This window comes from Bacillus rossius, chromosome 2 (assembly GCF_032445375.1).
Source record: "Bacillus rossius redtenbacheri isolate Brsri chromosome 2, Brsri_v3, whole genome shotgun sequence".
Taxonomy (NCBI): Eukaryota; Metazoa; Arthropoda; class Insecta; order Phasmatodea; family Bacillidae; genus Bacillus; species Bacillus rossius.
In genome coordinates, this window is record NC_086331.1 from 107,065,560 (window position 1) to 107,335,160 (window position 269,601).

A 269,601-nucleotide genomic window follows, 5' to 3' on the forward strand; every position below is an offset into this window, starting at 1 on the left:
ATAGTATACACATATCTGGTGTAAACTATAGCATGTTTAACATTGACAAAATTCGAGGGCATCATACCAGAAGGGCGTATCACGATATTGCAAAAAGTGTTGATACGCTCTTTTGGTATGAAGCCCACGATATATACGGTAAGTACTAAAGAAATATATATGACATATGTGTACGTACTTAATTATTTAAATTATATTGCTTTGAATACAATAACTATGCCAAAACCGACCCTATTTATAATGCAACTAAGGGCGCGGTTACACGGGACCCTGAACTACTTCAGGTGAACATGTTTAAGTAAACACGTTTACAAACGCGAAAGTGTGCGGTTACACGGTAGTTGCTGAAAAGTGTGTTTAGCTCTAAAACTGATTGTCTACTGTCAACGAATGACTGTGTTGTTGATCTCTATTTTTTAATTGCATCCAGAAAACGCGGGATTTTCTCACTTGTTTATACAGCATTATCAGCAGAAATAAAAATGTGTTTACATATTGCTCAATATTTTTTTACAAATCGGGAATTCAAACATGCACAGTAAAATTGTTAAACTTATTTTTTATTATTTTCTGAGCGAGAGTACCTATCTCAGTTTTAAGAAAATTAAGGTCAGGATAAATTAAAAAATATGTATAAGTATCTGTTGGTTTTTTTGTTGCATTCGGTAAAATATTACTCGAACTTGTGCCAGAAACACTTTCCATCTAGAATTTCTGCAAAAGACTGTTTATATTCTAACCAGCCAATGAGAGGCTAATGTAGAAGATATGTCGATCTGAACTACTTTGCCAACCTGTTTAAGTTAAATGAGAAATGGCCTCGAACGAAACATGTTCAGACTGTGTGTAACCGCACTCAACAGCTGAACATGTTCACCTGAAGTAGTTCAGACTCCCGTGTAACCGCGCCCTAAATGTAATGACTAAACATAGAGAATCATAGAAATAAGATAATTATAAAAAAAAAATTATTCAGTTATAAATAGTTAACGAATGATTTTGTATTTTTGTACTCATATTATTTCCTTATTTCATAAATTAAAATAAGGTAAAACTTCCAAAATGTGGATCCAAGTTGATTCCATGATCATGATGGCATGATCCTGTATAATTGATCCATTGGTACATGATGCTAATTGTTTTAATTTAGTTCATCGAAATGATTAGCGATAAAAGGGTGAATATATGCCAGGATAAAAGTATTTGCAGATGATAGCATAGTGTATGAGATGGTGGGGGAACGGGTAGTACATCTGCAAGAGGACACGATAAAGCTGGTATGATGGACAAAGGAGATTGGGAAGTCCCTGAATGTTGAAAACACGAAAGTGGTTAGATTCATGAGGAAGGAGAAGGTAAATAGGGAAGTGTATAACTAGAAGGGGACAGGAGATAAAGGAGAATAACGAGTATAATAACCTAGGAGTAAAAGTGCAAAATAACCTGGGAGGGGGAAAACAGGTTGAGCGGGTGGCGAGTAAGAGGAGGAAGGAACTGGGATTACTTGGCAAGACCTGGCAGGGAGCAGGGAGGAGGGTAATGGAAATGGTATAATTCACATTGGTAAGGCCAATGATGGAGAATGTGGCTGTGATCTGGATCACTATATAGTGGTAAGGGATCTAGGAAAAAATGTTGCATAGAGCAGTGAGGTGGGTTATGGGTATGTGGTATAGATGGGAGGGCAAGATAGGGAAATTGCATAGTCTATCGTGCCGTCACCCGGCCTCTGTGGAAGGCCCGGGAAGTACCTGACGAGTGCTATGGGCGTCGCGGTGCTGCTGTTTTCCGGGGGGCCGCCAGGCTAGTGAGACACTAGGCCATTGATGGTGGGACGTGGGAACTCTGCCCCCGCGTGCCCCGACAAGTACGCGGCTTGAAGTCTACCCTGAAATCCCCTGAGCTCGTTCGGCCGTGTGGAGGACGGGGTAGTACGAAATAATTGTACGCAACACCGGTTACGTTGATTTACGTTTATGCTAATGCGGTGTCTGAGCCGTTGTATAGTACATAAACATATGTTACTTACAGAACACACACGACACTAATATCACACAATGAACTCGCGCGACAGTCTCGCGGAACGCGGTTACGATTGTTCTGGAGATGGCCAGTACCTAAAGTCTTAGGGTGGCTCAGTGAGCGTGACCTTAAATTACACTTACTTGCATGTTGGCTGGAGTCGGCCAGTGCCGTACGTAGTGTGGTCCGCAACGCTGTGCGCAACCACTAACGAAGGCGGTTGGGATAAGCCCGGGCCCGCAAAATACACGCCGAGTCGACGTGAGCAGCGATGAAATAAAAGAAAAGGTTTAGGTTTTAAAAATGATTGCAGAATGACCGGTCGGTGAAACAAAGTGAAGAGCTGCTCACGGACACACGTCTTGACCCGGCCGCGGAGTGTTTAGAGACTGCCGAACATGGCTGCCTCGCAAGGAAGAGAAACTTTCTCTTCTTTGTGAGTCGGTGCCAAAAAACTTATATTAATTTAATTTACTCTATTATCAGTTAAAGCACGTTTCAAGTGCCCAATTAAAAGGTAGCACCTGGTAATTGGGTGCTTAAGGCTTAACAATGGTTTCAATGTATTTAATTATTCAAATTGTGACATCAAGTTGGCGACTGTAAATTTACTACATAGTGTTCCACTGCGAATTGTTTTAGAGGGATTTCTCATAGTCTGACTTGATCACAGTCACGGGCACTTTAATTAAGGCCAGTGGCCGTGGTAAATGTTAATAAGGTTTGTTGTATGTTCCGTGCATGCGGTACTCGCCCAGAGTGGCTACGACACACTTATTAAATGTCGGGTAATTAGTAATTTTGTACTAATGGCTTTCCCCTGTGGCCATAGGTGGCATGGCCACTTGATTTTATATTTTTTTAATTAATGTTGAATTATGGCTGTGACGTAATTTTAGTTTTAGTATTTGCCCTTTTTCTTTTTTTATAAGTATTGGTCTTTTATAAGTTTTGTTAATCTTATTTCTAAATATGTTTTTATATTATGTTTTTTTTAAATGGTTTAGTTTCTTGATTTTTTAATTATATGGTTTTGGACTTTGAATCATAATACGGTGTACGACGCTCCCCCCCGTGAAGATTGAAATGGACTGTTCCAAGGCAATAAGGTGGTGGGGGAAATTACGTCAAGAGGGACGGAATGAGCTGTATGAGGGAGTCGTCAGCTGATCGCGGTGGTGGACGTGTATGCGCTTCGGGCGTGACGAGCGCGGGTGATGGCTCGTGGTATTGGGCCGGCGGGGACTCGTGAATATTTTTTAACATAAATCAGCTGACGTATATTGAACTTCGGCAAATACTTAGATTGTGGCGGGTGCTGCCAAGAGGATGAAGAGTCTACGCTACTTTTTTCGTTAATGAAGCATTTAGCATGTGTGCTAAAGTACAGCCGGCTAAACTCCGGGCCAGGAGGTCCGGGGTGGGATGCGACGTACAACGTTTAATCCAAGTAAGTGATTCCGGCTCCGAACTTTTGCCCCTGTAACCCCGGGGCGTTGATATAAACTTTGCCCACCATAACAGTGAACAATTTAAAAATGTTTTTTGCCAAAAGACCCTAATTCCCACGTCGAGTGTATGTTGCGTCCTCGGACTCATTTTTACCGAACCTTCCATCGAGCATGCCATGAAGCGCCGTAAAATAAATTCACCCGGGTGTAATCAAGATGTTTTAGAGAGACATTAATTTATACTAACTTTTACTTGAATAGTATTGTAATTTATTATTTATACATATATATTTATATATTTTTAGAACGGTTTTTGTATCAATGTCTGAATTTATTTATGCGTTTATTGCAGTATTTATTATTTATTGGTATATATTAAAACGTGGCTATATTAAAAGCCTCTATAACTTTATAGGGCAAATGGTTTTAGATATAATTGTAATTTTTTTGATATTTGGTAGTAACTTAAATTCCTTACCATGCTCATGCGCAAATGGTCTCATTAAAGTTTTTCACATTTCGAGTAATGACGTTCTTTTCATTTTAAATACTATTAATCTGATCTCTTCCTTTTCAAAAAACCTTTTGAATAATTTATTTATGAGTTTTGGGGCACTCGTTTTTTGGAGCAGCGTGCAAAATAATAACTTAAAAAAGATAAACAAGTTTGGAGTGTTGAAGGCTGTTCCCAGACGGGTGTCTAACTTGTGGTGGTGTGACACCGGGAGTGTCAACCGCGACACCCCTTAATTGAATTATGGATTCGAGCCCCCCTGGGTTCTGTGCCCTTAAGTTTCATTACGTCTATTGGGGTCACGCCCGAGGCGCTCGCCTGACTCATTCCCGCTGGTCTGGGGGTGCGCTCCGAAAATGGGATCGGGTACTAACGGTGCGGAGCACGGGCTTAGAGACCATGGTCGGTACGATGTCAATCGGAAATTATTAGAGTCGGGGTGGGAAACATTACAGGGAAGGAGTAGGGTGAAAAGGCTAATCAGACTAATTAAAGTGATAAAGGGTGAGAGGAATATGGACAGCTGGGAACTAGGGTACAAAGGTGTGGGTACAAAATGTGGAGAGCTCAAGGGTGGAAGCTCCAGAGGGTATAGTGGTGAATGGAAAGAGGGAGGTACACCTTCTTATGAGGACAGGGAGTGAGTAGAATTGGCTGGATGAAGGAATGCTGGGGGTGAGAGTTGAATGTGATCTGAGGAGAAGACTAAAATGTGGGGGAGAGTGATAGAAGGGAGAGGACTCTTTACCACTGGGTGAAAGCTCAATTGCGGGTGTAAATCAATCTATCTATTCTGGACATAACAAAAATTTTAGTTATAACAATGAATAATGATCTAAGCAGAATATAAAAAACTAATTTCCACAAGACCTGTTAAAATGTGTTTGTATTGTAATATTTGTCGAGGTCTACCATCCTGGAATGAAGGAAATTATGTTTGAAATGAAAGGAAAAGGGAGTTTGAGGACCAGCCGATGTTATAACTAAACTAATACTGTGCATTGTTTCACAGATGTAGAAACATGAGACTTCTCAGGGTGAAAACAGGTTTCGCACAAGAGGCTGTAAGGATGTATTGTAGACTAATGCACAACGAACCTAACTCCGGAGGTAGGCCTCCGGAATGCAGCTCACTGAATAAAAACTAAATTGGAAACTATGTACACGATTTATTGAGTAACAAAGTACCCTACCTGCACCTTGCTACTGCCCGTCACAATCACAAACTTTACTAAATGTGTATATTAAGTACAATGTAAAGCACATGCCTGATAACATGCTAAGCTTAGGCCCTGAATTAATGAGGGACAAAAGTATACTGATTAATATGTCACTTACAAGATGAAGACATCAAGGCCGATCAGTTAAGATGTACTACTAAGAAGCTAGTGTTGTTGAGCATCCACATAACATGACCAATTACCACACAGGCCAAGAGCCGACTACCGTGCAAGCTCATCATCCTCTACAATGCCGCGCGCACAACTCGGCCACCAGCACAAAAACATGAAAACATTGCAGTGCAAAAATTTACACAAACAATGGTGCTACGAAACATTGAAAAGTATAACTAAAACTAAGTACATATAAACTTTATTAACTAAGACCTAATTCTAAGTTAATTAAACAAGTTAAAGCAGGAAGTGTATGCTGCTTCCAATCTTACACTATCATGCACTACATATTGTTATGACGAGTTCTCTCCTAAGAAAAGCCTTATTACATTTTCTCTCTAATGGGGCTTGAAGGGAATAAGGGGTTATAAAATAAGGTCTCGACATTAACTTCAGTTCCACTTCAATTTACTACTAACTATTACAATTGTCAACACCATCACCCGTTGAGTTAAATCTATAAAATATACTTAAGTCAATCTACGTGCCTTGCTATCACACCTGTGAGTGTCTTACCTCCGCTCTCTTGTCTCGCGCTCGCGGCAGACCTCTCGGCGAGGCGGGAAGTGGCGACGAGAGTCACGCGACGCGTACCGGGCTCCGTCCCGGCACGGCTACCCCCAAAAAGCCCCCTTTGGGGTGTGGCTGCCGTATTTGAGACCTTCGGTCCGCGGCATCGTCGACAGTCCTCGTTCCTACCATCTCTCGACCCCGTTCGCTTTCCGCAATGGTGGCCAGCCTCGTTCTGAAGTGCTGTCCCAGTATTTCACGATGACTCCGCTGTTGCGCTGATGCCGCTGTTGCAGCAACGAGGCCGGCCCGCACGTCACTGCAGGTGTGTCGTAACAATATGTTTGTGATAAATGGAGATATTCCAATGTGGTCTCAAAGGTAAAGAGGACAATGTAGTTGCATGTCATAATTTGTTTGGCCAGGATCTTTCCATGTACTAAATTTTAAAACATTAAGCATCATGTACTACAGGTTCAATTATACAGCATCGTGCCATCAGGATCAAGAGATGACTGAATTCATGATGCGGAAAAATTACCTTAAAGAATATAAAATGAAGTTTTAGATTATATTGCAAATATGAACACCAGGAAAGCTAAACATAGAATATTAAATGCATCTGTAGTGAATTGCTTGTTTATATTTTTATCTTTAACTGAGTAATATGTTAATTATCAAAGGTAAAGCTAAATTCACAACCTTCCTTAGAATACATACTTAAGCCAGAATTACAATGGCTTGTTGTCTATGTCTATCATCAATAGACCTGCAACCAAACAAATGGCCTGAAAAATTATATCCGTCCTTCCATTAAAATTTTGGTAAACTCATACTTTCAAATTATGGGTAGATGAAATTACATCCATGGTTTTTTGCACGTGTCAACTGTTATCAGGATACAAGTCTATGAACTTTATGTGATACTGTCCTGCGGGCTGATTACGAGCACACACTTTGCATTATAAGTTGCGATAAATAACGAATGTTTGCGAAGAATACGTATCGCAGGAACCAGCAACGTGATTACGAACACATCCTGTTTCGTTAAACTTCGAATATTGATGACGTTGTGGCGGTATATATCGCAAACTTTGATTACGAGCGCACTTTTCAAGTGATATTTATCGCACCGGAGCTACGTTATATATCACGAGCATTTCAAGGGGTGATAGGAAGCGAATGTGAGGTAAGTGATATAATTACTCTTAAAAATAATGTCCTCCCGTCCTAAAAACGTCACTATAATCGCACATTATTGTTTTAAATATAGTCGAGTACGATGTAAAGCGATGAAGTTAAACGTAAACAATTGTTTTAGGTTATCGTGTGTATATTTAACACGCGAACATTACTCTTAACATGCTATTTCTGTTTATTAATTGTACCATGAAATCATTGTTTTCAATGCATAGTTTGTGTGGAATAATTATGAAGTGGTTTAAATACGATCAAAGTAGGTAAGAAGAATATTAATAAATGCTGTCATAGCTTATAAAATTAATCCTAACCTAAAGAGCGATATTATTTACACGCACATTATGAACACAACATAGCTATAAATAGTGCTGCTATGTATATTTTGTGTTTGGGTATTTGCTCAACATGCATTTTTGTTTAATCTGTGCGCTTGTAGACTTCAGACAGTAAATTGTATATTTCTCTATTTAGTTTCAGAAAGCTATTTCCGGCCTCCTTGTGTGTTCAATTGTGCAAGACATTTTTCATTTGGCTCATTCATTTACATATTGGCTCTATTACCTAAGTGTGTTAACATTGGTAATTGTTAACACGTGGGGCTGATCATAAAACAAATAACTTGATGAATAATTTATTTATGAATTCCCCTCCTTAAACAGGATGATTATATTAAATAACATTTCAAGCTTTTATGTAGGGGAGGCGAGGCTTTATTATAAAAATAAGTTTATGAAAACGGTAATTTTGAGTTCCTATTATTAACCTTGATACTTATTTGTGTTGAGATATTTCAAGTTTTTTACTGTTTAAATTGTTGGTTATGTGTGGTTAGCTACACTTCAAATACTGCAAACCTATTCATGTCTACAGTTGGTTAGGTTAGCTACATTTTAAATATTGTATAATGAGGTAAATCTGGTGAAAAGCTACTTGTCCATATGTTTTTTTTTTTTTAAATTATTTATTAGTTTTCAGACATTAATTCCAATAATTAACATAGGCTATCAATACTGTAACATTGTTTTACTAATAGAAAATTAAGCTTACCTCACCTAACCAACCATCCACACATATTTTGTAGTACAATTAATGTAAGTAACCTAACTTAACTAACCATTCACACAGATCCACACTATTTTTAATTAATCTAACAAACTTAATGGTGGGAATGGCTGTTTGATTAGGTTAACTACAAATACTTGAAAGTAGTGTAGACAGTTTTATTAGGATATGGTAATTATTTTTAAATATACTGTGAACTCATTTTAACAGTTTTTAAGAATTATATATTGTAACACAGCTAACTCTAACCTAACCAACCACACTACAGTTTAAACCTATTATTTTTGTTGGTAACATAACTTAAGAAACAATTCACAAAATCACACAGTATTTTTAATGTAGCTTACTTAAGCCAACCAATCATTCTCATGTCTAAATTTTTTGATTTACCATACCTAACAAGCTATTAAAATGGCATTATTCTAGTTTAACTGCTTGAAGAATTACAACACACTCATGGAGATTTGTTGAAAAAGAAGTCGAAAAGTTAAAATTGTTTTTAGAAATTAAAGAAAAATGAATACAGTTATGAGTTACATCGAGGAATATTAGCTCAATAATATCATCTTAAAAATTATTTTTATTAATCAGGCCCTCTTGTTAACAATTAGTAGCCTACCAAACTATATTACACTATTTTAGTTAATGTTTGAAAATATTTCAGGTTCTACACAATGGCCTTTGCTGCCTTTCTGCTAGCCATCGAACTGGAGGAGAAGGAAGAGAAGATTGTTAATAGTGGTGGGCAGTGAAATCCATACCTGTTACTTTTTCACCGATATCAAAATTTCACGGGTATACCTGCGACCAGTTTCTATAAGTATCAGTGAATTTCGGTGAAATTGATTACCTACAGTAATACGACCACTAGCTTTTAGTGTCCACATAATCGTTGAATTGAGTTTCTGACGTTTTCAGTCTTAGTACAATCATTTTTTTATGTATATATTTTGAAGTAAAACTGTATGTGGAGTATACGAATTGCATACTTGTAATAATTACAGTAAAAAAAAATCACCGTTCACCGAATGAAAGCCTAGCAGAATATCACGGAAGATAATGAATTCTCATAAATGTTTTAAAATTAATATGTGTTCGTTATATTATTGAACTGAAAGGACAGGGATATAAATATGGAATCAATATTATTAAAAATATTTTTAAAATAATAATTATGCAGTATTTTTCAATTTTAACTCGAAATAAGCTCAAAACAAAATGAAATGTTTCTGTGAAAAACATTGCATGCATTTAATTTCATCATTCACCGAGAGGCAGTGATTTCACTTATCCCCTTTATTTCACCATTTTTCGGTGCGAAGGAAGCAGTTTACGATTACGAGCATTACTAGAGAGAGATTTCACCGTTCACCGTTTAATTTCACAGGAACCTAAATTTCACTGGAACCGATTTCACTGATACTCAAAAGTAACAGGTAAGCCCACCACTAATTTGTTAAGAAACCATCAAAATCCCTTCGAATTGCCAGATTGCACCCTCATAGCAGTTGGAAAACCTTAGAAAATTAAGAAACATGAAGAAACGAGCTATGCAATTGAATAAATACTTTGTTATCAAGTTTGTTGCATTTATTAAATAAATTGTGAAAATAAGTTTTCACTCATTTCCATGTTACTTTTGAGTATAACTTGGATATTATATTAAACACATGTTAACTTTTTGTTTTCTGGTTTCAGCAGATGATCTCATTGTCCTGAGAGAGTTGGCAGTGGCTTTTTTGAACCATTGTTTTTTTTGTGTGTGTAAAAAAATAGATACTTTGAATCATTTAATGATAGCTTGTTATTTCAAGTAAATCTCATACATGGGAAATTGCTTGTGTGCTGCTTCATGTTTACAAGTTAATTAATTTTAAATTTTGCAATTTCAGACTTTGTTTTGGTTTTAAACGAAAAATATTTACAAAGAGTGTATTTTTTAATATCTCAATTTTGTTCCATGGATGGTTATAATTAAACAATTATTAATATTAACTATTAATAGCCTGTCCAATAAAAAAAATCAATGCACATGTCTGTAAGGAATCTTCTATACAAAAAATGATTTCTTAACACAATATTTTCTCATAATTGGCAATTTTAGCACATGCTTCCAGCATGCCTTTTAACTTTTCTTTAAGTTCTTTGATGCATTTTTAATCAAATTGCTGGTTACCATTTCAGAAGCACATATTCCCAATGCTTCTCATCAGCTGCCAGCTGTCTTTCTTGAATGTTGTTTATCAGCTGCCAGCTATCTTTTTTGAATGCTGCTCAACTGATCTTTTTTTTATTATTTTTAAATTGTACTATTGATCATTACCAGTATGAATTGTATAGGTTACACTAGGTATCATAGAGGCAGTTATAATAAAGGAGGTGCTAATAACAAAGTACACATTCTATAAAGTATGCTGACTAAAAGTATTATCTGTTGGATATGTTTTGTGAGACACATAAGTCACGAAAGTAATAATGTTTTATTTGTATTTGCTACATAGACTTTGATTTGACTTCCTTTGTTTAGGTGCCATCTTGTTTTTGTATGTGTACGAATGTTGATATCGTTGCAGCCATGTCGGCTCTGTGTGTACTGTGCGATACTAGTAAATAGAGATTGAGTTAAAAGCAAAATGTTGGCTACATCATTTATTGAAACTTACAACAGGTTATGGGCCCAGGACGTTTTTTGCGAGTGATGAGATTGTGACTGTGATTGGCAGTGAGTCGGTAAAGTTGCCGATCGGCGCGCGTGGCAAACAGTGGTTCAAGATGGCTTTGCACGAAAATACAGAATATAGAAGCAACATCCCGCGGCTGGATTCCAAAAATTACTTTGCATGGAAGTTACGGGCAAAGGCCGAACTTATACAAATCAACTGTTGGAATGCTATAGAACAAGGATTTGTGCCACCAATGAATGCGGATCAAGAAAGGGTTAACAGGAAGGCTTTGGCATTTATGTACAAAAACGTGTCCGATTCATATCTTAACGATATTGCGGAATGTGTACTGGCGAAAGAAGCGTGGGAAATACTGGCGGACATACATACGAAGGTTAGTTTTTTGCAGGGATTGAGATCACTAAAAGCTATGTTTTTGATCTCTAAAGGTGAAGGGGAGGAACTGCATGAATATGTGGCTCGTGTACAAACACAATACCAGAAAGTGAAATCGGCTGGTTGGGTGTACACGGACAAACAGATTGCGGGTATCATCCTCCTTGGACTCCAGTGGGATAAATATGGCTGACTGGTGGAAGAGTTGGGAAAGGAACCTAACCTATCGATCAGGTTGGTAAAAGCAAGACTTTTAGAAGAAGGTAATGAAGATCGGGAAGAAAATGAAGTTTCAGCACTTGCAGCAAAAGGCGATGGTCATCTAGGAGGTGCTCAAGCGTTCAGAGGGTGTGGAAGAGGAGGAAGACAAGGAAATGAAGGTACGGAGTATTGGAAGAACAGGTATGTTGAAAGAAATACTCAAGGAAGTGATAGGTTATTTGGTATCCCCACTGATAGAAAGTGCTACAGGTGTAACGAGTGGGGTCACATGGCTAAGACTTGTGACAAAGTGAAGTGCTACAGATGCGGAAATAATGGACATTGGGCAAGTGACTGCAATGAGGATGACCAGTCAAAGCCTTATAACAACACAACTGGCAAAGAACAGGATAGGAAGCTAAAACACAAGGCATTAGTGAGTGCATGTGGCTTGGTTTCACCCATGAAAAACACTGTGGACTGGGTTGTAGATTCCCCTGCACTGACCACATATCAAATCAAAGGGAACTGTTCCTCAACATGAAAGACTGCAAAGGGGAAATAACGATGGGTAAAGGTACAGCGAAGGTCAGTGGATGTGGTATGGTAGAGATAAAAATCACTGATGAATGTGGGGGGTGGACTCTCACTGTATCGGATGTACTGTACGTGCCAGAATTATAACTTCAATCTGCTCTCGGTAAGCAAGATGGCAAAAAAGGGTATTCGTCTGGAAATGAATGTCAGAGAAGCCATAGCTTACGATCATGACGAAATGTTTTTCAAGGCTCCAGTCTCAAATGGCTTATATGTACTACACTCTGAAAAGAAATTGGACAGTATCGCAAATGTAGTAAATATGCCAAACCATGACGGTGAAATTAGGGATGCTACAGCGTTGAAGAGTGTAATGGTGTGGCACCAAAGGCTTGGCCACCTAAATGAAGAAAGTATCAGAAAAATACCTGAACTGGAGATTGAGGGGAAGATGCTTAATGCTTGTGACACTTGCATAAAAGGAAAAATGACAAAAATGGGCTTTCCCCAAATGAGCGAAAGGAAATCTAAAGGACCACTGGAGCTAATACACTCTGACTTAATGGGAAAACTGCCTATGTCCTTGGGAAAGGCTCAGTATTTACTAACCTTCATAGATGACTACTCTAGGCACCTTACTGTGAAATTCTTGGAGAAGAAGAGTGATGTGTTTGCTGCATTCAAGGAATACCAAAATGAAGTTGAACTGCAGCATGATATCCGGATAAAGGGACTTCAGACAGATGGAGGAGGAGAGTATTGCAACAAGGAATTCGAGGCGCATCTCAAAAAATGTGGGATAGTGCACAGGAAAACCGTTGCTGCATCACCGCAACAAAACGGTGTCGCAGAAAGAGCGAATAGAACAATTATAAATTCCACCAGGTGTATGCTTGCAGAATCAGGCCTACCAAAGGAATTTTGGGCTGAGGCGGCAAATACTGTGGCATTCGTGAAAAATCTAAGCCCTTCCCGTGCCATAAATTTTCAGATACCCTTGGAGCTGTGGCGAGGGGAAACGGTGGAACTGAAGACATTCAATTTTCTGAGGGTGTTCCGTTGCAGAGCCTGGATGTATGTGAATGGGAGAGATAAGTTGGATAGCAAAGGTGTCGAGTGCGTTTTCATAGGTTATGAAACAAACATTAAGGGTTACCGACTGTGGCAATTAGAAGCTAAGAAGGTCAAAATTGCCCACAACGTTATTTTCCAGGAGAGCAAATTTCCGTACAATGCGTGTGGTATGTCAACAGAGAACAAAACCATTGTGGTACTGGAAGAAAACTGCGAGGGCATGCTGGAAACTGAGAAACATCATGAGAACGAGGAGGTAAGAGAAGGCACTGAACCAAGAACAAACGATGAGCCAAACTCCAATGACACCCTGTCGGAAGATGAAGAACCCTTCTTGGGATGGGAAGAGGAACCGGTAGTGGAAATCAGGAGGTCTGCTCGACTCCTGTCAAGACACTTGGAAGCACCTTCTTGTCCATACGGGTGCATTACTATGTCTACAGAGTCTTGCTCCCACGAACCAAAGAGTGCCGAAGAAGCTTTAGGGGGCAGTGATGCGATAAATTGGAAAAGAGCGATGGATGAAGAAATTGAAAATTTGACAAGCAAAAACACTTATGAAATTGTTGACAGGCCCAAAGGAAAAAATGTTTTAGGGTGCAAGTGGGTCTTGAAATTAAAGGAGAGCTCGGATGGAAGCTCCGTACGGTATAGAGCAAGACTGGTAGCACGTGGGTTTTCCCAAATACCGGGGATAGATTTTACTGAAACTTACTCTCCAGTGGTGAAGAAAAAGACAGTTCGTGTCCTCCTAGCTTTGTCAGTGAAGTTGGGCTGGGTCAGGGAATACCTGGACGTCTTGGCTGCGTATCTGAACGGGGTCCTCACCGAGGAAATCTACATGGAGCAACCGCCGATGTACCAAAAAGGGAGTGACAAGGTCTGTAAACTGCTAAAAAGTATTTACGGCCTGAAACAGAGTGGTAAGGAGTGGCATGACACCCTTGACGGTATCCTAACTGGCTGGGATTTGAGAAGGTTGAAGAAAGACCCTTGCGTATATATAGATGACCACAAGGAACTAGTGGTATTTGTCTACGTTGATGACCTAGGCATATTCGGGACGCGTGAGAAAGTGGAGTATATGAAAAACAAGCTGTCTGGGACTATCGAAGTGAGAGCCATGGGGGAGATGACCAATTTTCTTTCAGTGAACATAATTTCCACAGGTGACTCTGTATTACTGGATCAGTCTCACTACATCGAGCAACTGCTGCGTACTTTTCAAATGACAAATGCAAGAGGAAAAGCGTTCCCCATAGAGATCAACCGTGATGATGGAACAGATGCTGGAAACAAAGCTTTTGACAAGCACTTATATCGCAAAGCGATTGGGAGCCTACTACATTTGTCGCAAACAACAAGACCGGACATTAGCTTTGCAGTGTGCAGGTCTAGTCAAAAATGTGAGACCCCAACCCTTCGGGACTGGCAAGATATTGTACATGTGCTCAGATACCTGAGACAAACCAAAGACTGGAGGTTGAAATTTACCAAACAAAATGGCGCTGCCATATTCTACTGTGATGCAGACCTAGCCAATGATAGGCGTGACAGAAAGTCTATAACAGGAGTTGTGGCAACCTTAGCGGGAGGTCCTGTTATCTGGGTTTCGAGATAACAGACCTGTGTTGCTGATTCCACTGCAGTTGCGGAATATTATGCAATCTACGAAGCAACAAAGGAAGCAAGATGGTTATCGCAGTTCATGTCTTAATTGGGGCAAGATGGCTCTGCGCCCAGCCCTGCCGTGATCCTCTCTGACAACGAGACGGCCATAGCCATGTGTAAGACATGGGAAGTGTCTGAAAGGACGAAACATATAGATATCAAATATCATTTTGTGAGGGACATGACGGAAAAGGGGAAGATACAGGTTAAGCACATCACTGGCAGGGAGAACTCTGCTGATTTGTTCACCAAGGCAGTGAATGGTGCGCGCATCAAGTACCTGTGTGAAAAACTGAATCTTGCACGTGTTCCTTGAGTGTCTGTCATGATTGTTAAATTTTGAGATTTAAAAAGGAGCTATGAATGACGTGAACTGGGATATGTTTTGAAGTTAAGTCAAATAGTGTTTGATGGTTTTTTTTGTAAGTTCATACCGAAGGTTTTATTCAACGAACACATACTGTGCTGAAGGAAATCTTAGTTTCTCTAACCTTAAGTGTCTCAAGGGGAAGTGTTGGATATGTTTTGTGAGACACATAAGTCACGAAAGTAATAATGTTTTATTTGTATTTGCTACATAGACTTTGATTTGACTTCCTTTGTTTAGGTGCCATCTTGTTTTTGTATGTGTACGAATGTTAATATCGTTGCAGCCATGTCGGCTCTGTGTGTACTGTGCGATACTAGTAAATAGAGATTGAGTTAAAAGCAAAATGTTGGCTACATCATTTATTGAAACTTACAACATTATCAAGGTTTTTCCAGTCAAAGATTTCACAATGGTTGTATATAACCATTCTTTACTTTTTTTTTGTGTAAACAAGATATAACATGGAAGAATTTCATTAGACTTGCTGACTATCAATGCAAGTTCCAGCAGGTACAACTGCTTGTTGTTGCCAGTGAGCCCATTTGTATACAGTATAGACTTTGTTTCATGTGGACGAATATAAAAAAATATTTTGAACTAATTTTTATTATTGTAAGTTTAGAATCAATGTAGGTATGTTTATTGAGACTGAGACAAGTACAAACAAATTAAATGACACACATTGCATTTAGCTAGATAATTCAGGAACAAATATTGACTTAGTATGATTCATCTTGCGATAAAGTTTGGTACAGCTCCATTCCTTGCACCTCCCCAGTCAACACACTGCATCATATGAATTGTTATCATCACTCACTGTTCTTATACTATTTATATTTATCATCAGAATAACCAATAACCATTAAATCTGTGCTTAGATGTGTGTGAATATTAAAATAAGCAATTTTTATAAAAGTTTAACCAGAAGCAATTTTTGAACTAGTATTTAGAGATCAAATCAAATGTTTCTTAAAATATGTGATGAAGCCTTTGAACAGCTTATTTAACTATATTAAGTAAAATTTAACTTAAATAAAAGACTAATACAGTAAATTAATATGTAACTGATGGCCATTATAACAAATATGCATAAAAAAACTCTTAGGTTTCTTGGCTATCTTATGAAAACACAAGGATTGTAAGAGGTCTTGTTTTAATAATTAACCTACCAGGGGTATATGCAGGGGCAAGAGGAATATATGCCTCCCCCAAAATCCTAAAAGAAAAATCTATATTCCCCCCCCCCCCCCCCCCCAAAAAAAAATATAGCCAACAGCAGGCTAAGTGCTTCTATACCACTTTCCTCCTCCCCATCCCCCTTCCTCCCTCATAACAAAATTCTGCATACACTTCTAAGTAGAACAACTTTAATTTTTAATATTTTTAAATATGAACTATTAACACTTCCATGTTCATGCAAGTCATTTTTTTGTGTTTCATTTTAAATGTAGCACACCTCCAATTTCTCTCTGTCAACTTTAAGGTATCTTAACTACTTAATTTTCACCACTCTTATTTTAAACCCACTACACCAATCTCAAACAACAAAATTGGAAGCATACCAGTATTGAAAAAAAAATAATAATAATTTTCAAATAAATATTTGGAAAAGTATAGGATAAACAAAATGCATGACTACCACTATATAATGTTTACCAGAGGTTGAGGGACAAAACCACCTTCTAGAATCTACATCATTCCCAATGATGATGCTGTACCGAAGTTTTGGATAATTCTCTGGTCAAGGCTGCTCAGAAATATAACTTGGATAATATTGCCAGCTGTTTTCTTAGCAGCTATTGCTTAAGCTGCTCTTTTTATTGCAGCATATATCATGTTGATCCATTACTGAATTAAAAAAAAAAATGGATTAAATAATTGGTATGCATGTACATCAGAAATTGTTCAAACTGAATATTATTTTACATATTAAACCATCAATTTCTAAACTTGCTGAGAAAAAGTAATCTATTAATTTATCTTAATGGAAAAAAAAGGGGGGGGGGAGAATTAAAATTATTGAATATTTCAAGACAGTTTTTAAAATAATTGCAGCATATTAATAATTTACATACATGTTGGATCATTAACCAACTTGAATGCCATCTTGAAAACAAAGTTGTTTACTCAGTACTTACTCTAATTACTCAGTACTTAGTTTCACTTGTTTAAGTCATTGGTGAGATTAAATTAAACAGCAATTAAAAAAAACATAGCAATAAACTTTCATATCCTCAGATTATAAAAAAAAAACTGTTCTTACACTGAAAATTTTCAAGAACTGTTCCATAATAACTGTTTAAAATGTCAATCTTTTTAAATTGAAACATTATGGGCCTAATTTTATCCTTAGAATATGCAACCCAACACACTGAAGAGTTTAAAACAGACTTCAAAAAATGAAAATACAAAAAGTAGCCCATATCTTCTCCATTGTAATTGAAGGCTGCTGTGTTATAAATCAAAGCCGCTTTAGTTTCACTACTTAATATTTATTTTCCACAGAATAAACAGGCATTAGTTATTTATACAAATACTCCAGCATCTTTACTTGAACATCTTAACTAGACACCGACGCCATACAGTTTTTCTCTTCTTTTTTTTTTTTGTCTTTCAGTAGTACAATGTAAACAACATGAAAAACATAACCTAACACAAGTCTCATGATTGAGAATTATTTTTCATTACTTTTGTTTTCCAACACTCCCCCGTAATTCTCATCATGAAACTATCTCATTTGCGAGACGTCCAAATCTTACTTTTGATAATGGTTTTGTAAAGATATCTGCTATCTGTTTTTCACTTGGGCAATAAAACACTTTCAGCAAGCCTTCTGTTACCTTTTCATGAATGTAGTGAAACCTAACATCAATGTGTTTTGACCTGCGGTTGATCACCCCATTCTTCACTAGACTTATAGCACTTTGATTATCAATAAACAGTTTAGTTACTATTTCTTGACCTAGAATTTCTTCAAGGATAGTTTTCAGGTACATGAGTTCTTTTGTACATTCAGCGGCCGCAATGTACTCGGCTTCTGCAGTAGAGAGAGCAACTACAGGTTGTTTTCTTGTGCCCCAGCTGATTGGTCCCCCACAGTAGTAGATGACGTATCCAGTAGTACTTCTCCTTGTCCTTTTGTCGCCTGCAAAGTCTGAGTCGCAGTAGCCTATCAGTTCTGTTGATAAGTCACCTGCAAATCTAATTCCTAGGCCAGCGGTCCCTTTGAGGTATTTTAATACCCTCTTGATTGAGGTTACATCGTTGTCAGATGATTTTTCAGTTTTTCTGCTGCACATGTTCACTGCACACGAGATATCTGGTCTTGTTTTATTTGACAGGTAGAGAAGTCTGCCAAGCAGTTCTCGATATGGAAAAACACTATTTAATTCTGTTTCGTCTTCATCCACTGCATTCATAGCAGGTGTGGATACAGCTTTGGCATCACTCATATTAAAATCCTTCAGCAGTTGAGTTATTGCCTTTGTCTGGTTCATGTGTAGACTGTCTTCTGTTCTAGTGAGCTCCATTCCCAGGAATTTTCTAGGAGTTTCTTGAATCTTGATCTTGAATTCCCCTTGAAGATCTTTCAACAGTTTCTCAAGGTTTGTTTGGTTTGTACCTATGACTATGCCATCATCCACATACAACCCAAGAATCAGCGAGCTATCACTGTTTATGAAGATGCAGGGTTCTGATTTAAGCTGACTATGTCCTTTACTTGTTAGGAAGGTTGTTATTCTGACATTCCATCTTTGAGGAGCCTGTCTCATACCATACAGAGATTTATCGAGTTGACAGATGCCATCTATTTTGATACCCTCAGGTGGATACATGTATGCGGGTTCTTCTAGATGACCATATAGAAATGCTGTCTTTATGTCAAAGGTTTGCAGAACATAGCCTTTACTTTGGGCCATACCAAGCAGAGCTCTCATAGGTCCATTGTTCAGCACTGGGCTGTATGTGTCTTCATAGTCAATACCTGCTTCCTGATAGCAGCCTCGCACGACAAGTCTTGCCTTGCGGTGGCCATCTTCTTTTGTCTTGAAAACCCATTTACTTGTTAGTATTTTCTTTCCTTCAGGCACTTCATCCCTTGCAATTGTAGTCCATGTTTTATTGTCGAGAAGTGATGCGATCTCCTCTTCAATGGCTTTTTTCCAGTTTTCCCCATCTGGTCCTGACAATGCCTCTTTGTAGGTCAGCATTACATAGTCTTCGTATCTTTTTGGTGCTTTCTTGTCTCTTCGAGATCTTAGGTTTTCTTCACCAGCAGATGATGTCTCAGATATGTTTCCAGCTTCTTCAAAACCATGGAATGGCATTTCTTCATCAGAGTCGTCAACAGTTTCTTTTCCGTATCTTGAATCTTCCATATTATCTCTTCCTTGCAACTCTGGCAGCTGTTGGGAGTTCACTGCTTCATTGTCACTCTTGCTTTCTGTATCATTTAATACCAGAACTTTGACCGGGAAATCTTCTTCGCTGTGGCCATTGCAGTTTTCCACAAATTCTACATCTCTTCGGATGACTACTTCCTTTTTTGTTTGATCCCAGAGTCGATATGCGGTGTTTGCATATCCAACAAATATCAACTTTTCACTTCTTGGCTTCAGTTTTGGTTGGTGTCTGTTTATTTTTGCATATGCTTCACAGCCAAAAATTTTCAAGTTGCTCAGGTCAGGTTTTTTTTTATACCAGAGTTCAGCTGGTGTTGTCTCAATCCCCTTCGTTGGACTTCTGTTGATGAGGTATGTGGCTGTATGTGCTGCTTCATTCCAAAGTTTTTCATCCATACCAGAATCGAGCATCAGTGCCCTGGTCTTGTTCATCAAAGTTCTGTTAAAGCGTTCAGCTTTTCCCTGATGCTGAGGAGTGTACGGCGAGGAAGTATCAAGCACTATTCCCTCATTGTGAGCCCATCTCCTGAGTCTGTCGTTTATATATTCTCTGCCATTGTCAATCCGAAGTTTGTGAGTCTTCATGTTTTGACTTCGTTCTATTTTCTTAATGTGCTGAATAACCAATGCGGAGACTTCGGTTTTTGACTCCAAAACATATATTTCTGAAAAATGAGTGAAGTCATCGATGAAAGACAGAATGTATCTCTTTCCATTCCACGTAGTTGGAGTCATGGGGCCAATCAAATCAGAATGAATGATTTCTAGAGGCCGTTTGGCCTTTGTTCGTTCACTGCTGAACGGAAGCCTTGTTTGTTTCGCTTGAATGCAAATTTTGCAAGGTGGACTCACGTGATGCTCACCAGACCAGTTGATACCATCAACTATTCCAGACAGATTCTTCAGGTAATCATGGCTTATATGACCTAGCCTTCTGTGCCATACATTTTGTGTTTTTGCATGGTCGACGGTTAGGGCTTCTGGCTTGGGCTTTAAGTCAAGTGTGATAGTATACAGTCCATTTGCTGTCTTGCTACCTCTAAGAACAATTTCACTGTCTTTTACGATTGTGACATCATTTTCTGTGAAGCTCACTTCACCGCCATTGCGAGTGATGACATCTACAGAAAGAATGTTCTTACTAAGCTCTGGCACATACATAACCTCTTTTAGCTCACAGCAATCAGTAACAATCTTGCCCACTTTTTCTGCTAACATGCTACTCGATCTTTTTGCCAGTCCAATGTCTGTATTGATAGATGTCACATTTAACAGGAAGCTGTCATCATTGGTCATGTGGCACGTTGATCCAGAGTCTAGAATCTACTCGCTTGTACCTGGAGTCGAAATGCCCGTGAGAAAGGACACGGCCGATGATGTCTCTTTCCTTTTACGAAAGTAGCAGTCCCTGTCCTCATGATTATTTTTCTTACAGATGCTGCACATTCTCTTATTATTAGGGCATTCCCTTGCAACATGACCTATTCCAGAGCAAGTAAAACACTTAATGGTTGAGTTACTGTGTCCAGTGTTTGTTTTAGTGTTCAAGTGGAAGTTGGACAGATGTCTATCAGATCCACATTGGAAGCATTTCCTGATGGTTGTTTTGAATGCAAGAACATCACTTTCGTCCTTTGAACTGCTGGCGGCACATCTTTTCTCTTCTGCGATCAGTCTTGTAGTCAAGTTTGCCAATGTTTTGTTAACCAGTGGAGTAGATTCCCATGCAGTGTGAAAATGATTGTAGGCTTCAGGGAGAGTTGTCAGAATTTTAGAGATCAGCATAGGTTCAGGAATGTCATTGTTTAATGTCTTCAATCTGAATGCCAGGTTTTCTAGTTTACTTATGTGTGTTGCCATGTCAGTACCAGAAGCGTACTTATAGTCAAAGAAATTTTGCAGCAAGTCAAATTTCTGTTGTGAAGCATCACGCTCATATATGTCACAAAGTCTGGTATACATCTCAGAGGCACTGCAACAGGTCAGAATGTGTGTGATGGGTTTTTTGTCAATTGTGGAGATTATGATTTTCTGAGCTTTGGCATCTTTCTCTGCAAAATTGGCAAACTCACTTGTGCCTTCTTCGGGTTTTTTCACTGTTCCTACAACCACTTCATACAACCCTTGGGCCTTAAACAAAATGTTAACCTTAAATTTCCATAACTGAAAATCATCAGGTTCCTTAAGTTTATCTACAATTGAAAGTTCACTTATCTCACGAGAATCCATCTTCTTAGTTGTTTCCTTTGACCTCTTCAAAAGTTGGACATTTGTTGCACTACACACGAGTTTATATTTTAACAAAAAACTTTCACTTTTGTCTCTGGGCCCATAACCTGTTATAAATCAAAGCCGCTTTAGTTTCACTACTTAATATTTATTTTCCACAGAATAAACAGGCATTAGTTATTTATACAAATACTCCAGCATCTTTACTTGAACATCTTAACTAGACACCGACGCCATACAGTTTTTCTCTTCTTTTGTTTTGTCTTTCAGTAGTACAATGTAAACAACATGAAAAACATAACATAACACAAGTCTCATGATTGAGAATTATTTTTCATTACTTTTGTTTTCCAACATGCTGCTTACATAAGAATTGTAACGCTATATTCACTAAAGAAAAAAAATAAGAAATCTAATATTTTGCCAATGGTCAATGGTTTTTAATATCCCTAAACGTTTGTTAAGCCTCTTTGCCAGTTAAATCCACAGATACATGCAAGCTTCACATTCATTATTTGAAGAAAAATTGGCTGCTAACTCTCTGTGGCTCTTAATAAACCACACCATGATTTCTGTTGGGCAGCAGTAACTTTACCAGTGCCACTCTAAGGCTTATTTTAACTGAGAACACAAATATTCAACACAGTGTCCTGTTTAATAGCGGCATGTGCACTCTAATCAAGAAAACTACAAATTTAAATAATTTACTGTAATTAAACTTTGCCAAGTGTACGAATGGAGTAAAAAATGTTTGAGTGACCTATGATATAAATATTAGCAAAATTATTTTTATTTACGAATGGTACTAATATCTTGGAAACATTGTTTCAAAACACTTGTATATAAAATCCACGAAAGCACATGAGTATTAAAATATATTTATAAAATTTTAACTGATTAGATTACATAAACTAGAAAGCTCACCGCTGGAAATATGTTAAAAAGTGTTGTTTTTATTAGGTATGCTAATAACCACTTAAATATATCATTAACCACATATATGTATAACTTTGAAGTATAAGGTTATGTTTTTACACAAGCACACCAAACTTGACTAAATATTTCTTAAATTCCATTCTTCATATCATATCAATAATAGGTAAAATAAAAACAGACACGGGTTCGTGGTAATTAGTTGTTCCTTTAATTTTGTAACCTGTAGAGTGGCCTCATTTTCATTCTATTGAAGTTTAAACATGCTTCTCGTTCGATGTTTATGTTTACATGGCAAGACGCAGTTAGCCACAATGACGACGCGAAATCTTTAACTGAATTTTTAATTTAAAATTTTACGAAAAAGGCAGCAAAAAAGCTTTAAAGACTTTATTTAAGAAATTAGTGCATTAAAAAAGATTATTTTGTTCCCATTAACACTAAGTATTCATGATTCACTTACAAAATAGTCTGTTCGACGAACATATTAATTGTTCAATTGTTGCTTGGCCTCTGACGTCATGGATTCGTATCGCAGGTTAGCGTTACCGTGGAAAATAACGAAACGCATTACGCAAGGTGGGTCGTAATCACCAAATGCGATACGTGTTTCGTTACCGCGTGAATAATAACGCTAGTCGTCGATGGTGTTCGTAATCAGCCCGCTGGGCTGTAAGCAAAGACTGGGTCCGAGGCTAGGACCATCTGCCACTGTTGGAGCACACTCTGTGATGCCACAGCCAGCCTCTGCCAGTGTTGTGTTTGAAGATATTACCACTTTAAAAATTTAATCAGTAAGATGGATGTCATTATATATTTCATTGTAATTTATGAGTTCTTTTACAGCCACTCGCATACATATTTCCAGCATCTGATGTTTAAATTAGTAATGTTGTTTACGCGAATTTCATTCCCATGGAGCAGTTTTGTAACCGCCCCAGCCTTGTAACACTTGCTCCAGTCCTGTACGAGCCACCAGCAGGATCACACCTAGTCTCACGAAGTTTCTATCATAGTTTTGCCTTAACAGATTAGTAAATTCCATAGTTATTTAAGTATTGTTTTTAAACTTTTTCTTATTTCTGGAGCACTGTGTGCATCTCGCTATGTAATTTTCTGAGTGGGAGGGAACCTAACTCCCTTCCTTAGTTATTCGCATCACATCATAACACATGCGGGCAGGCCCCACGCTTAAGTGACTAGCCGAATCTGATGTATATTTTTAAAATAATTCACCAGTACAAACCTATATTGGCCACAATGTTTCGGAATAGGAGCAAGTAAAGTGTTTACTATCCAAATTAGTTTTCTCAAATAGTGAGGACGTTTGTGCAGTTGCACGTGTAAGTATATGTATGTTCTGCATTAAAGCTGTATGTAACTACTACCTGAAATGTGATGTACTGTTAAGACTGATCAGTATACTGTTCTAGTGAGTGTCCACAATGTGTCTAGTCTAGTTAAGGGCATAGACACGAGAATGCAACACATGGGGCAGTGAGGGTTCAGGCTAGGCTGCATAGCTCTTTTCTTCAGCATGGATGATGACCTTCGGAAAGCCACAAGAGTAGTATAGAAAAGGGGCTCCTGGGTTGAGTATTGAGTATGGGGTCATTGAACAACCTCTCTGATGTCATGGCAGCCTCTTAAATGACCTTGACCTTCAAAATTTGCCCAAAATGAACAAAAATATACCAAAATTAAAAAAAAATCCTTATTTAAAGGAAAAATTTATGTTTTGAAGGAAAAGATTCCATTTTCATCCCCAAAAATGTGAATGGCTTCAAAACCCCCCAAAATAACTTAAATTCCCCATGGGTAAGCTGCTCTAAGCCATTGATACCAGGACCTCGACCTTTTACATTTGAACTTGACCTTAACTTTTAATTTTAGATTTGACCTTTCATTTTTACCTTGACATTTCAACTTTAAATTGTTCTTGACCTAAATATTTTAAGTTGAACTTTGACCTAAAGATTTTAAGTTGAACTTTGACCTAAGCAGCTATTTTGGATCCACCATCTTGGATGTAGTTTTATTACAGTCAGCACATTGGATTCTAGATCGTTTCTATTTTAGTTATGACCGCCATCTTTAATATTTGTATTTTTTATGCTAGAAAATCAAGAAGAGTTTTAAAATTTATAAAAAATTTATAAAAAACTCTCTACAATCTTGGATTATGTCATCACGACTGCCATTAAAAAAATCCGTACTTATTATAAGATATTAATGGGAAAAAAATTATAACTAATAAAAAATTTAACTAACACAATTTTAATAAACTCTTAATAAAACCCTCACATCCTCGGTTCGAACCCGATGAGAAAAAAATAAAAAATAGAAGACCGATCCTTTCTCCACAGAAGCAACCGACAGACTGACCTCCCACCACTAATGCCAAGGTACATATTGCCATCTAGCAGTGGCGTAGCAAGGATTTGTGTATGGGGGGTGTTAAGAAGCATGCCCCCCCCCCCCCCCCCGCGGATTAAAGCGGGTGGTTTGGGGGTCCTCCCCCGGGAAAATTTGGATTTTAAGGTGTAAAATAATGCTATTTTAGCAGTTTTCGGTACTTAAATTTAAATATTGTAATGGTAAAAATTTTATTAATTTTAGTATGAAATTTGTTTGAGTGAATAAGAAATTAATTAAAGATTTGTGCTAGGGGGGGGGGGGGGGTTGAACCCCTAAACACCCCCCCTCCCCAGAATCCGCCACAGCCAGCTAGTATATCGTCTGGTTTCCTTTTTTTTTCATCTGTTGGAGGACGTCATCGTTTTTTGGTCTGCTAGAGTGCACTACCATAGTGTTAAGTTTAATTTTTACCCAGTAGAGTGCAGTAATATTTTATTATTACTGTAATGCCCGCCATCTTGAAATTCGGATGCCATCTTAGAAATTCGTAACTATTTAGTTATAAATTTAGGAAAACTTCCAAAATTCATTAAAAAAAATTCTGCAATTAATATACTGATAGAATCGATGGATTCCTGTCATTTGTTCGATTCTGGGTCAATGCCAAAAGGTTATTTTATGTAAAAACTACTCTTATTCAATTAATAATGTTCAAAATCCTAAAAGAGGCTTAAGTTCCTTATATGCCAGCATCCAGTAGGCCACTATGACAGCCGTCATGGAAATGAGGAAAAAATTTCATAATTTATTAAATAAATATGCAATTAATATACTGATTAATTCGATCGACTCATGCCCTTGGTTCGATCCTTGGTCAATGCCAAAAAAATGGAGTTGTCTGTAAAGTCGGTTTACGGATGATAATTTTACGTGATAACGTCATAAGAAAACATTGATGAAAAATTGCATACAAACCACATTAACTTTTCACTTCACTTTATAAAAAAGTGACAAAACATTTCACGTGTAGGTTGTGTGCTGCCGCTGTCTGTCTTCTACTCGCACTTTATAAAAAAAGTTGACAAAACATTTCATGTGTAGGTTGTGTGCTGCCGCTGTCTGTCTTCTACTCGGATGCATCAGCCGATGGAGTGGAGGAGAGATAGATGCGTCACAAGCCGATCGTGACTCTCTATCGCTTGTTCCGCGCTCTTGCTTGCACGCTTGGCTCAGGCGGAATGTGACAATGAGTCATACTTTTTCGTGCGTGCAGCCGGCGTTCATCGATTTATAAGACGTTATCACATCAAAACTAATTTAAATCCCATATAAAAGTAACATAAATGTGACAGGTTCGAAAAAAACAACTTTGTTACTAATACAACATATTATATAGATCCTATACTACTACTACTATTACTACTACTACTACTACCCCAATGGAGCCACCTGTGATGGAAAAGATTATAAAATATATTTTCCCTCAACACCCACAAAGAACGCCTATAGAAAACTGGACCCCTGCACCAGCCCCAGCCCCTCCTTTCACAACGAAGGAGCTACGAGATGCAGCAAGCACGCTCAAGCCAAGGAGGGCTCCAGGACCAGACAGCATCCCAACGAACATCATCGAAACAATCGCCCAAGAGGCCTCTGAAACGCTTCTCACGATGTACAACGCCTGCCTTACCAGTGGAACCTTCAGTAAATGATGGAAACGGCAACTCCTTGTACTGCTCGACAAAGGCAAAGGCCCACCGATAACATCGTCATCGTACAGACCCCTGTGCATGCTTGACGTGGCCGGCAAGCTCCTGGAAAAACTTGTCCAAGCATGGTTCACAGCTGCAGTAGAGAGAGCTGGCGGACTCTCAGCTAACCAACACGTGTTCAGAAAGCAGCACTCAACAATCTCAGCGATAGAACAGGCTCTGGCCATCGCCAAGCACGCCTGGACGGGAAATCACAGGTCCCGCAAAGTGTACATCTTCATCACCTTCGACATCCGGAACGCTTTTAACCGTGTAGGCTGGGAGGACATACTCGACGCCCTGGAGGTCGACTTTAAAGTTGACAAGTATATTCTAGACATGGCCGACGATTACTTCCGAGAACGAGAACTCGAATACGCCACAACGGAAGGCCCGCGTACTACTGAAGTCACGGCCAGCATGCCTCAAGGCTCCGTTCTTGGCCCGGACTTCTGGAATATACAATATGATGACCTTTTGAGGATGGACATGGCATGGGACACCCACCTAACAGGCTACGCCAACGACGTTGCGGGAATCATTCTTGCAAGCAGCTCTGAGGACGCGCTGCAAAAAATTGACCACCTAATGGTGAGATTGAACGACTGGCTGAAACACCATAAGCTCAAACTAGCCCCTAATAAAACTGAGATGGCTGTCCTCACTAGGCAACGCTGGTACGAGAAACCGTTTGCGGTGAACATCAATGGAGTAAACATCGAAGCAAAGCACTCGATAAGATACCTGGGCCTCCAGATAGACCAGAAGCTCACTTTCTACGAGCACTTCAACAACACAGTCTCAAAGGCCAACAAGGTAGTAACGAGCCTGTCGAAGATCATTCTGAACACATCTGGGCCTCGATACGCCAAGTGGCAACTGCTGCTCAGTGCGGTACACTCAATCCTACTGTACGGTGCTGAAATATGGGCAAGCCAGCTTACCCAAGAAAAATACAGACGGAAGCTCGCCGCAATCCAAAGACGAGCCGCCCTCCGAGTAGCCTGCGCATGCCGCACAGTATCCGAAGCGGCGACACTCGTCATAACCTAAACCATACCAATAGATCTCATGGCAATCGAACGACAAAGACTCCACGAGTGACGCACAAAGGGCACCCTTGACGACTACTCCCGTGCACTCAAAAGGAAGCAGACCCTAAGAGAATGGCAAACTAGATGGGAAAATGCGGACACAGGGAGATGGACAGCTAAACTTATCCCAGCACTCGAAACATGGTCTGACTGCAAACATGCGGAAACTAACTTCTACCTAACGCAACTACTCACAGGGCACGGACTGTTTGAGGTGTACTTGCACCGCATGGGGCTAGCAGCCAGCCCTGCATGTAAATACTGCCCAGCAAACACCGCTGATGCCTGCGACACCTTCTTTCACTGCGGCAGATGGGAGACAGGAAGAACAGCGGCCGAAGAAACAATCGGAGCCAAATTGAGCCCAGGAAACATAATCCCCCTTATGAGCAGATCTCCGCAGAACTGGGAGACAATAATGAGCTATGCCGAAGCAGTACTGAGAACAAAAAAGCTTGAGAACTGACCAAGAAGAGCGCCTAGTCGCGTAACCTGGGCCAGGCTGAAGTAATGCGAAAGTGGTTTCTGGTCTGGCCCCCTTCCTAAAAGAAGGGCAGAAAGAGAGGACTGTTTTTAGTCAGTAAAAATCTGACACTACTAACAATCCCACCTGTTGGTGTCTTTTGAAGATTTTTAAACCTCTCTCCCAAAAAAATACTACTACTACTACTACTTCTACTACTACTACTACTACTACTACTACTACAGGAACACTTGCTAAAGTTAGCAATTCAATTAACATTTAGTTCTGCATTAGCTAAAACTGACTAATTTTTAGCTCCAATCTGATTACTGAAGGCAGAGACCAGCCAGATCCTTTGCCTACATAATTTTTTCCTTCACGACCGAGTTTCTCTTACATAGTTGGAATTGTAAATGGGTTTATTCACTGTCTTGAATGCACACTTCTTCACTTTGTCCTCGGATATTGTTTGCCATTTACACAGTCCAGCCAAAAGTTATATTTTAAAGGTCTGTAAGTAACTACTTCATCAGTACGCTGATTTAAATGTTCTGCCTGATATCGCCAAGAGAAGTACAAATGTCTTTCGACGCACTAAACATATTTAGATAATAGTAGTCTTTCAACGTTCCATGAAAAGCAGATTTTTCCAAGTGGAATATATTATCATTTACCTGTTATGCACCTAGCACAGTCTGAGGCTTAGATTCATGTCCAGGCCTCATCACATTCGGTTGCTAAACATCTGTTTTTGAGCTTGTACGCATACGAGTCATACGAGTCTATGATATAAAGCGAGGAGTCGAAATCTCTGCAGGTAGTTCATCAGCAGGCACACGGACTTCACCTTTACATTTTTTCGCACGCCATCGCAAACTGTCAATACGTGTAAACCAAACATGACACTCATCGCAGCGAAACTTCGTACAAGAAGGATTCTTTACACATTTGCTCCTCTAATGTCTTCGTGCATCATGGGAAAATGCGAACGTCATATCACAGTAGCTGCAAGGATGTCTAGTTGATGAAGAAACACCTTACAGACCCGAACCAGATGATGCTGCAGTTGCCATCAGCCGGGGTTTCGGGTGCGATTCCCGCAGCGAGTCTAAGGAGCTGTACGTGAAAATTGGGGTGTTTTTCGGTAGGCCGCCAGGCTAGCTCTGTCGTCTAACCGTGAGTGGGTCGATCATCCCCAGCGTGTCCCCTAGACTCGGTGGCTTGACTTGGTAAGTAGCGACGGCCGGGTTAATCCCTGCACCGTAGAAAAAAAAACCAACCCGGAGTCGCGTGGGGAGTTGCGTTGAAAAAGGTATTTGGTGATGACTATAGTTACCAGTCGTAAGGAATCAGAGAGACAAAACTTGAAGGCTCCCCACGGTACGCGCACGTCCGCTCCGGGCCGCGAGCTGATCAGAACTCCCGCAAAGGTTGGTGAGCGGAGGGGGGGGGGGGGGACACTCCCTACGTGCGCCAAGGTTACGCCGCTCGTCTCATCTGGGTGGAGACTTGGCGAGGGGTGTGTTCCGCCAGCAGGAGCTAGTACTGCGGGCTGAGGCCGGGCTAATGGCCTTCGGTCAGTACGACGTCACAGTTGTACAAATTCCTGGTGTACTCTTGAGCGAATCAATTAATCGCTTTTGTAGCGAAGCCTTTACTTTCTGCCGCGCAGCAGAACCTTTGCATGTCTTCAAGTGTCTTTTCAACTTGTCATGCCTTGTAAATAGCTTGCAACATCGGTTACAGCCAAACTTTTTCCGAGGTAGATTCTTAGCACAGTCTCTCTTCTCGTGTCGCCGAGCATTACTGTTGTTTGAAAAAATCTTGTCATAGTATCGGCATCGATGATCGATAGTAGTCGAATCACCAATAAAGGTTCCTGTAGACGATGGTAAAACTTCCATCCATAACTTCGTGTGTTTGAGTGCTGGACTGGAGGTTGCTTGGTGGGATTTTAACTCGGCACCCTTCAACATTAACATGGGTAAAACCATTGTTGGGCAGGAAGACTGAGAAAACCCAACTTCGAGCATCATGTTCACAGCCTGAAAGCACGTGTGTGACAGCCAGTCAACTGGCCAACAATAGGTACTTGGAAAGGTGGTCACTTCAACAGAATAATACCCACGTATATCTGGTTGTAAAACAGTATTTATTGTAGCTTAAGTGCATTGAGAAATTCAACTACAAAAATATGCACATCGGTTAACTGCGGACCATTGAAAATAATGCCTGGTTAGTCCAAATGTAAATAGTAAAGATGTCACAATTGTGGCAGACTAATTAACCGAGAAATTCCAAAGTCTACACATGTAATTTATTATAACTAGGTAATTTGTGCCATTGTATTAAGGCAAATGGAAATTAGGACCCTACTCCAAATGACTGGAGCACTTGTGTAGGTCAAAAAAGACAAGGGTTTGATGTCCACCAGAGCTTCGCCCCATAAGCCTGGTTGGACTTAGCTCCCTTCCGTGACCTTCACAGCATGGAATTACCGAATTACATAGGTAGTCGTGTGTTTTCTAACAGTGCACCACAAACTACCGGAAGACAGCATTTTAAGCTCAGTGCTTCGATACAACAGCGCCATAGCGGACCGGACCGGAACTAACCTGGATCCTGTTTATGTTAGTTTAATAATAACTGTATTGTTTTGCATGTAGCTAAGTAACGAGAGGGAATATATTTTTATATTAGTATTTTAAGAGTGCTTTCCTAGTTACCCATGGCACATAACTGAACTAGTGTAATGATTCTGTGGTTCGGCGGAAGACATGTTGCCAGTGGGAGCACGCCCCTGCGGCCCAGTCTGCAACTACCAACAGTCGAGGTGAAACACTACAGACCCCGGGCACTTAGTCCATTTGCATCACAGAACTGTACTTAGATCTGTAAACGTGATTCAATCTCTATCAATTTAATACTATCCTCCGGACTTGCCTCGGCTGGCCAACTGTTGAAATCAGTATTTTTTAACCCTTAGCAGGACTTTGCCAGACAGCTCAGCGACATCATTTTGTGCGACCGTGTGGTCCGGATCTCACCTGGCTCAGTTCGTGCCATTGGTACTGTGTAACCTAACGTCAAAGTATTATTTACTGACCATGTGTCAATTCTCCCAGGTATCAGGCATGTGGGTCATCTTTAAGAGCCCACTGGAGTGTGCAACCATCTTTGTCATGTGCAAGCATGCCCGACGCTGAGAGTGGGGCAGGTCTGTGCGATAATTAGACGCTAGGAGGGATCGAATCTCGTTCTCCACACAGGTGACGTAGCGCCCTGAGAAGTGTCTTCTGGGTACGTGTGCCCTTATCATACAGTGTCGCCCAAATTCACGACCGCTGACGATTCAGACTCTCCGGAACCAGGACAGTTTGAATATAGGATTAATTATTGAAGTTAAAAGATTCCTTTTAAGTGAAAACAGAAATTTAGGATATAATTGTTTCTCTTACAATGGTAGATCTACCTACTCGGATATAAACCATAAGAATTTTTACTTCAGTGCCAGCTGATAAGAAAAAAAAGATAGATTGAGATATGAATGTTAGTTTTACAATATAATTATTCTAAATGTCTGATCACAATTGAAGGAAGTTCATTAATGGCTTGGGTTACAACAAGGATGCAAAAAAAAATTGCAAACATATGGATAGCTCAAAATTTTGTTTAAAGTTTAGTTGTACCACTTTTGAAATAAGGCCTTTATTTTAGCATTAGATAATGTTCTTTCTAGACCAAATCACTCATTCTGTTCTTGCATAAAAATATTCCAAAAATAACTATCATGGATACCACTTATGCTGTTTGTGTGGTTCAGTTAGACACTGGTGCCCCACAAATGCAGTACAGTACAGTACAGTACAGTACCTACGTAAATCGTTTAAAAGCCTGCATAATTACTGCTCACAATAAAAAAAAAGATTCATTAAGTGCATAATTTCAGGTTTTGAGAATAAAAATTAATTATGAAATTATAGTTTATTAGCAGTATTTCAACTATTTGCTGGGAATGTTTTACAAGTGATGTATTTTTCACTAACATATTTAAAACAATTTCTGGCATTCCCTCGAGCCAGTACATGACTGAATCATATATAGCTGTCATAAAATAAGGGGCCCTAGTTGTGTCATGTGTTTTAATATTAATGCACCTCATTTTAGAAATAAATAGTCATAAACTAGTTTACAAGTTGATTTGACTAGCTCCGGTACAACTTTATGTAAAAATCATGCTTATGCTTAGCCTCTGCAGTGCAACTTGTGAACTGAGAAGAAACTTCAAAACACGGGGAGCTTACATGACGTCGTACCGACCGGAGGCCATTAAGCCCGGCCTCGACCCGCCAGTATTGGCTCCCGCTGGTGGAACACACCCCTCGCAAACTCAACCCGGGTCAAACGCGGAGTAGATACGCAAGTACTCCCAGTGTATAAATTTTGTCACGGAACTTCACCTCATGCAAACAACCGATAATAATTCACGGAGTAGGCTCATCAAGCCATCCCCTTAAATTAACACGTGATAAGAAATGTGCATCGTAGAGCGAGTGTGTTAGCCCCCTCCGGGCACAGTGTTTAATGAACGCCCTTAATTTAAGTAAGAAACAAGGTACTGAAGCAATATCCAGAACAAACCCACAAACATAAACATAACCAGTGGTTTTTACCAACTAGTCAGTAGTCTAAGTTGACTAATATTTTTAAATAATATTTGTTCAATTTCTTAAACTAAAGCTTTAATCAATATTTCATAATACATTTAATGTCATCATTAATATTCAAACAAGGGTCATGTACAATTAACAAGTTAGTTTTCAATTAAAAACCGAATAAGGTAATTTATTTTCTTCACTCGTGGTTTGGCGCGCGGCGGAACTGTTTCCCCCCCACGCGACAGCCCCCTCCGGCAGTCCAGATCAGCTCGCGGCCTGAGGTGGATGTGTTCGTGTGTTCGTTCCGTGGGGAACCTTCAATTTAGTAACTCACCGATTCTTCACTCTGGTAAATATTGTCATAAACCAAATCCTCTGTAACGTCAATTCCCCACATGACCCCGGGTTGGTTTTTACGGTGCAGGGCTTAACCCGGCCGTCGTAATTCCTGCCTTAAGGCCACGGGCCACAGGGCCGCCTTATGGTCAGTCACTTTACGGACCTGGCCGACTCAAGGACAACCAAAGAACTCCCCCCTCTAACGGACTGCCTTAGGGAGAGACAATCATAATTAATCAAGAGTAGTGTCGTGTAATATTGTGTATCGATAATGTCCAAATTATCAACAAAGAGTAGTGTCGTGCAATATCGTGTACCCAAATATGTATGTTAATAAATACGTGTACCACACGTTTTCAGTTCCAGTGCGTGTATTACATCTGTAGTTAGGCACCAGCCACCTTATGCTGAACAGGGAGTGTCACCATTGTCTACTAGCAGTTAATACCACCCTTAAGATACAGCCATCGAGTCTAGGGAAGCACGCTGGGGCCAATCGACCCACCCCATTGGTTAGACGTACGAGCTAACCTGGCGCCCTCCCAAAAAACACACCATAAAGCACCACCAGCCCCTTGGACTCGCCGCAGGACTCAAACCCGAGACCCCGGCCGACGGCAATGAGAAATAGGTTCTAGTTGCACAAATGAAGTAGTCAATTTAAAATCTTGCCAATGAATATATTGTATAAAAAAATTAATTGAATTCTTGCTATAGCAACTTTCTCAACAGGAAAGACAACGCATCGTTGTGCGCGGATGTAGCAGCCGCTCCCCAGTTTCTGCCGCCCTTGTCCATAGCCAGACACAAACAAATCAGTTAAACTTGCCCTCCTATCCCTCTCTCCTCTCCCACTCTGCCCTCCCAGGCAATGGGGCAGCATGCGGGCAATGGAATGCGGGCAATGGAATGTTACAAGCACAGCACAAATCAACAGCAGAAAACTGCACGTTTATTCAAATTCATTCAGCAACATGTTCACAAAAAATGCAGCTGTTTTTCCAAAATAGAAAAAAGTTTTGTGACATACTAAGAATAAAAAACAAAAACCTTTACACTAAAATTTTTACTGACTTAGAATATTTTTTTAATAAAATTTATTTCACAATAACAACTGTAATTGTTGTGACAAAGAACTGACTTGCATCTTTGCCCTGAAAAACTTTTTCTAATGAATATGTAATAATTCTTGAAAATTTTGAACAAACAAATGTCTTCAAATAAGGCTGAGATTGTTTTCTAGGGAGACCACATAAATGTGAGTTTTGGGTCACCAGAAAAACAATGCATAGCAGGCAGAAACAATAACGTTACTGAAAATACAGTTTGATATTTTAATCATTGCCATGAACATGTTATATATATACTCTAAAAAAATATAATGGTCACAAACAATTGTATAAAAAATAAAAAAAATAAAAATCTAAACACAAAAGTACAAATTACATTGTTGCATATGGATACAAATAAAACATTCAAATATTTTTTGCTAAAGAATTAAAATGTTAAGAGATTAAAAAAATGAAACCAATAATAGAAACACAAAAAAATTAAGTTTATGTTAATCCAGTTGGTTATATATAACATGGTTTCTAATTGGAAAACATGGCACAAGGACTGGAGAGGTAAGCAACAGCTGGCGAGTGTTTTTAACTGCTCTTCAAGTTACAACCCAGCCACATGCATAGTGTCCTTGCACTAATAGCTACTTAGTTTGCTTCAGCAGATAACGATGATGACATAAACGTCTCTGCTAAATAATTGTTTCCAAGAAGTTTTGTTGGTTTAGTTAAGTTTCAGCATATTCAAAGTTTAGGGTTTTATCTCTACAAAACTCTCACAATTTCAAGAAGTTTTAAGACACAGACTTTAAGTTAACACTGGTCTAATTGTAATTTTGGCACGGTTTAGTTACATTGACACATGCAAGTTGGGTTAAATAAAATAAAAATTCCAATTATCAAATAAACTGAATCAGCACACAATCCTAAACTGTAAACTAACCATATTTTTATCATTGTTGTCCCCATGTATTTTATTATTCTGTAACAAGAGTAGACTTAGATAACTGTGTAGTAAGTTGAGAGCATATTTGGCAAGTAACAGTTGATGCAAATTATTCACATTACCTAAAGTTTAAAAGTAATAACTAAAAGCTGTGTTGCAGATTGGATTGTGACATTACCTGTCAGCCACTACTTTCGGCAACTAAGTATCTGCCTCTCCCACTCTTGTGCCATGCTGGGAGAGGACCTTGACATGATACTCAAGTGGTCATTTAAGAACTATCTGATATTGGTCAGTAAGAAACTGAGAAATACTAACCTCATATATCACTCTTAAGTACATTATGAGTTTCTTGTGCACTTTACCAAACAATGGGAAGCATTACACACACCAAATAATTCATGCAAATATAGAATGGAAAATTATTAACAGTGTTAATTACAGCCGACACACTACCAATTCAGATACAACCTATGTTATTATAATTAGTATTTTATGATAAATCTTAGGGGAACCTGAACATTAAAATTAAAACAAAATTATTAGTTATTATAACAATCACAATATGTTATATTACTTTTCATTCCTCTGAATGTAGTGTCAAATATATTTACATAATACATATAAACAAAAATATGATGTTATAGAAGCACACCATTTTTTTTAAGAAACATTGCACTAAAACTGTGTATGATAAAAAAACATTACAATACAATCAAAAGACATATTAAATTACTCTAAAAATTTACTGTCTAGCAAAAATATATTTAGAAAATGAACTATTAATTACATAATGAACAATTACATCTTAAAATTATTTAACATAGTTTTCAGATTTGCCACTGTTCATCATAAGAAACATTATGCAAGAGTATTATCAGTTATAAAAACAATTTTTTTATTTGCATTTTTTAAGCTTAACAAAAGCACGACTTGTGTTCTCGAGGGGCCGGTCCGCTCAACTGTAAGCTTTCGGAGCCAAAATCCATGCCTTGCATTCCTTCTTGTCTCATCATTATATCTACAAGAAACCTGAAACAAATACTTTTGTTGTATTATGCAGTAGCAAAATATTTTAATCTCTAAACATATCAGGAAATATAACACGACATAAATAAAGAAAAAAATGTTTAAAACTGTTATTATGTAAACACATGCGCATACAAGAACGTATTTGCCCTGTCAGACTGACCCACTCATAACATCAACACATAAAAAAGCACGCTCAAAAACCAACATTTACATACAAGACTCAACACTAATAGAAAATGAATTTCTTCTGCCAAAAAGTTACAGGTTTGGTCTAGTACTCACAAAAATAAACCCATAAAAAATAGATAAAAACTTTTAGTATATTCTGAAATAAATTTACAGATTCACAGCCATGCTTAAACCCAAAGTTTAGCTGTGGTTAACTGTCGTGAGACTAACTGTTAAAAAACACAGGAATTAGGTTTAAAGGTAAAATGCTTAAGGTGTTGGGTACCATCTGTAGAGAAACAAGTGAACTGAATTCTAACATCATTCAAAATTTGTCTCAATGTTTGCTTTTACCTGTATGCTCCTCTTTTATATCAATCTTAGGCTTCACTCTTATTACAAACATAAGTTTCACTTAAATGAACATTATTCGTTGGGTATTTGAGAAGGAATAAAAACATTTAATTAAATACTTAAAATTTAAATTTACTTATAAACTAAAATTATGTATATTGGTATTAATAAAAGAGTGTGAAAACAACATATTAGTGAGTGAAAACCACAGTGGTGTAAGTCAGGTTTTTCATAGTTTTTCCGAAACACAGGTTTTACTAGAAAGGCTCTTAAAAATTCAGAATACAATTTATCACTATAGCTTTATGCTAGGTGTGTCACCTACACCGTAATTCAACATACAAGCTTGAACGTATTTTATTTTCGTAATGGAACACAATTACAACGAAGTATTTATAAAAAAAGATAACACATTGTAATTGAAACAAAAATTTATGTCATTCCTGTGAATATTTTATGTTTTTCACCTCTTCTAGTGGTCCAATTTCTTCTTGTCCCTCATTTGTTATAGTTTTCAGAGAAGTAAAGTAATTGTGGTGCACTGGTGGCATGTGAGGAAGCAAATCTAGAATATATTTTTTCTTCTTGGCCTCTGTAACCGGTTTTCCGTTCGGATACAGAATGTCCTGATCCATGTTCCCGAGAGATAAAGGTCTCCCGTTCCTTCCTGGTTTTAGGTTGAGCTCAGAAAATGGATATCCTTGTTAAGGGTTTCTTTGTAAAGATAGTATACGGTTTATCTTTCATAAGTCTAATCCATTAGATCTTCAGCCAGCTCACAGTCCCATTTCTTAATTCTTTTTTTCCTTCAAGTGATGCATTTTTCCAAGTTTGTTACTGCCTTGAAGTCTGTATTTCCCATTTTTTTTTACAGAAAGATTTTCTTATTCCTTCTGCATTTCCCAATCAGTGAGTATCAATCTTCTGGAACAAACAGTACTTTATCCTCCTCAAACAATTTAATTGAGCCGAAATCTGCATAGTTTGGAAGGTAAGAGTGGCCGCTGACCATGAACTCATGGTCAATGACTTCCACACTGTGCTCTCCACTCTGCAAGAATTTCATCAAGTAGAGTGGTAGCTTTAAGTTTCGGTTCTGTCCTGTACAAGCATCACAATGTGCTTTGCTGTCAAAGCTCTCATCTGAGATACTGAATGAGACAGGACCCAAATTTTTTGTGATCCGTGAGTTGCCTGTGTTTCATCCCAACAGTACATGAACCCACAATCGGACTTGAGTTTGTGACAGCCCAAATATGTATACAAACAGGTTTCTCTTGTAATACGCTTGTCCAGTAGTTAGTACAGGAAATGTAAGGTATCCTTCAACGGAGCATGGAAATGTAATATTGAATTCATTATTGAAGGTTCGTTGATAGATTGCCTATGAAACTGACTCTGTTTTCCTCTATGCACTTATTTATGTACAGTTCATATATCAGTTGTACTTTCATTTAATGCGGTAAATACCTTCGGTTTGGATCGCTAAGAGGGTAAAGAGTAAAAGTGTTCATGCACCTGCTCCATTATTTCCTCTGGCATCGTATTTTTTAGAACATGGCATCCTTGGCCATCTGACCCGGGTTGTTTGTTCATCTGTATTTTTCGTATAGCTCTGGTCATCCCCCCATCCAAAATTCCCAAGGTTTTCAGAGAAAAAGACATACATCATCACTTTCACCTGCCACTTGAAACCTATAGGTGTTAGTAGTACTTTTAGGGTTTCGAGATGAGTCTCTAGGCTGTCTTGTATCTGGTTTACTTTGAGTAATCAATCCACATAGCAAAATATTTTGTTCACTGAATGTACTTATTCAATGTCCAAAAACGATCAAATATTTCCTTCCTGGCTGCTATTGAAATGTTTCCAGGACTTTTTTTCTTATGACAATCAAAGTTTTCAAAATTGTTGAATTAAAAACTGAGATATGCAAACACGTGTAAGTACATTCAGGTTGCTTTTGATAAATCTTTGTTTTCTTTTCCATCACACAAAATATACTACAACATGTTTCCCCCCTTTCTTATGGATTCAGAAGGCCTTTACATAGTTGAAATCACGTGAATAGGTTCATCTTAGGATCTAAAGTCATAGTAAAGACTTTTTTTTTAAATTTCAGCTCTTAAATTGTTTACATTGGGTTAAGGCCAAAATACAGTAATCTCTGTTTTCAAGCTTTTTGGGTAAATGTATAATGAAAATCTGGTAAATTAGTATGCTTTGGGATCAGTTTAACAATAAGGACATATTCCTAATGAGAAAATGATCTCAATTATGAAATCCTCAACCCAAAAAACTTAGCTAACATCGGTACATAGATTAATCGTAGGTTAAAGAAAGGTACTACATAGAATGTCCCATAACTCAACATCCAGCTGAGAACATTAAATTACGGTTCTAAATCAAAAACTAAAATTCAAAAAAGTGTCTTTAGTTTTCAAGTTAAGGGCATTTTTTCAAAAGTTTTCAAATCCCCACCTTGCTATGCAATAATCAATAACCCTACCATTGACAACAATTCAAAATAAAATCAAACATACTTTACTTTTAGGGGAAAAATTAATTTAAAAGACTTATGTGGCAAAACATTTTTATCAGGTAAATTTGACTACTCTTACTATAAAAAAAATTACTTTGCGAACTTAAAAAGTTTTTTTTAAATATGACTAAGAAAAAAGTTCTTTTGTTTGGGGTCCATCCCAACAAGAAGCATTTGTATGTAATAAAATAACTTCTTTGTCAAGCACCCACATTAGCTTATTTTGATGCAGGGCACCATATCATTCTCAGTACAGATGAAAGAGAAGGATGGATGTAGGGAAATAGTTGGTTATGCTTCTTGCACGCTCTCAGACACAAAGAAAAAAAACTCTCAGATTGAAAAAGAAGCTTTCGCTCTCACCTGTGGTGCAGAGAAGTTTAAAACAGTACATTTTGGGATTGTATGTGATTCTTGAAACTGATCATAAGCCCCTTCTTCAAATTCTGGAAACTAAATTCTTGGATGACCTGACACCCCGCTTGCAAAGGTTTCACATAAGGCTGATGAGGTACTCCTATACTGTACAGTATGCTCCGGGGAAACAGTTACACGTAGCAGATTGTTTATCACGGAGCCCCCTTCAGGATGCCAGGAGGGAAGGTCTAGAGCTCGAGTAAGAATTGGAGGCTTATGTGAAACAAGTTTTTTCAAACTACCCAGTAACTGATAAGTTTATGTCAACTATCATGCAAGAGTAAGCAAAGTATCCAGTCTGCCAAAAGTTACAGGAAAATAGCTTAGTAGGCTGGCCATCTAGGAATGAGACCTCAGAATATGTTTTACCCTATTATTAGTACAGACTTGAAATAACTTATGATAACTCCTTCCTTCTCAACGGGACAAGGCGAATAATTCCAGGCCCTATTAAGTTACAGACTTTACAGTTTATCCATATGGGTCACTTTGGTATAGTGAAATGCAGGGAGCGTGCTAAAATGTTAGTTTGGTGACTGGGGTTGTCTTCTCAGTTAGAAAATTTAATTCGTAACTGTCCAGAATGCATTCAGGAAAGGCAGAATCCCAGCCACCATTGCAAACAGAAAGACCCACTTGCCCTGGCAGGTTATAGCCTTAGATTTCTTTAAGTACAAGGATAGTACCTAATAGTCACGGATTACTATTCCAGATATTTTGAGATCATTTCCGTGAACAGCATGACTGACACCATAGTGATAAGTGTTGATGGAAATTTTGCTCGTTTTGGAATACCTGAGTAATTGCATGCTGAAAGTTGTTCCCAGGTACTGTTTAAGAGATTTTGGAGCATTTACCACAGACTATAATTTTCAGGTGATCACATCTTCTCCTCACTATCCACAGTCGAACAGGTGTGTGGAGGCTGCAGTTAAAATAGCAAAAAATTTACTCAAAAAGAATAAAGATATTTTTGCGGCCCTTTTGGCCTATTGCAGCACACCATTAGAAAATGGGTTCGGTCCAACCAAACTGCTTATGAACCGTACATTACGTTCCACACTACCCATTCTCCCAACTAAACTGGAACATGCAGTGCCATCACAACTTGTACAACACCAGGAGAACCTCACCGAGGTGTAAAGCGAGTAAACTCTTACAACAGGCACAAGACCCACAATTAACAAGACTTAAAGAGAGGTGACACAGTTTGGGTTAACAGATTCGAGGACTTATGGGCAGGTAGAGCAAATAGGACTGCAGCCTCGTTCATATATTGTCACCACTCAACAAGGTAATTACAGGAGAAACAGATGGTTCCTCATTCCTGCACCATATGCTAAAGTGAATCCTAGGTTTGTAGAAGGTCATGGTAGGGTAGATGGTATCAGTAAAAAAAAACAAAGTCCTGCTCCTAAAGAAGCTGAATTGTCAGAGCCACATGGAGGGAATGTGCTGGAGAATCTTGAAAATAAGACACCTTAGCAAAGAGCGAAGGAATTCAATGGGAGCGACATCGAAAGTGAGACCTAAAGCCAAGGTTTCAAGGGTTTTACAGAGACAGAGAGATTGGTCAGCAAACATGTAAATACTGGTAGGCAAAAGAGAGCTAGCTACACATAATCCTGCTTGGTTGAAAGACTATGTTTCTTAGTGTTTTTTTTATCTAGTTTTAGTAATTGTGAATTGTTAAATACAATGATCGGAATACTGTTTGTTAACATTCTTACTAATTGTTGAAGGGATGTTTGTAACTTGTTGGAAATGTGCATTTTATAATAACTCTTATTGAGAACTAATTGGTCAAGGGGCTATGACTAAGTTGATACAGTGTTTGTAAAATTATAAATTAGCTACCTGGCTGTTAAGTAGTAAGAGCTTGCAAATTTAAAGAAAAAGAGAGAGATGTTCTGTAAGGGTTTGCAGGACCGAAACATCAACAACGGCTGACTGATCTAGTAGTGCTATCTTGTAAAATGTGCTGGGGATGAATAAAGGGATTGTCTGATGGAACACTTACCATTAATGTTTTCCCATGTTACTCAAACATTGCAAAAATTGCATTGTCAATGTATTTCCACTTGTTGAAGACCCTTTTGGTAGGCCAATTGTTTATTGATAAGCCACGCTCGCAAAGGTACACTTCAATACAAGGTAATCATTACTAAACAAATCTTAAACAGTAAATACAAAAAATAAATGTATTTAAAACAATCACTCATTCTGAACTTCAATTAAATTACTAAGCACTCATACTTAGCAAACATGAGCACAGGTAGTAACAAAAAAGTCAGAAATAATAAATCATAATAATCTTTTTCCTACGAAGGTGTTCAATAAAGAACATCAAAATACTTATGCACAACAATAAATCTGTTAATCTTTCCTCATCAACCAAAATGCCAATAACAGCCATACCTGCAATGACCATAAAGGGCAATACCCTACTTGTGCTGCGTGCTATAATAGTGGCTACAATGTAAACCACATGCTTAAGGTATTTCAAATATTACAGCAATGTGGCATTCTTATCATTGAAAAAGTGTTCAAGAGATTATGTAACACGAGAAAGTTCAATAGGAAAAGCATCATTGCATAGTGAAAACTGCACTATGAATAACTAAAAATTATTTCCCACTTGTAAAACAAATTCATGACAATTCCCCAATATTTCCTGATGGCAATAAAACTATCCTAATTCCCAGGTAGTCTCGGTGAGTATGGCTACCTGTACCACACACAATATTTAAATTTGTATTTCTTAATACTTTAATATTTTGTATTCTAGAATTGTATTTACTGGACTTCAAATTATTTTATTTATCCTTGTAACTATGTTTAGGTGATAATACTAGTACTGAATGCTTTGACTTTTGGCTGAGTTTAATTGTACAGGGCTTTGATACTTAGCATTGACACTCCTCCCAGTTTGTTACGGTTCGTTTAATGAAATAAAAAGATTTTCTTTCTTTTTCATTTGAGTTTTATTGTCCGAAAGACTAAACAACCGCATCCAATCACTTTCAATGTTTTGCTCACGCATTCAACTCGTACATCCGCCTGTCGAGAATTGCTCGCAGCTCGGGCGATGAGGATTAACGAAAAATAACGTAGGTTAAGTCCTTCAGTAACATCTTACTGTAAGTACACGAAATCAGTGCGGCCTCAAACGTGGCCGCATCCAACAAAAGTGAATTTTGCCATGAGCCAAAACGCAGACGTCGGCAGCTGCAATTTCTAATTAAAAATGTCCAAAGAGTTCCAAAAACAACCAATGATTAGCCTGGTTCGAGCTACCGACATTAAGTTTTCTATTCCACAATTATTACATATTTTGTGAGAAGCCACAGAACGCACCCTCGTTGTGCAGCGATCGACAGACAACTGACGAGATCATGGCACTGTGTCCTTCACGCAGGGAGGGCAGTCACATGACTTCGCCGACCAATCACACACACGCTTCATTCACACTACAAATCACAAGCCAATCAGAATACGTGACATACATTGAAAACAGTTTTCTATACACAGAGCCAAGGACTTTACATTCTCATTCTCTCTCTCACACCGTGAGACAGTAGTTATCACTCAGTTCTCACGCAGTGACAAGATATCATTAGAGTCTCTCTCTTACTGGGGAATCACTGTTTCTTTCTCACTCGCACTTACAGGCCTCTTATGCCTCTCTCTTTCTACACATCACCCCAGACAGAGTCCCTTGTTCTAGAATCATTATGCAACATCTGCATTCTAATAAAACCGTCATATATAATTATAATACAATATTCAAATTTAAATAAATTACAGAAAAAACTCATTACACATAATATTAGGTAAATATAAGCAGCAAATCAAAGATGAAAGGATGACAGAAGAAACATGATTATTAAATAATTATAAATTTAGAATAAAATATACTGGCAACCTAACCCATTCTTAGTAACACTTTTATTAGTAGAAAAGGCTTGTATACTGCAATGCTAAAAGTTGAAACTAAATTATAGGAATTAATAATGTTTAGTGTTCATGGAAATGAAGAATGTGATAATTATAATTTGTAAATATAAGAAGGTTAACGGCCTCAATTTAATCCCTATGCTAAAACCAAATGCTAGAAATACTTACTTCATGGAGTCTGTGACCATAAGACCTTCTTTGGCAGAAGTTTCAGTCCAGCCAATAAAATTGTGTTCCTTGTAAAATGTTTCAATCTGCATCTGATCAACCTGCCGGTGTGGCAAATCACACTGTAAAAATGTAAAAATAATATTTTATACGTGTGTATTTTAAGAAAATTTTTCAAATTTGAATTTCAACTCTCATAGACTTGTACAAAAACAATACATACAGTTAACAGTCTAAAACTACATAAATAATATACATAATATCAAAATAGCAAATATTTACAATTAACAGTTGCAACAGAAACACACATTTAATACTTTCACTTTTTCAGATTCAACTAAAGCGCACAGCAGTCTGCAATATCAAAGTTCCAGCAGTCCAAAGTTCCATGTGATCTGATAGACTCCAGCAACACTTTTTTTTAATGAAAAGTAAAAATACTTTAAAAATAAAATTAATTATATAAAAACTTTAAATGACACCCTACACGAACAATGTAAGAATCTGAACATGGTGGAAGTTTCTGAGAGAGCCAAATGTACACTGGTTCCAAGAGAATTACCATTATCTTAATGGCTACTGCTGTTATGCTTAAGGCCAGTTTCACGTCTGGTTTTTATTTGATTAAGTTCTGATTAAACTATAAGAGACACTTGCAGCATCAGGTTAAGTAAAATATAAGCAAAAACTTTGCAGCTTAATCCTAGAGAAATACTTTTTTTTGCACCAAGTCACAACTGTTTAAACTAGTTTATGTCTTGGTTGGACAAATTTTCAGTTTGTAAATGTGTTTACTGTAACCAATGATCAATTTGCCTGCAACCAATGAATATCTTAAAGAAATTGTTCCAATCACTTGCTAATAAAAACCATTTAAAACAAGTATGGTGGTTGTTCCTGGCTGATTTGAGGCTATCAAATACATAGTTAAATTTTTGATTTCTGTGAATGAATAATTCGAGACAAATTGTTGGACTACATTTATTAGAATTTTTTTTAGTCACCAAAAACAGTTTCTAGTAACTGACACTTAACAAACATGCATAAACTGTACAAAAATTATGTTTCACCTAGTAGAAGTTTAGATATTACTGTTCCTACTAGGTACTTTCAAACACCTGTACCCTTTATTCACTGATTTTATTTTGTAACATTTAATCAAGTATATTGGTGTTGAGTTTTTTATGTTGTTTTTGGCAGTTTCTACGCACACAGGTAATTTAACTTACTGTATGTTAACAGAGTACTTCCATACATATTTTTACTTTTTGGATTCGTCAATGCTTAGCTACAATTCTGAACAAACTCAATCGCTTGCTATGGAAAATATTGTATTTACTATCTGCTGTTAACCATCAATATAACAAACAGAGTTGGTGACAAATCACGTGAAGTCACTGCATTATTGCCAGTGTTTAGCTAAAACTAAGTTAAGAGAAAATACCGTACTGATCACTGTTTAGAGGTTATGTTGAAATTTATTATCTTTTATTAAAGCCAAGTCTTTTAATGCACACTGTTAAAGAAATTCCTCTAAACTGAATGACAGCCCCAGTCTGTAAGATAGCTTTCTGTTATGGCAGTTTATTTAGCAGCATATGTGCAGGGATGGGTTGAAAGGAGCGGGAGGAAAGTTGGTGAGGTGGTGAGGTGGTGAGGTGGTGAGGTGGTGAGGTGGCCGGTGGCAGGGAGAGAGGCCAGCTAGTAATGGATGACTAAAATCCATGCTGAAAAGACTCTTAGTGTCACACATCCTCATATCTGGGTTGCACAGTATATTTACTCTGTGTGTTCAGACTAAACAACTCTGAAGATATCCTGCCAAACATGAAATAAAAGCCAATGAAACCTAGTTTTTTTTTTCCTGTAATTTAAAATCTGATTACAAATCTTAGAAAATGTTAAAAAAAAAAAAAAAATAAACCCAAACAGGAACTGCAAAATAAAAATCATGTTTCTGAAATCATGTACTGAATGTGTTCGACATGAAAAAATTTGAACACCTTGAAAAATTTCCAGTTGTATTCAAAACAATTCATTTAAAAATCATCAAAAAGAAAGAAAAAATTAATATAAACTGGAGCGATTAAAGTGTATTTCCTATTTTAGTTAGTGAAACTATGAGTTGGACAGCTTCAAAACCTTGTGTAGTGGGAAATCAAAAATACACTCAGAATGAGTTTAGCCATATTGCATCCATCTTTATTTTCACTACATACATTGTAGCATTGGAGCCATCCATCACCCTCCCCAATTTTAAAGAGTATTCTTTTGACATAATGTTTTTCAGTAAGGCAGTGAGTAAATCAATCAGCTGATTATATGTTTCAAAGTCATGATACCCAAGTTAAGTGTTTTTATTTAATTTGTAAATTTTTTTAAAAATGTTTTAAGGGTATTTGGGTATGTTATACTATAAAGTCCTTCAGGTCCATTTTTAACAAGTTTTCAATCTAGTGACTAATTTATATTGAACTTAAAATTAGTTTTCTGTTTCTTATTTTAAATGAATAGTGTGTTACTATGGAAATGTGTTCCTAAAAAGCTAAAAATGGTGATTATCATCATCGTGAACCAACGTGATACCTGAAGTTAGCATGCCCAATGCTTGTTCTAGGTGTCTTGTTCGAGTTTTCTTAATGTTTCGTTATGTTCCTAATATTAAGCTGGATTTTCTAAAAGTTTAACTACACTCAAAACAATACCTTAATGAAAAGTAAATGTTTGATGATATCTGTTGCAGAAGATAAAGTGACAGGAATGTAGGGTAATTAGTTCTTTCATTACCAAATGACACTTCTAATGATTTCACTCTACATGCATTTATGTCTAAAACACTGAATAAAATCTATTTTTAATTCCCTGACATTTACAGATAATACAGTTAAACCTCGTCTATCCAGACTTATTGGAACCAAAGGCAATCTGGACAATCAAAAATCCAAATAACCCCAGTAATAAGCAAAACAAAATTCCTTAAATAAGCAGACTTGCAGTTTATTACAATAAAAAACTAATTTTTGTTAGAAAAATACCTAATATACATGCCTTATGTTGTATACATTAAAAAAAATTTAAAAATAACTTTTCAAATCATTTCTTAACAAAGAATTTGTCCACTCTCTTTTGTTTTAAACATGTATGGTTTTTGAATGTAGCACAGTGATGCAAACATTTTATCATTACTAGTTCAGCTGGAGTGTTGTCGGGCTGATACTCCGAGTATGCTATTATGTTTGTCAGCTGGTGCGCATTCTTAAAATCAACAAAAACCATTTTATTACCATAATTCTATCATCTAAGCATTGAACCAAACTAAAAAGTCAATATTTGGTGTACTTATAGTTATGTTCTTGCTAATGCAGTAAAAAAAATTTTATGTGAATATTAAATAAAATGTCTACAAATCTGATCCAGATTATCTAGAGATCCGAATCAATCAGGACTGGATAAACAAGATTTTACTGTACATGTATTTAATACAGGAATGTTCAGTAGCATTTACACTAATTTTCAACTGAATTTTTTTGGAGTTAAATTGTTTTATAATAAAAAATATAAGGAAAAATAGTATTCAGTAAAAATTATTGATATTAAATTACTAGCTCATGAGTATCAGAACATCAATAAAACTACAACAGGGAAAATAATAAGTAGCAGCTGCATCCTTCAAAAACCTACCTTATTTGCTAAAAGCATACATGGAATTGGACTACCATCAGGAAGGCTGCACTTAGAGTCAACATCTCGTTTCCACTTCAACGTATTAACAAATGAATTTTTATTTGTTAAATCAAACATGATGACACAGCCATGAGAATCTTTGTAGTACACCCTCGTCATCCAAGTGAACCTTTCTTGGCCTATAAAACAGAAATATTTCAGGCCTTATTATATATAATTTACCTTTCACTCCTATAACTTCTAGTGCTTCAAATTTATCAAAATAAATTACATGTAATAAAAACTTTTACAAAAAAAGAAAATGGTATGTTTTGACAGTGTTTCTACAGATGAAAGTTATATCCCAGATAATGTAATAATGTAATCCCTTATTAGGGACTTCAAAAGGTGCTTAATCAGAGTTTACTTAACATCAAAATTATTTGATTGGATTTGTAAATTGCTGGTTGTGCAGAGAAACCTTCTGATCGAAATTGGTTCCAAACCACACTTTATTCAGGCTGCTCACACAACCATGAAGCCTATGCAATCATGGCTAGCAAAGACTCAAAATTCAATATAATAGCAGTGAATACAGTACTAGAGTTAAAGAACAATTAAACTAACCAATAAAGAGGCACTTTTACTATAGTTAACAAGCAACATTTTTTTAACCTAGTTATAGCCACAAATATTCATAAATTTGCAAATTAATTTTGCAGTGATGATTTAAATCTATACAGTGTGAGTCTGAATTCAACCAACAAATTTCAGTTCAGGTTCATCACGACAAAATAAGTTGATAATCTCTAAACAACTTATGGTCTAAAGTACTTCCCAAAGCTGGTACACATCTTTGATGTTGTAGCTGAACCACCTTTTTATTGTAAACTAGCTTAAAACCATGGTATTAGGAAAGAGAGAAGGTAAAGGCGCGCGCATCTTTCCCCCTCCCTAAGCCAGGCTCGTGACGTCACGTGGAAACATCGTCTCCCGCCGAGCTGGGATGGGAGCGCAGAGCGACTGCGGATACTTCCTCGCTGCTCTGTGGCTTGCTCAAGTCTTTGCGGCGGGAAAATGAATCAGTTCATGTCCGAGCATATATTAAAAGAAATTATACGTTAAGTACAAGAATGTGGTATCCCGGTTGTAGCAATAGTAAGCGACATGGGTGGAGGAAACAGAGCGTTATGGAAACAGCTAGGAATTAATACTAAAAATACTAGTTTCTCGAACCCCAGTGACAGCATTACAAAAATTTTCGTATTTGCAGATGTTCCGCACCTACTGAAGTTGGCAAGAAATCACATTTTAGATAAGGAATTTGTTACAAATAGTGGCGGGGAAGTAGATACAATATTTGTTGAGCAACTGCTAGAGAAATCAGTGCACAATTTGAAATTAGCGCCTAAGTTAACACAACATCATTTAGAGGTGAAAGGCAGTGGCCGGCAAAAAGTTAAAACAGCAGTTCAGCTCTTATCGAATAGCGAACCTCAAGCTTTAGGTTACATAAAGGAAAATAATTTAGGGACAGGAGATTCCACCACCACAGCGAATTTTTGTAAAATTTTCAATGACTGGTTCGATGTAATGAATTCATCACAGCCTGATAATGCTTATGGCTCATATAAAAACCAGCAGGACTAAGTTTTAAATGAAATGACAAAGCTCATGGAAATGATCAGGGCAAAAGGAGTTAAGAATAAATTGCCTTTCCAAGAAGGTATAACAATTTGTAATAAATCCATGCAAGATTTATTTCACTATTTAAATGAATTTTTACATGTTCGATATGTGACTACAATTAAGCTGAATCAGGACATCCTAGAATGTTTTTTTTTCTTATATAAGAGGCATGGGACACCAGAATAATCATCTGAATCCAGTGGACTTCAAATATAGAGTGCGAAACTGTATTCTGGGTAAACACCCTGCAGCAGTATTTTCTACCAAAACAAACACTGAAGACAAAATTGACGAGACATGCTTAATACATTCATCTGCTGGAATTACGAACTTTGACGTAGCGGAACCAACACAATTACTGTTACATAAGGAAATGAATTTAACCTGCAAGTTACAGAACACAGTCAGAGTCAATACTTCAACTGATTTGCTGGTTACAGACATGACTGAAGTAGAACTACCAAGCAAGGATATAACTTCAAGCTAAGGTTTAAAATACATTGCGGGTAATGTGGCATTTCGTTTCAAAACTAACTATCCTGAGCTTGGTACACTTTCATTAGAATCAGATAGCAGTAGCTGGATTAGTTACCTTTCATACGGTGGCCTTCTTATTCAGAGTTCCGAACTTATGAATGCCATCAAAATTTTGGAAGATAGATTTATTGCCATGCATGGCGAGTATGTTTGCAAGGGTATTAATGTTTTTGAAACACTCACTAATGATATCGTGAATGCAATTGATGGGAAAGTGCCACGATAAGTGATCAACTGTTTCGTCAGAACTAGAACTTACATTAGGGTTAGACAGCTGAACATGAAAGCAAAAAACTCAGAAGACGAAAAAAGGAAACTAAGAAACAAAATAAAGAAAACTACCACATAATCATGATGGTTTACTAAGATAAGTTTTAGTTAACCGTGTCCATGGTGGAAATATGTTGTATAGTGCACAATGCCTAGTGTTATTGTTTCAGTTGTACAGTTATGACGTTCAAGCATAACATATAGTAACATAATAAGACAGATAGTTTGTTAGCTTCATCGTGTAATTGAGGTGGGTCTTTAATAATTTTGTCATTTATATAAAATGATTTTACTTTATTTATATTTTTAATTTATATGTATCAATTTTTAAATGTATTGTGTAAAGTTGTATTTTGACTGTCGCCTATCTTAGTTTTTGTAGTGATTTGTATATAAAAAATTGTGCCATTATTATTTTGGCTCTGTTTAACATTAATGAACTAGTTAACTTTTTTTTTTTTGTGAAATCTTGGATCAAATTCGTTTAAATATATCATTTTCAATAAACAACTTGCACAAACAAGAAGAAATTTTGTACGCGACTAAATCATTTTTAATTGTATTCCCTTAAGAAATCTCTTAAACAATTTAACTATTAATGTGATCATTAGATTATTATTTGCATTATAAAACACATCACACTATTTTTGACTATTTTGTACATTAACTAGAGTTTAAGCATGGAGGTATGAAGTAGAGGAGTAGGCATGTAGAATCACTGCCGTGTTATTAGCTGAAGTCAAAAACCGTGGCTACCAAAACAGTGGCGTTGTCATAAGAAAAGCATTGGAAATTGCATTTTTGTTATGATAGCCAGAATAGCCTCGGCAGATAGGCAAAAGTGACTTCACTTTATGGACTACATGCCTCCTCCTCCTCTTCTACTTATCACAATATGTTTAAGACTACACAAAATTATTATCTTTGAAAGACTTGTGCAATGTGAGTGCATAACTTGATGTAAGCTTTTGGACATACGCCATTGCTAAGCACATGTATGTCTGTAGAAGAAAACTACAAAAAACCAAAAGACAAAAAACACAAAAAAAAAAAAAAAGCAAAACATTTCTGTCGTCAACAGGATATATACACCACATTATATTCCATAACAGGAATATGGTCAACAAACTAAGAAAAACAAAGAAAAATGGACAAAGACAACGAGCACAATAATATTGAACCCCAGAGAAAACATTTAGCACAACAGTGGAGACGAGACAAAAACACAGTAGTTTTCCAAAACAGTAACAAGCGACGTTTCGGGAACTGCTATCTGTTGCCGTCCTCAGGCTGAGACACACATGGTACGAAAACACAGGTGTGACTAAGTAGGGGCTGGAAAATTGAGGGTACATCAAGTCACAAAATTATTGTCTGTGCTGACCGGTGAAATTTACCGTGTCAAGCAGGCGGGTGAGTTAGTCAGTTTTTATCCGAATCCGAGCGCCCTGCATTCCACATGACGCAGTGCACAGTAGCGCGAGATTCCAAACCGCTAATGCCTGCCCCTTGGCTTAAAACCAGCGCCTTCGCTCACGAGATTTCAGAGTATTGCTAAAATCTTACCACTGAAAGAAAAGTACGTATGTGAATAATTCCAAACCTTCTTACAAAGTAAATAGACACAATAAATTTATCATGTGCATTTAAGATTTATTTAATAAAAATCCATTTCAGAAGGATATATTTTTTAAGTGGATATGCATAGGCCTTTTTAAATTTTTGTACAGATCAAGTATCTGATTTCAAAACTTCTGTTTTAATGTGATCAAGGATATATCTTACCTTGATTAAATCACACTTACCTCCTTTTCATTTCACAAGGTAGACAATTAAAAAAATTGTAAACACGTACCTATTTTACCTGTTTCAATTTCCTTTGTTTAAAGCTAAGCTTAGAATAATTAAATAATTTCACCTTATTACAAATACCTCTCATTATTTAAGGATATTTTATACAATCACATCTTTATTTGAAAAAAGAGTACAGATAACAAATTTATTATCTGACGTGTATTAGTTGATTCTTAGTTTGCTTAATATTTCCTAAATACCTAGTATAGTAATACTTAGTATTACTTAAATACCCCAATTTTTTACCCCTCTCCACTTTTCCCACATGGATGCCCATGTAAAAATTTAGAACTAAGTAAATATGGCAATATCAGTTAATCAAACAAACACCAAGCTAATCCTTTTTTTTTTTCACTGCAGATGTAAATTCCAAAATAATTATAATAACAGTTTATTTATAACAGTTTGAATATATCCAGCCAATACTGATTTAATGGATTTCTTAAAATTTTTTTTAATAATATTAACCTCTGTTACAACTTAAGGCCTCCACCTAGCTAGGAGTGAATCCCCACATTTTGCTCGTTGGCCAGGTAGTCCTGGGCAGCTCACAGTGGCCGGGGCTGTAACTAGTCTGCAGCTGTGGTCGCACCGCGGGGGTCCCAGCCCGTAATAGGGTGTTTGTAAACCTCCCACTACTGCTGCTGTAAGCCGCGTGTTTTCTTCAACCTGCAGGCCATTGCTCTCACTAGAGACGTATTCTACTTGCGAAAAAAATCCTATACCTAAAGTAAGAAAATCACTATGCAGTTTTAATTTTTTATTTTTATTTTTGGGCACGTAATTTATAGAATAACATAAACTTCTAAAATTTTGTCCCGCGAATCACTACTAAAACTTGTTTGCGTCATCAATATTGTAAACATTATATCACATAAGTATAAACAACGTCAATCTAAATCTGTATGCTGTGCTCCACGACAGCAAAAATAAAAGTTTTAAAACTATCAAACAGCCCTACCAAAACTTTCTGTTCAAATAACGAATCCGTAATTCTGAAGATTAACCCATTGGTCTCTAAATCTGTCTTCGGTGTTCCAGTTCAGGAACGCTAGATTGTTCAGGTACCATTTTAACACATCAGTAAATATCCCTCATGTGCAGGAGCAAAATTTCTGCAAGTCCTTCTTGAAAATATAGTTCAGCAGTTAAACTATTTGAGCGAAATACAGTTGCGCTCTGACATGAGCATAAGTCTGTGAAAATGATCACTGCAAATTTTAATAGTGATTTTCTGACATCACACACCGCAAGGTCACATCCACCGCTCAGTGTGTCAGCCAAGTCCCAGTTACACTAGCAATGCTTTAACTGCTGTCAAATGCTCAGGCGAGTGGAGAGGTGTGCACGCAGGCAAAGGAAGAGGCACACTTACCTTGCGTGAGTATACTTGTCCAAAATCCATACGAGACGTAATGAATTACGTAAACAAAAGTCCGTTTCGCCAGCAGTTATCAGGGGTTCTCCCTCAAAAGTACAAATAAGTTAAATTTGTTTGTTCACTGCGAACAATAGAGCAAATAAATAATAAGCAAAGTCTTCACAGTGAAGTGTCTGTTCACTGAACTACAAGTTAAAGGAGTGTTATGTTTATGTAACTTGTCTGTGGGCGAACTAAAGGTCCCCTGCGGTCAAACTCGCAAAAGTTCACAGGCGTAAGAATTACATTAGCGCCGGCCTTACTTGGTAGTTTGTGCCTCTGCCAGGGCGTGCACCGCATGTGACTAACTGGTGACTGGGGTAAGTATGCTTTTAAGAATATAATTAAGGGTAGTGAATGACTTTGGATACCGTTTATAGCAATACAAAAACAACCAAACACATTTTACCATTTTGTGAAATTAAACACATAAGGGGTGAAAAAGGGTTGGTATAATTTAAGATTAATTATTATATTTCCGAATATAATTAAGGGTAGTAAATGATTTTGGGTACTGTTAATACGAAAACTACCAAACACAATTTTTATATTTTCCGAAATTAAATCCCCAAGGGGTGAAAACAGGGTAATATGTTTTAAGATAAATAATTATAACTCTGAATTCAATAAAGGTAATAAATTATACAGAATACTATAATAAACATATGAAAATTACCAACCACGTATTTTTATTTTGTAAAATCACCCCCTAAGATATGCACAAGATAAATATGGTTATAAAATTAATATTTATATCTCCAAATTAAATTAAGCTTAACATATTATTTTTGATACCAATAATAAACTTAAGAAAACTACCAACCACAAATTTACCATTTTGTGAAAATCAACCCTAAGGTGTGAAAAAGAGGTAAATATGAATTGAAGAAAATTAATTATATCTCCTAAGCTAACCAAGCATAACAATAGATACAAGGGACCAATAATAAACATACAAAATCTGCCAACCATAATTTTACTGTTTTGCAAAATGCAACCCCTAAGGGATGAAAATGGGTAAGTATGGTTTTAAGATTAATAATTATACATCTGAATTAAATTAAGCACGATAAATTATTTTGGGTATCAATAATAAATGTATGAATATCACCAACCACAATTTTAATAGTTTGAGAAATTCAAACCCTAATATTGGTCAATGGGGTAGGTGTGTTTTAAAAATAAAATGAACGCTTCAAATTCAATTAGAATAAGAAGTTAGAAATTTAAAAAACTTGTGTCTAGAGTTATGTATTGCTTTATTTTTGCGTTTATTAAAATATGTCTTTTAATGGGGGTGGAAATAGGATAAATATTTTTTTTTTTTTTAAAAAAGCACAGCTCCGAAACAATTAGGATGTAAATTAATAGTAAAAATAAAAAAACTATCAAATTTTTATTATTTAACTTATGTGCAATATTCCACCCCTAAGGGGTGTAAAGGGGTTAAGTTTGGTTTAAAGATTAAAAAAATGCATATTTGGGGATCTACTCGATCTGAGGGTTAGAAATTAAGAATGAAAATTAAGCAATTAGTGTTACATATTGTATTTTTTAAGTTTTCTGGATTTTGATTTTTTATAGTGTGAAAAGGAAGTTATGATTATCATAAAAAATTTATATCTCCATAGCAAATAAACATGGAACATAAATAATGTAAATAATTAATTACAAAGAGTACTAGGTGCAGATTTATTAAGAAAAAAAGTTTGGAATTAGGCATATACTTTCCTTTAAATGCTAAGATTTTAGCAATACTCAGAAATAGCACAAGCGAAGCTGCAGGTTTTAAGCTAGTACTTTACTATTTACAATAAAAATATTGTTCAACCACAACTTCAAAGATGCATACCAACATTGGGAAGCAGTTCAGACCATGAATTGTATGAAGGTTTTCAACTTATTTTATCATGATGAACCTGCAGCTGAAGTTTATGGGTCAATTTAGACTCAACCTGTATAAAATAAATATATACCTTATGGACTGTAAAACTAATTAATCTACATTGTATAGAATAAAAATTTGAATAAATCATATATTTTTACATTAATTCTGTTCTATAATATATTTTGTTAGTAAGTACACAAAATACACTGTACAATGAACCAAGTACCAAGGAAGGGCTATCACAAAAATTAAATAAAACTGCTTGTGTTTTAAAAGGTCACATGACTGTTGCAGTAGTTACAATACTAATCAAGCAGACCAGAGTTGGTAGTACAAACATATAGTTGGTGCCAAGTCAGTAAGAAGTAGAAACTTAGTATAGTCCTGGACACGTGCTAGTTTGTTTCAAGTGAATGGCCCACAAGTGATGTAACCAACCCTCAGCATTCTGCAGAACAGCACCGGTTCAGAGCTGACATCACACTTGTTCTATCGGGAGAGCTCGCTGCTGGTCACGGAGTACCTTGGCATGACGCAGACATGTTGTCTGAACACGTGTTGTCTATTTAAAAGTCCAGTAACAGCTCTCAAATGGCACGCATGTCACAGGGTTGCACAATGTTTGGTAAATATAATGGTCACCCTACCATGGTGTGATCTTTGTCTTGGCCGACTGAAACCTTCATAACATGTAGGAATGTCATCACATTCTCGTTCCAGAACTGAATAACTGTTACAGCTACACGATAGCTCACCCAGCCCCTATAAAACCATAAAGTGCTGGTAATGCTGTTTCAGATGTCCGCTATGCATACCCTGCATTCAGGGATCTTCCCTCATTCTGAAAGAACGTTTGATCCTCTGCACATGCCTAATGCTCTCTGGTGGTCAATCTAAATGTTGTAGATACTGCATTTGCATATTCATTGAGATATAATATGTACCATATAATATTAATGACAGATAATTCTTTCTTGAAGCTTAACTTTTATGTCAGTCAAACTAAATCAAATTTATCAAAATTGTACAAAACTTGATGTACATGCAACACACACAATCACACAGATTACTGAACAAAAAAACTCTCATGCACTAACCCACAGTTGCAAGTGAGTAACACAAATGTTAAGAAAATCAGGCATTTATGGTTGACACAAAAAAATTAACATAAACAGAAACTGACTAGAGCTTTCCTAACAGTCACATAAACCTCGAATATGTGGCATGCTTGTTGTGATGTTTATCCAGTAATTTTATTTGCAACAAATTCCACTAAAGAGAAGCAGCGCACAGATCTTAAAGGACCTTGTTGGAGGCTAATCAAATTATATTTATCCCACTAATACATGTCAGCATGCATAAGAATAAATGAATAGAGAAAAGAAATGTCAGAGCTAGCCTGTAAACACTTAAAATCTGGAAATGCAGTGATTATACATGCTCACTTCAGCTTACTTCAAGAGAATACACAATTCTGCTATGGTTATAATATATGCACACAATACAAATGTAATACCTCTGCTATTTATGGAGTTTAACACTTACGGCACCAGCATTACACTACACAGTTATCGTTCCGCTCAGTTAGTAGCAAACAAAGTTAGTTGAATAAAAATTTCTGCCTGTCTGCAGTCAACATTTGGACTGCATGTCCAGAGCAAACTTCTACCTTGTTATCTGGCAAAATGCAATTGATCAAAAAATTAGTGCTCTTTCAGGTCAGAAAAAAACTGGAAAAAAGGTGCTGATGGTAGCAATTGCATGAAAAGGCTGAAACTCTACCAGCCCAACGAAAAGTGCGGAATTTAAGCAATACAAATGTTACGATTGCGTGCACCATCAAACAAAAGCTGTACAGACCTTTGTCAGTGCCAGAGTAATAAAATATGCACAACTCCTCATCCTGAAACAGTAGAGCACATTGAGACTGCAATAAATTCATTGATTTATAAAATTTTAAAATCAAAACCTCTAAATTGTCATTCTAAAACAGTACTAGACTTTTACTTTCTGAAGCTAATAACATACATATACTAATTTTATTTATATAATTACATATCAAATGCACAGTAAAACTCACTTAAGACATTCCCGCATCATACGTTTTCCCGTTTATAATGTTTAAATAATTATTCCCTTGATCACTTCCATATATCCCTATGTTAATTTTCCCATTCAAAACGTTTGCATTTATAGATGCTTCCTGCATATAACGTTCATCATTTCAGGAATAAAATAATATAATAAAGTTTATCTTTACACTCTTAAACTTTATTTATAGTTAAACTTATAGACAATTGTTTCAAAACGATAACAAACATGACAGTTAAAACCTTGCCACACGCAGCACGCTGTTACTATATAATTTTGACCAATCAACTGCTTGCACTTGTATCCTTGGTGAGACTGTTACATCTGTACACAATTTCTCTCATTCAAGGCATGTTTGACGAATAAACAACAAAAACAAACCACTAGCCATTCGTTGACCTGATTGCATGACACGTTATGCAACTGGTACAGCAATATGAGGAGCTAATTCAGTTTCATTATTTGTTGAGCATTGTGGTAAAAATTTTATATGGTGGACGTAATGATGAAAATTTTAGTTTACTCCTCTTGCTATGATTTCCGTTTTTGGCTGCCGTATTTACCCATAAATTGTGCACAATTTGTCGTTAAACGTGTGTTGAAAAATCATGGTACGAGGCTTATTCGAAACTTGACAACGCCGCATAATACACAAGTTTTTTCAAGTGCCAAAGTTGGTTGACCTGCTACTACTTAAATGAACGATGGACATATTGCATGTTAATTGTGCTTTGTGATGATTTTGTTTTTCTGTAAGATGTTGCAATGATTGCCAAAGGTTTATGATAGCGATCATCTACGCCTGCTAGAGAAAAAAAAAACATAAAATGATTTAAAAAAGCTCAAGATATGAAAACTCATGCCTTGTGCAGAAAAAGTCGCGGAAAATCGTATACGCGATTGGTTAGACAGGGGAGGGGCGGGAGGGGGGGGGGGAGATTGGTTTTGAGCGATGGTGTTATTGCAATAAAAAGTTTATTTAATAAGTGAGAATTTGTAGCATGTGCTTCCTCAGCAATTTTTCAATATACTTTTGTTTATAATCTTTTCTAACATGGCATTGATTTCAGTCCGTGACCAAGCTGTTTATGGCGCTTCACTGCTGTAAACAAAACAGCCATTACATTCATGATTTTTTTTTTTAGCCCATCACGGTAAACATGTTATTATTTAGAGTTAATCCATACATAAAATATTTATTATCCTGTATATTTAGATGTATTTACGACAAAGAATTGTACTGAAAATATTTATAAATTTTGTAATGACCTTGATGCAAAATTAAAGAATGCTGCAAAAATATAACCGCAGACGTTAACACCAGTACCAAGAATGCTAACTGTACAGAGAGCTTGGGACAACAGCCTACGTGATTCCATGTAACTAAGGCAAAAATTCTGTCGCTGTTTTTATTTTTTTCCATCAAAATGAGCAATGATGCTGATAGACCTAAGGACATTCCTACAGGTGTCTACTACCATAAAAAAAAAATAAAATTCAAGAGCCAACCACTGTACAGGTAGCATCAGTCTCTCTGAGAGCCTCCAATGTGTGGTTTTCAAGGTATCTGTCACAAACATTCATTTTTCCCCACCCACTTTGGCCATTCGTACTGATAGAGCTAATAAATAGGGCCTTCCTACAGGTGTATACTACCAATAAAAAATAAAATTAGAGGCAAACACTGTATAAGTTGCACCAGGGCCTCTAAGGGTCTCCAATGTGTGGTTTTCATGGTAACTTATAAGGTAATTCAATATTTTGAACAATTACTTAATTCAATAATAAACATTTAGAAATAATGTGAGGCTTCTAACCAACAACAAAAAGACAAATTTTAGAAGAGAAAGCTCAAGAAACAGCGCATAACCTAAGTATGTCATTTTAATGAATTTTTTTATGTAGCAACTGATGTGTACTATTACCCTTTTAAGAAGTTTTCCTTGTTAATTAGTTTTTATCATCCAGTCCCTTAAAAAATGTCTTAACAGGGTCTTAGGTAAAATGGTAAATAGGACAGATATGGAGAAAAAATAGACCTAGTAAACTTCAGACTTGTCACTGCTGAATTTTTTAATTAACTATATTTCCTCCAATATTGTTCTGGAATCTTATTCCTAGAATCTCAAATCTTTCAGATACTCTGAATATATGCTCTAGACAAGTCAAGCTTTACAAATATTTTGGCTCCATTCAAAGTTCTCATAAATCATCTACTTTAGGAACTGGTTACCTGTCAAATTTTAATTGTAAACAGTGATTTATAGTTCCCTGTAATTCTTACAGTTCTTTCATCTTTGACAATTGGAACACAACATGTAACCCACACTGAGTGATCGACTTGTTTTTAATACTTTTACAGTCATTGTAGTAGTAGCCAGAAGGGGAGATTAGATTGAAGTATTTTAACTAAAAGTAAAAACTAAATATATTTAGTAAAACCTGTGTATTGAATCTGGAGACTTTTGCTGAGGCATGTCAACGAAATTCGTAAGGCAGATGGATGTCTCCCGCCTTTTTTTTTCAGTTTTTTACATGTATCATGTTCCTAAACATGTTTTGCCCACTATTCTAACACAATCTTAGTTACACCCATGATTACAGCAGGTGGATGAGATTAATCTGCAACCATCTAATCTGTGTCATAAGTATCTAATTGTCCAATCAAATTGAAAAAGCAGCAGGTCGCTATAGTGTTTTTGATACTTCTTACCATAAATGATATTAGTAATATACCAACTATAATTGTAGCTGTTACTCTGATGACAATGCTGCCTCAAACTCTAAGTTGTACACACTAATCATCTTGAAATTATTTTTTTTTTTTGCTGAAAGTTGCAAACAAGCATTAATCAGTCATGTTTTTAATAACTTTTGAGCAGTAAATGTAAAATTAATTTTTGCACTTAATCATCACATATATAAAATTAATCATATATATGAGATTGTATTTACAAGTATACAAATACTATAGCATCAAGTTCCTGCTGTGAATACATTCTCAGAGTCAAGTCATATTACCACATGCTTTGTTAAACGCTTCTCCAAAAAAACTGCAAAAAACAAATTTTAACCACTTAATAAATTCTGTTCTCAAAAATAACACCATGACAGCCTCTTAAATTGTATTCTAATATTTCAAACATATTTTTTGACATTTTCCCATCTTACTCAGCAAGACAATGTCATTAATATTACCCACCTTTTTTCAGGCCATTATTTTTTACCCTAATCGGTGTAATTCGTTGACCTTATTTCATGTACCTGTGCAGTTAAATTTAAAGTATTTTTATAGTAATAGTCCTATGTCGCAAATATAACATTTTATCTGAAATATTCTTTTTTTTTTTTTTTCACAGAAACAATGTGGAAGAAGTATAAAACATGTATGGAGTTGAACGGCTATTAAGTAGTGGCAACACGTCTATTTCGGACAGTGAATCTTGTTCATCATTATTTGACAGAAAGGAAGACAACAATAATGTGTCCATATCTAATGAGAAAAGTCTTCTGGATTTGTCTGTTGAAAGTGTTTCTTCTTGTGTTCCTACACTAGCATAAAAAGAGATCGTAGACATTGAACATTTTATAAAAGAAATGAGAGTAGTCTACGAGCACCCAAACATTTGCAAACTAGAACTTTTTGAGCTCAAGAGTGAACAAAGAAATGGCTTAGCTTTTCAACTAAGGTATTATTGTGACAACTGTGAGAAACACTACACAAAATCTTCCCCTTTCAGCAATAACTGTGATGACATCAATAGTGCACTTGTATGGAGAGAATGTCTGTAGGCATTGGATATTACCAAGCTGAAGAAATGTAAAGTATAATGGATATTCCATTTATGAGCTACAATAAATTCACAATACATGAAGATGGAAAGGTACTGAATTGTTTTGAATGTTTGTACTCTATAATCTTGTGACAATTTTGAGATATCTATCATTTTTCCAAAACTGAAGAGACTAGTTTCAAAGCATGACAAAGGCAGATTCAGAAGTTATTTAAGAGGGAGGTAGCAAGCCCCAACCATTTTTCTATGTGAATGAACTATGACAATTATATTCAGTGTTGTAACAGGACAGGGACATGATAAATCTTGAGGCCCCTACCCCCTTCTTAGATCCACCAATGCTGTATCGTCATTCATTCGACTTCAAAAGTAATATCTTTGTCAAAGTGTCTTGCATAATGTGTAAGGTATAATAATGTTTAATAATTCTCTATCATCTGTCATAGAGAATGGTGATGTGGGTGTATAACATAGTACAGTTGCTACACCCTTTTACATACTTAATACATAATACAATACTAATACTAATTAAAACACTAACAATTATAATTCGAAAATAACTTATTATGTTTTAATTTTCACTTGATTAATACAATTTTTTGGACATGCACCATTGCATTTGGACATGCAACTGCAATGGTATATGTCCAAAAACTGTATTAAATCAAAATTCCCCATTGCACAAATCATTTAAAGAATGTTTTAATTTTCACTCTTGGGAGAATCATCTAAATCAACAGATGAAAGATAGCTGAGAAAATGAAAAAGTGTTTGGTCTAGAAAAAAATTCACACAGAAGATGGAATTCCCTACATTACAGTTTTAGGAGATGGAGGACGGAGTAAAAGAAGTTATGACCACGGTTAGAGTTCAATTTCCAGAACTGTAAGCAACTGTTTTGAAATTTAGTGTTTCATTTATCTGTTTTGATTGCTGCATCATTGAAACTTGAATACACATATTGTGAATATAATTTTATACAGTGAATATTTTGCTTCTTTCTGCCAAAATTATTGCAATATAGATTTCTACTTTTCCATTTGTATTCTGCTCTCCTTTTTAATTTTAGTCACGAAACTCAGCTAAAAGAAAGTCATTTATATAATAACATTCAGTCAATACAAAAAAATATGTAAAAAAAAGTTTGCATTTTGTTTTATTGAATACAAAATTTTTAATACATTATTATTACATGCTGTAATTATTGCCACGGAAAATAAACTACTTTGCCTTGGGGTAAGAAACAGTTTTTGTTTCTAATGTGCTCCGAACAAGTCCAAAGAAAAAAAAGTTGCTCCAAACACTTGCTAAAATAATTATAATGGACCTGCAACAGGTCTGGAGTAGCGCATCATGGTGGAAAGATTCAATAAAAGCCTTGAACAACATGGACTTCTCTATCTAAACTACATAAGGGATGATGACACCAGTGTATTTGCTCGCATTCAAGAACAGGTGTCCTACAGCCATTATGTGGAAAAAATTGAATGCAGTAATCATATAAAAAGGGCATTCTGAAATGACTTACATAAAATAGCTTGAAACAATTTATATTCACTACAAGGAAGACATTGCTTGACAGAAGACGTACGTGGTTATAAGAATATAACGTCTGGTAAGAGGCAATAAAATATGCTTCAACCCTATAAGATAAAGCTGAAGCATTTGTGGCTATCAGGACTGATGTATAGAATGCTTTTGATTATGTGTGAGAAAACATGATTACTGTAGCAGTTTCTGCAAGCGCAGAACCATTGGTGAACAAGATGTTATGCCAGTTTTAAGAGTCCAGCAACTTAGCGAATCCAATTAGGAAAAGAATGGATAGCATTATTCGTAATGCAGACAGACTGACTGCAAACAAATCAGGCTAAATGGTACGTTAATATTTTGTTGTGTATGCTTAAAATTCAAAACGAATTTATGTGTGTGAGTTACTGATTTATTTTTGTATATAACAAAGTTGGTATCATCTTAGTTTCTAACAAAATATCACCATTCATATTTTCAGGTTTATGAGTCTCGTTTCAAATTTCAGTGGTGTTGAAAGAGTTGACCATACAAAAAAGAGTGTCTTACTGGAGGAGAGTGATTAGAGCAGAAATCTTTCATTCATTAAGTCCTTCGTGGCACACAATTGCGTGGAAAAAATATGCTGAAAAGGTCCAGACAAAACCTTGAAAAGAATTATATTCTACATATAAAAAATTCAGAACATGTCTGAACAACAAGTTCACTAAATCAAAATGGACTAAAAACCAAAAAATAAGCTACAACTGCTTCAGGTAACAATTACAGAGCAGAAAGCATAGTGCCAGACTTACCTGAAGTTGAAATTCAGAAGAAGGCGGGAGGGTTACTAAAAAAATGACGTGATGATAACGAAAAAACAGCACTGTGCAAATTAGAAGATATCAGTAGGGTGACAAAAGAAAAATGTGAAATATTTGTTTCTGAAATAATGCCCTACCTCTGTGCTTCTCCAGACACACTAGAAGGCAGTGATAGCATTGTAGAGGTAAAATGCTTTCCTTCTATTGGTGAAAAAAATTTGTGGACGTGCTTCAAGGAAAGCACTTGAAGTGTTTTAAAATAATAATAAAAAAAGACAGTATTCTGCATCACAAACCAACTTACAGTTTCTATTACAAAACCAGGGACAATTTACATTTCAAACAAGCAGTATTGAGATTTTGTGGCCAACAGCAGTTATTACTTTTTTGTTCCAAGAATTTTTAAAGATTAACAATTTTGGCTGAATAAGATGCTACCAAAGCTGACACAATTCTACTTAGGATGCATGATGTCTGAAATAATAGCCGCATAAAAAATAAAATGAAATGTAGAGGGCCAAAATATATTTCAGAAGCACAACAAAAGAAAGGCAACTAAAACAATGTTAAAAAAGGATTACATTTTTATTATAAGTGAGCATTAGACCCTGCTACAAAAGTAAAGTAAAAAGAAAATAATTACAGGCAACTGCTTTATCATGAAGTGAGATTTTACATAAATAATTAAAGCAAAGAAAAGAAAAGTTTTGTTACTAGTGCTATGAACTATTGCAAGAATTGTGTGTCTTTTTCATCTGCTGCCATGAGCATTCCAGCTACATACAGTGTCCATAAAAGAATGTCCAAGTTTGAATGGTATATTTTAACAGTTTAATTTAGACTATTTTCAACAAATCTTACATCAAATGGAAGGTAAACTAACCTAGTTTTTTCTTACAAATGTTCAATATGTGCATCTTAAGTTATACAACACACATCCAACCTAAAGTCCAATTCTTGATCAACTTTGTTTAACAAGTCCGGAGTAATGGAAGCAATGGCCTCTTTTCTGTGTCTCAACTCAGGCAAATCATTAGGTAGCAGTGAAACGTAAACATAATTTTTTTATGAAGCCCCAAAGGAAAAAATTGCATGGCATTATGTCAGGTGAACGTGGACGCCAGCAAAAAAGCTCTCTGTCATTTCGACCATTACGAACAATACAATGGTCAGGGACTTCGATGTTCAACTACTCTTGTACAAGGTGATTCCAATGGGGAGGGGCTACATCCTGTTGTCAAATAAAGTTCACATGTTCAACCTCTAATAATTGGGGAAAGACCCTTCTTTTAACATATCCAGATGAGCCATCCATGTTACAGTAGCTTCAGAGAAACAAAATGGTCCGTACACATGACTTCGGAAAACAGCGGAGAAAATGTTTAATTTTGAGGAATCTCTTTGGTGTTCTACAAGTTCATGAGGATGTTCTGACCCCCAGATACGAACATTATGGGTATTTACTTTCCCATTTAGATGAAAAGTTGACTCATCGCTGAACACCACAAGATCAAGAAAGTTATTTTCCAGTTTAAACACTTGAAGTACAAAGTTACAATAATGTACGCCATAGTTATCTGTCTTTAAAGCATGTAGCAACTGTAACTGGAATGTACGCATATGTAATCATGTTTTTAAAATCTTTCACATAGTCATCTTTGGCAACTGAAGTTCAAGACTTGCTTTCCGAACAGATTTCTTAGGACTACGCAGGTAAGATTCTCTAACACAGTCAACATCCTGTACAAACACTTTTGGTCATCCTGTGCTTTTCCCTTTACAAACACACCCCATCATTTTAAATTGTCTATACCATCAGCTGATTTTTTACCACATGGGGGATCATAATTAAACTTTAAACGAAATGCACGTTGCAGAGTTGACAGTTGACTGCGGTAGAGAGCAGACGTGTCGGCTGGTGCTCCGTTCAAACGCGAAGTATCGTGCCTTATGAAAGTGTTAAAAAAAGTATTAAAACTGTTTATTCTTAAATTTTCGTCAGTTAAATAATTACAGTAGAACCCTGTTATAACGAATCTGAAGGGAGTAGTTTATATGTTCACTATAGAGGGGAAACTTTATATCTGGGAAAACTTTATATTGGCAATACATACTCAAAAGCAAAATCTTAACTACACATAGGCCTAAGCCAAGAAAAGAACGAATGAAAATACTCAAAGCAACAGTTTTATGAGCAAATGAAGATAATATTTTTAATGAACTACACTTTCTATTACCTAATGGTTTTTGGAAATCGGCGTATTATCCTTTTTTCGGGCATTTAATACTCTGTGACGTTATCGCAGCTTGAGAAAGAAGATCGTTCAGCTTGTTTAATATTGTACTTAATGTGGATGTTGCAATTCCCAGTTCCTTTGCTATTAACACGTGCGGGACAGTGGGGTTGGAGTCTCCCTTTTCAATAATGTCCAGTTTATCTCGCACAGATAATGCCTTACGTTTTTTACCGCGTTTTTCACCCTTTTTTATCTACGTATTTCTTATTGAAGCACATTTGCAGCTTAATAACACGTAATTCTTTTTACCGTTAAAAGTAAATAAACGAAAAATAACGAGTCTGGTGCATCAAAGATTACAACGTATCATTTAGTATCGCAGTTGCTAAAGCTGGAACGAAATTTTCTCACTTTCTATGGAAAAATTTTGTCCACAGAGTTCTATCTAGGGGTAGTCTTACGAACATTACCCGATCAAAATGTCTGAAACGTGAACGATAAAAATGAGACGTAAAAATATTGAATTTGCTGCTATAATGTACATACGTATTTGTGTGGTGGTAATTTATTTATAATTTTGATAACATAATAAATGTACACGCGTTCGCCTATTTAACTATGCTGGGAAAACTATTTTTTATTTTCACCAAACTGATCAACATTTTTGGCTACACGTAGCCTACCGAGGCCACTCGAATACGACTTGTTTATAATATGAACAGTGGACAATCGAGTTTCGAGTAGCGTATTGCGGAGAAAAACTTCAATGTGATCCAGAAGAGACGCTTTGTTAAAAAACTTTTAATTATATGAAAATATTTGAGATAAATGTGCATTATGTCGGCAAAATTTGTTCGTGGTACACGGGAAAACGTATCAACATTGACAAACGTTGTGCGCTATATCCAATAAATTAATACATAACCTCAAATCATTTTGCCGGGACTGAGACGGAAATTCACAATAAACGGGAATTCATTATACGCGGGTTCACTATAAACGGGTTCTACTGTACTTAACAATGTCAAATGATTCAGAAGTGTGTGTTAAATGTCTCATGTGTCTGGAGGCGGCGAATGTGAAAGACATTATTGAATGCTCAGGGATTTGTGAAAATTACTTTCATGTTCAGTGCACATCTTTGAAAACGGCAGAAAACTTAAGAAAACTTGGTTTGAAGAAAGACACCTGGAAATGTGAGAAAATCAAAGCTCTTAAGGTGAGTAATATTGATCAGGTTGTTGATATAAAGCTTTTAATGGAACAAGTGGCTGAAATCCACCGCCAGTTACAGACTCTCCAAAAAGTTGTTCAAAAAATTGAATCCTTGGAAAACAGAGTCAAATTTATATCTGAACAGTTCGAGGAATTTCTTGCTACTACAAAAATAATTCAAGAAAAAAAATGATAGACTATAAAGAAAATGGGGTTTTAAAAAAATCTGTCAACGAGCTAGAAGAAAGAGTTAATGAACTTGAACAATACAGTAGAAACATGAACATTGAAATTGTTGGAATGACTGAGACGATAGGCGAAAACTGTATTGCGGCAGTAGGCAAAATTGCTAAGACTGTTGGCATTGACGTGGGCGAAAAGGATGTCCAAGTTACTCACAGATTACCCAGCAGCTGAAGAGACCAGCCTAGGACAATACTTGCTCAATTGCTCTCCCGACAAACAAGAGATCAATGGCTAGAGAAATTCAAAGAAAACAAGACGCTATTGGCTTCAGAAGTGAATGCTAGATTTCCTGCAAGTAGGATTTTTATAAATGAACATTTCACGCACTAAAATAAATCTCTTCTCTGGGAAACAAAGAAAGTAGCAAGAGAGAATAATTGGAAGTTTGTGAGGGTACGCGACGCGAAAATATTCGTAATAAAAGAGGAAGGGAAACCTGCCACAAGAATCAGACGGCCGTCAGATATTGAAAACTTAGTACCTACAAGAATTTCTAGTTAATCCGTAAGTTTCCAAAAATCTTTTATGAATGAATTTTTACAATCATTAGATGCAGATATTTTCACATGGGACTGTCTTGACTGTTCTGAATTAGATAAAACTTTTGTAGATAATGGTTTTAGTGTCTTGCATTTAAATATTAGGAGTATAAGCAAAAACTTTGAACAGTTCTTGGTCTTATTATCAGATATTAGAGTAAAATTTGATATTATAGTTCTTACTGAAACCTAGCTAAGCGGACAGAGTTCGTTGTACTACATTGCGAACTACAGCGCTTACTTTAGCAAAACAACGCTTCATAAAAGTGATGGAGTAGCAGTGTTTGTGGCTGCTGACGCAGAGGAGATTGTCCTCGCGGGAGCAGTCTACTTGCGTGTCACTGTTGCGCTCAGTTACAGCGACGCCGCTGTTTCAAGTCAAGCTTCGCTTTGACGTCGTCCGGACCTGCGGCCTCTTTGAGCCCGATATGACACCGCCAAACTACCGTCTCAGTTCAAACCTCCCGCTCGTGCGTGCGTGTGTGCGTGAGTTTCTAGCCCGGCAAGAGGGCGCTTAGCTGCAGTACGCCGCACCCCTAAATGTGTTAATTAATATTGTAACCCTTTTTCATTCATTCTTTTGCCCCAGTGTTTTGTTGCAGTTTACCCATGTATTTCTTTAGTTTAAATATTACGTTACTTAAAAAACTATAGACGTTGCCCGGGCGGACTCGAATAGGCACGGACTTGGACGAGGGTAGGAATGTTTTATATAAATTCTCAATAACTACGTAAATATTAATGTACTTTAAATTACCAGTAGTTTTTATATATTTTTTAATGTTAATCTATGATTTACTTAACTTTCGCCGGGGCACGGAATCGCAGAATGTTGTAACGGTAATTGTGTTCCGCGCGAAGGGCGCCATGTTGCCACCTGCAAACCATGAGCTCATCCCAGTCTCCTTCTACAGCCAGCCGAGAGCGGACGTCTCTGTCGACACCCCGAGGACATCACCGTCGAGTCACTGAGTAATAATTCCATAGCTTAATTTATTCAAATCTCTTTCTTTTCATCCTCGGGGCCTCTCTCGGTCGGAGAGACTGTATAAATATTCAATATTCACTCCTCGGAGTTTTTGTAGCATCAGTGTAATACGTAACGACTTGGGGCAGCCACGTGCGTGGCTCGCCTCCTCACCTAAGCCGATTCGTGCCTCGGGCGTTTTTCTCAGTTGTATCAGTGAAGGAGCGTGTACGGATATAAATCGTGAGTAGAATAAACCAATTAACTGTGTTACGTGTTTTTGTGTTCGGGGGGCCACGTGGAATCCCAACCTGGCCGGCGGCGTGTGGGACGCCCTGAGAACCCACTGCGGATTAGAAGCGTGCCCGACGCTGAGAGCGGGCTTAGGTAGGGTCGAGAGCAGCGCGTATAATATCTAGAGGGCCAATATCTCGCCACACACGGGCCACGTAACGCCCTGGGTTAGGGTCTCCAGCCGGGTCCACGTGCCCACTCACGTGGTGGCGCCCACTAATTTTCACCGATAATTTTCACTACAACACCGTACGCCCTCAGCTTTTAGCAGTTTACAGATCTCCTTCTGGGTGTCTTGACGACTTCCTTAATTCATTAGACAATGCGTTTACCGTTCAGAATACTTCAAAATTAATGCTAGTTGGTGACATTAATATAAATATATGTAAGACTGTTTATGATAAATACACAGAAAAATATTTAAACATTCTTGCTAAACATGGCTTGACATCTTGTATTAACAAATATACACGCAAAACACTTTTCACACAAACTTGTATAGACCATGCGTTTGCAAAAATAAAAAATTAAAATGATTTTTATGCTGCTGTGTTACACACTAATATTACAGACCATTTTGTTACTGTTATTAGCTACAATATTGTGTGTCAAAGGTCTCTTAGGAAAACAATATACAAACAAATTTTGATGGAAAAATTTTATCTGATTTTCTTGAATTAGAGTTTTGGAATTGTGTATTAAATGAACAAAATGTTGATATTGCAACAGATAATTTTGTAAATTTGATAAGAAAATTACATAGACAAAGCTAGTTCGCTTACTGTTAATACACGTAAGTCAGTAAAAATGTTAAAACCAGAGATTACAATCGGGTTGATTAAATCTATTAGAACACGTGAAAAAATAAACAACAATTAAACAAACAACCATTTAATACGCAGCTAAGACAAACATTTTGTAACTACAGAAATAGGCTTACGTCTCTTATACGAATAACTAATGACAGTTATTATAAAATAAAAATTGCTGAAGCAAAAACTGATTCTAAAAAGTTTGGAATATTATTAAAGAGGTTACTGGCTCAAAAAATGAAAAAGTAGATATTAAAACTGTATTAAATGATAATAACATTGTGAATGCCATGTCAAATCCTGAGCAAGCTGCAAACACACTAAATAGATATTTTACAAATGTTGGAAATGCTATGGCTTCAGAAATCATTAAAAATAATTCTAGTAATAAGTCCAAAAATTATTCAGTTACTACAAAAATTGTTCAAGGGTCATTATTCTTAGCTCCTGTGTCAGAATATGATATACAATCAATTATTTCTGAAATTAAAAACTCCAATGCATTGGGTTCTGATAAGAAAAGTGTATACATATTAAAAGAACACATATAAATTGTGCAAACCTCTAGCTCATATAGTAAACTTAAGCTTAAGTTTAGGGAAATTTCCTAGACGGCTCAAGGAAGCGATTGTCATTCCATTGCATAAAGGGGGTAGCTTTGCATCCTCAAATTTTAGACCAATATCTATATTAAGCAACATTTCAAAAATTATAGAAAAATGTGTTAAAAAACAATTAATGTCATTTTTGGATAACAACAAAATACTGTCTGTAAACCAATTTGGGTTTAGAAAAGGCTTAAGTACAAATGATGCTCTAATTAAAGTAACAAACTTTGTGCACAAAGCCATAGAACAAGATAAAAAATGTATTGGTGTAATGTTGGATCTTGCAAAGGCTTTTGATACAGTCTCACATAAAATACTTTTAGATAAACTGGATAAAGTAGGAATAAGAGGTTTGGCAAATACTTGGTTTAAAAAGTTATTTGGAGGGTAGATCTCAGAGAGTCAAAGTAAATAATAAATTAGGAGACATCCTATATATAAATATAGGCGTTCCACAAAGCAGTGTTCTTGGGCCTATTTTGTTTCTGCATAATGTTTTAAGGAAACATTAATGATGTCACTTTATGAAAATTTTTAGTACAGTAACATAGTTAACATTAGTAAAAAAAAAAAGATGTCTTATAGAAAATAACTATATCATTGAAAATATCTCATATTTAATAGTAACTTTGTCACTTCTGTCATCCCTTATAGTCTTATAGTCCAATATTGTTCTAAATAAAGTAATTTAAACCAAAACCACAATTTCCTTTTTTTCTTCTTCTCAGAATTGCACACATAAAATATTACTTATTACTTATTATTTTAAACAAAAATACAAGTTTTTGCAGCTTTTTCTGTACCCAGTCAATTTCTTAATGTTGACTGAACCAAACCAGACATACCAAAGAACTGAAAATTTCCTTCCTACAGTTCTAAATTTGACATTGTTGGAAGACAAACCTGTTGCCAAGGAGATATGACACACACATAACACAAACACATGAGGTAGAGGAGAGAAGAGAGAAAATGAGGTGGCATTTAAAGGTACATTCCACCCACCTATATTTAACAAGTGTTTCAAAATAACTATAAATACATTGTAGAAGAAATTAAATACTATTCAATTTTCATTCTATCTTTGCAGCAGTCAATTTTTATGTAAGTAGCCATGATTACTTGGTTTAAACAATACAGTCAGGGGCGTAGGAACCGGGGGGGACGGGGGGGACAGGGGGGACATGTCCCCCTGAACTTTTTGGGTTGAGGGGACTGTCCCCCCCCAACTTTCTAGACCGTGATATTTTTATTTTATAATATTATTCTGCCCAAATTTATTTGTAATTTCTTCACTCTCAAATTTAACTTAAGGAAATCATAATAATTTTAACATCAATGTATCCAATGGTTAGATACAAAAACAACTTAAAAAGCGCTATTTTGCACTTTTAAAATCAAAATTTTCCGGTGGAGGACCCCCCGCCTTAGTAAGAGGGGAAGCGGTTTACATGACATCAAAATCATTATTTGTCCCCCCAAACTTTATGAACACAGCTACGCCAATGAATACAGTATAGGAAATATTAACGTTCATACTATCATATTATAAATTGATTTTAATCACTGATTAAAAAAAATCACATGATTTAAATCATGATTAAAATCACAATTTAAATCATGCTGATTAAAATCAACATACCCTGATACATAGTAAAAAAAACTGTGGCTTTTTACAAAATCATGTTTTGAATCTTGTTCCTAAAGAATGTTATTTTGTAATACTACAAGTTAAAAACATTTTAAATTTTAGAACACACTTCTGTAGAATATATATGCTGCAATAATGCATGCTACAATCATACAAAATAAATAGGATATTAGAAAGAACCGTTTTGCTATCTCGGAAATGGAAAGCTCATCAGTAAGTTTAAAATTAACAAAATTATGCTGGTCTTATTACAAAAAGAGTTTTGGCATTAGTTCCCAAAAATATATATACTATGTATACTTGAGTTAGTGTGTGCTCTAAATTTGAAAATCTTGTGCTTCCTAAAATATACAAAAGCTTTAGAATTCTTATATGTACTGAAATGTGTATTTTATACTGTTTACCATAAAAAATATATTGGTATGGAAACAATTTAACAATGTGTGTTTATTTTTTGTGGGTTTCAGTAATATAAAGATAAGTTATAGTATTTTAAAAAAATTGGAGGTGACATAATTTTTTTTGTAAATATATGGCAAATTTTTATAATAAAATGCATCAATACATACTGTTATAAGTAAGCTTATGTTTTTCTATCATTCTTTTATCTAAATCAATGATGCAGTTAAACAGTTTTCTGCACTGGCAATAAATCTGCAGTATGTTAAGTTACACTTGTACTGCTTTAATAATTAGACCTTTCTTCTGCATTTCTCTTTTTTGCGGTCAAGCTTTTATTACAAAGTGTTTTTCTAATGCTAGTCCAAAAAAAAGCCATCAAACATTTTAAAAATAATAAACCTATTTTTTAAAGTAGCAAATCTGGGAATCTTTTTTAAATGTCAATTTTATATTAGTTTATCTTTGCTGTAACATAATATCTAAGGTGACATAATTTGATTATATTAATTTATTTTACCTTTTTTTCTTCAGGTCCAGGATAGAGTTGCCCTGCACAATATTTATTTTATATCGGAATGAGAATGTGAAAATTTGCAGTGAGTTTGTGAGCACACAGTAATAAAGTATACTGACTTGTTGGACCGGTGAACTCATAGAACTTCTAATTTTTTCTGTGTCTCTCTTTCTTGTGAACACAATCCTTTTCGATATAAAGTAGTACTATTTCGACTTTTTAATTAACTGTCATTTAGGATTAGGAATTATCTGTATTTTGAGTGTTTTTTATTTGAATTTTGTATAGTGGTGCTTCTATGGCTGATGTATAAGGTGGCTGCCCTGCACGATGCTGTGATTCAGCCAAAATTTGCAGTGAAATCGTCAATGCTAGACTAACGACTCCTTGTCAAGTAAGGCTTTGCTGCTTTCGGTTGTCTCTCTGGGAAACACTGCAGGGAGTGTGTTTGTGGTGGGAAAGAGGGAACTCATTCAGGACAGTACATCATGCCCAGAACACTGTAGCTGGGCGACTTACTGGCAGGTAGTATGGTCTTAAACTGTTCTTGATCATAAATTTATATAAAAAAATAATTTACTGGGTTTTATAGGTTCCATATTAAAAAAATCTTTAAACTAAGTCTGTTGTATTGAAGCACAAGGCCCTAGGTAATTTGGTGTGAAATGACCTGGATTGAACGGATTAAATAGTGATTCATGTTCATTGATATCCAGTTCATTAGAAGCGATGAAGTGTGACAAGATGAAAATGCAGCATTGGTGTCATGATTAGGCAAGGGAAACTAGAATACCCCAAGAAAACCCATAGGCTCATGGCAACATCAGCCACACTTCCCAAATATGAAAAATACCATTCATCAAACTCAGATCGCTTTGTTTGGATGAGTGATCTGACCACATGAAGTTTGAACGTGTGGAAAGGCAAAGGTGACAATAAATATTAAATGAAATCACTTGACAGACTCCCAAAGCACTGCTGTTGTGGTTCTAACAAGTTCGATCACGTTCGTGATTTTCTTTCTTTATCTATAGCACACAATTTTTGCCATGAAGATTTTTCAATTACTGTTCAAACTTTTTCAACATCCACATATAACTTTGGTAGGTCCTACATGTAAAAAAAAAATTTCCTCTCAACTATTATTAACTACAATACAATGTTGGTTTCATTATTCAAACTGGATAAACTGCTTCCTGCACAATTGATAAATATGGGTCATTATCACGAAACGGGACACTTTGCTGACCAAGCCAAAAAAATCCTTTAAAATATTAATGTAATGATGTACTTATATATTTTATATATTAAACCATGTGTACTTGTAAGACCATAAATAATAATGATTAATAAAGATGTAGTTTTTTTGAAACTGCATTTCAACTTATCAAATAGTCAACTCCATGTCGTGATCACAGCACATTATATCGGGAAGATCCACTTTTTCCTACCAGATTTTAAAGCTTTAAGTTAATTTACAATGTTGACCTCATATCATGAATACAAGTAAGTAAGTACCACTGTTTCTTTTACAATATTCCATAGCTACAAATACGTTTAATCACATATCAAAGTTGTGACCCAAGATTCAACATCAACTCCATGGCAAAATGTTAATTCACCAAAATCTCTACAGAGAGCATGCCTGTGGTTTAGCTGATGGTCATGAGGGGAAGAAGCAGCCATCTTGTTGTTAGTAACAAAGAACTAGTTGGTTGTTATGGTTGTGTGATGAGTTCTGTGGCTTACATTGCTAATAATTAGGTGAGTACATTTACTATCCATCAACTCCATGGATATGAAATATAATTATAAAAATTATATTTTTATTGTTATCATGACTAATTATTAAAAGACTTCATGTAAATATACTTACTAATAAATATTTTCATCCTAACCTCAAATCTAGTATCTCTTGAAAATGTGTTTGCAAAAATTCATCAACTCCATGGCATACTTAATACCATGGAGTTGATCCAAAAACCATGTAGTTGATTTCAGATGTTCTTTTTCATTAACATACTGTAATGTTTATGCAAAGAGTTTGTTTATACATAGGTAATAGATTTAGTATATTTTATAATTGGTTTTCACTTAGACCTATTGAAAACTTTTTTTTTGTATTATTCATTTTACAGATTATGAACAAGGGCCTTATAATAAAATGTATTACCTACATAATATTTTTACATAGTATAAATTTATAGAATAATGACACCATTACAAACATAAAATAATATTGCAATGGTTTATTGTTGGTGCAGGGTGAAATGGCGAAAGGAAATAAAAAGCTGTCGCAGAAATCAATGCAAGAACAACGAGCGAAAAAGAAACGCTGAGAGGAGACAAAGAAATAGAATAAGGAATGACCTAGATCTTTACAGAGAGGCTAAAGAGAAGGAGAGAGCAAGGTATCAGAAAAGAAAAGACAAAGGTAAAATAAAAGGTATTGAGCAAGTATCAGATCCACGACAGAAGCGTAAAATACGTAAAACCTGGAGAGTAGCTGCTGCTAAGTATAGGGAAAAAAATGTGAGGCAAGTAACAAATTTTATTCATATTTACAGTCAAACAGCCCACCAGAAAGCCCAAACCAGACATTCCTGAAGGTTCTGGAGATGGCGTGTGTGTTCCTGGGCCCAGTATACGTACACCAAATTCATCGGACAAACGTAAGTCTTCAGGTCGGAAAAAAGTCAGAAAAGACAGGGCGAAGGCGTACAGGAAGATAAAGAAACTAGAACAGGAGATAATGAAATACAAAATGAAATATATTTCTTACAGGTGTAAATACCACAGATGTAATAAAGAAAAAATGGCAAAGGATTCTGCAAGAAGTAATGTGAAAAAATTAATGAGGGGACAGAATGTATCAGAAGATGTACGAAAGAGACTTGTCTTCGGTGAAGCTATCGTAGCCCAAGTGAAAGAAAATATTAAGAAAAGTAAACATCCTGGAAGTGTGAAAAATTCATTTGTCCAGCATGTCAGCACTACATAGGTCTTGTGCTGTCATATGATACAAGTGGCTACTGGGTAAAATGCTTTCGTTCAAAGGGGAACCATAAAACTTTTCAGTATCCTGATGTAGAGAATGTGTCACAAGTATCTCGTAGCCAAATCAGCAAGTTCTCAAGGACCCTAAAGTTGACAGAAGGCTGAACATGCTATTTACAGATATAGATTGTAATCAGTTCCCAAAATTGTATTGACAATGTCAACTAAGAAAACGAAAATAATGTTTTTACTTTCTACTTTTGATTTATAAGTTTGTTTCAAATTGCAATGTGTTAAAAAAAATTATTACTTAGCATTAAGTTATTTTTTAAATATCCTTTTCAGTTATTGCACCTTCTACATCACTTATAGTTTTTAAAATTAATCTGTACTGCCTATAAATGTTTAAAAAATACTCCCAAGATGTTAGGCTAATTTGTGGATGTTTGGTAAAGATGACACAAAACCACAAAATCCCATAAATGTTCATAATATATAAGACTTACTTATTTACAAACCATTCGGTTTATTACATGTCTGTAATAGAGTGAGTAGTATATATATTGCAACTGATTAGTAAAAATAGTAAAATAACTTTTTTTTTCACTGTCAACTCCATGGACATTGTCCATCAACTCCATGGAGTCTTAGTTTTTTAATTTCAGTTTTCAATAAAAAAAAATAACTAGTAAACTTTACTGCTGGTATTGTGTTCATAATTAACAACTTTAGAACTACTTAAAATAAATTATTAAGCTAAGAAATACGGATGTACAACTTTTAAAAAAACCTGATCAAAAAATGTCCCGTTTCATGATAATGACCCATATATAAAATTTAATAAAAAAAAAATGTTTTTTAGCAGTGATCTTAAACGCCCTAAGCAGGTTCCCAGTGTCACCCTTATTCTTTTTAAAAAAAACTATCTGTTATAGCCTTATTTATACAAGTACAGTTTTGCCCAATGATTATGCACAGAGACTACAGTAACGGGACAGCCAAGTGGATTCAGAACCACTTAGGTGGCAACTCGAAACTCATTAATCTAATCATACGAGGGAATCAGAGTTGGGCCCATAACCCTTGTTACGTGAGTGTAATAACTCAGCAATCACTGTCACATAGGGATCCATTGAATCCACAACCTTGAGCATAAATCACAGTAATATCACCAAAACTTTGACATTTAAATTACTTGATTTTTACCTTTTACATATATTTGTTTATGTGTTACGTATTATAAAAAATCACCATTTAATAATGCACATATATTTTATTTTTTTTAATAAAATGTACTGTACACAATTATTTTTATTTAAAACACATGTCCTAGTTTTGGCAGTCACATGAACATTATATAATTACAGATACACCTACCTGCTATATCCCATAGTTGGAGTTTTATTGTTTGATTGTCTGACCATTTCAATATTTTCAGTGCAAAGTCCACTCCCACTGTTCCTTTATAATCTTTCTTATAGGTATTTTGAACATATCGCTGAACAAATGATGTTTTACCAACAGTCGGATCACCAATTATAATCACCTTGAAAAGTTTTTCTGGCATAGTAGTGTAATCTAAAACCCATAAAAATTATTTTTAAAAATGTTAACAAAGAAGTTCAAACAATTTAAGACCTTAAGAAAAAATTTACTGCATAAGAAATTCATTCCAATTAAGTAAACCACTGGACAATTAATACCTACTTACACTAAGGCATTGCAAGGGTCACACTTCTCACATATTTTTGGAATATATTTTTTGATTACTTTTGTGGTTTGATATATGATACTGAATTCCTGTATGTAGATGTGGTTAAAGTATTTATTTTATAAAAGCCGTTAAAATACATTTTTTCATTAATTTATTTGGAATTTGCAATAATAATAATAATATAATAATATTGTAATAATAACATAATAATAGTTTCCGTTAAGTAATAATAAAATTCCAAAAGTATTTTCTTCTAAAACTAGAGATGTTCTCGTATTAACCCTGAAAACAGTGTTTCTAAATTCCTACTGGTTTCTGAGAAATTTTTGTTTACAGTTCACATTAGATAGCCTATGCAGTGATGCGGCCATCGTCATGTTGTGCTTTAATTACATTGCCAATGCTGTGGTTTTCCATACATTAGAACATGCATATTTTGTATTTAGACATTGTGATGCAATGGAAGGTAAATAAAAATAGTAAAAAAAAATAATAACACGAGTCACTACTATCCATCCAAACCCAAGCATCAATCCTTGACAGGGATATTTTTTTTTAACAAAATGGAGGCTTCGCGCAAAACCTTCATAATGCTTTTAAAAAAAAACTGTAAAATGGTGACGCTGGGTTTGGATGCATAGTAGAACTCATGTTTTTTTTATTTACCTTCCATTGCATCACAAAATCAGAACACAAAATATACACATAGTATATCAAGAGCCATAGAATAAAGTTGCTGTGCTAAAACACTATGGTGGCGGCCACATCACTGGACAAGCTACCTAATATAACATGTAAATGGTAAAAAATTTGCGACAGCTGCATCCATGCACAGGTGATGTAATGTAAGCTATAAACGTTGAATTCTCAGAAACCAATAGGAATATAAAGATGCAGTTTTGAGGGTAAATACAGGAATGTCTCTAGCATTCAAAATGAGAATTATCTCAATTTTATTATTACTTCACGGAAAAGCCGCATTATAAGAAGATCACCAACATTTCTTCATATTTCATAGTATCTGTGATTGATCAAAAATATGTATTTTTGAGGTTAGATTATGGCACATTTTGCTGATTCTTGCAAAAGAAAGATATGTTTGGTTAAGTAAGCTACATTGATAAAACATATTTGGTAAATATGTAGTTAGGCGGTATTTGTGAAAAAAAATTTTACAAATCCGAAAATACTTTTATTACTTATATGCTCTTTAACTTCCTCTTTTCATTAAACCTGGCAGAGATAAGAAATTTCAAATACTTTAGGAGATATCGCCGTTCTTATTTTGCAATACAAGACCTGTCCAATCATTCGACTGCCGCCATTTTTTATTTTGCCGTGTGTTTGTGAATATCTAATTAATTAAAATGGTCGATTAGGTCAGGTCAGTTACATTATAAATACTTTCAAACTAAGCGGACATTAAAAATAATATGAATTAATTTTAATGGTTGTTTAGTTTTAAACTATTTATAATGTAACTGACCTGACCTAACAAACCGGGAAAAAGGATGAACAGTAGGAACTCAGGTATTTTTTTTTTACTCATTATTTGCGCAACAATATACAAATAACAAATAAAACATTAAAATTTGAAACGCTAAAAAATCATACTCGTAAACAAGAAACAATGGTGAACGCCCCAAGGAAAAAAAAATTTCATACTCATAAACAAGAAACAATGTTGCCGCATGAATGCACAGGTATTGTGATGAAAATTAAAAAATTTGATATATCCTAAAGTATTTCGAATTTCTTATCTCCGCCAGGTTTAATGCAAAGAGAAAGTTAAAGAGCATAGAATAAAAGAATTTTCGGAATTTTAAAATTTTTTTTAACAAATTTCGCAAAACTATGAAAATTAAAAAATTCAATATCTCCTAAAGTATTTGGAATTTCTTATCTCCGCCGGGTTTAATGAAAAAAGGAAGTTAAAGAGCATAGAATAAAAGTATTTTCAGATTTTTAAATTTTTTTTCCACAAATACCGACCAACTACATATTTACCACACATTTAATACATAATTTAATTCTTTACATATATAATGCAGTATTATTGGAAGTGACTTAACCTAACCAACTGTTCACATGTTTTTACAGTACTTGAAATGTAGCTAGTGACCTAACCAAATGTTCACATGAATTTGTTGTATTTTTTATGTAGCTAACCTAACCCAACCATTAAAATGGAAAATTACTGGTAAACTACTTCAAATCAATTATGCTGTTTTATAAAATGTCAATAATTAAAATTATTAATATTTTCAATTTTTTTTATAGGATGCACCCCTTTGCTAGATAATTATCCAGTTACAGCTATTGGTCTAAAGTTGCACTCAAATAAACAATAGGTAAATATGTAGAGTCGCGGTATATGCGGAAAAAAAAATGCTAAAAATCCGAAAATACTTTTATTCTATGCTCTTTCACTTCCTCTTTTCAAATCAACAGGCGGAGATAAGAAATTCCAAATACTTTAGGAGATATCGAATTTTTTAATTTAGCAATACAACACCTGTCTAACTGTTCAAACCACGCCATTTTTTTATTTTGCCGTGTGTTAGTGAATGCGTTATAAATAAAATGGTCGATTAGGTCAGGTCAGTTACATTATTAATACTTTCAAACTAAGCAGACATAAAAAATGTGAATTAAATTTAATGGCTGTTTAGTTTTAAAATATTTATAATGTAACTGACCTGACCAAACAAACCCGGATAAAGGATGAACAGTAGGAACTAAAATGGTCGATTAGGTCAGGTCAGTTACATTATAAATACTTTCAAACTAAGTGGACATTAAAAATAATGTGAATTAATTTCAATGGTTCTTTAGTTTTAAATTATTTATAATGTAACTGACCTGACCTAACAAAACCCGGACAAATGATGAACATTAACAACTCACGTAATTTTTTTTTTGTTACTTATTACTTGCGCAACAATATCCAAATAAAAAATAAGACTTTAAAATTAGAAACGAATGATCAAATGGCAGAAGTTGACCATTTAATTAAACATTGTATTGAACAATAAATGAATAAATAATCATGTATTGGTTCATTTGAATACTGGCCAATCACGGAACTGTCACGTGACAAAATTGTCCAATAAGAAACATAATAGACACTCGTAAACAAGAAACAATGGTGATTGCCGCATTAATACGCAGGTATTGTGATGAAAATTAAAAAATTCGATATCTCCTAAAGTATTTGGAATTTCTTACCTCCGTCGGATGATTTGAAAAGAGGAAGTGAAAGAGCATAGAATAAAAGTATTTTCGGATTTTTAGCATTTTTTTTCGCATCTACCGTTACTCTACATATTTACCAAACAATATATAAAACCAAACAACCCTATCTTACTACAAGTAGCATTATTACATTTAAGAAAACAACACAGATTGGAAACAACATCACAAGCAGTACTTAACTCAACACAGGACCTGTCACATGTCAGTACATTGAAAAAATTCTAAACAAAATAGTTCTACACATAGAAAGCCAAAAATTCAAGGGGAAAAAAATGCTAATGTAAAGATTTAGTAAGGCATAAATATTACACAAAAAGTTATAATTATTTCATAAACTATATGTAGTTGAAACTATTATGAGAACTGCATGCACACAAAAACCAGTTAATTCACTGAAATATCAAGTCGCACTAACTCTTAAAAGTACATCTGCGCTTGTAAGATTACGAAACTTTGCATGTGTCCTGCTTAATTAAAAGATGCTCAACCTCCTTATACTTCCAAATTCAAATTTTAACGTCACCGCCAAATTTGTTTTCGCTAAGCAAATTTGGTCACCAATTTCATATAAATGTAATTTTAAAATTTTAACCTCGTACCTGTAACATTTATTATTTATGTTATATATTTTCTGGTATAATATCATATAACCATACAAAATTTATTACATCACAACTTCGGCCAGAGCTATTTACATAAGCGTAAGGTTGATAAAAAAAGGCTATAGAAACGGCTATGTTCCGTCATTTATAATCCATGTCAATATAGTCAAAGGATTTTGCCAACTACCTAAATCGTTCTTTCTATATCGTTAATAATAATAATAACATATTACATGCAGTATCTTCTTTAACTGTACCAATATTATCCATACTTCTTACTATAGCTAAACTATACATACTTATAAACTTTATCAACCCAGGGAATAGATCCGCTAGAGAAATGACAAATCCGAAAGAAAATTGCTAAACTCTAAAACTTGAATACACATTAACGGAATTATGTATCGGATTGACGTCACAAACTATTGGAATTATTTTGTCACTCCTTAGTTGGTAGAATCGCAATTCGGCTAAAGATTTTAGAGTTTATTTTTCTTCGGAACTTTGATTTGTAGAAAATGGAGGCTCTGTTGTAGTTCTGAAATTCTTTCAAATCGTGTCGATGGTTGTTTAAGTTGATTAGCTAAATTTAAATTTTGTAAAATGGTGCAAATAGCTAGTTCTAAACGTTAGCTAGATTTTTTAAAAAAGTAATAACTTATTCACCTCATTAAAGTGACGCGTACCTCCTCTTTATTTAAAAAAAAACCCGGGTCACAGTCCTGTCCGAAGCGCAACATTCCGGCCATGGCAATTGGAGTGCCACCACTCGTCACCAGATGGCAGTTGTGAATAGTAACAGACAATTTATTATAGTTACTTTAATATATGTTATGATTGTAAATATTTATGTAGATTATTAAGTGTGTTAGTGTGTAGTGTAAGTATGTTCCGTAGCTTGTAAATAACCCTGTAAATGCTAAACATCCAAAGGGATAGCTATATGTAAAGTTTTAATACTAACGATTGTGGAAGAAACTGTATAAATTGTGCGGGCTAACAAACCTAGTTAGCTCTCCTCTCTCTCAGCCAATCTGGGAGAATAAACACCAATTCAAATAATATTGGAATTATTGGAATACTTCTCTTTCCCTCTCTCTCCTTCTCCTCAGCTAGCGACTCCTAGTGAGACAGCGGGCTTCTCTCTCTCTCTCTCTCTTGCACCCATTCGCTAGCTACTCATTGTGAGACTGCGGTCAATCCTCTGCTAGCGACTCTTCGTGAGACCGCGGGCATTCATTCTCCTGCTCCCAGACTTTCCGCTAGCGACTCCTTGCAAGACCGCAGGCACCTTCCTTGTCAGCATATCCTCGGTCAGGTCCCGCCTTAGAGTGTGAGGCTGCTCTACCCAAGAGCTGGCGCCGGGCAAACACCACGACCACCGAACGACCAAGCGACGTCCACCCCGTCTCCACATCTTCATCAGAGACGAGGCCGCGACATTATTATATGATGTATAATCAGATAACAAGATGTGAAGTGACACTGTATGTAGACCTAAAAGGTCGTAGGTTATGTTATTGAAATTAAATTTAATCCTAAACGAAATTTTTTTTATATAAACTCAAATGTCAAGGATTTGACGCCAAACGCAGGTGCTCCCTCTGGTTCGCACAGGCTGTTATGTCCCAACAACACTTACTCATAAGTGCAACGAACACGCCCGAGAGTAATGTCCACCATGTGAGTGAAAGTGCGCCGCGACGAACACCAAGTCGACTGCAGCGACCAGCCGGGTGTGACAATGCGCTAATGTAGGTATAATTAAATCAATAATTCTTCTGTTTAAAAAAACCAAAATAATAAAAAATTAAAGATACTGACATAATATGGAAATTATGTGCAATTTTTAAATAATCATGTATTATCACATATAACATTTAGGTCCAAAACTGGTCGGAGCTGTTTTCCCGCGCTACACGCGTCTTGGCGCGAGGTCGCGCGGCGCTCTCGCGCGAGTTGTCGTCGGGAACTCACAGGGGTCGGTTGCTCTGCGAACGCAGAGCCTACAGTTTTTGCGCCACATCCAGTTCATCGCAATAGTCGTAAGTTTACCAAATCTTTTCATTTAGCTCTGCGCCCAACCCCACTCAGCCGTACATTCTTGCGTGCGGCTCTTCACATAATCATTTTCATCCCAACAGGGACATTTCGACATTCTACGTAATTTTTCACATCCTAAGCATTCGGACAGCGGACTTGAGTCATACACCGTTTCCAGGGTTCGACGCCAGTGAATAGTTATTTGTTAAGGGCTTATAGCAAGCCTCGAGTGCCATGTAGTAACTCTTTAATATACGTGTCTGCGATTTAGCGGATTTTAACTGTGTAATATATGTATTTGCAATCTAACCAAGTAATAACTTTGTTAACATGTAAGAAGTGACTGTGACTCTCGTAGGTTTTTCATCTAGCCAGGCTTACGCACAATTCGAGACATTCGCATTGTAGTGGGTTAGACTGCAACCACCTTTAAGAACGTTTGATTATATTTTGCTGTCATTGTATGTTTAATTTCATTTTCCATATAAACAGTTGCAATTTATCAGCTCTGCGATAATTAGCCGCAGCCTTCGTGTTAGTAACGGTCACAGGATAAATCCTTTTTCACGAGTTTGCAACCTATCCTGTTCGCGCGCAGCGTTAAAGCGTTGAACCAATCGTAAAGCGACTGTCTGACAACAGACTCGGCCAGGCATTGGACAAGCAAGTGTATCAGTCTTAATAAAGTGCAGTGTCTTTTCAATCAGTTTCCCTTTTATTTCAAGGCGTCCTGGGTGGCCTGAACAGCCCAGGTAGTTTAAAATCTTGACGCGCTCCTGCCTGCAGCCACGTGGTCGAACCCCCCTTTTTGCCCCTGAGATCATTTTCAGTTAAATAATTATTTAAAACTTAAAATCACGGCAGCGGGAGTGGCGTCAGATTTAAGAATATGTCCAAAGTACTGCATTTAAATATTGCAATATGAGTGCCAATCCTAACTTTAAAATTCGTGTAATCGTGAGAAATAAATTGTAATTGAACTACAATTTAAACTTTAAGTATACTACATTTGTTTCTGTGATTGGCAATGTTAACCAGTTTATTAAATATTAACTAAATTATATTAGGAATTTTACGTTAGTTAATAATTCACCTACTGTACATGAAAAATATGGAAATATAACTGTGCAGAAATTTGATACATATGTATTTGTTGTGTTTTGTGATAAGTACTATTACATGGTTTCTGTTTAATGTAATTCGTTTTTCACACTAAATATGACAAAAATGTGTCATGTTCTGATTGGATCAGAACTAATGTTTCTGCTGTCTCGGGGTTGAAAAAAACTGATAGTGGAGACTGGTGAGTTCCCAAAGAGGTTCCGGCCATGTGGTTGAATACAGCAGTGGTAAGTTTCTAGTAAAGAAAATAACTCCAAACAAGTAATGATTTATTACAAAAAGTGATAACACTTTACATGGTACTGCCGCAACAACACTAATCCTGGATAGTGTCGGGGCTGTAGCACATCTATACATTCTTATTATAGTGACACCACTCCCGCTGCCTGATTATATTTAGAATAAATATTGAATTGAAAATGATCTCGGGTGGGTTTTTTGGGGGGGGGGGGGGGGGTTTGACCTCGTGGCTGCAGGAAGGAGTGCGTCGTTAGTTTAAACTACCTGGGCAGTTCAGGCCACCCAGGATGCCTTGAATTAAAAGGAAACTGACTGAAAAGACACTGCACTTTATTACGGTTTGATACACTTGCTGGTCCAACCCTGGCCGAGTCTGTTGTCAGACCGTCTCTACACAGTCGGTTTAACACAGCGACGTTGCGCGCGAACAGGTTAGGCGGCAAACGCATGTAGACGTTCTATCACGAGGCCGGCACTGACAAAACTAAGGCTGCGGCGAACCACTGCAACACTGAAAAGTTGCAACTAAATTGATATTATGACTGAATTTGAATATGAAATGGCAAATGTACACGATCAACAGTTATTAAACAGGAATGCAACTACATATATTAATAAGCGAAAGTTCGTGATATATTGCAAATACATTTAGATGTACGTGAAAAATATACTGCGAGGCGTGACTGTTACTGATGACTGCCGTGACGCGGCTGGATTATGAACACATAACACAAATGAAATATAATAATGTTAAATAAACTATGAACCTATAAAAGCCTAACTTGATAATAAATGCTGAAACCTGAAAGTTACAGTAGATCGCCGTAACGCAGCTGGATTGCGAATACAAAAGACATTACTTAGGATGCTCTTACGCCATGTCGCCTAAATACTGGTTTTGGCGCGATGATGTCTGCGCGACGGGTGCGGAACGACCGTCCCTGGTGAGCGCTGGAAGGCAACTACTGCTAAAGCACCGCGCGACCTCGCGCCAAGATGAGTGGAGCGCGGAAAAACAGCCACGACCAGTTATGGACTTAGTTGTTAATTTGAGATATACAATAATTATTATACAATGATATACAATTCTTATATTATTTTATTATCTCTAAAATTGTTATTATTTTGGTTTATGGAAAGAATAGAAAAGTACACATTTATCACACACTAGCGCATTGTCACACGCGGCCGGGCACTTTGGTTGGCTTGCCGTTCGTCGCGGCGCACATCATGCACGGGCGTGTTCGTTGCACACACAATTCTAGTAAGTGTTGTTGGGACGTAACGGCCTGTTGGACCTAGAGGGAGCACCGGCGGCTGGCGTAAATAGGGAATGGCTAGGATGGGGGTGAGAAAATGAAGGTGGACGTCCATTAGTTATGCTGAAGGCACTATATGGGCGAAAGAGTCTGGAACATTAAACATTATAACAATACGTAAATATATCACTCGTAGGAGGTAGAACGTCCATGCGGGGTACTACGAAGTGCGGGCGGTGGCAGCTAGACAAATCTCGCGAATAGTTGATTTCAGTTTTGTTCAACATCTAGGTAGAGACAATTTTTGACAAGAGAGGAAAAGTCTCTGGAGTTAAGCATGGGCGAAGGGCCCTTGTAAGCACGTTTCTTAGATGGACGAATGTGGCCTACTGCAGATTCCCATGGTTAGTGAATTAGTTTTGTAGAAAGTAGATGATTTTGGTCCATAGACGAAAAAATTCACGAACAATACCTCTTACCCGAGGATAAGTGCGCGAACGCAGCCCATCAGCTACAAAGGTAGGAAACATAAAACACAAGAATGAGTTGCTTAGAATGAAAGAACTACGTTATGCAGTGGGATCTTTCCAACCACACCGAAAATAGGGCTGGCCACCGAGCCGATGCAAAAGGATTAAAAAATGTATTCTATAGAGGTTAGATTCGGATATGGCAAGAGATGTTTTAGACCCAATGGTGTGTGGATGCGCCCGCACCCTTCCTCGAGCAAGCGGCGACTGAAGTGGTTCTGGCAGCCTGGAGCAACCCAGGTTCACATTTCCTGCGCGAAGTATGCAGAGTGTAGGAACTACTTGGGCTGAGATTTGCAGTGTAGTCGCACAGTGAACAATATTATTTTTAACAGGATGGAAAAGTGAAGTTACTTTAATTAAAAGTTAGTGGTTACATAAATAACAATAATTGGGATCTATGTCTGGCAGATAAATACACAAACTTAAGAGGCGGACGAACACATCGACACTCCTCGATAGCCACGCGAGTGGCTATCGATCCTTCAACCACAGGGTTGTTCCCTTTGCTGTAAGCCGACATGGCGCTCATTCCTGTCAGTTGAAGAGACCACCGTGAATTATCGGCGTGCGCCGGCTCTCGTGTTTTCTCTCCTCCCCTATCATGTGATTTCCCCCTTTACTCCCCCCCCCCCCAAAAAAAAATATTTAATCGCCTCTGCTCAAACAGGATGTGTCTGTGGATTTTTGCTTTGTGTCTTGGATTTTTTTATTCGTCTAGTCAAATTAGAGAAATCGTCTGCTGTTTGTAGGCTCGGGCCTGTTTAGTCTTCACGGGGGCGGTGCGAGGCGTGTAAGTTTTTTTTTTTTTAACATTAACATGTAAATGTATTCCAAATTCTGTTTTGGCCTCGCCCTGGAAAATTTCTTTTGCTGGCATTCATACACCTGGCTTGTCGAGCTGTGCGAGTAATTAAGTTTTATTTTATTTAATTTATTGTGTCGTGAAGCACTTGCAGCCAGTTCTCTTGGCAATACAAGTGGTTTGTTATTCTCTTGGATTGCATATTATCACGGTAGTTAGCACTTGTATTGTTTATGTTTTGGTCCATGGTTATATTAGGCCGCATCAGGTCTGTGACAGTTTGAGTTGTGCCTTCGCTGCTTTAATGGTTGGGTCCTGGTTTTTTTTACGTTGATACAGTCGCACTTTTATGTGACGAAGTTGACTTGTATCCAGGTCTTAATGAAACCCCCGAATTGTTGGATGTTTCATATATTTCTTACCTTAACATTGAATCCCATGTTTGTGAGGCATTTAATAGTTAGTGCCATTTGGGAATACCATGGCCCTCACAAGGGTGGGGCTGGATGGACCCCTGTGCCCAGGGCCCAGGCCTGGAAGGGGCCTGGGCCCATCCCTGTTTATTTTGATCTCAGTGTGTGAAATAAATATATATACTCGCTGTGGTTATTTTAAGGTAAAATAATGTTAAAAATAAAGCTTAGTTTGGACTTATAAAATAGTAACCATAATTTGACCCTGTATTTTCAGGTTAAAAACATTATAAAAAGAGTGTAGGTAATAAATAACCATGAAATTATAATGTAACACGTAACTGTAAAATTTAGGGGGGGGGGGGTGGTTTCCGATCCTGGGTCCAGGGTCCATAATCGAATATGGAGACCATGGGGAATTCTCTTATCATTCTATAATGTGCATGCAACTTCACAATATGTGATGAGTGTACATTGCCCGAATAGGAGTGTTAAAAGTCCCATTGTGTGGCATCGCTAGGCACTTCTTTGTAACAATGCATAAGTGCTTGAGGGTTACTATTGTTTCTAAGTTATAGATTGAATTGTTCTCATTGTAAGATTACTTTTTTAGACTGTTGTACCAAATCATTGTATTTACTTGTTCATTAAGAATATGTGTGTTCGAGTTAATTATCTGAATTTTTCATATTTATTAACATTTTTTTCCCTAATTGTAATGCAGTTTCATGCACACATCCTGGGACCACACGATTCGTAATTTGTCTTGTTAAGCCACTAAGAGGTTTGTGTGCAGGGGATTTGGATTCTGCTCAGTAAACGTCCAGATATCTCGTACAGTAATTCTACATGTTTGTCATGATTTGTTATAATTATATTAAATAAGAACAACATTGAGTACGATGGTTTGTGATTTTTAATTCTTTCAATAACAACCTGTTGTCTTTACATACATCATGCCTCTCACACTCTCTCCCGTCATAGACTACATGACACATATATGACATCTTCCTTTTTTTTTTTTTACCAAGTATACGTGACCCTTTACATAAAATCATCTTTACAAAGTATACATGACACTTTACATATAATCATCCAAATATTTAAGTTTATTACATATTCTCCCACTATGTGTTCTCTGGGTACCCAAATTCACTCGAGTATTGTTTGTGGTCACTCTGCTGTCAGTTTTAGAGTCAGAGTCAATCTCTCCCCCCTATTGTTTATTAGTTGGGGAGAGATCCCTCTGAGCAAAGATTTCCATGCCCCCAGAATCAGTTTCCACAGCTTCCTCATTGCCTACCAACGCTTTCCTGTCAATTTTGTTAAACTGAACCTGATTACCAGTCGTATATATATATTGACGGTTTCTCCTGACAATATTACCCTTCTCGGTTTCTACTAGATAAGATCTGGGTCCTACTGTACTCATTTCTTGAATACGTCCCTTCCTTAACGGCCGGCTCCCAACCTCTGCATCCTCAAAATACACTACTTCCCCTTCTGCCAGTTCTCTTAACTCTTTAGCATTCCTATCATGGTAATGTTTGTTGACTATATTTCTGTTCCTAAATTCCTGCACAATGTTGTTATAATCATGTTGGGCTTTGGTGTTAATACTTAACATGCTTCTGACTTTTCTGTTGAACAATAACTCGGCTGATGATGGAATGGTATTAGTGACAGGTGTATTTCTGAGCTCCAGCAGAGCTAGGTCACTATCTTTGTTTTCTAGATATATTCGTTTCAACATTCTTTTGACCGTTTGTATTTGTCATTCAACCATACCGTTAGAAGCTGGATAATGTGGACTTGAAGTTATATGTTGAAAACCTCATTTCTTAGCAAAATCCCTAAACTTTTTATTATTAAATTGAGGACCATTGTCAGAATATATTGTTTCTGGGATACCGTGTCTTGCTAGAATTGATTTGAGTTTTCTGACTGTTTCCTCACTTGACATATTAGAAAGTTATACTATTTCAATGAATTTTGTGAAATAGTCTACCACTATGAGAAAATTTTTGTTTTTATAATAGAAAATATCTGTACCTAACATAAGCCATGGTTCTTCAGACATCCTAGTCAGCATAGGTTCCGGAGATTGCCGTTTTTGAAACTGAATACATGCCTCACAGTTACCCACTAAATTTTCAATTTGTATGGTCATCCCTGGCCAGTATAAATGTTGTCTTGCCCTGTTTTTGCATTTTTCAATCCCACAGTGATGATAGTGTATTTTTGCTAACATTTTCTGTCTTAACTCTTTTGGAACCACTACTTGATTTGTTTTATACAACAACCCGTTATGTACAAACAATTCCTCTCTGAATTTGTAATACGGTCTTGCTATGGCCTCGCATTCTGTACTACTCAATGGCCAACCCTCCCTAGTATATTTTATTACCCTTTGCAATTCCTCATCATTTTCTGTTGCTTGCTTAAATTCTACTAAGCGATCATTTGTAATAGGTATTTTTTCCTGCACTACACATACATGAGCCTCTATTTCAGAATCAAATTTATCCTTGCTCTCTTGTTTTAAGTTTACCCTCGACAACATGTCTGCAATTGCTAGATCCTTACCCGGTACGTACTTGAGTTCAAAATCATATTCCTGTAGCCTTAGTCTCATACACTGTAAGCGAAGTGGACACTGATTCAAAGGTTTTCTAAATATGGATATCAACGGCTGATGGTCAGTCTCTATTATGAAATGTCTTCCATACACATATTGTTTGTACCTTTCACACCCATAGACTACTGCCATCGTTTCTTTCTCAATTTGCGCATAAGCTTGCTGACATGAAGTCAAAGATTGTGAAGCATAAGCTACTGGTAGGTTATTTTGTAATAAAGTGGCACCTATCCCGTAACTTGATGCATCTACTGACAGAACAACTGATGCATTGGTATCAAAATACTGTAATACTGGTCGCTGCACTAAGGCATTTTTTATTTCCTTAAAGGCGGGGAGGTTGGGGTTAACTGGACCATGGGGTTAACTGGACCACGTCAATAGAAATTATATGTAAAGGAAATTTTTGTATTCTCTCATTGTATGTTTACTGCATAAGGTTGGCTGTTCTGTGCAAAGTAATATGGCTGGTGTGAATACCATACTTTCAGAAGTACAAACAAAAAACTAATTTTCACAGGTAAGAGTAAATTTATTTTGCTGCAGATAAAAGATCCTAAAACATGAATTATTAGTAGCTTACACTATTTATTGTTTCAGGCTAATTTTCTATTTATTGCTTAACAAAAATACATAATGTTATAGTCACCTACAAGTTTGTTTACATGCTATTTGTAGTTAAGAGAAAAAAGTGCAAGAGGGGTTAACTGGACCATTAAAGTTTGGGGTTAAGTGGACCGGTCCAGTTAACCCCAAAATTGTAAGCTTATTATATACGTATTTTCACATATCTGCAGCACAATTGTTTTATCAATTCCTGTGTAGTAAATTTAAAATTATATGGAATAAGTGTTTTTTTAGATTCAGTTGTTTATTCCTTTTGTTTTCTTTCAGAAAATGCCAAGAAATCGTGCTCGTACAACTCAAAACCGGTCATATTCTGTAGCAGAGCTGGAAAATGCTGTGAATTATGTAGTAAATGAACAGATGCCTGAACGTCAAGCTGCAAAACTAACTGGGATCCCTCGTAGCACAGTAAAACGTTATGTCACAAAATACAGAGCAACAGAAGATATCACAAAAGTGAATTTTCGTCCAAAGAATGAACATTTGCAAGTTTTTACCAGGGATGAAGAGCTTATGCTGGTAGACTATATTAAGACAAGTTCGAACATTCATTATGGTTTGACAAAAGTTGCAGCAAGGCGCCTTGCTTATGAATTTGCAGTGGCTAATGGAAAAACACTTAGGTCTAATTGGGAAATGACAAAAATGGCAGGTGAGGACTGGCTCATAGAATTCAGTAAACGTCATAACTTGGCCTTACGAACTCCAGAGCAGACATCTTTGAACAGGGCTTTGGGTTTCAACAAAACTAATGTCTCTGTGTTCTACACTAACTTGCGATATGTAAAAGAAAAGTTAAAATTTGGTCCTCAAGATATCTACAATCACGATGAGACAGGTGTAACAACGGTTCACAAACCTTCAAAAATTCTTGCTGAAATGGGAAAAAAGCAAGTAGGACAAATGACTACTGCTGAACGAGGGGTTTTGGTTACTGTTACAGCTATCGCAGGAGCGACAGGAAAGGTAGTGCCACGTTCTTTATTTTTCCAAGGAAAAATTTCAGAGACCACATGCTTAAAGGTGCTCCACCTGGAAGTGATGGAGGAGCTAGTCCCAGTGGATGGATGACAAGTGAACTCTTTCTGTCTGTGCTGAAGCATTTTGCAAAGCATGAAAGACCTACTAAGGACCAACCTAAATTAATCATATTGGACAATCATGAATCACATAGTAGTATTGACTCTCTAAACTTTGCTGAGGACAATGGAATTGTGTTACTAACTTTTCCTCCCCATTGCAGTCACAAAATGCAGCCCCTCGATTTGACAGTATTTGGACCTCTGAAGGCTAAATACAACAGTGCGTGCTCTGATTTCATGTGTAACTTCACAGGAACACCTACCAGTGCACCAAGAATTACCATTTATGACATTGCAGGCCTTGTTGGTGTGGCTTACCCTTTGGCTTTTACACCAGCAAACATCTTGAAGGGGTTTAGTGTTAGTGGCATTGAACCTTTTAACTCAAATGTGTTTACTGACCAAGATTTTATGTCATCGTATGTAACAGACCAGCCTCTAACAACTCAATCGTCAGCAGAATATGACTCCCCAGGTGAAGGGCCAAGCACATGTAGAGATGACAACATAGGGAATCCTGAGCCTAATTCTGAGGAACTGAAATCAACAATTAGGTCTCCTGAACACATTTGGCCATATCCCAAGGTTGAAAGACGAGAAACAAAAAATGGTCGAAGGAAAGGAAAATCAACTGTCCTCACAGACACACCTGTAAAACGACAGCTGCAGGAAGCAGCAAACAACAGAGCAGCAAAGAAATCGTCCACAAAACGAAACAGGACTGAAGTCAAGACATACAGAGGACGTCGAATATTGGAAGAAAGCAGCAGTGACTCAGAAGATCCTGATCAATTACAGTCTGTTGATTCTTCTGATGATTTGTTCAACAGCGATGAAGATATTGAATCAGTTCAAAGTGGAGACTTTATTGTGGTTAAAGTAAAAGGCAAAACTCCAACTAACAGCCGCAATTATGTTGCTCAAGTTGTGAAAATGTATGATGATGGACTTGCAGTTCAGTTTTACAAGAGGGTTGTCTCCACAACCAAATTTGAAGCTGCCAATGAAGAAGAGACCTTCATTGCTTCAAGCGAAGTAATTGCTAAGCTACCTAGCCCAATGCATGGCACAAGAGCTCGTTACAAGAACATGATATGGTTCCCAATTGATGTAACTAAATTCAGTGTCCACTAGAACTGAAGAAAGTTGACCTTACTTTGGTTATTTTAAAATATCAACTCAATTCAGAATGATTTGTGTTATATATGTTACATTTTAAGCTACGAGATTGTATGTTTACTACATTCACTCAAATGGTTTAGTTAACCCCAATGTGTGGTCCAGTTAACCCACCCACTGGGGTTAACTGGACCAAAATTTATTTTTTTTTTATTTTTTTTTTCTGAAATGGGTAAGAGATACATGTACAATGACAATACTAAAGCTGGTGTGCATAGGTATGTTAATGTTCATGAAATAAAACTGTAAGAATTGACATTATTTCTGCAAAATAACGAGGAAAGAAATTTTCCGGTCCAGTTAACCCCAACCTCCCCCATTACTTTCTAATTCTGACCACTGCCAAAGTACTTCTTTTTTTAGAAGTTGTCTCATAGGGTATGTCATGTCAGATAACTTAGGCACAAATTTAGCTACATACGTCACCATTCCCAAAAAGGTTTGCAATTCCTTCTTATTTTTTGGCTCATGCATTTCAGAGATAGCTTTGACTTTGTTTTCATCAGGTTTGATACCCTGGTGGGATAGTGTGTGTCCCACATATGTGACTTCCGTAACTCCAAATTTACATTTATTTTTGTTAAAACGCACATTTTTTTCTTTTGCAGTAGCTAGTACTTTTGCTAACCTATTATCGTGTTCCTCTAATGTTGAACCCCATACAATCAAATCATCTATGTACAGTTGCACTCCTTCCAGATTTCCAAAAATGTCTGCAAAACTTTTTTGAAATAGTGAGGGAAGTATATCAACTACCCACATTTGAGGAATTGGTTTCTAAAATGCCACAAGCAAAATATTTCACTATTTTAGATGGATATAAAGGATTTTGGCAAATTCCCTTGAGTGAAGCTAGTCAAAAACTTACCACATTCAACACACCATTTGATAGGTTTTGTTTTACAAGATTACCATATGGCCTTTGTTCAGTGCATGAGGATCTAAACAGATTCTTAATGTTTTATCTGGCTTTCGAACTATGACTAATGAATTCACCCATTCTGTTGGTTCCGTAACCTGTTTAACAATTCCCAAGGCAATCAGTTTGTTTATTTCTGTTTTCAATGGATCTAATAAGCAAAATGGCACTTTTCTACATGCCTCTATTTGGGGTAGAGCATCTTTTTTCAACTTAATATCATATGTATAGTCTATACACCCTATACCTGTGAATACCTCTGAATATTTTTGATATTTATCAGCCATTGGGGTGGTAATCTCATTAACTTTCCTCACTAGATCAAACTTAGAGATACTCTGTAATCCCAAGACAGACTGTGTGCCAGTGCCTGACTTAACAATTTGGAACTCAAGCACACCCTGTGTTCCACTTTTAAAACTTACTTTTGCCACTAATCTACCTATGACTTCAATAGGGGACCCATTAAAATTCTGCAACCTAGCTGTGGTTGGTAGAATTTTTAGGTGTAGCTTGTTACACAGGTCTTCTGACATCACATTAACCTGAGCACCAGTGTCCAGTTTTAAATTAATGTATTTGTCTTTAATCTGAACTTTTTCTATCCAATCTTCTACTTTTTTAGGTCCTTCTGTTAAGTCAACCTTTCCCAACATCAAAGCCTCCTCTAAATTACCTTCTAACATAACATCACTACCTTCACTTGTGTTCCTATTGTGAGTGTCACAACAATTAGTTTGAACAACATGAGATACAAATTTTGTTTTACACGCTTGGGCAAAATGGCCCATCTTCCCACAATTATGAAATATTTTATTGTACGCTGGACATACCTTACGTTCATGGTAGTAACCGCATCTGCCACAAGTCATCGACTTATTACCTTGAAAATTTCTTCCCACCTGCTGATTGTATGTAGAATGTTGTTTTCCCCGTGATGAAAAACTTGATCCCCTGCTGGACTCGTGATTGTCTTGATCGTCCATGCTGCTTTTGCGCTGGTCCCACCTGCTCTGCTGTACTGTGTGTGCTGGAACTCTTCTATCTTCTGCTGGTTGCTGCCTATAAGAACTCTGTTGCCCTTGTCTCTTACACTCACTTGAAACTCGATTCACTTCATAACTGTTGTTCTGCTTGTTTAATGCTTGCAACTGCTGTTCTGTTAGTTCAACCACTTTGCATATCTGTATGCACTTTTGCAAAGTTAAATCATTTGTTCTCAACACTTTATTCTTCACTTCTTTGTCACGTAACCCACTGATAATTCTATCCTTAATTAACCCATCACGCATTTCTCCAAATGCACAGCTCTTACTCAGTCTTTTTAAATCTGCTACATATGTGTCAATATCTTCCCCTTCTAGTTGATCCCTGTTAAAAAACACATGCCTTTCCACACTTTCATTCGTCTTGGGGACGCAATAATTCTCAAATGCCTGCAAAACACTTTTCAAATTTTTCTTCTGTTCTTCCTGTAACTCGAATGATTCAAATATTTCTTGACCTTCCACGCCCATGATGTGAAGTAAAATTGCCACTTGCACCTCATCCGTTTGCTTGTTTCCTCCCGAAGCCAACATGTATATATCAAACTGTTGTTTGAATTTCTTGAAGTTTTCTGATACATTGCCTTCCCAGCAAAGCTCCTTCGGTGGTTTTAGCTGGTTCATGATGCTTATTTTCTTCCTCTCGTTGATCACGTGGTCTTAACCTTCTAATATATAGGTACACATATTTCCGCATTACACTTTTCTTCCAATACACGTAAATTCAGTAACCGACTGCACCATGTCATGATTTGTTATAATTATATTAAATAAGAACAACATTGAGTACGATGGTTTGTGATTTTTAATTCTTTCAATAACAACCTGTTGTCTTTACATACATCATGCCTCTCACACTCTCTCCCGTCATAGACTACATGACACATATATGACAATGTTCTCGTCATTTATGTCGGCAAGTTTGCCACAGTCTACCTAGATGATGTGATCATCTTGTATAGGATGTTGTGGCCAGTGCACTCTGGCAACTGTTTTAAGTCATACAATTTTGGTTTAGTATGTATATTTCATGAATATTTTTCGTAAGATATTTTTGTTTTAGTTTAAAATTTATGCTTTAATAAATTTATTGCAGTTACTTTGTATTTTTGTTATTTAATTAACTTACTTTAAACATTTGATAATATTTTTATCAGTAAAGTTTTAGGATTATTTAAAATTAAATACATTTGACGCCAACCGCCGGTGCTCCCTCTGGTCCGCAAAGGTCGTTATATCACAACAACACTTACTCTTAAGTGCATCGATCATGTCCGAGCGTGATGTCCGCCGAGTGTGTAAAAGTGCGCCGCGACGAACACCAAAGCGACGGCAGCGCCCGGCCAGGTGTGGCAATGCGCCAAATTAAATATGTAATTATTCTGTTAAAACAAAAACAACCAAATTAATAACAATTAAAAGAGAATTAATTCAAGGGAAAATATGTCTAATTGTTCAATAATCATAAATTGTGAAATATGTCATTTAAGTCCAAAACTGGTCGGAGCTGTTTCCCCGCGCTTCACGTGCCTGGGCGTGAGGCCGCAGGGTGGTCTCGAGCCAGTTGCCGCCAGGGACTCGCAGGGGTTGGTCGCTCCGCGCACGCAGAGCCTTCAGATTTCGCACCTCATCCAAGTATCAACAATAGTGTAAGATCTTCAAATCCTTTAATCAGCTCTACGCCGACCCCACTCAGTCGCAAGTCTTCTCGTGCGACTCGTTAATTAATCATTTTATCCCAACAGGGAGTTTTGCATTTTATACGTATTTTCATGTCCAGAGATTAAGGACAGCATAAATGAGTTACGCAGTTTTCCGGCTTCGAAGCCAAGTAATCGTTATCGTCGAAGACTCTTAGCAATGTGTGTCGAGTTCTTACTCATTAATTTACGTATATAATTTTCATCTTATTTATATGTGCAACTTTCAACATGTAATCTAACCACATAATTAACTGTTTAATAAGTGACTGTAACTTGTATGTTTCTATCTAACCAACCGGGTCTATTTACTTTTCGGGACTTTAATGTTTGCATCAGGTTAGATTGCAAACAACTTTAGAACATTCATTTGTATGTGCCGTTTTACATAATAACGCTAATCTCTGCATAAGCTGTTGGAGCCTAGCAGCTCCGCGACTTTCCACCGCATCTTTCATGCTGATAACGACAACAGTATAGGTTCGCATCGCCTACGCACAGAGACTCGCGTGCCGCGACGGTCAGACAACAGACGCGGCCAGTACTTGGACCAGTTTGTGTAACGGTTCTTAATGAAGTGCAGTGTCATGTCAATCAGTTTACCATTTATTTATAAGGCCTCCTGGGTGGCCTGAACAGCCCGGGTAGATTCCATACCGCGACGCGCTCCTGCCTGCAGCCACGTGGCCGAACCCCCGTTAAAACCCATGAGATCACTTTTCACATTAACAATTACTTAAAAAATTATACAGGCTGCGGGAGTGGCGTCACATTTTTATCAGGGTCGTATTAATTTGACATTAATCACTGTTGCTCCCTCTATCGCACAGCCCGTTTTACTTCACCGACACCTGAGTAAGGTGTGTGTAGTAGGAGTAGGGCCATACAAAGCACTGAGAACTAGCCGAGGGTGGGGCAGTGTAATGCAGTGAGTGCATCAACCTCGAATGCCAGGGTGGCTGCAAGACTTTATCCTTTAGCATCAATAGTAAGTTTTATGTAAACCTTTCCCTATGTGCAACATTGGTTACTATTCGCCACACCAAACGAGTGTCTATTACAACATATTTTGTATAAGTGTTACGTTAGGGTCTTGTTCAGTGCTGCTCCATGAGTTCGTGTACAGGAAAACCATACGTCCACTGATGCCTTGGAATTATCTCCTGTACAATAGTCGCATAAGGCAGTGAAGTGACAAATTTAGTATTTTTATTTTAAATTAATATTTAGGTTCATACATGAGTGCATAAAAATGGATTGGTGTAAGTGGGATGCTGGACTAGTTGCGTATTTTATATTTTGGAATTGCTGCTGTGGAGCCCCATTGGCAGTGAAATCACGGAGTCCTGTAGCTGACTCAATGTGTTCAGCAAGAAAGTTGTACTTGAGACACGAGGAACTTCGCCCCTAACTATGACGCGAGATGGTTCGCAGAATGGGCTAGCATGACAGGCTAGCTGAGATTTCTGCAAATGCTATGGAAGATTTTCTAGCTCTTTTCATCGTTGGTCACCTAAATTCCAAAGGACTCTGGGACTTCAGCAACATTATGCAAAGTAAATGACTTCGGTATAACAAAATGACACAGCAGGTCCCACCGGCGAAGGCATAAAACATTTACTTTGGCAACATAAGTTTACCTGATAAGCAAGAAATGATAGTTGTGATTAAATGGGTCCAACTGTGTCATCAGAAGTAACTCCGTGATAGTTGTGATTAAATGGGTCCAACTGTGTTATCAGTAGTAACTCCGTCTAATTTAATTTTATTTCGCACTAATAATCAGGCAAAGTAGTGATTTTGTATTTGTGTTCTTGTTGGCAATGAACATTTGAAAATTTTATAGGGGCTAATTTTTTGGAATAAGTTTCTAACTCTGGTAGTGCAAGCCTTATGAGCTTAATTGAACTTGTCAGAATCCTTGATATGTATTTTAGTGTCTGTGTGCATCGAATTTGCATTATGAAAATATAATTTGCACTCATCTATTTTTAAGCTTAAAAACCATTTGAAGACCATTAAAGATATTACTAAGTCTTCAAAAAGCTTATTTAAAGTTAATATTATACTCAATCATGTTACGGGTGTAACTATGATGCCCATAACATTTTCCTTTGCCTCCCAGACATGTCTTGGTAATAAGGCCTAAAGTTAGACTTCCCACAGGATTGTACTTACCGCAGTGGTTGTGCGACATCCCTGACAGAATAGACTACTCTGCATTGCATTACATCATCGCCACATGACCCGGAACCTCTTCCAGCGCAAGGATTTGGACAATTATTCTCGGTGGTGCACGGCGAAAAGTTCTTTAGATCGTCAGGTATATAAACCCATCCGGAGAGAGAGGGAGCAGCAGTTGGGGGTTAGTGATGACCAAAGAAGGAAATTCTACAAGACTTCGCGCCGAAGCCAACATCACACAGCCTTGACCACCGCCCTGCTATGTGACATCATGCTTTCCATGACACCCAGTATGACTAAGTGAGACTTAGCCTCAAATACTAGTAAGATCAATCTTGGTTATGCTCGAGGACTGACTTAGTGCAGAACAGCCGGGCATGCTGCCGACTATCACCAGGGATTCGACGGACAAGTCTTCAAAGTTAACCCAACGAGTGGTATGATGCACTCGCTGAACAAATCTAACTCGCTTAACAAGTAAATCGCAAAAACTCGCTCTTCAGTTAAATAGTATTAAGCAAGCTGAATGACAGAAGGAACTCGGTTGAGAGGAAAACGAGTTAGTTTTGGACGAGTTTGAAGAAAGCGAGTAGAATAGTAATATTCACGGGAGACAGTCACAAAAAACGAGGAAGAAACAGGTATAAGGTATGGTTGATCAAGGGCAGGGAAAATGGCTTTGGTGTCTCCAAGTAATTTTTGGTGTTAGTATTTTGGACAGTAAAAGGAAGTAAGATGTAATATTTTGGCATAACATCGCTACACACGCATGTGAAGTGCTAGTGGTGCTGATTAGCACCATATGACTGGATGAAGTGACACAGGAGTTGGTCAGTGTGGCTAAGATTTAAGCAAGTTGTGCTCGCTAATCAGCCAAGATGCAGTCTGGGGCGAGTCGCTGCTGAATTTGGTGTGACGACTTCGGACAGGTTCTCGAGCATCGAGAGTGTGCTGCCACCAGCGATGTTCGAGTAAAACACTGCAAGGGAAGGAGAGTGCTAATCGGCGGACGATAGGCGAGCCGAAGAGGACTTGCTGTGGGGTCCACTAGATATTGTCGACAAGAACATTGCGGCGAGTCACAATACTGGAAATACCCCGTTTTCAGTGGAGGTCATACTCGTGCTATTGAACTGTTTAAAATATTTTTAAGTTTCAAACACTTGGTTACACATTAACATTAAGTATAGGGCTAAACATACAACTAGATTTATGTTCCCTCATTGGCTACTATATCAGTATTATATTTATATATTGCATTAGTATTATCGTTGTGTAATAAATTCCTTAATGTTGAAAAATGTTAGTAGCAAATTTGTTTAGCTGGAAGCAGATCAAACTAATGAGTAAACATACATCGCCAGTTATTTATGGTGTAAATATTTATCAATGGCGATTTCGGTATTCTGTTTTAAAAATGCTCTGCATCAATTACTGATCTAAACAAGGTTTTTAAATTCATTTGTGAACCAAATAGTGGTTATGGAAAATGAGTCGTAATTATAGTTTTTGAAATTATTTTTTGAGACTTTTATGATTAAATGTTTAAGATGTTTAGTGCTGTGACTTAAATTATTATTTTCTGTTTATTTACCAGATTTTGCAGTTGGAAAGCAAGTATAGATGTGGAAAGCAGAAGCTCTGATATTAAAAAGAAAACATGTGTAATTTCGGGAATCTCGGGTGTCAATTTTGTTGTTTTATTCTCATTGTCAATAAATTGATCTTGCCAGAATAATTTTCGTTCGATGACCAAAATCTATTTCTTGTTGTGCCTAGCTGAAAAAAAAAAAATAAGGGATGGTCGAGCGAGTGGTGTCACTCGTAAGGAGGAGGCTCGTAAGAACGAAAGTAAGAGTAATTTAAAATGTACATGTTGTTCAAATGCGGCGAAGTAGCTCTTTTGCGGCAGGATGTATATATATATATATATATATATATATATAATGTCATTTTTGTGGAAAAAGATGCCACTAAAGAACCTTTTGTGTAATGCGCAAGGAAGCTTGGCTATTGTGTGAGCTGTTAAAAAGGTAGAACAAATAACATTGTATGTCACTTGAGGCAAAATTAAAAAAAAAAATCTATTTCCGGATGTTGTAGAATTATCGGTCGTTTAGGGCGGAAAAGTAGGCTTAAAGTCAATTTTAGTAACAACCATAGGTTAGCAATTTATAGGAAATAGTTACGGAATCAGATAAAACTAGAATTAGTAATTAAGGTCCAATTAGCTCATGGTAAAATAAACACTATTAGAATTGAAGCATTACTTTATTTTAAAATTGAAAAAATTTCATGAAATAGAGACTATTAGGTAATTCCTGATCTGATTCAAGTAGTAGTTATAGGTAGGTATGGATTGTTGGAGGGCAATAAGGCAATAATGAATTTGTTTGTTCTCAAAGTTAGTATCAAGTTTAAAAAAAAATCATTGAATGGGTAATTTTTGAAATGGAGGGATACAAGGAGCTAGGAAACACTTGGGAGTTTCTGATATCCAGAGAATGTTGGAAAGTAGTAATGAATTTAAAGATGAAATTAATTCCAAAGTATGCAAGTGCAATGCCTTATAAAATTGATCTAACTGAAGATAATCTGGTTAAATGTGTTTACGCATAGAGATACGCGTGTCACAGCTGTCAGACAACGGACGCGGCCAGTACCTGGACCAATAAGTGTATCGGTTCTGAATAAAGTGCAGTGTCGTGTCAATTCGTTTACCAGTTATTTACAAGCCGTCCTGGGTGGCCTGAACAGCCCGGGTAGGTTTAGAACCGCGACACACTCCTGCCTGCAGCCACGAGGCCGAACGCCCGTTAAGACCCCTGAGATCTTTTCCAACGTTAATATTCACTTAAAAACTTAGACAGGCAGCGGGAGTGGCGTCAGGATCTCATGTACACATTTCTCATGTGGGTGTATGTGACCTACAGCATATTCCCATGGAAGTGATTATTTATGTAGAACGTTTTGTAGAACGTTTGCACGTTTTGTCCATGGATGGCCCAGTGTGGGCGATGATAAAAGGTTTACAAGCAAGGCTTTCTACCCCAGGATGGTTTTGAGCATGTGGCCTGTCGACTACGAAGGTAAAAAGACAAAAAAAAAACTCGCGAACGTGTGTTGTTACCAATGGTACTATTAAATTACTCGATGAGTTTTTTAACATTCACTGAAATTGGGGACGCCCATTGGGGCCCATGAAAAAGGATTGATAAAGACTTACAATGTGGTGGTTACAAGTGGTGAAGCCAAAGCATTGAGGACTCCATGGTGTATGTACACATAGGACCCCTGAACTGGGCAAGTGTCGACTGGCGCGGCTTTGGCAGCTCCGCGCAATAGATAGCCATGTTTCCCGCGCGAAGTATGCGGAGTGTTGGAACGACTCAGGCTGAGGTTTGCGGCATAGTCGCATAGTTTATTATAGTTATGGTATTGAAACATCATGACAGCATAAAAACAATTAAAAATACATATTTTGATTAATTAAGTTACATGTGGCAGATTGATACATAAAGCTCTGGCGGATGAACTCAAAGGCGTTATGTGATAGCAACGCGGGCGGCTATCGATATATCTGCCGGGCGGCCATTTCACTCCTTGCACTTCCCTGAACTGCCGATGTGTTCGTGGCACGCACATTCTATCGGGGCTACACATTGATGTGATATAACGTCCTGTGCGACAGAGGAGCACCGACGGTTGGCATCACAACATGCCAAATTTCTGCCTTACATTTTTTTATACTCATTGGTATAAAAGTGGGCATGACAGTTTATATTGCAGAAGAGGAGAAATAATTTGTTACTCCATGCACACTTTACCTGAAGTGCTAACAGAAAATCAGCCAAAGAATTTATTACCGATCAAAACAAGCATATCGGAGTAAGGTAAACATGTTACTGTCTATTTAATCAAAATCTTTAATTGTTTTTTAATTTAAGTCATTAATTCTAAAACAATATAACCCATGAATAATTTTTGTTATTTTACCTTCTGTACAATGGTCAAAAAAAATTAGTTGTCTTATTGTTAAACAAAATTTAAGGAATTTTAGACTTAACACGGTAGAATTTGATACTCAAGCTATAAAAAATTTAAAGATTACAGTTAATCAGTGTTTTCTTTTAGTATAGTTTCATATGATATATTCATAAGATTAAATTAATAAGACAACTCATCGAGTCAAGTCACCTTAATAATAATTGTTAAAATTACATTGCAAGAGTTAAAAATGCTACCGAATCACTTTTTTAAATGTGTAAAGCTGGACTCCCAAAAATCCTTTTTATCCGTCCGTCACCCGTCCGTCCGTCCACGTGACCTGCAGCCAATCAGATGGCCCGTAAAATTCCATCCGTCCGTCCGTCAAAACCTTGCCAAGCTTTAGCTTTTGACGGACCAACGGATGGTCCACCGCCTTGTTAAGTCGATTGTCTTCAATACCACTTTCCGAAAACAGTGTTCAATTTTTTTAAATTTGCATTATATAGAAGGCTGTGTCGTATTCACCGATTATTAATGTCATAATAACGGTAAAGATTGCTCATGAGAATGAGCTTTTCGGAAGAAATGCTGATAAATTACGTCCGGGAAAGGGAGCATTTGTATAATATATATAGCAAAGACTATCTGGATAAGCAACTGAGGGAAAAAGCCTGGATAGAAATAGCTTCTCTCTGTTTCCATTGACACAGTAATAAAAGAAGCATAATTTTATTTATTAATAGCATGACTAATGTTATTTTTAAGATGGCACCCGTTTAATCCACTTGTCAAAGCACGGTTACCGCCTGTCAACTTATTATCACATTCATAAAAACAAAAGTTAATTATCCCAAGTAAATTATTTTCACCAAACGTTTACCTACAATTGAGAAATTTATGTGGCGGAAAGTTGAAGCACTGATATTTTAGAATAGTGACGGACGGACGGATGGCGGATGGTTGAGAGTCGGTAATAATTGCCAAGAGAAATAACGGACCAAAATTGACGGACGGACAGGTGATGGACGGATGAAACGGATGATTGGGAGTCCAGCTTTAATTGTTAATTTACTTATAACCCTACTTTGAGAAATTGTAACTACAAATATTTTACCAAGCCAGCTAAAGAAATAAGCTGTGTTTAAGAAAGTATAAGCAATAATAATAAACTTAAATCCTAAATGAAGATAACCATCTCGTATTTTTATTTAAGCTAACAGGCATGTTATTAAATACCTATGAAGTATTTGTTTATCAATCAATAATATATGACTTTAATTTCCTAATATATAATATATGTAAATTTTTCTTGTTCAAGTAACTTGTGATCATATAATTAATTCTTATTAGAAGTATAACAAAAACACTACAGTACGTCAAAAAGCCTTCTCAGTATTAAATAACTAAACCAATGGACTGTGCTATGGTTTTAAAAATATTATAGAGATTATATGAAAACATATAAATTTTAATAAAATTTTCTTATGGAAATATTTTTAATTAAATAATCTCTATTTAAAAAAAATAAAATTGTTTCAGCAACAAGATTTGAACTTCGTCAACATTAATACTTCTATGTGAAAAATAGCAAACTGTACCATTGTGCTACACACATACATACTGTCATGCATATTGTGTTTATGAGTTTTATTTTTAAATTTAGTAAAACTAAAGGCCATAGGTCTACCTTATATGAAATTATCAAATCAATAGACCAAGATAGGCATTAGAGGTTGACGTCGTCCCGACCATGGCATCTAAGCCTGTGCTCCGCACCGCTATTACCAGATCCTGTTTTCAGAGTGCACCCCTAGCCCAGCAGAAATTAGTCAGGCGAGCACCTTGGGCGTGACCCCACTACTCTCAAATAAACATCAGGGCACGAAACCCCGGGGGCTCGACCCCATAAAACTATTAAGGAACAAGACATTAAAACACAATTATTATCAATTCACAGTCATTAAACAAGTGAGTCGTAGCTACTCCGTTGCAAGCACTGCACACACGGAGTAGACAACGAACCTCATTACCAGTCACCGCAGCCACTGGTCTTATTAAAAGTGCCCGTGACAATGATCGAGTCAGATCAGGAGAACTCCAACTAACAGAGTTCACAGTGATACAATATGTTAATAAATTTACAGCCGACAACTTGATGCCACAATTCAAGTAATTAAATACTATAAAACAGTTGTTAAGCCTTAAGCACCCAATTACCAGGTGCTACCTTTTAATTGAGCACCTGGAACGGGTTTTTAGCTTATAATAGAGCAAATTAAGTTGGTTTAAGTTTTAGATGCCGACTCACAAAGGATGTGAAAGTTTCCCTCCCTTGCGAGGTGGCCATGTTCGGCAGTCTCCAACCACTGCGCGCCGGGTCCAGATATGTGTCCGTGAGCAGCCTTCAATTTTGTTCCACTGATCGTTCACTCTGTGCTTGATTTAATAACCAAACCTTTTTAATTAATTGCTGCTCACATAGACTCGGCATGTATTTCATGGACCCGGGCTTATCTCGACCGTGTCCTTGGTAGTTCTGCACCGCGTCGCATACCACGTAATTTACGGCACTGGCCGACTCCAGCCAACTCGTTTTCGTTAAGATTGCCGCGCATACGCCTGCCGGCTATAACCTCACGTAAGTGTAGACTAGAAATTAGGGTCACGCTCATTGAGCCCTCCTAAGACAATTAACTTTCGGTGCTGGCCATCTCCGGCGAACTAGTAATCACATCCCTGCGAGACTGACACTGCAAATTTACAGTGTTATGTTAGTGTCGTGTTTTGTTTTGTAATCAGCGTGTGTCAGTGTAATAGTACAACGGCTCAGACGCCATATAGCACATTAGTACATTATCATAGCTTTTTTAGCGGTTCTGCCACAGCGTAGTGTATGTGTAGGGAGTACAGCATACCCATGCATACCACATGAGAAGTCCATGGATTAAAAGCCAATTTAATATAAACTGTGTCGTCTACGATTATTTCGTACTATTCCGTCCTCCACACGACCGAGTGGCCTCACAGCCAAGTATGGAGTTTCAGGGTAGATTCCCAGCCATGTACCTGGCAGGGCACGCAGGGCCGCTGAGAGAATTTGTGGGCCCCTGGGCAGCTGGAGTAGTAGGCCCCATTGCTTTTTTTTTTTGCATACCACTACTACGTACTACGTATACCATAAATATATATGGTATCGTAAAATTGCATCCTTCATTTGAACATACATAACGATTTCCTAGTTACGCAAAAAAAAAAAAGCATTTGCATGAATTATCTCAGTGCACTTTTACATTCTTAATACCATCAAAATACAAATAATAATTAATTTTGATGAATATATTGCTAAAAAAATCTTAAATGGTAATCAGAAATTGCATTATTATATGAGTGTTTAAAATACATAAGTATAATAATTTATTCTGAATATAAATATTATTAAAATAATTTAAAGTAATAATAAATTTTATTACTTCGAAAACATCAAACACATTGAACCACGTTCATTTAATTGAAAAATTTGTAATACATATTAATAATTTATACAAATTAATTTAATACCCTTAGTTCGATGCAAAATCATAAATGTTACATGCATTTTAAAAAATCAATGATACATATTTTACATCCTACTAAAACACAACAATTCAAATGTCATATACTATATAAAAATGTCTCAATTTAATAATACTTCAAAATGTTTTACAACAGTAGACAGTCATTACTTCATATCAAATCACTACATTCAAAATAATCATACACTGTAGTATATTATTTAAAATTTTAAACATACTATAATACCTACATTTAAAAGGATTATGCTACTCAATAATATTTGCCGTCACCCGTCCCTATGGAATAGTTACGGGGAATGCCTAGCGGGCTAAGGGCGTAGCTTTAGATTCGTTGTCCGGTGGGCGCCAGGCTAGCTTGGAAGAACTAGACCATGAGGAGGTTCGTGGGTTCGCTGCCCCAGCGTGCCCCGCTAGGTACGTCGGCTTACGGTGGTGATTGGCTTACTGAGTGGATACAGGATGCGCCCTAGGCAGTGTAGGAGACTGCATACCTATACATGTAACACTGAAATTACACACGAGTTGGACTGAATTATTTTAATAATGCGCCGTTATGCACGATTGACACACAGCACTGGTACACGTTTATGACATATCACTACATAGCACTACATGATTACGTTACTCAAACTACCCTAATCTCCGCGGCAGTCTCGCGGGTCGGTATGGTTACCGGAGGCGGCCAGTACCGTGAGTTAACCCGTGACGCGGTTGCGCGGGGTGTTTGTTAAGGCGGTCGGGATAGGCCCGGCTCTGCCGAAAATGGTCCGGGGACACGTGAGCAGCGGTAAAGCGAGGTTGTCATATATTTACTTACTGAACATAAATACTTCTCGATGCACTTAAAATGTAAGCTACTCACGGGACACACGTCCGCCCCGGCCGCTAGTGTTCGAAGACTGCCGAAGATGGCCGCCACGCGGGGGTGGAGGACTCGTCCCCCCCCCCCCCCCCCCCCGTGCCGCGCGCCAACACCTTTATTTTATCTTAAAGTTATAATTTTATATAATACATCCTTCCAGGTACTTAATTAAAAATTAGTACCTGGAAACTGTTTGCTGAGTGCTTAATATTTCTATCACTAATAATTAACTGTTTGAAAATATAGTCACATGGAAGACTGTTGTTTACAAGCATTAACACTGATGAGATCCTGGATTTCATTTAATGGCACTGACAAATATCCTTGTAATTAGAATCTTAGGTTTTAATTGTTATGTAGGTCAGGTGGCCAATCCCTCACTTCACTCGTTCCGGACGTGGCTGGGGCGCGCTCCGAACGGGAGGGTCACTGATCGGGTGAGAACCGGCTGAAGGTAGCTTCGGGACGACGTCATATTGATTTACAGACAATGAAATAGTTCAGAAATAATCACAACAAATCTGTTTTCCGTGCCTTTTTCAAAGCAAAATCGTTAATTGCATCGTCGTATTTCAATGACCGAGCGAGATCAGGCTCTACGGCAAGCAAGGTGAGCCCACTAATCCTTTCCTGAGACATGGTTGAGCAATGTACATTTTTTATTTCCTTCATTTTGCTGAAGGACCTTTCGGCTTCGGCAACTGTCACGGGAATTGTGCAGAAAACTCGAACAGCGATACACACGTTTGGAAATAAACTATCCAATTTTAATCTCCGTAGTGTGTTTAAAAGCTGGATTGGTTTCAACTAGTTTGGACCAATATTTGAAACATGAATTGATTTTAGATGTATCATTTCATCAGATATCTCCATGACACCCTCTCCAGCCAGGGCCGATCACCGCTTTCTTTACTCAGAAGAGGGAGTCTAAATGGCATTGACCCCAAGTGGAGGGGTGTACGGGACCAAGCAAACCTATTGTGCTCATACCTGGCGTTCCCATTTCTGCTACTACGCAAGTATTTTGTTGTGAACTGAATGTTACAAGTACTGCTCGGTTAGGTTATTGGTTATCGACTGTAGTTTTAGGAACACACAAAACAAATATACCTATATATATATATATATATATATATATATATATATATATATATAGTACAATATGTTTTAATAGCAGGGAATAATGTTTTTCCAGCCATTTATATTCCACTTCGCAGCTGGTGCCCGGGCCCCTAAGGCTACCGGGCCCCTGGGCATTTGCCCCTTTTGCCCCCCCTCTCGGCGGCCCTGAGGGCACGCGGGGGCAGCGTACCCACAACCCATCACCAACAGCCTAGTGTCCCACTAGCCTGCCCCACCCCACTGGACAACAGCAGCACCGCGACGCCTGTAATGCCCGTCAGGTACTTCCCGGGCCTTCTACAGAGGCTGGGTGATGGCTAAGTTATATAAATTATTCAAAGCAAGTAATAACTATTAATAATAATAAAAAATTAATTTTACATGAATGTAATAATACATTTTATAAATAGGTAAAATAAATATTTCTTTCTACTGTCAGGTTTTGAACTTAATATTAACAATACTTTTGAATATGTGCCTCTTGCATTTGACCACTCAACTATGGAGACACAACAAATTTATGTGGAAGAAACTATGGTTATACAATGTGGTTATTTAAAGTGAATGTTGCCAGACTGATGTCACCGAAAATGTGAATTCTGTGCATGTCCAATCATTTGGCCAGCAGATATATAATGGGTTAGACATTAAAATTGGTTTTGTAAAATTAAGGCACTGTCTGTGTTCTATCTAAGGTTTTGAGAATGGTATTTGCATTAGGAATATGGTTAGTGTACAGATATTCAACACCTTAATTTTTTTTTTGTGTCTTTAAATATCTACCCTATTCAAGTTGTTTATTACATACCTGGTCAGTTGTAGTTTTGATTTTTTATTTTTCTTGTTTTTTTTACATTTAAATATTAATTAAGAAACTCAATACATAACATATTTATAACATTATTAGGCAAATTAAATGTTAACTTGTCTATACATAACAAAACTTTAAAATTGATTTTCCAATGTTTTATTATTATTACACAATACGTTCATTAGCTTGTAATCTAGCTCAGATAAATAAATCGAGACAAGGACCAAGACAGGTGATGGGGAATCGTGTATTGTTTCTGTTTACCAACAATATCGGAAGCACTGGTGACTGTAGGCTTGGAGAAATATCTTGTGCGTCTGATCTATTTGGATTTCAGCGATTGTCGGCTGTCGTACCCGGCTCGGGCGCTTGCAGTGCATCGTCTTTTAGTGCTGTCGTAGAGATGGCTGTACGTGGTACTATTTGTCGAATGAAAGTGATATTAGTTTATGATCTAAGTCGTGCGTTTACCTTGCCATGCGTTGTCGGTGCAGGTTCCTCCAATAAGGTAAGCTTTACAGATTATTCTATTATTCCCAGCTTTTAACGTGAAACATTTTGAATTAGTTATTGTGCTTACATTCAATAACAAACTGTCAAATTCTGTGTACATGCTATTAGGTTAGTAAGCTTAGTATACATGATCGCGAGGTGAATTTATCCGAAAAGTTCAAAAAATCGAAATAATAGTACTGCAAGCATAATATTGTATGACAGGAAAGTTTTATTGTTGGCTTCGAAGTGAAAATAGGACGTGTCCTTTATTGATTTGCGAGAGGTTATACCCGGCATCGGTTGTTGTACTGTTTACGTTCAGTCTGGATGATAATACTCGGTACCCAAGCTAGGAATGCAGAAAGATGAGAGGTGATTTATAAAGGTGTGCTATTATTAGACGATCCCTAGTTTCGTACCACAAGGTACGTGCTATAAATAGTATGTAATATGTGTGAGATAACATATTTGTAGAAGTGTGTATTCACGCACTATATTCTTTAGCCTCTAAACATACTTGGTATATTATATATGTTTTCAGCTATACCATGTTTATTAATGTATTTTATTTCATGAAATCATTGGACTTTGCGTAGCTCACTTTTCTGCCGCATACTATTAGCAGATACCTGTGTTAGGTTTTATTTTGGAATTCACCTGCGTTATAATGCATAGGCAATCAAATAAAAAATTACATACGTGTTTCTAACCAAACGCGGCGTAATATGAGTCCAACAAGCACGCAAGACTCACGTAATGCTTCGAAAAAGACAGGAGTTAATTATAACCACTAAGTTCAGTTGTGGTCACATGTCGAAAAATAATATTGAAAGCCTAGCCAAACGAACCGATTATAAATAGCATACTTTGTTAGCTTCTCAACAGCTTATCCCGCTAGATCAGTTGTTGCGTATTTACAATTTTTGTGTATGGTTATATAAACGAATTCGAATTTGCGTACGTTCATAATGATTTTTGGGCAGCATAGCATTGTTTGCAACACCAATTAATAAAATTTATAAATTAACAGTTTATCATGCAAGATAAATGCAGGCTGATGTTTACATGTTTCAGCACTTGCTACTCGTTTGTACGTGAATCATTTATTTAACTGTGTAATCGTATTATAAAGAATAGTAAAGAATTAAATTGCATGTTTTGGTTAGCTGATAATTTCAATAATTCTACTTTCCTATTAGATTGTATTCCTGCGCTCAGTGGCGTAGCCAGGATTTGTGTATGGGGGGTGTTAAGAAGCATGCCGGCCCCCCCCCCCCCTCGTATTAAAGTGGGGGGTTCGGGGGTCCTCCCCCGGGAAAATTTGGATTTTAAGGTGTAAAATAGTGCCATTTTAGCAGTTTTCGGTACTTAAATTTAAATATAGTAATGTTAAAATGTTTATTAATTTTAATACGAAATTGTTTGAGTGATGAATAAGAAATTAATTAAATATTTGGTGCTAAGGGGGGGGGGAGGGGGTTGAACCCCTAACCCCCCCCCCCCTGGCTACGCCCCTGCCTGTGCTACATATAGAAAGTTATATAAATTTCCGCTACAGGAAACTGGTACAAAAAAAAAGTACTACGTAGACGCGCGATACATACTGTTTGAAGATTTCTGTGCATATGTTATTTCCAGCTTTTTATTTTTCAATACAAGCGCGGGAAAATGGAATTGGAATACAAAATTAATCTCATAGCAGGGGCGCGTCGAAAATAGCTGGTGTGTGTCTGGGGGAGTGATTTTGATTTAGGGGGCGGGGGGCGCTCGGCCCGAGAGTTTTGTGCGTGGGTTTAACAGATACAAGTCATCTCTGGATAGGGTGCTTGCATGTTGCATAATTCCCACATTTTGGCCTAAATGCATGCATTTAGCAGAAAACTATGAAAATAAAGTTTTGCATAACACATTTTTATGTTTACGTTTGTCAAACCCGTTTCACAGTCACGCTTTTGCGAGCACAGGAGGCCCACTCAGTGTGGGACTGCTTATTCCAGGGGGGGAGGGGGCGATTCCCCTTGCTCCACCCCCTGGAATCTACGCCCATGTCTCGTAGGGTTACATACTATCTGTATCGCAAACTGCACAGTATCTTATCTCCCGAAGGATTATCCCGTAATATTAACAGTATGTCTTAGTCTACTGTAATACCACTCACACACAGCATATTCTTTGTCAGTTTTATTTCATACAGAGAATTGCCTTCATTCCTTATATACCTAGCTTCTTTCATAAATTAACTTTACCTCTTACCAATGTTTTATGCTTGCACTAAACATACCTTTCACAGCTTCTCTCAAACACACGTTTTATTCTCATTGCCATCGTTCCGTCATTATGTAACTAACACAAAGAACAGCATTACGAATAAAACACTGTCTACATTCCAACAATCTCATTTTATTTTCTTTGCGATGTTTTTTTAGAAGTCGTATTTTTCTCTCGATTACGTCACAAAACCATTTACTATGCGACACAAACCGAGCCTACGAAGAGTTAGGTTGTTTTTTGAGGGGGGGGGGGGGAAGTATATAAAACTCCCTCCCGGGCGAAATCCTAAGAAATAAAAAAAAAATCTATCATACTATTAAAAAAAAAAGAAGGGATTCGAAAGCAAACAGCAGGCGAAGATGTTCTATTCCCAAACGCAATGAAATTCTATGTACGCTCCTGCAAACAACTGCACTAAAATAAAAATATTAAATGTACATAAAGGCCAAATTATTACTATTAAAATATACACCAATGATTGGGCTTACGTCCGGTGACATTAAGTCCCATTCCACTTTACTCTCCCATTTCTTTTAGCTTTCTCCGCAGGTATTTCGCACCCCTCACTTCCAATACATTCCCCTCATGACCATTCTGCTCTCGCCCTATCCACGCAAGGAATAAGTGCTTTAGTTTTTCGCCTCCACTCCGTCTGTATCTTCCACCCATGGTCTTTCCTTCTGTACCCACCTATGTGCAACTTATCTCCCAGCTTACCCCTTCCCCCCCCCCCCGTTCTCACACACACACACACACACACACACACACATGCCTTTTTAACAGTCTCTCCAGTCTTTCTACCCGCCTTCTCCCTTGTAGTGTTTCCCACCCCAGCTCGTTGCTCATCACTGATGGTCTGTCTCCCTTTCCCTTCACCACATACTAATTTAGTCCATGAAATAAAAGTTTTAACCTGTGAAAAATTTGTCCAAAGCTGAATTTTGGTTAAGTGGTAGAGTCGAACATGCGTAGTAACATATCACAAGTTGGTAATCGGACAGAGAGGCTTTTTAGAACGGAAAGAAAAATTATATAGGGAAACATGGTTTTCACACACTAGACACGTCCCTAAATTTACTCCGAAGGGATGGTTTCGTAATTCCTACGAGTTTGTGTGAAAAATTTAATATTTATATCTTTTATTACAATACCTGTGCTTTTATGCTGCCGGCGCAATTCATTGTTTACCCGTGCAGTTTTTTTAAAAATTTTTGTTTAGAGAACTTTAGTACATGTAAGTGTTGTTATAATGAAATTCGTTTAAATAACCATTGTATTGCAATTGTAAGGAATTTTCAATGTTTATATTTCGTGTTTGTTGTTTTGTGAGGATAAGTAATTGTATTACTAAATGTTTGTTTTGTTACATTGCATTTAAAATACGTACTATTCACGTTGTAACGGACTAGCCTAATAGGAGGCAAAAATTTCAATATAATTTTTATCGTCGTTCATTTTCTGTTAGGAACGAACGTGCTGTGCACTGAAGTAGAATTTTTGCAGTGAAGTTGGATTATGCAGTCTTTCCAGGCAATTCTCTGATTACAGCCGTTGTATATTGTGTTCGTTATTGCTGGTGTTTCATGTACCCCAGTTTATTCCTGGATCCTGCAGGCTTGATCCTGATGGCGTGATCCTGTGGTATATAATATGCTTGCTGTTTTAGTTCAGTATGTCGAAAGATCCTGGTGGCTTGATCCTGTGGTCCATGTGGATCATGCCATCAGGATCTTTCGACATAATGAACTAGAACAGCAAGCATCATGACCCACATGATCATGCCATCAGGACCAAGCCAACAATATTATGCCATCAGAATCAAGCCAACAGGATCATACCATCAGGTTCAAGCCAACAGGATACAGGGATAAATTTCAATATATGAAACGAAAGAATTAGCGTATTTTTAATTCCATAGTTGTCTACAATTGTGATAAAAAGATACACGATCACGGGTAAACAATGAATAGCGGCATCAGTGTGAAAACACAGGTATTGTAATTTAAGTTTTAAATTGCTATTTTTCACGAACCAGTAGGAATTAAGACACCATGTTTTCAAGGTAAATTTAGGAACGTCTTTAGTACCTGAAAAAACATATTTTCCGTAATTATATACTTTTCGGTCCACGAAGCCACGACGTCCGATGCTGTTATAGTAAGGTAAGCTATAAACTCTTATTTTCCCCAAACTATTAGGAATTAAGAAACCATCCCTTCAAGGCAAATTCATTGAAGTGTGTAGTGTGTGACAACCACGTTTTCCGATTTTTTTCTTTCCGTTCTAAAATGCCGCTCTGTCCGAGTACTACCCAAAATAAATACAATAACTTCTGAACTTGGCCACCAAGGTCGTGTGTAAAGAATGTCGCGCCGACTTGCGGAGACCGGAGCACCGCCACAGTAAGGCACACACTGCGACACCTAAGCGACTCTAGCTAATAATTTCGTTAGACACTTTAAATAATCATACCGCCTTAAAGCTCAGTGATTAACCAAAAATAATTATTTAGAATATTTTGACGTTGAGTTCTTCATTTGTATGTAAATCATAATTTAAATTCAATTGTCTGATCAAAAAAAATAAATACTCAATAAATTTATCGATTTTGTTTCATTTTTAGTATTGATGATTAAAATTTTTGTATACATGTTTGTGTAAAATAACGTTTCTATATTACTTTAAGTTTTACTGAGAATATACGCTATAAACTGTGTCAGTGGGAAACATTTTAATGGATTGCTGTAATACTTTGTCATAAAGGAATTTTCGCCATGTTTTTTAAGCATGGACGACTCTTAATCTTGTGCAAAAATTCATAATAAATTTTTCACATGTTTTTGTGTCTTTTTTGGTTTTCGTTTGCTATACTAATTACCCAAGAAGTGGCATTATGAGAGTTCAAGGAGAGGGGGTAGATCGTGGATCCGGCTGCCATGTTGGCTTGACATCACGAATGGCCATCTTGGTGCCAAAGATTATTACAGTTGTAAATTACGAATAAAAACATTTCACATAAAATATCAAAAGTTTGTATTTTTTGTGGTAGGAACATGAGCTGCGCTCTATCGGTCAGTAAACGACTACTGGAGTTTATTTCGTTTATAAAGCAATTCTATTTATTCACGAAGTAAAAGAAAAAAATATCTGCAACCCATACGGTAAAAGAAAAGGTGGTTGTTTGAGAACAATCACAGTTTCACGGGAACCGACGCTGCGTTGCTGTTAATGGTTTGGGAGCATTCATAGTTTAGTGAAAGCTGCCTTGCCATTGGTGGTATAGGAGTAATCGCAGTTTTCATATCGAGTGAAGCGCTTGTCATGCGGTCGCTCGATATGTCAGCTGCTATGTTTTTTTTGTGGGGGGGGGGGGATAGTCACAGTTTCAAGGAAGCTAAAGCTGCCTGTGCATTGCTATCGGTAGTTTGAGAGAAATCGCAGTTTCTGAACTCTGTATTTACCAAATCGGCTGGAACGCTAGTCATGTCGCACACAATACTGCTTCCCGACAGAGATTCCTTTATACTGTGTCCAGCAAAATCCAGCTCAGTGAATGTTTAATTTTAGACGATTTTTATGTAGTATGTATATTGGTAACGTATATGCTAAGTATATTATGCTTGAATACTACTTTTTAATCATCTCAAACGTAACATTCACTGAGCTAGAATTTGCAGACACTTCTGAGGGGTTTTCTCAGAGTGCTCCTGGTTACACCTGATATTTGTTTTCTCCGTGTGCTCCTGGTTATTCCTGGATAGACTGATGTTGGTGTTCTCCGTGTGCTCCCGGTTATTACTGAGAAAATATTCGCTCCATGCACTTTTTTCGATATCATAAATTTAATCGAATTCAGAAGTTAGTTCAGTTGGTGAATTCCTGTTACTGAATCAGTACTTACAATATGTTTTATCATGTGGAATTAAAACAAGAGAGATTCATTACTGAGCTGCTTACTATGCCTTGAGATAGCTGAGAAATACTATCATGCAAGTCGATTTCCCATCCCCTTGAGAGAGCATCCTGTATCCCACATAAAACAAAGATTAATTTTTACAGCGCATCGAATTTTGAATTTTTGATCTATGTATTATTTATTATACAAGGTAAATTATGTCAGGTGGATTCAGATACTAAGCACGAACACACTCTTGAGTCATTACATGTTGCGACGTCTGTTGGTAAAAAGCAGAACTACGTGGACATGAATATTTCAAAATGTAAAATTAACTCTCGCTAATAAATTATTGAAATTCCTATTTAAGTATTTATTTTGTTTTAAAACTCTCAGTATGCATCTGATATTAATAGCAGAAGCTAATATGGTTTTAGATTCGATGCCTGAAACGTTATCGAAAAGACACAGGTGTAATTTATGCAGCAATGAATTTACATTGAGAAAAAATGTCAAGTGTCATAAGAAGACCGAATGTAATTTGAATCCTTACCAAAAATAATTTATTTGCATATGTGTTTGCTAAAAACACCGTGTAGTACGCTGGAAATCTGCACCAAGGACTTCTATTCCTTTTGCAGTAATCAAACTGAGTACTACGAAGTACGTGACGTAATTTTATATACTTTTTAAAATTACAAACACTTTTTTCAGCATTTTTTGTTAATTTTTTTAAAACGGGTGATTAATTTTTGACCTCGACAGGTTTAAACTGTGGGTTAAGAACTGTATGGCATAAATGTACTTTTTAAATTAAATTATATATATATATTTAATTTTTGGAATAATTTAAGTTTTTTTTTTAAATTTTCGGTAAAAACGAAATCAAGGGTTCAAAGTTCTCCTGATGCGTTCAGCTGTTTTGCGGACATTTCAATCCACCGACTTCTTGGGAAAACAAAAACGTAAATTTTCTCTTAAAATGTGAATCTTTCCCTAGAAAATGTTAAATCGTAATTAATTTTGAGGAATTTTGAGTTAAATTGTTAGGTCAAGATCACCAAAATTACTACCGGTTGTATCCGATTCGCGATGACTAGTTAACTCTAAATAATCAAAATATATATATTTTTTTAAAAAATAAAATAAATTTAATTTTATATCAATTTTTAGTACCGTAATTATTAACTGTAGCGCGAATATATATTAGCTCTGCGATTTGGTCTTGTTAAATGAGTTTCGAAGAATATTATCGTTTGTATAAAGAACACTATATCCAGTATACACATTTAAGAACCATTTTCTCAAGGTTGGCTTGTTGGCTGAGCGGTCACATGCGCTGCTCCGTGTTGAAATTCTGAGGGTTGTGGGTTCGAGTCCGCCCACCTGCAAGAAACATTTTTAGGAACCTTTATAAGAACTGACTCAGGCTACGGCCACACGTGCGTGTTTTCACGCTGCTGTTACAGCGTGTTTTCACGCAGCGTGAGATCCTGAGCGACCGATGGCCACACGTGCGTGTTTTCACGCTGAAGCCTAGCGCGTGATTTCACGCAGAATGAATCCGCTACCCGGCCACATGAGCGTTGCAGTGTGAACTGGCACCCATCTATGCTGTGCAGGCTTGATTATGAATTCATTAAGCAAGAACACTGTTGTGGTTTTAAGTGTTGTGCTGTTGTTTCGTAGGCGTCGTCGTCGGCGGAAGCATTCAAGAAAATACTGGGTCCATCCCATATTGAGTGAAAGTTCAACGAAAGGAAAATTTGTGCTCATTCATAATAAACTAAAAGAAAATCCAGACAAGTTTTTTGAGTACTTCAGAATGTCCGTTAACTCATTTGAAATACTTTTGTCTATGGTGAAGGAAAATATATCAAAAAGTAACACAGCAATGAGAGAATGTGTTAGTGCTGAAGAAATACTCGCAGTGACATTAAGGTAAGTTTGTTTTGCTCATGTTTTAATTTACTGTTTTTAAAAGTAATATGTTACGAAAATATAAGAAGGAGATATGAATACAAAGTCATTTAAGAAAATATTAATTGATTTGTAAGTTATGTGACAAGGATCTTACATCTTACGTAAGGGTTAAATGTACTTATATCTGTGTGATTTTAAGTTGCATTCCTTTTAAAAAAATGCTTTTTAAAGTTTTTGATAATATAATTTTTCTAACTTATTTCATAAATTACTTCATAGTTATACTGAACTTTTTTGCAGGTACCTGGGCACTGGAAATTCCATACGTTCTCTTCACTTTGACTATCTTCTCGGACGTTCTACAATTGCTGACATTATTCAAGACACTTGCACTGCCATATGGGAAACATTGAATGAAATATACATGAAACCACCAACCGAAGAAGACTGGATGAACATCAGTGATCTATATGAGGAAAAGCGAACTTCCCCCATTGCGTGGGTGCAATAGACGGTAAGCACATAAGTATTATTAATCCGTGGAATTTATGTAGCGAATTTTTTAATTACAAGAAATATTTTTCTATTGTACTCATGGCTGTTGTTGACAGTAATTACTGTTTCACATTCATTGACGTAGGATCGTTTGGTAATGAAGGCGATTCAAATATATTGAAAAGGACTGAACTGGGGGAAAACATTTACAACCAAACTTTGAATTTGCCACAACCTATGCCTTTGAAAAACGATCCTTCTGGAATAGCACTTCCCTATGTATTAGTAGGCGATGAAGCTTTTGCAATAAGTGAATGTTTATTGAGACCTTATCCTGCAAAAAACCTTACGCCTACAAAAAAGGTTTTTAACTACAGGTTATCAAGAGCACGGCGTTATGTGGAATGTGCATTTGGCATTCTAGAAAATAAATGGCGAATTTTCCATCGCCCAATGGACGTCAGTGTAGATGTGGCAGATATCATTATTCAAGCATGTTGCGTACTTCATTACTTCGTAAGAAAGCAAGATGGCTATAATTTCGACGACACACTGTCTTGTACACTGGAAAGCATTCCTGCATACGGAACGAGAGGAAATAACAGTGGAAAAGCTATTAGAGATCTTTTTGCTGATTACTTCAATTCTGAGAAAGGGTCAGTGCCATGGCAAAATTTTGTGAATATTCCTGAGTAAAGACAATGCTCGCTTACAGTATGACTGATTTTTTTTGTGTGTAGCATTTTCAGGGGCTCAGATTGTATTAAATAACTGAATTATCCGTGAGGCTCCCAGGTCATAAATGAAAACTATATTTTACTAAAAATACAGTCGAATAAAAGATTAATATGTTTTTAGTTATTGTAATGTGGTTTATTATATTTTGAATTATGCACGCAAGCAATATTCAACTATTTATTGTAAATAATCATGTACTTGTATAGTTTGTAGATACATAAACTGACAATGGATATGATGTAAGAAGTTCTAAAAAAAGATTTAATAAAAAAAGTTGATTCTTTGTATTTTTTGACATTTATTCTGTTAATCCATAAAACTGGCTTTACACTTCATACACAAATATTACAGTAAATTTAAAACAATATGTTATATATATATATATATATATATATATATATATATATATATATATATATATATATATATATAGAACAGAACGCGGCGAGAATTCCCGCACGTGTGACCGGGCATCGACTGAAACTTTGCGTGAAATCACGCCAACGAATTGGCCGCGGTGCATTTTCTTGCGGGCGACCTTGAAGACGCGCCTATCTGTCCTCTCCCCGGCGGGAATTCACGCTGCGTCTGACCGGTCTCATTCTCCTTGCTGCGATTCATATTTCTGGCGTGTTTTCACGCAGAATCTCTGCGTGAAAACACGCTCGTGTGGCCGTAGCCTCAGCCGGCAACTAAGTGGCGGGCGAGTCGCTGTCAACGGCTGAATCATTGTCTTGATAGGGATTTCCTGCGAGCGTTAACATGGGCAACTGTTGGGCAACTCTCGAGCGATAGTTGCTCGCAGTTGCTCTCCCAGAAATCTCCCGTCACCGCCGTCAACCACTCGTACGTTTAGTTAAGTGAGAGCTCTTACACGGGCAACTGTATCTCGTCGAATTTCCTTCGTTTTTATTGCAAAACATGTGTCTTACGTTTGATACCGTGGCATTCGTTGAGTCGGTCATGAGTGGCCAGCCCTGTAGGAAATCTCAAATGTTGATTACGCTAATAAACTTGTGGAAAAAATATATGGTACGAAATTTACGAACCGAGTACAATATCAACTTACTATTAATTGGTTATTATAAAGCCCTAATAAGCATAAATTATTCTTGATATTTTAACTCATGATAATATATTTTTCTAAAGAACTATTGTTCATAAAGTGTTGCACATTCGTCTGGACATTTTATTGTGTCATATCATTCATATAATTAATACTTGATTGTGACTGCAACTCGTTCAACAGGTTTACATCAACACTATTTCAACACCAGTTTCAAAATTTGGCTCAGTTCATTGAACGTTTTTAGTGACATTATAAAGTAGTTACAAAAATGATTTCTTTTGGCAGCATTGTTAGGATGCGTCTATAAAATATTTTTTTTCTTGATTACTTTTTGATGTGTAACATCTTGGCTCCCAGTATGGCATTTGGTAGGAGTAATTTCGTGAATGTAACGGGAATGTGTTGCCATCTGTGGTGGATGGCGCGAACCACAGTTCATAGACACAAAGGTAAACTTTATAGTATTGACGGTTTAGTGCATTTTAACAAGATGGGTAGTATTTTATAAAATTCCTTGTCGGAAATCAGGTCCCAAACCGGGTTTAGTTTTTTTCCAGGTCTTTTTCGCCTTAATTCGAGCCGTTTCATTATATAGTTTTAAAATTTAACTCTGCAAATCGATTTATTAGATAGTCTACGTAGCTGCTCCGGCAACAAATTCTATTGTTGGGTGTGGAAAAACGTGTGATTCGCGTCCAGAAATGTATTTTAAATTACAATTTTAGTTTATTTATGACGTTCGACTTTAGAATTCTACATTAAATTTTGTATCAGAGTTCCGATCTATAAGTGTATTTACAACATGAAAACACATGAATTTGCTTTTTACAGGGGTTTGATGTTGCACATCTCTGGCAATACCGAAATACTAGCTCAATTATTTTTCTTATGGACGCATTTGTCCATTATCAATGCAATTAAAATGGTTTTAACGCCCATAGCACAAGAGCGCGGCGCTAACTCCAGCAAACATTTGAACACTGGATTATATCGAGTGAGACCTCCTCAGCAATCGGACAACTAGCGTTGAAAAGTTTCAGGCGCGGGAACTGCAGTTGCCACTTCGAAAGGGCTGGTGAGCGACCGATCGCCGGCAACTCAGTTGCCCATGCGAAAGGGCTCTTAAACTGATTTTTACTGTAATAATGTTCGCAGGCTTTCACGGCCATTGTCTGAAGTAGCTTGGCTTCTGGGTTGTAGCCGTGTCCTTGGCAAATAATTATTTGCCAAGGACACGGCTACAACCCAGAAGCCAAGCTACTTCTGATTTGTACTGTAGTTTAAGCCAATACCGAAAAATCTATAAAATGTGGCTGCTTATGGCTGGAGAGTGTCTCGCAGGTGACACTAGTAGTATCTCTGGTTTACGGTTAGCGAAATATCAGGCAGGAATGCGGATATATAAGACGTAGGTGCCCGATATTGTTCGACGAGTTCCCGAACATGGCCGAATCCCTACGATTGGCAATACTCAAGTTGTAGTCCCATAAGAAATGCATTGTTCCCGTAGCCCCATTTATATACTATTGATTTCTATCTCATACCGACATGTCTGTGAGCTTCGTGTTTTTTTAATTATTTTTAGAATTAATCTAACATACTTTTTTTTGTTGGACCAGTTCAAGATCTTTACATTATTCTTCCAATTTCATAATTCTCAGTTTTATGAATGTAATTCCATGTCCATTTCGTTAATTTGTTTTTAATTTAGCAAAGCTCTAGATTTTGTGGAAAGTCAGGTAAATATACAGTGAGAAGATCAGACCAAGGTTCATCTTACTGTGGGTAATCGGGGATGAAAGCCAAAAATTAAATACATCGTACGATCGTAAATTAATAGCGACTTAGTTTGACTAGTTTGTGAAGTTTAAGGAAAATATACTGTTTGATGTCTTTCAAAACAGTATGTTTTTATTAATATTTTTGTTACAAAATCTTGTGATTAAATTTTTTTTTCTTCATACTTTTGCTAACATTTGTATACAATGTCACAGGGTCATTGCGACAAACTTCTGTAGTTAATTGGTCATGTAATGAGGAACAACTTTTGTCAGAGAACAGGTGAATACACACACCCCATTTAGACATTAAGCATCTTCGTTGTACACATGGTAATACCTTGCAGGTTGGAAGTCAGCATTACACAGAACAGGCACCAGCTGCCTGATCCTGGGAAACAGTAATATAAGATGTATTACTGTAGGTGTTGTGGTAATAATAATAATAATAATTAAATATTTGTGTATTGCAGTACTTTATTGGCAGCCCATGACACATTTCGACACGATAACCCAAATTTTAATGAATTGATCGGCCCGGAGGTTGGATTGTATCTCCAGTCATCGCCACGGAGAAATGGCCCTGGCACGACTAAGTTGTACTATGCGACATGATTCTGCAGTGTTTCGCTGTTGGCTTCCGCATTATGAAGCTGAAGGGACAACACAACATCCCGTCCTGAACACAGAAAATAAATATTCTAAAAGTAATAAATCTCCAACTTTACATCCTTTAGCAGTTGGACTAGCTCGTTTGTAAAAGTATTGATAAGCCTGTCCGTCTACACTAGCTGAAAAGATAAAGGGTACAATAACATGTTCTTGGACAATGACATGTACGTGACTGCCACTGAAAATGGATTTTTTTTTGCCCACACATAACTTTGAGGGTACTGAAACAGCCAACTTTCGTAGAACATGCTTCGCCTGTATTTTACACACTTGATGATCTGGTTCGGCAATGCATTTTTGTAATAACCACTTTGCAAACCACCTACAGGACTTCAAGTTAGCTGGTCAAAGTAAGTGTACCTTTTGTATGTGCAATAAATATAATGTGCGCTGGCAGCACAACCCACACACAGGTGTGGCTAACCTCCATTTCGTGAGAAAAAGCACTGTTTGTGAGCGGGGTCGCCTCAACTGTTGCAGTATTTTCTCTTACATTATTTATCTGCAGATGATAGCATGATGGACAGCAGGCCAATTATAGCATGCTGTGGAGTGCCTTCCTCAGGCTGCCTGACGACTAAACAGTGTCTCTCCGGACACCCTTTCTCTATAGTTAGTCTCGTACTTAGATTGCAGTACAGAATAAATCGCGATCACTGTTGCCAGATTGGAACTACCTAGGTTTACATTAAAATTTTTAATTTATTTCACATTTTTAATTGCATTAATTTTCAATATATTAAAAAAAATCAGTAAACTATTTTCTATTGACAGTTTTTCACAGTTATAGTCTTTCAGACAAAAAAATAATAATTCAATGCTGAACAATTAATATTACACAGGAGAAACTAATTGTAGCAGTCGGTCACTATTAAAAATAAGTCATTTCATAAAATTAAGTGCTATGCTCAAAAGAACTAAAAAATTATTAAATGATGTAACAAATTGTGTTGAAAAAAAATCAAAACTAAAATATAATCTTTCAATTAAGACTCCTTACAAATAAATGATAACATTACAAGGGGATGCCCTTGGAAAAATACAACAGGAAAATGTATTTCCGATATTCTCATTCCAAATTTTACTTAAATACAATGTTTATGATACATTTATTAAAATTTTTCACATTACAATATTGTGTCTAAATTGTTTTCTCTCTATGATGTATATCTGGCAACAGAGCACACAGAAACAGGGACAGTGATAATGGCAAAAATTGTGCATCGGAAATAAAACGGAAATGCCCATTTAAATGCACACTGCAATCTAAGGTTGAGGCAGGTTATAGCTATCGGTGACTGATTGACAGTAGGTATATGAGAGCATGCTAAGAGTGACATTCTCAGGCAGCTTCTCCGGACATCATCTCTAGCTGCAGGCACTGCGTGATGGACAGCAGACATGTGATAGCGTGCTGTGGAGTGCCTTCGTCAGGCAGCTTGGCCTTGCAGCAGGTGAATGCATGATATACCAACAGCCAGGGGGCTAGCTACAGCAATACTGGCTTAGCCTAACTTTGACCGAGCTATGTTGGAACGCAATAGTTCGGTCCCTAAGGCGGCCAGAAGTTTACTAATCCATGTAATTTCTTTTACCGTTCACCAACACGACCACACGATTATATGCCTGCGCGAGTGTCGGCCTGAACTACCTGTTACATGCACTAATGGGCTAACTACCCATGCATGTTCTGTGTTCCCAGGGGTTCGTAGGAGCGGCTCGCACAGCTTTACACTACACGCCACACCCGAGTTTAACTAGGTCACTTGAAATTACAGCACACAGACAAGCCTCTAATGCACACTAACACGACATTACATCACGCCAGTTAGCCGATCTAACTGGTGGGGAGCTTCACTCCCCCGCCGAATTAGGTACACCTAACTTTTATAGCATTGCACAACCTACCAGCGCACACACAGGCCTGTGTGCCAAACCTATCCCACAAGACACGCACCCCCGCCGTCGATTCAAATGATTCTTCATCAGTGTGGGGTGCACATGATTTACTATGAACTTAGCGAGTTATAGAAACTTCGGTTTCTGGCCTCGCCCACGCTTACTGCCCCGAATGGCAATATGATGAATAGGCGGCGGCATGATATACATCAGACAGGTGCAGACTGTGGAGTGCCTTCCTCGGGCAGCTTGGCGACTAAATAGTGTCTCCAGGAATCCATCTCAAGCTGCAGGTAACTGCATAATATAATCAGGCAGGTAATAGCAAGCGTGCTGTGGAGTGCCTTCCTCAGGCATCCTGGCGACTAAGTAGCATCTTGGGACATACTTTCTGTAGCTGCACTCCGGAGTGCCTTCCAAACAGCGCGTCTCAGGTCATCCTTCTTCTAGCTGCATATGACTGCGTGAGGGACAGGATGCATGTGCTAGCATGCTGTGGTGTGCCTTTCCGGCAGCCTGACGTCCAAACAGAGTATATAATGACATTTTTCTCTAGCTTTAGGTGACTGCGATAGACAGCAGGCATGAGTTAGCATGCTGTGGAGTGCCTGCCTCCGGCAGTCTGTCGTCCAAACAGAGCATCTCCGGAAGTACGTTCTAGCATGTTCTCTGACCGAAGTTGTTCTTCACTACACGACAGATCTACACTAGAAGTTTGATGCAATGCTCCACTGTAATTTTTTGACCTGCTGTATAGTATTCTATGTAGGGTTGGGTGGGGTGAATGTGATACAGTGTAAAACTTGGGGTGAAAGTGATACATTAAAAAAAATTTACTTTTTGCTATACAAAAATTTTGAAGAAAATACATTTGCTTGCCTCTTCTTTATACGTCCCCATTCCATAATGAATGTTATAAACCTTTAGCTACATTTTGTAGGAAATGAAAAAGTCTCAAGCAAGAAATGATTCGACCCAAAAATTTTCATGTCTAGGTCCAGCAACTTTTGTTATAATATCTTTGTGTGTATAGAAGATAGCTTCAAAATTATAGTTTTAAATGGTGCAGGAAAGTATCCTCTATGTTTTAATGCTTAGAAAGATAGTCTAACATTTATATCTTAGTTACTATTGCTGCCTAAATTTTTGGGTTGAATATGATACAGAACATGGGGTTAATGTGATACACAGCATGGGGTGAATGTGATACCATAATTTTTAGTTTTATAAAAAAGTGCTTAATATTTATATTTTCCACTGCTGAATTTGAAATGTACGTTGTCATTAAAACCTTGTTCTTTTTTTTTTTTACCTTAAATCTATTTCTGTATGTTGGTAAACCTGAACATAAACAAATTGTTGTACTCCAATTTGTACAACTTATTGTTCTATGTAGGCCCCTATGTTTATGTTTTAGAGTAATATGAATAATTTAACATCACATGTAGAACTGTGTATTTCTAAGCATATTCCGTATTTTAGTTTGTAGTAAGCTGCTTTTATTCCTTTGCTATTGTTGTATTTACTATAAATAGAGAGAAAATCCTTATTAGGACCACAGTATTTCTTCAATTTGTTGTTGACTGAGAAGATCGTTCAATAATTTGACAGTACGTGGATAAGTGATCAAAAATGTATGTAGAATTTGTTTGACTAGTCACTAGTCGCATTTATGTACTGTGACAAAATGTATGCTTCTTTAATATAGATGGAAAATATTCACTCTGTAACATGACTTCATATTTTGTCAGAACTTTAGGACCACTAAACTGATTGTTATGAAATTTTTTGTGGGTGATACACATGTATTTGACCTGTCTCACACGCACCCCACCACACTGATAGCGTTGCTAGGAAGTAGGATATAATGATGTATCTCATTCACCCCACCTGTGTATCATATTCCCCCCAATCGCAGGGTGAATATGGTACACTAAATTTATTTTTTATCAATCTAATTAATCTAAATTTTTATTGAATTACGGTTAGGTCTCTAAAGCCCTAAGAAATGTGCGTAATTTTTCTTAGTATTGTGGTGCTCTTAGTTAAAATAATATTCAAAAAGTTTGGTTTTTTGTATCATATCCACCCCACCTGACCCTATATGAATATCTATTTTTAAATTAAAAATGTATATTTAATATGTATTGAAAATGCAGTAAAACTAACATTTCTCGACCAATATGAGTATACTAGCTGCCCGACCCGGCTTCGCACGGCTATACTAATGGAAATAAATTAAGCCACATCTCTCATTTACAGTAATGGCAAATAAAAACAATTCAGTGAAAACTTATTACAATGCTGTATAATGTACCGGAGAGAAAATGAATAGCACCGATGGTTTCCCGACTCGTGCACGCAACGTACAACTGATGTACCCGTACTTCGCTACGGCAGTCTACAGGCAGATCACTCTTGCGCCGCTCATTATGCATGCCCCTCCTTGTGGGTACGCCACTGCCGCACGATGCCTGTTGCCATGGAGACGCAGAAGGCATGAACAATGCAAAATCCTGTTTTCATGCAGACAAAGTACCCACTGTTGCCTGGTTTTAACCACCCATGGGATCTAATTTTCGGAAAATGTCATCCTGCGTAACATAAGGAACATTACTGTGAAGTTTCAAGTCTGTAAAATATATATATACTTGAAAAAAAGGGCAATTTTTGATATTTAAAGTACCCGCAAAATTTCAACGGTGATGAGGACTGCACTAACAATGAAATAGTCGTTGCCATAGAGACGAATGAAGCATCAACAAAGCAACAGCCGTTGCCATGGTGATTTCCTACCAAAAACTGGAAATTTTGATATATTACGCCCCCGAAACTCCCCTTGGGATCGGATTTCCGCAGAATCCGTTCTTATTGAGCGTCTACATCACAAAATGAGTAACTATGCTAAATTTCAAGTCAATCGGGTGTAAAGTTTTAGAGATTTCGTAATGAGTGAGTCAGTGAGTGGTATTTCGCTTATATATATATATGTATATATATATGCATGTATATATATGTATATACACACAAGTCCTTGTCAGAATTGTAACGGGAGAAGAAAATTATTGATGGTCCGAAAAATGAAAATTAATTAAAAACAATAAAAATAATTCTAGTAAAAGAAAAAAAAACAAATTAAACACAGAGAGAGGAAAAAGAACAATAGTTTAGGTTTGCGATTTAAAGTGATAAAAAGTATTTAAATACTAATTGAACTCTTATGAGGGTACTGATTGCTTCGTTGTTAATATCACACGGGTGTTTTTTTACTTGTATGGGAAAATTAAGAATTATAAGGCATCTAGTGCGTGGCGACAATGTTAATAGGCAATAGGAAAAAAACTTCTAACGCCTGCGGCATTGTCAACACACTTCGTGCGTGTACTGAATGTTGTATCTAACCCCTCCAACGCATTTGATTCTAAATTGGACTTTTAGTAAGGATCCCTAATGTTATTGATAATAAAAGATAGCATATAGCCTTCCTCGATAAATGTACTATCCAACACTGAAATAATTTTTTAAATCGGACCAGTGGTTCCTGAGATTAGCGCGTTCAAACAAACAAACTCTTCAGCTTTATAATATTAGTATAGATTCGAAGAAAATATAATACTATTTATTCCGAGATAAATGCAGTTGCTACGACAGTTTTACTAATGTAATCATTGTAAGCCGAATTTTATATGATCTCTAGACACTATAAACATAAGCTTGTGGAATAATATACAATTAGTGAAGAATTAGCTTATATTCTATATAATATATGAAATTATATTTATTTGTTAAAATTTAATTTAATGTTCTTTTTTTACATTTTCATTTTTTCAGATACTTTCTTCTTAGGACTAACGACACAACATATTTGGGAAATACCAGTGATATTTAATGAATCCTATCGATGACCAAGAAGCTGTACAGCCACAAGCTACTGCTTCAGTAGTTCAGTGCTACCATCAAGTGCAAAAAAATCTATATGTTGTCATCAAATGTAGATGTACAGGTATTGAAAATATATTAGATTCACATTGTATCAGAACTGTTTTCAAACCAGCTATCAGTTTACAAGTTTACCACACTGTTTGTATTACCATCTTCGAATGAAAGTTGCTGATAACTATATAGGCCTACCTGATAATTTCAAACTAGATATCTGCTGCCGTCGCGTGTTATGACGTCTGAACAGCAGCCCGATACCCCAGAGATGCGTGGTTTTCATTTCTGAAGCTCGGCAAAAAAATCTCGAAACTAAACCGGGGCCCCCTGGAGCCTGGGCAACGGGATTACCTTTACCCTCCCATCTGCCTTCCCTCTTCCATCTGCCTTCCCCCTCCCATCTGCCTTCCCCCTCCCATCTGCCTTCCCCCTCCCATCTGCCTTCCCTCTCGACGGCCTCGGGTATCTCGTAAGACTGGTAGTCGTATGCGAATCAAAGAATGAACTAGCAGGGAATTATTTATGATTCAGATTATTTTTCTAACTTTGAAAAGTACCAAACTATATTTTCTTCAATTCTGCACTTTGTTTACTCTTACTTAAACGTTTCTGTGCATCACCAGTAGGTTTAGATTAATCTGCAGAATTATACCAATGTGGAAGCTGTTACTAAATGTAGATCTGGTTGTTTCGTTAGACATAATATGGTATTTTTTCCAGAGACATAAACGATATTTATTTTAATGGTTGCATTCGTTCCTTATAATACATGTAAATTTATTGCTGCCACATTTTGCTGCCACTAGTTCACTTCGCTTATCTTCTTGTGCCCTCTTCATTTTATCAATTTCAGTCTTCATGGATTTTTTCACATCTTCTTGGCTGTATCTTATTTCACCTTTCATGGCGTCTTGGCCACTCTTAATCCCCTCAATTTTACTTTGTTTTCTTGTGATTTGTCTTCATCGCCTCCAGGTTACTCTTCATATTCTCCTAATAACTCATTTCATTTTCAATTCATTAGTCATTTCAAGAATTGCCATTAATTTTCAATTTTCTTCAACCGTTATCTTTCTCGCCAACATTCATTGACAGCCTTACCGTCACATGTCTTTTTTTTTTTGTACATTCAAATTTCATCTGTGACCTAGCCTAAAAGCTTACTCAAAATTAACTGTATTTCCTATCACTAACTTTGCTATCAAATAGCTAATTTATATCATTATGTATGTATAAATTGAATTGATATTTGCTTAGAATTTAAGGGGGTTTGGTGCAGGGTAAAAAAAACAGTCATGCATCAGAATAAGCTGAAAATTGGCTTATCTGTTTCATAAATACTTGCTTATTAAGCATATGTAGTCAGCCGGGTCGTCCGGGTCAGATATAACAATTTTGAGGGAGACAGCTTCCGCGAGAGGCGTTCCTGCCATCTAGCGGTCATCGTTGGAAGTTCGTACACAGTCGGGTTTTCCTGCGTTCGGCCCGCGCAGGAAATGGAAAACCTAAAACAAAGCACAACTTGTGAAATATTGTTCACAGCTGAATTTTCGTACCGTGGTAAAGTTGACTGTACTAAATAATATACCGAAATATTACCGCTGTGGACCTTGTGTGTATCTCCGAAAACGTGCAGTAAGTCCTAGATGACAGCGGGAACTTAGAAACACACAACTTAGAACAGTCATAACTTAGAAACCTCGAAAAAGTCCACGTAACGTAGAACTGTCATAAGGTAGAAAGATCATAACTTAGAAACATGTAACTTAGAAACACACAATGCAGAATCACACAACTTAGAAACGTCGTGATGTAGAAAGTCAAAACTTAGAACGATCACAACTTAAAACACACAACTTAGAACTGTCATAACTTAGAAACATGTAACATAGAAACACGTAACTTAGAAACTTCGTAACTTAGAAACTTCGTAACTTAGAAACTTCGTAACTTAGAACGACCACAACTTAAAAATATCACAACTTAGAACGATCACAACTTAGAACGACCACAACTTAGAACGATCACAACTTAGAACGATCACAACTTAGAACGATCACAACTTAGAACGATCACAACTTAGAACGATCACAACTTAGAACGATCACAACTTAGAACGATCACAATGTAGAACGATCACAACTTAGAACGATCACAACTTAGAACGATCACAACTTAGAACGATCACAACTTAGAACGATCAGAACTTAGAACGATCAGAACTTAGAACGATCAGAACTGAGAACGATCAGAACTTAGAACGATCAGAACTTAGAACGATCAGAACTTAGAACGATCAGAACTTAGAACGATCAGAACTTAGAACGATCAGAACTTAGAACGATCAGAACTTAGAAACGCAGTAACTTAGAAACGTCGCAACTTAGAAACGTCGCAACTTAGAAACGTCGCAACTTAGAAACGTCGCAACTTAGAAACGTCGCAACTTAGAAACGTCGCAACTTAGAAACGTCGCAACTTAGAAACGCCGCAACTTAGAAACGCCGCAACTTAGAAACGTCGCAACTTAGAAACGTCGCAACTTAGAAACGTCGCAACTTAGAAACGTCGCAACTTAGAAACGTCGCAACTTAGAAACGTCGCAACTTAGAAACGTCGCAACTTAGAAACGTCGCAACTTAGAAACGTCGCAACTTAGAAACGTCGCAACTTAGAAACGTCGCAACTTAGAAACGTCGCAACTTAGAAACGTCGCAACTTAGAAACGTCGCAACTTAGAAACGTCGCAACTTAGAAACGTCGCAACTTAGAAACGTCGCAACTTAGAAACGTCGCAACTTAGAAACGTCGCAACTTAGAAACGTCGCAACTTAGAAACGTCGCAACTTAGAAACGTCGCAACTTAGAAACGTCGCAACTTAGAAACGTCGCAACTTAGAAACGTCGCAACTTAGAAACACACAACGCAGAACCACAAACTTAGAACTGTCATAACTTAGAAACACGCAACGCCGAAACACAATTTGGAATATTGGATGAGAAAGCGTAAGTAATTTGAAAGGGCTTTAGTGTCAAATATTTTTTTTGTACTCTCCCTGCATTCAGAGCTGCACTCTTGTGGTGAAATATAAACTTTCGCTTTTAGTTTGTATCTCACTCTTTGCGGGGTTATCAGTTCCATACATAGCTAGATGAAGATCAGGTAAGGTTTGCCAGCCAGATCCGATCGACACATTTGTTTGATTCCGGGTTTCATGGATAACTTTAAATTTATTTTAGTAAAAACAGTTTTTTTGTGTACTGCTTATAATAAATAAAATTATTTAACCCCTATGAACATTGGACTAACTTTTTTTGACTAAATATTACAATTTTAATTTGCGTGCGCCTGTCTTGACACACAAAGCAAGTGAGATGTATGGTATGTGCATCTTACGCCGTTAAATCTAATAAAATGCACGCACTCTTGTACATTGTTAGTGAAGAAAGGTCGTTGAGAAATTATTGATTTTAATGGAGCTTGCAATTTTTTTTATTAATGATAGGGTAAAGTCGGGTAATAGTACGCACTTAAAAGTTTTGTAGATGTATATAATAAACTACTATAATTTTGCGATATGTGCACATTGTGAACTATTCTCTGCATATTCAAAAACAGTTTAACACTAAGCAGTAATATAATGAAAGTGTCCTATTTTTTATATATCAATTTAAATAAAACCATGTAAATGCGTACTCTTAGACTCAGGTTCGGGTAAGAGTACGCAAAGCATCGGGAAAGAGTACGCACTAACAGTAGTCACAAACAAACATACTTATTCCTTCATAACTTGTGCAATCTTCATGCCACCACTCCGAGCAAGCGTTACACTGAATCCAGTCTTCAGCAATCCGTTCTTCATACATCTCCTTACAACCTGGATAATTGATTGACAGTTGAGAAGAAAGTGATATTTTAGAAGCAGGAAGAACTTGAGATGAGGGTCTTTTTCTTGAAATAGAACTAAAAGACTTTGATGGTCTAGAAAAATCCACTTGTTTCTTTAATACTTTCTTCCTCTCCATTCTATCTCTTTTCGCCTTTTCTTCATCTTCTGTTTTATTTAACTTTTTAACAAGTGTATTTTTAAAAGGCGAAGCAGATGAAATTTCATATTTTTTTGAAGTGTTTTTTCGTGTTTTACAACTATTCCTTTAGGCAATGGATGAATTTGCGCAACAGTAAGCTGTGTTGTAGTCATAGGGGTAGGCCTATTTGGTAATTTTGAAACTGGCATCATCATGAGAACATAATTATTAACCACCTGCTGGTTAATATGTTCTTCATCGGAAACAACTGTTAGAGTTGTCACTTGTAAAGGTTCAGTGGAAGCATTGTTTGCGATCTCCTGCTGGAAAGTCTGTTCATTTATTTTATTTGTTCACGGGCAGTATGTAAGTTGTGATGGAGAGAAATCTTTTGGGTTGAATGGATGTATTCCAGTTGAGCGGAAAACGTTTTTAGCCTTCTCAAGTGTAGATATTCTTGAGTATGCAGCCCTGAATAATCCAGCAACTTGCATTTGTGTTATACATTTCCCTGGATTGTCTACCATAAACTGGTCAGCTTATGTACTGTAAGCAGTTTTCAGAGGCCCAAAGAATCCTTTGTCGAGTGGTTACAACATGTGACTCGCATGTGGAGGAAGGAGGAAGGGAAAGTAGAGTGATGTGATGATCTCTGCAGAAAAGAACACCTTGAAGTTTGCAATGAGATGCGTGATTATCCAAAATTAACAATACTGGGTATTTTTCAGTAGGCTTAGAATGTTGCACAAAATGTTTTAGTCACTCCACTGTTCATGAAACCTAGGGCCTCAATCAAGCAATTTAATACAGTTAAAGGCAAAACTCTACTTATGAGAACTGATTTCAAGCTTGGATATATTAAATTCTACCTTGATTTAACAATATCATAGGCCTATGTATTTAACGATAAAACTGAATAGGCCTACTTACTGCTTTAAGCCTTTTCCTCAGTGTACACTAATTTGTTCCCAGTGCTATTGCAACCTGCCTTTTACTTTCACCATTTTCTAGCTTCCTCTAGGTTTTCGTTAGTGAACTCCAGCTTGCGGTCTGTTTTTCTTTTGTATTTACCCATACGTAACTGTATCTTCCAGATACCAAATTTAAACTTCTGTATAATTGTTGTGTATAGATCACCTATCAGTTCAAATGTAGGACAGTTTTTTAAGTCACTTGACAAGTTGTTAATGAAGACAAATAAGTTAAAAAACTATTTGATTTTATGTGGAGACTTTAATATAGACTTAAATGGAGGCACTAATTTAACTGAACAAATTAAAAATACTCTACATAAATTTAACTTACACTATACCATTAGAGACCCAACAAGAATAACTTGTACTAGTAAAAAAATACTTGATAATATCATAACAAATATAGATAAAAAATTATATTTTTCCTTCAATTGTGTAACTGCAATCTCAGACCATGATGCCCAAGTGATAAAGGTGGATAAACCAAAGCAAGGAGTTTATTTCACGTTTTAGCAAAAGTAGAACAGAAAAGAATATTTAGCAAGGAAAATATAACTCTCTTTAATTCACTATTAAATGATGAGACATGGTTTGATGTGTATACACAGTTTGATCCAAATATAGCTTGGAATAAATTCTCAAATATTTTCTTTTTACTTTTTAATAATGTATTCCCTAAACAATTGAAGGGTGCAGGGGAAAAACCAACAGGGTCCATAAAACTAAATTGTGCAGGAGAGAGAAAAGAAAGTTTGAAACGTTATAAGTGATATAATGTAGTGTCCATGTTTGTATCAATTATTTAAAAAATTAGTTTAGACCTCGTTGTGTTCCCCTTGAAAATACAGTAACATTCTGTTTTTATTTTATTGCACAATTAATTATTTACTGAAACAGTGACTGGACTCTGTTGGTTATTCCCCTGGATTTTGTAATAGGCTCAATATATTTCTGGAAATATTGTTTATTATTGAATGTTTTATTAGACTATTAAGTCTGAAAACAACAAGAAACAATCTACAGTATATATACCTTCGTTAAATTATTTGAGGTCAATGGTTTCTTTTTATGTTCAACTAACATTAAACAATATAAGATATAAAATTCTGATAGCAAAAAAAAAAAAGATGCTTTTTCTATTTAATTGTGTGACAGCATCTTTCCACAGATATCATTATAATATTGAAATTATCAGCACACATCTAGATATCACTTTCCTCATCAGGGATGTCATTATCATGGCTGTGCTGATGAATAGCAAGAAGTTGTCTGTAGTATTCCTTGGATCCCTCATCTTCACAGAACTTTGACAGGATTTCCAGGTCTCGACACTTCTGATTGGGCAGAGGAATAGGTGCAAGGTAGAGCTGGGCAGGTTCTTGAAGATTTGACAGTGTGGATTTTTTCTGCCGCTTCTTCAATTGATCCTTTACAAGTGCAGAGAAGAACACTCCATTGTACATTTCTCTGTGATCTACGGTTTTTGGATCTGATTGAACGAATCTTAGCTGTTTTACTGGCCTTATAGCAAAAGGAAGCTTCTTCTTGTACAATTTTGAAGAAAGAAATCCACCCCAGGCTTTGAACATTGGTTGGCCACATGATACAACAACAAACGGATTCGGCTTGGCTCTGGCCCCTTCGATAACTTCTCTCCAGGCATTAGGAGTTTCAGCCTTTGCATGCTTAGGGATTAAACCCATATTTTTATCAGGTTCCATGAAAGAATGGCCACGCACCGGGTATGTGACAGTAACCATCTCAAAACGCCTTAATTCTGTAGTTACATAGTGCAGGAACTGAATGATATTATGATTTTTGTTTTGTCCTGCACATGAGTCGGCGAAGATATGAAGCTTTTGAATGCCAGTGTCCAGATAGGTGTAGAAAAAATGATACAGCATTGAGCAAACATCATCTGACCCCTTTTTTGCCACTGTCTGGTCATAGGTATACATGATTGAGGAGCCACTTGATAAAACATGTACATTGAAGATGTAAAACGCAAGCTGTCTTCTAAAGTACACCTCACTTGAGGTTATGTTTGGCGTAGGAAGATTTGCCCCGAAATCAATAGCAATGGCCTCAACAGTTGGAGACTGCATAGCTTCCTTTTTGGCATTTCTTTTCTTTTTGTAGAACCAGTCAGCTTTCTTGAGGTGAAGTGTTCTCTCATCTTCTAGCCTCCTATGATCCTCCGGCAACTTCACTAGATCCTCATTACTTGTAGCACTGGCAATTTTTCTAGCGGTATCGGTGAGTTTGGCTTTATGTTCATCACACCAACAGCATGTTTCGGTTCGAGGATAGCCGAAAGAAATGTTGAACTCAGACACGAAAATTTTTCGGAATGTTTCATAAGAGATCTCAATATTGAGATGTTTAGTCAAAAATAGCCCAAGAAGTTTTTTGACATTCAATTACTCTGGAAGATACACTTTTTGAGAGTCTTTCAAGCTGTAGTGTGCTTTACGTCCCTTTAAACTACCAAAAAACTGCATCACAACTTCACGGGTCTGTTCAGTGAGCTTATGAGGGCGATTAGCGTGTTTGCCTCGTCCATCAATAGGTGACGTGCCTGTTGTTCTCAAAGATGTTTTGATTGTGTGTAACCGGGAGGGTTTAATTCCAAACAGTGACTGGAACCCTTTAAAGCATACTGGTACTTCTACTGTACAGCCACTCCTTACCACACGAACTTTGTAGCTATAGGAACTATCATTTAACCTAGCATCTTCTACATTCTTCCTTGGTCTTCGCCGTGCCACAGGATGTGTTGAAATAAGGCCTGAGAGATAACTGTTCTGTGCATTAGTACCACCTTCATGTCCAATGTTGTTGAATGTTCTTATTAATTCATTTCGTTCAGCCAAAGAAATATTCTGAAAACATTCAAACCGTTTACACTGACAGTCAACTCCAGTTTCAAATGTCGTTGCCCGCAGCTGCTTGGTAACATCTTTGAGGCGACCAAATTTCTTGCGTTTTTTCGTTGTTGTTTCATCACGTGCATGTACATTTTCATCACTCACTTCACTTTCAAGTAATTGAAATTCGTCGTCAATCATTGTTTGCACACAAGTTACTACAGAAATTGAAGAATTATTTCATTCACCATGAAACATTGATTGTAAGAATCTTTTATAACTGGTATAACACAATACAATCTGCATCAATAAACACAAACACACAAACAACATAAGACAATAAAAACCGTCTGGGCCAAAGATAATATAACACACAGAAGTGCAATACCCTACAAGAATAACATAAGTCAGAACTAGGACTGTGTTGGTTATTCCCCTGTTTCAGATGGACTCTGTTGGTTTTTCCCCTGCACTATAAAAATAAAAGCTGCAATACCTTTGGACTGCATCGTTTTTTCCATTTTATCAACTTGCAATGTTACAATAAAGCATGACAGCACTGCATTACAATCATAACCTCAATTTTAACTTTTTTGGACTCTGTTGGATTTTCCCCTGCACCCTTCAATTGGTAAGAGAGAACATAACAAAAACAAATAAATGGATGACTAAAGGATTGCAAATCTCATACAATAAACTAAAGACTCTTCATATAGAAAAAAGATCTACAAACAGTGACTTATTAAAGTTATATACAAAGAAATATGAGAAAATTTACCATAAACTTATATTGGAAGCTAAAAAACAGTACAATAGTAAAAAGCTACTGTATTCCTCTAATAAAAATAAAGAAATGTGGAAATTAATCAATAAGGAAACTAAACAAAGATTAATACATAAAAATATAACTATAAATGTGGATGGCATGGAAATTCGTAATGGTAACCAAATAGCTAATGAATTTAATAATTTATTTATTACCATACCAAATAAATTAATAAAAGGAGTAAAGACCCCTGATAATCAGCAAAAATTATGTGAAGAATTAAATTTAGAAATGAGGAATACAAATTCCTTATATTTCACCCCAATAACAGAAAAAGATATTTTAGAGACTATTGCAAAATTAAAAAACAAAAACTCTTATGGTCTTGACGAAATACCAACCTCACTACTAAAAAAGTGTTCTCATTTTATAAAACTTCCTTTGACATATATATTCAATTTGTGCTTAACTGAAGGTGTTTTCCCAGACAGACTTAAATGGACAAAAATAATTCCTGTATATAAAAAAGGTGCAATAACTGATATGAACAATTACAGACCAATAGCACTTCTATCATCTTTTTCAAAAATATTTGAGAAAATAATCTCAAAACAACTTATATTATATCTAGATAAAAATAACATTATATCTCAGAGTCAATTTGGGTTCCAAAAAGGGAAATCTACAGAACAAGCAGTTTACAAATTCATAGGAAATATTTTAAAAGCTATTGATAAGAAAAACCATATTATGGGCATATTTGCAGATCTTTCCAAAATATTTGACTGTGTGGACCACTATTTACTATTAAAAAAACTTGAGAGTTATGGCATAAAAGATAAACATTTGAAATTATTTAAATCATATCTACAAGATCGGAAACAAGTAACATTAATACGTCAATGTGATGATAAAGGTACATATACAAATGCTATATCAAAACCTATGACTATTTCAATAGGAGTACCGCAAGGCTCGATCTTAGGTCCCATATTATTTATAATTTTTATAAATGATCTTCCTACATCAGTAATAAATGGAGACGCTATCATGTTTGCAGATGACACAAATATATTAGCAATAGCAGAAAATAAAAAAGAACTAATAACTAAAGTAAATTCTACACTAGAGGAAGCAAATAATTGGTTTATAAAAAATAAACTAGTACTAAATTTATCAAAATCCACTATATTACAATTTACAAGAGTAAATAGTCTAGCCAGTAAACATGATTTTGCTACTGTAAATGGTAAACAAATTAACATGACTGACCGTATTAAATTTTTAGGGCTACAGATAGATAAAAATTTAAATTGGCATATACATATAAATGCCATATACAAAAAATTGTGTTCAATGTGCTATGTTATACATACTATCAAAAAAATCTGCTCTTTAGAAGTTGTAATGGCATTATACTTTGCAAATGTACAGTCTATATTAACATATGGAATTATATTTTGGGGAAACACATCACTGTTCAAAAAAGTGTTTAAAATTCAAAAAAAGATAGAATAATAAATGGTAAGACACAAAGGACTCACTGCAAACCATTGTTTAAACAATTAAATATTATGACTTTTCCTTGCCTGTACATTTTTCATACTATACTTTACACAATGCGTAACTCCACAGTAATATCAAATAGTAATATACACAGTTATCAAACTAGAAATAGATGTGATTTACATTTAATCACACATAGAACAAAACTATTTTCACAAGGACCCTACTACAGTAGTATCAAACTAATTAATAAATTACCAATTGAAATTAAGGAAATTGTCCATTTAAATATGTTTAAACAAGAACTAAAGAAATATTTGGTAAAAAAATCCTTTTATTCAGTTGAAGAATTGGCACTTTCATTAATAACGATTACCTAGCAATCTGCACAACCTGCTAGTAATTTTTGTGAGAGACTTAAAGTCCTGACCACAACCTTGACTACGCACATATAGCGAAAAGGACACATATTTTGAACAAACACTCAACTCCTTAAGGATACGATCTCGTCGCAGGGATACGATCTGTGGCAGGATACGATTGGATATGATCGGCGGGATACGACTGGTAGGATACGATAGGATACTACGAGAAATCAGTCATTTTTAGAAATCATATTTCGAGAAATAAAACAATCATTTTTGAAATCCAAAATACATTTCATATATATTTTTTATTTTATACACATTCAGGTAAAACAAGTCATTATTTTATGTAGCCTGCATTTCTAGTTCACTTAGTATGGAAGCTTCTTCGTTGATGTGTGAATAATTTTCCTCCACGAACCGATGCCACCATCAATATCAGACGATCGACCAATATATTATGATCTTCCTCAGACTTGTACTCAATCTTTTATGCTGCTGCTTCCATCTCTCATGCATGTTTATTATTTTTAAGATCTCTGAAGCCTTCAATTTTAACACCAGCCTCACAGTCACCATCGTCATCGGCCCAGTGATCAACATAAGCTTGATTAGAATAATTAAGTTTAACGCCTCGTTTCCATTTTTTTTTGGCTTAGTGCATCATCTGTCTTGGAATTTCAGATTTTTCTGTTTTGTTCTTATTTTCTGAAAAGCTGCTGTTGTCGTGGTATCGAGTAATATCATTTAATCCTTCAGCTCTATTAACAGAAAATACATAAGAGAATTCCGTAGGAAGAGCAAATCCTTTTTTTTTTTTTTGGCCCTCTTAGGAAACTTTTCATCATTTTCTGCGTGTAGTACGATATCGTGTTTCCGTTTCTTAGATGCTGGAATCTCATTGCATTTCAGTGCAGGTGATGTAGATGTTCAAGTGTAATAATTTATGCCAACTCCACATACATTCGGTCCAAACACTTACTCTTTGTACAATTGCCTTTCTCATGATGTATAACATTGTTGGTTATAGTAAACGAAATTACACAATGCCGACACTTAATATGCCGACGATGACTATACTGCTTTTGGAACCACGCTGTCTGTTCTTTATATGTCATCAAAATCGTCTTCCATAGTTCAAACAGAAAATGAACCTACCAGGGTCGAACACTTTCACATTCGAAATTTTTTCGCCAATATCATCGCTCTTATATGTATGCATTTAAATATTTCGTATGTGGGAGTTCATTTATCTTGTACAAGAAACTTATTGCAAGTTGTTGCTATTCCTTCCTACAGGTGGCGCCACGTGTTGTTTTGAGGTAAATATTTTTTATGTGGGATGCGGGATGCTCTCTCATGATCGCAAGAGGAGGAGGGCTTCGCTAGACATCAAGGAGAAGGAAGTTCGTCTTGCATGATAGTGTTTTTCAACTGTCTCAAGGCATAATAATCGACTTAGTAATGTATCTTATTCGTTTGAATTTTACATGATAAAAAAAATATTGTATGTGCTGATATGGTAACTAACAGGAATTCGCCGATCAAACTAAAGTCTGATTACAATTGCATGTGTCATTACTAAAAAAAAAACATGCAGCGATTTTTTTCTCAGAAATGACATGAAGCATACGAGAACACTACCAGCAGTCTTGCCAGAAATAACCAGGAGCACACGGAGAACACCAACAGCCGTTAGCCGTGTGGAAAAAAAAGTCAGAAAACTAAGTTTTCTGTCGCTGATAAATATTTTGTGAAAATACATTGTATTATGTTTTTTTGGTGTTAAAATAAATCTTTTTTACTACGGCTGTCTATCAATAGTTGTCCCAAACAAGAGCATTAAAAATGAAACAATGTATCTCTTCAGAAAATGTTGTATACAACATAGAAACATATTTTGTTTTGAATTTTTGATGACTTATATTTGCATTTCAATAAGAACGAGAAGTAGGCTATATTACTTGTGCGGGAGACCAAATGACTACCTATAGTTATCAAAGACGGTACGTAACCAATGCGATATATAGGCCTTTTATTAATAAGTCGGAACACTGTGGAATTGCTTCATTGAAGTATTGTAAGCATATTAAAATATAAGCGTGATTTTTTACATCACACGAGGATATCAATAACATCTAGATTTGTTTCCTAATTGTAGCTTGTATACACTCTAGTTGTATGAAAATCGTTAGTGTTTTGTTTTTATTTGGCACCATATAAACAGGATATAGCTTATGTACTTACAGACCTACGAAACATAATCGGTAGTATTAGTTTGAATCATTTATTTGTAATTTATTCTTTGGAATTGGTATTAATTTAATATGTTACTCTCTAAAATTACATTTCTTTTATTTTGAGTTTTTTTTTAAATTTTTCAAAAACATTTTAATATTCTCAGCAAATTTCATACCGGAAGCGTATTTTTCTCTTAAGATATCATGCCTCATCCGCAATTTGAGATGTTGTTTAATATTTATAGTACATAACTTTAACCAAAATAGTGATCCCGTATTCACATTCAAGATACTTTTCAAAATAAATAAAAAATGTGAAATTCTGCTAGAGGTACTTATTATAAGTAAAGCTTAAACGAATTTATTAAGATACCTTTATATGGCTTAATAATAAAATCCTTCACTTGAGGAAAGGGGATTAATAAAGTCCTACTTACGTTAATACAACTCAGATTTACTCAATCAGATAAACTCTGTGTGTTTGCAGCGATCGCTACACAAATAAAACCCTTAAATTGTTGAATGCTAGGTGAACAAGGTCACGTGTAACGAATGTTGCACCGTCTTTCTGCTGTCCGAACTGCCGCAGCGTTGCCGCAGTACCGCGCACTCTGCCATGCTCAGGCCGGCTTAGCGATCTAACTAATTACGCTAGACTATTTGTAAACTTACCGTCTTAAGATTAAGGAAAAAAAAAACATTTATTCAGATGATTTTGGCGCGTGTTAGTTTGTTTTTAAGTAAAACTTATTTTTATTTCCGTGGCTGAGGCAAAATATTTATTTTCATAACTTAATTTATATTTTATTTTGAAAATAAAACTTTCGGGTGTTTTTAACATGATTGTGTCCAAAATCGTTTCTATAATATTTTAGATTTCTTTATCTAGTCTACTGTAAATACTGCGTTAATAAGAAGCATTTTAATAGTACGCTGTAAGATATCATGTATGACAATTATAATTTTTCTGTTTGACGCACAATGCATATGGCGGTAAACCTGTGGTGTATTATTAAGCATTGTCGACTCTATTTCAGTGCAAAATTTCAGCTGTGATAAATTTTTCACAGGTTATTTGATTGCTTCCGGGGCACTTGCATCACTTTTGAGGTTTCCTCTACATTTCGTATTTCCGGGAATATATCTAACTCGCATACAAATACTAGTCGAATAACTATGTTAAGTACAAGACGTGACGAATGTGGAACTATATTCCAAATGCGTTCTTTTGTTTACTGAGAGCGTGTTTGAGCTTCAATATGTTTTTTATGCAACATGTCTTTACTCTCCAGCACGGTCGTTAAGAAAAACTAAGGCCCGGGAGCAAATAATTTTATCGATCCCCTCATTAGTGAACATAATTTTAACCTCACAGTTTATATATATAGACTTTAAACATTAATGTGGCCATAATTGTATACGATACTCGCAGATAACTAAGATAAATAACTTTGATAACTAACTTCTAACGTTTTCTAGGAATTATAGTAACAATAGACTTGTAACTTTTGTTCTGCCAGTTAACAACAACCAAACATAAAAAAAATCTCGAAACTCAACCGACCTTTGGGGATTTCCACCCCCTCCCCCCTGGACCACCCTCTCCCCCCTGGACCACCCTCTCAAAGAATATAGTACCCATGGAGAGGGCCCAAACAAAAAAAGCTACTGTTCCCTTGCTATCCAGTGAAAAACCCCTGGTGGTGACGGGAGATTTATGACTATAGAATCTGTGCTTGCATTTGTACGCGGCCGTCATAACTGAGCCATCTTACCTGAGACGCGACGTATGTGGCAGTGGCGATAGCAAAACCATTCTCGACCCATTAAAAATAATTATTCCTGAACCGCAAAACTATTGATCATGTTTAAAGAAAATACATGTTTTAATATACTACTGTAACAAATAGTTGTTTTAAAAAATATTACCATTCTTAAAATTTCATGATTATGAATATTAGGAAAAATAATAGCACACTAAAATTAATTAGGGCATTCCATACATGCATTCACATACGTACATGTGCACACACTTCCTCATTACATGTGCATCTTTATTTGGTCCAGTGAATGAGAGGAATTTTAAGGATACGGCTTCATGTATATATATACAGTGCTGGGACTTACCAATCATCATGTTTTAATTAATGTTATTTGTATATCCTGAATAGTGATTCTAATCAAACACACAGTGTTTAGTTTTTAATCTTAACACCTTTTCACTCCATGGACTTTGATATACTATTAACTGAGCTATTATATTTAAACTTATCAAAACATATTTTAAAATTTATATAAAGGTTAGTTCTTAAATAATAGTTCTTTATTTAGTGTTCATTGTGATTTTAGAATCATATTTTGCTCAAGGCTTCTTTTTGGTTAGATTTAATTATCTTATTTCAATTATGATCTCAGCAGTGCAATCGATTTACTCAGTGCTATCTTTATATAGAGGTCTTCAAATTTACCCACATTAAATAGATGGTAGCATTAAATAAAATAATAAAAGACACAAAGTTATTCAATTACCATGTACTATTAGATAAATTTTATGTATAATTTTGGAAAAGTGCCTCCGTAAAATTAAAATTTTTTTATTTTTCCATGAATTGATGGGACTTTTCGTGAATTGTCTTAATATTTCATTGTTTTTATGGTTTAGCAAGCTTATTTAAAAAAAGTAAAATATGATGTTAATTCACTCCATATTACCAGATTGCGTAAGATAATTGTATTATTACTTCTTTTATTTGAATTTCTCGATATGCCTAACAACAGCTAAGAAGCCTTAAATGGTAGTCAAATACAAAAACAAATATATAAACATAAAAATTAACAATGACATAATAACTAAACAATAATAGACAGCATTAGATAACTCAATACATAAACAGATAATGCAATTAATTATATTTAAATTAAATAAGGGATAGTAATAGTTTTTTAAACTCATTTCTGTTTATATAATATGGAATCCTAACTATAAAATTGATTGCAATGTGTGCTGAATCTATATAAAATATCATTATTTTTAAAAGTACATAGTTATGGTTATTCTTGACTGATGAAGGGTGGAACATGAATGATAACTCTTTCAAGTAAATAATTACAGTTAAAGTTATATACATATAAATTGAACTGTATTTATTTACTTCACATACGCGCGCGCGGACAGAGAAAGAGAGAAAGAGAGAGAGAAAGAGAAAGAAAGAAAGAGAGAAAGAGACAGAGCAGTCAAAAACAAATATTGCAGCTAATATTTCCCTTATAATTGAGAGAACCAGGAAGGGAGTGTAAATCTACTCATTATGGTTGTAAATTTTTTCTTGTAATTTTGATTAATTTTGTTAACATTATAATGTAAACAAAATAATTATTTGTCTGTCACGCTTTTCGTTATGACTCTTCCTCACAATAAGAGGTTACAAGTTGATACTAATACAGCTGGAAAGCCAGATAGTAGCAGTTTTATTTTGTGTGGAGGCTTTTAAGTGTACTAGCACATTTTTGGTGATTTGTACAACATTTTTATGGTTCCAAGTATATTGAGAGATTATTTTAATTGCGATAGGAACGACAATTTTATGGCTTCACCAGGGAAGAGCACTTTACCTTGCTTCTGCAATGTTTGTACTTGACTCCAGAAGCTACGAGAAACATAAAATGTACCAGTTTTTCGACATTGTACACAACATTTTATTATTTTTCTAACAGCGTGACCTCTCATAGAATCCAATATAACTGCTGTGCATCTTTATCAGTTCCGTATGAATACCTTCAACTATATAGAACAAGTACCAAATTTCAAATTTATATTAAAGGCTTTCTGGGGTGGGTCGAGGGTAAAACATTTAGAGGGTTGGAGAATTTTTTTTTAAATTTTATGTTACTTTTTATTATAATTTGGCTATTGACATAATGAATTACTAAGAATATGTTGTTATTATCATCTGTTTTGACTTTTGTGGATGATGATGGTGTGTGAAATAAGGTTGTTTCAGTGTTGGTGTAGTTGTTAGCCTTTTTTTGCAGGGGAGCTGGGCCGGGCGGCCTCACCACAACAGACAGCTGTGCACCGGAAGGTGTCATTCTACCTTCTCGAGGCATCTTCATCACGCCACCCAACAATCTACAGCATCTGCAGCACTTTCGACTGCTGCGAAGGACGCAATCAAAGATGCCAACCATCGTAAGTGCTAAGAATCTCTGTTTTTTCATGCACGTGTTTAAAACAGATTTAAACATCAGTTGGGAGGCTTGGTTTCCAAAAATTTCTGTACAGGCTGCCGTACTCGAACAAACCATACACATTCGTAATCAATTCACTGACTTTTCCGCCCATCCCTCATAGTTTTGTATCACTGTCACAAACATGTATAAATAATGTGTGTTGGAGGATAATTGTCGTGTGAAGGGTTCACTTTCTATACAGTTGCGTATAGTTCGCTTTGTCTGCTAATCTGCATGAAATTTGGTTTTGGTAGAGAGGCTTGGAGATTTTTTTTTAGCGCCAAACGCCAGAGAATTGCTTTTGAATGTGAAGTTGCCTGATAATAGTATCCCCTATGAAGAAATAGCAAGGGCCAGGCAGGCCAATGATTTTAGTTGTGTCTTTTGATATTTATTTTTAAATTTTGTGAAAATTGTGCCATTCTTGGCCATTTCTGTCATTCACAGTCATGGCATTCACAATGTTGCTCATAATATACAGATGCTTACAATGCTTACAAAAAAGCTCACAATGATGCTCACTTCTAATCTCACATTTGAATCCGCGACACTTACACGATTCTCAAACTTTGCTAATTCAGTGGTCAATTGATAGTCACTCGTGGTCACTGTGTCACTCGCTAGTCACTCGGTGGTCACACAATGATATTGCGATACTACCTCAGTAATTAGATGCTCACTCGAAGCTATTTAAACTTATTTAGATGCTCACTTAATGTTATTTCAATGGTTATCCAGTGCTCAGTCGATGATAATTCAGTGCTTATCTAGTGCTAACGCGATGCTATTTAATTGCTCATCCAGTGCTCACTCGATGAGTCATTTTAAGATGATAACTAAATACCAATTCTATTCAAATAAGAAAACCACGAAAACCCTGTCTTAGCTACACATGTATTATGTTACCAATATTGACACACATAAGCATGTATTCTCTCACTATACAAAACAAATTTGCAAGAAATTTATGTATGCGTCACCCCTCGCACCATCCCGCCTCAGGACATATTCAATGACCCTTTTAGCGGCCTGGGAATTCTGCGGGTTTCCCGAGGCCTCCGCGAGTAGTGACGTAAATAAGCTTCGCTGTTTTGGGTTTTTCGGGCGTCGGGTCGTCCCAGGATGACGCGACACATCACAGCCACTCTCGTACCTTCGAGAAAGACTCCATGGGTGTATAAGCGACGACGCCGGCCTTCGCGGGAGTTCCGAGAGTTTGAAGAGTTTCCGCGAGTGAAGGGAAGTGCGACATCGGCGAAGAGGGTGAGAGACCCCCTCGAGAGCGGCGCGACGAGGAGCGATGGGACCGTGAGAGTGCGACTGAGTGGCGCGAGGCTGTGTGTGTGAAGACAGGTGCGAGGTAAGGTGCGAATCACTGTCGAGCGTAGTTCCATTGAGGAGTGCGAACTTTGGAACTTGACAGACATTGAGTGACTTGCTAATAAACATTATTAAGTGCAAGTGATTGGTGATCATACATTTTTAAGTACAATTATTTTTAGTAATGTAAATATTAGTAATTAATAAAACTGTAATAAAACTTAATTAGGCTATCCCTTAAGGCCGTTGACTGGTTGCCAAGAACTCCAGTAAAATATGAAAAATTGCCTATCTAAATGCACGGATGTATAACAAGTAGCATCTTCTGAATTTTCAGGCGAATTTGGCCGTACAATCCACCTTTGTCCCTCCAGGCTAATGACACACCTTGTCGACCCTCGTCAACACAGCTGGGTGCTTCACTAATGGGGATTATCGTAATCCCTTGTTTGAAAAGAGGAAAGGAAGCATCTCATTCTGCTTGTCCTGGGGCGAGTCGAGGTGTTATGGGAAGCTCAGGAAAAACAAATGGTGGAATTTGTGAATTCAATAATTTAATTCAATAAGTTATAGATATCAAAATGCTACACAGAATTTTAAAAAAAATACTTTGATATTGCGAACTCTGCAAAGTGGTACATATAATTAAGTTTTCACAGTGCCATATGTGTTTATTTTCTCTTGCTTGTTTGATAAACATCTCCGTTGAACATGCCTGTAAAAGGCGTCGTACACATTCTATGTGCGACATCATTTGAAACTAGAAGGTCTTTTCAAAATAACACCGAAAGTTCGCGCAGCGACATTTAGGCCCTACATAGTCTGCCTGCCGATGTTGCAGTAAAGGAAATCATAAATAGTAATGGAAGGCAACGCATACGTGTATTAATTTATGTAGGGCCTATATCTACGCGTATCTACAATTCACCTTCGATATTTCTAGAATTACTGAGTATGTCTCCGTGTATATCTCTGACAAAAACAAGTTATTGTTTGAACGCAGAATCAAGGCTTGATCCCTGTGCGTAGTCGGGAAGCTTTCAAAGTCACGTGGAGTACACATTTGTACCACAAAAAAAAGATTAAAGAATGGGGTTGGGATTTCTAATTTATAAATGCATCACAGTTGCTTATAATAAAAACGTCATTTTTAAGGCCACGCTAATTGAACTTTTTAATTAGCAGTTTTTTCGTTTATGCAAAAACTAAAGAAAATTGCCTACATGAAATGTTTATTCAATTAGTGGGGTTTTTCTTTCGGTCACCATTCGATTTATATGAATAATGTAGTTGCCTTGAGTAAGATATATCTAGGTATTTTTTTTCTTTTTGCTTTGTGGCATAATTAATTTTGTATGTCTTGCTATGATGTGTGATATCCACTTTATCAGATTTTATGCCACGCAGGTGGCATGGATTTATCACCTAATTTCCTGTCTGGTTTCTTAGCATCTTTCGCATTTGACAAATCATACTGCAGTTCTCTATCTAAGGCGCTTCCGTGATCACTATAATACTGTACTCGTACTTTTAACAAAATGCAATACATGTCAAATTTCCAGCGTCTGTGATATTGAAAGTAATTAATGTGGCATTAAGGTATGTCAATACTAAATTACCACATATAATTATGTAATATTTGGTGTAATACACAACAAAAAATTATTGAAAATAATTTTAAATTTTATTTGACTTTAATTGTAAATATGGCACACGACTGTGGTATTACAGTTGTTTATAGGTGCCGCAATGTAACCTCAACTTTTTTGTAAGATCTACTGGCTTAGATCTACTTTAATGCGTATTTTGCATCTTCCGATTGAAAACATTTTCTTGTGGTAGTCACATGGCATTTCCTGCATGGCAATACTATTGTTAACGTTTGGCGGAATTATACATCATTGGCCTGAAAAAATATCTAAACCAGAAGCAGATATACCACAAAGGCTGAAATTGCCATATGGTATGTAAAGCGTGAGTGAATATTCCACCACTGATTTTTATAAGTTATTACTGGTGAAATAATCGTGTGTGTAAATAAATATTCAAACACTTCCCCTATTTGTTTAGTCCGTAGGCTGACTTTGTAGAGGGAATGAGGATGGCTTAGTAATCAAGCAACATCAACCTGACATTAAACACTCCCACCACGCTCATGCATGTCTCACGAGAAACTCGCACCCATGACCCCACCCTCCGCCAGCTGGTGAGTCTTCTACAGCGAAACGTATTTCAGCACTGTAATGATAATTCTGACACTAGCAGAGATGACTAAAAGATCCGTAATTTTCTGTACCTGAACCAAAATCTACTTCGTACAAATTCCCACCAAACTTCACTTTAGATGAGCACGTACGTACTGTGCTGTAAATGTTATATTATTTACTATATTTTTTCATAACTGGTCATCCAGATATTTTTCGGAAGCCTACCTGTAAATAATAAGCGTGTGTAAGTATCGTTTAAGAATAAAAGTAAAGATCAGTACTTAACTAGTCCCTATATATATATATATATATATATATACACACACACATAGGGACTAGTTGAATAGTTGAAGTCGTTTACCTTTATTGCACATTATAGGCAATTAACTTCCGAAATTTCGAATTGAATTCGAAGTGAAGACATTGAACAATGAAGACTTCCTTTAATCCACAGTCAAGTGAATGGCAACGTAGTTGGTTTGGTTACATCTTGTTGTTGTATATGTGTACTTGAACGTGGGGAAGGATACAAATGGGCAGGGACGCACTAACTTTTTTGAAGACTTACGACGAGCGAGCTACCTATCAATATCCTACTATTAAAACGGCATTGTTCATGTTATAATTTGCTATTTGAATTTGGAAAAACGCTGTTTTCTAACTTTACGTGACAAATGAGACTTCGGTTAATTCAATAATGAGTGTATTAAATTAGTGAAAATACACAAATTAAGTGAGGATTTTTTTTGTCTCGTGAAAAACAGTTTTAAATATTTAATACAATAATTTATTCAGGAATGAGCTGCCCTAAAATTTTATACGGACGGAATTGTGATTATGCAATAGCACGGTGCATTTCAAAACCACATATAATAAATATGGGCAACTGTGTTATCATCGTATGGTTCAGGAGAGTAAAAAAATAATTTTCAAGCTGAATAAAATGTAGCCTATAGTATGCAGCATACATATAATCATTGCATATTATTTTAACCTTTTATCATGATCATAACTTCACAAATATATATAAATATATATACTTATGTAATTCTAATAAATTTGCATTTATACTGATATTGTAGATACACACATTTATTATACGAGCATACTTCAAAACGGTTTCGAAGGTCACCATAATGAGCAAGAAATTTTTTCGCTAGTAAATTTCCATTTCGGTGAAATTCTTATGCCTTCGAAACAAAATTTAATAAGCCAACGTATTACAAAGTGTGTTAAAGTAATTTTTAATATTTTTTTTCATTAATTTTTCTGTTAAAAAAATTACTGTTCATTCCTGCAAGAATCATAAATCCTTTCTCTTACCACAGACATAATATGAAACACTTGTACGACCTAAGACAAATCTTTGTACCTAGTATAGTCCATCCACGGTAACCTCCTACTTTTCTGAAGCCCTGCTTTTCACCGGATCTACTTTAATGTCACTATGTATCCTTCCGCCGTATGTAAACAAAAACATTGCCATGTGACAAATGTCAAATGGTTTGTTTACAATCACCAGCTGTCAAAACAATGTGTGTATGTATGTATGTGTATATATATATATATATATATATATATATATATATATATATATATATATATATATATAAGTAATTTGAATATGATTTAAGTATACATGTATATGTTCATATCATTATTTATGATACCCAATGGTAAAAATATTAAAAAATAAGTTTGTTAGCTAAAGAAATAACATATAATTTAAAGTAAATTTTTAGGAGAATATATAAATTTACAACATTTATGTAAGCAATAAATATCATCCTTTACTACAGTTCAACACAGTTTTCTGCATCTGAAAAAAAAAGTATTGTAAATTATACATATGGCTGTCCATCTAAGCAATCTGGAAAAGACTAAGGATTGAAGGTTTAATAAAATTAACAAATTCAGATGAAAACATTTAAAAATGAATTTTCTTCTTTTATTTAATAAACCCCTACCATTTTGCCGGTTAAGGCCACAAATAAAAATATGGTTATATACATTTTCCTGAGTATACTTATTAGACAAAATCATAATTTTATGAACAGTAAAATTGTGGTGAAGAATTGACAGTAATTTCTATACCACTTATATGCATTATTTATTTGTGGCCCTGGATGGGGACTGGCTTTTTGTTTTCCAAGTAAGTTCACTGAAAAATGAAGACACACAACAAAATAAAATGTTTCACATACACCTATACGAATCCAGAAATGAAATTTATTATTAATTTCATAATACGTGTAATATAAAGTTAATACATAAAGTTCCAGTAATCAACATACTTAATGGGAATGCATAAAAGAAAAAAAAAATGTTTCAAACCCCAATACTTACAGTTGCCCAGGTGTTTATTACATACAGACCTCAATAAGAACACCCGGGTAAATCATCAAGAGGAACTGCCAGTACTTCACTGTCTCCATCTACTTGCTGTGTCGTAACCTCAAATTCTTCGCTGTCACTGTCTTCACTTGAACTATCCTCGCCAAGGTGGATGATGAGTGGAGGAATGGTGCCGCTGTCTATGTGGACTTCTCTCTCCCAGTCTGCTTGAATTAGCTTCTCCACGTGATCCACACACCTCGCCCATCTAAAAAAATTAATGTATACAGTAAAACCTCTATATAAATGACCTGTTTATAGCAAAAACCACTCTATAACAAAATATGTTTGTTTCTGTCAAAACGGCATAGTAAACAATGCATGGCATGCTCTTTATTACATACAATTTTGAACTCACTCCACAAGAAACTATTTTTAAACACAACAAAACTCATTTAATGTGTTTTCCTCAACTATCAAAGCTATTATTTAATACTTGAAGTAACATGTTTTGTTTTATGTTATCTGAAAAAAAAAAATTATAGTGGTTTATTCAAGATATAATAAAGCTGTAAATATTATATATGTTATCAATAAAGGCTTAGAATGCATATGATAAAATATTTATTTCATAAGTTTTGTGTTTGTTTTTGGTTAAAATTTGTCCCAGACAAAAACAGTGAGATATAGCGAAAATTTAATTTTTTGAATAGTTTTGATGATTTACTGTATATGTATTTCACTATAATAACATAACTTTTGAAAATACTAATGTGCAAGAACTACATGTGTAAATACCTATTCAAGTTCGCTAGATGAAAATATTCAAAATTCTCTACGTTGAAATTTTATCTGAATATTGAAATCTGCCTACAGCACTGAACCCACCATAATTTTAAAGTCATTGACACAAGATTAAGCATAACAGAAAGTAATATCACAATTACTAATAAATAAAAACTATTTATGGAAATGAAACAATTGCAAATGGACTGCAATTACAAAAAAAAAAAAACCTTGCAAATAAGTCACCACTGTTAGATCTAGAAACTACACAGATATGTATGAATCACATGGGAATAAAATTACAAACACAAACACAAACACGAACACAAACACATACATGCAACACATTTTCAAAACGACAACTACACAAATTCAAACCACTTATTTTTACCAATTGTTTTAAAACTGTATTACTGGTATATGAATATACACAAAATGATAATCACACTATACACACACTAGCACACAAAGTTATCAAAAGGAATGGTAGGACCAGGCTGCTAGGCAACAATACTTACGTATTATGTAAAAATGTATGGTAAGGGTTTTGCTGAAGCTTGAGGAATGTTCTACAGGAAAATAAAACAATTTCTACTTCAAAAGGAATACCCCATTGGTCATGCAACATGAAAATACCTCTCTGGTGTGGAAGCATCAAGAGCCTCTTTCCAGATGGCTGCAACTGCATCATTGTCAAATCTCTTGGCCCACCCCACGTTACTATTGTAATGGTGTTTACATTGAGCCCAAACTAGTTCAATTGCATTATAGTGGCAGTGATAGGGTGGGAGTCGTAGAATTTCGTGGCCATAGTTACGAGCCAACTCGTCTACCTCATATCTGAAAAGTGTGTTAGAACAAGGTGTATACGTAATTTTTTGCAACTATCTCACTTTTAAAGAAATGCTGTAAAAAAAACGAAATAATATACCGTATTCGGGGCTTGTTTTGTTTAGCTATTCTCAGCAGCTCCACTTTCAACAAATTATTTTCATGTTTTATCCCATTCTTCTCCAGCCACGCGATCAGTGCAGCCTTGGTCCAGTTCGTTGTAGGTGTTTTCTCAACCTACGTTATGCCAACATTTAACTAAATACTCAAGTAGCTGATAAGAATTCATGACAGTAGAACCCTGTTACAATTTTACTGCTTATAAAGTTTTCCTGCCTATAATGTATTATTTTTCAAGTCCAATATTTTCCCTATAAGGACAATGTATTTAATTCCTGGATATAATGTTTCACAAATTATGCGTTTCGTGCTTGTAATGTTCACTTCATAAAATTTTAGAAGACGAAAAAAATTAAAAGCCTTTGTCTATACTGTCTATGTATATGTGTATGTTAGCAGTTAACTGCCTGTTGACACCCTTGGGAAACAAATAAATTCATAAATTTTTAGCCATTCTGTGTGTTTTCAAATGTATTCACTTAAATCACATGTTCAAGTGGCAAAAGAACTGGACTTAAGCATTTCCACTGTAAACACTGTCGTGAATTATGACAATTATACAGAAATGAGACAATTTTACAGCAATGAGACAATGTGTAAGTAAAGACAAAGCAGATAGAAGCTGGAAGCACCATGATGTTAAAGAAAAATTGTTTTTGGCTTGCTACAAGCAAATTGGAGCATCAAATATATCTTTATGCAGCTTGTTGAGTCCATTGGCAATAAATCCACACTGAAAAGTACTAAATTGAATTTCCTGCTTATGTTTTTTTTTCTTGTAGCCCCTTAAAAACAAATTATAACAGGGTTCTACTGTACTTATGCAAAGCAAACATGTGTTTTGGCATATTGTCGTAATGAATTTCTAAATTTAACAAAGCATGTTAGTTTAGTGACTAGAAATTTTTTTGAAAATATTATTTTAATTTATTAAGTAGGGCAACAGAGCATTCATAAAGTGGGTCCTTTTACCAAACAAGTAATTATGTCATTTTCAAATGCTGTTTGCAATAAAAAAAATTTATTTGGTATTTCAAACCCTCTACTAAATTAGTTTGCACTACAATGTAATTCAATTACATTATATATATATATATATATATATATATATATATATATATATATATATATATATATCTCTGTGTGTGTGTGTATTCAATTTCAGCTCAAACATTATAGTTTATAAACATGTAGTGTAGGCATACTATTAAGATAACAATTATTGCTGGCAAAATGTATTAGTCTCGAATATTCGTACTTATACACAATAATAAACACATGTAAATTTTTCACATTACAATTTGAGCAATAAAAAGACACTGCTTTACCATTGCACATACCTGGGTGCTGTGATATGAAGCATTGTCCATTATGATGACACTGGGTTCCTCAAGATGCACCAACATGTCTTCAAACCACATCAAGAAAGTTTCCCCATTCATCTCGCCATGGTAGTCTGCAGTCTTCTGACCTGAAACAAAAAGTAATCCTGCTCCTGGCACAAAGCCAGTGCGCCCTCCAGCATTAACAACAATAAACCTTTTACCATCTCCAACAGTACGTCTCTTCGCAGATTGTAGACTCTTGTCCTGCCATGACTTTGATACAGTTCCTGAAAAATATATGAAATGGAAATGAAATACTTTGTATTGGACCACAGAACAAATTTTCAAATAAATTAATGCCTTGCCTCTCTGGAAAATCCATGTTTCATCAACAAATATGAAATTGGCACCTCTTTCTTTTTCTTCTTTATACTTTCTCAAGAAATCTATTCGCTGCAATACTATGTTTTCATTCTCTATCAAAGCTTTTCGTCCATCAACAGTTGTCCATGAAAATCCCATCTTCTTTAACAATTTATGAAGACTTGATCTTCCACCATAATAATCTATTTGTCTTTCCCTGATTTCTTTCAAAATGGTGTCGACTGTAACATTCAAACCTGTAAATTTATTGCATACATTAACAATACATGAAATAACAGAGGTACACAAAACTAAGCGAAACCACAACCCCGTAGAAGATAATTTAAGTGCACAATTTACATTTATTAAATAGTTTTAATAAACTTACATTTCAAAAATACTTTTAAATTAATTTAAATTTTGTAGTTTGCTTAGAGGAATTCTACATTGCAGTATTTTTGTCTGCAATGATATGACGATTATATTGCGCGTTTGTATTGAAGTTGTGTAAAACATTAGTATTTCAGCATTCAATTTAGCAATCAATAAGTTACAAGCTCTACACTGTGTTATAGGTAAATGTTTTGTATCGTGTATCCCATGTGATCCCTAGATCTTTATGCATGAACCTGTACATCCTATTGATCGTGTGGTGCATGCTTTTTTTCGTTTATTCAGATCAAAGATCCTGAACATAATCAAATATTGTGGTATAGCAAGAATAATTATCATAAGTTTAATAAAACATATATATTTTCATTATTATTCAACTTTAAATCATAACTCATTACTACATCACAGGTTTTTAGTTTTGGTTTTGTACAGGATTTTTAAACGTAATAAATTAGAAAAGCAAGCATCATCAATCACAGGATCAATATTTGCATGATCATGCGATCAGGATCAATGTATCGAATCGGATACGCGATACTAAACTTTTACTGTTTTATAACCTTCTGTCTTCAGTATCAAATTTTTACCTTCAGCGTACATCCTGTAAATTGCATTCCTGATTGCATTTACTGTGAAATCGTCGACTGTGTCAAGTGACTTTCCTTCCTGTGGCCTTTTTTTCCTCTTTTTTCCTGGTGTTGAAACTTCTTCAATGTCTTTCTTGTGGTACCTAACCAAAAAAAAAAAACATTTGTCATAACACTTTTCCGGGGACCCGTTCACAATACGCAGTTAGGCAGTGTTCCAAATATGGCATTTTGTCACAAATATTTGCTTTGTGGTCACTAAATGGAAACATGACAGACTTTGTCCACGAAATTAATGAAGTGTTTTTTTATTTATTTTGTGATCTCCCAAACAGATGAAAAACTAATTAAATGCAAATTATAAAATCACTCCCTTATGTTATAGTTAAACCTATCATAAAGTTTATAAACATCATTATAAACAAACGTGTATCACACCCATAAAAATACTTGAAAGTGCCTATATTGTTATTGTTAGGACCTGAGTAGGCCTAATATGATTTTAGGTTAACTTTTCAACAGAGACGCCACATGGCGGTGTTGTCTCACACCAAAAAATATAAATTGGAAATAAAACACAAAAAACCTCGTGAGTTAAAACACAGGCCGACAATACTTAGGACACAGTCGATATTTTTTTTACGTGTATGAATACGAAAAAAGCCTACTTACTTGAGAACAGTTGACTTTGCGATGTTGAGAAGAAACGCGGTCGTCTGCGTAACGTCACATTTCTTCAAGTCGCCTTTCCTAATAATTAAAACATATAAGTTCTGAGCGACGTTAATGATGTCCATCTGACGCTGCGACGAAGTAGCTTTCCCCATCCCGGAACCAATTACCATTACAGCAATCACAAGAACCACACAAAATATCAAAACGATAACAAATTCCATCATTACAATAGTAGATAATAAATAATATAACAAAGTTAAAATACACAATATTAACACAAAATCCTGAAACACAAACTGTACGTTATTTCACGGTCAGTAATATATTAAAACACACTGCAATATGGCGTACAGACTGCAGACTGCAGACAAACGGCTGAAAGAGAAAACAAACAAGTGACTATTAACATTATTAATGCGCGACCACGGTTTCGGCACGTAATATTTTTTTACCGTTAACATAACGTTTTTATTTCACCAGAGATTTAAAAAAATGTTCAAACTTAACAAATACCCAAACAAATTCTTAAATACACGCGGAAAGTCAAAAAATATATATTTTGGCTATGGAACTATTTCGTTCTAATCATTGCCAACACACCACTTCTCTCACTGTTTCATTTACACACATGCGAGATCATTAATATTAATAATATTGTACATAGATAGTTACTTTTTTTGTAAAATTTTATTTAACATCATTATACGGTAATTTAGTGTTAATGCATGTTTAATATGCATATGATGGAAAGTATTTTTGCAAACGAACCAAACATGCTGCATCCTGGTGTGTTTTTTCAAAGGTTCGTTTAAAAAAGTAGGAGGTTACCGTGGATGGACTATAATCGTTATTCCGAAGTCTGCAAAGCCTGAAGAAATCTACTTATAATTTATATAAGCAAATAAATTATTACTTTATATGTGATTTAGAAGTCATTACGTTAGTGTGTGGTTATTATTAATTCAGCAAAAAGCCACAACATGTTGAAAATTGTTTTTCACAGAATTTTTTTTACAGAAGCTGATCAGAGAATGTGCGATGTAAAAAGGAGAGGGAGAGAGAAACACGTAGGCTTTTAAATTGCGTTATTAGTTACTTTATCTATTGATAACCTTTTTTAGGCATTCAAAAACAAACATACCTACAATATCTACAATAGGCCTACATATCTGTACATACAGTACACGCATATCTAAGTTACACATTACCTCCCAAATCACATCAAATACTTTTTGTTCTTGTTTTATGTTTGTCAAGCTGCAGTTTCTTCTTTGCATCTTGAATGTATGGCGGATCTTTGATGCTCAGCCCTCGAGCTCTCCGCGAATCTATTATTTCAGGCAGAAGACACTCCTTGTAAAATGTCTGAAGTTTTGGAAGCATTTTACTCAACCAAAATTCTCTACTCATTCTGACTTCGTCGATCAGTAAACCTGTAAAATAATCCATATTTTTAATATGAAGATGACTTGTGTTATGAGTGCAACTGAAACATACACGGGACTTGCAATTTATCAGAATAACAGCTGTTAATTGTGATTAACCAAAAAAATTCAAATATAATAATTTCATACTATATATTGGCCTACTATAAATTGGGTAAGCACTATTATTTTTAGATTAAGAAATATAAATTAAAGTTTAAGTGAGTTGTTTTATTATTTGTATGGCGTTATGTCCAAAAGACTTCACTGAATCAAAATTCCCCATTGCATCAAACATTCAAAGAACGTATTATTTGTATAGTTTAATAACTTTTGTCTGATTAGATATTCACTTATTTTAATAGGCCTAATAATAATGTTTGTGATTAGTTTCGTGAAGTAAGTGCAACATTAATTCAAATATAACAACTCTCGTATAAATTATATAACTATAACTTGTTCTACGTCCTCAGATATATTATGCTAATGTATGTATATAATGTAGGCATGTGTGTATTCAGTAGCGTAAACTTATATTGTCGAAATGAAGAGCGATGCGACGCACATATGGTCCTACATTTTACTGTACACTATAATTCTACTCTCTTCGCAATGCTGCAAAATATTTACAGCAATATAAGTTATTGTATATTAATATATATATTTATAATATACAGACAACTGGAGCAACGAAACATTTACGTTTAACGTTTGATTTCGTATGGGTAAACTTTTTTCCTCCTTTTTTTAAATATGAACGCAACTGAGCGTAATAAATAATTACATAGTTTTCTGGATTTATTTATTAACAATACTTGCTTTGAGCAAATAAGGTGAAATGATTCAAGCATTGCAAAATAGTTTTCTCACTGACCCTACAATAACAGTTATGTATATGTTGTCAGATAACACGCAGGCCCAATGTATTAATGTTTTTTAAGCAATTTTTTTATTTGTCTGTACGCTCTCTCGCCGATATTGCGTGCGTAATCACACTTAATCTGCTAAATATAATAAATATTTCATTTCTAAATAAGTATACGAATTTGATAGAGGTATTTTAATGAATACTACTTACTATGTTGAAGTTTGGAAAAAATATCCTACTTTACCGGTCCCTAGTTAAAAGCTATGACTATATTTTTTTTTTCTTTCAGATATTGAACATTTTGTTTACCATATAATATTATTGATACATGTTTTCAATCATATTTAAGTCCACGACGTGTAGATAAAGCAGTTAACGAATGTTATGCTGAAGTTGTAATAACTTTGGCTATTCATTATAATTGGTTTATAATCAGTGTCACACAAATTGCACACATAGTAAATGACATAATTTTATTTGCATCGTCAGTAACATGGTAATATACACTTATAATTTGGTGGCCCACACTGAGGTGATATGGTATACCAGTTTGCAAAATCTGTTTTAGGGTCTAGGATTCAAACTGAGTATTTGTCAAGAACGAAGGGGGAAAATATACCAGAGTTTCGATGCCGTGGTGAGTCACGACCTACAAACTGTAAACAGCTCTAGGAAGGCATTCGTACCTCCCCCCCTCCCCCCCAAGGCACCATGGCAGCTACCTGACAGCTTGCCTCCCTTCCTGCCCCCCTCACCCATCTAGCCATCGCTCATCTGAGATATTTGCCCCTGCCAAATTATTTCAATACAACAAATATAATATTATAGCTTTCCTATTACTGATAGAGACATGCGTCTGAATCTTTTTTGATCTGAATAATTTGCAGAATATGCCTTAATATTCATTTTATATATAAAACGGGCAGCCTGTTTACAATAGAGTATTGAAAAATGAACAAGTCATTTAAAAACTATGTGAAAATGTTATTAAAATAATGGGTATGAACGCAAGTGTATACCTGCATTATCTGCGTTTTGGTTTTTATTTCACCTTTTTATCTTATTTAGTGCATACATAAAAGGTAATTTAGTTAACATTGATTTTCCTATACTGGCAAGATGCCAGCGCCCGACCATCCAACAGCCTTAAGAACCCAGTTCCCCGACATTATACTCGTAACAATACATGAACATCAATAATAATCATGGTAAGCCAGGACACATGAATTATGGAAGACTTAATATTTTAATCATTAATTGCATTCATAATTTTTCTTAGTTAAAACTAAATAATAACTTTATTATCTACGGGAACCATGATATTTTAAGAGTACACATTCAGATATTCATCAGCTAGAATTTATTTTCACTTATGCAAGTAAAACATTCCAAGTAGTATTCTTTCAGTCAACTGACTTTGCAAAATTTCATGCTGCATTTGATATTCAGACAAAAAAACAAGAAAAATATTTTGGAATAGACTGATCAGTGATAGTAGTATACGAATGGGGCTCCGGCGCCTGGGTTCTGGGTGTGGTGCCTGTGGTGCCGACCGCCATATTGGATTGTGACGTCACGGCGGCCATCTTAGACGAGTGTAACGGGACACAGCGTAACGGGACAAAACATAACGGGGCACAGCGTAACGGGACAAGTAGATCACGGCGGCCATTTTGGACCCGCCATCTTGGATCCGCCATTTTGGATGACGTAATTGTGTGTTCTCGAAAATTCCGGTGACGTGTTTTCCGCCATATTGGATGATGACGTCACCGTTGCAGTTTCCATTACGGTCGCCATCTTTAACTTTTTTTATTTATTATCCGATTTTAATGAAATTTTTTTAAAAATATATAAAAAAAATTAAATAATAAAATTTTAATAAATTATTTATAAAAATCATACATTAACGACACGGAGCTCGGAGTCCTCGGTTCGTACCCGGTGAGGGCAAAAAAAAAATGGCGACCGATCCTTCCCCCGCGGTGGCTGCAAGCAGACTGACTCCCACCACATGTTTCATAGCATATATAATCCGGCAGTATGACATCATGTACGCCATCTTGAAATTTGGACGCCATCTTGAAAATCTTTATTTATTATACGATTTTAATGAAAAAAATTCCAAAATTCATCAAAAAATTAACGTATTTGAATTCTGTTTGATTATATCGATGTACGTCCTTGGTTCGATTCCCGGCGAGAGTAAACAGTCGATCCTTCCTCCATGAAAGCTACCTAGACTGATCTACCACCACCAATACCAAGGTATATATCGTCAACTGGTATGACATCATGTCCGCCATCTTGTCTTCATCCGCTGGAGACCACCATCTTGTTTTCGTCTGCTAGAGTGTGCCTATACCATGTAGTATAATTATCTGGTCACCACACCTTTGACCTTGAAATTTGACCTTGAACTTTAAATTTGACCTTGACCTTTAAATGTGACCTTGAAATTTGATCTTGACCTTGAAATTTGACATTGACCTTGAACTTTGACCTGGACCTTGAAATTTGACTTTGTCCTTGTCGACCATCACGGACCCGACATTTTATGTTCAGTAGATGCTACCAGGAGCTACCACCTGCTGGAGTACACCATCTTGTGTGTGTACTCGTATTATAGAGTACATTTCCATCTGGATAATTTTATTCTAACCCGCTACAGTGCATTAATCATTTATTACTGTGACACCCGCCATCTTGTCATTTGGCCGCCATCTTGAAAATCCGTAATTATTTAGCTAGACATTCGGGAAAAAGTTCAAAATTCATTAAATAAATTTTTAATCTATATACTGATTGATTAGATCGACTAAGATCCTTGGTTCGATCCCTGGCCGATACAAAACAACTTTAATATTTTAAAAAAGTACTACTAAAGTGTCAGGTTTGAGAAAATAAAAAACACCGCAAGTTCTTTTAAAAAAACTTTTATTACATAAATTATACACTACCACAAGTATAAAAAACACACAGACAAATTACCAAAGTTTCGTGGATCTCTCGATTCAAACAGTCTTCTTACTATACGTACTATGTCCTTTACATGACTTTAAATGCCTATTCAGTTTATCAGCTCGACATATTGGTACACCACAATTTGCACACAAAGTCGAATTATCGACTTCATTAAAAGGACAGTGATATATTTCGTGTCGTTGTGCACTTTGAATATTTGCCAATGTTTTGTTACAAAATATACAGCTCGATTCCAATGAATGTACAGCCAGGCTATCACAATTCCTAAGGTACCGTTTTAATCTTCCATATTGAACAAACTTGCTTAAACACCTGTTGCACTGATATTTAATGCGTTCAGAGTTATTACTACAATTGTGTATTACATAATCCCGTAATTTCAAGTTTTTGATCTTCTCACAGTACATGCAGTCGGGTGATGAAACACCGCTGGATGCTCCTTCCTTCATCAATGCCACTGGAACTGTTGACAACCATTGTAATACTGCTGACATGTTAACTTCTGAAGCCGTTGAGGTCTGCTCTGCGGAAGATGTTGCACGCGTCGAAATCTCCTGCTGTGCTGAGAGAGCAGGTGTAGCTGTAGACGTCGTTGTCATCGTGCTCTGCACTGATGATGGTAGACCTTCGATCCAGGTTGGTGTAGATAGTGGTAATGATGCCATCGAGTTCTCAAGAATAGCTAGATACAGGTCTATTATGTTATACAAGTCTAACTATCCGATCCGTTCATCACCGCAGCCAGAGACGGACTGAAGTCCATATCACCAGGGTCTCACTTATATAGTCTCATCAGCTGGTACAACACATGAGTCAAAACAATAACCAGGTTCATTATACTCGCACTTTACTTAATCGGAGCATTTTTTATAATGAAGATGTAAGCTATCAAGACGTGAAATTAGTTTTTTGCACTTATTGCACTGAAATTGTATTCTTTTAACATTATTAGAACAACTGCTTCTTTCATGTCTGCGAGCATTTGAGGTGATAGTAAATGATGCGTCACAGTATTTGCACTGACGCAATGTACCTTCTTCATTAGTTGAAGAATCCATTGCTGATGATGAAACTTCAGCTGATGGTGGAACAGCACACATCGAAGTCACCTCCAGTGTTGTCAGAGGCATTGCCAACGGGATCTGCTCCAACAACGTCGGCGCTGACGTCATGGTTCCCGTAGTCGATGGTACATCCTCCATCGAGTTCGACGTTAAAGTCGGTAAAGATGCCATCGAGGTCTCAAGAACAGCTAATTGACACGCCTCATACACCAGAAGAAACAAACTAGGCGATCCTTACACCGCCGACGTCAGTAACAAACTGAGCATCCTGCTGTATAGGACTCGCTTATATACATGCACCGTATGGAATAATACGCTAGTCAAATCAAGAACCATCTACAATAATACTAGAGTCAAAACAACATTATAAATAGAAGGACCATCAACGAAAAGGCAGCACATTTGGAAGCACCGTCAACGAAAAGGCAGCACATTTGGAAGCACCGACAACGAAAAGGCAGCACATTTGGAAGCACCGACAACGAAAAAGCAGCACATTCGGAAAAACCGACAACGAAAAGGCAGCACATTCGGAAGCACCGACAACGAAAAGGCAGCACATTTGGAAGCACCGACAACGAAAAGGCAGCACATTTGGAAGCACCGACAACGAAAAGGCAGCACATTTGGAAGCTCCATCAACAACAAAAAAAAAGGCAAAAAGGAAGCACAAGTTAAGAGATAAGTCTTAGTTAGAAATCAGAATACAAGAAATAAAAACCTTTAATTCTTATAATTTAAATATTTATTTTATTTCTTTACATTATACAAATGCAAGTAAAACAAACCATTATTGTATGCAGCCAGCTTTCCTCAGTTCCATGGAGCTACGAAGCTTCTAGAACATAAGTTTACGAGACTGCGAGAATACAGGACTACAAGTCTACACGAGTACTTGACTACAGTAGTATATGAATGGCGGAACTGGCACAGGCTTCAGACTGTGGTGCCGACCGCCATCTTGGATTGTGACGTCACGGCGGCCATCTTGGATGGTTGTGACCTTGACCTTTGACCTTGACATTTGACCTTCAAAATGTGTAAAAATCCACCAAAATTGGGCAAAAATTGCCCAAAATTCCTCAAAAATCGTCAAAATTTCCATTTCTGTGGAAAAAAATTCCGCCAAAAAATCTCAAAAAATTCCTCAATTCAAAAATTTCTCTTTTCGAGGGAAAAATTCCCGTTTTGAGGGAAAATTTCCCTTAAAAATCCCAGCGGCTAGAAATGTCCATATGTAGGCTTAAGCATCCATGTCGACAGCCTCCGATAAGCCTCTGACGTCATCATGGATTATGACGTCACCGTTGCAATTTTCGTTACGGTCGCCATCTTAACTTTTTTATTTATTATCCGATTTTAATGAAAAAAAAATTTAAAATTTATAAAAAAATTCAATTAATAAAATTTTAATAAATTTCCTATAAAAAACAAACATTTACGACACGGAGTTCGGAGTCCTCGGCTCGAACCCGGCGAGTGCAAAAAAATATAATTAAAAATGGCGACAGGCTCCTTCCTCAATGGTGTATGCAGGCAGACTGACTCCCACCACTTTTCTTAAAGCATATATATCGTCACCTAGTATGACGTCATGTCCGCCATCTTGTCTTCGATCCTGGAAGCCATCATCATTGTATCGTCGGCTAGAGTGCGCTGACGACATGTTAGTTTGATTCTTACCCGCTATAGTGCAGTAATCATTTATTACTAAGGTGGCCGCCATCTTGAAATTTGACCGCCATCTTGAAAATCCGTAATTATTTAGCTAGAAATTCGGGGAAAAGTTCTAAATGCATTAAATAAATCACTCATTAATTCACATATTGATTCGATCCGCTCCAGTCCTTGGTTCGATCCCTGGGCGATACAAATAATCTTAATTTTTATGTAAAAATACCTAAAAAATGACAGGTTCGAAAAAAAAAACACTGCAAGTTCTTTTACAACCATAATATTTATTACATAATTTCTATTTTACTACAGGATCACCTGCGAAGTATAGCAATCTTACAAACATTTAGGTCCGCATAGGCGTGAAATGACTAATTCTTAGCTCCAATCGGTTTATACTAGAAAGAGTCCAACCAGATCCTTTACAGACATAGTCCTCCTCTTCTTGACAGAGTTTCTGGATACCTTGTTTAACAGTTTGCTTGACATCGTTAGAACTGTAAATTACTGCAGCCGATGTCTTGAATGCACACTTCTTCACTTTGTCATCGAACGGATAAGGCTTTCCATATATACAGTCCAACCACAAGTTATATTTCAAAGGTCCGTTTGTTGTTACGTCATCAGTAAGCTGATTGATTATGTCCTGTCTGATATCATCAAGAAAATTACAAATGTCCTTCGACTCACTTAACGTACTTGGATAATAGTAGTCTTTCAATGTTCCACGAAAAGCAGACTGCGCCAAGTAGAAACCATTATCGTTCACTTGTAATGCTCCGATCACAGTCTTAGGTTTATTTTCATGTTCAGATGACACAGCAATCGGTTGCTGCACATCGGTTTTTTTACTTGTACGCTCACGAGCCACCAATCTAAACTCAGGAGTCGTAATTGCTGCAGGTAGTTCAGCAGTAGGCGCACGGACTTCACCTTTACAGTTTATCACATGTCGACGCAAATTATCAATTCGAGTAAACCATTTATTACACTCGTCACAGCGAAACTTCATGCGTGAAGGATTCTTCGTACATTTACTCCTCTCATGTCTCCGTACATCATGTGCAAATGCAAACGTCATGTCGCAGTAGCCACAAGGATGCCTAGTTGAAGACAAGCCCGAACCAGATGTCGCTGTTACTGCAACTGTACCATTTCCAGGCATACTCTTATGCACATCAATGCATCGTTGTTGTATAGAAACCTTTACTTTCTGCCGCACTGCAGGACCTTTACATGACTCCAAGTGATGCTACAAATTAGCATTTCTTGTAAATTGCTTGCGACACTTAATACAACCAAACATTTTACGATAAGGGTTCTTGGCACATTCTCTCTTCTCGTGTCGACGAGCATTGCTGATGTTTGAGAAAATCTTGTCACAGTAACGACATCGATGTTCGTTAGTTGTTGACGATTCGCCATCCATTGAAGTCTCCATCGAGGGCGAAACAGCGTTCGTCGAGGGTTCCTGTACAGCCAGCACTACCGGCATTAAAGTCTCTTCTTTTGGTGGTATCACGTCTGTTGAAATCTCCTCTAATGTTAACATCGTCGTTGCACTCGAGATCTGCTCCTTCTCCGTCGTAGCTGTCGTCAAGGTTCCCGTAGTCGATGGTACAACCTCCATCGAGTTCGACGTTAAAGTCGGTTAAGATGCCATCGAGTTCGCAAGTACAGGTAATTACGCAACTTATGCACCAGAAGAAACAAACTAGGTGATCCATACACCGTAGTCGTCAGTAACGAACTGAGCATCCTGCTGTCTAGGACTCGCTTATATACATGCACCGTAAGGAATAATACGCTAGTCAAATCAAGAATCATTTACAATAATACTAGAGTCAAAACAACATTAAAAATAGAAGGGCCATCAACGAAAAGGCAGCACATTTGGAAGCACCGTCAACGAAAAGGCAGCACATTTGGAAGCACCGTCAACGAAAAGGCAGCACATTTGGAAGCACCGTCAACGAAAAGGCAGCACATTTGGAAGCACCGACAACGAAAAGGCAGCACAATTGGAAGCACAGACTACGAAAAGGTAGCACATTTGGAAGCACCGACAACGAAAAGGCAGCACATTTGGAAGCTCCATCAACAAAAAAAAAAAAGGCAAAAAGGAAACACAAGTTATGAGATATAAGTCTTAGTTAGAAATCAGAATACAAGAAATAAAAACATTAAATTCTTATAATTTAAATTATTTATATTATTGCTTTACATTATACAAATGCAAGTAAAACAAGCCATTATTGTATGTAGCCAGCATTCCTCAGTTCCTTGAGTATGAAGGATATTTCTTTGATGCACGAATAGTTTCCCGCACAAAGCGAACCATGTAGAAGTCTTAGCCGGTCAACCAATATGTTTGGATCTTTCCATGATGTGTAATCATTCTCTTCTACCACCATCTTCCTTGCACCTTTATAATAAATATTATGATCTCTGGTGTCTTCCGTTTTACCACCGACCTCAGGGTAACTTTCATGTTTGAGACTGTGATCAACACAAGCTTGATCAGATTTATTTAATATATCACGTCGTTTCCACCGTTTCGGTCTCAGGACACGGTTACATTTTTCGATCTTGGCAGCTTTAGGTGCTTCATCATTGACTATGTCTTTGTCAACAGCCTCAGAGTCATTGTAACAATCACCGTAGAAGGAATCTCCTTCACCCAATTTACCGTAATAATTCGATGTTGATGATGTTGAAGTGTCTTCATCGTCTTCATGCTTCCTTTTTAGGAGTCCATCATTTTTACAAAGTAGGAAAGATCTACTTGAATTTGGCTGGAATATATTCTCACTTTTCACGTTAAGGATTCTTCCATTGTCCTCATTCTTCCGTAAATCATCAACCTCCTTCAATTTAAGTTCTTTGTCGAGATCGGAAGAGTCAAGAAAATTATTGACGTAATGCAGATCTTTCTTCCTTAGGCTAGTAGATTCATCGTTGTCCTCTAGCTTGTACACAGGCTTGGCGCCACAAGTTCTGCCATGTCTTTTTAGACTCTCTCTCCGCGTAAACGACTTGCTACATCGAACACAACTTATCATATTGCGCAGTGGATTTTTAACACAGTCATTCTTCTCGTGTTGTCTTTTATTCTTTCTCAAGATAAACTCTTTACTGCAAAACTTACACCAATGTTCTTTCGATACAGCGTCAGATCCCGAATCGGAATTCATTTTAGTTACTGAGACTAATGCCAGATACCAATTGAGTGTTTTAAATTAGATCCAATATTTAAATAGAAATTTTTTCATATTTCATCAGCGAGAATTAATATATCTCATGCAAAAGTACTTTATGCATGTAGTTCTCCTTTTCAACAAAAGATGTCGCCACATGTTGCTTGCAGGTAAATAATATTTAGTTCTTTTATGCGGGATGCGGGATGCTCACTAATGATCGCAAAAGAAGGATGGCTTCGCTAGACTCCAAGGAAAAGGAAGTTCGTCTTGCATGTTGGTGCTCCACAGATGTCTCATGGCGTAATATTAATTTGACTGAGTAATGTTATTTTTTAATTCCACCTGATAAAAATATTGCAAGTTTTGATTTAGTAGCAGAAATTATCGAATTAAATGTAACTCCAAATAAAATGGCATGTCTCATTAGACAAAAAAATCCATGCAGAGAGCGGTTTCTCAGAATAGTCAGAAACACTTGAAGAAACCACAGGAATGATTGCAAGAACACGGGAAAACCCATAAAAATATTGACAAGAATAATCAGGAGCACACGGAGAAATCCATCATAATATTGGCAAGAATAATCAGGAGCACACGGAGAAAACCATCATAATATTGACCAGATTAATCAGAAGTACTCGGAGAAAACCACCACATGTTATCTTTGATATCATAAAATTACAGGAAAAAATATTTAAAAATAAAAATAAATTAATAAAAAATAAAAAAAATAAAAAAAATGCATAAACATTTCTGCTGGCTTGTACAAGAACTCTATCTTTGCTCAACAATGATAAGTTTACAAGCTAGTAGAAACTGTTTATGCATTTTTTTATTTTTTTTTATTTTTTATTAATTTATTTTTATTTTTAAATATTTTTTCCTGTAATTTTATGATATCAAAGAAAACATGTGGTGGTTTTCTCCGAGTACTTCTGATTAATCTGGTCAATATTATGATGGTTTTCTCCGTGTGCTCCTGATTATTCTTGCCAATATTATGATGGTTTTCTCCGTGTGCTCCTGATTATTCTTGTCAATATTTTTATGGTTTTTCCCGTGTTCTTGCAATCATTCCTGTGATTTCTTCAAGTGTTTCTGACTATTCTGAGAAACCGCTCTCTGCATGGATTTTTTTGTCTAATGAGACATGCCATTTTATTTGGAGTTACATTTAATTCGATAATTTCTGCTACTAAATCAAAACTTGAAATATTTTTATCAGGTGGAATTTAAAAATATCATTACTCAGTCAAATTAATATTACGCCATGAGACATCTGTGGAGCACCAACATGCAAGACGAACTTCCTTTTCCTTGGAGTCTAGCGAAGCCATCCTTCTTTTACGATCGTTAGTGAGCATCCCGCATCCCGCATAAAAGAACTAAATATTATTTACCTGCAAGCAACATGTGGCGACATCTTTTGTTGAAAAGGAGAACTACATGCATAAAGTACTTTTGCATGAGATATATTAATTCTCGCTGATGAAATATGAAAAAATTTCTATTTAAATATTGGATCTAATTTAAAACACTCAATTGGTATCTGGCATTAGTCTCAGTAACTAAAATGAATTCCGATTCGGGATCTGACGCTGTATCGAAAGAACATTGGTGTAAGTTTTGCAGTAAAGAGTTTATCTTGAGAAAGAATAAAAGACAACACGAGAAGAATGACTGTGTTAAAAATCCACTGCGCAATATGATAAGTTGTGTTCGATGTAGCAAGTCGTTTACGCGGAGAGAGAGTCTAAAAAGACATGGCAGAACTTGTAGCGCCAAGCCTGTGTACAAGCTAGAGGACAACGATGAATCTACTAGCCTAAGGAAGAGTGATCTGCATTACGTCAATAATTTTCTTGACTCTTCCGATCTCGACAAAGAACTTAAATTGAAGGAGGTTGATGATTTACGGAAGAATGAGGACAATGGAAGAATCCTTAATGTGAAAAGTGAGAATATATTCCAGCCAAATTCAAGTAGATCTTTCCTACTTTGTAAAAATGATGGACTCCTAAAAAGGAAGCATGAAGACGATGAAGACACTTCAACATCATCAACATCGAATTATTACGGTAAATTGGGTGAAGGAGATTCCTTCTACGGTGATTGTTACAGTGACTCTGAGGCTGTTGACAAAGACATAGTCTATGATGAAGCACCTAAAGCTGCCAAGATCGAAGAATGTGACGGTGTCCTGAGACCGAAACGGTGGAAACGACGTGATATATTAAATAAATCTGATCAAGCTTGTGTTGATCACCGTCTCAAACATGAAAGTTACCCTGAGGTCGGTGGTAAAACGGAAGACACCAGAGATCATAATATTTATTATAAAGGTGCAAGGAAGATGGTGGTAGAAGAGAATGATTACACATCATGGAAAGATCCAAACATATTGGTTGACCGGCTAAGACTTCTACATGGTTCGCTTTGTGCGGGAAACTATTCGTGCATCAAAGAAATATCCTTCATACTCAAGGAACTGAGGAATGCTGGCTACATACAATAATGGCTTGTTTTACTTGCATTTGTATAATGTAAAGCAATAATATAAATAATTTAAATTATAAGAATTTAATGTTTTTATTTCTTGTATTCTGATTTCTAACTAAGACTTATATCTCATAACTTGTGTTTCCTTTTTTTTTTGTTGATGGAGCTTCCAAATGTGCTGCCTTTTCGTTGTCGGTGCTTCCAAATGTGCTGCCTTTTCGTAGTCGGTGCTTCCAATTGTGCTGCCTTTTCGTTGTCGGTGCTTCCAAATGTGCTGCCTTTTCTTTGTCGGTGCTTCCAAATGTGCTGCCTTTTCGTTGTCGGTGCTTCCAAATGTGCTGCCTTTTCGTTGTCGGTGCTTCCAAATGTGCTGCCTTTTCGTTGTCGGTGCTTCCAAATGTGCTACCTTTTCGTTGTCGGTGCTTCCAAATGTGCTGCCTTTTCGTTGTCGGTGCTTCCAAATGTGCTGCCTTTTCGTTGACGGTGCTTCCAAATGTGCTGCCTTTTCGTTGATGGCCCTTCTATTTTTAATGTTGTTTTGATTCTAGTATTATTGTAAATGATTCTTGATTTGACTAGCGTATTATTCCTTACGGTGCATGTATATAAGCGAGTCCTAGACAGCAGGACGCTCAGTTCGTTACTGACGACTACGGTGTATGGATCACCTAGTTTGTTTCTTCTGGTGCATAAGTTGCGTAATTACCTGTACTTGCGAACTCGATGGCATCTTAACCGACTTTAACGTCGAACTCGATGGAGGTTGTACCATCGACTACGGGAACCTTGACGACAGCTACGACGGAGAAGGAGCAGATCTCGAGTGCAACGACGATGTTAACATTAGAGGAGATTTCAACAGACGTGATACCACCAAAAGAAGAGACTTTAATGCCGGTAGTGCTGGCTGTACAGGAACCCTCGACGAACGCTGTTTCGCCCTCGATGGAGACTTCAATGGATGGCGAATCGTCAACAACTAACGAACATCGATGTCGTTACTGTGACAAGATTTTCTCAAACATCAGCAATGCTCGTCGACACGAGAAGAGAGAATGTGCCAAGAACCCTTATCGTAAAATGTTTGGTTGTATTAAGTGTCGCAAGCAATTTACAAGAAATGCTAATTTGTAGCATCACTTGGAGTCATGTAAAGGTCCTGCAGTGCGGCAGAAAGTAAAGGTTTCTATACAACAACGATGCATTGATGTGCATAAGAGTATGCCTGGAAATGGTACAGTTGCAGTAACAGCGACATCTGGTTCGGGCTTGTCTTCAACTAGGCATCCTTGTGGCTACTGCGACATGACGTTTGCATTTGCACATGATGTACGGAGACATGAGAGGAGTAAATGTACGAAGAATCCTTCACGCATGAAGTTTCGCTGTGACGAGTGTAATAAATGGTTTACTCGAATTGATAATTTGCGTCGACATGTGATAAACTGTAAAGGTGAAGTCCGTGCGCCTACTGCTGAACTACCTGCAGCAATTACGACTCCTGAGTTTAGATTGGTGGCTCGTGAGCGTACAAGTAAAAAAACCGATGTGCAGCAACCGATTGCTGTGTCATCTGAACATGAAAATAAACCTAAGACTGTGATCGGAGCATTACAAGTGAACGATAATGGTTTCTACTTGGCGCAGTCTGCTTTTCGTGGAACATTGAAAGACTACTATTATCCAAGTACGTTAAGTGAGTCGAAGGACATTTGTAATTTTCTTGATGATATCAGACAGGACATAATCAATCAGCTTACTGATGACGTAACAACAAACGGACCTTTGAAATATAACTTGTGGTTGGACTGTATATATGGAAAGCCTTATCCGTTCGATGACAAAGTGAAGAAGTGTGCATTCAAGACATCGGCTGCAGTAATTTACAGTTCTAACGATGTCAAGCAAACTGTTAAACAAGGTATCCAGAAACTCTGTCAAGAAGAGGAGTACTATGTCTGTAAAGGATCTGGTTGGACTCTTTCTAGTATAAACCGATTGGAGCTAAGAATTAGTCATTTCACGCCTATGCGGACCTAAATGTTTGTAAGATTGCTATACTTCGCAGGTGATCCTGTAGTAAAATAGAAATTATGTAATAAATATTATGGTTGTAAAAGAACTTGCAGTGTTTTTTTTTTCGAACCTGTCATTTTTTAGGTATTTTTACATAAAAATTAAGATTATTTGTATCGCCCAGGGATCGAACCAAGGACTGGAGCGGATCGAATCAATATGTGAATTAATGAGTGATTTATTTAATGCATTTAGAACTTTTCCCCGAATTTCTAGCTAAATAATTACGGATTTTCAAGATGGCGGTCAAATTTCAAGATGGCGGCCACCTTAGTAATAAATGATTACTGCACTATAGCGGGTAAGAATCAAACTAACATGTCGTCAGCGCACTCTAGCCGACGATAGAATGATGATGGCTTCCAGGATCGAAGACAAGATGGCGGACGTGACGTCATACTAGGTGACGATATATATGCTTTAAGAAAAGTGGTGGGAGTCAGTCTGCCTGCATACACCATTGAGGAAGGAGCCTGTCGCCATTTTTAATTATATTTTTTTGCACTCGCCGGGTTCGAGCCGAGGACTCCGAACTCCGTGTCGTAAATGTTTGTTTTTTATAGGAAATTTATTAAAATTTTATTAATTGAATTTTTTTATAAATTTTAAATTTTTTTTTCATTAAAATCGGATAATAAATAAAAAAGTTAAGATGGCGACCGTAACGAAAATTGCAACGGTGACGTCATAATCCATGATGACGTCAGAGGCTTATCGGAGGCTGTCGACATGGATGCTTAAGCCTACATATGGACATTTCTAGCCGCTGGGATTTTTAAGGGAAATTTTCCCTCAAAACGGGAATTTTTCCCTCGAAAAGAGAAATTTTTGAATTGAGGAATTTTTTGAGATTTTTTGGCGGAATTTTTTTCCACAGAAATGGAAATTTTGACGATTTTTGAGGAATTTTGGGCAATTTTTGCCCAATTTTGGTGGATTTTTACACATTTTGAAGGTCAAATGTCAAGGTCAAAGGTCAAGGTCACAACCATCCAAGATGGCCGCCGTGACGTCACAATCCAAGATGGCGGTCGGCACCACAGTCTGAAGCCTGTGCCAGTTCCGCCATTCATATACTACTGTAGTCAAGTACTCGTGTAGACTTGTAGTCCTGTATTCTCGCAGTCTCGTAAACTTATGTTCTAGAAGCTTCGTAGCTCCATGGAACTGAGGAAAGCTGGCTGCATACAATAATGGTTTGTTTTACTTGCATTTGTATAATGTAAAGAAATAAAATAAATATTTAAATTATAAGAATTTAAGGTTTTTATTTCTTGTATTCTGATTTCTAACTAAGACTTATCTCTTAACTTGTGCTTCCTTTTTGCCTTTTTTTTTGTTGTTGATGGAGCTTCCAAATGTGCTGCCTTTTCGTTGTCGGTGCTTCCAAATGTGCTGCCTTTTCGTTGTCGGTGCTTCCAAATGTGCTGCCTTTTCGTTGTCGGTGCTTCCGAATGTGCTGCCTTTTCGTTGTCGGTTTTTCCGAATGTGCTGCTTTTTCGTTGTCGGTGCTTCCAAATGTGCTGCCTTTTCGTTGTCGGTGCTTCCAAATGTGCTGCCTTTTCGTTGACGGTGCTTCCAAATGTGCTGCCTTTTCGTTGATGGTCCTTCTATTTATAATGTTGTTTTGACTCTAGTATTATTGTAGATGGTTCTTGATTTGACTAGCGTATTATTCCATACGGTGCATGTATATAAGCGAGTCCTATACAGCAGGATGCTCAGTTTGTTACTGACGTCGGCGGTGTAAGGATCGCCTAGTTTGTTTCTTCTGGTGTATGAGGCGTGTCAATTAGCTGTTCTTGAGACCTCGATGGCATCTTTACCGACTTTAACGTCGAACTCGATGGAGGATGTACCATCGACTACGGGAACCATGACGTCAGCGCCGACGTTGTTGGAGCAGATCCCGTTGGCAATGCCTCTGACAACACTGGAGGTGACTTCGATGTGTGCTGTTCCACCATCAGCTGAAGTTTCATCATCAGCAATGGATGCTTCAACTAATGAAGAAGGTACATTGCGTCAGTGCAAATACTGTGACGCATCATTTACTATCACCTCAAATGCTCGCAGACATGAAAGAAGCAGTTGTTCTAATAATGTTAAAAGAATACAATTTCAGTGCAATAAGTGCAAAAAACTAATTTCACGTCTTGATAGCTTACATCTTCATTATAAAAAATGCTCCGAGAAAGTAAAGTGCGAGTATAATGAACCTGGTTATTGTTTTGACTCATGTGTTGTACCAGCTGATGAGACTATATAAGTGAGACCCTGGTGATATGGACTTCAGTCCGTCTCTGGCTGCGGTGATGAACGGATCGGATAGTTAGACTTGTATAACATAATAGACCTGTATCTAGCTATTCTTGAGAACTCGATGGCATCATTACCACTATCTACACCAACCTGGATCGAAGGTCTACCATCATCAGTGCAGAGCACGATGACAACGACGTCTACAGCTACACCTGCTCTCTCAGCACAGCAGGAGATTTCGACGCGTGCAACATCTTCCGCAGAGCAGACCTCAACGGCTTCAGAAGTTAACATGTCAGCAGTATTACAATGGTTGTCAACAGTTCCAGTGGCATTGATGAAGGAAGGAGCATCCAGCGGTGTTTCATCACCCGACTGCATGTACTGTGAGAAGATCAAAAACTTGAAATTACGGGATTATGTAATACACAATTGTAGTAATAACTCTGAACGCATTAAATATCAGTGCAACAGGTGTTTAAGCAAGTTTGTTCAATATGGAAGATTAAAACGGTACCTTAGGAATTGTGATAGCCTGGCTGTACATTCATTGGAATCGAGCTGTATATTTTGTAACAAAACATTGGCAAATATTCAAAGTGCACAACGACACGAAATATATCACTGTCCTTTTAATGAAGTCGATAATTCGACTTTGTGTGCAAATTGTGGTGTACCAATATGTCGAGCTGATAAACTGAATAGGCATTTAAAGTCATGTAAAGGACATAGTCCGTATAGTAAGAAGACTGTTTGAATCGAGAGATCCACGAAACTTTGGTAATTTGTCTGTGTGTTTTTTATACTTGTGGTAGTGTATAATTTATGTAATAAAAGTTTTTTTAAAAGAACTTGCGGTGTTTTTTATTTTCTCAAACCTGACACTTTAGTGGTACTTTTTTAAAATATTAAAGTTGTTTTGTATCGGCCTGGGATCGAACCAAGGATCTTAGTCGATCTAATCAATCAGTATATAGATTAAAAATTTATTTAATGAATTTTGAACTTTTTCCCGAATCTCTAGCATTAAAATTACGCATTTCCAATCTGGTGGTCTTGATGTCTGATAGGATGATGGTCGTAGAGGATTTAGAGTCTCTTTACGAATGTTGAACATGGTTTATTGAAATTATTATTTTTTATGTAAAATTAAACATTATTACATCGATCGGGTATCGAACAGAGGACAGGAGCGGATCGAATCAATATGTAAATAATGAGTGATTTATTTAATGAATTTTGGAACTTTTCCCGAATATCTAGCTAAATAATTACGGATTTTCAAGATGGTGGCCAAATGACAAGATGGCGGGTGTCACAGTTATAAATGATTACTGCACTTTAGCGGGTTAGAATAAAATTATCCAGATGGAAATGTACTCTATAATACGAGTACACACACAAGATGGCGTACTCCAGAAGGTGGTAGCTCCTGGTAGCATCTACTGAACATAAAATGTCGGGTCCGTGATGGTCGACAAGGACAAAGTCAAATTTCAAGGTCCAGGTCAAAGTTCAAGGTCAAGGTCAAAGTTCAAGGTCAAGGTCAAAGTCAAATTTCTAGGTCAAGGTCAAATTTCAAGGTCAAAGTCCAATTTCAAGGTCAAGGTCAAATTTCAAGGTCAATGTTAAATTTCAAGGTCAAGGTCAAATGTGTGGTGACCAGATAATTATACTACATGGTATAGGCACACTCTAGCAGACGAAAACAAGATGGTGGTCTCCAGCGGATGAAGACAAGATGGCGGACATGATGTCATACCAGTTGACGATATATACCTTGGTATTGGTGGTGGTAGATCAGTCTAGGTAGCTTTCATGGAGGAAGGATCGACTGTTTACTCTCGCCGGGAATCGAACCAAGGACGTACATCGATATAATCAAACAGAATTCAAATACGTTAATTTTTTGATGAATTTTGGAATTTTTTTCCATTAAAATCGGATAATAAATAAAGATTTTCAAGATGGCGTCCAAATTTCAAGATGGCGTTTATGACGTCATACTGCCGGATTATATATATGCTATGAAACATGTGGTGGGAGTCAGTCTGCTTGCAGCCACCGCGGGGGAAGGATCGGTCGCCATTTTTATTTTTTTTTTGCCCTCACCGGGTTCGAACCGAGGACTCCGAGCTCCGTGTCGTTAATGTATGATTTTTATAAATAATTTATTAAAATTTTATTATTTAATTTTTTTATAATTTTTAAAAAAAAAATTCATTTAAATCGGATGATAAATAAAAAAGTTAAAGATGGCGACCGTAACGGAAACTGCAAAGGTGATGTCATCATCCAATATGGCGGAAAACACATTACCCGATTTTTCGAGAACACACAATTACGTCATCCAAAATGGCGGATATAAGATGGCGGGTCCAAAATGGCCGCCGTGATCTACTTGTCCCGTTACGCTGTGCCCCGTTACGTTTTGTCCCTTTACGCTGTGTCCCATTACGCTGTGTCCCGTTTCACTCGTCCAAGATGGCCGCCGTGACGTCACAATCCAATATGGCGGTCGGAACCACAGGCACCACACCCAGAACCCAGGCGCCGGAGCCCCATTCGTATACTACTAGTGATCACTAGCATGTTAAATGTTTTCCTTATGTACCAAGAAAGAATTTGATTTATAGTAATATATCACTCCTTACTCATGATGCCATTGCAAGAATCTTTCAAAGTTTATACCACTTCTGGTTGCATTAATGCTACGGATAACAATAGGCCACACATATGGTTATAACTAGTCAGTATCAGGAACAATGACAAATTTGTTAACATAAAATCTTATTGCAGTTCTTGGTTTGATAGTCATCAGGTACATAATTGTAAACTGTATTTGTTTGTCATCTTAACAATGATTATGAATACTTCTGGCAAAAATCTCAGTTTATGTATTTGCATGCAATTATATATATATATAAAACTAGATTACACAGACCTAATTTTTGCGGGGTCCTTGTTGGCCAAGACGAGAACCTCTCAACCTACTTGCGCTGTGTGCCTACGTGGACGACATAACACCACTTGCGCACGTGGCCTTACCCTGTAACTTGAATGATACGGCACATTGCTACTTGTGCGTCTAGCCTGACCATGTAACTTGGGCGACACTGTATGTGGCATGTCGCATTCCATTGCTTGTCGGTCCACCCGTGTCGCCTTGAAGGAACCAGAACACTGGAGTTCCAGGAGGTGAACATGCATAAAACCTGGAGGTGCAACACCAGTTTCTTTGTCTTTAAATGTAGTAAACATGGCATGGATAGATAAACATACTGTACACATTATTTAACTGTTTAGAGGTAGAATACCTCTGGAATGTTAAACATGAATGACATTTTAACCAAATAATAAAAAACAATCGATACATTGGATGATTTTACATCCGAAATCTATACGACGGCTAAGTGTCTTGTTGAAAGAGATATGTAAACTACTATCTTCAATATCAGTTAAATTATGGCACTGTCAACATTAACAGTGAGTCACATGTGTTCTTTATTGTTTTAGTTAATTTTTATGTCCAGTAATGTAATTTTATATTCTTTTTATCATATTAGTAAAAAATTCAACATAATTTTTAATATATTGTGTTGCAGTATTGATAGTACAAATATTGGTCATTTACCAATTGTTTAACAGTTGAGGGCTGAATTTGGCTGTGAATGAATGAGTGAATAAACAACTATAAATAAGAAAGGAAATAAAAAAAATTAATAAAGATGTAAATGACTGCAGTTCTCCATGTGTATAGGATGAGCAGCATCATTGTCTCTGTTGTTTTCTTTTTATATGTAATTCATATAAATAAAAGCTGCTCATCTACTTTCATGAGAGAAAAGCTACTGTGCGCACCGCAGTATGAACTTGTGGGATGTTAATACGTTGCATGTGTTAAACTTTGGTATGTGGTTAAATAGCAGCAATGCATTGCATTGTCTTTTTTTTTAACCTGGCGTGGTCATGTTACAGAACCTGGTATATTGCTGCCTTAAGTGTCTTACTCGTGTGGCGAGGGTCATGGGTTCGATCCCAACTTTCTGGCATGGCTCAGATTTATGAACCTAACCAGTTACCAAAGGATTCAAAGCCTACTATTGTTATGACTGCACATAATCCTTAACCACCCAATGGATGCGATTCTCATTGCCCTAAACATCACTGTTTGTTTACTGCACAACCAACAACATAACCTCTCACACTTCCGGCCTGCTGCCCATTGCCATGGCTGCCAACCTAGATATTTTGCACCACATTATCATACATTACAACTATAATATTGGTAGTCTCATCGCCTTATGCCTCTGTTCGTAGATGTATAAAAAAACTTATGTTGACATTTTTAAAACTTTTTTGGTCAATATACATACAATAATAAGTCAGTACCACAAAATGTTTTATTTTTAAATTATTAAATTGTTTCTAAATTTTCAAATTAAAAAATTCTATTTTTTTTGTATCAAAAATAGTGGATTTTAAGTGGAATGAAAGTTCATGATAGTATACTTTTTGGATTATCTGAAATTCGCATATTTCTTCGGATTTTTGGTTTTTCCGAGCTTACTTTCAACGCCGTCAAGTTTTGTGTACAAATGTTAAGGTAACTGGTTTAGTTCAGGATTTCAAAGGTTTTCAAAATGGTTGCCATTGGACCTTAATGTAAAAATGTTCAAAATAAGTTTATTGGCTTCAGTCGCAATTACAACAGTGGGAAGCTGTTTCCTATAAATAAAAATTTACTGAAAATATTTCTCTCGAGAACAATTACTAATTTTTGGTTTTAGTTTATAAATGTTTGTGTATTTTTTCACATGATCTGGTTATAATTTATTTTCATTAATTTTGCAGAAGTTACTGTAGAGTACTTCCGAGGGTTGCCGCAGGTGACAGTGCCTTTGCCATCACGCAAAGAACGCTGCAAATTCACACTGCGACCAATAAGCAACACTGTCGGCGATTTCCTCAACATGTTACGATTGGAGGACCGAGGTATCGACCGCGTCATTATAAACACTCCAGGTACATGTTTTGAAACTGACTTATTTTATGAATATAGTTTTTTATATTTTTACTTAAAACTCTAAAAGTGCTGTAGTAAATTAAACAGTGTGGACTTTTCTGATGGTTATTTTTTTTCCTTTCTCGAAACAGTAATGTTTGGATATTGTTTTTATGGTTTTCATAATTGTTTCTCTTAAAAAAATCACGGAATTTTATTGTTTTGATGAATATAACAGCCAGAAATAAATAGGTGTTTAGAAATAAACTTATTTAAATTTTTTTAAATGTACCTTTGACAGTCAGGTCTTTACATAAGGTAGCATATTACTATAGGATTCAGTGATAACAGGAATGGAATTGCCCTTTGCTTTTATCAAGGCATCATTCCAGTATTTAAATGGAGTGATTTCGGGAAACCATGGAAAACGTAAATTAGGATAGCCGGGCTAGGATTCTGGAATGCCAACTTTGTGTATTATCACTACACCACCGAAACTGTGTATATTTTAAAGACAAGTGGTTGAATTCCATAGGATGATCATAGGGAAGGGGGTGAGTAATTCATGCCAATATAAGGAACAAAAATCTCATTATGAATATATGAACAGAAGTGTTTAGTTTACAAGGCGACCGTCAACTAACGTTTGCACTACGTTTAAGTTGAGCCGCTACTTGTGTGTAGAACATGCAGACATAATTGTCTTTTATTGATGGACAAAAGTAGTAGTGAAACGAAGACAGACTGTGTCGTATGTGATTCACTTACAGTGACAGGTTAGTGGAGGGATGTTGGAACATGCTAAATTGAGTTTATAGGTTTTAGTTGCTTGTGAAGTGTGACTTTGTGCTGATGTATCAGTGCTGCGTGTAGTGACGTATATTTCTTTAGTAAATGTATAGACTTGCCTCTTCGATGTTCGCTTTTTATTCTGGCATTAAATATCAAAATTAAGAAGATTTTGAGTTCTTGTTTACTATCAATGTAATTAATTGGGGTGTAAATAACTTGTTTTAAGCTTTACTATTCAGGGTTTTTCATCTGAATCAATAAACTTAAGCCCGGTCAACCATGAGTTGTAGAAGTCAGAGCATAACAGGGTAAGTATGCAGAATCATAGAATGCTAGTTGTAGAACTTGGATACAATCCATCTCGTAAGACTACCGCTGCCCTAACTAGCCAATATACCACTGAGTAGAGGCTACGAGGATCACAAACTCATACAACGCTCAACTGAGGGTGTGTGCCGAAAGGGGTCGCGCATGGCGCTGCTCCGTCCTCATAATTAGCTGAAAACAATTACCCTGGGAAAAAATTGAAATAATAAAAGAAAGCCATACTTATTAATTTAACTAAATTATAAATGGTATGAGGCCGTAACACAGGCTCTGACACAGCGCCTCTTGCTGGGCGGCCGAACTCTCGCATACACACACACGCACTCGTTGGCGGGAGGTTTGCAACAGAGGGGGTCGGTGGGAGGAGAGGGGGTCGGTAGCGACGTGAGGCACATCGGGCTTTATGGAAGGTGTAGCCCTGGTCGACATCAATTCCCCCCCCCCCCCCCACCCCCCTTCCCAGAAGGAGCCCGATGTAACTCTGCTGCACCTTCGTTCTCGACGCTCTTGGTTGCCTCGTGCTGCTGTCGGCTCGTCCCCTGTATTCTGCTGCACCGAGACGGTGCTGCCGCCTGGCACGGCCGTAAATTGTACCGCGTGGCGCGGGGGTGAGTGCCTCGTCCTCCCCCCCCCCCCCCCTTACCCTTCGTAAATCTTCCGTGTCGTTTGTGGCGAGCTCCGGCGGCTCTTCAAGGTAGCTTCTGTCAGTGACAGGTGTAGGGGCCACTGGTGTTCGTCTTCGTGGTGCGTCATCCGGTTCCCCGACCCGATTATCGAGGTAGGGGACGGGGTGCGTGCCGGGTTCCCCCCCCCCCCCCCCCCCCGACGGCCACGTCGAACCCGTGGAAAGACGTCGTTTCTTCCTCCTCTGTAAACGGTTGTCGTGGAAGAGTGCTGTTGGTGTTTAGTGCAGGGCGCTTTTCCTCGGTTTTCGGAAAACCCGGAAATTCCTCATCCGCCTCTTCTGTCGGGGGTCGAAGTAGCTGGCTGTGCAGTTTGCACGGGCTCCTCGGGTGTTGGTGCGCTGGGTTCGTCGCCAGCCTCGTCCGGTTCCTCATCTGCCACCCGGATAACGTCCCGGTGATATATTGCTGCTCGCCTTGACGGGAGCTTCACTACTACGGCCGTAGTGCCTATGGTCTTGATCACTGCCATCGGCCCGATCCATTTGGGCGCTAGTCCGGTGGAGTAATTCCGTGTGGGTGCAAGCGTCCGTAGACCAGCTGGCCAGGTGTCAGAGGGGTGATCTGAGCCAGGTACCTGGATTCGTTTTGCCGGGCGGCTTCGTGGGTTCTTGTTAGCTCTCGCGCGCTCTTCGGAGTTTTTTTTTCCGCGTCTTACGGATTTCTCTCGTCGACGTGGTACTGACCCGGCTGTGGGAGGTTGCTTCCTTGAACTAGCCTGGCCAGGTATTCCCCCGTGGCCGCATTGATCCGGCGGCATATACAGAACAATATGTCAGGTACGCGTGTGTCCCATCGGGAGTGGTCCTCTGATAGGTGGACTCGGAGTTCTGCTTCTATCTCTTGGTTGCGCCGCTCAGCCGGATTGGCCCTTGGGTGAAATGCCGGTGTCGTGTGCGCGATCACGCGCCACTTCCCGCAGAGTTTCGCCTATCGCCGGCCCGAAAACTGCGTGGCATTATCTGACAATAGTACCCTGGAGTAGCCCCATCGTGGAAAAAACCGGTCTCGAGTGCATGCGCGATGGTTACCGCCCGGGCGTTGGACAGGAGGTAGACCTCCACCCACCGTGTGAAGCCATCCGTCACTACCAGTAGAATTCTTTTTCCCCTCTGGGTGCGGGGGTATGGCCCCATCAAGTCCAATGCTACCGTGTGAAACGGTTCCGTAGGTCGTCGTGGCAGCTATTGTTCCTTCCTGTTGGGACGCCGTTTTTTGTGTCGTTAGCAGTGACGGCAACGTCGTACGCTGTTGCGCACGTACTGGTTAAGTAAGCCCCGGCTAGTAGAGCGCTTCACGAATGGATCTCGTAGTCTCGTCTGTGCCCGGGTGTCCGACAAGTCTATTCACGTGCAGCATGCTTAGTCTCGCGCGGCGCGAATGTCCGCCAAGGGTGTTCGCTTCCAGCGGGGCGTGTCTGCAGATGTCCGTCCACGACTCGGTAGCCCTCGCGCTTGTACTTCGCGCAGCTACGTATTAGGGCCTGCGATTGGTCGTCTGTTCTTTGTTAGGCGCGCACGAACTCGTCAATATAATCGATTTCCGCCCCCGGCGGGAGTGTCGGAGCATCGTCCCTGTCAACGGCGCAGAGGGTCGCATGAGTAGTATACGAATGTGTGTCAGGGCACACGGGTTCTGTGTGAGGAGCGAGGAGTTTACCGAGAGCTCTGACATCACGTCCATCTCTAACGTCACGGCGGCCATCTTGGATGGCTTTGACCTTGAGCTTCAAAACTAGCCAAAATTAGTCAAAATTCGCCAAAATTTCCATTATTTTTTTTTTTAAAAAATTTCCGAAAAAAATTCTCAAAAAATTCCACGATTCGAAAATTAGGATTTCGAAAACCTCAAAATACTTTTTGCCTTAGAAAAAATACAATGTTCTAAAAGAGGCTTAAGCATCCATATCTAAACCCTCTGATAAGCCTCTTACATCATCGAGGATTATGACCGACATCTTTATGACGTCATCGTTACAATTTTCGTTACGGCCGCCATCTTAAATATCCGAAAATTTTATGTTAGAAAATCGGGAAATATTTTAAAATTTATAAAAAAAATTAATCAAATTGAATAATAAAAATTTAATAAAAAACTATTTTTAAAAAATTATAAAAAAATGTACACTTACCTTATGGAGCTCGGAGTCCTCGGTTCGAACCCGGTAAAGGAAAAAAAGAGAGAAAAAAAGACCGATCCTTACTCCATAGAAGCCTTTGGCAGACTGACCTCCCACCACTTATGCCAAAGTATATATCTCGTCAACTAGTATGATGTTACGACCGCAATCTTGAAAATCGATATTTATTATCCGATTATAATGAAAAAAGTTTTAAAATGTATAAAAAAAATAATCAAAATTTAATTAAAAATATTAAAAAAAATACCGTTACATGTTACGTTACGGCCGCCATCTTGAAAAAACGTAATTTCAATGCTAGAAATTCCGAAAAAATTCCAAAAAAATATTTAAAAAAAGTGCCTTCAAAGTTTAGTTATTCAAACGATTTCCGTCCTCGGTTAGATTACCGGCGAGAGTAAACGAGTAATTTATTAATATATTTAAAAATTCTCAATAAAAAGTAATAAAAACGTCTTACGACACACCCGACATTTTGAATTATGTGACCACTTGTATCAATTATCGTTACGGGCGCCATCTAGAAAATATTTATTATCCTATTTTAATGAAAAAAGTTTAAAATTAATCCAAAAAATAACTTAGTAATTTACTGATTGATTGGACCGATTCCTGTCCTTGGTTCGAAACCAGTAAGAGCAAAAAATACAAAAAAACTACAGATCCTACCTCCACAGAAGCCATCTGCAGACTGACCTACCGCCACCGATAACAAGGTATATATCGTCGCTGGTCTGTAGTCATGTCCGCCATCTTGTCTTCGTCCGCTGGAGGCCACCATCTTGTTTTCGTCTGCTTAGAGTATGCTGGTTCACCATACCTTTGACCTCGACTGTTGGCATTGAACTTTGACTGTGAACTTAAACTTTGACCTTGACCTTTAACTTTGACCTTGACGACCATCATGGATCCGACATTTTGTGTTCAGTACATGATACCAGGAGCTACCACCTGCTAGAGGACATTGCCACCATCTTGTTTTCGTCTGCTGGAGGACACTGTATTATGTGTGTGTTCTCGTCTTACAGAGTGCTTCACCATCATGCTAGTTTTATTCTAACCCTCTAGAGTGCAGTAATAATTAATTATTACTGAGGTGCCCGCCATCCGGAAATTTGGGCGCCATCTTGTAATCGTGTAATTATTTAGCTAGAGATTCGGGCAAAAATCCAAAATTCATAAAAACTTTCACTCATTAAAATAATGATTGATTGAAAACTTGGTTCGATCCCTGGACGATATAAAATTAATTTAATATAACTTCAATTTAGCGTAATTGTGACAGGTTCGACAATAAAACAGCGCAAGTTCTTTTACAAAATACATTTTATTACATATCTTCTATTCAACTACAGAAACACTTGCGAAAGTTAACAATTTCATAAACATTTAGTTCTGCATTGGTGTGAAATGACTAATTCTAAGCTCAATCGGTTTATACAAGACAGACACCAACCAGAACCTTTACTGACATAGTCCTCCTCTTCTTGACAGAGTTTCAGGATACAGTGTTTAACAGTTTTCTTCGCATCGTTAGAACTGTAAATTACTGCAGCCGATGTCTTGAATGCACACGTCTTCACTTTGTCATCGAACGGATATGGTTTGCCATATACACAGTCCAGCCACAAGTTATATTTTAAAGTACTACTTGTTGCTACGTCATTAGTAAGCTGATTATGTTCTGCCTGATATCCTCAAGAAAATTACAAATGTCTTTTGAATCATCTTATTTAGATAATAGTAGTCTTTCAATGTTCCAAGAAATGCAGACTGCGCCAAGTAGAAACCATTATCATTCACCTGTAATGCACTGAACACAGTCTTAGGTTTAGTTCCATGTCCAGATGCCATAGCAATCGGTTGCTGTACATCTGTTTTTTTGTTTGTACGCTCACGAGTATTCAACCTAAACTGAGGAGTCGTAATTTCTGCGGGTAGTTCAACAGTAGGCACACGGACTTCACCTTTACAGTTATTCGCATGTCGACGCAAATTATCAATTCCAGTAAACCATTCATGACACTCATCGCAGCGAAACTTCATGCGAGAAGGATTCTTCGTACATTTACTCCTCTCATGTCTTCGTACATCATGGAAAAATGCGAACGACATATCACAGTAGCTGCAAGGATACCGTGGTGATGAAGACGAGCCTTTCAGACCCGGTCCAGATACTGACGTTGCCGTAGTTTTGCCATTTCCAGGCATACTCTTATGAACAGCAATACATCGTTGTTGTATAAAAACCTTTATTTTCTGCCGCGCAGCAGGACCTTTGCATGTCTTCATGTGCGTTTTCATATTATCTTTTCTTGCAAACTGCTTATGACATTTCACACAATCAAACATGTTGCGAGGAGGATTCTTAGCACATTCTCTCTTCTCGTGTCGACGAGCATTGCTGATGTTTGAGAAAATATTGTCACAGTAACGGCACCGATGTTCGTTAGTTGTTGACGAATCACCTTCCATTGACGTCGAAACAGCGTTCGCCGAGGTTTCCTGTGCAGTCAGCACTGAAGTCATTAAGTTCTCTTCCGCTGGTGGTACCACGACTGTTGATGTAACCTCCAGTGTAGACGTCAGGGTTCCCGTAGTCGATGGTACAACCTCCATCGAGTTCGTCGTTAAAGACGGTAAAGATGCCATCTGATGTAGCCAATGACAATTGGTGGCGGTAGGTCAGTCTGCAGGTGGCTTCTGTGGAGGTAGGATCTGTAGTTTTTTATTTTTTGCTCTTACTGGTTTCGAACCAAGGACGGGAATCGGTCCAATAAATCAGTAAATTAATAAGTTATTTTTTTGGTTAATTTTGAACTTTTTTCATTAAAATCTGATGATAAATATTTTCTAGATGGCGCCCGTAACAATAATTGATACAAGTGGTGACATAATTCAAAATGTCGGGTGTGTCGTAAGACATTATTATTACTTTTTATTGAGAATTTTTTAAATATATTAATAAATTACTCGTTTACGCTCGCCGGTAATCGAACTAAGGACCAAAATCTTTTAAATAACAAAACGTTTTAAGTAGGCACTTTTTAAAGATATTTTTTTGGAATTTTTTTGGAATGTCTAGCATTGAAATTACGGATTTTCAAGATGGCAGCTGTAACGAAACAAGCAACGGTATTTTTAAATATATGTAATCAAATTTTGATTATTTATTTATTTTATAAATTTTAAAACTTTATTATTAATATGGGATATTAAATATAGATTTTCAATATGGCGGTCGTAACGTCATACTAGTTGACGATATATATGCTTTGGCATAAGTGGTGGGAGGTTATTCTGCCAGCGGCTTCCGTGGAGGAAGGATAGGTCATCATTTTCATTTTTTTTTCCTCACCGGGTTCGAACCGAGGACTCCGAGCTCTAAGACGTAAGTGTACATTTTTTATAATTTTCTTAAAATTATTTTTTCATAAATTTGTATTATCAATTCGATTAATTAATTTTTTTTTAATTTTAAAATTTTTCTCCATTTTCTAACATAAAAATTACGGATTTTCAAGATGGCGGCCGTAACGGAAATTGCAATGATGATGTCATAAACCAATATGTCGGTCATAATCCTAGATTGTCAGAGGCTTATCAGAGGCTTTAGACATGGATCCTTAAGCCTCTTTTAGGACATTGTATTCTTTCTAAGGCAAAACGAATTTTGAGGTTTTCGAAATCCTAATTTACGAATTGAGGAATTTTTCGAGAATTTTTGTCAGAAAAATTTCCCCAAAAAAATGGAAACTTTGGCGAATTTTGGCTAATTTCGAAGGTCAAAGGTCAAGGCCATTCAAGATAGCAGCTATGTCAGAGATGGACGTGACATCAGAGCTCGGTCAGCTCCTTGCTCCTCACCTAGAACCCGTGTGCCCGGACATACATTCGTATACTACTTGCATGGTCTACTGGCCGTCCGCTGGTGGGTGGTAAACAATTCATCCCAGGAGGCATCATCGTGGGCTTCGACCGTGTCTTCTGGGTTGCGGGTCAGTTCGTCCGCGATTTCGTTACTCTTGCCGGGCACGTGCTCTACTGTAAAGTCTAGGGACTGCAACAGCATGGCCCAGCATGTCAACTTTGAGCGGCGGCCCTGCATTGTCGCCAGCCACTTAAGGCACTGACTATCTGTGCACAACAGGAAGTTTTGACCCATCAGGTGCAGCCTGTAGCATCGCAGCGCCCACACTACCCCGAGGCATTCCCTTTCATTAACGCTATAGTGCTGTTCCACCTCCCCGAAATTCGCGCTCGCCTCCGCCGCCGATTTCCAGCAAAATGGTGCCGATACCCTCTTGACTGGCGTCAGTTTGGACGATGGCCTGTTTGTTCTGGTTGAGACGAGCTAACAGGTGGCATTCCCGGAACCTGTTTTTTAGTTCATCAAAGGAAAGCTGCGCGGGTTGGTTCACTTTAAGGTCTGTTTCGGTGACAGTAGTCCCCTGAGGGGCGCGGCCACAAGCGAGAAGTCCAGATTGTAGCAGTAGGAGGAAAAAAGGGGCGCCGCTGACATTGTAGACACTTGTGTGCTATTTCATTCTGGAGCAAACACCTTTTATGGCGATATCTACTCATTTGGAGGCATTCAGAATGACCCACTATGTTTATCAGAACTGCAGAGGGTCTCTAACTATCACCGAGTAGCCCAGGAAAAGAAGGTTTTATGTCGGGAAAAATTAGAGACAAGCTGATATTTTCGCAAGTGTTAGGACCTAACTAGAGGTATATTTTCCCAAAAGTCCCCACCCCTCCCCTTTGTGCTTCCCCCCCTACCAACCGTTAAACATCCGATTTGCAAGCATTTGGATTACCCTTCATATCTCCGTTGTTATTTATCGCAGTCAAATTTTCTATATATAGATTTATTCCTTATATTATTATCTACAATTAAGTTATGTATAGTTTTGTTCTAAGATTAGCAGTTAACTAGATATTAGCTGAGGAATGTCAATTTTTACAATTTTATGTTAAGTTTGTTAAGAATATTTAAGTTTAAAATTTTAATTTGGGACAATTTCACGAAACACTTAAGATAAAAAGTGTAGAATGATTCTTTAGCTTTCCAACGGTATAAATGTTTCATATTTTGGATGACAATAACATGTGTATAACGTTATATTATGCGAGGAAGGCGCTGCATTTTGTTCTACCCTTGGTGCGTGCTCCAGTGGGTGGCCTCAGGAGGCTAAACAACAGGATTACTATCAAGAGCGAGGGAGCTGGCCTGTGAGTCATGGAAATGTCCCTAACCACCCCCGACCATAAATTTCTTAAGACATGTTTACTGCCTTGAGTAGCCCGTCTTCCAGAGACTAGTTCTTGGAGTGGTTTTGAAGTGTGCGGTAACGTTCTAGCGTGTATGTGCGTAATTTTCTAAAACTTCCACTTACTCTACGTCACATAATAACGTGAAGTACTAGAAAGTACGGTGTTAAATTTTGATAACTGAAGAAATTTTGCAACAGCTTCTCGCAAATCTAAGAAGGTAAGAATGTTTTCAATAACAAAAGCTAAATATTATTGTAATAATAAAAAAACACTTCTTCCCGTGGGCTGTTGCTATTCACACTGACCGGATAGGACCACTCCCTTTTTTTTATTCATTTGTACCACTGCATGGTCGGCTGTCGATTTTTTTCCCTTCTTCGGAGCCTTGTGCTATCCCCCACCCTAGCACTCCGGCCCTGCTTCATTCGCATATTAGCATCGATTGTACATAGATGCTTCATGTCTTAAGATCCACCAGGACATCTTATAAAATATTTTTACACAGAATACTATATGTCGGCTTTATTGCAGTTTTCTTACTTTTAAATTTGTATCACGTAAATGTGATTTCTATTGCAACACAAATATCAAACACCGTTAGGCCTATTGATGTGTTTGTCAATACACTGTTTTTGAAGTTCAGGAAATTAATAGATCATATAACTTAAATATTTTTACATATTTGTGTGAGATTTGTAGTAAAATCTTTTCAAAAATTTAATTATAAACTGATTCAATTCAACATCGTGACTATTTATCGTAATGTTTTTATGGTTCTTCAGAATATCAAACTTACATTTTAAGTAAATAAGTATACAATTAAAATGCACATTTGTCAGTCTATGGTAACTTTTTACTATTCAACAATTTATTGCAAATCAACAACTTTCTAAGTGATGAGTTATTACGTCTTCGTATGTTTCAGGATTGAATATACCTACCATGTTATAACAAGAATTCATACTAACCAAAATTTAAATGGAACATTTAAGTTTACTTTGTATTCTATGAGGTAAAGATACGGAAGGAGATACTGTTGTTACAAAAGGGTTGAAGACAATAACAGAAGCAAGCATGCTACGAAAGGATGGGCTCCACGAGAACTTGAAAGGAAAATCAAGTGTTCGAGTACACAAACAGTGTAGGCAAAACTATACGAGACCATCAAGTATTAAAGCTGCAACTACATAATCACTAAGTCCTGCTGTATGTATTCCTTCAAAATTATCGCCTGTTTTGCGAAGTGCAGGAAATAATTTTGACTACAAAAAAGATTGCATTTTTTGGGGGGAAGAGGCAATTGTCGATTCTGCTTTGTATCGTAGGAAAAAAGTTCGTATGGTAGCAACATTAGAAATTAAAGATAGTTTGTTGCAGAGATGTGAAGATCGAAGCGATGAATGGGGAGATCAAGTGAAAGCACGCATTTTAAATGTAAGTGATCTTGTAGCCCCAGAAGCACGATACCATAAAAACTGTCATGACACTTTTTCAAAGACAAACCCAAGTGAATGATTTGTAGGCAGACCGATGACGGATAAAGAATCTTTTTTAATGTTGTGCAGTTACATTGAACAAAGCGATGAATGCCAATATTCAATTCAAGAGTTGCAAGATATAATGGCATGCATTTCAGGGAAAAAAGATACATATTCCGACAAACACCTGAAAAATCTTCTTCTAGAATACTTTAAAGAACGCATTATGGTATCTAATGTCTCAGGTAGAAAGAACATTGTGTGTTTGTCTGATACTGTCCATAAAATTTTTGAGACCTGGTACAAAGAAAGATATAGGTACCTAGATACAGAAAAACTTAGGAATGTATTGGCTGCAGCTGACATCATTAAATAAGATATTCAAAAGAAGGCATATGATCATGAAACATATCCAGGTACCAATGACATTACATGTGGAGGAGAACATTTAATACCAAATACATTAGCAGCTTTCACACAAAGAGTTACGAAAAAGAAAAACGTTTAAGAGTTTGAAATGGTAGACAGAAAATGTGTAGTCATAAACCATGCTATTATATCAGCTGTAAGACCCAGATCATTTTTGTTACCACATTAATACCACATTAATGCTCTCATAAATTCAGGATCACTAAATGTCAATGAAGATGCTTTCATACAGCATGATTTTGATAATGCTGATGTCAATGTTCGAACACTGGATGGCGTGAACACGTTTCATGCATTGGGCGGGGTCCAAACTATTACCCCAGATTCTAGTGTTGAAATTCAAGTAAAGGTTGCATGTAAATCTTCTGGAACATTTAATCCAGAATGCATTAGGATACGATCTTACCCAAAGAAAAAAGCCCACAACGGACTTAGTAGCATTACTGTGAAAGACTACAACGAATTAAAAGCTGAGCTGAAAAATTCAGACTTCACAGTAGCAACCATGTTTCCTCTAAACTCTATTTGGCTTTCTGGAATGAATGTCCAACCAAATGGAATGGTTTCATGAACCTCATTAACAGCAGAAGGGTAAAATGTGACTCAACATATGTCATGGCTCTTACATTTATTAATTTGGATAAGTGTGTAAGAGAAGCTGGTGGCGAGAGAAACGTACTTAAGCGAATTACTTACCACATCTAAGCCTTTTGCACCAAACGATCTGTTGCACATAGTGTAATGTTCATGTAAATCTGCATGTGGGAACTATTGTGGATGTCGAAAGACAGGTTTACATTGCTCAGCTATGTGTGAACACTGCAATGGTCTTTCGTGTATCAATGCAACAGCCATAGATGAAGATGAAGATGCAATTGATGATGTATAATTATGTATGTAGGCGTTGAGTCGAAAACGTTATGAATAGATCTGTTTGTAAAATACATTGAAGTACTTTTGTTGTAAGTAGAAATTGTCTATACAAATGAAATAGCATGATGTGTAAATAATAGCAAAGTTTGGAAATGAAAAATGCACATAAAGAAGTGAATAATTCAGTAAATGTCACAACAGCTTGGAGTGGGTGGGTGGTCCGTGATGTGGTGGATGATACTGATTGCTCTTTATCACATACTGTGAATAAGCAGTCATGTATTTTAGTTCACAGCTGCCGGTTGTTGCCCAGTCCGGGACACGGCGGGTCCATAGGTGGTGGATAATTGAACGATCCTATGTGGGTTAGGGTTGAAGCCCCTCCGAACCAAAACTGGCAAAAATAATATAAAAATTAAACCAACTTTGTTTCTGTATTCTGAACTAAAATTATATATATAATTTATTTAGAATAATTAGGAAGAATTACAAGTAACGTTTAAGGCCAGCGGAGCGAGCTTGAATAGGGTGCGGCAGATTGCTTTTAAGTCCGGGTTGCAAGAGGTGAGTTCTTGGTTTACTTACGACCCCCTACTTCATGTTATCGTCATCCAAACTATGAAAAATTAATACCGTTGGAAAGCTAAAGAATCATTCTACACTTTTTATCTTAAGTGTTTCATGAAATTGTCCCAAACTAAAATTTTAAACTTAAATATTCTTAACAAACTTAACATAAAATTGTAAAAATTGACATTCCTCAGCTAATATATAGTTAACTGCTAATCTTAGAACAAAACTATACATAACTTAATTGTAGATAATAATATAAGGAATAAAACTATATATATAAAATTTTACTGCGATAAATAACAACGGAGATATGAAGGGTAATCCAAATGCTTGCAAATCGGATGTTTAAGGGAGGATAGGGGGGGAAGCACAAAGGGGAGGGGTGGGGACTTTTGGGAAAATACACCTCTTTTTGGGTCCTAACACCTGCCAAAAGTTCAGCTTGTCTCTAATTTTTCCCGACATTTATACATTTTTTCCTTTCATTTCCTGGGCTAGAGATACAAACCATGAATCCTCAACCAGGGCTCGGTTAAGCAGGCTTCTGAGCTACTACCAGGGAGAGAATTGCAATGTAAGAAACTTTCAACTAACACTTTAACTACTCTAAAATGGCATATACATTGTTTACATTTAATTTACGTGGCACATTGATGAGTTCTTAGTTGAGCTAATGTTTGTGCAAGATGATGATTTGTTAATTTAAAAAAAAAAATTACTGGCTTTAGAAAATTAGAGTAAATAGTACTGCTTCGTAGCTAATCAAATAAAATATTATTCCTATATTCTTACTGCCAAAGATGTATGTTGATCCAATAACTCTATTTAAAAAATTTACTTTCATTTCAAGCTAATTTATAGCTTAAATTTTTATTACATAACTTTCTTGAAAATATTTTAGAAATTTTTATTTAGTTAGTTAAATATGTATACTTTTCTGTGTGTATTTATATATTTTGATTTAATGATTTAAAGACACTGATTCAGCATAGTTATGTTACCATAAAGCATGTCATGTTGTTCACAGGGCATACTGGCATTAAGTTCGTTATCTGCATAGGTACTAAAAAAACTTAACATTATAAGCATATAATTTTCACAATTTTTTTTTCTTTTTTCAGATGGTGTTCGAATTGCATCTTCTAATACGATAGAAGCTCTCATGGAGGATGATTTTATACTCGTTGTGAATGATAATAAGTACTTAGTAAAAGCGCCAGAACAAGAACGTTTGAGCAAGGTAATATATATATGTATGTATAAAACATTTTTTGTATGGGAAGCACTAAAAATTTTTAAAATAGGTATTTTCTCAAGTAATAAAATAATTTGTATTCATCCATATTCAAATAATTTGCCATATGTTATAAATTTGCAAACATTCTGAACAAACTTAACCTATTAAACACATATTACATAATATACAAAATAATTCGTGTAATTAAAACCACTATTTATAATCGGTCAAATAATATTTAGTTTATAATGTATTTTTTTCAAGTGAAATTATTAGCTAGTATGTTTGGTTACAGCACTTGCCCTTAACATGTCTTATTCAGTTTATTTTAGAGACAAGTGTTGTGTGTAGTTTCTTCTTCTGCAACACATGTGGGTAAACTCAAGTTGATAGCTTTAAACTTTTGTGTTACGGTTTTTGTTGGCAAAGTTTAATTTTGCCACTCTGTGCATTGGATTGTTAATGTCTCAATTACACGTTGTCTTGCAATAAAATATTTTCAGTCAGTTTTAATTTTCTTTTTTTCTCATCTCTTTTCGGAGAACTACACCCTGGTCACACTTATGTTGGCAATGTAAATTTCTGTAGTCTGCTGGCTTGCGTTGAAGACAATTCATTTGGAACCTTTTTGTGCTGCCGCACTTTAGTTAATAGGTCAATAGGTATTCTAAGTTATTTATGTACGTACTATAAGAATCTTCAATTCGACAAATATAATCTAGGTTTACTTTCCTTACAGAACTCTTTATGCTGCTATTATTTTTTTGCTAAGTCTTTGGAACGATGGGCACCATCGTATGAGAGGGCACACGGACCGGGCTGGACTCTTGCACATAGTCGTATTGTTGCCTACATGGAGAGTGAGACTCGAGAATCCCTTGTAATACCACTGCAAAGATTTCACCCACTCTCAGGTGTGGGGCACACTGATAGTTTTTACATAAACAATACACATGGGCACTTGTGGCATCACACATGCCTCAACCACTACTGTAGTTACTGTCCTTTCGGAAATAGACATGTTGATAAGATAGGGTGTTTATTTATTGATGCAGACAGTTACAATCCCTGTACTATAAAAATAAATATACTGGGTTAATTAAAGCAATTAGGCAGGTCTATCGGGCCACGCCACATGGTCGGTTACCGGTGGGAAATGGCGAAGCAGAGAGCAGTGCCACGTCTGCTCTCTGGCAGTCAGGTGATGAGCGGTGGTAACATGGCGTTGGTTGGCACCAGGATAAGCACTGGCGCTAGGGACATGTTGGTTAACAAGTACCTACAGTATTAAAGTAAATAATGACATTACTACATAGTAATAGACAAAACTCTAGATTATTAAAAAGTGCACAGTCGAGTTAATAAATAAAATATAAATAAATATACTACAACGGATTTTCATGATACTGTCAAAAAGTAAGTATGAATAATATTAATGATTTTATTACTATAAAATGCATTATTATTACTATTATTATTGTTATAAACATTTGAAATATAAACAAAACAGAACACACTAATTACCACTTCTGATGCACCTGCACTGTTGCCAATCTCTGGAAGTAGGTTCTCTGTTTGAAAGCACTTGCACACATACTCACGCAATTATAGTGAGAAAAAAATAAGGGGGATGTAAAGATGGGGTTTCACATCAGACTATATGGGGGGTGGAGCAGCCTCTGGACAGTGTAAATTTTAATGCATAAATGGTTTAATTGAAGTTAGTTTTGAAAATACTTATTCTTTGTTATCTCTTTATTATTAGGACTGTTAACATTTATATTTACTAATTTTACTTTGCTTTATCATAATTTTATTATTTGATTTTTATATGTGAGTTTGTATGTGTGCATGTGTGTGTATATACAGATACACCCATACATACACATTTTATAAATCATATTTCCTTATGCCTATTTTTTTGTTACACATTGTGACACATAAACTTATATTTTGTGTAGTTTTGTACAATAGTTTTCAATTTGCTTCTTATATTAATGATTATGTAAGTCCTTTTTTATTTGAATAGACTATAGTTTAGATTTTCTTGCAATTCACTATTAATTACAATAGATATTTTTATTGAAAATTTCATATTTCATGTGCGTAGTTTTTTATTTGTAAAATTTATATAGGGGATATGCAAGCATATTCCTTATTTCCGTAACAAAGTTTATTTTCAAAATTTTTGTTTGTATGTAGCTTTTTCTTATAAAATGCAAGTGGTGAAGACAGTCTCCATTGCTAGCTGCAATAGGTTAGTCTGTTTGGCATGTCTGTGAGAGTAGTTTAAGAAATACTGTTATAATTTTTGCTTTGAGTGTTGATCTTGGCTATTGACTATTTGTTTCTGGGTTTATGTATAACGTCTTATTTTTAAAAAAGTGTAAATTTTTCCTTAAACATTGTATTAAAAAAGTTGGAAATGTAGGATTTTCATCAAACTTTCATAAATATTTTTCTGGAATATTGAGAGATTTTTGATGCTGAATTGGTACCTCACTAAGGTACGTTCATAGCTTTGGTTGATTTTAATGAAAAAGGTGCAGGTTATGCTTTAATGTTTAATGACTGTATGATGTATTTCAGATCTTCAACAACTTATTGTTAGGAACAAGTGAAAGTGAATAAATACTCTCACCATAAGCTATACGACGATTAATGTTTCTTTGGAGGATACCTTACTAGCATCCATAGCCTCTGGTACCTAATGTTCTACAGAAGTTTTAATAGCCTGCTGAATGTTTTTTATGGAAGATTGACTTTCTGATTGTGCACAATTTTCTCTGGAAGATTTCCTTTAAGGTGAAAATTTTTTAGTCAGTCAGATGTTCAGTGAATAAGAGATACTACTATAGAGATACTTCTTTTCCATCTCATGGGTTCTCAAGGTGACCCTTTGGCCTTAGCACACCGTGCAAATCTCCTGTTTTATTGACTACACACACTTGATTCAAGTCTATGAACACTGTCATTAATTTTGTACACATGTTACAAATTTGTTAATAACTGATAATATCCTATCTGTATACAACAGTTTCAGTAGAGGCAACCAGGCCATGCCACCCAGTAGCAAGAGGTACAGAGAGCACTCTTACTGGTGGGCGTAAGACTGGGGCGAGGGTAGCGGCTAGCACTAGTGGTCACACCAGTTGCATAATACATAAATGTAAAACATTATTAAACTAAACCATGAGTTATAAAAATAATTAATTTTTAACAAAACTTTTATTAATGAAAGTAACACATCCTTAATTAATGAAGAATAAACAAAACACACTAAACAAAACACACTAAATAAAACAGAGAAATTTGGGCAGCACTATCCAAAAGCTAGTAGGAAGAATACTAATATTGGTTTGAAATGCTAATGTTGCTATAGAAGAACTAAACACTAACCCTTAAAACCTATACAAAACCAATACGCTTACTAAAACCGTTACCAACACATGTTCACTCTTGTCGACCCCGGCGGTTGCCAGCGCACTGTTTGAACAGCTGCCAGTGCACAAGTGCACACATACATGGTCAACACATCAAGCAAGGGACATGATGTGTCGTGCTTAAGGGAGGGCACAGATGATAATGCAACAAAATACTTAGCTTAAATATATTTGCGAATTAAAACCTTTATGCACAGTCTACTTAAAATTTTCATACATCATAGAATACAACTGAATCTTTTGTAGAATATTGTAAATTAAATTTAAAAATTGTATCTTCTGTTCATACATCATAGAATACAACTGAATCTTTTGTAGAACATTGTAAATGAAATTTAAAATTTGTATCTTCTGAAAGATGATGCTAAAAATGTAATATTTATGAAGAATGAATCTCAAGATAATCTGTAAGTTCTCAGTGGCTCTTATGGCTAACAACCAATATTTTCAAGTAATGATAAAAATTACAGTTGCATTTAAATAAATCAAAAAGCATTTAATTTGTTACTTAGGGCTGCAAATTAATTTATAATTTACTGATGGTAAAAGAAGTTTCTTGCGTCCCTACAAAAAAGTTAAAATATTTATATCTCAAGATACCGTTGGATATAATTGTCCTGCCCCTACTTATTAGCTGTAAGCAAGGAAGTAACAATTGTGCATTTAGTATTTCTGGATGGAATTTAATTGTGGCCACTGAAAAGAATATCCAAGCAGTCTTCTGTATCTCCTTAATATTTATTTAATTGGTCACTAACTTATATTAATAACATTTACAGTAAATACACACCTTATAATATAATTTAAAGTGCTGTGAAGTAAATTTTCTTTCTAATAAGATTTCTCAGTTTGTTTTATATTCATAAATTTTTTCTCATGTTTTTACATATTTACTAGTCTATACATTCATAAGGCCTAATATTAGATATTAGTACAAGAATCAACTTTAAAGTATTGTTGGTCATGAACACACAGATAACTAAGAACAGTGTATGACACCATGGTTATCGGACAAGCATCAAGTATTTATGCTATGTGGTGATTTCTCTTGGAGCGACTGGTGAAACCATCTTTTACAACTACCATCTAACATAAGCTAATGCTTGCTGTTAGTGTCTTAAAGCAGTTTTATTCTGATTATAATGTTGTTATCCAGTTCATAGAATTTAGAGCGTTATGCGAGGGGAAAATATAAGACTTCTACAAGCATTTGTAACTGTATGAAATATGCTGTTTCTGTTTGTGCCTGGTGGCCTGACCAACCTTATTCCATGTTTTTATCACCCTTGCAAAACAAGTGTAGAATGTCATTGGAAAGATAACTATTACTCCCCCAAGTGATTCCAAAACATTATGGTCCTATTTTTCTATTGTCAATGATATTAGTACTTTGTAAAATCAGCCGCTGTGCAAGAGATTGCACAATGATAACTACTGTAAGAATATATTTTCCATTATAGGGCTAATTCATTACTATTTCAATAAAAAAGTTAGTGTTTTATGAAAGAGGTATCCCAAATAACATGTTATAAAACTTTACAGTCAATTTGTTTCACAATGCAACATAAATTTTATTCTAATGTTAAACGTAATTTTTTCAAAACAGTGTAACTCTAAAATTATCAAAAACAGCAGATGTTGTAGGAATGTAGAAAATACTTCATAATGAACTTTGATTGGGCGTTGAAAAATTAAAAATCAAAATGTACTGTGTACTTAGAGATTTCAAGCATCATTTGAAGGTTTGGGGGATCCCTCACTGGCTTGTGGATTCACGTGCGGTTCAGCAAAGTCGTGAATTTGTCGACAATTCATGCAAAATCCAGTTAAATTTGCTGCCCTTTCCATTGCTTAGCGCGACATTGCCGTTCCTTTGCTTTGCATCTCGTATGCATACACACACAGCCCGCACCACGCCGCCCCACCGTCTAACTCGCCAGTTGACGTTTGACTCGCATCAACAAATGTGTGGTTTCACAGACAATCCACCGTTGTGTAAGTAAAATATATATTTTTGTTTACGTACCTTTATAGAATTACTGCCATTACCTTAATTCAAGACAGTTTCATTGTATTGTGGTACTTTTTTAGAACAATTTTCTTAGCTATTCACATAAGTTGTATTAAATTAATTTGAGTGCAAAACCTAACTTTTTTTTAAATTGCAGGTTGGGGAGACCGGTGTTAGTAGTCAAAGGGGCGAGTTGTCAAACTCTTAATATTGATGTTTCTAATTGATAAAATGTATAGATTTTCATCCAGAGGTTACAAGAGTCACTATCTAACAGACGTAAAAGGAGTTACATGCTGACCGCAGCTTTTCTTTCTTCAGAATAGCCATTTTTGTGTACATGATAAATGCAAGTAAAAATGTGTTGTCTACTTAATCAGTCACTGTGCACATTCCTTGAAATAAGTTAAGAAATTTATAAACATATTCATATTCTATAAAACTTTTACTTTAAAATAATGTACACAAATATTATTCACTTGAAAAACTTTAGATAGTGTTTCAAAATAAAAGAATTATGGTGCTCTAGGGCAAGTTGTCACTGTGACATATAGAGAAGAAATGTTAAATATTTTACTGAATTTTTTTAATAAGAATGTTTGCAGTGTTAATATAATGTGTTATCAAACTGTTTTTCGAAAATTGGCTCATGGCAATGGCCAACAACTTATGTCGAGAGCTTTTTTAAAATCATAATATATACAATAAACTATTCAATTTAAAATAAGATTACATGTAATTTTATCAACTCACAAAACAATTAGTTGCAATTGTTAAGTTTTTGGTCATTAATACTCATTTTAAGTTCTTTTGCTACAAGACGTACATAAATATTTATTTTCTGGAAATAGTATACCCCATTTATTCATTTCCCATGTATTAATTTTAAATATCATTTCATAAGGGATGGTCATCAGGATGTCAAGGAACAGTAAATAAATCTGGTTGGATGAAAGAAGAAAACTTTCTGGATTTCATTCATCATTTTGTTGCCAATGTTAAGTGTACAAAACTAAATCCCAACCTCCTACTCAATAATTATGGTTCTCATCTTTCTATCTAAAGTATGGATTTTGCCAAAGAAATTGACATTGTTATGCTATCTTTTCCACCCCAATGTTTGCTTCATCGAAGTGTGTTCAGAACTCTGATAAATGATTAACACTGCTTGAGATTCGTAGTTAATAAACCACCCTGGATCAACTTTAAGCATGTACACACATCATATTCCATCGATAATTTCCACAGCGCTTCTACACGCTATTACTCCCAGCAATATATCATCAGGTTTCAAAACGACTGGTATCTTTCCATCCAACCCATTTCTGATCTGGACTTCCTTTCTAGTTATGCCATGGAAGACAATCCAAATGGATCTACTACAGAACCACCTGGAATCCCATATTTTAGCGCCGTTAAGATTCAGGGCTGGATAATTCCGTGTCTCCTGATCTATCTACAAATTCTTCAATTTCATTATCACCAGAACATGTCAGACTGTTTCCCAAGGCTAGAGAAAGAAAACAAACTGCCCTAAAGAAAAACAAGAAAATCAGCTACCCTGACTCTCACGCCGGTAAAAGATGCATTGGATGCAGAAAAAAAAGGGAATCTGTGTAAAGAAAACTACGTTATTAGAGCGACATAGTAAAACAAAATCTTCGAAATCAAGAAAATCATGAGACCTCCACTCATGCAGCTTAATCATCTGAAGATACCCGCAGACAGGACTGCGACGCGTGCCAGGTTCGGAACTGGCTAGTGGCCCCGCACGGCCACTGACATAACTCACCATCCATTGACATAAGGCATACCACGCGTGCCTGGCCGGATTACAAGGGTCCTCGCTACCCACCCCCCTCCGTGCCCCACGCACTGTCTCGCCTTGGGCTGTTATCATATCACCTTTTAGTGGCCTGGGATTTCCAGGCTTACAGGGGCCGCCACGAGGAGTGGCGTGAATAAGCGTAGCTATTCTGGGTGTTTCGGGTGTCAGGTCGGCCTGGGATGATGTGACACATCACAGCCGCTCTCGTCCCTTTGAAAAAGGATGCCTTGTGTACATAAGCGACGATGCTGGCCTCCGCGGGGAGTTCCGAGAGTTAAGAGAGTTTCGCCAGTGAAGAGAAGTGTGACATCGGTGAAGAGGATGAGAGATCCCCCCTCGAGTGGCACGACGAGGAGCAACGGGACCGTGAGAGAGCGACTGAGTGGCGTGAGGCTGTGTATGTGAGGTAAGGGCGAATTACTGTCGAGCCTACCTCCAGGGAGGAGTGTGAACTGTGGAACTTGACAGACATTGAGTGACTTGCGAATAAACATTTTTAAGTGCAAGTGATTGGTGATCAGACGTTTTTTTAAGTACAATTATTTATTAGTAATGTAAATATTAGTAATTAATAAAACTTAATTGGGCTATCCCGTACGAACTCAGTTCCTCCACATTATACTCATAGCAATACATATACATTCTGTTTAGTGTGTGAAGAACATTTCCGACAAATTGTGCCAGAAGAAGAATGGGTTAGGTTTATTTGCTGTTAAATATGGTGTCACAAAAAGTGTACACACAAGAGTATCACACAACTTTTCTTTATTGTGTGCCAATATTGTGAATCTGAATCCTCAGAATGAAGTGGTCAGCTTGAGTTAGGTATCTATTTAAAATATTGTTTGAATTTATGATCAAAAATTGTTTCTTCAATTTTAACAGACAAATATTGAACTAATGACTGTTGCAATTAAGAATAAAAAATTGTTTTATGATAATTCTTAGATAAAAATTATTATGCAATATATTTTATTGTAACTGATTAATTTACTTTGTGACGACAAGGTCCTCACTAAGTGACAACTTACCCTAACATTGGTGTAAGTTGTCCGAATTGCAGACAGGCTTTTGGGAGTGAAAATAAATACTTTAACTATGTACTATTAATTTGTAATAAATTTCAATAATAGAAAAAAGTTTTAAAAAGTCATTTGTAGTAACCACATTGGTGAACATTTTACCATTCATAAGGAAAAAAAAAACAAATGTCTAATTTGTGACAGCTAGCCCCGGTTTCCCCTACTATTCAAGTATGTCTCTTTCAAAACCACGTCAGGAGATTTTTGTGATAGAAATGAAAAAGGTTTATGGCATTATTTCAAAAAGTGTGAAGGAAGCGAGAAAGTAAAAGGTATAATTTGTTCTCATTTTTGAAAATTAGTCAATGTTCTACCACTAGCTTAAAAGTGCATTTAAAAACAAAGCACTGTATAGAAACAGGTAAATTGTGTCAATTTGAAAATACAGATTCAAAAGTATTCACATCAAAAAGTAATGTTATTGAAGAAGAAATACCCTAAAAGAAAAGTAAAACTATAGATGACTATTTTATAAAGGAAATAAAGAAAAAAATTGTTTCCAGAATGGATGCAAGGATGGTTTAAGTCTCAATTCATTTTGTATGTCTTCAGATTTAAAATTGTTTTATTTAAAGAGTGGGTTTCAAATACTGTTAAAGCTGTTATGATTATTGAATTTGCACATCTCGAGAAACAATCACAAATATTTTCTTTCCCTGAGGTTCTATGAGTGGACTTCCCGAAAAAATCACCACTATGTAAACATGAATGTTCATCACAAAGCCACCCATTTAAATATTGGTTTGATTTGAATACATGATTAATGTTCTTCAGAACACTGCATCAGATTGTGCAAAGAACGTTTGATGAGTTTTGGTCTAGATTTTTAAACCAATATTATTGGCATGACAACTGACAATGCAAGTGTCATGGTGAAAGTGTACCTTGCTACCAGCAACTGTGTTTCGCACGCTGTGTACATTTGGCTGTAGACGATACTCGATATAAAAAAATCTTAAGCGAAGTAGAACATAAAAAAAATACTTTGACTGATTCGGATATAGATGACAACGAAGATATGGAAGCGACAAATGAAGAACAATGTTTAATTATAACTATCAATAGACAACCAACTGAATTTATTCCCGGCTATAACAATCTTCTAAAAAAACTGAAAAGTTATAAAGATTTTCAGAGGTTCGCCGACCAAACAAGACATGTATTTGCAGAAATATGTAAAATTACAGACAGGGAAAGAATTGAGTTTAATTCTATATTGCCACACTTGTTGGAACAGCTTGCTTGATATGTTAGGTAGATTTTACAGTCTTAAAAGTGTGTATTGAGAAAACTGTCACCGACATAGCATCTGACATTAAATTTACAGATGAAGAATGGTACAAAATTTTAAAAAAACTAGTTGAGAGTTGTTGAAGCATCATGTAGAAGAGAATCTACCCTAATAACTGCAGACATAACTTTTCAATTTATTTTAGAGAATTTGAAATCAAGACAATTTTAAGCCCTTAACTATCCGAGATACTTTGTGTAGGAGTTAAAGAAAGGTGTTGTGAAGTAACAGGAATGTTTGTATTCTTGCAGAATCCAAAAATATTATGATCAAGAGTTGAAGACACCTGATAATACGTTTACTATTTTGAAAAACAATAAAATACATCAAGGAATGAAAAACATTTTATCTAGAGTGATCAAAGGTGACCTTGTCGAAAATGTAGAATTTTCAGAATTTGTAGCGGCTCCAGGTGACAGCCAAAATTCTTTGCAAAATAATTTAATGCTACAAGAATAACTAGAAATGCAGATAAAGCAAGATAATAAAGACTACATTAAACCAACAGGAACTAGAAAAGATATAGATTTTGAAAAAGTATTAAAAAAAGGAATGGCGGCATACAAAACTAATGGATTAAAAAGAAAATACTTGGCTTTAATGCACAAATATTTATTGACGCTTGAACTAACAAGTGTAGTGGCAGAAAGAGCATTTTCCACCGCTGGCTACATATTTAGTTCTTTAAGAAGTAAATTGGGAGATAATACAATAGATGCCATTTGTTTTTTTAAGAACATTATTTCAAAAAGACAAATGACTGGATTATTAAAAATACTTGTATAATTAAAGTAATAGTCATTATATAAGTAGGTATGTGATGTGTAATTAACTATTAATAAACCAAACTACTTAAAAACATTTTAATCAGAGTACTAGTAGTACTAAAATTTTTATTACACTTAGTTTTGCTTATTGATGAAATAAATGTTTTATTTATTTATTAAATTTTGTAAAATATAAAACAACTACGCAGGGTCCCGCGGGGTTATCACCAATCCCGTAAATGTCCCACGGGATTGAAATCACTGCGGAATTGCAATCCCGACATGTGCTTATTATAGAACTTCATGATACAGGTCATATCAGGAGAATTAGCGAACAATGTGTTAGGATGCCTTCCTGTGCTTTAACGGGTATAGAGACCCAGCTAGACTCCAATCCTGGTGTGTGGCATCACCCTCATGGCAGATGAGTTTCATGTATCTTGTGAAACCTGATGCCAAAATCTTTCTCAATGTGTCTACTCATGACCTAGATGTCCCACGTGCTTCCACACAACGCTAACTCTTCCCTCCATTCAATTGAAAGTCTATTGCTGTTATTTATCACATCTGCCACAAAAGATACACTTGGTGTGCAACTGTTCCAAATCATGCTGTCATGCTACTAGCTTATTGGAGGTCCAAACCATGCAACAGGCTCGGGCTGAAGAACAAAGCAGCAGTAGTATGTCTGTTCTCTTGCAGGAAGGTGACTTGGTTGAGGAGGGTGCTAGGGTCATGTCTGTTACAACAGAAACAATTACAAAGGAAATATGATATTCAGATGACCTTAACATAAAGAATGACAAATAGATTTTTTTTTCCACATAAAACTAAACTAAGAACTATAATATTAAGTATAATAACTGAAACAAAATGTCAATACTAGAATAATTTTTAAATATTTTAATGTGCATACTACAAAAATTACTCACAAAATATTTAAAGAAGTGCTTTAGTAAGTATAAAAAAATTTGCAATATTCCTAAAGTTATTATGCATGTTCCAAAATTTTCACTTGAATGTTGTAAGAAACATTTTAAAGAAAACATTGAAACACATTTTGAGCCCATAATAATGGCATGAGATTGTCCAAAAATGCTTTAAATTTTTAAAAATATTAAGTGCTTGAATTAAAAAATGTTATACCTTTTTTTTACGTGAAATTTATTGTTTAAATAAAATAGATTTCTAAAAGAAAACAAAACACGTATTTAATGTTGTTGAAAACTCCTAAAATAATATTTTGTTTCAAGCATAACACAAATTAATGTTGGATGGATCGTTATCATACAATTATAATTTAAAATAATAAATATCAACGATTTGGTATATCATAATACAGTAGAACCTCACATATCTGACCATGACGGGACCGGGCCATGGTCGGAACGGCCAAAAGGTCGGATATCCGTAGGAGCAAAAAAAACGCCTTTCCCAGCTATACAGTGTGTACAGTAATACAACTTTATTTGTAAAAATGTTGCTGTATACATTTCAAACATTTACTTTTGTTAAATTATAAATGAGACGATAAATACAATGTAAACATACCTTATTTAAAGAATTCAGTAATGTATTTTTGTTTCAGTTTTGCCAAATCTTGATTTTGCAGAAGTGTCCCTCCACTTTTTCTACCCACAATACATTACGTTACGTTTAAAAAAACACAGAACAGTACAAGATTATAGTAGGAGCACATTCTGCACCAACAATCACGGCTGAACTGAACAGTTTGCGACACGAAGACATATTGTAGATGCATCACTTTTTCAACTCTGAACAGGCTAGCCAACCACGGAGACTAGGTCGGATATCCGGAGGAGTCGGTTGTGGGAAGGTCGGATATGAGGGGTTCTACTGTATTTAAATATGGCAGCTAGAACTTTCATTTGTAATTCAAAATCAAAATGCATACAAACTAAGTTATTTTTCCCTGATGCTTACAAAATATCAAACTTTTAAATGAAAAATTAAAAAAGTATCAAAAATTATCCCTTTTGATTTTAGATGTTATAAAACAAAAAAACTATATAGCGGGACAGACTAAGATATACGTTATATCAAAATTTCACATATTTGTGGTTGAAAATAGTTGAGTAAATAATGAGGTACACTTTAAAATTATTTAAACTGCTCTAATAAAAAATATGGTTTTATGAAATAGTGTCTTATGTCTCCGAGGTACAGATACATAAATATGTATATAGACAACCTGGATCTGAACCCTATTTGGATATACTAGGGGTTTTATTTTTTCCGTTAGCATTTTGAATTTTTTTTTCAAACTACCAAGTTCCTAATTGATTTAGATTATAAAAAAAAAACATCATTAAACAGAATCCAAATTCATAAGTTACTATGAAACTAACTTATCATTGGAAGAGGATTGAGCCACATGCTTCATCCACATGCTTCATCGTAAGAAAACTAATTTTTTTTCCCATGAAGGTTAAGTAAGGGTCTCGCACAACATTTTGATTATCTTTTTAATTTTCTAATCATTACTATTATGTTAGGGGGTAGGGGGACTGACACTCTGACCTACCTTGGGGGAGTGGGGTAATGATCAGCCATGTTAAACATAGACTCCTCAGAGTAGGAGAGGGGGAAGGAGCGAGGCATGCTTAACATATGAGCAGGTGCGGGGGGAAGGGGAATGCTAGTCAGCGGTGACAACATATCCATCCTCCCTCCCTGGACCCCATGGCGAGAGGCTTCTGCTGGTGACCTTAATGGTTGGGTCATCCTTTTGAAGGTAGGTGTAGCTGATGTAGAGTGATGGTGTTATTTTTAATATTAAAAATCTATTGCGGTTGCTTGGGACCGATCCGAGGTCAACGAATCGGCAGGAAGAAATGTTAGCCACTAAACTAGGAAGTCAGTTTGGAATATAATGGAAAAATGACTATATTACTGCCTTGTGGCATAGTTTAAATTCAGGAAGCACCACATTTCAAAAAAGTAAATGGTAAAAGGTATCACAATAAAATAATTAAGTTAACATGCCAGAGACCTTCATTTTTTTTTGCTTATCACAGTTAGATAACGGCCGTGTCTTGTGCTAGGGAGCGACACATTAAAAAAAAATAAAAATAATTGTTAGTTGTTGCTAGTGTGTGTCAGGCTATAGTAATGTAAGATAGGTTGCTTCACATTTAAATTTCAAAAATAGTTTTCCAGAGGGTGCCATCTTTAATTCCAGGACATGCTTCCAGAGGACGCCATCTTTTTATTTGCTGCTAGTGTGTGCTGTGTACTAGTTTTTGGCACCTCATTCAAATACTAAAGATTGCCACATTAAATTAAAAAAAGTAAACGGTAAAGGATGACAAATTTAAATTTTAAAGTATATCTTACGAGGATGACATGCACAGGACACACTTACACATCTTGGATTGGCATAGTACACCCAAGGATATGCATTAAAAATATCTTTATAGTTATATGTATTTTTATACTCTTTTAGTATAGCATTTAGTAGTAATAAATATAGTGCTAACTTGTTCATGTAAAACAAACCTTTATAGTGATATATGTAAGGTTAGTTTAGGCTAAGATGTTTATTCAAAATGTAAACTTTAAATTCTATATTAATATAAAGATTCTAGGTTATAGGCATAAAAATTTATGAATTACTATATATAAATTTTTTTATTAAACATGTATTAATTTGTTTATGAGAATGCTTATAGGGATTTTGTTATAGTGATAGCTTTTAGGCAAACTTTACTCTTTTGAGTATAGTAATAAATAAATAAATAAATAGCTGATAGGCATATGTTTGTTCATTATAGTTATAAAATAAGTGTTAGCTCTATAAGGAAAGCTCTCCTTTATACTGGGTTAGTAATTAATAAAAAGGCCTACTTATGTGTAACACCACACTTGTAGACGCCAAAATTACTGAACGTCTACAAGCACCTTGCGATGACATCAAGCTCTTTGACAAATATTAGTTACTAGCTGCCCGACCCGGCTTCGCACGGCTATACTAATGGAAAAAAATTAAGCCACATCTCCCACTTACAGCAATGGTAAATAAAAAAAAATTCAGGGAAAATTTATTACAATGCTGTATAATGTACCGGAGAGAAAATGAATAACACAGATGGTTTCCCGACTCGTGCACGCAACGTACAACTGATGTAGCCGTACTTCGCTACGGCAGTCTACAGGCAGATCACTCTTGCGCCGCTCATTATACATGCCCCTCCTTGTGGGTACGCCACTGCCGCGCGATGCCCGTTGCCATGGAGATGCAGAAGGCATGAACAATGCAAAATCCTGTTCTCATGCAGACAAAGTACCCACTGTTGCCTGGTTTTAACCACCCATGGGATCTAATTTTCGGAAAATGTAATCCTGCGTAACATAAGGAACATTACTGTGAAGTTTCAAGTCTGTAAAATATATATACTTGAAAAAAAGGGCAAAGTTTTGATATTTAAAGTACCCGCAAAATTTCAATGGTGATGAGGACTGCACTAACAATAAAATAGTCGTTGCCATAGAGACGAATGAAGCATCAACAAAGCAACAGCCGTTGCCATGGTGATTTCCTACCAAAAACTGGAAATTTTGATATATTACTCCCCCGAAACTCCCCTTGGGATCGGATTTCCGCAGAATCCGTTCTTATTGAGCGTCTACATCACAAAATGAGTAACTATGCTAAATTTCAAGTCAATTGGGTGTATAGTTTTAGAGATCTCGTGAAGAGTGAGTCAGTGAGTGGTATTTCGCTTAAACTTCTAGTGCCTGCGGCATTGTCAACACACACTTCGTACATGTACTGCATGTTGTATCTAACCCCCTCCAATGCATTTGATTCTAAATTGGACTTTTAGTAAGGATCCCTAATGTTATTGATAATATAATATAGCCTATAGCCTTCCTTGATAAATGTACTATCCAACACTGAAAGAATTTTTCAAATCGGCCTAGTGGTTCCTGAGATTAGCGTGTTCAAACAAAAAAACAAACAAACTCACTCTTCAGCTTTATAATATTAGTATGGATAAAAACGTATGCAAAATGTTATGTTTGGTACATGAGACTATTTTATGTTGAACTATACCTAACATTGAAATAAATATTTAACTTGAGAAATCACACATATTATAGCTATAGTTATCTCCACAGATGTGCAATATAGCGTGACACCAGGCTTAAAACAGTTTGCAAAATACATTGATTTATTTGCACAAAACAATAGGCAAAGGGACACATGATCTCTTTTGGATGTAGCATTCATAATTTTGTTGTGTACCTAAAAAGTTATTAAAGTTGGACAAATTAAATATATATCATTGTATCTCTTCAATCCTTCCAAAACCTTCTAGATACATAAGTTATAAATGATCCCAGGCTATTAAAAATCAATGAGCTTACAGAAAGAGAACTCCCATCTGTTCAGAAACCTCTGGACTAAAGTAAACTTGATAGTGCATAAAATTGTAGAAAAAATGTATTAAATGAGGTAGTAATGCTTTCATTAACATGTGGCTGAAACTGTTGAGAAGAAAAGATAATTTTGTATGCTACACCTAACAACACACAACACTTTATCCTTAAAAACTAATACATGGTATGTACCATAAATTTACACCTCTTTATCAGTAACTTTGGAAAAATAGGACCCAAATCTGTAATTATAAAAAAGGATATTGAAGTCAGATGCTGCCAAACTAGTGCTTGTGAAGTTAACTATTATGTCAGCTGCATTTTCAGTCGCACTGCAGAACAATTGTCTCTTCTAATCAATGTAGTTATTTCCGCTCATCTCAGTTATAGGCCCGGCACCTCTTGAATGACTTCGTGCCTTGAAGAAATATTTATATTTCACTTTTAGACACAATCTTCTAGTCCCCATCAAAGTCTATGGTTGAAATACAACTGACACTGACGCCTCTTGAATAGTAGTGCATATTGAATAAAATCTGTTTGCGGACATTGTCACAAATTGATATCACTGACAAAATATCTCACTCTCACTCTCTCACTCTCTCACTCTCTCACACTCTCACACTCTCTCACACTCTCACACTCTCTCACACTCTCACACTCTCTCACTCTCTCATACTCTCTCACACACTCTCTCTCTCAATCTCTCACTCTCTCAATCTCTCACTCTCTCTCTCACTCTCTCTCTCACTCTCTCTCACTCTCTCTCTCTCACTCTCTCTCACTCTCTTACTCTCTCTCACTCTCTTACTCTCTCTCACTCTCTTACTCTCTCTCACTCACTCTCTCTTACTCTCTCTCACTCTCTTACTCTCTCACTCTCTCTCACTCTCTCTTACTCTCTCACTCTCTCACTCTCTCTCACTCACTCTCACTCTCTCTCACTCTCTCTCTGTGTGTGATTTTTCACAGCTAATCCGAACCACAACCCCAAAGTTTTTACCATTTTACCAAGCAACATTAGATTAACCATGCACCAAAACTACGGCAGTCTGTTAGCATGTAACACATTATTTCCAAGGTGTTTCCACCATGTTGTGGAACTAATTTTTCAGCTAAATTTTATCTCTTCCATTGATAACCAATAAGAATAGTATTATAAATGCAATAATCACATGAAAAAGTTTATTTATTCTAGCTAAAGTAATTATTAATTTCTTCCCAAGAATAAAAATATCAGAATTCACGGGTAGGCTATTTAGAATCATAAAATATAAACAAAATTACCATTGCCATGGAATAATCCTAAGAAAAAAAAACCCACGCGTGACAAAACAGATAGGGAAAGAGACTTTAACGCGGCACATAATGATGCCCGTTCCCTCGTGGATACAAGATAAAATAATTTGCAATAAGCTCACACAAAAGCCCCCGTATTCTCTAGAACGCAAACCCTCTCCTCTCCAGAACACACAGATAGTCTATAGAACACCATTAAAGGTGTGAAAAGTTACTTACTCTTTAAAGACATGATTGCAATCTATCCGGTGCTCACACCAGACACAATCACACCAATTACAAAATCTGCATTAAAAATAAACCATTCCAAATATGAGGATGTTAATTAAATTAAGCTTTTTATTGTAAAGATATCACCAATCACTAAAAAATAAGAAGCCACACGAATTTGTGTTAAATTTGATAGTTCTACCCCTTGAGATGTAGAAAAGCTGTTATTCTTTTTTGAATGTGGGAATTTATAGTGCTTTATGTACTAGAAAATTATTTTTATAGGTTTTACAATATCATGCGGTCAACATTAGTTGTGAGTTACAGTTAGATATTGTCACACGTCTGGAAATTTGGTGGAGGTTGTCGTGAGTTGACGAGCTGTCTATCGGAAGGCGTGCTATCTTATGTTCGTGCGAGTGTGGTTAAGTAGACAGATCACTTACATTTTAGCCAAGATGGTTGTGGTACATCCTTGCATCGGTTTTCAACAAATGGGGGAAGGTTGTGGATGTGGCGAAGAGCAGATTGGGTTTTTTTCTGGATACTCCCGTATGTTGAGAGGAGACTTTAATCTATTTACATTTAGAATTTTTTTTCATATCTTGTCTAGTACCAATCCATCTAATTTATGCATGTTTTTGTGTCACAGTATACATTGGTAAAATTTTTCTTGTATTCCATGTCTACAATTGTGGGATATGAGTATTAAGTTAGCATAGTACAATTATTTACATTGATACTTTTTAGGTATTTGTGGTTTGAGAAGAATTCATTTTATTTTATCAAGTTGTCTACCAATGGCTAACATAGTTGGGACACTTTTTGCAATCTCGGTTTGTAGGTTTAAACGATGCTGGTTGTTAAGTGTGTCCAGACTTTCAACTCTCACATTGTACACCTGTTGGTTTTATTATGCCTCACTGTCATTTGAACCTTGAATGTCTTTGTTCAAAGCATTTTTTTTAAATTAGAATTTTAAATAATTACATACGGTTTTTACCCTGTGGGAGTCTTTTCTGTCTGTGAAGGGCATGCCTGGGACTCGTGCTGGGCTGCGGTGTTCGGCAGAGTTCAAGGTTATTGTCACTATGTCTTCTTGGCTCCTTCGTTTGCCATGGAGGACTGTGGACATTGTGGAGAATATTCTATTATGTGTGCTGTGTTCTGCAACTATCGGTGCTGCTGTATTTTTTTATATTTATCCTAGCTGAATACAGTGATTATGTGTTATGTTATTTTACATGTCAGGTTCCCTTGATTTATTAAATTGTCCATGTCATGCTTGTGTGGGGTAATTAGAGACTTGATTCTAATTATTAAAAGTTGTACATATTGTATGTGTCTTTCAGTGTATATTTTTTCTTTTCGTTCATTTTCGAGCACTTAGTAATGTTGGTAGTATGCATCAATATGCTTACAGACGTGTAAAGCTTTCAGCTTTCTGTGTGAGACGGTCAAGGATGCACATATTTATTATTATTATTAATGTGTAACTAAAGAATAATTTGAGTTTAAGTAAAACATTTATTTCGTGAAATAAATATAGATTGCTTTTGTCCTGCCCTCATAATCAATATAGTCAAGTACAATGCATTTTCATCACTTCAGCGTATGAGTGAGAGAGAGTGAGAGAGAGTGAGAGAGAGAGTGAGATATTTTGACAGTGACTATCAATTTGTGACAATGTCCGCAAACAGATTTTATTCAATATGCACTACTATTCAAGAGGCGTCAGTGTCAGTTGTATTTCAACCATAGACTTTGATGGGGACTAGAAGATTGTGTCTAAAAGTGAAATATAAATTTTTCTTCAAGGCACGAAGTCATTCAAGAGGTGCCGGGCCTATAACTGAGATGAGCGGAAATAACAACATTGATTAGAAGAGACAATTGTTCTGCAGTGCGACTGAAAATGCAGCTGACATAATAGTTAACTTCACAAGCACTAGTTTGGCAGCATCTGACTTCAATATCCTTTTTTATAATTACAGATTTGGGTCCTATTTTTCCAAAGTTACTGATAAAGAGGTGTAAATTTATGGTACATACCATGTATTAGTTTTTAAGGATAAAGTATTGTGTGTTGTTAGGTGTAGCATACAAAATTATCTTTTCTTCTCAACAGTTTCAGCCACATGTTAATGAAAGCATTACTACCTCATTTAATACATTTTTTCTACAATTTTATGCACTATCAAGTTTACTTTAGTCCAGAGGTTTCTGAACAGATGGGAGTTCTCTTTCTGTAAGCTCATTGATTTTTAATAGCCTGGGATCATTTATAACTTATGTATCTAGAAGGTTTTGGAAGGATTGAAGAGATACAATGATATATATTTAATTTGTCCAACTTTAATAACTTTTTAGGTACACAACAAAATTATGAATGCTACATCCAAAAGAGATCATGTGTCCCTTTGCCTATTGTTTTGTGCAAATAAATCAATGTATTTTGCAAACTGTTTTAAGCCTGGTGTCACGCTATATTGCACATCTGTGGAGATAACTATAGCTATAATATGTGTGATTTCTCAAGTTAAATATTTATTTCAATGTTAGGTATAGTTCAACATAAAATAGTCTCATGTACCAAACATAACATTTTGCATACGTTTTTATCCATACTAATATTATAAAGCTGAAGAGTGAGTTTGTTTGTTTTTTTGTTTGAACGTGCTAATCTCAGGAACCACTAGGCCGATTTGAAAAATTCTTTCAGTGTTGGATAGTACATTTATCGAGGAAGGCTATAGGCTATATTATATTATCAATAACATTAGGGATCCTTACTAAAAGTCCAATTTAGAATCAAATGCATTGGAGGGGGTTAGATACAACATGCAGTACATGTACGAAGTGTGTGTTGACAATGCCGCAGGCACTAGAAGTTTAAGCGAAATACCACTCACTGACTCACTCTTCACGAGATCTCTAAAACTATACACCCTATACACACTATATCTCCTCAAAAATTCTCGTGTTAAATCTCTGCTATAGCTAACTTATTATCAAACATAGCAAAGATATAAAACATAATTGCGAAATCTCCTAATATTTTCCGACAAAGATTTACGTATTGCTGCTAAAAGCATGCCCTACACGCAAATTCTGGTATCTTATTTTTGGGAAGAAATTAATAATTAATATAGCTTAACTAAATAAACTTTTTCATGTGATTATTACATGTGTAAAAATATTCCTATTGGTTATCAATGAAAGAGATAAAATTTAACTGTAAAATTAGTTCCATATGTAGGTGGATACACATTGGAAATAGTATGTTGCTTGCTAACAGAGTGTCATCGTTTCAGTGCATGGTTACATCTGGTGTGATTTCGTAGTGGGTAAGACTTTGAGGTTGTGTTTTGGATTGGCTGTGAAGATTCTCAGCTAGTGAGTGAGAGAGAAAGGGAGAGAAAGTGTGAGAAAGAGAGTATAAAAAAGAGAGAGAGATAGAGAGAGTGTGTGTTGTGTGTGTTTGTTGTGTTGTGTGGTTTTTTTTTTACATGAAACCCTTCCAAACTGTAATCATATATTAAATAATTTTAAAATAGATTTTTTTATTATAATTATTTTGCATCTCATTATGGTTTTTGAAAATTTCACATTTTCTTACATTTGGGGATTTTTATTAATGATGATGACACTTAAGGTTGCAAGGGACATTGATTCTGTCTTTGTGAGGAGTTTATTTACATTAATGATATATGGTGTTTATTTTGCTGGATTTTTTCGATCGGCACGGTATCTGTTATTACTGGCATATTTATTTCTCGTATAGCTTTTGTAATTGTATATGGTGGTATATGGGTTTGCATCCTGGGTCGAGAATCTTGCGGTTATTTCAATGTACTTTTCATGTTTTGTGTCATGTGGTGCTGTGTATTTTCATGCTAACAGTCTTTATTTTTAATCGTATTACTTATTTACGGTTTTATATTGTTATGGACTACTACCCTAAGTAGCTCCGCAAGGACTTCAAGGATGCAGGAGGTGAGATGTAAGACAGCACTACACGTTTCCATAACGTGCCGTTATTATTTTTCAACAGATAGCCACAGTAAAAATGGAACTCTGTCTTCCCCTTATTGAGATGGCGGAGTGGCATCGAACAATAACAGGATTCCTCTGTGCAGCATCATCAGCCTGATTAACAAGAACTAATTTCAATTAATTATCTGGCATAATTATTACTTCACACACAAGTGGCAACCACAATAAAAGTTATGGATCAACACAACACAAGAATATCTAGGTAAGAGCAATAGACCTGAATAATCTCCTACTCGATCCACACAAACTACTGCTTATTATCATTACAAATATCAGAAAGTAGGTTATCCTTAATTATTAAGAATGACAGTACACAAAATATCTTCTGAAGACCAAGCAACCTTAAAACAATTATAACCAATTAAAATTACCACCCAAAAAAAAGAAGTCAAATTTATAGACGGGCGAGTCATTTACTCATGACTCCAAACATTAAGTAAATGTTTTTATGTTCTCGTAATAATCAATACTCAAACTCGCCCACTAATGCACCTGATGGGTCCAGTCCCTGTATTGAGAGACCAAAGTAAATAAACTCCGCCCTAAACATTGGTGGTTATGTGTAGTATTTACTTGCCTTAATGACAATGACTGGCAACTGGCGCGCCGCTAGCTCGTCGTGGGATGTCTCTGCTGCATCAGCCACACCCTGGTCCTCTAAGGTGCATCTCCATGACACTGTCATCCTGGTGATGTCAGGAACCACCAAATTCAGGATCCCAGGGGCAGCTCCACTGCGGCAACATGACTCATCCTCTCTCAGTCAAGTCCCCATGACCCCCTCTGATGTGTAAGTAGCACCTCCAGCCCATGTTAATCGTGTAGGCTTCTTGGTACCCTTGACTCAGCACCCAATCGAGACCTTGGGGGTCCACCATTCAACTCCTTAACTGGGGCTAAAACTCACAGTCCGGATCTCCGTGCGAGTGGGTCTCGTACTCGCTCGCCGCTGATGTTTTCCATGGACTCTCTCAGCCGATCCTCTTTTGGTTTACTAGGACAGTGCCATGACACCCTGGATGGTAGTGCTGCCTGGAATCAGGTGCCTCACTGGCAGTCAGATACAACTCGTTCCTGCTTGTGGACTTGCGCTGGCCCAGGAAGTAGCACTCGCCCCCCGGTACGCTACTTGATCACTCTGGTGCAGGTACTGACGTTCACAGACATAGGTTTTGTAACATGTAACGTATGCTCATAGTGCTGTGACGTCACACTGTTGTGAAGTAGATAGTCGTCTTTCAGCGGGCTGTCGGATGGTCGCAGCCCACGAGTAGCACTCCCTCAGCTCGGTGACAGCGTAACTGCACATGTGTCTGCGTGAGCGCCGGTCCCATTATACATACCCTGGCTGGCACACTGTTCCATTCTGACTCTGAGGCTAGAAGGTTCTTTACATGCCTAGGAAGGTGCCACCGTCATTTCCTCACACTCAGGCACTCAGGGGTCAGACCTGACCAGGGGTGAGTGAACTCCCATGCGGAAAGTTATTGGGCCGGGTTGACGTGATGTCGAGCAAAACCATTATAGTATTGCTCTTTAGGGTTATCAGCCAACTGTATATTATCAATTATGTCCGTGTGAAATAATAATTAAATATAATTAATATCTTAAACAATTGAGAGTATTTACATATATAATATAGCTTACTAAAGAGGTTTCATATACATAACTTTTTATTTAACACAAGGATCTACCACTGAATTTTTTTTTTACTTTTTATCTATGCCGAGCATAAATATTTACAGTAAATTATATTAACACACTTTACCACAAAATGATTGACTATATTGTGACGCCGGGGTTTGAATTATTTACGGAAAAATATAAGTAAAATAAATAGCGGTAAATAGAAGACAGGTACTACAGAATTTGGGATCAATAGACTCTAAAATCTGGTCCGGGGGGGGGGGGGGGGGGGGGTCATTTAACTTTCCTTATCTCTTTCTGTACTCGTTCGGCAAGAGATATCTAATCCTAATCCTTATAAAAGATCTTAGTTAAATAAAGACTTTACCTACCCGGTTATAAAGTTCTAGTTTCTACATCCCATACAGGATGTCTGGAGAGAGATGAGAGCCAAAGTCTGTACATAAAAATAATCATTAACACTAGGTTTTAAACAACTAACATTTATTTCAAATAAAAAAACCAAAATTATAAGATGTTTCCAGCCAGTCTTTACATAAAGAAAAGTTAAAATTAGGGGACCTACAATATCTTCATCATTAACCCAACTACACATACCCTTATAACCAATGAACAAGAGTGTATCAAAACCTTTACTCACTGTAACTTTTACTAGCATTAAAGTTAGCTTAAATGGACATGTTACCTTCTGCAATAGTCTTAAACTAGAAAGACTTACTTCGACAAGGGGGTCCCATGTATCTACGATTCCCGTTCTCTTCCAAGTCTTCAAATTCTTCATTACGGGCCACAACCTGTCCAGTAGGCCCTACATCTCAAACTCCCGAACTCATTTCCACCGACCACTAACTCGCTCTTAAAAGCCTAACTCCACTTACAGGGAGGTTTCGGCCCGCTGTCCCCAAATTTTGTAATCAGGGCACAGACTTGCTGAGTGGGACCCACGTCGCTCTCTCTCTGAGGGACAAAGTCCTCCGTTTCGCCACAGAGCGACCCAGAAACATCAGCATGAGGCAACTCCAGACACGCAGCCGAGCTCACGCTACACATTGGTATATGCGGCGCCAGCACAACCACAGCCCACACCCGCCAAGTGCTCCCGTTTTTGAGTTGCGCCACCGTGTAGCTGTGGCGACACCCAACCAGCCTGCGCGAAGAAAGACAGAAATTTACGGGTGTCTATACCGAAAAATTCTGAAACGTAACAATGTAACTTTAATACTTACCACTTTATAATACTTATTATTTAACGAAGCATATAATACTATAGATAATCCTTATTTCAAATATCAAACATTTAATTCTAAACATATTACTAAACATTTCTTTATATACTAAATATACTAAAATACTAATACTACTTATACTCACACAAATAATAATCATGAAATATACTATAGCTATCAATATAGAGTATTCCTAAAAATAAGTAGGTCTTTTTACTTGTTTTTAACCATAGTATAGAGGAGAGCTTTCCTTATAGAGCTATCACTTATTTTATAACTATAATAAACCATAAACATATGCCTATAAACTATCAATAATTTATTACTATACTGAAAATAGTAGTGTTTGCCTAAAAGCTACCACTATAAAAAAGGTCTATAAGCATACTCACAAACAGAAAATTAAAACACGTTTAATAAACAATTTAATGGATAGTGATTATTAGAAATTTCATGCTCATAACCAACTATCTTTCCATATATTACTATAAAGAATTCAAAAGTTATACATATTTAATAAACATAGCCAGCCTGAGCTAACCTTTCTATATGGATTTTTGTAATAAACAAGGAAGTGCTATATTTACTTATCACTAAAAGCTATACTTATAGTATAAGCATACATATTACTATAAGCATATTTTTTATGCATATCCTTGGGTGCACTATGCCACTTGATAATTTTATTGTGATGCCTTTTACTATTTACATTTTTGAAATGTAGTGCTTCCTGAATTCAGACAATGCCACCAGCCAGTAATATATAGTCCTTATTTATTTCATCATATTCGAAAACTGACTTCCTAGTCTAGTGGCTAACGTGTGTCTGCCTGCCAATTTGCGGACTTTGGATCGGTCCCGAGCAACCGCAACAGATTTTTACTACTAAAACTTACACGCTCTCGCTCTACATCAGTGACTCGTACTTTCAAAATGAGGAACGAACAATGAAGTCACCAGCAGACGCCTCTCATAATGGGGTCCAGGGAGGGAGGACGGATATGACGTCACAAGCAGCCAAGAATAACACCGCCGACTAGCACCTGCTTCTATGTTTAGTATGCCTCGCTCCTTCCCCCCCACCCCTTAAAGGGGTCTATGTTTAACATGACTGATCATTACCCCACTCCCCCCCCCCCCCTCATAGCCTAGGTAGGTCATCGTCATCAGAGTCCATCGTTCCCCCTATTTTAGGGCCATTTCTGTAAATTTAACATTACAAATCTCTTGCATTTGTGGTTGTTACAAACATTTTCAACTGATATTTAAGTGTTATATAATGGATGAAAAAAGTTGTGCAAGTGTTTGTATTTGTTATTACTTGAGCAAGTATTAACACAAATTATATCACTCTTAGTAAATATCTTTTTAAAATATTTGTGAAAGAACAACAAATGCAGAGAGGTAGAGTATTAAATTTATAGAAATAGTCCTTAACTAGTAGTAACGATGAGAAAATTTAAAAACAAAATCACCAAACTCCACCTTTTCCATAGTATGTAAGAGTAAGATATGTGTATTAAAGTCTAAGTCTATGAATTTAATATGGTTAATACTTTTATTGGTTTCTTCTTACAAAAATATTACGTGTTAAATTTATTAAATATAAATTCTCAGCTTGACTACATCTTGCTAGGATGTATGTAGTCTTAATGCAGCACTGTTTATAGGAAAAAGGCACTATGATCTGGGCCCGAACATCCTCCTCGCCCGGAACATCCTCCTCGCCCGGAACATCCTCCTCGCCTGGAACTTCTTCCTTGCCCGGAACCTCCTGCTCGCCCAGAAACCTTCTCCTCCTCCTTTGCGCCTAGAAACCACCTCCTCCTTTGCACCCGGAAACATCCTCCCTCCTCCTTGCCTGGAAACACCCTCCCTCCTCCTTGCCTGGAAACACCCTCCCTCCTCCTTGCCTGGAAACACCCTCCCTCCTCCTTGCCTGGAAACACCCTCCCTCCTCCTTGCCTGGAAACACCCTCCCTCCTCCTCGCCTGGAAACACCCTCCCTCCTCCTCGCCTGGAAACCTCATCCTCCTCCTTGCCCGGAAACCACCTCCTCCTCCTTGCCCGGAAACCACCTCCTCCGCCTCGCCCGGAAACCTCCTCCTCGTCCGGAAACCTCCTCCACGCCCGTAAAATTCCTCTTCCTCCTCCTCCTTGCCCAGAAACCTCCTCTACCTCCTCCTCCTCGCCCGGAAGCCTCCTTCTCACCCGAAACCTCCTCCTCCGCCGCCTCGCCCGACTCCCTCTTCGCCCGACTCCCTCTTCTACCCGACTCCCTCTTCTACCCGACTCCCTCTTCTACCCGACTCCCTCTTCTACCCGACTCCCTTCACCGGGACCCTCGTTACCTTGACGTCCAAATACTCCTCGGCCCGACTCTACTGCTCCTGGCTGATACATACCTCACACCCTTCACACTTTGAGTGCCACTCACTTTGCGGGACGTGACTCTTCTCCGCTTCACTCGAGTGCTCTGCACCTTTCTGCCAGGGTTTTTATAACCCGCAAAGGACAGCAAAAATCTCTGGTAGCCCGCATTGTGCAATGCTGGCGACGGCCTGCCTCTCTAGATCTCTCGGCGCCAGCGTGTTTCTGACAGTACTTACGCACTTGCCGGGCAAGGGGCGTTGCTAGCGAGCCACACCTCCCTTGGTCATGCCCATGCCCAGAGACTCGGTGGGTTTCCCCAGTAAAGGTGAGCCGTGTATATCCATGCAGACCGACCGTCTGCGCTTATCCCCCGCAACATTATTATCATGATAGCTGAAAAAAGAAGCCAAAGCTAATACACTAGGGTCTCGATAATCCGAGCTCCGATAATCAGAGTTCCCAATAATCCGAGTCAGTTTCGGGGATTATGAGAAAGAAAAAAATATGAATTTTGCAAACACACATACATGTAGGGACGGCCAGGGCTACGTTGAGGAGGAAGGCCTGATGGGGTGAGTTGGGTAAGTGACTGTACATAGCAGGTAGCGGCCCACCCCTGTCAGAAGTCGCAAGCATCTATTGTTAGAACATTGGGGGAAACCCCTTTTCTCCGTCGGCCTAGATCCTCCGCCCCCTCGTCACTTCCCCGCGTTCCCTCCAGAGGGCAATTTTTAGTTCCCATAAGTTCTTCGCCGTGAGCACATCTATGTAGTTACGTCCCAGTTCTATTACGAACCAGTATGAGTAAAAGAAAACATACTGAAATATCATTAAGTGATAAATTAGAAGCGCTGACGCGGGTTGATAAAGGTGAGCCGCTAAAAACAATTGCGCGTGATTTAGGAGTGAGTGCTGTTACTGTGGGTGACTGGAGGTGCAACAGACAGAAATTGGAGTTATGGCAAACTTAAAAAAATCTTTCTCAGGCTACAACATCCAGATCTCGTATGAAAAAAAGTGTGTACGAAAAAACAAGTGAAGCTTTGTTTTCATGGTTTTTAGCACAGCGGCAAAAAGGTGTCCCTCTTTCTGGGCCTATATTACAAGAAAAAGCGCAGTATTTTCGTAATAAATTACAAGAAGGTGAAAGCAATTTTAATGCCAGTAAAGGATGGCTGGATAAATGGAAAAAAAGATACGGTGTGCGGCAATTGAATATCACAGGAGAAAAGCTTTCAGCTGATGCTGCTGGTGCTGAAAACTATGTTCAAAAATTTCAAAGCATGATCGAAGAAGGGGGCTACACACATGATCAATTATATAACTGTGACGAGACTGGGTTAAATTTTAAAATGCTACCTGACAAGAGTCTAGCATCCAAAGACGAGATTTCCGCTCCTGGGCATAAAAAGAGCAAGGAACGAATTACTGTTATGCCATGTTCCAATGCCTCTGGGACACATAAGCTTCGTCCCTTGGTGATAGGAAAATCAAAAAAACCTAGAGCTTTTAAAAATGTAAATATGAACGGACTACCCGTCGCATACAAAAATCAAAAGAACTCGTGGATGAATACGACTATTTTTAAAAATTGGTTCTTCGAGGAATTTGTTCCTTCAGTAGAAACTTTTTTAAAAGAACGACAATTACCGAGAAAAGCACTGTTGGTTATTGACAACGCTCCATCCCATCCAAACGTAGAAGAGCTTTCAAGTGATGAAATTAAAACTGTTTTCCTGCCCCCAAATGTGACTAGCCTCATTCAACCTATGGACCAAGGCGTCATTGCGACAATAAAGAAAAAGTACAGACGCATGCTTCTGACATATATTTTGCAAGAAGAAGAAATTTCATTAGTAGATATGCTAAAAACAGTTAATATAAAAGACGTTATCTATTGGTTAGTTGATGCGTGGTCAGAAATTAAACAGGAAACTATACAGAAATCCTGGTCAAAACTTATAAAACCGAGAGTTTCACAAAGTGAAGAAGAAGAAACAGTTGAAGATGACTGTGATAATATGACTCTATTGAATTTAATGGTGGCTATCCCTGGCTGCGAAATGGAATCCAGTGCTGAAGAGGTTAAGAAGTGGTTAGACAGTGATGAAATTGAAGAATTGACAGATGAGAAAATTATTGAAATGGTCAACAACCGGGATGAGGACACCGAAAAAGACAAACAATGGGAAGAAGAAACCAACAAAAAAATTAGCCATGCAGATGGGTTTCTACGCTTAGAAAAGGCACTCGAATACGTGGAGCAGCAAGATGACGTCACGCCAAATGACGTAATGTTTTTTAAGAAGTGGAGCACACGAGCAGCTGAGAAGCGAGGAGCATTAAAAAAACAAAAAACAATAATAGATTATTTAAAAAAATATTAATTATGTATATATTTCTAATCTGCCTTTCAATATGTTTGTATTTTATTTTTATTAAAACATCGACATATGTATTAGAAATTGATTTTGCGTGTTTTTATTCGTATTTCCAATAATCCGAGGTTCTGATAATCCGAGTTGGCCCCGGTCCCATCCAGCTCGGATTATCGAGGTTCTAGTGTATTTATATTTCAAAACAGTTCAGTATCCTACAGTTCACAAACATGTCATTTAATTTATGACATGGTGGTTTTTGTTCTTATTAATCTTATGCAAGAGATTGTGTTATTGTGCTCCAAATAAGATATGTTATAAACTTTTAATTTTTTTCCAACAAATTCTCAAAAAATACAATCTAGCAGCCTGAATATTTTAATACAATGAAATAATGGAATCTATGGAATCTATGGAATGCAAATCAAACTGGATGCTTTAACTTATCTTCTGTTGTGATTGATATTATTCTCTATATAATTATACTTAACAGGTGAACAAGTGTAAACAAAATACAGTTTTTTGAAATTGTAATTATTATGGTTACAGTCAAACTCACTTAAATTGTTCTTTTAAAAACATACAGTTTTCTCTTACAGCTAATTGGAACTGGAAGTTTAGGCTTAAAGATTGCCTTAGTTGCAGGATTCCTTCAAAACTAATGCAGTCTACGACATGAATGCTTTGTACTAAAAGCAATTTGCACTTAAAGTATTTCCTCACAATGACATTTTTGAAATTCTGTGAACTAGTATGCTACTAAAAGTAAAATACACATCAAAGAGAGGGTCTGGTGGTGACGGTGGTTTGGGGTTGTCTGTAATCTTTGAGGTCCCGTTCATTGCCTTTTATCTGTAAAACAGGGCAACTTGAATACATAACTTAGTTTTTAACTTTTTTTCTCCAGAAATAAATAAAAATTTTGTCTTTTATGGTTATTTTTACTTCTTTGTTTTCATGTTAAGTCAGTACACTAGCTTACAAGTTGCACATTGTTTAGTAACCCGGAGGTCTCTTAGTTTCAAGTGATGGGATGACGACAAGTTTGTTAGCCTGTTTACGAACACTCCTGCTCCAAGACTACTGTAAAAGGAAAACATTTGGTCAGCACAGACAGTTTGGGTGTACCGGGATGTGTCTGTTACGTTACCAAAACATTGTGTACTTTAGCTTTGTGAAGCACCATGGTAAAGTTGTGTTTTTGGGATGAACAGTGTGCATCAATCACCTCTGTCACTCTCAGCACCTCACTTCCACACGGACAGCTATCAATATGTCTGGTCCCAACATTTTGTGAATTTATTCTGTATTTAGTTGCAACAACTTTTAAGATAGACTTTCCCTTGCTTTCTTGGTACATATAAAATGACATGAACAGCAAACACGCAATTTCCTTCTGTTATTTGCACAGCTGTTCCCTATATGTAAACTGGCTTGGTTCCCAAGAATTTGTTGTATAGTTATTTCTTAAAAAAAATAATTTTTAGTTTTTCTATTTATAAACTTATTTTGTGTTTTTAAATATGTGTATTTCTTTTTTGGATGTAGAAGGAATTGGAGAGACTGTCCGATGTGCGCAACCTTGTAAATCAGTTGTACGAAGCTCTAAACGTGGAAGAGCATCAGTTGAAAAAGGAGCGACAATTAAGCAAGCAATTAGAAGGCCTTAAGCTTGAACTGAAACCACTAGAGGAGGTCAGTCATAAATTAAATAAAGAAATAATGCTTTGTGTACAGGAACAGATATTTTAATGGCATGGTATTAATGCAAATAAAAAAATTCCATAGTTTTTTTTATTCTTGGTTTGTTTTGTACGCTGCGGAAATAGATCATAGATTTCGAAGAAAAAATGTGCATGGTTATAAATAGCCATATATTGAAAAAATTTAAAAAGAATGCTGCCTATAATGCATAAAATGTTACTTACCTGATCTTACCTGCGATTTAATGTTTGAAGGCTTAGCATTGCATGGTAATATTTTATCCCCTGATATTTATCATATGCAGTTATCCTTTCGCACCTTTCCTTTTTGGCTTACTTTTTATGATACAAGTGCTTCTCTTTAATTGCAGCAGTCTGTGTACATGTATTTACTGTATATATAAAACATATATACAAACCACATTTCACAATATTATACAATTATATGCATGTATTTAGTGTGTGTGGTGTTTGTGTGAATGTGTTTGTGATCCCTTTAATAGTTTTTTCAACCAAATAATGCATTTTCACTAAATACTATAGAAATATTTTTCCATGAGCATTGATACATATTTTTTAACTTATTAAATTGTTATTGCATTTACTTCTGAATGCAGAAGTTTGATACGTCTACTTGTAGATCATTCTCACTATGTTTTGTCATTCATATGATAATTAATTATTGTACATATGTATCTGCAGTTATTTTCCACTTTGACACTCTTTTCTGCAAACAGTTGGAATTCCTTACTGCTGAGTTAAGGTCCTGTTTCAATTCCTCTGCTGGGTTACTCTCTACCCCAAAAAACTTGAATATATGGCTTCATTCAAAATATGACAAATCGAGTAAAACTTTAAGCATTTTTTTACAAATTTTTATATATATAAACTTTTGAAAACAGTTTATACTTATGTTCTATCATTCCACTTTTACTCATATCTTTGATTTACGTTAATATTTGTATAAAACTTTGTAAAAGTAAAACCAGTTGTCTTCAGACTGTATCCGATATTTTATAGAAACATACAACTAAAGAAACTAACTAATTAATATAAAACTTCATAAAATATTAAATAAAATACCTAAATCAAGGTCCTGGGTTAGTTGTGTTGAGAATACCAGCAGAGTGTGCATGCATCCTACACATGCAACCTCGGATTGATCCACAACCAACATACAGAATGTATTCTTCATGCTCCCCGTACTTCGTAACATGTGTTATTTACCATGGGAGAAATACTAAGCATTTTCAAAGGAGTTATGTGAACTTGAGAAGAAAATTTAGTTGTAAAAATGCCAAACCCATGTCAGTTAGAAATACCTTGACACAGCATTGTAGAGCATGCAAAAAGCATCACTTTTGTCTACACTGTGTTATAATATATGCTTTGACTGCACATGATTTTCTGCCATTTTTTTTATGCCTGGTGTGAATATCTTTGGTCATACAGTCGTATCAGTGCATGAAACCATGTTCAACTTCAGTGAAATGGTAACTACATGAAGTATTAAATGATATTTACAATGGTGAATATTAATTTTTGTATAGTGTAAGAGAAATTTGCAACACTTCCATGAATCTCGCTGCTGGATTTAATGTGTGGGTTTTCTCAAGCTGATTCCATTGCCAACCACTCTACCAAGCATTTCCTCAACAATTGTAAAAAAATTTACTGTCTGTGTTTTTTTCTTAAGACAACATTTTTGTGGTTCTTGTGCTTTTTCATATCTCAAAATGTACTTTTTTCGAAAATGCTTTTGAGTGTGCTTCCTGGTAAGTTTGAGTGTAATAAATTATATTTGTCAACTTAGGAGGAATGCTAGAAAAAGAGCAAAGAACTGGCTCTTACATACCTTGTTCACTTAAAACATCTTTTCCCACTTTTTGCTGTTAAATTGTCAATACAGGAAACTGTCTCTTAGTTTTTTGGATGGTCCATAACTTTCACTTTAGTTAATTTCTTAATTGGTAAACATTACACACTTCTGTTTCTTATTGTCAGTTGAAAAAAAAAAGACTTTAAATTAAAACATCTAACTTAATAAAATCAAAACAGAACTAGATTTAGAATTCATTTATCCACCTAGGGGTTTATTCTAAGTTGCTCTGCTATTTTATCTTTTGATTTTGATGTAGACTTGTACAGACTGCGTGCTTGTGAACCTGAACCAATTAGTTTGACTGAAAATGGTTTAAAATGCTATTCTAAGCATACTATTTTTTCGAGGGCTCTCTCTCTGCATTGTTCGGGTTTGAAGTTTCAGACATATAATGTGGCAAAATGAAACACCCATTGTCTCTGCTTAAATTACCACCAAATTGTAACAATTTTTATAACCTCCACACTCGCACAACTCTGATTTTGCAAAATATGTGACAGCGTTTTTATTACTCGTACAATGGCATGTATGAATGAAAAATCATGCTTCTTTTTAACATGTAACAAGGGAAGTTTAGAGTGAAATTTCTTGCAGTGTGCCAATAAATTCTTTGATCTAAATTTGGGCAGTTAGAGAAGAGGGAAGGGCTACGGTAAACGGTAAATAGTGTTTCGCCAAATGAAAAATCCTACGCAATTTACACAAAGAAAATTTCTTTAAATCTCATATATCGAAACCTTTGTTATATTATACAGTTTAGTGAGACTAAGGATACCCGGCAAATTCATTAAGTTACTTTTTGTGAAATGTTAAAATAATAGGCTTATTAAAAGTTAGAAATAAAATATATACAGAGTGTATCAAAATTCATGTTACAACGCTTGAGGGTAGAAAGCTCTTATTATTTGCAATCATTTTTGCCAATAAACATGTTGCCGGAAACACGTAGTTAAGCCCCTGTAGTCCCAGAAAGAGTCAGGGTAGGCCACCCGTTGTAGAGTGCTATGTTGTGGATGTGCGGGCGTTCGAGTAGAGAAATAACCTTTTTAATCGTGGCACAGATTTTAATTTCACTCTGAAATCAATCACAGCTTTGGCTTTGTTTCACAACATTGAAATTGTTGCATACGTTTTAACAACGTGACAGCCTAAAGCAACGGCTCAAAAACACGTCCACCTTGAGCGACACAGAGGTGGCAACGGCGAATCATGTTTTCACGGATACGCTGGAGCATGTGTGGAGTCGTCCTTATGATTTCGAACGCTTCAATGATTCGCTGTGTAAGCTCTTCTAACGTTTCTACTGGCGTAGCGTAGATAAGCCCTTTTACGTAACCCCACAGAAATAAATCTAACGGGGTTAGGTCCGGTGACCTTGGCGGCCATGCGACAGGGCCCGCTCGTCCAATCCATCGGTTTGGAAATGTTTGGTTTAAATACTCTCGCACTTGCAGGGAAAAATGAGGTGGTGCCCCGTCATGTTGGTACCACATCACACGTCGTACATGCAATGGAACCTCTTCAAGAAGACCTGGTAGTTCGTTCTGAAGGAAGTGGAGGTATCCTGCACCGGTAAGTCATGGCGGAAGAAAAAAAGGCCCGATGAGTACGCCGTCAACAATACCGGCCCACACATTAACTGAAAAACGTTCCTGGCGAGCTGTAACACACGTTGCATGCGGATTATCATTCCAAACATGACTGTTGTGCGAATTGAGAATAGCGTCTTGAGTGAACTTGGCTTCATCTCTGAAAAAAACCGCTAACTCGGGGTTTCTCAATACTCTTCGAATGTACCAACGAGAATAGGTCATGCAAAGAGGATAGTCCGCCGGACCCATGTGTTGCACTTTTTGAAGGTGGTACGGGTACAAGAGTTGCTCATGAAGAACTCGCCAAAAAGGCATTTTGTCAGCGTCCATATCGGAACCTTCTGCCCTTGTGCTTGTATCCGGACTCTCCCCAAATCTCTGAAGTACATCTTCAAAACTGGGAGTGCGAACCCTGCGTGGAGCACCAGCATTTTGGTCTTGTGACGGCACATGTACCAGTATCACGCATTCGCTGAGTACGTCTTGTAAACATGGTGTGAGCTGGAATCCTACGACCCGGATATCGTTCTTCGTACAGATGACGGGCGGCTCGTCCATTTTGTTTAGCTTCCCCGTAAACAAGCAGCATGTCCGTGTACTCACTAAACGTGTACTCCATTGAGCTCCACTAAAACGTCGCCCTTTTCAGAACCACAGCAAAAGAAATGACACCACGAGTTTGCTTGTATGACAGAACAGTCAACGACAGACCACCAGTGATATCAAAACACACTGCGACACTGCAATGTCACGCTGCGCAGTGCTATGGCACGGCACGAAGGGAAGAAAAGAGGTGAGGGCGCCACCAACGGAAGTAAAAAGGGGTGGGGGTCAGCATTCGACATCGTACAGTCCTCTCGAGCGCTGCCCGGCGTCGTAAACATGTAATTCACCACAGCATCGTCTGTCTCGCACAAAGCCCAACGGGTTGCCTACGCTGACTCTTTCTGGGGCTACAGGGGCTTAACTACGTGTTTCAGGCAACATGTTTATTGGCAAAAATGGTTGGAAATAATAAGAGCTTTCTACCCTCAAGCATTGTAACATGAATTTTGATACACTCTGTATGTTCACAACATTTATGATGCATTTCTGCCTAAAATTACTCTGCATTTTTAAACATGATGTGGTAATTTGTATTGTAAAAGTTTTAAAATAGCACACACATACACACACACACACGCACACGCACACTATCCAGACATTTAGCCGAGTGGTTAGGGTGATAATTTTACGAATGGAAGGAATGTTGATTTCCAATCTCTAACAAAATGCAAAGTGATGAAGGTTTTATTTTCATCCAAACAAAAAATCTATAAACAATTTTAAGGTGTTTTTTTTTCTATGCAACACTAAAGTGTTGAGCATATCATGTGTGCCTTTTCTTCTTTATAAGCAATCTCCAGTATTCTCACGTGACAAACTGTAGCCTTGTGACCAATTTTTTCTTTGTTTGTTGAAATTTTAAAAATTGCTGCTTTGAAAAGTTTAACTGTAAAACTAAACAAAATATTTAAAAACTTTCAAAGCTGTACTTTACTGTTTTTTTTGTTTGAAATAGAATGAATGATGTATCTCATTAAAGAAAAAAAATATAATAGCTGTGTCGTCTCCCAATATTGGCAATAAAGTAAGGCATGACAAACTCAATACTTATAATCTAGGTGCCTTGAAATTTAAGTTTTTATTTGTTTAAATCAAATTGAAAGATTTTATCATTAGAAAACATTAAAAAAGATCAATGTGTTGGTGAATCTAATTCATTAATACTTTCACCCAGATTTTCATGTTGTGACATTTACCCACCCAACCATTTCTGCCTTTGTCATGAGCGAGGTAAATATAGTATTATTACTTATATGCATTAGAATAATAGTTACTAGTTACTTAAAAAAGAAATATGTGAATGTGTTTTGATTCATCTTAGGAATAGTGTGAATAGTGCCTGATCGATTAATCTGTGAATATTCTGCTCATATGTAATTGTTACCACCATGCTTCTAATCCGCCCTGTTTAAAATCAAGTTGCTGATTGTGAAGTTGAGTTTTGACAGCACAGTAGCCACCAAGTACTCTTGACCAGTAGTCAACGACAAGCGAAATGCCACTTGTAACTTATAACATCACAAATCTTCCGAGAATCATAATTAACGACCAGGAACTTCTTTCCGAGTAACTTAAAATAAGCCCCCAGCACATTGTTATGATTCATGCATGTTTCTAGTGTAGTCTTTACTAAACAACGCTTTTCCAGCAGAAAAAAAACAAAATTTAAGTCAACCTAACTTTTGACCATAATTCTTTGAACTGTTAAACAGGTTTAATTAATTTTATTAAATAGTATCGTAGCTAGTATTAAATAGCTTTCTGAGAATACTACCCATTTTGCTCATACATTGACGTTTGTCAACCTTAAAGAATATAATTTTTACTATTTATTTTTGTTTAGACTTATTGTTTAGGTTTTTTTTTAAATAAAATGTAAATTTACAAATTTTCAATTTGTTTGCAACAGTGAAAATTAAAATGAGCATGACAAAAAAAAGTTTAGGTATTGGTGAAAATTTTTGTGATATTTTAGATTTTTCATAGTTTTTTTTTAATTTTAGAAAATTATATCACCAAGTAGGTACAAGAAAGTACGGAGTACACTTACATTAAGTACAAGAAATTTCTCTAACAGTATATAGATTTTATAATTGTTGGATCTTTTAATTGTTTCTGAAACTTTTGGAAAATTGTTCCAAGATTTTCGAGATGACATTCGCCCAACAGGAGGTACCGCACATTATGAATACAGTGGCCAGCTGATGGGACTAGTGACTATATTCATGGTCATCATTCGGTTCTGTGTTTTGGTTTTGGACTCCCATAACCATTCTAATTCATTGTACATAGTATGTTTAAAACACTAGTCTCAAGTGATTTCAGATGTATCCATAAATAAAACTTTATTTGATGTTCAAGGATTTGTAGCAGCTTATGATCAATTTAATTTTTATTTATATTTAGTGCTCAAGTAGAATTACATACTAGAATAATAATTTATTCAAATAGCTAATTTGTCACTGAAATATGGTTATATTGATTATGTTGATGAGCATAATAATTTCCTACTTCCGTTGATAATATTTGCTAAAGATGTGTCTTTTTTTTTTTTTGCAGAAAAGAAATGAACTGGATTCGATGGCGAACAGGCGAACAAATATGCTCACTTGGCTGGGTTTGGGACTGATGTCTGTACAATTTGGAATATTAGCCCGTCTTACTTGGTGGGAATATTCGTGGGATATCATGGAGCCCATTACTTATTTTGTGACCTATGGTACTGCCATGGCTGCCTATTCATATTACGTCCTCACAAAACAGGTCAGTCGATTTGTTATTAGCAGTAGAGTGCCTGTTGCTTTACTTCTAGTTGGCTTTATCATAAAATTATACTTATAGTGTTTTTGCACGAAGACAAAGAGGTTGCAAGGAAACTTGTAAACAAAGACCAAGGAATGACACGAATATCAATGGGTGTAGTTACATGTTGCTAGAAGGTGCTGCCTTCGTGAACACTCAGACATGCACTAAGATAGAACTTTGTGTTGTATACTTCTTTCCGCAGTTTGGATACTTGAGCTTTCAAAAAGAAACCGCTCTGTATATTGGAAATAGATGGACAAAAATGAGTGAATTAATCATGATTTAACATCTCAACATTGGGGTGACTGGAGATGATGAAAATGATGAGATGAGAATGGAGAAATGACAGAATGAACCCACTGGAACATCCACCATGTTCTCACTTGCAAGTCCACGTGTGACTGCCGGGTGGAGGCGAACTGATCGGCCACTCAACCACCGTAGCTGATTTTTTATTCACCTTGTTAATGAGCTGTAGAGCCCAAACCAAAATTAAAAATGAAAAAACCAAATTAAATCGCTGAGTTAAAGCATGAATCTTGTAAGATTTTCATGATTGTAATAGATGCAGAACCCCAAAATTAGTGAAAAGAAAAGAGCTTTTTTCCACCATTGTTATTACAAAATTTGCTTGTTTTGCTCTGTTTTATCAAGTTTAAAACATCTGAAGAATTTGTGGATTAAAGACTTTTTCAGTCTACTACAAGGCGTTTCTTTTAAATATTTATTTTTGTTGTGCACCAGTGCTTTCGCTTATTTAATTCATATTTTTTACAGGAGTATATACTGCCTGATGTGAAAGACAGACAACATTTGATCATCTTCCACAGACGTGCTCGCAAACTTGGACTGGATCTTCAAAGATATAATGATCTTAAAGATAATATTTCCAAAATAGAAGCTGACCTTCAACGTTTACGAGATCCACTTCATATGCATCTTCCTGTTCATCAAAACTTTCTGAATTCATCAGACGAGCCTAAATCAGCTTTTCAGCGTGCCCAAGAACAATTGCGATTACTTGTAAACAAAACTAAATGATTACGACCTACCTCATAAGGGGAGCAAAAATAAACTGTTGGCTAATACGTACCAGATTTTCAAAAGAAGTTTGTAGATAGTTGATACAGACATAAGTGAAATGGGAAGTTACAAGAAGCCCAATGTATTTTGTTTTAACTATCTTTAATAGTGAACAAATTCCACATAAAAATAATACACAAATACCGTGACATAGTTATGTCAGTTTGTAAGTCTGATGGAATATGACATCAAAGTTAAGCTAAGTTGTGGTTGAGCAATACCCCATTTACTATTAAACCAAACAGGCATTTTTGAATATGTATGTACTCCCATAACTTTAAAAAGTATGTTTATGTACTTCTGCCTTTTTGTGCTATTTGCAAAAAGGATTTGAGGCTTTACATTCTCAGGTATAAAACTAGTATGTAATTTGTCTATGCTGGTATTTTGTATTGTTTTTACATTAAACTATATTTATATGTCATTAGTACATGTAAGTATTGAGTTAAATTTATCATTGTAAAATTAATATAACAAGTTATCTCAAATAAAAAAATATAAGAATATTTAAATTTTCAATAAAATTTATTGTATAATACGTCGAAAAGGGCCCTAAAATTTTTCAGCTTAAAATTTTTATATTTTCAGTATTTAAAGAAAGTAATGAAAAGTGTATGCATTATGTCAAACTTTAGAATATATGTACATTATCTTTATCATAAGAATACTTTTATCACCTGTAAAATTACTTATCTAGAAAGAGGCATTACATATTGTTATGTGTTAGTCTCGCCTCTTTTTCCTTCTCATGCATGTGAAACACCCTGGCTTATTCTATAGTGTTAAGTTATAAAATGAAAACATGAAAGATAACTTCTGAAACCTGTCTTCCTTGTGCTCTTTACAAATACCTATACCTGTAACCAGGTTTCGTTACTGTCTTTTGTCAATACCTTCCATATTGTAATACCCTTGAAATTGCTTCATGTACTGTTAGTGTAATCTAAATCTTGTGTAATGGAATGTAGTATTTCACATGTTTGTGCCCAGAAAGTTTTCAGTAGAGCACTTATTTTAATGGGCTCCTAATCACTTAATACTGATTTATTTGCACAAATATTTCTGTACTTGAATTCGGGCAGACTTATAAGTAGCTCTTCAGCTCGACATTTGCTATTAAGGTCACATTGTGAGCTCTCTTGTTACTCAGTGTATTTTCGTAGAACTGTTACCATCCTTCTATGAGTAGTAGTACTCCATTATGATATATTCCAGGAATCTTTGTGGGCTGCTTGTGAATTTTGATGGTTAGTCCACAATTGGTAGGAAGTTTGGTTTTGTTGCAGATTCATGTTTAGCAGACCTTTACTTTTATTGTAGGTTACTTTTGTTAATGGATGAGTTTTATGTAGGCCAAATAGGTGATTAGGCATCCACAAATAATGTTTACTATTCCCTAAAATAGTTTTGAGTTAGCTCATGGACTTGTATGAAAGTAAGCATTAAAAATATTTATGTTTTCACTTAACTCAATACAGCTTAGGTAAGAAATTTGACAATGATAGACCAAAATACATTAGCTTCTGTGGTGGAGTTACACAAAAAATTTGTCCAGTTCACCAGTAATGAAAACTGAAGATTTTTAATGTCAGAGAAATTTACTCAAGCATTGAAGGATTATTCTGCAACTTGAGTGTCTGGTTTGGAAAGTATTGAACAGTATCAGTAGTTTTTATGTTAGGGCAGTTACTTAACATACAGTTTTTACTTTTGCCCAATATTAAAATAATTGCCATGATCTCCAGAAATTATTACTATTATCAAATAATTGATAAGACTAAAGTTTGTTGTTTTTGATCATCTCTAAGGATAACCCATATTTGTAAATTTTAGCAGATTTAAATTTTATTAATTATTTTATTTAAACATCATTTTTAATCATTTAAAAAATATCTAAAATGTATTTTAGTGAAATTTTTTTTACAGTAATGCATATAGTTTTGAACGAAATAGTTCTTGATAACTTAAAAAATTTCCATTGGGCCAAATTTTTAATATCCCTGCAAAGCTATGCTTGGCTTTGACCAGAAAAATCAATTATACCGGTATGCAATAATTAACATTGAACATTTACGGATATGACAACAATATACTGGATAAGCCAATACCGGTAATAATTTTTTTTATATATGCAAATCATGGGGGGGAAAAATCATATATTTTGACTTTAAAAAATTTATGATCAAATTATCTTTTCCCACACACACACACACACACACACACACACACACACACACACACACACACACACACACACACACACACACACACACACACACACACACACACACACACACACACACACACACACACACACACACACACACACACACACACACACACACACACACACACACACACACACACACACACACACACACACACACACACACACACACACACACACACACACACACACACACACACACACACACACACACACACACACACACACACACACACACACACACACACACACACACACACACACACACACACACACACACACACACACACACACACACACACACACACACACACACACACACACACACACACACACACACACACACACACACACACACACACACACACACACACACACACACACACACACACACACACACACACACACACACACACACACACACACACACACACACACACACACACACACACACACACACACACACACACACACACACACACACACACACACACACACACACACACACACACACACACACACAATATGTGTGTGTGTGTATGTATAAATTTTTGTACACAAAATGTTTACGTTACTAAAATCTTTACTTAATTAAAAATTGCTGATAGAAATAATGTTTAAAAACATATATTATATTTAATACTTAAACATTTTGTACATTCAGTACATAATTATTTATGATACAAAATATTTTATTTGTAAGTATTTTGTAATAATTTGAACTTCATCACATTAGCTAATCTATATATTTTTACTTTCAATCTTATTTAAAACATTTCAAATTTTAGATACAAATTTAATCCATGAAACAATTTACTCTAATGTTACCATAAATTATGTTGCTATGAAATTATGATATACATTTGATTGCTTTATAAAAATTTTGACCTTTTTACAAATTACTATTGGATGGCCAAGAAAATGTCTTGTTAAAAAAACCACTTAACAAATACGTATTACACTTTCTTTTTCCTGTGTATATGCAGAATCAAAAGGTTGTGCTTTGCCTGTGCAGTCCAAAATAATTGTATTTATTTACACTATCTTTGTAACATAGCAATAGTGTGAATGAAGTCAAATGACTTTAACAATGCTACATGATTGGCTATAGTTTACTTTTCAAGACTAAATTTACAATAGTTATCTGCAGTGTCACAAAAAAAAGGCTGTAAAAACTGAAACGAATTTGTTTGTAATACTATTGATAATGATTTGTGATAATCTAGTGTGCCAACGGAGTCCCACATACATAATTTAAAGTAATTAGCAAATATTTTATCAAATGTGATATCCAATTTGTAAGAAGTGTTTTATCTTAACACATAGTTGTAATTTATTATTTGGCAATTCTTTCTACATTGAATTGTATTTATTTTAGAAACAACACAAGATAGAAGAAGTAGTAGTATGTATTTTTTTTAAAAAAACTTGAATTTTTTTATTGCATTATGTAAACAAAAAAATAAAATTATGTTTATAATGATTAAATGTAATAATTTTGTAATGTTTCTTTGATTTGGACTCTCATTATAAATTTATACCAAAGGAACATTTCTGTAGCATCTATCAATTCTTTGACTGAAGAGATATCAGTCTATTCATGTGTCGATTCTTTTCTACTTATAACATTCTGTACAATAACATCTTAACTTATTAATTAGTTCATAAAAAAACTTTGGTTAAAATGATTGAATATTTCATTAAAAAAAGTTGATATAACTTTGGAATATACTGGTACCATAAATTACAGGAATAATTAAAGAAATATTTATTTTTAAAAATAATACGTTTATATGTGTAATTTATTACAATTATTTTTATTCAGGCATGCTTTAAAAATTTTGTAAATAAGCAAGAAAATGTTTCCAAGTCTGTACTAAAAGTAAAATAATTAATTCCTTTTCACAGTGACATAATCTAATAAAGAGCCTTGTTTTCTATAATTAATATTATTTGGTTTCCCTTATGCCAGACTTCTAGGCTTGTCCAGAGGTGCTAGTCATAATGTGATTTTGATATAAAATTTCAGTTTCTGCTGAATTTCACTCATAATTCCTTAAAGTGACTTTTGAATAAATAAAACATTGATTTTTTTTTTTTTTTTTACAGAAAAACCAAAGTCCAGCTGGTGAAGTGATATTTATTATCAAAACTAATTAATCTAAAAACTGAAAGAAAAACATACTTAAAAAAATTGTTTAGTAGATATGTTCTCATGCATTATTGTGCTATTTGGCAGTCTTCATCTTTGAATTGTTTTCACAATTGATTTATTTTTAAAATCAAAAGGTGGCCCTGTAACAATAACAAAAAATTATAATCATTTGATTTAATGCAGTAAAATTGGTTTGAACATCACAAAAGTATAATTATATGTTCATTTCAAAATTTTCTTTAATTATCATGCACTATATGTATTAAAATTGTTTTAAAAAATCAGTATACTTAATTTACCACTTAACAAATGTAAAATTAGACTTCATCCACTGCAATAAGACCCATTTAAGTTACTACACTCTACTACTATTGTTACACTTCACTCTCTCTTAATGACTTGTGTAACTGGTGGATCTTTTAGTTTCAAAAGGCTGAACAAAAGGAAAACAATAAGGCGTGATCTCGTATAGGTATAAGTACCTCTATGTTTATTTAACTCTTAATTATATTATAACATTTGATAAATTGGTTGACAAATAAATAAAATTATTAAATTACATTAAAATATATTACAATTACCTAATTTAAAGAATGGGCCGGCCCTAATTAGAAAATTACCATTAAGTTTCATTGGACATAATTAAAATAGAATCAGAAACAATAAACAGGTTAAGTTTTAGAATCCCAGTGTGAGCACTTAGAGCGATAGTCCCGAAAGAAAAATTTCTGGTGTTCCGATCTTTTCAACGTCTCAAAATAACTGTTATTCTGAAGATATAAAAAAAAGCTGAAGGACCGGAGGTTTGACGTTTGCTGGCCAAAGTTGAGATGTTAACAAGACGTCAGGGTGCCTTAGTCATCCTAATTGCTGGAGGAAGGACTCGGGGGTGGTGTTGTTAGGTCCGCATCCGGCCCTTGGACCCTGTCTGTGAACAGGTCCAACTCAAACATGATCAGAACTGGTTCACAGACAGTTAGCAAAATAGGCAGAAAATGCCTTCTAACAACGATGATGGCTGGGGAATAAAGTTTATCAAAAACTCACCATATAGGGAGATGACTTCTAGCGTCAGCCAGGGTGCAGAGCTCGCGAACACGCGGTTGTTGCGGACGTTTCAATCATTTAAAAAAAAAATATTATGAGGTATTATTAACGAAGTATGACTACTTCTACGAGGTATGCAGACTGATTAATTACTAACTACTAATAGTTGTAGGGACAGCATCCCTTGCCTAGCTGATTAAATTTTTGAACAACGGCCGGAGTGAAATCACAATGTGCGGCTCGCCGACAATGCGGCGTGGTCCGTCTACCTCGCGGCACGAAGTAACTTTGGGGCAGCAGCGACTCGTAATTAAAAGACAAAGTCAATCAAAAGTAAGGGGGGAGACTTCAGCTTCCGGACCAAAAGGTTCCGAAGATTTCCGAGGGGGTGATCGAGAAATACTGACTTAGATATCTCAAAGTTGGTGGTACTGGCCGATGTCAGCGCGACCTACTGAGGGGTTTCCGAAAGAAGGAGAGATCGACTCACACGAGGCGACTGCTAAAGTATTGGGCTTATGGAGGGGACTAGTGCAACACTCTGGTGGCTCGGAAATGAACTACGGGGCACTGTTTGTTGCGTGAGGCGCCAGGGGGCAGGCGTTTAGCGGTATTCAAACACCCAGGGGAAATAACTTGCAACTCTGCCACTAGAGGGCAAATGCGATACATTCGGAGACCGATAGGTGTCCGTGAGATTGGGCCGGTGTTGACGGCCGGCCATTGAACTGGGACTGGTTCCCTTGAAAGGCTGTGGGGGGGGGGGGGGAATGTGCTGCTGCCATCGGGAAAATCTCTCTGCAGGGGCCCACGTCGTGCTGAAACGTAAGTTAAGGCGACCCGCGGGTGTGTCTGAATTCGCTCGCGTAAGACTGCCCGCGGGTGTGTCTGAATTCGCTCGCGTAAGACTGGCTCTCGGAACCTAGCTGCTCTAATAGCTTGCAGGACATAGCACTTCTTGTCACGGCTCAGAGGATAATTACAGGCAACGGATGTGCACCAAGCCGGGGATAATACGATAGCACTTGCTGGGTCATTAGATGGTTGGCAAAATTAGATTTAATGCTGGGAAAGATTGGGGAGACTGGCCTGACAAAGATTAAACGGGAGTGTACAGGAGGTGGAAAAAGTTTAAGTTCTTGCAGCAAAAAATGACTTTTTCAAAAAATTCAAATTTAGAATTGTGCAAAAAATACTAATTGGCAGCACACTATGTCACACTTAAACCCCTAACCCACTTCTTACTTGCACAGTACCCCAAGAGCGCAGGTTCTAGTGTAACTGCAGCAATATTGAAATATGAGTTTCTGAATAATGCTATCTGTAATTTTCAGATCAAAATGTTTTGGATAGTATTACAATTTTATGAAGAGTACAACAGTAAAGCTTATTTGCATTCAGCAGGTCCCTAGAAGTAAAATAGCTCACAGCCAATTACTAGTATACTTGGCTACCATGCCCGAACCAATAAGCCTTCCAAAGTCATTCCTGGAATGTTTTGTGTTTACTACAGACCCAATAAGCAAAATACACCACAAATAAATTACAAGCACATGAACAAAGCATCTCCAAACCACAGTAGTTAAACTAGCATATCTTTACTTCAGCCAGTTGTAGCTGCCTACCAAATTATTGACTTAAATGCTTTTCTTCAAACAACATAGGTATCTTTTTGCTTCGACTAGACTTTTTATTTTGAAAATTTAGTAAAACAACAGCAACTAGAGAAAATTAGAATTTTAATGAGTGATACAGAGGGAATTTCGTACATAGAAGGAAACACTTCATGGAAGGCAGGGAAATGTATTCAAGAGAAAGCACTATCACATTAGATAAACCTAACACGTTGTTTAGTGAAATTAGTGCATGGGGGAAATAGTTCATGGAGAAACATAGGCCCAGTGACCTTGTGTAGGTAACATACACTTAGTACTACACCACATGTGAAGAGAATCATAAAACATAGCATCCAACTTGAGTGCACCAAAGACTTTTTTAACATCGATTTTACAACCTTTACAACCAAATTTTTAATGGTTCTCCATAAAAATTTATATTTGAATTTAAAAGTAAACAGTAATCATAAATGCAAATGAGCCCATGAAAAAGATCTTGATCTTCTGTTGGTTCGCCAGCCAGCACAGGGCTCTAGTGGAGAACTTCCTGGAGGACATGAGTTGAAGGAAATAGTGGTTTATACAACATGCTCCTTTGTGCATCCCCCAGACATCCACAGGCTACACTGAATATTTCATACAAAATGTTAATGCATAGCAGGCAAGCCATTTGTGTTGATTCATGGCAGTCACGAGTAGAAATTTCAAGGTTTGTACCTTGTCGAACTTCGAATGTTGTTCCAGTGAAAATAAAGGTAGGTAAAACTATCTTGAAGAGAATGATCTCGTGGATTTTTTGTGCTCAGAATTGAAACAGCTATTGAAGACTGCAGAGCAGCCATACTTGCATTAAACGTGACGTCGTCCGGGCCTGCGGCCCCTTTGAGCCCGATATGCCACCGCCCAAACACCACCACCTTCTATTCAAACCTCCCGCTAACGAGTGCGTCATGTGTGTGTGTGTGTGTGTGTTGGTCGCCTGGCAAGAGGGCGCTTAGCTGCAGTGCGCCGCACCCCTGAATGTAATTTAATAATATTGTTAACCTTTCTTTTTACCCATAAACAGTGCCACGACGAGTTAGTCAAGTGAGTGTCTGTTGTTTTTTAATGTAATATTTTTTGTAATAAAGTAAGTGCAAACACGGCCAAGGACGCTCCCTAGTGGACGACAACGTAACTAATATATAACTTTATTCAAACTAATTTCCCACATAAGTAATTGTTACAGACGGTCTGGTCGTGGATGTGTGTATGTTAATTTTATAAAGAGTTCATGTTATTCTCTATAATAACCCAGGGCACGCAGTCGCAAGGATGTTAACGGTAATTGTGTTCGGCGCGAAGGGCGCCATGTTTCCTGCCGCGAGCCTTGTCTCGCCCCAGTCTCCTTCTACAGCCGGCCGAGAGCGGACGTCTCCGCAGAGACCCCGAGGACATCACCGTTGTCTCACCGATAAGTAGTTCTGTTAATTTAAATAATTCGAATCGTTTTCTTCTTTATCCTTGGGGCCTCTCTCGGTCGGTGGGGCTGTTTAATTATTAATTTTAATACTCTCAGGAGTTTTTTCACCACCTTCGTTTTACGTAAAAGTTTGAGGCGGCCACGTGTGTGGTCTGCCTCCTCAACTTAAACCGATTCGTGCCTCGGGCGTTTTAACTGTGCCCACTCACGTGGTGGCGCCCACGATTTATACCACTAAGTAAAAAACGTAACACCGGTACGCCCTCAAACGAAACCGTCCAACTTGGTGCAGAGACAGAGGTGTTCTGTACCGACTTTCCCCCAGAAACATGTGTGTTTTTTTTTCCTAAGTGTCATCTTTCCCCTTTTACTTCATGACCTATCTTCTTAGTAGCCTTTCCCTCCCTTCTGGCTTGTTAGATGATTTTCACGCAGACAGGTTTTTATTCTGTATGTATTTAAGGGTACAAGAACCCGCACTCGTTTGTGATCTGCAGGTGCAGCTACACGAGTCAATAGTAATTTAGGGCTTCCATGGGTACGGCACAAATAATTACGTGGTCTTAACCTGTATTTTCATTGTTGGTGAGATGTCTGATGGGCACTGCCAAAATTTAGAGTTTCACACTTATAGTGTTTGTATATTAAATATTTTGACCCCCTCCCCTCCTGGAAGTCTTGGTTTCAGATAATCGTTTTTCACGTGTTGTGCGCAAGTCTTTTGCGGCATGGTTTTCTGTATTGGCATACCCGGGTGGTCAAGACTGCTAAAAAAAATTTTGGGCTTGACATTTTGTTGAGCCCTGTCTTGTTGGTTCTGTTATGCCTGGGCAATGATTTTATATCACTGTGCTGAAGGTGCTTAGTGTCATGTCTTCATGTGTGACCATAATTTTCAGTTCAAATTACATCAATTAATGTGGAATATTTATGTCTTTACATGTTTGCCCTTAATTCCGTAGCGACATCGCAGTATCCACTCTAACTTCAGTACAGAGAAGTGTTAAGCATTTCCTATTTGTATCACATAACTTATGTACATATCTATCGCTCAGTATTGTCTTAATTGTGTATTTAACTCTGTGGCATTGTGCTGGTTTCTATAGGGTTTTATTATACATGATGAGCATGACTTGCAAATGTTTCCAACAGAATACAAAGTGTCACAAAGTGCTTGTACCCTGTCATGGTAACACACACTGTAGAGTTTTTGCCATTTCCATTATAAAATGGTAATTCTCAGAATACTAAGTGTTTGTAGGCACCAGCATAGATGCACGTAAGATGCACTGCATCATACTTTCATTCAAAATGTTACATACGTTTCTGCCCAGATTAAAACTGTTGTTCCTTAGCTACCTATTATATTGCCAAGATCTGGCAATGTTTTAAATAATCACTGGTCCTATTACATATAGCTCAGGAGAAGGCAAGATTTTGGATTGCAGACGGAGCATTGAGCAGCAATCCTGCTTTGAGGTCGCTACTTTTATCATCTCATATTAGTACTGTAAATACCGTATAAACCCACGTACCACCCGCACCTTTTTTAAAAAAATCAGTTTCGAAAAAGTAGGGTGCGGGTGTTACGTGGGTCTTGGGCCATTTTTGCACGGTGACGAAATAACGCCAGCGCGACTGGAGGTAGCTGCGATAGACAAGGGGGGTAGGGGAAAAGGATGGGAAGGAAGCGGCAGACAGTCAAGGTCACATTCCTCACAGTGTTGTCACACTGCAGCTTCGCTGGTTACAAACGCGCTCTCCCACGCACTGTCCTATCCTCATTTGCAAAGTACGCAGTGGTTTTACACGTGTGTTGGCTGCAAGTATTGTAATGAATCTTAAAATGTTGCATTCTTTCACAGTTGTGGAAAAATTTTAAATACTTAATCAGTGAAACGGAAGAAATCGGTAACCGTGCTGCTGGGCAAATATATGACGTTGACGAATCATGTGTGAGGGATTGGAGGAAAAGTAAAGACAAACTGCTTTCGGGCAGTGGCGATAGACGTGCGTTCCGTGGTGCGGTAGCAAAGTTTCCGGAGATAGAGGAAAAACTCTACGACTACATACAGGACAGACGGCAATTCGGGTACGCTGTAAGCACGGAAATGTGTTCGCTAAAGGCGCTGCAAATTGCTCGTGAACTTGGCGTGGGTGAAGGCTTTAAAGCAAGTAGGAACTGGATGCGCAGGTTCATGGTAAGAAAGGGTTTGTCCATGAGGCGGCGTACTACAATCTGCCAGCGTTTACCGACAAGCTACGATGAGAAATTAATAGCATTTCAGAGGCATGTGTTAAAGCTGCGGAAGCTGTAGAATATGCCACATTTAGGCACAAGGTTTTTTATTATGCATGTAATAAAAATAGTTTTTATTATGCGTGGCTAGGACTCGCGTGCTTTATCATTTATTTGTTTGAACGAGGTCATTGCCCAGCGCACGATAATGGACGCGGAAGATTGTAACTGTAAACAGCTGGGAGCTGGGCAAGGTCACGTGTACACACGGCGTGTTGTTCTTGATCGCGCGCGGCGATGCCACGTTCTACTCGCGCGATGTTGCCACATTGCAGTTGCCTGCCTTCTGTACAATTTTAACACATGCCGATGCTGTAATAAGTAGCATAGTACTTTTTTGGTAATTCTTTACAATTTGTTACTGTTTGAAAGGAAAAGTTCACGACTAAATTCTTTTTTTTTCCATGCAGATTTGCAATAAAAACATTTTTTCCCACCATGGCATTCTAAAAATAAGGATGCGGGTCTTACCCGGGGGTGGGTGGTACGTGGGTTTATATGGTATTGTCAAAGTAAAGTTCATTTTCAGTGGCTATACATATTTTTTTGTACAAAACATTACTGCAAACCAGCATATTAAATGTCTAGTTTTTGGCAATTGAAAGCATAATCACCGAGTGACACGCACAAGGTGTCTACACCAATTCCTCACTTAGCACAACCATTGCATTCCTAAAAATGTACACCAATTCCTCACTTAGCACAACCATTGCATTCCTAAAAATGTATCCAAAATCACATTCTGAAGCATTGGTCTCCATAAATAGCAAGGTTAATTTACTTAATGTGTTCCAAAATCTGTAGGGAAATATTCTTCATGTAATATAAATACGTAGAATAACACTAAACGATAGATATGTTACACCATTTATCTTTATAAGCCTACCATGGACTACTTTGTATTTGAGGCCCGTGATTCTGTTTCATTGCACCATTCAACAACTTTTTCCATGTGAATCATCTGTTCATTTCTGTTGTCACTAGTACAACCAACAGCATCAGACTTATATTTTCACGTGGTTAAAAATTGTTACCATTAATTTATTAATTATTTTATTTGTCGGAAACAAAATTTAAATCTTTTCTCTAGTTCGGGACTTGGTTTCTCTCAAGCTTAGATGGTGTAACACCTTTGATGTAATTTGGGTCTCCGCGGGGCTGGGAGAGTGCGAGTCTTGCACGTATTTGTCTGGGGGTGCAGGCGTAACCGTGTTTCAGCCAGGCCAGCTGACGCGTTGTTGTGCTGCGATTCTGGAGAAATTCGGCGCAGGCTTGTTTACCGTTTTTTTGAGGCCAGCTGGGAGCGGAGATTGTGCGCAGTCGCCGTGTGCAGGCGAGTGTTGCAATCTAGCGGCCGGTTTTCTGACTACGTGGACATCACAGCGCGTGGACGCGCGGCCGGCTTGTTTTAATAACTTTACGTGTTTGGAAAACACAGGAAAACTTCCTGTCAGGATATTTTTCCCGTAGGGGTTTTGGGGCCAAGTAATTTGGTTAAAAGGGACGTGAAATGTTTCTTTGGGGCTGTAATCCTGTGAAAAGCTGTTATGCTGCCCGGCCGTGCGTTGTAGGAGTGAGGTTAGGTGAGTGAAATGGCGTCTGGATGATGCCTTGGTCTTAGTCTTCCACAACTTATGTTTCTTCGTATTTAACTTTAAAATTCACTTTTGGTGTTGTAGATGCTCTTAAATAATCTTTGAACAATGGTTTACTAAATTTTAATGAGGTCAGAACTAAAGTTTTCTTTTATTTTCCATTATAAACTCTGTGATTCGTTTGTATCACAATCATTTTCTTACATGTTTATGATGACGTTATCAGACAAAACTGAGTAATTATTAAAGTCTTTTTCTTGTTAGTGAATGTTCTTGATAATTTTTATATTGAAGTTGTGGAATAACTAATGACGTTTGGCATGGAAACTTATGATAAGAATAAATTTAAAATGTTTGTGGGTAGAATAATGTAATCATAATAACTCCTGGTTTACTTTACAGCGACCAAGCGGCTTATTCCTTTTATTATTGGGTTAACTTTGTTCAGGAGTATTTTCCTCTCCTGTTGAAAGGAAAGCTTGACTGTGTTTATTTATTTGTATGTATTTATTTATTGTAGAGGACGTGGAAGGTTTCACCTCAATTGTTATCACTATTTATTTTCTTAATAAATGTTGTGTTTTCTATTGTGCTCTTACTTGGAAGCCATGATTCCACTATAATTCCAACTGCAGGTGCTTGCGCACGTACAGTTACAGACAGACGAATGGGCAGATGTTGCTGTGTGTTTGAACGTGCAAGTTACCTACCACTGGCTAGACTGAAGTTCAGCACGACCTGGTCTGTGGTTGGGCAACAACAGTACTGCACGGCAGCATACGCGCGGACGTAAACACATTTGGTACTTTATCACTCCATAGCTGCCTGCAACTTAACTTGTCATAGCTGATGTTTGTATAACAGCCAATAGCATAGTCAGACCTGCATGTTCGTCTTTCCTCCCCCCCCCCCCCCCTCATATGGCTTACTGCATGCAATGGTACGTTTGTTGTTTACAGAGTTGAAGCAGACTTTGTGGCGTAATGCTCTACTTTTTTTTTTGCTTGTGGCGATTTTGTGCTAACTGAAATTTACCGACGTACTGTTTAAGAGAGGCAGTACAATTAACATCATGCTGCATGAATTCGCACAAACTGAAGATGTGCTGAGTGAGGGATTGGTGTACATTCAATAAAGTCAGGGAATTTACTAGAAATCCTGGAAGGAAAAGTCATGGAAATTCCCTAATAGTTTGAGGGGAAAATGACATGCTCCAGGTTGCCTCACCAAGAATGCAGAAGCATTTTTTTTTCCCTTCAGCTAGTGTTTAGTGCATAAATAAACTTATAAAATTGTAAATGCAAGGTTCTGTTTGAACTAGACCAGCTACAAGAATGGAGGAGATAGACTCTATAAGTGTAATTAATGTTTAATTGGAGTTTTTTTGTTCTTTAATCAGCTAAAAGATCATGATTTAACATCATGCCTAAAAATAATAAAACGGCAGAAGCAGATAAGTGGTATAATCAAAGGCAACGTGGGAATAAACTGCCAAAAGAGGCTCCTTAAAGTGATAGTGAACAGATGGATGTGTGATTGAAAAAAAGCATAATTTTTTTTTTTGCATTTGAGATCATATCTGCATAATTACTATTCTCAATTACTCTCTTGTTCAATAAAAATAACTAATAATTACTCAGACAGAGTTTCACTTCCATCACACACACACACACACTACACTTTTTTTTTTGTTAGCTCTATTATTGTGATTTGGTGTGCACTGTATCCTCGTACTTCACTTGATCAGAGCAACAATGTAGTGTGGGGGATGCTGCCACTGTGCCTCTCCAATTTCGAGCGAGAGCTGCTCATATTCGAGGTCGCTGTCCGATGACCTGCTGGTGCCACCTGCTGATGTGCGCTGCCTGGAAGAATCCCTGGCATCGTCTAGTTTGGCGACGCTCTACCGAGATCCTGACCACTCATGACATCCTTTGTTAGTGGCCATTATGAGGGGGCCATGACTCCCCTACGGCATTTGTGGAGGGGAGGGGGAAGGATGTGACATTTCAAACTTGACAACAAACTATTATTTGTATTTGTCACACATACCAGTAATGGGAAATAATGTGTATAACCACCGACAACACAAAACACACACGTTTCATTGCAATGGTCATTACAGTGAAACCTGATTAAAACAAACCTGAGCGGACAAAAATTTACCAACTCTGTAATGAGGTTTGTAATAACCATACTATCCTACGTTACACATTTGTAAATAATGTCAAAAGAAAAATATGTGTATTATACAGTAAAAACTCAGTATAACAAACTTAAAGGGACTGATTTTGGGTGTGTGTTATATAGTGAGGTTTCTTTGTAACGAGGTGAATTCAAAACAAATGATAATTACTATAAAAATAAATAGCTGTATAGTTAATAGTTGAATTCAGGATGTTAAGGGGCAAAAACTTTGCAGTTTAATCAAATGGAAAAATACTTTACTTTGCCTCAAGTCACAACTGTGCAAGCCAACGTAAATCTTTTAGCTAGGTTGACAGCATACAGAATTTTCGGTTTCGTGGATGGATACATTGCTTTCTGTTTTTAATTCATTATTGCACATGGTTTGTCCAACCATAACTTAATTTGTAAGTAAACAAAATTAATCCATAAAATCTAACCTTCAAACTCCTGTGAATTTTAGTCAAGTAAAACTTCCACAGAATCTATATTGCATATCGGCATCCATTACAACGATTGCACATTTTCACAGGATACAGATGCAAAGTTGTGCAAGTGGGATATGTACGAAATTTCAAGGCGATGTAACATCAATTAATCAAAGTGCATTTTTTTTGTTAATGTTGTTACAATGAGTTCAACTTCACTAGCTTCAAAGTACGTCAATGGTCAATCAACTGTAAGATGGCAGCACTATTTGTTTATTTGCTGAAACGTAATATATTTACGAAGCAAATGGAAAATAATATGACAATTATACAGAAATGTTTTGAAGATTTGCATTTTGCCCTCACTGTAGCAGGTGTTGATAGTGGGACTGTGAAAAAAATACATTGTTATTTAGAGGTTCAAATACAGACAGACCCAACCAGCTGTTTCGTTACTAAGAGGATTTCGTTATAAAGCAGTTAGTTGTATGAGGTTTAACTGTATGTACTATAAACCTGTTAAGTAGAAAAACATGGTTGGCTTCTATTAAAGTTAACACAAAATTATTTACAATTTTGAGTGCTATTTTGCTACAACTAATTACATATTGAAGTGATCACTGAGAAAATTTAGGTAAAAAAATTAACTATTTGGTTTGCTTCTCATTTTTTTAAACACAATTTGGACAAAGCCACACAATGTGAACCCGTCATCGCAGGGGCCTTAACTCGTACATGTTTTCCATCAATCGCCACAACACAGTGGGGAAAATTCCACATCTCTCTGAAAACTGCTGCAGAAGCTCTCCAAATCTCTTCATTTGGCTCGGGCATGACGATAGGTTGAAGGGTTTCCCACAAGACTGCACAAACTTCGCTAATAATATCGGAAACTGTAGATCTGCCCATGCGAAATGAGACAGCCATGAATCTAAATGAATTTCCAGTGGCTAAGTATCTGAAAAGTAAAACAAAAAATAAAAATAATTTGTGTACAAGTTTCTCACACTTTATTTCAAACATAATATAGCTTATTTAGTAATATAAGTGACGACCAGTATATCATAAATGGTATGTATGTGCTATTGTTTGTTGCAGTGGCGGATCTGAAAGCAGAATGGAAGAGACTGCAAGACAGCTATCGTCAAGCATTGCTAAGAAGGAAAAGTAAGAGTGGTAATGGGGCAAAAACCATGAAAGTGTGGAAGTTCGACCAGCAGATGTCTTTCCTCCAACCAAATGTATTAGGGAGAGAAACACATTCCAATGTTGATTTGCAATGCACTTCTCAAGAGGCTCAGGAAATACCGGCCGGCCCAGATGTGAATGAACACCTTGAATGCCAGGTTGAAGAAATATCAAATGATACTCGACCTAAGAGGAAGAGTCAGCACTGACGAGAAACAAGATGTGGATAAGGTACTTTCCTACATGACGCAAAACAAAAAAGAACACAAAAAACAATTGGGCGATATAGATTACTTCTTTGCGAGTGTTTGTGAAAGTACGAAGCGCCTCCCTCACCTGTGCAGCTCAAAATCAAAAAAGAAGTGATGAATTTTGTCTTAAGTGCCAAAATGGAACATGAACTTCAAGTTTCCAATTCCTCTTCATCTTTTAATGTGGTTTCAACACCATCACCTTACTTATTACTTCCACAGACATCAACACCTTCACCTGCTTTCTATGTGGAAATACCACTGTTACCAGGCTGAGAAAGATGCCGACTTATAATTATTTCAACTTTGTTAAATTGGTTATCTGCAATAAATATTAGTAGTATTTCCCCTATGAGTTAATCTTTAAACATATGTGTGTATATTGCAGTGTTCCCTCATGCTGGGTATTTATGGAATAATATTGATTTAAAATTACTTTATTCATACTAGGGATGGGACGAATCCACATTTTAGTCGAATCCAAATCCTTGTTCAAATCCTCAGTGTTTGTCATTGAATCTCAAATCCCAGTGCCACACTAAACTTCACATGTTATTAAAAAAAAATCACACATTTATTTTAAAAAATTACATAGGCCTATATATTAAAAAAAATCACATGTGTATTTATAAAATTATAAAATAAGTGCATAGTGTATACACCTGATATAAAACAGAGACAAATAACCTCAAAAACCACACACGCAAGTTTGCATGTATAATTCTCTGTTAAATTAATCCTTCCTATGTTTTCAATAAAATATGTTTGTATAACAGGCACCATTTAAAAAAGTTAAGTTTTTTCCTGCAATGTTATATTATTGAAGGTTGGAAATGATCGAGTAGTTATGCTAATTGACAAAATGCAGCGTAGTTTATCTTATGTTTGTGCTATTTCCATTACCTTAATAATATAGTTTGGGTATACAATTTTCAATTACTACCGTATTTACTTGTGTATAGCACGTTGTCGTGTATAGTGCGTTGTCGTGTATAGTGCGCACCACGATATTTGCAACAAATTCCCCATAAATAAATTTTACGAACATAATGTGGTACCTGTTAAGTAATTACTTATGAAACAAATGATTATTTACATTAATGTGTGGTGATGTGTCAGGAAAATACTTAAATTAAATACTCTTCCACCTGAAAGCAAAAGTTTTGTGGCATACTGTACCATCTGAAACGACAGGAGCAAGCTAAACTCTGCTGTGTAGACGGAAGATAATGAAGCGCTTTATCGTCACAACTGGTACGAGGTGGGAGGGAGAGAGGGATGGAGGCAGGCAGGAACGGGACTATGACCATCAAGTAACCTTGACAGTTGACAGGACTAAACACCACCACTCCCGTCACCGTTGCTAAGCTGGCGCGGAGGACTAGATGACTCACAGGTAGCTGCTGGGATGAGGAAGCGAAGGAAGTGGGCGGGGGAATGGCGACAACATGCTCGCTCTCCCCCCCCCCCCCCCCCCCCGGGCAGGAGGCGACAAGTGGCGACGTGGCATTTTTCCACCTGGCACTGTTACTACCTGCTGCGCTAGCTTTCTGTAGAGGGGGAGGTCTAAAAATAAACAAGAGATCTTGCGCGCACAGAGTGATTTACAGCGGAGGTGGAGGGCCATACTAAAAGGGAATGGAGAAAGAGATGGAGAGAAAATGAAGCGTGATGGAAGAGAGAGCGTTGAGAAACGCACTCTCCTGCAATCTTTCCCTTTAAACGTCACCATCACCCGGCTGTTAACGCCTCCCCGCCTCCCCCTTTCACCTTTTTCCGTGTATAGCACGAATCCTTGATTTTTTTCCCCTTTACTTGAGGGGAAAAAAGGTCGCGCTATACACGAGTACTATTCCTTTTACTTAACTTGAATTATATCGTAATGAATTCATTGTTTACTTACATCAAGCAAACTGCTAATCGTTCTTCTGCTCCAATGCTTTTCCTATAATTTAAATTCTTTTTCTCAATTTTATTCTTGATTAGCAATAATATGCTATCAAACTGAGTTGTATTTATTGTAAAGTAAACAATAAATTTGGCCTCCTCCGCATGCAACTGCTTCATTAAATGATGAAATTCACCAAATTCATTTCTTTTGAGATTCACTTCATGAACCCATTTCTTTTTTCGTTTGCATACTGTGAGAACCAACAGAATATCATCCTCGACGGAATCATCACTCGAATCCCACGGCATGCGTCTCGCCGACACCGCAAACTACACTATTCTGTGTGGCCACCTCGCGCAGCAAACATAGCGGACATAGCGAACATAGCGTAGCTTTCTGTGTGGCCGAAGCTTAAAGTGACACGGCACTAACATAGCATTTAATGACGTACATGGGACCTTAAGAAAATGTTAATTATAGGAAACAAATTCAGAGAACACAAGTTTGAGGTTTCACTTTAACGCTTTGTATTATCGCATCTTAAATACATACTTAGCAAAACTAGTTTTGGGCCACCACAATGGAACTTTGAATTACGTAGTATCCAGTATTTCATAATATACAAACAAATTAACACAGAACACCCTATTCTTGTTGCTGGGGATTTTGGATCAACCAATATCATATTGAGGTTTCACAGTAAAAGATGTGGACGCGATAGTTTCAATTCTAACACCATACAACACAGTATCAGCTTACTTGCTGTACGTATCTATGATGAAACAGAAGTTGTAGCTCAAAAACAAAATTAAAAAAACCTAAATACAGTGAAATTCTGTTACAACGTACTTCAGAATAACTTATCTTTCAGTTCAACGTATGATTTTAAATTCCCACTCGAAACACTGATGTAAACAATGTAAAAATATTTCACTTTAACATTAAAAACGTATTCTACCTTTCAATACAACGACCATTATTTTCCAGTCATCAGGAAAATTTTAGATAATTGTTACTGTGTTTGTGCAGGGGTTCTTTAATATAAATGTACATTATGATTAATTTTTATCACTTTCAAGAATCATTAACAAGTATAAAACGTAAACAAACACTGTCTCAACGATTCATAGAATCATAGTACAGTATAATGTGCCATTCTTCCTCCTCCATGGATCACACACTTTAGAGCACAAGACAAATTGCTGTCTCACCCCTCTTCAAGACAATTGTTTTTAACTGCGCCATCTTTTGGTTATTTGTAGAGCATGTTTTAAAAGTTTTAATTAAAGCAGATACAAACGTTAAATAAAAAGTATATTTTAACTTATATACGAAATAGAAAATCCAATAATATTAATTTATGCAGGTTAAATTTTGAACTGTTTGGTGTCACAACATGGCCAACACACTTTGTGTTGCCATGAAGGTCGGAATGTCGCCTGGCATAGCCATGCTCGCGACGGGCGCTACTAGTGCGGCGCTATGGTTATCTATGGATCCAAGGTTTGTTTACGTTTGACGTGGTGCGAGGCAAACAATATTGTTGATTGAATATTTTAATCAGGATGGATGGCCAAAAAGATAAAAAGAAACGCAAGCAGTTTGCTTTGAAGGAAAACATGGAAATTTTAAAAGAAGTTGACAAAGGCAGGAAAAATGCAGATGTGGCACGGTCATTTGGTTTGGTGCCCACTACACTGTCAACAATAAAAAAAAATCGCGAAAAAATTATTAATTAAACTGTACGAACAGTCATCTTTATCTGCTGGTCGCAAGAGACTTCGCCTAGGAGATAAGGGAATTCTATCCCAATAAATGTACATACCTGTAAAATAGTTTAACCCATTTGTCATTTTGTGTTCGACAGTTATAAATTTTGTATATCTAGGCCTAGAATTTAGGCTACTGTATGAAGTTCAGTAATTTTTTTTTAAAATTCTTGTTTTACAAATATTTGCTTCCAAGCTAATCTAACATTTGATCCACTACTACTTTATTTTTAAAAATTCAAAAATACTACTTTTTAAAGGTAAATATATAGACTTTCAGAATAAAGTACTTTCATTACAAGTATAAAAGTTGAGGCTTTATTGATGTACTTTATAACGAGATTCTACTGTAATGGTTTCAGATTCCAGATAAAATTATCAGAAATTGTGTTTCTAATAGTGCTGAACTAAAATACAGTTTTACTTGGCTGCTGTTAATGAAAATTTGTAAAAGACTAGGATTTAAATGTGAGCTCATTCCACCACTAATTTGGGAATAAAGAATTTAAAAAAAAAAAAAAATCACTTTTTTTATGACATGGATTGGATTTCACAATATTTTGCATTTCACAAAGATATTCTGAATCAATGTGTGTCTAGAGTAGCAGGTTCTGGGAAATAAGGCAAATAAGAACTGAAATGAAAGGTTGGTTAGGTTAAGTAAGACAGCTACATAATTAAAAATATATATATTAATCATTTAAATAAAGTATAATTATTGTATCCAATCAACCTTTTATTTTAACATTATTTGTCTAATTTCTCTGAAACCACGACACATTTACTTTTTCTTTCCCTGTAAGTTTATTACATATGCAAACAAAATTTTTTTTTAGTGGGATTCTATCTCTCATTATTACTATATGAATTTTATATTCATATTCGAGAATAATTTAGTATTTGTATTCAATTCAAACTAAAAACTGATATTCACACAGGTCTAGTGCCAAGTGATGAGCCTTGGAAGATTGTCTCAATTTCTAATATTCTAAAACAAATACAGTGAATCCTCTATTTAACAAATCTCAAGGGACCAAAATTTATTGTGTTTGTTGTAAAGGGGTTTGTTAAATGGAGGTTTCGCACAATATATTTCTAATCATTAAGCTTCACATAAATGGCTAGAACTGTCTTTCTGACTGTTTAATACGATATGAGGAATTAAACATGAAAAAATACATAGAATACACTTGTTTAATGTCCAACCATTTGATGCTTGGAAATTATCAATTCCCATCCCCAGTGCTTCCTGGCGTGCCTTTTCTTGTAAAATCGGCCCAGAGACGTTGTTAGATGCACTAGCCTCCATTAGCCAGTCAAAAAGTATCTTGTCCAAATCATCATTTTTACATACTTTCACACGTTTTCGATTTGTTCCTACCAGAAAAGCATTGTTTAGATCTGTTCCCGGTTGGATAATATGGTCGAAAGTGTATACGCCGGGATGTCGAAACGTTTAGTTATATCACTTTATTTCCACCTTCATCAACTGTATTTAAAATTTCTAATTTTATTTTAATGTCAATCTGTCGCCGCTTTTTATGATTAGAATTCATTTTACAGTAGTACCGTGTTGATTTCCGTAACTACGTGTGGAAATAAACAGTGAAAACTGAAAAAACGGAAATTGTACTACACCATAGTTAAAAATATTTGCATGTGCGCATCTTTAACCATAGAAACGCAAAATATATTAGTTGTTCGTCTTGCCAGAGCGATGGTACGGGAGGTTTCCGCCACTAGCGCTAAATGTACCCGCCATTTTGAACAAAGTGTGGCATGTATACACGACGTGTGTTATCCATGATGCTTTGTTTATTTATTGTTTTCCGCGATGGTGCATATTATTTTAAGGTTATACGCACGTATTTTTAAGGAGTGAATGCAAAAAAATTAGAGGATGTCTTGTAGGAGATGTTTATTTTTGCGTGTTTTCCAAAAGCGGCAGTTCGTTGTAAAGAGAATCTCACTATTTCGGAACAAATAAAATTCAGTATTTAGAGGTTAAAACAGCATTGATCTTATGGAGGTTCAGCGGGACCAAAATTTTATTTCGTTGCATGGGGTTTTAAGTTAAATAGAATATTCGTTAATGGAGGTTTTACTGTATAGGGATATATTCTTTTCAGGTAGTGTAATTTTAGGGATTGTTTAACATTAGTTGAAACAAAAAACTGTACATTAAGAAAACTGCATAAATTGCAGAACATAAACAGCAAGAATGTAAAAAGGAGGTTATCATAGTAGTATTGAGAAATTCATTGTATCTATCACAAGTTGTGAGAGTTATGCTGGGTCATGTTGCTGGGGTCTCAGCTAAACATAATAAACATACATTGTTCTTAAGTTCTTATTGGATAGAGAAATTATAGATTCGTTTTGTACCATTTTGCTATGCTAACAACAAATATTAACAACAAAATCTTAAGATTTATACAATTCATAATTTAATGTTTTTTAATAAAAACAATTTGAAGCATTTTAAAGTTCTGGAATGCACATAAATGCCTAGTGAAAGACAGCAAGTTCATAAACTGAATACTTTAATAAGAAAATAAAACTATAAAAAGCAGTCATTTGTCTTACACAGTGAAGTCCTAAACTAGTAGTATGCAGATGGTTGAATATCAGAGTATGAATGTTTTGACATGCACATAAAGATGAACAGTGTATTTTAAACATTTACAGGGCAATATACAGTTATCAGCACACTGTTTCAACACAAAAACAGATGATTGAGAATTTGAGATGTTTTTTTTTTAATAAAAAGCATATTGTAATGAATGTGAGAATTCCTGTAAATTGTTTGACTAACCAGCATATTTTAATACTCTTTTGGAATGTACCCATGCAACCTCATTATTCTTAATGTCTATAACAATACTTTCATTATATCTTTATAAAATAATGAAAAATACAATGAAAATCATCACATATAATTATGTATTTGCTGAAGCACCAATTTCTTTCTTTTGCTATGTACTTAATTACATATTTGTTTCTAGAATGCTTTATTATTATTTATTAACTCAGCATCAACTTACTTCAATGTTGATATCTTTTACAACTTGGCCAACAATCTACCATTCATGCATTGGAATTTCTTTCAGAGAGTTTAAGTTGATAATTTACACAAATCCATTGGAAATGACTAAAGCTTTAGTCACAAGAAGCTTAAATGTGTGTCTTGCTAAACACATACCACACATTGTTGAGAGCAAGCAGAAATGTTATTGTGCCATTGCCAGCCATCTTAACAGATTTTTATTACTAAAAATTCATATGAACCTTTTCTCGCCATGAAACCACAACTACAATATACTCAAAATTTGAGATCTCATGGAACCTTCATAACATCATAAGCAACAATAATAATTGGTTAAATATTTATACATATTCATGATTAAAACCACTACCATCTGTATCACTTTCACATAGTTACACTGAAATATGAAATAGTATGCTTTGTGCTTAAGCTGAGAAAAGGTAACAGTTTAAATGTTAAGCTGAGAAAAGGTAACAAGCAAACATATATGTATTAAGGACATAACATTTCACACAAAATCAGGATCTTTATAAAACAAGTAGTATTTACAACTTTCTTCATCATATATTAGAAAATTTTAACTAAACCATTTTTGTGTCTATGTTTAACAATATCACATAAATAGTACTTCAGATACTCAAGATGGTGGTATTATGTATTTCCGAATAGATTTACAACCTGAAAAATATAAAACATACAGAAATTATTTAAAAGTACTACAGAAACTTCCAATGTAAGCACAAAAAATTACTTGAATTGTAAATAAAATAAAAATTAATTATGAAAACCATAAAATATTTTATCATATTAATGTCTCGAATAGTTGAAAAACTTCCATAAAAAAATTTTTTAGCAGCTCTTAATTCACAATTTTTTTTTTTTGTATTTTGATGATTAAAGGGCAGTTCACTATGAGATTAATTTCGTACTGACTTAAATACTAATGATACCTACAATATATATAGAATAATGTAATACTAATAATTACATATAATGGAATTATTCATTCCAAAGGTAAATATATGATGTATTTACTATTTACCTAAAACTAACATTTCAGTAAAAGTAAAGAAAAAAAAATTTACTCATTACATTTACCTCAAAAAAATAAAATTTACATACTATGAAAAAACATGCTGCATTTTTTTTAGCATAATTTACTAATTGTTTACTTAAAAATATATATATATATTGCAAGATAATATTTATAGTTTTATAAAATATTTACATTCTTATATAAATATATATATATATACACACAAGGCATTTGCTACAGCACTTCTTAGAAAGTTCTGCATTTTTATATGATTGGTTGTAGACCTATAAGTAAATCCAATATACTTCTATCTTAAGCCAAATTATAAATATGTCAAACTCTTTTGCATGTCAAACACCAAGCCCCTTCCGTACAAATTCTATGCAAAAAAATATATATATATACTCATATACAAGGTCTCAATCAAGAGTACCATAATAAAACATTGTAATGACATTGTAACTGGAAATATTATTCATTACTGATTAGGTGCAATGGTAGGACTTTGGGCAGGTGAAACAGCAGGTGTAACAACAGCAGCATCACTACTTCCACCAGATGTTGGCCCAGCAATTAACACTGCAAACATACAAGCACACAGCCATTACATCCAGGAATGTACACACACTAACTGATATGTATTTCTTTGTGTGGCATTTATTCTTTCAGATGTCAAAAAAAAAACACATTAATTATAAAATGCAATTCACAAAATACTATAAACAGATGATATTTAAAGAAAGAAATATTATAAGAAAACAAGTCCAGTACTTATAATCAACAACATTCCAATTTTTTTTCAGTCACTATATCAAGAAGCAACTTTACAAAAGACAAGGAAATAAACATTCCCTTCTCTGGGTAGAAATGAGCCGAGACTCAAAATACTGAGCAGAGTCGAGAGAGTAGCTACAGCTCGACAACTCAAAAGTAGAGTTCACAGAACTCAACAGGATGAGAATCAACTGTATTTGTCTTAAAACTCAATACATTTTTGACATGTGCAAAGAGGATTGAATCACATACCATTATTTTGCAGCATTTAAGTTTTTCTCAGTTTTCTTTAAGTACGGTTCATTTTAAATAATTTCATTGCCTAAAAAATATATTCCACTATTTATGTTTCAAAACACTTGAAAACAATGCTAATTTATAATGGCCTTGTGCCGTTTATCATAATTTTCGGGCACAAGTTTTGAATTTTAAATTTAATTTTTAATTTTTTAAGAAGGAAAACACATAAATAAGTTGCTTTTTAATTTCATTTAATTTTGTTTCCGTTACTGTACACTTTGACGTAATCTTGTGCAACCCAGTGCACCTGCGTTTGTTCGCAGGCCCAATTAGATACATTTGCTGACATTTGGTGATCGCAGCATCTCGGCAGCGGTTTGCATCACATTTTCTCCCTGTAACAGTATGACTTTTCGTGCTAGCGAACACTACCCCAAGCCCACTGCTAGCAACTTTCGTTTCTCGGAGGCAAGCATAGGTAAGCTGTTTGCCAGCATGTCGAGGACCATGTTACAGTCCTTGGCGACGCCTCGGGACTGTCCACACGACACCTTTCCCAGGCGACTTAGCAAGTTCTGACCCCCCTTCCCTCATCGCCCACCTGTGGCTTCACGAGAACTTCAACCCGGAGCATCGACCTCCCGTGAACTCGCTCAGGGTACATGGTCTGCCCAAGGACATTCGCCCTTGTCAAACAGAGCCCTAAGCGAAGCCTAGCGGCAGGAAAAATCCCTAACCTTGCTCTGTCTGCTGGTGGCGAGTGCGCCCAGAGCACTCGAGCGGACGTTTCTGTAACCCTCCAGGCAGGTTCTCATCTTGGCCACCAGAGCGCACTACTCATCCCTCCCATAAGAGACAGCTTGTCACAATCAACCTTGGCAGCAGTCGCAGTGCGATTGCGATCTTAGTTCGCCTGCGACTCGCGTGAGAGCGCGGCGAACGTTTTGCAGTCTGCTTCGCCCCTTCGGGCATCTCTGGACACCTTCGGGCAATAAACCACCCCCCCCCCCCCCCCCTCTTTGGATGGGGGCAGTTACTTTCTTTAATTAGGTGCACCAACGCCATTTTTCAAAGATTCGGCGAGCAGCATCTGGTCTGTGCGGACCACGCGTTGCGATTCGCGAGAGTCAATCTCTGTTGTTCTTCCAAGACTCGACACTACGTCATGTAGCCGCCAACGTCAAGGCATAGATGCCTTAATTTTCTTATTTTTAAATTTGGCTGCCCATAATAGTTTTTTTTTAATCTAAATTATTTTTTCTTCTCTCGTCATGACTACCGCGAACTTCCGCGCCGAGAGCTGCCTTCTCTGCTCCTGGAGCCCGCCTACATGACTTCACCCTGCTGTTTGGGTAAGTGATCGTCATATTTCCCCCCCCCCTTTTTTTGCCTTTCCCTGGGCATAGTCTTGCCCAGACTTAGCCGCCTGTTAACCAGTCTAAGTCATTTGGGACTTTGGTTACAGGCGGGGTGCAAGAATAATGAGAAAGAATAATGTGCAAGATTAGCTTCAAGATTTGCACACCAAATTAGAATGGAACTTCACTGCCAAATTAGCAGTCCGTGATTGGGCTCATGCAGTCAGAAGTTTTCCCCCCTCTCCGGTCGATATACAAGTTTGTACATAAAATGATTTCTTCTGGATTTTAATCTATCGAAACCTCCAGTGCCAGGAACACCAGTTTTCAGAACACAGGATTTAGTTAAATTCATTTCAAAAGAAAATTAAAAACAAAATGTAATTGTCTTTCTTTTGAGCCTGTGAGCTCACGTAAAACCAGGGTCAAGTTTAAGAGATATGGTTGTTTTACTTTTATATGTATTTTGTTGCCCTGGGGTTACCTCCTGTTTGTTATTAATATATTTTAATACATGTGTACTTAAAGTTAAAGATAAAAGAAAAGAAAAACTAAGTAAATTATTTTAGTAAAAGGGCAGTTATATAAATCAAACCAGCAGTCTTCTTATTTCATTATTATTCATCCTCGATCCACATAGCCTCCTAGAGTTCCTAGTAGGTTATGAGTAAATTTCTTTGTACGACATCTGGGCACCTCTATGATTATTGTTGTTGTTTTGTTTTCTGGGCTGACGCTCCCAAGGCCTTAATTTTTACTTATTAATTTATTGAGTGTTTACCTGCAGCCCAGTGTACGTAACAGCCTGCTGTACATCCTAGATTTGTAATACAACAAACAAACTAACTACAAAAAGAAAATATTTTCATTTCGGGAATGTACCTTTTTTTCTACTACCGCAGCAATCAATAGTATCATTTGGTACAAACAGGAGATACAGCATGTACAGTAAGTCCTCTATTTACGTCGTACCGATTTAAGTCGTTTCGGATTAACGTCGCTAATGTTTGAGTACTCATGTTTCAATTTAAGTTGTCGCCGATTCACAATAACGTCGTTTACAATGACCGTAAATCTTTATTTTAACCAAAACACCGTATATAATTCGTTTATAATTCTTTGTTTCCTTCGGTAGTTAATTTATGCTATGTAGCGTAAGCTACACGTTCACCGCCTTATCTTATCATACATCATGAGGGACGCTTCCTGCTCTCCGCTGCTCTCTGCGCGGTGATGCAATACTACCAGCCCGCCCGCTCGGCCACCCACGTATCTCGCACGTAGAAGTGTTATCTACTTCCCGCAACGACACAGCATTTTTCTTACCCCTTCCGGCCGACCTTGGGCCGTGGCCGGCCGGTGGCATGAAACATGGCTCATTTTGCGTCGTTTCTATTTACGTCGCGGTTTTCAGGAACGTAACCCCGACGTAAACCGAGGACTTACTGTATCTACATATCTTTGCTACTCTAGAGAAAATGGTGGACTGCTTTATTTATTTTTCTTTAAAACAAAAGTTGTTACATATTATGATACCACCTAAAGATGAAATTTGAAAATGCCTAAATATGAAAGTAAAATATTTTTTTAAAACTTTTTCATTTTGTTAAAGTTTGTGCACATTTTCTTTTAGCAAGTCCATTGAAAAATGTAAAAAAAAAAAAAAACCTTTAAGATAGCTTCTCTTTCAGGGAAAGAATAAAAAAATTTCAGACAATATATTTTTAGGTACATTTTATGTTGCTAGGTTATACGCCTGGTTTCTAAAAATGTTCAATAGTCTGAAGGGCTATGAAGTCTAGGTCATAAATATGAAGGAAAGCCTCTTCTCAATTAAAAAAAAAAAATTATATAAAAACTTCCAATTTATTTTTATTTCCTGACATGTTTTTGAATCATTCTCTATGAGGGTGCAGTGATATTTTACCATTTTAACACTTGGTTAGGTTAGGCTAGCTACATTAAAAATACTGCAAATTACTCATTTCAAATGCAGCTTCATTAACCTAATTAACAGTTCAAATGATATAACAGTATTTTTAATGTAGCTAACCCATGCAATTTCACAGCATTTTAAATTTAGCTAACCTTACCAACTAACGGTCCACACTATTTTAAAGTATTATAAATGTAGCTAACCTTCCTCACCCGACCACCCTCACAGTATCACAGTTGTATTTGTAATATATAAACCCTAACCAACCACTAATTAAAATGGAAAATAATGGGTAAATTACTTAAAGTATGACAATGATTCACAAACAAGTTTAGAAAAGAAAGAAAAAGAGAATTTGGAATTTTATTTTTTAAGAGGCTAGCCTTCAGAAATACCATTTAAGAAAATTTAAGGTGACATCATGTAAAATGAGAAAAACCATATGAATATGTGATTAAGATCACAGGCTTTCGCAGCCATTGTCTGGAGTTGCTTGGCTTCTGGGTTGTAACTGTGTTGAAGGCGAAGACATCAACGTTTCAGTCAAAGTTGCAGTTGCCATTATTAGGGAGCAGTTACGTACTGAGGTGTATATTGCTTTTCTATTTTCTAATTTTTAATTCACTAAATCATACAATTTTCCTTGACTTCAAAGACATTCAAAACTAAGTTTTCCAGAATTCTGTGGGAACAAAATATTCAATTTAAAAAAAAAATTATCATAAAAAACTGGTACAATTTTTAATCATATTCCACTCATACGCTTTACACAAGTGACTAATATGTAGAAGACAAATGGACTCTTAAATGGTTCCAATGGTACAGTAACATAAACCTGATCCCAAAATTTCTGTAACTACTCGAGCTTGACTTGATCTGTAAGGACTCTAACTCCACCAAAAGATAATATGACTCACCCCAAAAATTTACAGGCTCGCCCAATTTGAGCTAGCTACCTACAGAGCTAATTTTTACAAGTTATTTATGTTGTAAATTATTTCAACTAACAAACACATTTATTTATTACTTGTAAATCCAGTTAATGTTATTTTGCTGTTATATTTAGCAACCTGTTCATTGCCCTCATTTAGTTTTTGGCAGTCAGTTGTTAGCCTACATGACCTTTGGAAGAAACAAATGTGTGTTAATAAAATAAAAAATTGAATTGACCCTAAATTAAATCTCTCTCTTCAATACACGACATCATTTTAGGAGAACGTAGTAATTTTTATAAAAGGGAAATACTTATAAAGCATTTAACAGACTGTAGTGGGATGATGGCAATTGTTATCTACAAACACATGCTTACAGACTGTTCAACAATCAACCAATTGCTGTTGGCTAGCAATTGAAAATTATGGTATTATTTAATGGTTAGCAAAAATTTCAAATTTTTTTGTTTGTGATTTATTTTGCAGAAAAATGTTTGAATTTGGATAAAGCCATATAACCTTGGCTCTAGTTACTGTTTAAATTAGCTAGCAAATACTATACTCAATATGACATTACCAATATTAGGTCATGCTATGAATTAATTTTATTCAATACTCACCAATAATGATAGCAAGCACAACCAGAGCTATCACTCCCATTATAATCATCATCTGAAAAAAATACAAAATAAATATGGTTAACCTCACAAGTCAAACAGCAAATCAATTAAATGTATTCAAGCACATATTCAAAAGTTCCACTATTAAATATTTTATCCATGGTGTGAGTCGTCAGTTTTTCTGTAACATGAATGAAATACAAATGGAAAGAATGATTTTACATACAGTAATTGAAATCTAAAAAGTGTCTACACACTAATGCCACCCCTCAGAGCCCCTCAGCCCCTTCTATGTATCAGTACAGTGTTGCACATACAGAACTGTTCATTGAGTAGAAAAGCACCCTACAACTAGGGCGGCAAATGGACAAGTAATAGTAGTGTATGTTATCATTGCATCATATCTTTTATTGCTACACTTGTGCGGCGAAATCTGCCTAGTAGACATGGAGGCTTGGAGTCATCAGTGAGCGCCAGACCAGGCAGAATGTCTGCCGCCTACGCAACACCTTCAACAACACTGTCCCATCCGAAAAATTCATAGTCCTCTAGTTACATAAATTTTTAGGGTTGAGTTAAGTTTTTAATTTGTTTAATTGAGCAGTATAAATATAAGATATGATCACAGAAACCTGACAGACTGCTTGTATAGGTTTTTAGTGTAAAACTGCACACAAAACCATCAGTTAACTTTTGCTATCTTGTAGATTAGTTAGGTTTCGTGCTACCAAGACTGAAAACCTAAACACTCATGTCTAACTACGAACACTGTATGCTTGCGCTACTTCTGCGCCAGAGGGCAGGTACACTTGTGTTGTACCTGTACAGGATGAAGCTGACACGTGGCCAGGTCCTATCGGGAGGCCTAAGAACCCACAGAAAAAGGTCCGTGCAATGACAAACCACCGAGTTTCACTGACCTGTGTGCCTTCCATTACCCTCACGCACCACGTGGCCCGACTCGTGAGTCCGCACACTCGTGCACCAAGCATTCCAGTTTCCAAATTTAACACTTACCCACCCATTCACCACTATAGAAGCTCTGCACATTCATCACCAAATAATAATACAGTATGAATGGGACCCACAGTATTGCTTTGTTTTCTGAAAGCGTGCCAACACACTTATACCTAACTGTATCACCATACCTGCCAACCTTACAGAAAAGCAATTAGTACAATTTACAAAAGAAAATAGTACAATTTACAAAAGAAAATAGTACAATTATAGTACAATCATTGAAAGGCAATTTTTATACGTAATACAGGCGCGACAAAAATTATTTTGTTTTGCATACATAATGTTCACGAAAAAAACTGTAAAAAACAATATGGTAATAATTTGGTTTTGGAAACATACCTTTTTTTTAATGATTCTAAGTACATGTCACTGGATACATATCATGGTGCTTGAATACGTTATTCATTTTTTCTGCAGCAGGGATACATGTGTGGCAGATTTAGCTTTCTTGAGAAAAGTTTCATCGAAGTCTTGTTCATAACAAATGCTGTTAGTACATTTTGCCAACAATATATTGTTTAAAACTTTGTCTGACATTGAAGCTCTGAAAGTGGTCCTATTTTTTTTAATGCTGCTAAAAACCCTCTCACACTCAGCATTGCTATGTGGAATAACCAACACTGATAGCATTACATGAGCAACTCTGTCATACTTAAGACCACCAACACCACTACCTATTTTCCCTATGTAAGACCACAACTTGTCTATTCTCTCCACTGAATCCAATGGGATGTCATTGTCCACCTGCAAAGAACAAAACTGTTGTTGAAGAATGTCTAGTGCCTCTTCACGTGTCTCCCCATCCTTGACAAGCAGAACAGCAGGAAACATGTTCACAAAATACTTCACTGAAGAAAATGATGAGCTCTCAATATTTTTCACATTAACCACTTCAGCATGCTTTAAAATTTCATTTTTCAAGGGAAATTTCAAAATAATGTAATCACATGAGAGTTTAAAGAAATTCCTAACTGATCTGTAAAACTTAGATTTGTCAGACTGTGTCAATGTAGCCACTACTTTTGATGCATTGCAACCCACAACTAGGTCTTCATCGGACTTCTGGCTTGTAGCACTATTGTACAGAACATCAAGTACTGGTGTTGTCTTGATGACATGAGGTTTTACAAATTTCACAAGCAATTCTTTTAACACGTCTGCCAAAAATCCCCTAAGAAGATGTATGTGAGGTGTTTGAGATTGCAGGATAACATTTGTCTTATCAAAAACAGGAATAACATGCCACAAAAAATAACAAACTGCTTTATTTAGGTCATCAGTGAGAAACATGAAAACTCTCTCTTGACGTGACAAAATTGGAATGGTTTTTTGCTCTACTGGTTCACATGACTGCTTGATCTTCTTGCCATAACAAAAGTTATCTGAAGTTGAAGTTCTTTTTAAGGAACTTTCACCTGAACGCAAGCCTGCATTTCTGTTTTCATCTGAAGCTCTGCAAGAACTTTCTTCGACTTTACCTGGCAACTTCTTAGGGATTTTGTACAAATGTAAAGAACCTTTTGTACATTCAAGCTTATTATCTACTTCTTCTTTATAAAACCACATTAAGGGTTGCCACAAATCTATTAACCTACCGATACACTCTCCCAGGGATAGCCACCTAGTGGAGACATGTTTCAAGAATTTCTTTGATTTTTTGTCACAGAGGATTTGCAAATTCTTGAGCTGCTCTTTACGTTTAGCACTTTTATGCAAATAGTAGTAAATATCAACAAGGATTTCATCTACACGAACATGAAGCCCTGTGGAACCCTTTTCTGCTGCTAAGTGCAGTAAATGGCATGCACATCCCAAAACAATAATATTTTCATTATGTTGTTGAAGTTCTGCGGCTACACCATTTTTGTGGCCAATCATGACCGATGCATTATCGGAACCTAGGGCAATGCAATTTCTAACAGGAATGGAATGCTTTTATAAACTGTTGAGTAACATTTTCCCAATGTTTTTCCCAGTTGCAGCACCCTCTAACGGTACAATTTCAAGCAAATCCATTTTGATTTGAGAATCTTTTTCACTAAAATAGGTCACTATAACTGGGTAAAGCTTAGAATCATCGTTGCTCCCATCTGTAGCAATTGAAAATGGAACTTTTTTCAACATACCTGCTGTAACATTTTGACGCTCACTTGCCATTTCTGCAATTATTGCAGCGGTTTTGGTGCGTCCACAACTGTATTTCTTAGGTTCTTCGCTCCTGGGAAACATTTTTCTCAACAAAGGTCCAGCATGATCTGCTACTGACACCGGCAGGTTATGTTCCAGAATAAATGATGTGAAATAACATTCTGCTCGAATAACACTAAAATTGTCACTTTGAACACTAAAAAAATTACTAATGTTGGTTGAACTTCCAAGTGAAGCATTCCTTGTGTGTTTCAATGTTCCTTCGTGAACTTTCAAGTCATTTCTACCCCCGTGCGAAATATTTATTTCACACGAGCAATAAGCACAGAAAGCATAATTGACGCCAGTTTTTTGAACGCCTAACCCACGGAATTTCTTTACTATAACAATCTAAAAATACTTGGTTATAAGATTTCTTTTTCTGTTTACTCGCCATTTTTACCGCGAATTTCCGCGCATGCTTGAAAACAAACAATTCCCGTACGCGTAGGTGTAGCTTCTCCCTGTAGCAAACACGGTAATTTTCCACTGCCAATGGCGTTCAAGGTTACGTTCGTACAATGAGTGAATATTACAGTACGCTGTAGTGAAAATATGGCATAACTACTACAAATGGAGTATGCTAGTTCCGAAAATACAGTATTACGAGCTTTCTTTATTATCTACTAAACGTCTTCTGTTGTGTACAATCTTGATACCGCATGTCGCATGTTCGATACCGTAATTGTATGACATCAGTATAGATTTACTGTTACGAATCACCCAAATGAGACAAAAATTGGAAAAAGCTTTGAAATCATACACTAATTTACACGAATAGTACAATCGTACATTAGGACGCAAAATCGTATAAGTTGGCAGCTATGTATCACCTTGTAAAATAGAATGTTTCACCACATTAACTTGCCTCAATAAGTACGTAAAATAAGTAAATTACTGTTTTGTTCATAGTAATGGATTGGGCATACTCACTTCCACGTTCCTAACTTCTAAAAGAAATTTTTTTTTAATGAAAATGAAGATTAAAATATTTGAAGTGATTTTTTTTTTATAAATATTTGTCACTTCTTCCATCATCACAAGACAAAATGCCTTATTTCACTTTAATATAACAGAATGAGTGGCATGAAAACAGATAGTTAAGTGTGAAGTATATTATGTATATTTAGACAAAATATGCACAAAAAGGCCCAAATTAAGAAATTTAACCTTAAAATTCTAGTTCACTATGAAGTTGATTGGCTACTTGGCACTAAATGCAAAGAAAATCACATCACTACTCTCACGGAAAAAAAAGCTGTAACGGATTTAAAAAAAAATCTTTATGTTACTTGCTGACTTCTAGGGTCTCAACTGGTGCCTTAGTTCCCGTCTTTATTTATCACCATCATTTAACAAGGCCACAAATTCTTTCTTACGGAATAAAAAACAACAAACGAAGCCAACCTAAGTTACAGAGCTCTCCTTGCAATATTCCTAGCAGTGACTTATTATAAGAAATAAATACATTTTTTACTCAATACATAAAGAATGTGTAAAGAAATATTTATAATGTGTAGCCTAAACAATGCACACTATATATTACAACAGTTTAATGCCGCAAAAAATTTTCAGTTTGCACATTATTACATATTTTTCAAAAAAATATATTGAATATAGTCTCAGAAGAAAAACACATTTACAGATTAAGAAATCTTATGTACTTTTACAGCATGATTTTACTTTAATGCCAAAAGCAGAAACATAATTAAAAAGCATAACTCAAAGACTAATAAGAATCAGTAGAGCAGATTTCCAGAACTTGAACAAGTTTTTAACTGTTCCACAAACATAGAAATACTTTATTATCCTTGAAGTGCAGTACCTTTATGTTTTTCCACCAGTATTTTCTTTTCAGCTTTCCTGCTTGTTGTTCAAACTGGGATGCTCCTTGCTGTAACGCATCTGCAAATGAAAAATAATCCATACGGTATTATCCCTTAGAGACCATGCTGGTACTTATCACACATAAACATAACCTCTGCGTAGTAACCGTGTCTTGCTTAATGATAATGGAGGTTATACATAGGTATAGGTAAACCAACATGAGAGATCAAACTGCTGACAATTACTATTTTGAATATTACAATTATTAACTCGCAATTTAAAATAGTGAAAGGCCTTTTTCTACAGTTCTAAATTTTGTTGGTATATCATCTAAGAACCTTCAGAAAAGACCAATCAAATTATAAACAAAACATCAATGAGTTAAATTGATGTATTTATTAAAAATAAATGAAATCAATTTAATAAAAATAAATACATTGGTATATGAATCAAAGAGCTACATAAATATAATCATGCCTTTAAAATAATCTAATAGTAATAAGTAATGCTAAAAACTGGATAATATTATTGAACTTAAAATTTGAAAAACCAGCACTTTCAATCGTTTCAAATGTACAACTTATACCACATTAAATATAATACCACAAAATTTTTAATTCATCTACTGTATAAGTGATCCCATTCAGCATTAAAGTATAATACATAGTATACAATTACGAAAGTCCCTACTGATTATAAATTGTACTTTTAGAACATCAAAACAACAATAACAGAATGTGTATTTATGTGCTAACAGTTAAAGGTTGTTTTGAAATGTATTTAGGCTTCAGGTCTTGTCTACATCAAGGCTTATACATAGAAAAACATACAACAAACATCATTCAGGAATATTTGGTAAGAAATAGGCCATGACTAGGGCTGGGCGATTAATCGAAAATCACAGTTTCGATTTGATTCCATAAATAATTGAAATTGTATCTTTTGTTTAAATTAAGATTCCAAAAATTCTAATTTTGGCTAGGTCATTTGCATGGTGACAATTTCCCAACATTGTTTATTTTGCACATAAAGGTGTGGAATATAACTATGTATGTACGTAAAACCTCAACAAATATTCCATTTAGCGACGTTCTTCGTATGTACTACGAACTTTGGTACTGCCAAACAATCGTGATACATAATGCAATTTTTACCTCTCATCCTGTAAATAACAACACTCATTTTGTTCAAAATAGGAAAAATTCTCTTTACTACAAACGGCCGACATACACATTAATTATGCAATTGGAAAGTCCTCGAACCAATCGTAAACTACGTTTTAATTTCTGGGATGTGATTATAACCTCGATCACCGAAAGCAGTAAATAAATAAGCTCTAAGTACATTAGCTTCATAGATATTATACCGACGTGCATGCAACACTTCCCACAAAATGGCTTCTGAATTGAGTGCCTGCAACTTAAGCGCTAATGGTGGCAGACTTTAGTACCGTGGCTTGGACATAAAAAACGTCCGACTCTTCCATCGAAGCTGTGCATAAAACAGCAGTCATTGCACTGTATCTGTGATAACCACTTTTTTTTTGTTTCGGGGATCCGGTTCCGTGTATTTTGTTTATGTATTTTAAGGAAGTAAGTTTGATAGCTACATATGTGGTAAGTGTGTTCTTTGTCTTTACATATTCCTCGACTGCAGTATCACGCATATCGACTTAATGCAAGTGTGATAGTTCTGTAGCAATGAGAAATGACCCATTATTTTTTTTTCTTTTAACACGTACAATACCGTGTTGAGTTTCTAGCGTGAAAACAATCTTTGTTTTGATTGCAGAAATGAGTGAAAACGTGAAAGGTGTATTTAAACCTCGAAGTGGAGTTTGGAAATTTTAGGAAAAAGTGTCCGAAACTCATTCAAAGTGCAAAACATGCAGCAACAAACTTAAACAAGTTCACAGGAGCACAACCAGCATGGCGAAACATCTCGCAAAACACACAGACGTATATTCAGAATTGTTAAAATTGCAATCTCAAATGAAATCTGTGGTACTTCCATCTTCATCTGTACCCAAACATAAAATTGTCCAGCAGACATTGCAAACTGCATTGTCTTGGCAAGAAAAATATGCTAATGATCATCCAGAGCAGTTTCCATTACTAATGCAATAGGCAAATGTTGGCAACAGATCTTCAACTTTTCAGCATGGTCCAAGATACAGGTTTTAGAGACCCCATGTCACTGGT

The 269,601-nt window shown here is 36.5% G+C and overlaps 4 protein-coding genes across 8 annotated transcripts in view; 1 reads left to right on the plus strand and 3 right to left on the minus strand.

Moving 5' to 3' along the window:
- Nucleotides 1-34,221: 34,221 nt before the first annotated feature.
- Nucleotides 34,222-82,212, minus strand: LOC134529578 (ras-related protein Rab-7L1-like). 4 transcript variants are annotated; one of them, XM_063363816.1, is made up of 5 exons: nt 82,192-82,212; nt 77,332-77,532; nt 47,618-47,799; nt 43,937-44,058; nt 34,222-36,332 (listed from the first exon to the last, which is right to left on the minus strand). In XM_063363816.1, exons 2-5 carry the CDS (start codon nt 77,519-77,521, stop codon nt 36,218-36,220), a joined length of 609 nt encoding a protein of 202 aa, XP_063219886.1. In that variant the 5' UTR covers nt 77,522-77,532; nt 82,192-82,212; the 3' UTR covers nt 34,222-36,217. The 4 variants fall into 4 exon arrangements, with proteins under 4 accessions (XP_063219886.1, XP_063219883.1, XP_063219885.1 ...); XM_063363813.1 differs by lacking the exon at nt 82,192-82,212 and adding an exon at nt 81,759-81,930 and having other exon boundaries at nt 43,937-44,037; XM_063363815.1 differs by lacking the exon at nt 82,192-82,212 and adding an exon at nt 81,825-81,929.
- A 27,746-nt stretch (nt 82,213-109,958) lies between these two features.
- On the plus strand, nt 109,959-236,480 carry LOC134529581 (calcium uniporter protein, mitochondrial). Of its 2 annotated transcripts, XM_063363818.1 has the most exons (7): nt 109,959-110,177; nt 145,620-145,776; nt 179,665-179,835; nt 193,509-193,627; nt 224,187-224,333; nt 230,981-231,184; nt 232,004-236,480. In XM_063363818.1, the coding sequence occupies exons 1-7, from the start codon at nt 110,073-110,075 to the stop codon at nt 232,265-232,267; spliced, it is 1,167 nt and encodes a 388-aa protein (XP_063219888.1). In that variant the 5' UTR covers nt 109,959-110,072; the 3' UTR covers nt 232,268-236,480. The 2 variants fall into 2 exon arrangements, with proteins under 2 accessions (XP_063219888.1, XP_063219890.1); XM_063363820.1 differs by lacking the exon at nt 224,187-224,333 and having other exon boundaries at nt 109,960-110,177.
- LOC134529580 (uncharacterized) lies at nt 151,147-156,823 on the minus strand. Its single transcript, XM_063363817.1, has 5 exons — nt 156,756-156,823; nt 156,084-156,226; nt 154,756-155,360; nt 153,396-153,532; nt 151,147-151,946 (listed from the first exon to the last, which is right to left on the minus strand). The coding sequence occupies exons 2-5, from the start codon at nt 156,094-156,096 to the stop codon at nt 151,721-151,723; spliced, it is 981 nt and encodes a 326-aa protein (XP_063219887.1). The 5' UTR covers nt 156,097-156,226; nt 156,756-156,823; the 3' UTR covers nt 151,147-151,720.
- An 18,470-nt stretch (nt 236,481-254,950) lies between the features above and the next one.
- The window catches only part of LOC134529582 (vesicle-associated membrane protein 2-like), a 34,599-nt gene continuing 19,948 nt past the window's right edge, over nt 254,951-269,601 (minus strand). The window contains exons 4-6 of the mRNA XM_063363821.1: nt 267,399-267,478; nt 262,367-262,418; nt 254,951-257,085 (exon numbers count right to left, since the gene is read on the minus strand). Coding sequence (XP_063219891.1) covers nt 256,985-257,085; nt 262,367-262,418; nt 267,399-267,478 — 233 coding nt within the window. The 3' untranslated portion in view covers nt 254,951-256,984. The remainder of the gene's footprint in view (nt 257,086-262,366; nt 262,419-267,398; nt 267,479-269,601) is intronic.

Excerpts from the sequence above, each read along its gene's own strand:
- LOC134529578 (XM_063363814.1), bottom strand. The coding sequence starts at position 81,822 with ATGTATAGTTTAGCTATAGTAAGAAGTATGGATAATATTGGTACAGTT. Across the intron at positions 44,059-47,617 it reads GTATGCTTTTAGCAAATAAG|TGTGATTTGCCACACCGGCA; the intron begins GTAGGTTTTTGA and ends ACATTTTTACAG. Across the intron at positions 36,333-43,936 it reads ATGGTCACAGACTCCATGAA|GTTTCTTGTAGATATAATGA; the intron begins GTAAGTATTTCT and ends TATTTGTTTCAG.
- LOC134529580 (XM_063363817.1), bottom strand. Across the intron at positions 153,533-154,755 it reads CTTCATATCACAGCACCCAG|GTTGAGAAAACACCTACAAC; the intron begins GTATGTGCAATG and ends GGCATAACGTAG. Across the intron at positions 151,947-153,395 it reads CAAAACAAGCCCCGAATACG|ATGGGCGAGGTGTGTGGATC; the intron begins GTATATTATTTC and ends TAATTTTTTTAG.
- LOC134529581 (XM_063363818.1), top strand. The coding sequence starts at position 110,073 with ATGGCTGTACGTGGTACTATTTGTCGAATGAAAGTGATATTAGTTTAT. Across the intron at positions 110,178-145,619 it reads GTGCAGGTTCCTCCAATAAG|GGGAGCTGGGCCGGGCGGCC; the intron begins GTAAGCTTTACA and ends CTTTTTTTGCAG. Across the intron at positions 224,334-230,980 it reads AACTGAAACCACTAGAGGAG|AAAAGAAATGAACTGGATTC; the intron begins GTCAGTCATAAA and ends TTTTTTTTGCAG.